At 48.6% G+C, this 285,617-nt stretch overlaps 5 protein-coding genes across 11 annotated transcripts; 2 read left to right on the forward strand and 3 right to left on the reverse strand.

The window, feature by feature from the left end:
- Positions 1-5,363: 5,363 nt before the first annotated feature.
- On the forward strand, positions 5,364-15,715 carry EMILIN3 (elastin microfibril interfacer 3). Its single transcript, XM_085079213.1, has 4 exons — positions 5,364-5,768; positions 8,866-8,988; positions 11,639-11,886; positions 12,406-15,715. The coding sequence occupies exons 1-4, from the start codon at positions 5,572-5,574 to the stop codon at positions 14,298-14,300; spliced, it is 2,463 nt and encodes an 820-aa protein (XP_084935339.1). The 5' UTR covers positions 5,364-5,571; the 3' UTR covers positions 14,301-15,715.
- Positions 15,716-33,055: 17,340 nt separating this feature from the next.
- On the reverse strand, positions 33,056-44,350 carry LPIN3 (lipin 3). 2 transcript variants are annotated; one of them, XM_085078959.1, is made up of 20 exons: positions 44,260-44,350; positions 41,263-41,463; positions 40,827-40,922; positions 39,837-40,072; positions 39,512-39,616; positions 38,974-39,094; positions 38,401-38,821; positions 37,681-37,780; positions 37,397-37,560; positions 37,221-37,314; positions 36,973-37,042; positions 36,781-36,873; positions 36,137-36,198; positions 35,853-35,991; positions 35,441-35,589; positions 35,187-35,273; positions 34,090-34,242; positions 33,724-33,835; positions 33,528-33,631; positions 33,056-33,398 (listed from the first exon to the last, which is right to left on the reverse strand). In XM_085078959.1, exons 2-20 carry the CDS (start codon positions 41,452-41,454, stop codon positions 33,254-33,256), a joined length of 2,643 nt encoding a protein of 880 aa, XP_084935085.1. In that variant the 5' UTR covers positions 41,455-41,463; positions 44,260-44,350; the 3' UTR covers positions 33,056-33,253. The 2 variants fall into 2 exon arrangements, with proteins under 2 accessions (XP_084935085.1, XP_084935086.1); XM_085078960.1 differs by having other exon boundaries at positions 44,146-44,265.
- Positions 44,351-49,543: 5,193 nt separating this feature from the next.
- On the forward strand, positions 49,544-95,402 carry ZHX3 (zinc fingers and homeoboxes 3). Of its 5 annotated transcripts, none has more exons than XM_085078957.1 (6): positions 49,544-49,726; positions 66,437-66,543; positions 84,003-84,199; positions 84,892-85,200; positions 85,575-88,492; positions 89,771-95,402. In XM_085078957.1, the coding sequence occupies exons 5-6, from the start codon at positions 85,735-85,737 to the stop codon at positions 89,779-89,781; spliced, it is 2,769 nt and encodes a 922-aa protein (XP_084935083.1). In that variant the 5' UTR covers positions 49,544-49,726; positions 66,437-66,543; positions 84,003-84,199; positions 84,892-85,200; positions 85,575-85,734; the 3' UTR covers positions 89,782-95,402. The 5 variants fall into 5 exon arrangements, with proteins under 5 accessions (XP_084935083.1, XP_084935084.1, XP_084935080.1 ...); XM_085078958.1 differs by having other exon boundaries at positions 84,892-85,137; XM_085078954.1 differs by lacking the exons at positions 84,003-84,199; positions 84,892-85,200.
- A 382-nt stretch (positions 95,403-95,784) lies between these two features.
- PLCG1 (phospholipase C gamma 1) lies at positions 95,785-137,561 on the reverse strand. Of its 2 annotated transcripts, none has more exons than XM_085078952.1 (32): positions 137,276-137,561; positions 119,466-119,618; positions 119,006-119,099; positions 118,493-118,540; positions 114,032-114,116; positions 112,889-112,972; positions 112,694-112,716; positions 111,562-111,634; positions 110,477-110,578; positions 109,671-109,789; positions 108,849-108,934; positions 108,407-108,527; positions 107,853-108,021; positions 107,303-107,425; positions 106,333-106,434; positions 105,912-106,099; positions 105,420-105,620; positions 104,898-105,017; positions 104,425-104,605; positions 104,062-104,139; positions 103,491-103,594; positions 103,150-103,246; positions 102,988-103,060; positions 102,578-102,735; positions 101,989-102,085; positions 101,317-101,541; positions 100,374-100,522; positions 98,477-98,591; positions 98,123-98,284; positions 97,558-97,646; positions 96,749-96,933; positions 95,785-96,392 (listed from the first exon to the last, which is right to left on the reverse strand). In XM_085078952.1, the coding sequence occupies exons 1-32, from the start codon at positions 137,475-137,477 to the stop codon at positions 96,350-96,352; spliced, it is 3,849 nt and encodes a 1,282-aa protein (XP_084935078.1). In that variant the 5' UTR covers positions 137,478-137,561; the 3' UTR covers positions 95,785-96,349. The 2 variants fall into 2 exon arrangements, with proteins under 2 accessions (XP_084935078.1, XP_084935079.1); XM_085078953.1 differs by having other exon boundaries at positions 102,988-103,057; positions 137,276-137,560.
- A 5,128-nt stretch (positions 137,562-142,689) lies between these two features.
- On the reverse strand, positions 142,690-208,120 carry TOP1 (DNA topoisomerase I). Its single transcript, XM_085079444.1, has 21 exons — positions 207,961-208,120; positions 207,440-207,464; positions 178,883-178,985; positions 169,202-169,328; positions 168,610-168,668; positions 165,810-165,905; positions 164,025-164,100; positions 162,965-163,062; positions 158,462-158,577; positions 155,058-155,179; positions 154,223-154,345; positions 152,597-152,784; positions 151,816-151,960; positions 150,637-150,780; positions 149,442-149,627; positions 147,837-147,905; positions 147,124-147,238; positions 146,276-146,403; positions 145,107-145,201; positions 144,225-144,374; positions 142,690-144,094 (listed from the first exon to the last, which is right to left on the reverse strand). The coding sequence occupies exons 1-21, from the start codon at positions 207,991-207,993 to the stop codon at positions 143,992-143,994; spliced, it is 2,301 nt and encodes a 766-aa protein (XP_084935570.1). The 5' UTR covers positions 207,994-208,120; the 3' UTR covers positions 142,690-143,991.
- Between the last annotated feature and the right edge of the window lie 77,497 nt (positions 208,121-285,617).

Consider the following 285,617-nt stretch of genomic DNA (forward strand, 5'->3'; position numbering starts at 1 on the left):
TGAATAACTTTTTTCTTGCCCTAGGGAACCCCCCAGATCTTTACCTGCCTACAGAGCAGCCTTTCCTCTCATACCCTGGATATGGGAAACAAAACCCCTGCTCCTCCCTAGCCCCAGACACCAAAGTCTTATAGCATTCCCAGACTTTTGCTCAGCTGAGCCCAATCTGATGGGAACTAGCTGAGATCAGGTCTGCTCCTCCTTGGGGTTCACAGGGCCACCCCACCACCACAGATCCCCAGTGCCCCACCATCAACACGCTGGGGTTTACTGGGAGGGTGTCATCTCCTCCTTTCCTCAGTCTTCATCCTCTTTATCCTGACCTATGTGATGCTAAATCCTGGGACTGCTCCTACTCCATCTCCATGGCTGTTGCCTGCTAATGCTGTCATCCCCAGAGTCGTGGTGTAGCTGGGAAAAGTTTTTTAAGCACATCACCTCCTGCCTGCCCCTCATCCTTGCTAAATCTCCCACTGCCAGTCTCCCTGCACATTTTCCTGAAGGAGAGACACTAATGGATATATAAATAAAGCAACCTGTGTATTCTTTTCCCTGCTCAGAGCTTGTATAACCTGTGGTTGACCCCTCCTAGTCCTCCCCAAACCACAACCCCAGTATGTGCTGCCGCCGCTGCTGCTGCTCTGGCATTTTTATGAATGGCTGTGAGCCCAGGGAAGAGATGTGAGCATGGATTTGGAAAAGCTCCATCCCTTCTACCGCACGCGCTAATCTTGACAAATGATCAGCGTGTGGCTTTTGAAACCAGAGATAAGGCTGTCTGACCACTTCAAGTCACTACACTTTCCCATGAAGAAAGAGATTTTGTTCTCAGCCCCCAGCCACAGCTTCCTCCAGAGCCTGGGCAAGCCCAGGTGCCCCCACCCCATAGTTTTGGGGGACACACACTGCAATCACAGCCTGGGACTGGGGCCAGGGGCTGCTTCAGAGCTAAACCTCACCAACCGCCAAACACGGCAGATGCTGTGACCTTGCCTGAGTTTCTGATGGACCAGGGATGCTTCCTGCCTGCACAACTGCATCCTCTTCCCTCTAAGGGATAAGTGGTCCATGCCCAGAAAGGAGCAAGGATGTGGAAAAAACGTGTGCTGGGAGCCAGAAAGAGCTTCCAGTCCTGTAGCTGAATCATGAGCATGTGGACTTCCTTGAGCTCAGTTTTAGCTGGGAACTGGAGCACCCAGAGAACTGCCCCAGCTATCACTGTTATCCTTGAACTGGTGTCCCACTGCACTGCTGTGGCATTTGGGACATGCATCTTGCCTGCCAGTTTGGGCAACACAGTGTCCCCATTCCTCCCTGGGGCTGGGGAAGCAGCGTGAGATAGCTGTGGGATCTTCCCAGGGATTATGACATGGGAGAATGAGCCCTGAGTGTGTCCTGATGGATGTGCACCTGGGAAATCCAGGCTGTCCAGAAGGCTCTCTCTCTCACACAGACACAGACCCGCTGCCAACAGAAAAAGCCTCTGTGAGTGCCAATTCAAGGAATGCCTTTGATCCAGTGGGAATCACTGGGGAGAAACTCTGCCTCTAAATAGAGCTGCTCTCTTGCCTTGCCACTTTGGGAAATGAATTTGTACTTGGAAAAACTCAGGCTGGGAGAGCTCTTGGGAAGCCATCCAATCCATTTCCCTACCCCAAATTGGTCCTGACAGGGTTTTTTTTATCTAACCTTTCCTTTAAAATCTCCAGATGGCTCAATACAGTCTCCTCCAGGGCTATATTCTTTTTACTAGCAGATTTTTTTATTATTATTAATATTCAACTTAAATTTCCCTTGCTGCAATCTGCTCCTATCCCATGGCAACAGAGAGAGCAACTGCCCTCTTATTGCCCAGCACATGGCGGGGGGTTTTCCACCGGGGTACCTATTTAAAGATCAGCATTGGGGTGAGCAAGGCTGGTCCTGGCCAAGATCAAGCTGAGTTTCAGAGTTCCTGGACTGTGTTGTCACTTTTGCTGTCACTGCTCTGCCCACTGACGGGTCTGGTGGTACAAGAATGCACACCCACTGCGCCCTGTGCAGGCACCAAACCTCGTACCCAGATGGGAACAGGAGGTCAGGGGCTGCTGGCTTGTTGACCCATGAAGGGAGGCAATTATTCAGCTGATGAGGCCATGCAAGTGTTAATTAAAAAGCATGGGAAGCAGAACAGGTCGCTGTTTGGTGTCATCCACTCGTGAAATTAGCCTCCTGGTGGTTCCCCCAGCCCTCCCCAGGAGTTGGAGCAGGGGAGTAGCTGCCTGTAGTGCCTCTGCTCTTGCTCTCATCTCCTCCTGCTCGGCCCCTGTTTATGGGGGCCTGCTGTGTCCTGCATAATGTCTTCTGCTGGATCCTTAGTGGGGAAAAACTTCTACCTGGTAATTTCTGGACTGGCTTGGGGCATAGCTGTGCAGGGGTGAGAGGTGGATCCAAAATAATCAGCTCCTGACTGTCCAGCTCCTGGCAGTCCAAGTGGAGAAAGGAGCTCCCTAGGCTTAGCCATTGTAGGAGGTGCTCATATGGAACCACTGATGGACACAGCCCTCCAGGTTGGGCACCCCTGTGGGTAAGGTTTGCCCAGCATCCAGATAGGAGCAGCAGCTCTGATCTGATCCCCTTTTTTCTCCAGACAAAGCCAGAAGAGGAAGCTTTCACCCAGGGCTGGTTCTACCTGAGCAGTGAGCAGCTCTGCAGAGCCTTTTGCAGCAGTTCAGCGTGGCAAAGCCCTTCCATTCTGCTGTAGAGCTCAGTGCTCAGTGCTCCCAGCTCTGGGAGATCTGGCTTAACACCTTGTCTATCAACCCTGGGACATGACCATGTCAGGAGGATGCCCTGGTAGGAAGGAGTCTCCTGTTTGCTGTCCACATGAGCACCTCTCCAAAGCCAGGTTGCCATGCCAGGCTCCGCAGTGCCACCCTCCTGTGCCTGGCCAGGGCTTGCAGTGTGCTGGGGACTGGCAGCAGCACAGCTGAGCACCAGAGAGTCCAACCTGAGCTGCTCCCTAAGAAGGGCAACTGAACGGATCCCAGTTTCCTGCTGCTCTGTGTCTCATGGCTGGATTAGCTCATGGCTAATAAGGCACATGAGTTTTCCCCATGGTTTGGGGCACTCATAATGGCTCTCTCTGGATCATTTGATGTCTAATAAAAAAGTTGATGATGAATCCATTTCCTCAGTTGGGACCTAAGTTTGGCTTTCTCTTGTCTACTCAGATGTCTTTTTTCATAAACAATTAGACAATAGAAAATGGGATTCAATCTCTCTGAGGATCCTGCCTCACTCTGAAATCTGGCAGAAAGTGATCTGGTGCTTCAAAGATGTGTTTGGACAGCAGTGACAGGCAGGCAGACAGACAGATACACCCACGAAAGAGCAATGGCTCCCACCTCCTTCCCTTTCCCAGCCAAGCTGGTGAGAATGAATGAGCACTTTTAGCTGTGCCCCAGTATACCCATTCAGTGCAGCACAAGCTTAAAGGCCAGGGCCAAGGGCTCTTTCTGAAACTGTGCAACACCAGATGTTTTTTTCCGGAGGCCTCAGACACACACGTGCAGCATGCTGTTATTAGAACTGGCTCACACTCCCTGCACACAGGGAAAAAAAATTAAGGCTATGCTCAAGCTTCATTCTCCACTTTGGCATCCAGCATTAAACCAGGCAGGCTGGGTCGGCTTTTGTTTGTTTTTACAGAGTTGCTTATGGACCGTCCCTCCTGCAGCATCCCAGCGGAGCGGAACAATTCGATGCACCGGCTGGATGAGGATTGCTTCATGTGCTGCCAAATATACCACATACAAACCACGCTGCAGCACCTCTGGGGTGCAGCCTGACAGGCTCATGGCGGCTCAGCAACACCCTGCAGCAGCTTGAACCGAGAGGATGCACTGCTTCATTGCTCAGGCTTCCTCCTCCTGGTTTTCTGCCGGGTCTGTCCAGCTTGCCTCTCCCAGCACGGCCTTCTGATGGATTTTTGTTTTCCTGATAATGTTTCCTTACTCACCTCAGATCGAGCCAAAGACTCATTTTAACTGAAAAAGGCCGTTTGTCTCAGTATCTTATCATCTCTGTTTCAGTGTCAGCCAAGCCTTGATGTCTCCTTCCCCCAGCAGCAGGTTTCACTCCTTTATTTGGAAGTTCACCTAACCACCTTTTCTCAGCCACTTCTTTTCCTCCAAGAGTTTAGGAGAAGCATGGCACCTCATCATAGTGCTTCCCTGACTTGGAGCTGGCCTCTGCCAGCCACGACAGGAGCCTCATCAAATCCCTGGTGAGGTTTTGGTGGGATGCCCAAGGGGTGTGTCTGCATATATGGCAAAATCTCCTGTTCCCTGGCATGGCTTCATCTCTGTGGGACTTCGAAATGACCTCCACTGGGTGGCACTGGGGATGTTACCCCTTCCAAAATGCCCAGTGCCCCAGGTGAGGGTCCTTTTCCCCCTACCCAACTCAAAGGGTCACTCAAAGGGTCTTGCACTGGTGTGGTTAATGATGTGGAACCTAGGGAGTGCTATTGGGGCAGGGCAGGGTGCTCAGGGCACAGCACCCTCGGGTGGGTCACCTGTGGCTGGGGACATCGGGGTCCTGGTTAGCAGGGATGTCTGCAGGGCAGGATGGGAAGGAAACATGGACATGCCTTCCAGAGCCACAAACGATGAAACGTGCTTGGCTATGGCAGATCCAGGGGTCTGCAGGGAAAGGCAAGGGATTCCCCATCTCTCTTGGAGTCTGCATCCAAAACCAAAATCTGGGGAGGGCAATAAAATAGCATCGCTTCCCTCCCCCGCTTACTGCAGGTGCTGAGTTCGCTGGGCGATGCTCGATGCTCCAGGCTGATGCCAGCCAGATGATTGACAGCTGCCAATCTCCAGCAGCACAGATGTCCTCGGGGGCAGAGTTAGGGTCGCTTCAAGCCTTCCTCTCACCTGTGCCTCAGGATGAAACAGAGCAGAGCTGGACTGGGGGGAACCAGAAGCCAGGGAGCTCCAGACCCCGCTGCACCTGCTATCCCGTGGGGGCAAATGCCCGGTGCACAGTGAAGGGGGTATCGGAGAGGGGGAGAAGAGGGGTCCGGGGCCGGGAGGGGGTGCGAACCCCCTCCAACCCCCGCCGGGGTCTGCAGTGCGCTCCGCCCGGGCTGCGCCGGCGGCTGCAGCACCACTGGCTGGGGCTGGACGGGGGGAGCAGAGGGATCGGGGGGCTTCGCTTTGTCTCCCCGCCCGCGGGGCCGGGGTCGGCTGCTGTGGGAGGGCGGGAGGAGGAGCGCGGCCCGCCCCCGTCGCCGCCGTACAAAAGGGGACGGGCGGGCGGCGGAGCGGCGTGTGCCGCCGGGCAGGGCCGGGCAGGGGTAGGGACAAGGACCGGGACAGGCAGGGCAGGGGCCGGGCAGGGCGCAGCGGGCGGCGCTCCAGTCCCCTCCGCAGCGCTGTCCCGGCGGGGTCCCGCGGCCGCCCCGTCCCGCCCCGTCCTGTTCCATCCCATCCCATCCCATCCCATCCCATCCCATCCCATCCCATCCCATCCCATCCCATCCCATCCCATCCCATCCCGCTCCTCTGCCGCCGGCCCGGGACCATGCGGCGGGCGCGGGCGCTGCGCCGCCGCGGAGCGCTGCTCGCCTGCCTCTCGCTGGGGACGCTGCTGGCCCTCGCCGACGCCAAGGGTGCCTTCTATCCCCCCGCCGCCCCGCTGCCCTACGGCGGCAGGTACAGCCTCTACACGGCCGGCTCCAGCCCGCAGCTCGGCCCCGGCAAGCCCGTGGGCAAGCACAAGTAAGCGATCCCCGGCCGCGGCCGCGCAACCCATCCTGGAGCCACCAGGAGCCGCCGTCCCGGGGCACCGAGGCGGCTCTCCGTCGGGCATCTCTTACCGGGAACAGACCGCGGCCATCGGGCAGCGGCCACGCGTCTGGGCTCTCCAGCATCCCCGGGGGTCGGGCTGCCGCGGGTACCCAAGCCGCGGTGCCGACCGTGTCTGTCTTCCCCCGGGCTCTCCTGCGGGCATCCCTGGCTGGGTAGGAGTCCCTGGGTACCAGCCGCGGGTATCCCTTGCTCCATATCATCTGCCAGGTACGGAGCAAGGGCTGGCGGCAGCGCAGCAGGGTCCGTACGTCTCGGTGCCCCCCCTCCATCTAGAGGAGGGTCTGGGAGTTGTGTTTCCTAGAGGGAAAGGGCTGCGTGCGGTGGGGACGTGTGTGCTACGGTCCCGTGCGGGACGGGGCTGGAGGAGGTGGGGATGGGGATGCCGATGTGTGGTTTTGGGGTAGGTGCATGTACCTGTTCTGCATGACATGGGCGGGGGGGGGGGTGGTTGGTGATGTGCGGGATGAGAGGAAGGCAGTGCACCGACCTACGTGTGGAAACACGGGTTGGTTTGGAGAGAATTTGCTCATTTGCTTGTAAAATATATACGTAGTGGAGTTTGAATATGTTTTCAAGAAACCTGGAAAGCACAGGCAGTGAGGAATGTGGGCTTTACACATACTGTAGACTTTTTCCATTCAGTTGCATAAGAGCTGTTGCACTGGGGGCAGAGAGGGGGGTGTCTCTTCCCTCTCTGCTTGTTTGCTAGACCAGTTTCAGTCGGGCTTCTTTGAAAGAGGGAGGATGTGGGGTTATGAACAAGCTGAAATGAATAAAGTAACACTCGGGCTGAACAATACTGGCAGTGCCAGTGAGAACTTTCAAAAACCCATAACATTTTCCAGCTGCTCACTCTAAAAACATCAGGCTGGAGCTATAAAACTGCTTGCCACAGGTGTGTGAGAAGGGAAAGGGGTTCTGAGAGGGAGAGCGAGCCAGAACCATGCTAGCCCAAGCAGTCACAGGTAGAAAGTGTTTATTAGTGGTGGCTAATAGATCTGTCTGCGTTGGCTTCTAGCTAACTTAGAGGCAGTTGGTGGTGTGTCTGCAAGCTGCTCCTAGATTTATGGGTAGACGGTGATCCTAAGTTTCCACATGTACACATGAATTCCCTTGCCTCCAGCTAAGAGAAGTGGCTGGCCTTCCTCCTCCTGTGGTCCTGTGCATGGATGAATGACTCAATTTTGCAGGAGCAGGGAGCAGCAGAGGTCCCTGCTCGTGCTCTGAGCCTGGCAGTGCCTCACCAGGGCAGAGCTGCTCAGGTCTGGGGAGGCTGGAAATGCCAGTCATGGCTGGGAGTTGTGTGCCCATCCCAGGGGATCAAAGGGAACCCTCGGTGAGGGCCTGGGGTGGATGTGCAGCTCCAGGGCGGGGAAAGTGGGATGTGCTGGGGGTGTGGGGTCAGGCGATCCCTGAGAGAAGAGAGCAGAGAGAGACGTGGAGGGGGATGAGTCTGCTCACACCTTGCTGCTTCATGGAGTGAAGCCCCCTGTGGGCTGCTGGAGATCGAGTAGCCTGCTCGGGGCCTCTGAACAGGGACACTGGGAGGCAGCTGGGGCTGCTGCAGCTCGGCTGCCTGGCCACAGGCTGGGATGCAGTCAGAGTTCCCTGGCACAGCCATCACATGGCCTGTGGAGAGCATCCTTGGGGCTGAGCACAGCAATGAGCTGCAGGGGCTCAGCCCAGCTCTCACGGGCTTGTCATGATGGTCTGGATGATGTGGAGATGTGTGGCAGGTGGAGGCAAAAGGGAAGGGACTGTGTCAGTGAGGATGGAGCAGAAGGGCTTGGGAAGAAGGGCTGTGGTGACTCCTGTTTGTGGGAGTGTGTGTGCATGAACAGGGGTGGGTGTGCACAACCCTTCCCAGCCCCCCGTGTCACACTCAGGGGACAGAGCAGCAGGACTTTAGCTGGCCTTGATTGGGGAAAGATCGATGAAGGAGGGACAAGCACTGATGGCAAACAGGTGAAGACAGACTACATTCCCTGCCCATCCATACCAAGCCCCCCAGCTGGCACGGGGGGAGCCACATCCTCCGCCTCACTGAACACCTCCCTGCACCTGCAGCCTGCGCTGGCCCATCTGCTCCATCCCGCTGACCTCCTGCCTCAGCTCTGCTCTGCACTGTGGGCCTGTGCCCTCCTCTCCTCCTGCTCTGCCGTCTGCCACATCCCCCTGTCCTTAATCCCTGACTCACCACACATCCCTGCTGTCTCTGCCCCTGTGGACCATGTCCATCTGCTCCTGCTGGCAGCCCTGCCTTCAGCTCGAACAGCCTTGGCCTCCATCTGTCCTACCAGCGGTCCCACATCCTTCCTACATGCTGTCTTCCTCCCAGCCAAGTTATCCTCAGCGCCTGGATTTGCTGCTTGGCTCAGGAAAGGATCTATGGCTGAAGCTGACTGGTACCTGTGGCACCCAGCTGCTGGCAGATGGCAGGAGGGAAAAGGCTCTCTGTCCTAACTGTCCTAGAGATCTGAAGGGGTTTCCAGCCTCCATCACAGATCTGCTCTGTGTCCCTGTCTCCATGGTGGAGGGACCCACCATGCTGCAGCCCTTCAGAGAGGCATTTCTGTGCCTGGTCTGTGGCAGTACCCACAGCAAGGACTGAAGGTTTTTGGGTTGGCCCCTGCACTGGCAGTGCTCCAGGAGCTGCAGCAGGACAGACCACCCCGGCAAGGCACTGCTGGAGCTATTCTGGGATGGTATTCCCACAACTGCTGCTGGGATTCTGCTTGTCCTCACAGCCTGTCTCACCCCACAGTCCATGCTGTGCCAAGCACAGCCCAGATCTGGTGACACGACCAGCACTGGTGACAATGCAGCCATGACTGTGACAGGAACCACACTCCTGCAGCAGCGTGGTGCTGCCCCTCCCCAGCAGCTGCCCAAGCTGGGGGGTTCCTTCCATCTCCTGCCTCCCAGACCCTGCTGGCAGTGTGCAGCAGTGCAAGCACTGCTGTTGGCTGGGCAGGGGGTGACAATGTCTCTCTGTGTTTCCCCCCAGGAGCTACTGTGCCTACGTGGTGCAGCGCAACGTGACGTGCACACTGCAGGATGGGGCCGAGAGCTACGTCAAGGCTGAGTACCACAAGTGCAGCTGGGGACCCAAGTGCCCGGGGAAAGTGCTGTGAGTATGGGGGACACCAGGGTATGGCTCCTTTCTCCTCCCAAAGTCAGGCTGCAGCTCTCCTGAGACTCCCAAGACCCCTGTGACCCCTGTGCCACATTTCTGATCATGAACCCCCACTTTTCAGAGGGCAGTGAAAGGGGCTGAAGAACTTTTCCTAGACATGGCAGTTGGTGGCAGGGCAGCCGTGTTGGGAGGAGGCAAGATGGGATCTGTCCTGACAGGGAGAGGGAACTCTATTCCTCCTCACAAACTGCCAGAGGAGGTTAAGGTTGGATATCAGGGAAAAGTTTTCACCCAGCGGGTGGCTGAGCACTGGAAAAAGCTCCCCAGGGAAGTTGACCACAGCACCAAGCTTGCCAGAGTTGAAGAAACATTTGGACAATGCTCTCAGGCACAGGGTGTGATTTTGGGGGGTGTCCTGTGCAGTTGTTGGGCACAATGATCCTTATAAGTCACTTCCGCTCAGGATATTCTATGATTCTGTGATTCAAAAATAAATCAGGAAATCATGGGAAGTAGAGAGGTGCCTGAGCATGTGTGTAGGAAAGTAGAGAGGTGCCTGTGCATTTTGTCACAGACCTGCAATGTGGCAGAATGATGGCAGCTCAGTGAGAACCTGACTGAGAGGATGAAGAAATGGAGCTCATGGCTAGAGATGGCTCAGTGCTTCCTGCTCCCGGAAAATATTAGCAAAACTCTTTGCCACCTCATCAGTGCTGGAGGGAATCACTCTGCTGTGCCACTGGAGCTGCTGGCGGTGCAGGGCACACACTGGGGCTTTGTGCTTCGCCACCTCCGGGGCTGCTGCTTCATGTGGAAAAGCCATTCTGCATCCTCTCCAGGCCTGAGGAGTGGAGCAGGGCTGAGAACAGAGGAAAACTGGGATGAGAGAGGTTGTTGTCAGAGCCTTGTACCCATCCTGTGCAGCTGGCTGGGACTCTCCATGTGCTGGTGATGCCACAGGCTCCACACAACATCTGCCGGCAGAGACAGGCAGTGGGACCCACTCGCTGACTTGTTCTTTCCATCATGAGTGTTTTAGCAGCATTTGGGGACTTCAGGAAATCCTGCAGCTGCTGGTACCTGTGGAGAAGGTCTCCAGAGCCTCTCCCATCTCAACAGTGTCCTCTGCTTGTCTCCTTTGGACAAAACCATGGTGAAACTTGTTTTTCTAAAGGCAGCTGGACCTGCAGCTGAACTTTCTGCACAGCCTCGGATGCTGCATCCATGGACAAGAGGGAAACATGATTTTTCCACATGCTGGGGTCATCAGCTAATGTTTGTGCAGCTGGGTGCAAATACTTCCCTTGCTGCTGTTTGGAGCAGGGGGAGAATGATTTGGAGATGCCCAAGGGCTTTGATCTCCTCTGCAGAGCCTGGGATGACACTGAGAAGGTGCCTGCCTTTTGGATGCCATCCTCATCCTTTCTTCACCCCCGATGGTGGCTGGGAGCAGCAGTCTCCTGTGGTACATCCAGGCAGTTTTCTACACACTACAACAGAGGGAAAGATCATTTAAACTCTGAAGTGTCTGTGAAGATGAGTAACACAAAGAGCTTGTTTTGAAACTGTCCTTTCGGGAAGCTGATGTTGAGAAATTTTGAAGAGATTCAAGGAGCAGAGGATTTGGGTTTGCTGTATCCCCCTGCCCCGTGGTGTGCATGGAGGTGGCTGTTTCTCAGTGGGAGTCATGTGGAAGTGGCATTGGCAGTGCTGCAGCCTGAGCTGGTGACACTGGGATTCAGACAAGGACATGGATGGCAGGGAATCAGCCCTGTGTGCTGCCCTGAGTGATGGATAAATGCCTTATGCCACCACCCTGCAGCATGGATGGCTGTGCTGCCTCCTCCAAGACCTTCTGCTGGACATGCTGGAGAAGAACAAGAGCCTGATTGTGTGTGTTGCTGCAAAACAACAAACTTCAGGATTTTCAGGCCTTGGTAAATTCAGATTGGAAATTTCCAAAAGGCAGGTTTAAAGCATTGGTATTTAGAGGTAGTGAGAAAAGTGCCATCTTCAGCCCTGTGCAGCTCAGCTGGGATGGTGGGGGAACACAGGTGCCAGCAGGGTCCTGTCCCATCCCTGCCACCTCACAGGGAATACCTTTCCAAAGGTATTTCAACCCTCGTGTGGGCTTTGAGACAGGATTACAGTTGAGAAGATTTTTTTATTCCACTAGGAAATTCTGTTGGTCCATTCAAAGTGCAAAACACTTCTACAAGCAGTCCACTTCCCTCTTGGAAGTGATGTGAGCTTGTAGGACTTTTGAAATCAGTTCCATCATTTTATCTTGTGCTCTGCTGTGCCAGAAGTTGCCAAATAGTGTGGCACCTGTCACAGTGGTCACAGTGTCACAGGCCAGGGACCACAGCAGTACACTTAGAGCTGCAGTTCTAATCAACAGCAGTGTCCCAGGTTAAATAAACTCAACCAAAACCCCACTGTAATGCTACACTGAGCTGTGGTGCAGTGAGAGCTCTTGGAGAAGTTGAGCCATGGTCTCAGGGTGCAGCACAAGGGTCTCAGCCAGGGTTTCCCATGTGCCCATATCTCCCACAACCAACAAGACCTGTGACCTTTCCCTATTGCTTGATGTTGAGGTTGCTTCTCTAAACTGTCTTCTCTCTCCCTCCTCTCTCCTGGAAAGGTACCGCACCTTCTTCAGGCCCAAATACAAGATTGGATACAAGACAGTGACCGAGCTGTCCTGGAGGTGCTGCCCAGGCTTCATGGGAGAAGGATGCCATGACAGCCCAACTGACCAGCCTGGCCTCTTGCCCCAGCATCCCAGCCCTAAAATGCCCCCTGGGCAAAAGATGTTCCCAATGCCCAGACTTCCTCCCTATCCCAAAAGCCATCCTGACCTGTTTCCAGGACCAAAGAAGAATCAATACGGTGAGATTTCATTCCAGCTTCACATCCCAGGTCACTACACCATTGTCACACACTCAAAACTCCAGGTTCTCTCTGCTCCAGCACAGAACATGAATTTGGCAAAAATTCAATAGGTGACGTGTTTTCTATCAGAGACCTGACATTTGATTGCTTTGAGGACCACTTGCTTTTTTCAATCTTGTTTCTTTCAAAACATGCAGCTTCAAAATTGCCTTGCCTCATTCCTTTAGAGCATTTTCCCATTAATGATAGGGTTGAGAGGGTGCATCTCAAGACGAAGCTCTCCTGGGCTGTTATCATCACCTGCTGTCGAACTTGGGAGCAGAGGGCTGGATCCCAAGAGGAAAGAGGGTTTCCTGATAGCTTAAGGAGGGATGTAGAGGGCAGGTGGCTGAGATTTTGCTGAAATGACAATAACATGGGGCAGGACTCAGGGTTATTATGGAAAAGGACTTGAAGGAGGGAAGTTAGAGGAGCACCAGCCCTCATTGTGCCCTCTCTATTTCTTTTCCTGTGCAGGCAGGAAGTTGCCTGGCCTCTTTGGGGACCGCCTGGATCGGCTGGAGGAGGAGGTGAGGCGCCTTTCTCAGTCCTACGACAGCCTGCACACCATGGTGAGTGGGCTGGGCGAGCGCCTGCGCCTGGCCATCCAGGAGGACACCAGCAAGATGATCGGCTCCCTGATGAACAGCCCGGGCACGCCAGACTCCTCGGTGGGCTTTGGCATCATTCCTGACGGCTTGGTGGATGTGGCAGACAAAGCTGACATCGCCACATACCCTCCTGTGGGGGAGATCCTGACCAAAGTGACGGAGGTGAGCGACGTGCTGAAAACCAAGGCGGATCTGCTGCACGAGGTTCGGGGCATGGTTCTGGACCATGATGGGCAGATCAAGCACCTGCTGGAGTCCGCCCGGCCCTCTCCCCTCACCTCCATCGACCTGCTGGAGGAGTACGTGGACACGAGGCTGAGCAACCTGCGCGGAGAGCTGCTGGACGGCTTCGAGAAGAAGCTGGGCAAGATCCAGACCACGTGCGATTTCCGCATCCAAGAGGTGCGGCAGCAGTGCGAGGAGGAGAAAGCTGCCAACCTGCGGCTGCAGCAGACACTGGATGGGAAGGAGCTGGAGATTAAGAAAGAGATCTCCCAGCTGGAGACCCAGATCCAAGGGCTGACGGTGGTGGAAAGCTGCTGCAGCAACCTGGACTACCTCACCGATCGCATGAACATCCTTGAGAAAGGCCTTCACAGCATCTCTGAGTCCCAGAAGAACCTGCACTCACGGCTGGATGGAGAAATCTCCACTGTCACCCTAGGGAACCTCTTTGAAGGGCGCTTTGAGGACCTGGAAGCCAGGCTGAATGCTACAGAAAGGGAAACAGGGAGCTGCTGTTCCAATATAGAGGACAGCATGAGAGGCACGGTGGTGGCAGAGGTGAATGGCATGAGGACTGCCTTTGAAGACAAAATGCAGACCCTGGAGGACAGGTTCATGACCATTGTGGGGGAGCTGAACAATGTCAGTTCTCCCATGGGAATGGACGGAGCAGTGGTGCCTGTGCTGGAAGGGGAGCTTGCCAACATGAGGAAACGGACGGATGAGACACTGGAGGTGTTGCAAAATCGTCTTGTCACGCTGGAGAACACTTGCTCCCTGGGCTGCACCTCCGCCTCCAAAGATGTGGAGACCTTCCGGACGGAGATAGAAGACTGCCAGAGCAAGAACCAGGACCTGCTCCTCCGGATGGACAGCAATTATGACCTCCTGCGCAAGCTGAACGCCACCATCCTGGAGATCCAGCGGAGAATCGAGGAGGAAGCATCGGGGGCTTTGCAAGGGGAGATCACCTTGCTAAAGATCAACCTGAACACTGTGAGCAAGTCTCTGACAGGTCTCAAGGACTCTGTCTCCCAGTACTCAGACACCGTGACACATGTCAACTCCTCTCTGGATGAGCATGAGCGGAAGATTGAGGATGAGGTCCACTCCATCCAGGAGAAAATCAATGACCAAGGCTCCCAGCTTTTCTTCAGCAACCGCCGTGTCCTGAACCTCAAGGGAGACCTGGAGCGACTCAAAGCCAGGATTGTCAGTGACCTGAGCTCCTGCAAGAATGTGGCCCACAGCCTGCAGCAGGAGGTCTCTCAATTCGATGAGAGGGTGGCGCGGGTGGAGAGTGCCTGCGGCAGGCTGGGTGCCATCCCCGGCAGCCTGGATGGCATCAGGGAGGAACTGGAGAAACACACGGGCAGCTTGTGGGACTACATGGACCACATGAACGGGACACTGGCTGCCCACTCTCAGGAAATAACAGGACTGAAGGACAACCTGCTTGACTGCCAAGCCAAGGTCTCTGAGCTGGCAGAACAGGTTGGGTACTTGGAAGAGAAGGCGGAGAGGAGGCAGCATTAGCCACACTGCCATGCCATGTGTCTTCCTTCTCCTGCTGTGAAGGACAGGATTAACTTATATCACACAGACTCGCTCCAATGTGACAACAGTTCTTGGGATAATTTTTTTTATGAAAAGCTGCTACTTTTTTTCCTTATTATTTTTGGCCCCACTTCTCCTTAACTCTGCCGTGCTGGTACTCCACTCCTGATGCTCGGCAGCTGCCCTGACCCTGGTGCAGCAGTGTCACTGCCTTCTGGCTGGGGGCATTGCTTTGGCTCCTGGGCTATGATGACTCCAGAAGTACAATTCAGGAGTAAGCTAGAGGCGGGAATATTTGGTTTTTTAATTTTTTTTTTTGTGGATTTATCATTTCTTCAAGAATAAAACCCTGTAGTTATCAGTTGAGGAATATTTTCTCTGACCTAAAGACCACCTGCATCTTAATCCAGGGACTGAGCAGAGCCAGGGCTCCTTGTAGGGAACAAAACTCACCACAGGAATTGCAGATTTAAAAGAACACACGTATTCACACGTCCCTTCGGGAACTGGCTTCCCTTCTCTGAGATGGCAGCCCTCCTTGTGTATGGTAAATCCATTTATAATGCTCCCTCCTCCAAGCAGATGCACATACCTTATGGAGCATACGAGGGTGTGCATTAGGAAAACACACATATGCATATATATATGGCATGTGTATGTATATTTTTGAACAATCCTGTGTCATGGTGCTCATCTGATTCGTTTCCTAATGCTGCCCCCATGTCCTTTGTCATTCCAAAGAGCCACACTGAGTAGCTAAAACCTGTGGCAGCAGTGTTTAGGGAGACCCCCATGGTTCCTGGGGCTACTGTGATTTGCAAACCCACTTTGCTGGGCTCTCAGGCTATACCTGGGACTGACATGATGGGTTATGGAAAATGTGTCATCCCCAAGGAGATGTGTGTCTGTAGTTCTCTGCAGAGATCAAGATAGGCACAGAGCAGTTCTGTCCTCCAGCTCTGTCTCTCTCCTGTTTTATTGCTTAAACTGTGAATATGGTTTCCCTCATCTCATCCAAAGGCAGGAGAGTTCCAGCTGCTCCAGGGTGTGAGTGCAGAAGTGGGGGAGCAGCAGCCTGCATCGTCCTTGTGCTATTCTGATCCCACTGGGATGCAGGTAGCCCTGGGACCAACACCAATGTGGAACAAGGCAGGGAATCTGTGAGAAAACCTCTGGAGATCTCAGCTGAGAATGAAAAACTCACATGATTTACCCAGCTTGACTCTGGTTTCCCGTGAACAGGCAGGCTGGAAAAGGTTCTCCACATTCCTGAGCAGCTCCAGCCTTGTCCTACAGAGCTGTTGCACACAGAATCTGCCTCTCCCTGGGAGCCCAGCGTGGGCACCCTCCACTCATCAGCCAATGGGGACTTCACCACTAGGATGAGGAGGAAATTCAAGAGCCTCCATCCAAGCAACTCTGGCACAGGAACATATTTTTCTATCACCTCAGCGTTGTAGCTCATGAAGCCTTCCACACCAGCCACTCTTTGGCTCCCACACGGTGCCTGTCACCCTCACCAGGCTGTCCCTGCTCTTGTGCACCACACTTCCCTCCCTGATCCCCCCATGTGCACAAAGGAGCAGCTCTGTGCTCCAAGCAGCACAAAGCAGCAGCAGCTCCCAGCAGAGATGCACCTGGCCACCTTTTCTCCCCCAGCAAACACTGCCTGAGCTGCCTGAAACATGCTTCCAGGCTGGGGAGGACCACAGGTATCTTGCTGTCCACTTGGCCACATCATGCTCCCCTGATGCACTAAGAACTCCTTCTCCTGCCAGAGAAGCATGAACCATCAGCTGTGGGGGCATGCAGAGGACACCTGGCCCCACAGCACTTACCCAGCCCTGCCACATGCTCACAGCACCAGACTGTGCTCTCGCTGCTCTGGGCTTTGCTGATCTGGAGCTACTCTCCAGCTGCTGACATGCTTCTGCAGCTGAGGAACGAGCTCCAGCTGCCATTGGGCATACTGCAAAACCTGCTCTTAGACATCAAAACCTATTTTTCTTCTCCAGCCCAAGGAAGGAGTATCAAGCCAACCCTCAGTACCTTGGGATGGGCCAGGGGAGTCCTCACCCCGCAGGTGAGGGGGAGCATCCTGTCTAAGCCCCCTGTCCATTCCCTCACACCAGGGAGAAAAGCAAAGAGAAAAGCAAAGAGAAAGGCAAGCCAAGGGCCAGGTTCCCTGGGCCCTGGCCAGGGCTGCCTTAGAGTGGCTGAGCAGGAAGAGCTTCCCCAGAAAAGAGGGAGCCAGGAGTGCCCATAACAAAACTAGGGCAAGGAAGAAGTCTGACCTTCCGGAAAATGGTGCTATGTTGGACTATTCCTGACTAGTCACTTGAAGCTATGGACAGTTTGTTATTTCAGCTCTCAGCTCTTCATGTTTAGAAAGTGAAAGGAACTTGGTACAAAACTGGGCATTTTTTTAAGTTGCTTGCAGAGTAAGGCAATGGTGCCCACGGGGTTGTCCTTGCATGGGCAGCTTTCCGAGGCTGTTGATAAGCGATCCTGTTAAAAGACTGTGTCCTTTTGTTTTTAAAACCTTGTCGATTTGTTCAGATTTTAAAAGCTGAAAAAGTGTTTGTACTGGAAAGGAAAAAATAAAGTATGTCTTGCTGAGGTTTCCAGGATCAAAATGACTCGTGTGGCTTCCAGAAGTGGCAGGCTAGGAGATGACTTACACTCACACCTAGGGCTCAGGGAAGGGGAAGGGAGTTGCCCGAGTGGAGAAAGAAGGAGCCCAGCAGTGCTTCTGCCTGTTTTGCTTGACTTTCTAACCTCCCGTGAAGACAGAGCTGGGGATGCTCAGCCTGCAGGAGGGAAGGCCATGGGAAAGCCTCACTGTGGCCATGCAGGACTTGCAGGGACCAATAGGAAAGATGTGGGGAGAGGAGAAGGGGGAATGACTTTCAACTGCAAGGGGGTCAATTTAGCTTGTCTCTGAGGAAACTGGTATTTTACACTGAGTTTGCTGAGGCACTGGCCCAGGCTGTGCACAGGGGCTGTGGATGCCTCATCCCTGGGAACATCCTAGGCCAGCTGGGACAGCACTCTGAGCAACCTGCTCTGGTGGGAGCTTGCTCAGGTTGGAACAAGATGACCTGCAGGGTCCATCCCAAGGAAAACCCTTCAGGGACTCAATCATTCTGAGGTTGCCATGGTCCATAGGGGTGTGGTCCTGGATGTCCTGTCATGTCACAGTTGGTGTTCCAGCTGGGACTGCCATCGCCCAGCCAAGGGCACAACACAACCTGTTGCCCTTGTGTGAGGACGTGTGTCACCCTGCTCTGAGAGCTCCCTGTGCAACCCTGTTTGTCACACGTTCCCAGATACTGCCGTCGGTCCTGAACGCTCCCTGCTGCCTGGAATTTACCATCCATCCCTGCAGGATTCTCCCATTTGTCCCAATGAAGGTACAGTGGCATTCCATGGAGGTGCACACCCCCTGGCAGCCCAGGTGGGCTGGAGCTCTGAGGGGATGCTGTGGGACAGGGACCCCACTCTGAGGTTTTGCTCCCTGTGCAGGCTATCAGAGAGACGGAAGAACAGATGGAGATTGATACAAAGATTGATGTGGAGGACAGCATGGAGATAGATCTAGAGGAGAACGGAGAGGAAGAGATGGAAGTGGATGTGGATGGGACGGAAGAGATGGAGGTGGACATGGTTGAGATGGATGAAGAGATGGAGATAGACGTGGAGGACATGGAGGAAGATATGGAGGTGGAGGAGGAGGAGACAGAGGAAGAGATGGAAGTGGAAATGCAAGATTGTCTTGAAGACATGGAAGTTGATGAAAAAGATGAGGAGGAGGACATGGTCTTGGGATGAAGACCGACACAGGCAGCAGGACAGGCACGTGCTCCCCATGCCCTGCCCACAGGCACACTGGGTCCCCTGCCGCCAGGCTGGGGCTGGGCTGGGTGGCCCTGCTCAGGGACACGGGGACCCGGGGCATCCCTGGATTCTGGTGGCACAAGCACCAGCCCCAGCCTGTCCTGCGCTTGCTTTGGGCCACGCCAGCCCCATCCCAGCACCTGGGCCAAGCTCCCAGCCCCAGCCCAGCTCAGTGCTGGCGGCACAGTCCTGCTCTGCCAGCGTGTGCCAGCCTGGGGGCACGGGGAACAAACCCTCAGGGCCTGACTGCAGTGACCGTGCTGCTTGCTTTTCTTCCAGGACTGACGGCGATGTGAGGCATGGACACCAGCCTTCTGTATATATGTTTTGACAGCGTTGTTCAGCAGTCTTCTGTACATATGTTTTAGAAAGTTTTTCTCCTGTAAATACGTTTCATACATTGTTGTTAGATAGGTTCTCATGTAAATACGTTCTATAGATTGTTGTTGTTATAAAGATTCTTACATTGTAAATACATGATGGAGTCCATTTTTGTTGCTTCAGCAGAATAAGTCCAATCACATTTGAAAAGGACTTGGAGCCTGGCACCCACTTCTATACACAGGGCTAGAGCAGAGAGAGGCAGCCTGCATTAAGGCACCATTTATTATTGCTTTTAGTCCAGAACACTCAAAACCCCAACATCTTCCATCGATGTTTACAAGTTAGCGGGCAGTTTAAGCTACCAAACTGCAGCTAGCGGGACTGTCTGGAACACTGGTCATAGCAGAGGTAAAAATAGCTCTGCTAGAGGCTCATCAATAAATATAACAGTGAACAACCAGCACCTTTAGAAAGGAGCCAGGCTTTAGAGGACTCTGGTTTCCCTTGAACAGGCAGGCTGGAAGAGGTTCTCCACATTCCTGAGCAGCTCCAGCCTTGTCCTACAGAGCTGTTGCACACAGAATCTGCCTCTCCCTGGGAGCCCAGCGTGGGCACCCTCCACTCATCAGCCAATGGGGACTTCACTACTAGGATGAGGAGGAAATTCAAGAGCCTCCATCCAAGCAACTCGGGCACTTCATGGCATAGGAACATATTTTTCTATCACCTCAGTGTTGTAGCTCATGAAGCCTTCCACACCAGCCACTCTTTGGCTCCCACACAGTGCCTGTCACCCTCACCAGGCTGTCCCTGCTCTTGTGCACCACACTTCCCTCCCTGATCCCCCCATGTGCACAAAGGAGCAGCTCTGTGCTCCAAGCAGCACAAAGCAGCAGCAGCTCCCAGCAGAGATGCACCTGGCCACCTTTTCTCCCCCAGCAAACACTGCCTGAGCTGCCTGAAACATGCTTCCAGGCTGGGGAGGACCACAAGCATCTCGCTGTCCACTTGGCCACATCATGCTCCCCTGATGCACTAAGAACTCCTTCTCCTGGCAGAGAAGCATGAACCATCAGCTGTAGGGGCATGGAGAGGACACCTGGCCCCACAGCACTTACCCAGCCCTGCCACATGCTCACAGCACCAGACTGTGCTCTCGCTGCTCTGGGCTTTGCTGATCTGGAGCTACTCTCCAGCTGCTGACATGCTTCTGCAGCTGAGGAACGAGCTCCAGCTGCCATTGGGCATACTGCAAAACCTGCTCTTAGACATCAAAACCTATTTTTCTTCTCCAGCCCAAGGAAGGAGTATCAAGCCAACCCTCAGTACCTTGGGATGGGCCAGGGGAGTCCTCACCCCGCAGGTGAGGGGGAGCATCCTGTCTAAGCCCCCTGTCCATTCCCTCACACCAGGGAGAAAAGCAAAGAGAAAAGCAAAGAGAAAGGCAAGCCAAGGGCCAGGTTCCCTGGGCCCTGGCCAGGGCTGCCTTAGAGTGGCTGAGCAGGAAGAGCTTCCCCAGAAAAGAGGGAGCCAGGAGTGCCCATAACAAAACTAGGGCAAGGAAGAAGTCTGACCTTCCGGAAAATGGTGCTATGTTGGACTATTCCTGACTAGTCACTTGAAGCTATGGACAGTTTGTTATTTCAGCTCTCAGCTAGTCATGTTTAAAAAGTGAAAGGAACTCTGTACAAAACTGGGCATTTTTTTAAGTTTCTTGCAGAGTAAGGAAATGGTGCCCACGGGGCTGTCCTTGCATGGGCAGCTTTCTGAGGCACTTGATAAGCGATCCGGTTAAAAGAAGACTGTGTCCTTTTGTTTTTAAAACCTTGTCTATTGGTTCAGATTTTAAAAGCTGAAAAAGTGTTTTTACTGGAAAGGAAAAAATAAAGTATGTCTTGCTGAGGTTTCCAGCATCAAAATGACTCGTGTGGCTTGCAGAAGTGGCAGACTAGGAGATGACTTACACTCACACCTAGGGCTCAGGAAAGGAGAAGGTAGTGGCCAGAGTGGAGAAAGAAGGAGCCCAGCAGTGCTTCTGCCTGTTTGGCTTGACTTTCTAAGCTCCCGTGAAGACGGAGTTGGGGATGCTCAGGCTGCAGGAGAGAAGGCCATGGGAAAGCCTCACTGCGGCCATGCAGGACTTGCAGGGACCACTGGGAAAGATGTGGGGAGAGGAGAAGGGGGAATGACTTTCAACTGCAAGGGGGTCAAATTAGCTTGTCTCCAAGGAAACTGGCATTTTGCACTGGGGGTTCTGAGGCACTGGCCCAGGCTGTGCACGGAGGCTGTGCATGCCTCATCCCTGGGAACATGCAAGGCCAGCTGGGACAGCACTCTGAGCAACCTGCTCTGCTGGGAGCTTGCTCAGCTTGGAACAAGATGATCTTCAGGGTCCATCCCAAGGCAAACCGTTCAGGGATTCCATCATTCTGTGGTTGCCATGGTCCACAGGGGTGTGGTCCTGGATCTGCTGTCATGTCACAGTTGGTGTTCCAGCTGGGACTGCCGTCGCCCAGCCAAGGGCACAACACAACCAGTTGCCCTTGTGTGAACACGCGCTTCGCCCTGCTCTGAGAGCACCGCTGCAACCCTGCTTCTCACCTGTTCCCTGATAGTGCCGTCAGTCCTGAACGCTCCTGCTGCCTGGATTTTGCCATCCATCCCTGCAGGATGCTCCCATTCGTCCCAATGGAGGTACAGTGCCATTCCATGGAGGTGGACATCCCCTGAGAGCCCGGGCAGGCTGGAGCTGTGAGGGGATGCTGTGGGACAGGGACCCCACTCTGAGGTTTTGCTCCCTGTGCAGGCTGTCAGAGACCATGAAGAGGAGATGGAAGTTGACAGAAAGTTTGATGAAGAGGAAAGAATGGATATAGATCTAGAAGAGAACGGAGTGGAAGAGATGGAGGTAGACGAGGAGGAGATAGAGGAAGCGATGGAGGTGGATGAGGAGGAGGTGGATGAAGTGATGGAGGTGGACGAGGAGATGGACGAAGACATGGAGGTGGAGGAGGAGGAGACGGAGGAACAAATGGAGGTGGAAATGGAAGATTGTGTTGAGGAGATGGATGTCGACCAGGAAGATGAGGAGGAGGACATGGTCTTGGGATGAAGACCAACACAGGCAGCAGGACAGGCACGTGCTCCCCATGCCCTGCCCACAGGCACACTGGGTCCCCTGCCGCCAGGCTGGGGCTGGGCTGGGTGGCCCTGCTCAGGGACACGGGGACCCGGGGCATCCCTGGATTCTGGTGGCACAAGCACCAGCCCCAGCCTGTCCTGCACTTGCTTTGGGCCACGCCAGCCCCGTCCCAGCACCTGGGCCCAGCTCCCAGCCCCAGCCGGGCTCAGTGCTGGTGGCACAGTCCTGCTCTGCCAGAGTGTGCCAGCCTGGGGGCACAGGGAACAAACCCTCAGGGCCTGACTGCAGTGACCGTGCTGCTTGCTTTTCTTCCAGGACTGACGGCGATGTGAGGCATGGACACCAGCCTTCTGTATATATGTTTTGACAGCGTTGTTCAGCAGTCTTCTGTACATATGTTTTAGAAAGTTTTTCTCCTGTAAATACGTTTCATACATTGTTGTTAGATAGGTTCTCATGTAAATACGTTCTATAGATTGTTGTTGTTATAAAGATTCTTACATTGTAAATACATGATGGAGTCCATTTTTGTTGCTTCAGCAGAATAAGTCCAATCACATTTGAAAAGGACTTGGAGCCTGGCACCCACTTCTATACACAGGGCTAGAGCAGAGAGAGGCAGCCTGCATTAAGGCACCATTTATTATTGCTTTTAGTCCAGAACACTCAAAACCCCAACATCTTCCATCGATGTTTACAAGTTAGCGGGCAGTTTAAGCTACCAAACTGCAGCTAGCGGGACTGTCTGGAACACTGGTCATAGCAGAGGTAAAAATAGCTCTGCTAGAGGCTCATCAATAAATATAACAGTGAACAACCAGCACCTTTAGAAAGGAGCCAGGCTTTAGAGGACTCTGGTTTCCCTTGAACAGGCAGGCTGGAAGAGGTTCTCCACATTCCTGAGCAGCTCCAGCCTTGTCCTACAGAGCTGTTGCACACAGAATCTGCCTCTCCCTGGGAGCCCAGCGTGGGCACCCTCCACTCATCAGCCAATGGGGACTTCACCACTAGGATGAGGAGGAAATTCAAGAGCCTCCATCCAAGCAACTCTGGCACTTCATGGCATAGGAACATATTTTTCTATCACCTCAGTGTTGTAGCTCATGAAGCCTTCCACACCAGCCAGCCTTTGGCTCCCACACAGTGCCTGTCACCCTCACCAGGCTGTCCCTGCTCTTGTGCACCACACTTCCCTCCCTGATCCCCCCCATGTGTATAAAGGAGCAGCTCTGTGCTCCAAGCAGCACAAAGCAGCAGCAGCTCCCAGCAGAGATGCACCTGGCCACCTTTTCTCCCTCAGCAAACACTGCCTGAGCTCCCTGAAACATGCTTCCAGGCTGGGGAGGACCACAGGCATCTCGCTGTCCACTTGGCCACATCATGCTCCCCTGATGCACTAAGAACTCCTTCTCCTGCCAGAGAAGCATGAACCATCAGCTGTGGGGGCATGCAGAGGACACCTGGCCCCAGAGCACTTACCCAGCCCTGCCACATGCTCACAGCACCAGACTGTGCTCTCGCTGCTCTGGGCTTTGCTGATCTGGAGCTACTCTCCAGCTGCTGACATGCTTCTGCAGCTGAGGAACGAGCTCCAGCTGCCATTGGGCATACTGCAAAACCTGCTCTTAGACATCAAAACCTATTTTTCTTCTCCAGCCCAAGGAAGGAGTATCAAGCCAACCCTCAGTACTTAGGGATGGGCCAGGGGAGTCCTCACCCCGCAAGTGAGGGGGAGCATCCTGCCTAAGCCCCCTGTCCATTCCCTCACACCAGGGAGAAAAGCAAAGAGAAAAGCAAAGAGAAAAGCAAGCCAAGGGCCAGGTTCCCTGGGCCCTGGCCAGGGCTGCCTTAGAGTGGCTGAGCAGGAAGAGCTTCCCCAGAAAAGAGGGAGCCAGGAGTGCCCATAACAAAACTAGGGCAAGGAAGAAGTCTGACCTTCCGGAAAATGGTGCTATGTTGGACTATTCCTGACTAGTCACTTGAAGCTATGGACAGTTTTTTATTTCAGCTCTCAGCTCTTCATGTTTAAAAAGTGAAAGGAACTTTGTACAAAACAGGGCATTTTTTTAAGTTGCTTGCAGAGTAAGGAAATGGTGCCCACGGGGTTGTCCTTGCATGGGCAGCTTTCTGAGGCAGTTGATAAGCGATCCTGTTAAAAGACTGTGTCCTTTTGTTTTTAAAACCTTGTCGATTTGTTCAGATTTTAAAAGCTGAAAAAGTGTTTGTACTGGAAAGGAAAAAATAAAGTATGTCTTGCTGAGGTTTCCAGGATCAAAATGACTCGTGTGGCTTCCAGAAGTGGCAGGCTAGGAGATGACTTACACTCACACCTAGCGGTCAGGGAAGGAGAAGGTAGTTGCCTGAGTGGAGAAAGAAGGAGCCCAGCAGTGCTTCTGCCTGTTTTGCTTGACTTTCTAACCTCCCATGAAGACAGAGTTGGGGATGCTCAGCCTGCAGGAGGGAAGGCCATGGGAAAGCCTCACTGTGGCCATGCAGGACTTGCAGGGACCAATAGGAAAGATGTGGGGAGAGGAGAAGGGGGAATGACTTTCAACTGCAAGGGGGTCAATTTAGCTTGTCTCTGAGGAAACTGGTATTTTACACTGAGTTTGCTGAGGCACTGGCCCAGGCTGTGCACAGGGGCTGTGGATGCCTCATCCCTGGGAACATCCTAGGCCAACTGGGACAGCACTCTGAGCAACCTGCTCTGGTGGGAGCTTGCTCAGGTTGGAACAAGATGACCTGCAGGGTCCATCCCAAGGAAAACCCTTCAGGGACTCAATCATTCTGAGGTTGCCATGGTCCATAGGGGTGTGGTCCTGGATGTCCTGTCATGTCACAGTTGGTGTTCCAGCTGGGACTGCCATCGCCCAGCCAAGGGCACAACACAACCTGTTGCCCTTGTGTGAGGACGTGTGTCACCCTGCTCTGAGAGCTCCCTGTGCAACCCTGTTTGTCACACGTTCCCAGATACTGCCGTCGGTCCTGAACGCTCCCTGCTGCCTGGAATTTACCATCCATCCCTGCAGGATTCTCCCATTTGTCCCAATGAAGGTACAGTGGCATTCCATGGAGGTGCACACCCCCTGGCAGCCCAGGTGGGCTGGAGCTCTGAGGGGATGCTGTGGGACAGGGACCCCACTCTGAGGTTTTGCTCCCTGTGCAGGCTATCAGAGAGACGGAAGAACAGATGGAGATTGATACAAAGATTGATGTGGAGGACAGCATGGAGATAGATCTAGAGGAGAACGGAGAGGAAGAGATGGAAGTGGATGTGGATGGGACGGAAGAGATGGAGGTGGACATGGTTGAGATGGATGAAGAGATGGAGATAGACGTGGAGGACATGGAGGAAGATATGGAGGTGGAGGAGGAGGAGACAGAGGAAGAGATGGAAGTGGAAATGCAAGATTGTCTTGAAGACATGGAAGTTGATGAAAAAGATGAGGAGGAGGACATGGTCTTGGGATGAAGACCGACACAGGCAGCAGGACAGGCACGTGCTCCCCATGCCCTGCCCACAGGCACACTGGGTCCCCTGCCGCCAGGCTGGGGCTGGGCTGGGTGGCCCTGCTCAGGGACACGGGGACCCGGGGCATCCCTGGATTCTGGTGGCACAAGCACCAGCCCCAGCCTGTCCTGCGCTTGCTTTGGGCCACGCCAGCCCCATCCCAGCACCTGGGCCAAGCTCCCAGCCCCAGCCCAGCTCAGTGCTGGCGGCACAGTCCTGCTCTGCCAGCGTGTGCCAGCCTGGGGGCACGGGGAACAAACCCTCAGGGCCTGACTGCAGTGACCGTGCTGCTTGCTTTTCTTCCAGGACTGACGGCGATGTGAGGCATGGACACCAGCCTTCTGTATATATGTTTTGACAGCGTTGTTCAGCAGTCTTCTGTACATATGTTTTAGAAAGTTTTTCTCCTGTAAATACGTTTCATACATTGTTGTTAGATAGGTTCTCATGTAAATACGTTCTATAGATTGTTGTTGTTATAAAGATTCTTACATTGTAAATACATGATGGAGTCCATTTTTGTTGCTTCAGCAGAATAAGTCCAATCACATTTGAAAAGGACTTGGAGCCTGGCACCCACTTCTATACACAGGGCTAGAGCAGAGAGAGGCAGCCTGCATTAAGGCACCATTTATTATTGCTTTTAGTCCAGAACACTCAAAACCCCAACATCTTCCATCGATGTTTACAAGTTAGCGGGCAGTTTAAGCTACCAAACTGCAGCTAGCGGGACTGTCTGGAACACTGGTCATAGCAGAGGTAAAAATAGCTCTGCTAGAGGCTCATCAATAAATATAACAGTGAACAACCAGCACCTTTAGAAAGGAGCCAGGCTTTAGAGGACTCTGGTTTCCCTTGAACAGGCAGGCTGGAAAAGGTTCTCCACATTCCTGAGCAGCTCCAGCCTTGTCCTACAGAGCTGTTGCACACAGAATCTGCCTCTCCCTGGGAGCCCAGCATGGGCACCCTCCACTGATCAGCCACAGGGGACTTCATCACTAGGATGAGAAGGAAATTCAAGAGCCTCCATCCAAGCAACTCTGGCACTTTACAGCAGAGGAACATATTTTTCTATCAGCTCAGCGTTGTAGCTCATGAAGCCTTCCACACCAGCCAGCCTTTGGCTCCCACACAGTGCCTGTCACCCTCACCAGGCTGTCCCTGCTCTTTGCACCACACTTCCCTCCCTGATCCCCCCAAGTGCATAAAGGAGCAGCTCTGTGCTCCAAGCAGCACAAAGCAGCAGCAGCAGCTCCCAGCAGAGATGCACCTGGCCACCTTTTCTCCCCCAGCAAAAACTGCCTGAGCTGCCTGAAACATGCTTCCACGCTGGGGAGGACCACAGGCATCTCGCAGTCCACTTGGCCACATCATGCTCCCCTGATGCACTAAGAACTCCTTCCCCTGCCAGAGGAGCATGAACCATCAGCTGGGGGGGCGTGGAGAGGACACCTGGCCCCACAGCACTTGCCCAGCCCTGCCACATGCTCACAGCACCAGACTCTGCTCTCGCTGCTCTGGCCTTTGCTGATCTGGAGCTACTCTCCAGCTGCTGACATGCTTCTCCAGCTGAGGAATGAGCTCCAGCTGCCATTGGGCATACTGCAAAACCTGCTCTTAGACATCAAAACCTCTTTTTCTTCTCCAGCCCAAGGAAGGAGTATCAAGCCAACCCTCAGTACCTTGGGATGGGCCAGGGGAGTCCTCACCCCGCAGGTGAGGGGGAGCATCCTGCCTAAGCCCCCTGTCCATTCCCTCACACCAGGGAGAAAAGCAAAGAGAAAAGCAAAGAGAAAAGCAAGCCAAGGGCCAGGTTCCCTGGGCCCTGGCCAGGGCTGCCTTAGAGTGGCTGAGCAGGAAGAGCTTCCCCAGAAAAGAGGGAGCCAGGAGTGCCCATAACAAAACTAGGGCAAGGAAGAAGTCTGACCTTCCGGAAAATGGTGCTATGTTGGACTATTCCTGACTAGTCACTTGAAGCTATGGACAGTTTTTTATTTCAGCTCTCAGCTCTTCATGTTTAGAAAGTGAAAGGAACTTGGTACAAAACAGGGCATTTTTTTAAGTTGCTTGCAGAGTAAGGCAATGGTGCCCACGGGGTTGTCCTTGCATGGGCAGCTTTCCGAGGCTGTTGATAAGCGATCCTGTTAAAAGACTGTGTCCTTTTGTTTTTAAAACCTTGTCGATTTGTTCAGATTTTAAAAGCTGAAAAAGTGTTTGTACTGGAAAGGAAAAAATAAAGTATGTCTTGCTGAGGTTTCCAGGATCAAAATGACTCGTGTGGCTTCCAGAAGTGGCAGGCTAGGAGATGACTTACACTCACACCTAGGGCTCAGGGAAGGGGAAGGGAGTTGCCCGAGTGGAGAAAGAAGGAGCCCAGCAGTGCTTCTGCCTGTTTTGCTTGACTTTCTAACCTCCCGTGAAGACAGAGCTGGGGATGCTCAGCCTGCAGGAGGGAAGGCCATGGGAAAGCCTCACTGTGGCCATGCAGGACTTGCAGGGACCAATAGGAAAGATGTGGGGAGAGGAGAAGGGGGAATGACTTTCAACTGCAAGGGACAGCTTGTCTCTGAGGAAACTGGTATTTTACACTGAGTTTGGTGAGGCACTGGCCCGGGCTGTGCACAGAGGCTGTGGATGCCTCACCCCTGGGAACATCCTAGGCCAGCTGGGACAGCACTCTGAGCAACCTGCTCTGGTGGGAGCTTGCTCAGGTTGGAACAAGATGACCTGCAGGGTCCATCCCAAGGAAAACCCTTCAGGGACTCAATCATTCTGAGGTTGCCATGGTCCATAGGGGTGTGGTCCTGGATCTCCTGTCATGTCACAGTTGGTGTTCCAGCTGGGACTGCCATCGCCCAGCCAAGGGCACAACACAACCTGTTGCCCTTGTGTGAGGACGTGTGTCACCCTGCTCTGAGAGCTCCCTGTGCAACCCTGTTTGTCACACGTTCCCAGATACTGCCGTCGGTCCTGAACGCTCCCTGCTGCCTGGAATTTACCATCCATCCCTGCAGGATTCTCCCATTTGTCCCAATGAAGGTACAGCGGCATTCCATGGAGGTGCACACCCCCTGGCAGCCCAGGTGGGCTGGAGCTCTGAGGGGATGCTGTGGGACAGGGACCCCACTCTGAGGTTTTGCTCCCTGTGCAGGCTGTCAGAGAGACGGAAGAACAGATGGAAATTGATACAAAGATTGATGTGGAGGACAGCATGGAGATAGATCTAGAGGAGAACGGAGAGGAAGAGATGGAAGTGGATGTGGATGGGACGGAAGAGATGGAGGTGGACATGGTTGAGATGGATGAAGAGATGGAGATAGACGTGGAGGACATGGAGGAAGATATGGAGGTGGAGGAGGAGGAGACAGAGGAAGAGATGGAAGTGGAAATGCAAGATTGTCTTGAAGACATGGAAGTTGATGAAAAAGATGAGGAGGAGGACATGGTCTTGGGATGAAGACCGACCCAGGCAGCAGGACAGGCACGTGCTCCCCATGCCCTGCCCACAGGCACACTGGGTCCCCTGCTGCCAGGCTGGGGCTGGGCTGGGTGGCCCTGCTCAGGGACACGGGGACCCGGGGCATCCCTGGATTCTGGTGGCACAAGCACCAGCCCCAGCCTGTCCTGCACTTGCTTTGGGCCACGCCAGCCCCGTCCCAGCACCTGGGCCCAGCTCCCAGCCCCAGCCGGGCTCAGTGCTGGTGGCACAGTCCTGCTCTGCCAGAGTGTGCCAGCCTGGGGGCACAGGGAACAAACCCTCAGGGCCTGACTGCAGTGACCGTGCTGCTTGCTTTTCTTCCAGGACTGACGGCGATGTGAGGCATGGACACCAGCCTTCTGTATATATGTTTTGACAGCGTTGTTCAGCAGTCTTCTGTACATATGTTTTAGAAAGTTTTTCTCCTGTAAATACGTTTCATACATTGTTGTTAGATAGGTTCTCATGTAAATACGTTCTATAGATTGTTGTTGTTATAAAGATTCTTACATTGTAAATACATGATGGAGTCCATTTTTGTTGCTTCAGCAGAATAAGTCCAATCACATTTGAAAAGGACTTGGAGCCTGGCACCCACTTCTATACACAGGGCTAGAGCAGAGGAGAGGCAGCCTGCATTAAGGCACCATTTATTATTGCTTTTAGTCCAGAACACTCAAAACCCCAACCTCTTCCATCAATGTTTACAAGTTAGCGGGCAGTTTAAGCTACCAAACTGCAGCTAGCGGGAGTGTCTAGAACACTGGTCATAGCAGAGGTAAAAATAGCTCTGCTAGAGGCTCATCAATAAATATAACAGTGAACAACCAGCACCTTTAGAAAGGAGCCAGGCTTTAGAGGACTCTGGTTTCCCTTGAACAGGCAGGCTGGAAGAGGTTCTCCACATTCCTGAGCAGCTCCAGCCTTGTCCTACAGAGCTGTTGCACACAGAATCTGCCTCTCCCTGGGAGCCCAGCGTGGGCACCCTCCACTCATCAGCCAATGGGGACTTCACTACTAGGATGAGGAGGAAATTCAAGAGCCTCCATCCAAGCAACTCGGGCACTTCATGGCATAGGAACATATTTTTCTATCACCTCAGTGTTGTAGCTCATGAAGCCTTCCACACCAGCCACTCTTTGGCTCCCACACAGTGCCTGTCACCCTCACCAGGCTGTCCCTGCTCTTGTGCACCACACTTCCCTCCCTGATCCCCCCATGTGCACAAAGGAGCAGCTCTGTGCTCCAAGCAGCACAAAGCAGCAGCAGCTCCCAGCAGAGATGCACCTGGCCACCTTTTCTCCCCCAGCAAACACTGCCTGAGCTGCCTGAAACATGCTTCCAGGCTGGGGAGGACCACAAGCATCTCGCTGTCCACTTGGCCACATCATGCTCCCCTGATGCACTAAGAACTCCTTCTCCTGGCAGAGAAGCATGAACCATCAGCTGTAGGGGCATGGAGAGGACACCTGGCCCCACAGCACTTACCCAGCCCTGCCACATGCTCACAGCACCAGACTGTGCTCTCGCTGCTCTGGGCTTTGCTGATCTGGAGCTACTCTCCAGCTGCTGACATGCTTCTGCAGCTGAGGAACGAGCTCCAGCTGCCATTGGGCATACTGCAAAACCTGCTCTTAGACATCAAAACCTATTTTTCTTCTCCAGCCCAAGGAAGGAGTATCAAGCCAACCCTCAGTACCTTGGGATGGGCCAGGGGAGTCCTCACCCCGAAGGTGAGGGGGAGCATCCTGCCTAAGCCCCCTGTCCATTCCCTCACACCAGGGAGAAAAGCAAAGAGAAAAGCAAAGAGAAAGGCAAGCCAAGGGCCAGGTTCCCTGGGCCCTGGCCAGGGCTGCCTTAGAGTGGCTGAGCAGGAAGAGCTTCCCCAGAAAAGAGGGAGCCAGGAGTGCCCATAACAAAACTAGGGCAAGGAAGAAGTCTGACCTTCCGGAAAATGGTGCTATGTTGGACTATTCCTGACTAGTCACTTGAAGCTATGGATAGTTTGTTATTTCAGCTCTCAGCTCTTCATGTTTAGAAAGTGAAAGGAACTTGGTACAAAACTGGGCATTTTTTTAAGTTGCTTGCAGAGTAAGGCAATGGTGCCCACGGGGTTGTCCTTGCATGGGCAGCTTTCCGAGGCTGTTGATAAGCGATCCTGTTAAAAGACTGTGTCCTTTTGTTTTTAAAACCTTGTTGATTTGTTCAGATTTTAAAAGCTGAAAAAGTGTTTGTACTGGAAAGGAAAAAAATAAAGTATGTCTTGCTGAGGTTTCCAGGATCAAAATGACTCGTGTGGCTTCCAGAAGTGGCAGGCTAGGAGATGACTTACACTCACACCTAGGGCTCAGGGAAGGAGAAGGGAGTTGCCTGAGTGGAGAAAGAAGGAGCCCAGCAGTGCTTCTGCCTGTTTTGCTTGACTTTCTAACCTCCCGTGAAGACAGAGTTGGGGATGCTCAGCCTGCAGGAGAGAAGGCCATGGGAAAGCCTCACTGCGGCCATGCAGGACTTGCAGGGACCAATAGGAAAGATGTGGGGAGAGGAGAACGGGAAATGACTTTCAACTGCAAGGGGGTCAATTTAGCTTGTCTCTGAGGAAACTGGTATTTTACACTGAGTTTGCTGAGGCACTGGCCCAGGCTGTGCACAGGGGCTGTGGATGCCTCATCCCTGGGAACATCCTAGGCCAGCTGGGACAGCACTCTGAGCAACCTGCTCTGGTGGGAGCTTGCTCAGGTTGGAACAAGATGACCTGCAGGGTCCATCCCAAGGAAAACCCTTCAGGGACTCAATCATTCTGAGGTTGCCATGGTCCACAGGGGTGTGGTCCTGGATGTCCTGTCATGTCACAGTTGGTGTTCCAGCTGGGACTGCCATCGCCCAGCCAAGGGCACAACACAACCTGTTGCCCTTGTGTGAGGACGTGTGTCACCCTGCTCTGAGAGCTCCCTGTGCAACCCTGTTTGTCACACGTTCCCAGATACTGCCGTCGGTCCTGAACGCTCCCTGCTGCCTGGAATTTACCATCCATCCCTGCAGGATTCTCCCATTTGCCCCAATGAAGGTACAGTGGCATTCCATGGAGGTGCACACCCCCTGACAGCCCGGGCAGGCTGGAGCTCTGAGGGGGTGCTGTGGGACAGGGACCCCACTCTGAGGTTTTGCTCCCTGTGCAGGCTGTCAGAGAGACGGAAGAACAGATGGAAATCGATACGAAGACTGAAGTAGAGGAGAGCATGGAGATAGATCTAGAAGAGGAAGAGATGGAGGTGGACGTTGATGAGATGGAAGAGATGGAGGTGGACACGGTTGAGATGGATGAAGAGATGGAGATAGATGTGGAGGACATGGAGGAAGATATGGAGGTGGAGGAGGAGGAGACAGAGGAAGAGATGGAAGTGGAAATGCAAGATTGTCTTGAAGACATGGAAGTTGATGAAAAAGATGAGGAGGAGGACATGGTCTTGGGATGAAGACCGACCCAGGCAGCAGGACAGGCACGTGCTCCCCATGCCCTGCCCACAGGCACACTGGGTCCCCTGCTGCCAGGCTGGGGCTGGGCTGTGTGGCCCTGCTCAGGGACACGGGGACCCGGGGCATCCCTGGATTCTGGTGGCACAAGCACCAGCCCCAGCCTGTCCTGCGCTTGCTTTGGGCCACGCCAGCCCCGTCCCAGCACCTGGGCCCAGCTCCCAGCCCCAGCCCAGCTCAGTGCTGGCGGCACAGTCCTGCTCTGCCAGCGTGTGCCAGCCTGGGGGCACAGGGAACAAACCCTCAGGGCCTGACTGCAGTGACCGTGCTGCTTGCTTTTCTTCCAGGATTGACGGCGATGTGAGGCATGGACACCAGCCTTCTGTATATATGTTTTGACAGCGTTCTTCAGCAGTCTTCTGTACATATGTTTTAGAAAGTTTTTCTCCTGTAAATACGTTTCATACATTGTTGTTAGATAGGTTCTCATGTAAATACGTTCTATAGATTGTTGTTGTTATAAAGATTCTTACATTGTAAATACATGATGGAGTCCATTTTTGTTGCTTCAGCAGAATAAGTCCAATCACATTTGAAAAGGACTTGGAGCCTGGCACCCACTTCTATACACAGGGCTAGAGCAGAGGAGAGGCAGCCTGCATTAAGGCACCATTTATTATTGCTTTTAGTCCAGAACACTCAAAACTCCAACATCTTCCATCAATGTTTACCAGTGGGTGGGCAGTTTAAGCTACCAAACTGCAGCTAGCGGGACTGTCTGGAACACTGGTCATAGCAGAGGTAAAAATAGCTCTGCTAGAGGCTCATCAATAAATATAACAGTGAACAACCAGCACCTTTAGAAAGGAGCCAGGCTTTAGAGGAGGTACAAACACTAGAAGAGACCCAGCTTGTAGGAATTCGTGTTTACTAACCGGAGTTTTTGTATAGTCAGAGTTCCCTCTTATCCTGTTTGCCACGTGCTAATGACTTCTATCTTAAGTGCAAAATGCCCATGCAGTAAACAGGGAGGACAAGGTGCATCTGGAACATTAATACTGCAAAGAACATGCAGGAGAGCCCTGGGTCAGGTCTCCACATGGACAGGGTTAGGGTATGCCATCCACGTCAACATCAGGCAGCGTTGATCTCCTGTAGGCCAAGTTGCTGTACTCTGGGGACACCTGACCAGCATTCTCCCTCTGTTCCAGAGGAGGGAAGACAACCTCCACCAGCTCCGACAGCTGCTCGTATCTGTGGGGGTAAGAAAGAAGTTAGATTGGGCTCATTGGGTGTTGGTTTGCTTTCCTACCCCATGAAATGCCTTCTCTGCATGAAAACCAGGTTTTTCCAAAGATGCCAAGGAATAAACACTTTGCTTACGTTGACTTCTGATGCTTTGCCAGCTCCTGGATCAGCTCTCCCTTGGGGTTTACTGTGAATATGCGGCTCTCTGGCAGCCCCACTTGCTTGTAAGCATAGACATCCTGCCCAAGGAAGGCCAGCACAGCATGAGAGGAGCAGGAAGGCAACACCACCCAGCCTGAGCCCTCCCTCCAAGCCCAGGAGACCCACTTACATTGGGCCTGTTCCCAAAGGCCGCGTAAAAGGGACACGTTGTGGCAAACAGGTTTCGGATGTCTGTCAAGCAGGGGATCTTGAACACCTCTGGCTTCTTCTCAATCACCTCCCTGCAGCACAAGAGACACAGTCACAGTGGGCACCAAACCTGTCTGGGGCTTAAGGAAGTGATTTGAGGGTTTTGTGCATCAGAAGCTTCACTGTGAAGCTCCAGCTAAGTCAAGCAGCTCTCCTGCTGCCTCCCACAAAAGGCACAGTGCACCAAGGAGGGCAGAGCAGTTTAAGGCTGGGACATCCCTCAGGGTCACACTGGAGAAGGGAGTACTGTCCCCAGGGATATAGGAAGTACAGGAAAGGACAGTACCTGTGGAAGGCAGACAAGAGGCTACTGGGGGAAAGCAGCATGGGGCCCATGGGGAGGCCACAACCTTGGTCATTGACCCATTCGAGGTAGCCTTTGGTGATGTGAGCCATGCCAATAGCCCTGGCTGAGCAGTAGAGGAACTTGTAGCCGTTCCTAGAGAGAACACAGGGAATCCCTCTGAGCTGTGACCTGAGCAAGGCATTCTCCTGCTCCGAGGAGGAAGAGGTAGCCAAGCACCTGGCCTAAGCCCAAACCTGTTCACTACTCCAGTAAGCAAGGTGGTTCTACAAACAACATGAATCACTTATCTGGAAACCCAGACTAAGCTAAATCCCCACCTGCCTCACACTGGGAGTCCCTGCACCACCCTCCACGCTCACCCCAGCAGTCACACACCCACCCAGCTCAGCTGCACGGTACCCATTGCTGCTCAGCACCCTCACATAGCACTTTCATCCCACAGCACTGCCTGTCAATTGTGAGAGCTGTACCCAGCCCTTGCAGACGCCCGGGCAGGGGACAGCCCGGCAGAGGTGGTACCAGGGTGGACAAAGGCAGTTGAGGAGCGGGTCGCGTCCCTGCAGACCCCGGGAGTGCATCCCTACCATGCTCCTCCCGGGGCTAGAACGAACCATCCACGGGCCCACAGCGCCTCTCAATGGCCACAGGAGACAGCGACCGAGCTGGAGGCTCCGCGGGGACTCACTGCTGGTGTCACCCCCCGCACGTGTGTCCCCTGGGCTGTGGGAAGCGATCACTAGGTGCCCAGAGAGGTGCCAGCACCGCAGTGCTGGGGATTGCCGTGCCACCACTCTCAGGTGTGACCTTGGGTGGTCTCGTCTCCTTCGGTGCTCAGCTATCTCTCCAGCAAAGCCTCCACTGACACACATTCCTCCCAAGGAAGGCAATGCTGGCAACTGCTCCCAGGGGACCCCCTGCTTTCACCTCTCAATGTCATGCAGGCAGCGCAGCCAGCATCAGCCACCACTGACAGCAGACAGTGCCAATATCTGGGCCTGCATCAGCGAGTAAGAAGCCCTGACTCTTACTCCCTCAGCTTCCCACTTCCCCTTGGCCTCAGCTGACCCAATACCTACATGTGGATTTTGTGGAAGAGTTTAACAATCCCATGATGAGTCCAGTCTTTACCCAGATGTGGCAAGATGTGTCCAAGAGCATCCGACCTAAAAGGAAAGGAGACCGGGTTAGTGTGGTGATCCAATGTGGTGAGTATCCACCCCCACCCCAATAGGGTTTGTGATCCCTTCTGCCTGCTTATGCAAGCCTTTAAAGGAGACTTTCCCCAAAGAGGGGAAAACAAGGATTTTGGGCTGGGAGGAAGGCTTTTTACTTGGTGATAGTGCCATCAATGTCCGAGATCACCACTTTTTCATTCCAGTTCCACAGGTAGATGGTGGCCTCACAGCGGCATGTGCCCTGGTACTGAGTAGTCACACTGAATGACACCTGGTTGGGGCCATCCTGCAGATTCAACTTTCCCTGTGGCAGAGGGGCAGCAAAAGTGTTACACCACCACCAATTCACAACAGTCCAAGGCTTGCCAGAGGCCAGAGTGCCACTCAGCCAGGCCAGAGACCCCAAGCCTCTACAAGGTGGCCAACCAGGGTAAAATACTTGGTTAGCCACCTTTTCATAGGATGTCCTATGAAAACATGAAGTCAGGAGTAGAGAAATCCCTGTTTAAGGGTTTGTCTTGCCCCTACACACACAGAGGCAGTGAGGGTGGAGGAATAAATACATACAATTTGTTTGGAGGAGAGCCGCAGGGATTTCCTGTAGGTTGATAAAGGTTTCTGAGCAGAAGCCTCGGTTGCCAACATGTCACCAGAGTGCTGGGACTCAGCACCCTGGATGTCACTGGATGACTCCTTTTCCTCCTGCCTACACAAAGAAGGGAAGTGGTCAGCCAGTCTTAACAAAGCTTTTACCCTCTTTCATTAGGCAAATTTGGGAATAACTAGTCACATAGGAGAAGAGACCAGGAGCATCGAGACTCCTGAAGATGACCTGGGAGGGAGGCACTCACCTCTGCTGAGCAGGGTCAGGCTGCAGTGTTCCCAGGCTGGCCTTCCCTGGCCTTGGCTGCTGCTGCAGGCAGAGAGAGGTGTGCTGGTTTTGGCTGAAGTAGAGTTAATTTTGTTCACAGTGGCTGAAATGGGGCTGTGTTCTGGTTTGGGGCTCAACACAGTGTTGATAACAGAGATGTTTCTGTTATTGCTGAGCAGTGCTTGCACAGAGCCAAGAGCAAGAGCAGGGGCTGCTTTGCTTTTCTGCCAGTTGGAACAGCAACACCAAAAGAGGTAAGAATACAGCCCCTGCCTTCACTGGGACATTGCTTGTGGAAGAGGCAGCACAGCCTGGTGCTGTGGTGGGACAGGGAGACTAGCAAGCACATGCAGTGCCTGGGGAAGTGGCATGAGGGGCACATGGCAGGACATCTCACCATTACAAGGTCCATATTACTGCATCACCAGGTGCTGGTCTGCTGCTCAGGAATTAACAGACCAAAGGGGACAGGTAGCAACCTTCAGAAGTCACCTCATCAGACCCTGGATGTCCTCATAGTCACCCTCAGGCCATCCCCAGGACCCTACTCCCATCCCTGCCAGTCACCAGAATGATGCCTGTCCCCCGGGGACATGGTTGTCCTATCCACTGCTGCAAACATACCCGCTCTGTTGAGAATTCTCTCCTCCTCCAGGAGCACCACCACTTTCTGCCTTCCTTGGGCATCTTCTCCTTCACCAATTCATCGATGATGCTCTGTGAACATGGCAGAACATAGGATGAACTCTGTCCTCAGCCCAGGGAGGCTCAGCCCAGGCCCTGCTGAGAATCATAGCCAGTAAATGTGCCACTGACCTCAGGAATGTTCCTCTGGAAAGCCTGCAGGGACAGGACTATGGGACCAGCCACTGCCCAGCTGTAATACCTGGAAAAAGCAAGAGGGATGGGCACATCACCATCCTGCAGCATGGCCAGGTCCCACAACTGCCTCGGTACAATCATGCTCTGGGATGGAGTCACATTTCTACAGGAACAGGAAACAGAGGCAGAGGGACCATGCTGTCCATTGTGGGATGAAGCAGGAGGAAGAGCAGGCCACTCACTTCTTGTTGATCATTATCACCAGGTTCGGGTCACTGACAAGCCTTGGATTCTCAGCAAATTGCTGGTAGGAAACCATGTGCTCCACGAACTTCTCTGGTGGGACAGAGGCTATGTCATGCCACTGGAGGGTAGAAAGGATTTCAGGGCTGCAGGCTCCGCCTCCCCTCCCACTTACCATGAGAGATCTGCCTGTTGCCCCTGAGGCCCCCGCACAGTGACAAGGCAACTGTGGGCATTGAGTCAGAGCCCATGGGCTGGTTGGCAGGCAAGGTGGACTGCAGCTGGACACACAGAGGGTTGCTGGGGTCTGTCACAGGCCTCAGACTCTGCTCTGTGTCACTGCCAGCAAGGGAAGAAACAGTGGTGATATCAGAGAATAGCTATAAACACACCTCCATCCTTTGTGCCAGGGAAATTGCTCAAGAATGTCTGAGCTTGGCCAGCTGGGGCAACTTATACCTCCTGGGCAAATAGTGAGCCACCTGCTTCTTGTCTGGCTTGGAGAGGTCTTCCAGGTAAATACCACCGGGAACCAAGCGAGGACTTCTTTTGATGGATCCTCAAAGCACAGACAGAAGAGAGAGAGCTTAGCTAAATCACATTTCGAACCCAGATTGTATCGAGAAAGCCAACAGCATTTTCTTTCATCATATCCATGTACCACATAAACAGTGCAGCCATTTTCCTGCTGGAAAAGCCGCTGTAAGTCAACAGCAACAGAAGTGCCTCAAGACACCTGCACTAGCATGATCCTCAACTACACTGTCAAGGGGGGGGTACATAAATATTCTTCTGAGATTTTCCCTGACTTGGCATGCTCAGGATGAAGCCACAAGCCAGGCCAGGTGCTGTCACTTGAAGTTAAGGTATGGCCTGTACTGCTGAGAAACCTTTGAAGTATGCAAAAGCAGAGACATCCAAGGATGGACTTCAGGGAACATGAGGCAAGAAAGCCTTCCTGGGAGCTGGGTGATCACTGAAGGGTGGACACCTAAGGGGTGTCTCTTCAAAGCAAAGGAGCTGGTAGCACACAGAGAAGGCAAAGCAAACACACCACACCTGGAAGACCTGGGGCAATTATGAAGGAGTTACACTAAACAAACCACCCAGGCACTCATCCAAGTCAGACACATTTGCAGGCTCAAACACCATTTCCTGCATCACCAGTCACCCTCTCACCTTTCCACCTGCGTCTCTCCAGCTGAGACTTGAGGCCTTCTGAGCCTGCCTGCCTTGGAGCAGTGGCTCCCTCAAAGGGCTCTATATCTGGCTGGACCTCTGGCACAACATCCACATATCCCTTCTGTTTCTTTTGTGGGACTGAGTAGGCCCCCCAAAATCTCTTTGCCCTGACAGTACTGAAGACATCCTTCAGCCTGGGGATAGTGTTCCCAGCCTGGGGTGCAAGTGTTGGCTCAGTAACAGACACAGCTGAGGAACAGGGTAAGCCCTGAGGTTCTGCTGGGCTTGAATCCCCTCCCAGACCTTCAGAGGTGGCAACAAGAGGGATTGCCTTTTCCAGTGTCGCAGAGATGGTGCTTGCTACAGCAGCAAGGATGTTTCTGGACTTGGCTGGTTCAACTCGCTTCCATTTATTCACCTCAAGAAAAGCAGAAGAAAAGGTTTGAGGATGGGAAGTTGCCCAAAGCATCAGGCAGAAGAGGATAACTTCCCTAAGGCTACAGCCTTGTCTGCTTTTTGCAGGTCTTTTTGACACCTATTCCTAGCAGAAGAGCAAGAGCAGGGACTCACCTGAGGGAGCCTTCCCCAGGTCCACTTCACAAGGGATTCAGCCCCTGCATCAAAACCCTGCTGTAGTTTTATCTCCAATTCAGAATCACTTTTGGGAGGAGATGGCTGGCTCAGTATGAAGCTGCAAGAAGAGAAGGTGATGTGGGACCTCACCTACACTACAGCCCCATGCTCTCCTATCAGTGCAAGAACATTTAGGGCCAAGAACCTTGTAAGGCTGGTTACCCATAAAGTCACTTCTGCCCTATGAGATTGTCACTCCCAAAGGATAAGGACCTATGGAAGCTGAGGCCCAAGGAAGCAAAAAGTGCTGTCCAGAGCAGCTCAGCAGCAGAAAGCCCTGTGCACACAGGTTCTCAACACCTGTGACCACTGCCACAAGTGTCTCTTGGCTTTCCTCCAGCCACATCAAATAAGGCTAGGAAAATTCTCCTCTCCTGACACCTCCAAGTCACTTTTCCATACCACCTTCCCTGTCATGATGCCCGTGCCCTGCTCTCACCAGAGCTGAGCAGAATGCCTTGGTTTTGTGCATTACCTGTCTGCTTCAAACAGCCCCCCATCGGAGTATGGGTGTATCTCTTGGGACTGCTGTGACCTGCTTTCTTCAAGGAGATCAGCAAAGGATGAACTGGCTGCATCCCTGCAAAGGAGGAAAGAGAGGGCACTTGTGCTATTCTCAAGCAACATCCTCCTCTCCAGTAAGCTAGCAATACCAAGCTTCTCTATTCCTATTGGCTTTTTACTCTACAGGAGACTGAGCTCCAATTTGCAAACACTTTCCCTGTTTTACTGCTGCACATCACCAAGTGAACCCACAGGCCTGACCCACTGCATCACCCTGCCCACACCAAGCAATTCACCTTGGGGCTGGCAGCTTGCTTGGCTTCTTCATGGACACCTTGCTTTTGGTCTCATCAGAGCTGTCAGAATCCAAGTCCAACACCTCCCTCCTCTTGGGCCTTCTCTTGCGTCGCCTCCTCTTGCGCAGGATCACTCCAGCACTGGCAGCCTCTGGCCCACTGGAGGGCTGAACAGCCCCCTTTAGGCTCTGATTCATGAAGATGGGGGACGTGCGAAGGAGGAAGGGGATGCTGTCCTGGAAAAGAAATGGGGAAGAGCTCATCAGCTCCCTCTAGCACCCTCCTTTTCAGCCTAGCAGCTCCTTGCTCTCTATGGAACAGCACAACCAAGAGCACTGAGCCCTCAGCCAAGGGGTGGTTTTGTGGCCTGGCCTAAAAGGAAAGGGTTTGTACCTACAACATGTGAATAAAAGAGCAACAGGGTGATCCAGCCACAAGCTAAAGACATCTTCAACATGGGCAAGGAGAGACAGGCAGGAGATGGCACCACAAGACCAGAATTACCAAGGCTGCAAATGGGATTTGACTCCAGAGCCCCTTCCTACTTCCAAACCCTGCCCAAGCCAGCAGTGACCACAAATCTGCCTGAGAGAAGAGCTGCCAGGATTTCTGGAACCCACAACTAGTCTCATCCCACTTCCCACTGGAGCAGGCAGCCTGCCACAGCATCTGTCTCATTCTCATCCCTGTCACAAGATCCCCTGAGAGGCCAAGCTCCAAGATATCCGCCTGTCTGGCCAGCAGCCATGCCCATTGATGGAGACCAGTCTGGGATGCAGATATTTGGTCTAACACTCCCTCAGGGCACTCCACCACCCAGGTTGCAAGGTCCTTTGAGCAGGAACCTCTCCAGACACAGAAAACATCAGACAGGACAATGGAGTCACTCTGGGGAAGAGCAGCATTCCAAACCTGGTCATTCCACCTCAAACCTGCACTTCCAGGTAGTCACAGCACGACACAGACCTGCAGCACCTCCTCATCACCAACCTCATGCTCCTCTGACTCCTGGACAAAGAAGGCCTCTCCATTGTCTCCCAGCTTCATGTGCAGATCCACAGGCTCTCCATTGATTTCAATGTCAACCTAGCAAGGGACAGAAGGAGCCCGTCAATCTGATCACCCTCATCCACTGGAGCACACAGGCACTTCCTGAGGGAGGGGATGGGTTGAAGTTGCTCACAAGAGCTGACAGCCACACAGCCTTTGAGGCAAGGCACCTCTCCCAATTTTCCTGGAGAGCACATTGCTCTCTGGAAATGGATGGGTTCCATTTGGGGGCATCCCCTCAAAAACCTGGCAAGCACCCCTTTCAGTGGGATCCCATTCCCCTCAAACAAAATCCTTCCATAACCTGTAGGTTATAGAAGATCCTGGGTCTGGAGACACTGGAAATGAAGTGTACCCCAGGGCAGGCACCACTTACCACCTTCTCCTTGGAACGCAGCACTCCCAGCTTCCCAAAGCGCACATGAAATGGGGAGCACTTGAAGGAGTTGTCAGGCTGCCTCACCACGACCACATCAATGCTGCCTGACAGGGTGGCAGGGTTCAGTTCCTGGTATAGCTCCTTCACCCTGACGAAGACAGTCTCAGCCAGGTGCCCCACGTAATTCATGGTTTGAGACTACAAGTGAGTGACAGGAATGAACTCAGGTAAGGAAAGAGAACTCCAGCAGCTAAAAGCAAGGCGAATTTACTCTAGGAGAGTTGAGTCATGGCTGCAAACACAGCCCTGTCATGGGGACAGGTAAGCCTCTTTCTAGAGAAACTGAGGCAAACACCTGAAGGGCCTTGATGAACATCAGCCAGGGCCTCTGTGAGTATCAGAAAACAGGACAGAAGGCAAAGCATGAGTTATTGCATCCACCTTGGAGGAGAGATGTCTTTGCCATTGGGATATACCATCACATTTGCCCCTTGGGAGGGTAAATACAACCCCACAGCAACACTGCACAATCAAGCTGTCAACATCCCATTCAAACAAGAACTGGGCTGGCAGGAGACTTCCTGCCCTACACTGTCCTTAGAAATTCCCAAACAACTCAGGGCAGAGAGGTGGGAAGTCTGAGCTGCTGCATACACACACATTCACTTTGAACAAAGTCCAAACCTAGCATTTCCCACTCGGAGGGGAAGGCATCCCACTTAGGGACTGCAGAATTGGCCAGACACGGCTCTTGTACAAGCCAGTACTCCCTGGTCTCCACATCTTGGCCCCTGCCACCATCATCCATCTTTCCCAGGGAATCCCAGTAAAGGGGCTGTGCTGCCTGGAGAACACCCAGACAGCTCTGCCATGCCGCTTTCACAAGGCTGCACTCCAAGGTTGTACAGCTCCTGGTTTTCATTAGCAAGAACATGTGGAAGGAAAGCCTTGCCTACTTCCTGCTCATCCCCTTGCCTGCTCACGTCCTTCAGCCAGTTGCTCCCTGCGTGGAGACAATTCCCCTCCATCATGCTGGAGCAGAGGCCTGGCTGCCAAGCCTGAGAATCACATGGTCCATGCTGGGCTTTGCAGCACAGCCTTGCCTCCAGCCACGCAGGGTGGCACACACAGGCTCCAAACATCTCTCATGCAGCCCCACTTTCTGCAGCCCACTGCTGGCAGCTGCTTCCTGGTTAATGCACTAAAGTCCCTGCAGCATTTCCCTGAAGATCTCGGTTTGGGTACAGGGTGTTGTTCCCAGGCCTTGGCCAGAGGAGCCCCTTGCTCCATTTGCTCAGCACCCAGCATCAGCAAGACAGCCACACCAGCAGGACAGAGATTGTGGTGTCATCACACCAGGGGCTGGGAACCACGGAGGCTGAGCCCAGCTCCCCCAGTTGCCAGCTCTGCACCTCACCTTGTCCCAGGCAGAGCAGGAAAGCACAGGATGGCCATGATGAACTAAAGGAAATCCCTTGTGCTGGCAACACAGCTAGGCAATGGCGTGGTGTCTGGAGGGACTCTCAGCACAGACCCCAGAGCACACTCAACCCAAAGGGCTGCTAGGGGGAATTGGTTCCTTACCCAAAAGGATGACAACAACCATGTGCCATGCAATAAGCCCTCTGCCCCAGCACGCACCCAGCCTCTCCAATCTATTTTGCACAAGCCCAGCCCTGTCCCATTCCCAGACATCCCTCCTGGAAGGCAGTCAGGCATGGTTCCTGCTCTATGCACCGTCCCCCATCTCTCCCTGACAGCCAGTAAAACACCCAAATCCCAGATCCTCTCTGGGGGATGACAGCAGGGAAGTGCTAGCCAGCTCCCGAAGCTTCCGTGCCTCCATCAGCTCTGCTGTGAGTGGGGCCAGGGTCACAGGGCCACTCACCAACCTGCTGAGCCCAGCTTTCCCAGGCATTGCTGCTGGGGTGGGCAGCCCTCCAGCTGCCTTTCCTGCTGTGCCGCAGGGCCTGGCAGCAAACAGGACAGAGCTCCTCACTGCACAGGGGGAGAGTTTTGGAGAGGAGGAATGATCAGACTGACCCTTCTGCTCCCAGGGCAGCATTGATGAGATCCCAGCTGTGATATACACTGACACAGAGCTGAAAAGTGCATAGGGAAAACCCCGGGCAGAGAAATCCCATAGGATATGGGGTGGGAGCTTGCAAATTATTTCCAGAAACAATCCCACACTGAGCATCACCTTCATGGTGAAAGCAGGGTGCAAGAGCTTAACATAACGCTGCAGCCACACAGCAAAATAAGTGCCAGGGCCATGTCCCCTCTGCAGAGCCACTGTCCCTCCTTGCCTACATGGACAACTGCTCCCTCCCCAGGCATCTCATTGCTGGGGACTGCTCAGCATGGCTCTGGTACAGCTTTCAGCTCACTGAATTTAATTTCTTGTGGGCCTCACCCAGGACAGCTGGAGGAAGACAGGGAATGGAGAGAAGAGGCTTTTCCCTGCAGGCCTCAGCCCCACCATGGAGCAGGCCCGTTAGGGAGGTGAAGGGTAGGCTATAGTCTGGAAAGAGATTAATAGACAAACAGGGCAAGTGAGAGGGTCTTCAAGTCACACACAATAAATAAACCTTCTAGAAGAATGGGGCATCTCCAGCCCTCAGTCCCCAAACCAGCCAGGATGGCAGTCCTCCACCATGCAGCTCTTGCGGAGGGTGATGGGGACACTCCTCCCCTGTTTAAGCAACACAACTCACATCGAGCTCCAGAGCCAAACAGCCTCCCAGAATAAACCAGGTACCTTGCTGGCTCCAGCCTGCTCTGCTCCTGGGCCACTCCGCTAGCAGCACACCCTCCCCACATACACATCCACGCTCCCATCCAGCACACACTGCAGACCAGCAGGACCTCCTCCATTACCTGCTGAGCCTTAGCACCCCCTCGACTTTGGGACAAAACTAAACCCTGTGAGTTGCTCTCTGCCGGCCCAACACCCCTCAGCTCCTCCTCTCCCTGCTGCTTCCTTCCTCCCACCTGAGCGAGTGGAGGGCCTGTCTCCCGAGCAGCCCCAGGCTCCACAGCCTGCTGAGCCCGTGCAGGCCCCGGGAGGCCGGGGTGGCTCTGGGGTGGCTCTGGGGTGGCACCTGACACCCGGGACTCATCCAACAGTCGTGTTTGCTCCAACAGCTCCGGCCACAGCTGCCTTGTGCCCACCGAGACCCTTCCTTCTCCAACCCACCATCCCGCAAGGACACGGGGAAGTCTTAATGAGATACAGAGTGTGGCCAAAGCCCAGGGGCTCCTCTGCCCTGCATCGTCTGCAGGGAGATGGGAAAAGAGGGCACGGTGAAAGGAAAGCACAAAAAACAAGACACTTTAAAAAAAACTGAGGCTCTCCAGATCTCAGGGAGCCTGACAGCAGTGGGGAAGTGATGTGGGAATAGCTGGGTGGATTCATGCAAGAAACTGAGGTGGTTTTTTGTGCCCCCCCAAAAAGTGCATTGACTCCCACCATACTGTAACTCCAGGGCAGGGATGTGGCTGGTGTGGGCTCTGTTCTGTATTTACCCAACCCCTGTGCTGGTGATTCCTCAGCAGCCTCTCTGCTGGGTTTTGGAGTGATGGGGATTGAGTGGTGGCACTTTTGGGATGAAGGCTCTCCAACACATCACTCATGGAGCTGACATTGTGCCCTGAGAGCAGGGAAGCACCAAAGCTGGAGGGTGGCTGCCTAGGATGTCTTTCATCCCTCAGAAGAAGGATCCAAAGCTTGTTGGTCCAAGTTGTTGGGTGGATGTGCAGAAATGCCACAGATCATTTGCAGGCAAGCCCTGTTACCTCCCAGTGCCTCACTCTCCTCAGCTATGCTGATGGCAGTTGGAGGCACAGAGATCCCCCCTGTGCCCATCCAGTGCCAAGCATGGTCTGGACACAAGATCCCAGTCCCAACATGGGAACTTTCCGAAGGCTGTGACAAATCTGCTGAGGAAGGAAGCCTATTTTCCAGCAGCTTAGGGTTCTGAGAGCTCTGCCCCTCGGTGAAATTGGACTGAAAGCAGCTATTGTGGGAGGCTGGGCATGGCTGCAATCCCTGAGGAGGGTGGGCTGGCACTGCAGGGTGGTCATTTGCCACCAAACCGACAGCCCATGGTCAAGTCACTGGGCACTTGTGCCCAGCAGGGAAGGAGCCTGCTGGAACCTCCAGCAAGACACCTTGGGTGTGACACTTCAGTTATTGTCCTTAGACCAGTGCTTGCTGATGCTACTTGAATGGGTCTCACCCAGGGCAGGGGGTTACACCCTGCAAGCCCTGAGGCTGTAACACAAGCCCCAGGGCTGGGACACAAAAGCAAGGACAGATCTGGGCTGCAGATGCCTGGTAACTGATAAAAAATGCTGCAGAGGACATTGAACAGAGGACATTTGAGCACAGGACACCATTTCTTCCTCAGCCAGCCAAGTGTATCTGCAGGTGAGCATGGAGAAGGAACAGAAAGCCAGCAGGACCATGTGGACAGCTCAGCCTTGCTGTGGCTCCAAGCCCCCACCCTCGGGACACAGGGATGAGCTCCTGGGACTTGGGCACCCTGCAGAAGTACAGTCGCCATCACTTACCTCCAAGGCTCCTTGCCCAGCTGGTTTTCTCCACCAATCCTAACCCCTGATTCCTGACACACCAATCTTTGCTTGTGCCCCCATGCCCCTGCAGCAGATGCCCCGCTGTGCCATGGCCGTTTTGGGTGATGGCTGTTCCTCCCTGCATCCTACCCTGCAATCCAGCCTTTTACTTCCCTCCTCTTCTTTCTCCTCCAAGAAGCTTAGAGCACTTTCAATTGCCATGGTAATTTTTTGCAAAGCCATAAAATCATCCTTGGCTCCTGCCAGCTGCTTTTCATACTTCCTTTTACTCCCCTTTCCTCTTTTTTGGAAGGTGAACTATACAGATCCATCCCTCCCTCTGCTTGTAGCCCTGCACACCGCAATTTCTCTGTATATCTTATACATCCTCCCCCAGGGGCTGCTCTGACAGGGATATGTTTCTTCCCCCTTTTGGGAACTCCACAACTCACAGATGTTTGCAATGAGCCTTTGCAAAACAAGACAGATTTTTTATTAGTCAACTGAGATGCAATATTTTCAGCTCCTTGTGTTCCCAGAAGCTCACACCCACGTTCATCTTAGCAGCTTTTGTCCTGCATCCCAGCACTCCCTGTCTGTCCCAGATGACAGCCTTCACCCTATATGGGGCACCACTGCCTTGTGGGCTGCCTGTGCCTCCACTGACTGTAGTGCTGAGAGCGTACATCCTAAGATCTTGGGCCTCTCCAGAAAAACCCATCCATCCATCCATCCATCCATCCATCCATCCATCCATCCATCCACTTGACAGTTGAGAGCACCCAGAAACTGCCCAGGAGACTCCTAAGTTTTCCTCTGTCCCAAAACAACAAGTTGTGCCTTCAGTTGCAGCATGGGAGAGTGGACAACCTGTGTCAAAAAGATGGGCTTGTTTCTCCCTGTCTTCACATTTTGACAGCTACTGCAGCCCAGCCAGGCCACAGCCGATTCTCCAGCTACCTCCAAGGTGGGAGTTCATGAAGGGTTTGCCTCCTCCCTTGACCAATACATTATTTCTCTGGGATTTTCCCAGCTGCTTGATGTCGTATTTGAGCTGCCTGGCAGTCCTTTGGGATGCATCTCCTTGGATCCCCCCTTTCTCCCTGCCTCTACGTGGGCTGAGGTGAAATGTTTGGAGGAAGGGTGGACAATCTAGCAGTGAGACAGACTCGGGGAGCTGGCCAACCCACCTGCCTCTGTGCTGGCTGAGACCTGACACAGCTCAGCTCACCAGAAACTGCAGAGGACAGGACAGGACAGGACCAAGTTGACTAAAAAAGGGTCTTACTTTGTTTTGCAGACAAGTGAAGCTGGGGCTGGAACAGGAGAAATCCCTCCAGCTGTGGGGCTCAGCCAATAGCTGGGGACATAAACATTGTCTAATGGCTGGAAGCCCATATTGCAAACCCCTGCAGCATCTGAATCCTCTTTGCACTCCTGAGCCAGGAAACTGTTCTCCTGTTCCCTTTCCACACTGGAAGGATGCTGCAGGACCTCACTCTTCTGTGGCACAATCCTCTGATGACCACTGGCCTGGCTCTTTTCTCCCTGGATCTGCTCTGTCTTCACCTTCACCAGTGGCCCCTTTACATGGGGGTTTCCTGAGATGCTGGCAAAATCCAGGCAGCAGCCAGGCAGGCTGAGGCATAGCTGTAAAGATGCCTTTTCCTGAGTGCTGTGCACTGAGCAAGATGCTGCAGGCACCACATGTCTGGTGAGGGATGGCCAGAGCCATCGGGCTGGGCAGCAGCAGTCAATCAACCCACCAGGTCCAAGGTCCCTGTGCTGGGCAGCTCCCTGGAGCAGCTGCCTGCTGCTGGCAGAACTGTCATCCCTGACTGACATTCCTGGGCTGTGACCCTCCAGGGAATCCCTGCCAGAGGCTGCGATGTGAAAGGGCTTTCTCATTATCATGACCCTTTCTTCCAGCAGGGAGAAACAGCATTTTAAGAGGAGGGGGAGCTTGGGAAAGGCCGGCAGAGCTTCCTCAGCTGACTGGGCTGGGGCTCCCATTTCCTTTCCTGGATCAACAAAGAGCTCCAGAGGCTTGTGAAAGGGGTGATTCAGCAAAACAGGATGAGAGGAGAGGCAGAAACACCAAGTCAGCACAGCTGGATGGGGTGAAATTCCCATCCTGTGAAAGCCACGGGGAGCAAGGCTCAGGTGTCCTACTCCCTCAGGCATAGGGAAAACTCCTGAAAGTCCAGCTGTTTTGCATACCAGCTGTGGAGTCAGGAATACAACAGGAAAAGAGTGTTGTTGGTTTTGTTTTTTCTTTCCCATTCCCAGAAAAATCAAGTCAGACTGGCCTGGCATGCGATGGAGTGGGTGGGAAAGCCATTTTGCCTGAAGAGGAGGAAATGCCATCCTCACTCCCCAATCACAAGCATTGAAAAAGCTAAATTACAGCCGCAGGACTGGTTGAAACCATCCATTCTGGTTTGAAAACATGCTTTGCTGATTTGGCTCCTAGTTTCTGACCTGTTGGAAGTTCACATTTCTTCTATAAACACAAAGGGTTCAAGCTTACTTAAAAAGAAAAACCAGAAAGCTGCAATTCCCACGCAGTTGTGTGGCTCCATGAGCCAGGGATTGCAGAGAAATCTAGCCATACACACAAACCGGGAGAGCTGACAGCCCTGAGCAAAACATGGTCCTAAAAAATGAAGTCTCTGAACTGAGCCCTCAGCTTTTATGTCCCAGCTGCTGACAAATCCAGCCAGGACCTCTAAAGCAAACCGCTTTAGATAAGCAACATATTTACATCAATGTAACTCTGAGCAAAGTCTGACCATCAGCTCCAAACCCAGAAGTGGAATGACGTACACATTTAGGCAGCTGGAAAATCTTTTATCTTTTGTCCAAAGCTGGTGTCTGATTTCAAGACAAGATCTTTCCAAGCCACGCTTTATTTAAAATAAATAGCTGGTGCTCAGTTCGATTGCTGACCTGCTCACGACAGGCTGAGAGTGACGCTGCCAAAGCCTTGGGGTGCAGCAGTTCGGGCACCCCAAGCACCTCTCCAGTCCGGGGGGCCAGGGAGGAGTTCTGCGGTTCAGCCCCGCAGAGCGCAGCTCACCCCGTGGCTGGACTCCTGAGCCCCCGCCCGCAGCAGCCTCCCTCCATCACCGGGTGGGACAGTCCCACCTCCCCGGGGGACACCGGCTGGGATTGGGAACGGGCTGGGGGCTTCCAGCCATCCGTGCCGGGTCCACCGCGTTGGACCTCTGCAGCGCTGCCCGCCCCGAGCCGCCCGCGGTTCTTGACAGCGCTGATGGAGACCACGGACCGACCGGACTCGTCGCCGTCCGCCGGCCCCACCGTGAGCCCAGCGGCCGGTCCAGCTCCTTGCGGGGAGCGGCAGACGGTGCGGAGGCAGCGGGGTCCCGTGTGCACCGCTCCGCGCCCGAGCCGCGGGGATGGCCGCACGCTCCTCAGCACCCTCCCCGCGCTCGGTGCTGCTCCCCGCTAAGAGCACCCACGGGCGCTCGGGGGGCTCCTACGAGCAGCCGGGGCGAACCGCCGGTGCAGGCGCTCGCCGCAGTTCCCAGTGCCCGTTCCAGACCCGATCCCGGTGCCGGTCCCGGTGCCAGGTCCCCATCCCGGGGCTGCCCCGGCCCGCCCGGTGTCCCCCCGCGCACGCGCGCTCCGGCCCGGCTGCGGTGACGTCAGCGCCCCCCCGCCCGGCGATGGAGCCCGGCTGATGCCGGTGTGTGTCGCGCCCGCCCGCCCCGCGCTCCCCCCGCCGATGCCTGGGCTCGGCGGCGCCCGCCCGCCCCGCCGCGCCGCCCGCCCCGCGCTCGGGGCCGGGGCCTCCGCCGGACCGCACCGGACCGGACCGCCCCGCGCCGAGCCCCGCCGAGCCGCCACGGACCTGCCGCGGGTGAGTGCCCGGCGCCCGGCGCGGCGGGGACGATCCCGCGCCCCGCTCTTCGCTCCCGTCCGCACCCGCTGCCCCCGGTCCCGCAGCCTCCGGCAGGTGCGGGGCAGCGGGGCCGAGGCGGTCGCACTGCCCCCGTCCCCGTGCGGGGCGTCCGGGCGGCGGTCGGGACACGCGTGGACCCCCCCGCCCCGCCGCCGCCCCGGTGTGCTCAGCCCTGCCCTGCCGCTGGCCGGGGATCGGCGGGGCTGCGCTGCCGTGGGCTGGTCGGCAATTAAAATTGAAATAAATCCCATTAAAAATTCGGTCCCGCCGCGGTGGGAGCTTTGCCTGAGCACCCCGCTGTGCGGGGCGGCCCGGGACCCACCCGGCTACATGGAGCGGCTCGGAACCCCTCTCCTCCGGGGTGGTCTGGCTTGTTTTTCCTTTAGTCTGGGTTTTTAGAGGTAGAAAAGTGCTATTTTCCAGGCGTCATTGGCTGCTCGCTCCGTGGACAGCGGGGCAGCAGACCCCACTCGTGTCGCAGCTTGGGGGTGGGAGGGTTGGTCACGGTGAGGATTTTTGGAGCTCCTGGTGTTGCGGCAGTGCCAGGTTTAAAGTGCCGGTGGTTGGGACAAACCGGGATGTGAGCAGACGGCATCTCCCTTTTCTCACAGGTAGGAAAACTGAGCGGCAGCTAAGTGCCGAGCCTGAGGCCGCACAGGAAATCTGTGACGGAGCTGGGGCTAAACCCCAGATTTCCCGTTCGGTGCTCTTCTTGGCTGGCTGGGGGCAGTGGTTTAACCTCACACCCTCGGGCTGCCGGGGTAAAGTCCTGCCTGGGCTATGCCAGCTCCTAGCCAGGGCTCCTGCAGTGGCAGCCGGGCGTGTGGCCAGGTGCCAGCAGACCGAGGCCTCTCTGCTCAGAGAAGGGGATTTGGCGAGCAGCAATGTCCCTTTGGGTGGGATGTGGGTCCAAGGTGGAGAGTGGGTGTGTGACCCTCGGGTGTCACATTTGCTTGGCCAGCTGGCCTGCGTGAGAAGTGGCCCCATCCTCCTGCTGAGGGCACACTTTGTCTGTGCCCTGAAATCTCAAACAATAAGGTTTTTCTAAGGAGTTCTCTGCTATTCTGATTTCGCGATGGGAAACTTTTGTGGGGGAGGTAGGTGATGTGTCTTGTCAGGCCATGTGACGTACCTGGAAAAACTCACATACAAGCCTTTCTTGATCTGATTTTTCCCGTTTCTGCTCCATTAAGGGTGTCAGCTCTGCCCAGCCACAAGCTTTCTCTCTGCCCAGTGCCATAGTGTGGCTCCAGTCAGACAGGGATGGTTTCCCTGCTCCTCTCTCTGACCACCTACTCTGGTCGCAGACTCCAAACAAGAATTGTAGTGTCCTGAGGAACATTTCTCCATGGATAGGAAGCCAGAAGTTTACTTCATTATCTGGAACAGCTTAATCTAAACTAATCTCTCTTTAAGAGATGAGGAAGAAGGGAAAAACACCCAGATGCTTACAAGCGTTTTATTTACCGTAAAAGAAAACAGCAATTTAATGATAACTTCTATTAACTAGGTTGGGTCTGTGACCTTGATGTATTTTACAACATAGCTGAGAAGAGGGAGCAGACTGTTCCAGTCTGTTTATTGTTTCCTCTTAGTGAATCCCAGGAACTCGCAGTACATGGATGCCCACACAGTTCTGGAGTTCTGACCCACCTTTGGGGGTGGGAAAGAGGAGGCTGTTGGATCTGATTTGCTTCAGATACAGCCTAATATGTAGCTGGTGTTAATTATATTATGGATGGGTTGGGGTTTAGCATAGGTTTTTCTGACAGGGCTCAGCCTCCGCAATTCTTGCTACTGTAGAAAAGCTGTAGTAACTTGAAGCCCTGAAGTCACTCGTGGGAGCACATCCCTGTCAATAAATTCCTTGTTGTAAAGCCAAGTGAAATCAGCCCCATGGGGACCGCTGGCTGTCATCGGGGAGGCGCAGGGATGGATGCAGGCGGTGCTGACAGCCTGGAGCAGGGAAGCCTGGAGCAGGTGAGCCAGGCTGGTAGTGGGAGCCATCTGGGTTGTCAGCGTGGGGAGATTTAAACAGCAGCGTGGCTCCAGTTCTCCTTTATGTAAGTGTATCTCCTTGCTCTGCAGGGTTTTCCTTCTATTTAGACCTCCTGCTCCTCCCCTCCAAAATCGCGGTCCCCTTGTGTATTGCGAGCTTTACCCTCCGCCTTGGTTACTATGGTGTTACTATGTAAAAACAGCTCGCCTGGTAGCTCCGGGAATTATCTGCAACTTGGGTTTGCAGTCCAGCCCTGGGACACGGGCCTGTGTCCATCCCTTGTCCAGCCTTTCCCTGTCCGTGTGATGGGACAGGTCTGGAGGCAGCACTGTCTGCAGGGCATGGCTGTGTCTTGGTCCCACGGGACCTCCTCCAGGTTTCTGGGCACCAGGATCCCATTGCTCCGTGCAAGGCTGTCACACAGGTGCATCTCTGCCAATTCCTGAATGTGGGGCAGTATCTGTGCAGTGATGAGCCCTGCAAGACCTGCTCACATTCATCCCCTCCAGGGACTGGGCCGACTGCGGACAGGGCATCAGCTCCCCCTGAAAACTGTTGGGAGTGGAGACAAATAACTGGGGATCGTGGGAATCTGTGCAAGCAAAAGGCAGAAGGTGGGAGCAGACATTTCCCCCCCAGCTTGTGCAAGTGAGCCCCCACGGGCTGGCTCCTTGCTGCCCACTTCACCACAGCAGGTCCCTTGCTTCCCTTCACCTGATATTATTATTCCTTTCTGTCTTTTCCCTCTGATTTGCATGTAAAAAAGCATGAGGGATGTTCACCCTGTGGAGAGGTCCTTGGTTTGCTCTCGGCTAGTGTAAATTACTGTCACACTCATTCTTGCAGGGAGCTGGTATCACCCTGGAATAGAGAGTTTTTCTGGGAGAGCAGGAGCCCCGAGCCAGGTCCAGGTTCCCCCCACCCTACACATCCTAAGGGTTATTTGTCCCATGCAGACTCAGAATCACTCTGAGTTGCCTCTCTCTTTGCATTAACTACATGGGAGCCCAGGAGGATTATGTTAGTAACTTAAACATCTGTTCCAGGTAGAATAACTCTAGTCTTGCTGTGGAGGCTAATTTGGAGAAGATCCTGCTTGTTAGTACCTGATGGTCTGCGTGGTGAAGGTCAGCAGCCTCTCTCCCTCTGGCAACTGTGATGGCTCTTCTGTTTTAAGTAGGAGAGGGGTGATGTTTCTAATTATAAAGGAAAAAGTCTTGTACTTCTCCCCTTCTTTGTTTGTTTGTTTTTTCTCTTTCTTTTTTTTTTTTTCCCCCTCTTGACAAATGTTCTAAATAACAATGCTTAAAATGCAAATGGAGTGAGCCTGTGTGAAGTGACTGTGAAGGCCTGGTTGGGGAGGACTGTGGTGGAGCTCCAGGAGCTGGTGATGACACATGGCACAAGAGCAGAGCCGAGGCACTTGGGTTGTCACCAGAGCAGTCACAGCCATGGCAGCAGTGCCTCATCTCCACGTGGAGGACAGTCTCATGTGCTTCAAAGGCTTTGTGGTTTCTCTTTCCTCTCCCCATTCAGAGGGACACTGTGTGAGGGTGTCCTCTCCTTGTTCTACAGGCACAATAAGGGGACATTTAGCTGAACTCCCTTTTATATGAGTGCTCTTCACTCCTTATTCCTGCTTTTTTTTTAATTAGAAATGGAAAAAACTGGAGAATGAGCCTTCTACACTGTGTGTCCAGTTGCAGCCATGGCATCTGTAACGTTCCTCCTACTGCAGGCGAGTGCTGCCCTTGCTATTCCAGGCCCCTCATGTGTTTTAGCACTTGCTAGGGGAAAAAAATGAAATAAAATAACATGGTGTTGAGGTTGCAAAAGTTTCCATTAGAGCTCCACCCAAACACTCCTGCCCAGTAATGCTCAGAAAATTCAGTCTGGGTGATGGGGCTTCCCTGCCTGCCTTGCTGCTGGGCTTCTTGGGGGGAAGGGAATAGCTTTTAGTTTAGTTTTGGTTTTTTTTTTTTTTTCTTTTAATACAGAGATGCTTGAGAACCATGTCAGGAATAAGGTGGGGAATGAGCTCTGGCACCTGGCTCCTTAATAAAGAGCCTGGATGGGACAGGTTTATACTGCAAGGACTCAAAAATTCCCTGAGCAAAATGCAGATGGATCAGTTGAAAGGGGCTTTGGGGGTGCAAGGTGGCTCTTTGTTATTTGTGTCAGTGTCATTTAACTCTTCTTCTCCTGAAGGTATTGTCTTGATGTTGTTTTCAGGCTGATTTTGTCCCACTGGTGTAAAGGGCATAAGTTGGCTCCTCTGGGAAGGATAAAAAGGGAGTTAGTTCTCCTGGAGCATGGCTTGGTGTGCAGGATGCTTGCAAATGCTCTGCTCTCATGCCTCAATAAATAAAGAGGTTTTCATGGGACTTATAAAAAACTTCTCTTTTGGAAATAGGTCAAGCAAATATTTATTTCCCTACGGTGTCATGCCACTGTTGCACAAATACTTGAATGGGTAGCCATTTTATTTTCCCTGCTTTGTTTCTTCTTAAGCACATTCAGTTCTTTTTTTCCAGTGGTGTAGGGACACACATTAATAATTGTATGTAATCAGTCCTGTCTCTCTCTCCATCTGGAAGCCTGTGCATCTCCTATGGGCGCGTGCTCTACAATTGCAGGGCTATAAGTTTGAAGTTGTGACACTTTTTTCTTTACATTCAGGTGCTTCTCAACTTTGGGGATATTTTTTGTTCTTCAGAAGAGTTTCAGATCAGCGGTGGGTCAGCTGCTGCAATGAATTTGAAACAAAACTCCCAGAATACAGCAAAGGTCAACAAAATGGCCATAGTGGTGTCTTGCTTGCCTGTCCTAAAGCCTCAGCTGTGGTACTGGTGTCCCTTTGGAAAGTAAATCCAATGCCTGGGTTGACCCACAGATGGAGAGTGCAGTTACTGTCAAAAGCTTGTACCTTGCTGTCTGATGGAGCTCCTTCTGTCTTCCCCAAATAGTCAGGGATCAGTCGGTCGCTGTTTGTCTTTAAAGAGGGACTGAAACTTCTTGTCTGTTCTTAAAATGGGAAAAATAAAGAGTTTATTGAAGAGGACCAAAATTAGGCTTGAGGTCTTGGATACTTGATCTTGCAGTGCTTCATCTGCAGATCTCCTCAGTGCAGGAGTAGCAAGGGTCTGTGCTGGAGTGCAGTGAAGTACTTGGAGTGTACTTTGTGTAAGAGGATGTTTGAGATGGGGTTGTCTTGGATGCTTTTTGATGTGCAGCATATTTAATGAACTGAAGTCTTGCGTCTCTGCATGAAGGATCCAAATGCATTCCTGCTTGTGCTTCTACTCAGGGCAGGCTGCAGTGTCTGGAGACCTTCTTGGTGGCTCCAGGTCCTGCTTTGGGGCACGAGTAGCACAAGGATCCCATGACAGCTTCCCATGACAGAAAGCACTGGGCTTTCTCTTACAGCCTGCAGCCTTCAGGCTCTGGCCAGCCTTGCAGAGGTGGGCATCTCCCAACCAGCACCTTGAGCAGGTGGCTTTGGAGACCTTGAAGGGTTGAATGTGATGTCATTTTTCACAGCCCTGGTAAGACAGGTATTTACACTTTGCATTAAAGGTTAATTGGCTCTTGCTGTGTTCCTGGATGCGGGGTGGTCATTAGAGACAGGTCACCCTGACGCCTGTGCTGGAGGTTGAGCAAGCCTGGTGTATGTTGTGCTTTGATTTGTTAAACAGGATGTAAAAGCAGGCTCCCCTTCTGAAATGTATCCTGCTCTTTCTTTCTTTGCTAGGAATCATTTCCACGCCAGAAAATATTTAAGAGAAGGGAGTGTCTCTGTTTTGTAGAGGCAGAGCTGACTTAAACCCAAAAATCCAAGCACAGAACCCCTCAGCTGTGCTGGCACAGGGGAGGCAGGCTGTAATCTGGGCTGTGAGCAAGCAAATGATGTGGATATTTCATTTAGACCTTAATCCACCTGTTGGGCTTTGCTCCCCCAGCCCTGCATGCACTGGGAAGTGTAGCAGATGTTTTAAATGGCAGCCAGCTCTCCCTGCTCCAGTGTCTGGCATCTCCATGTTGCTTTACAGGCAGGAAAGACAGAGACTGAGGATGATGTAGCAACCACTGCAGGTTTGCAGGTCCTTTGCTTTTAGTTGTTTTCTCTCTGTTGTTTGTCTCGGTGGTGTGGTGTGGTGTTGTCCTGCTCTCCCAGCCCTGAGCTGTGTTTGCTCTGCCATGTGCCAGCATAATTTCTGGAGGCTGGAAATTTGGCCCTGGGGATCACAGCAGTGCTCATTAGAGCACTAGAAATGAAGGTGCTTTGGAGGAGGCATCTTTGGAGTCGGTGTATTGGGGATTAATTTTGCAAAGCTCCTCTCTTGTGAACAGTCACTGTGTGTCCACCTGTTCCTATCCCTTTTCCAAGGTCCTTTTGCTACTCTACGCTCTCCCAATTTTCCTGGCATCCTTCTCTTGCTTTGTCAGTTATTTGGATGTGGTTTTTCAATTTTATTTTCCTCTGTGGGGGTCACCTGTATGTTTCTCTTTGGTTTTCTTGTTACCTTCAGGGCAGGTCTCAGAGCAGCTTGTGGGTGCCCAGCAGTTTGTGGGAAGCAGGAGACTGGGGTGTTTAAAGGAATTTTAAAGCCTTCGTGCTCCTACTTTGATCTTCTCTGACACCTAGGTTAGGTTTCGATTGTTTGGTTTTTTGGTGTGTTTTTTTGATTGCAGTTTTCAAGGGGATGGTTGGAATGGAGAGGATGGGGTGAGCAGAGGATGGGGGGAGCAACAGATGGGTTTGTGAACATGGGAGAGTTGCATTGCCTTCCCAGAATATCTGCTCCGTGGATTTAATTTCTGCTCTGCTCCTTAATGCTGGGAAATGCTGCCTTGTGTGCCTGCTCTGCTGGGGCTGAGTTTTTCAGGGCATTGTAGGCATGAGGCTGGGAAGAGAATGAATATAAAAAAAACCCAATACCATGTTGAATGTAAAATGTCATTGATTTCTTTCTCTATTTTTTTGTATTTTTCTTCTAATTTAATCAATTCCCTACTGTGTTGTAAATTCCAAATGTGAATGGGGAAATAATCTCACCAGTACAATAATTAGCATGTAACCAGCAGATGAAGAAAACCCAAACTGCTGAGCTGATTGGTGAATGCTGACTGTTTTCCGAATTAATTTCAATAATCACATCTCCCATTAAAAAGAAGACGGGGCGGGGAGGAAGTCTTAAATTTTCGTCAAGCTCAATGTAGCGAAAAATGGTATGTGCAGTGTAGCTGTTCTGCATGTGATTAGAAAAAAGAGCTGAGGGAGGTTCTTGGAACTGAATAAGCAACAAAGTATTGCTAATTTTGCAACCGAGAAGCTCAATTTCACCTGCTTTTTTGGGAAGAGAAATAGAATGGTAAGTCAAATATCCATAATTTTATGTAGGTGTGTAACAGTAAATAGTCTACTGGAAGAAGAAAACATTCCCTTGCAGTCATGCTTTGCTGCAGGATGCAAAACAAGTCCACTGGAGACCATCAGTAGTGAAATATGTTTACTGTGCATCCATCCAGCTCCCAAATATTTTGTTGCTGTGTTTTGAAGGGAAGGATGGAAATTGGTGTTTGGGAAGGGGTGATTTCAGAGCATCCAGGAGCTGTACACCCTCTTGACACAGGGATCTGCAGCCCTGCTCTGCTCTGCTTTCCTCTGCTGCTTTTTCTTGGCTGCTTCTGCCCCAAAGGTGTGTGTTGTTTGGAGGAGGGAGGAATCCTCTCTCAGCCTTGATACCTCCGTGGTGTCACATCCAGACAGCCCCAGGAAAGGTCACCTCTGCAGAGCTGTACCTGGCAGCTGGTCTAATTATGCACCTGAATTCACAGTCAGGATTAGCAGAGATGATTTTATCTCCTAATGATGTTTTTCCCCTCCTGGCCATGGCCACCTCACCCTCTGGGCTTATTTTTGAGCAGCAAAGTGCAGGTGATGCTGCAACCAGGTGTTGGACCAGAGCATCACTTTAAACATGCTTTGTCATTCCAGTTTAAACTCAATTTTAGTAACATTAGCTAAATTGTGATAAAGCTTGGTGCTTGTAGGCTAAAAACTATTTCACTTAGAAGTGCTGAAACCCTGGCCATATGAGTGGTGGGTCCATGCTGTGCTGCCGTGGTGAGAAATCCTGGAGTGTGTGATGGAGCTGCATTTTATTAATGCAAAATGCTCACTGTGGCATGAAGCTGGCAATCCCATGTGCTTCCTGTTTTCAGAGTGGGGAATGACACCTGCCCAGAGCCACCCATGGTGTGACAGCCAGGAGGGAGACCAGGTCCCAGAGAGCATCCCTGCTGTGTGGAGCTCGGGTTCTCTCCCTCCCAAAGGCTCAGGATACAGTGGTGTATGATATTATTGTCATATATTATTTAAAAATCAATTTAAAAAAGCCAGGCGAGCCCAAGTGCTTTAAAACAGAATTTGTTATTTTATCAATTTGAGCCCAGTGCTCTGTGGGAAGGTCTGCAAGTGGATCACCATGGGATTTTTCTTTGCATGTTTTCCTAATGTTAGGGACAGTCTCAAAGAAGTATCACATTGTTTCATTTCCCTTCTACACTTGATGTTTTTTTTTAAATAAAAGCTAATGTCAACAACCCTACAATAACCAGTGTGTGAATATGCACGTTCTGCACCCAGTTAATTTTTTTTCTTTTTCTTTTTTTTTTTTGTGAAAAGCAAGATTTATCTGGCAATTGTGTTATGAGCCATGGATAAAAATGTATGTTTTAAACCACCTCACTGATGGGTTTTTCTTTTTGCCTTTTTAAAATGCCATTAATCAAGTTAGAGACTGAAAATACACAAAGCAGAGACTGAGAAAAGTCATTTGAGGTGAGTAAACAAGTTGGCTTTTTTTGTTTAATGAAAACCCAAAAAATGGCCCACTGCCACTGTGTATGTTAAGGGTTCCTTAAATATAGAGTGTCCTTCAGTGCTGACAGGCATCCCAAACACCTTTTATAATAAACCTCTAATTATAGCTTAGTGACTCTATAGGTTCTCTGGATCTGCTTAGGAATATTACACTGAAATCAAGGGAGAATATTTATATTTTCTGTGACTTATGGGTGAACCAGATTTAGAGCTGGACTTGGTGAGTGTGATTTATAGTGTGTTAGAGAGTCGTGCTTGCTGCTTCATGATACAATTTTGGGGTTAAACTCTGCATTTTGGGAACTACTTCCTGAATGCATCAGTGTGGAATCTCAAATCCTGACCCCAGCTGAGCTGGTTGGAAAAGGGTTCGGCTGGTGGCCAGCGCCTGCAGCCCAGTGCTACCTCTTGATGTCTGGCTCTTGGGGCTCTTGGATTAAAGCCCAGCACTCAGAGCTAGGGTCTTCAGTGAAAATCTCAGCTTCTTTAAGGAAAACAAAACCTCCAGAGCTTTGTGGTTATGGAGAAAAGCTGGAAAATGGGAATTTTTGGGCAGAAAGTGGTAGGGAGATGCATTAGCCTGGCTGTTTCCCAGTATCCCAGACTGGGAACAGTGCCATGGGGTCCTGGACTTGACTTACAGCTTTAGAAGTTGGCATGGCAGACACTAGTAGGTTGGTTCTTTTCTCCTCTGTTTATTTATTTCTTCCCTCCTTCATTTTAATACTGTCTCCTGGGAGATTCCAGCTGAAGTCTGTTAATTGCTGTGATGTTTCTTTTCCCCCATGTCGTGGATGCTGGGTCCAGTTTGGCTGTGGGTTGTTTCTGGCACAAAGGGAGGAGCAGCAGGGCAGAAGAGCTGTGCTTGTGCTGGGTGTGTGTTGCTATGTCCTGCAGAGGTTCCCTGTCACACACTCGTGTTTAGGCTCAGCCACACTTCCAGAGCAGCAGCAAAGCCACTGCTCTGTGTCACCGAGGCTTCTCCTCCTGCATCAGGAGCTCTGTGTGTCACCCAGACTTTGATGGACCTTGCTGAGTCAGTGTGGGGTTTTATTTCAATTTATATTTCCCTTCCAAGTTTAAATTGGAGGTTTGTGAGGCAGCTGATCTGATGCTAAGGGATATCCTCGGACAGCTTTCTATTGGTCCAGAAAGTCTTGGAGAGGTCTGGTAAGTTCCTCCCAAAAAGTAGTCACCAGTGGGTCACTGCAAAATCCTGAGGCTCGAACAAATCAAGTGATAATTCATCAAAGTTTCCTTCTGCTTGGCCATCAGTCCTTGAAAATATGGATCACTTTGCCATCCTACTTGAGAGATTTTCTCCAGAATTGTCTCTAGACACACTTTTTCCCCATCCTGATCAAATCTGAGGTCCTCGTGATCCCAAGAGCTGGAGCTTCTCTTAAGCTGATGCTGCCTGTAAAGGCATCTTTTCTCTCTCCAAGTATTTTGGAGCTCATGATAAAATTGCAAGGCTTTGGCAGTGCCCATTTGGGTGCTACTTGTGTGCCAAACCCTACTGAATACATCTTTTATCACAGATTTGTAACAGTAGCTGTCGGAGGGGAGCTTCACGGGAGAAGTTCTTTCAGAAGAATGCTTTTGTAAGGGAACACTGTCCTGCAGAAAAAAAAAAAAAAAGGACCTTGCAGGCAAAAAAAAAAGAAAAAAAAAAAGCCCAACATTTTTCATGTGTTCATGTTGTAAAATTTGCCCATTAATTTGGGTGAATAAGGTTTTGCTTCCATTTCTAGACAATTTTGTTTGTCCTCTTTGTACGAACAAGCACTGTTGTGCTCCAGGCATTTTTTTGGGGGGGGGGGGGGGGGGAAGACATTTAGGTTCAGCTAAGGGACGCCAGAAACGTTGTTTTGTGTAACTCTCCCCAGGCTGAGCCCCAGCCAGGTCCCTGCAGGAGCTGGGATTGGGACCCAGCTGGCACTTTGCTCAGACTGGCCTCGTTCGTAGTGTGGGGAGCGAACTTGAAAGATGAGTCTGTTCATCTGGTCCATCTTAATAGGAGAATTTAAGCAGAAGGAAAGGCAGGTTTCTGAGCAGTAGATGGAGTAGTGATGGAGGATGTGCAGCCTGTGGCACAGGGCTCTGGTGTGCTCAGCTCTTGTCTCTGCTCGAGATCCCACTGATGCTCCCTTTGTAGCCACTGTTGAGTTGAGCTGTGTCTGGTCTCTGCAAGAGCCTGGTATTTCTCAATGACAGAAACATAAAGCTTGTCCTCCCACATGTTTGCCCCATAATTATAACTGATTTTCCTTTAATAAAAGGATTTTTCATGGGAAAACTTGCTTTAAAATCACACTAGTGTCTGACAGTGTTTTGGCTGCTAGGCATCCCCGCTCTGAGGAGGGGGAACACAGCTCTTCACTCCATTTCCAGTTTTGGTTTGGATCATCATACATTGTTCTTAAGTAGCCATTTACTCCCCTTCTCTTTGGCACAGAGCAAGAGAATAAAACATTAAAAGAGAAATGTGATTATAATCCTGTAAAAACTGTCAGAGGAATTTGGCAGTAGTTGCAGCCTGTGAGTGTAATACATAATATTATATTCATTTTTAAAAATGATTAGATTTCAAACTGACAGTTTATGTGACAAGTCACCTTAAAAAGATATTGTGGACAGTGTAAAGACTGTCAGTGTGGTTTTTGCCTTGCTAACTGTGGAGTTTTCAAGGTCTGTGCTTCCAAAAAAATAGGAACCTTTGGCTTTTGCCAAGCTGCATGTGGAAGCGCAGAGCAATGAGGTCCCTTGAATTAATAATTTGTATTATAATAGCATTGTCACTGCTGGCTCCCAGGCTTTTTTTATCCCTGAGTTAATGGCAGGGCTGCCTGTCAAAGGGAATTTTTGTTGGAAAAAACTTATTTTTGCTTTTGTTGTCTCTTTGCTCCCACAAACTGTTTGTGAATGGAACCAGTAATGGCAGCTGGGAGAGGCTGCAGATAAGGGCAGAGGAACTGTTCAGCCATGTTAGTGAATGTATTGACAGTTTAAATATGGTATTCGGCATGGAAAGCAGATCCCAGGGGACTGACAGAGTTCCCCATCCCAGAATATCCCAGCTCACAGCAGGAGCTGAAGTGAAAGATGCCAAAACCTCCAGGCAATGCAGGAATGGAGCCGCAGCTTCCCACGTCCTGCTGTAGGCTTGGGATTTTTGGATGAAAGGGAAACCAGTGCTCCTCTGTTTCCGAGAACTGGATAATCATACAGATGATCAGAGCCCCATCAGGCCTTGAATAAAACATGGAACAAAGTGGTGATTACTGCTCTCAAATAATAGATAGTTAAATTTAGCTCTTTGTGTCCCCTGTGGTCCTCGGAGCATCCTTTGGGCAGTGAGATGAAAATGAGAGGAGTGGGGACCTGTTGTTTCCCTTTCTTGGATGAGAAGCTATCATTTGCTGAGCTTTACTGCTCCATGCTGTATATACCTGTTTGGTTGTTTTTAAATCCAAACTGAATAGGACTTGAAATTTTTCAAACTCTGCAATAGGAATTTTTAGCGTCATGGGAATATTCCATAATTCCTTCTCTTCGCAATGGAAAAAATTATTCCAGTAGACATGGATTGGACCATGATCTGCTTGTAAATTCTTGGAGGTTGGGCATAAAACTCAGCTGAAAATAAACATCAGCATCAGTAGTATAGTACAGAAGGATGGGGGAAAATGTCCTCTTCTGGTTCTGGCACGAGAGAGGAGAAGAGCTTGGCTGGAGGAGATCCAGAGAGCTGTAAAGAGATTGACTGGAGGTCTAGAAATCCCTGGTCTTAACAAACCTGAGCTATGTGGCTGTAGATGGGAGAAGAGCAGAGCAGGAAATACATCTTCAGGTGCCTTAAAGGGAAGGTGGTGGTTGCTCTCTGGGTACACAGTGGGTAAAGCAAGGAGTCACTGTCCTAAAATTGTGGAGAAAAATGTTCTGATTGGGCAAAATTAGGGCAGTGCTTTTCCTGAAAGTAACAAGATTTGATGATCTGAAGAGCTTGTGGAGCACCTGTTGCTGGAGGTTAAAATGGCTTGGAAATATCTTTCTGATATTTCTTGATGGTCATTGTTGCATGAGGAAGATGCAATTTATTCTCCTGCAGTGGGAGTTGTCTTGCTGCTGTCCTGTGCTCCCTTGCTACAGTGCTGGCCTGGAGTGGTGAGGTTGGAGAGGGTTGTTTTTGGTCTAAAATAAGCAAGAGATGAGAAATTATGTTCTGTGGCTTAAATTTTCAGGCACTTAAAAAGATTGAATTGACTAAACATAATGTAAGTTCGCATGCTTCCCTACAAAAGCAGATGTTGCCTAGAAATATTTTATGCTCTTTGCTTCTCAAATTGAATGTTATGGACATTAAGTTGTGCAACTTGCCTCTCTCAATGGTGCAGCTTTTCCAGGACGCTGGTTCACTTGAGTTGGAAGAGACGAGAGGGGAGTGAATGATGTTGCCTTTAGTACAGCTATTTCTCTTTAAAGAAATAGCAGTATCGTTAAGTTCCCAGCTCTGTAAATACTGGAGAAATAGAAACAGGCACTTTAGAGATCCTGAACAGTAACTTGTCAGTCCTTTAATTGTATCTTGGGAATTGTAACCTTTTAAAATCAGTGTTCCACAAGCAGCAGGGGCTGCAGGGCTCGGCAGTTTCTGCTGGGCAGTGTCAGAGAGTCTCTCATGTCTGAGAAGCTTCCTTCAGGTCCATGTGGACATCTCAGGAAGGTGTCCATCTCTGCCAAAGCTGGGGTCTTACAAGGTACCTTCATAGCTCAGCTATTTCCTAGCTCTGGGAAGAGCAAGAAAAGGTGAAGCATCCCTCAAAGTGTCCACTTTGGAGAGTGGTGGGCAGGGGAATTGTTTTTGTCTTTTTCTGTATAATTTTATTGTTCTTCAGCCCAACCTCTGTTGGGACAGAGAGGTGGGTGTGGGGCTGCTGTATCTGCTTGTGTGAGTCTCAGGATGAGCCAGGCTTTGCTCTGCAAGGAGGCTTTATTCTGGGACAGCCTAGTTCCCTTTTCAGCCTCGTCAAAAAAAAATCCTGAAAGAGAGCAAGATCTGTTAAGATCCCAAAAGAGAGCTAACAGCTGTTTAAAAAGACAAATAAATCTGAGGTAGCATTGTCTGGTGAAAGGAAAACAGAATAATCTCTATTTTTAAGCCTGTGCAGTGGATTTGACTTTGAAATGTTCAGATCCTCGGTGGATCCCAGACAGGGGTGCTGCTAGGGGGCTGGCATTTCTCTCTCCCTTTTCATGAGCCCACTGGTCCAGCTAGTTGAGATATTGCAGTGTTAAACTCCCAGGTACAGGAGGATGGCTTACTCTGCGTGCTGGATTTGGTATTTGGGGAAGATATTCTCCATTCTGGAGCTGTTTGTAGGTTTTGAGCTGCTCAGTGAAGCCTGAGGAAGCTGTAAGGAGGCAGTGGGTTGGTAACGATGGTCTGTGGTTCTGGCAGACAGTGCAAATAACTGAGACAGAAGGACCTCAGTGTATCTTGGCTGTTGGATGCTGGGATTTTAATATCTGAAAGAAGTTAGGGAAAAAAACATGCCTTGGTTGTCCTTGTTGCTGTTCCAGTTTCAGTGATAAGCAGCTGAGCTGTTTGCATGTTCTGCTCCGAGGGAACCCCAGTCCTTGCCCCCTCACCCCAGCTCTCTGCATTATTCTTCTTGAAGCAGCAATCCCAGGGAATTCAAGGAGGAGATGCCAGGGTAATCATGGCTCATGGTGCCAAATTTTCAGGGGCTTTACTCCATATTTCAGAACAAGGTTTTGGGAGACTCAGATTTATCTCTGCCTCCAGCTTAAGTTTCTATTTAAGCCACCTTTAATTTCTAGTAGTCCTGACTGCTGTGATTGAGGTCACTCTTTAATTTAGGTACTCCAAGGAACACAGAATCTTGTTTGTTAAAGTCTTAGGCATATGCTGAATATGCCAAAGGAGTGTGTGAATGATATTAAATGTACCATAGCAGAGGCAGAGGAGCTGCGGTTTCACAGAAGGAGGAATGGCAGATAAGCAGTGGGGCCATGCTGTTATCGCTCTTTTTGGGGGGTGCTGGGGTTGTGCAAATCTATATAGGACATTTACACTAATTGCTGGAATAAAAACCCACTCTGTCAGCAGTCTAGTATTTGCTTCTTATTATATGTTAAACTTTTTCTGGCATAGCAGAGTTTGTCACCTGTTATGTCAAGGTCTCGGCATTCAACGCTGGGATCCTTCCAAGTGTGCTGAAATCTAATTGGTCAGGGATAAGCTTTCCCTTCATTTTAGGGGAGGAAAAAAAGAAAAGCGAGGAAAAAAGAAAAAGCTGTGGCATCTAGCAGGCATTTAAAGCATTTTTTCTTGTTCTCTCAACTCTTGTGACTTGCCAGACTTAGGCCTCCTGATTTTTTTTTTCCCCCTGGTTCTTGGCTTGTTTTTCTTTTCCAGTGAATTTAATTGGGAAAATAACATACAGCAAATAATGTATAGGAAATAACATAGGGCAGCCAGCACTGCAGGTCTGGGGGAAGCTTTCTCCAAGCATGGCTCTCCAGCAGGGAGCTTCGGGACACTGGGGTGCTTGGTGAGGAAAAACCTTTGTGTCCTTCCACCCTTGTCCAATTGCTTTGCCTTTTTTTTATTATTCTCTTTTCTTTTTAAATCCTGCTGGGTTTGGTCTGTGCAATTACAGCCAGAGTGGAAACTTCTTGTCTGCAGGATTTTGGATGGGTTTGGGGAGCCCTTCCCTGAGTTGTAACGCATCTGTGCCAGTTATTTGGTGAAATCTCTCTGTGCCACTTATTTAATCCAAGAAACTCAACAGTTGTGTGCAAAGTGTATGGTCAGCAGGATCCAACCTGAGAAGGAGATCAGTGGGGCTCCGGCAGAGGGCTTTAGGGACTGGAGCTGGCTGAAGCACAGAGACAGTTCACAAAATCACCGAATGGTCTGGGTTGGAAGGGATCTTAAAAATCACATCGTTCCAGCCCTCCTACCATTAGGCAAGGGACACTTAGGACATACTGCTGGGAGAGGAGGACCTGTCATTGCCCATGCTCAGGCAGGAGCAGCAACAAACAAGCATAAATTTTCCTGTTTTTCATCCTTGTTGCAAGCTCTGGCTCACCTTTTTTTCAGGGTGAGTCTTTGTTTTTCAATATGTTGTTTTCCCCCCTGGTCTGAACTTAATCCCAGAAATCCACTTGGCTCGTTATCTCTTTACACAGTAAAGTTTAGAAATTAGGAAATACATGGAGTTGGCTCTGCTGCTTCTCTGGGGGTGAGGGAACAGGGATTGGGTGGCAGTGGGGGAAATGAAGGGGAGAAAAGAAGGCCACAGTACAAGCAGAGCTGCAGGTTATATTTAGCTGCTGCTGCAGCAGTGGCAGTCAGGGTGCTGTGGTTGCTGCTCTAAATATGTTCTGGCCAGTTGAGGTTTCCAACCAAGTCCATAGAGAGCTGGGCAGCAGTGTCACTGGTTTCCAGCACACTGCAGCTGAGAGGTTGCTTTCACTGGGTCGAGGGCTTGGTGATTTATTCAGCCAACTTGGTTAACTTCTGATAAATAATGTCTTTACTAAATGAGGGCAGAAAAAAAACCCCAAAGATGGGTGTTCAGACTGCTTCAGTGGGGATGTGCTGTGGGAGCATGGCAGGGTGGATGGCATGAGCTGGGAAACCCCTTGAACTGATCAGTGTTTTATTTTTCTTTTAGCCTTTGCTAACCAAGGGTGGCCTTGTCCTACAAAGGTGCAGCAGTAATTTTTGGTGTAATGTCTTCTCTTCCAGCCCTGAATCCTGGTGCAGCTGAAGCGACTGCAGGCACTTTAAAGATGTGGGTGAGCACAGAGGAGGGGCAGGAGAACGACAGGCTGAGGATGTGGTCCCTCGTGCAGGTAGGACACTGCTGTCACCTCGGGTGCTGTCTGTGATGTGGATCTTTATGTCCTGTGCAGCCTGGGCAGGGAAATGTGGTGTATTCCAGTGTATCACAGGGAATCTGTGCAGGCTGAAGGAAGTGATCATGTAGTGGTTGGCTCTGTTGCCTTGAGAACAGGGTCTGCTCTGTGGTCAAATCAAGCTTGGCTTATTCTTCCAGGTGTCCCTGAGAAGAGAGCAATTTTATTTTATTTCATTTTTTTTTGCTTCTGGATATCACTCCGTGGACAAAACAGAGTTCAGATATCCTGTATGTTTGTATTTTTCTCCTGGCTGGGGCTCCTCTATCTGTATGCTAGTTGCTGATTTACTTTATTTCTATATAACTTAATGAATATCCATCTGCCCTGTAGTGTGGATGAGGGGTCAGGAGAGCAATGCTTTTTCCCTTTGGCTTCTGTGGATGGAAGAAGTGTGCTTGGAAATAACACTCCAGTTTTCCATTACACCGTTCCAGGCTTTTGAAGAAGAAATTGGGTCTCATAGCAGAGCCAAGCTGTTTTATTTGTACAAAAAATAAGCTCTATGGTTGAACATTAGTAAGCAGACTGGTGGGGAATTTGTTCCCCCAATTCATGGCTGTGTGGTAAATGCCAGTGTCCCCATGGAAATGGGGGTTTTCAAACCCTAGAGTGGTTTCTACCTAACTTGTGCTGCATCTGGAGACTTGTTGTTTCTAGACTTTATTAAATAATCAGCGTTGGGAGTGCAGTGACTGGACTGATGCTGTTTGGTGCAGCTTTCCTGACACACTTCCAGTTCTGCAGCCTAAATGCAGCCTGTTAAACTGGTAGGAATAAACTAAGGCACCCTGTCTGAAGCACATGATGTGCTGGGATCCACGTGCACCCTCAGTCCCCTGAGAGCTGTCCTCCTTGAAGTTCCCTCCATTAATTGCATCTGGGTGGGTCCTCAATACCTTATGGCAGTAATTGTGCAAGTGCAGTGAACATTGTGACTCTCTGGTTGTCTGACTGTTACAAACAGAGAATTTTGCAGGCAGAAGAGGGTGATGCTTTTGTAGCTTCACTCTGCCTTTCTAAACAGAGTCAGAGTCTCTTAGGAGGGAGTGTAGGGAGAAGGGAATTAAATTTTATATCCCTTGCTATCTGCCACGGGAAGGCAGTAATGATGGATGTGGATGGTTCGTGTGGAAGATCTCTGGGTAAATAAGAAGGATTCCTTTGTATTCCATCTGCAGAAAAGGATGTTGTTCATTACTGAAGGGCCAGCACCTAGAGATGGATCCTGGCCTTGTAGCAACATGTGCCTGCAAGTTCATGGTCCTGCACTGGCCCACGGAGGCTTTTCAATATCTTCTGAGGGAGGTTTAAGAACCAAACTGAGGATCTCTGCTCCAGAAGTTGGCCTCTTTCTCTCTGCTCCTCCTTTCCCCCCACCCTCCTGTGGTGTCCTCTCCCTCCCAATTCATTTGTTTTTAAAACGATTGTGCCATTGTGTGCATCAATATGCGCATGGCCTGTCTTGTTTTTCTCTTGGCCTGAAAGTGCAAAGCAAATCTGTTTATGGTTTTGGTGAGCTAATTCTTCCCCACCCTAGATTTTTAAATAGACTCTTTCTTTACCAAGCTTGCGGAGCTTGCAGGATGTATTGAAGTAATGGGAAAAATATGTTGTGTGTTAACCTTCCTTTTTTGTAAAACTTTATTTACAAGACCCTGTTCCTAACAGTGCATTTGGGAAGTGAATATCTGGATGCTGAAGGAAGTAGAAGACTTTGAAATAGCAAAATGGGAGTTTAATGCATTCGGGGAGGAAATGTTTTGAGCTTTCCATGTTCAGCGCTTGCACTGTGGAGCAAACTCTAGTGAGTTGTGCTCAGCTGGCCCTTTAATTATTCATCTTCTGCAAATCCCAGTTTCTAGGCTTGGCTGTTCCCTGGGCTGTCTGTTACCTTCAAACACGCTCCTCCAAAGCAGCTGCTGACCCAGACCTTGCAGCTGAAGGTACGAGCAGCAAGGAATGCTCTTGGCCTGTAAATAGTCCCTTGGATTAAGGGCTTGGTATGTCACTGGTGTGTTGGAAATGTTATTTTTGCCTCTTGATTTCATCCTTCCTGTGAATCAATCTCAGACCTGTCTATTTAGGTTAACAGCCTTCTCTGCATCCTTGTGGGGGTTGCAGAGCTCCATGTGCAGCATTCTCACCTGGGTGTTTTGGCTGCTGGAGGCAGAGCTCAGCTCTGCTGTGGGAGCACTGGAGAAGGCCCAGGGACACCCCTGTCCATGATGCCCGGCTGCTGGCTTGCTTCCCAGCCCTTGTGCTGGATCTCTCCTGTCGCCTGCCCTGCCATGGCCCCTCCTCACCTCAAAACCTGGCTGCGAGTTGTTTCTGGCGAAGACTGTGAGCTGCTTGTGGCAGGAGCTCTCTGTGGAGATGTGGGGCTTTGTGCAGCCTGGTGCAGTGGATGGTGTCCCTGCCCATGGCAGCAGGGCTGAGCTAGATGATCTTTAAGGGCCCTTCCAATGCAAACCATTCTGTGATCCTGTGGCCATTACACGTGCAAATGCACTTCTCCAGCCCCAACTCTGTAGGGCTTGGCTGAAGCCTCTGGGTGCTCCTGTAACATAAATAAGCAGGAGTAGGATTTCAAAGCAAGCAAATTTTTGACATAGTTGATGTCACGCCTCTTCAGCCCTGTGTTTAGGGCCCAAGGATCTGGAGGCCCACAGCTGCTAGTTTGGTCTTGTTGCTAATAACCCTCTGGAGGTGCTTCTGCCGAGCTGGTTCTTGCAGAGGGCTGAGGGGTTCACCCTGATCTGATGGTGTTAAGGGAGCCAGGACCTGTGGTGGGAAAAACATGTTGTGCTTTCACAAAACTGGGAGCCCTGCATGAAGCTGCAGCACTGGACGTGCTCCTCACTGGGGTTTATGGTGTGGAGTGACAGCAATGACTTCTGGTGAGTAAGCAGAATGGGCTGGGGCAGGATTATCCCACTCATACAGCCCTTCCATCCAGAGCCTCTGCTCTGCCAGTGAAGAAGAGGGGGGAAAAGAGATTTCATTTCCTCACCCTGAGAGGTAAATTTTTCACAAGAGGAAATGTTCACCTGCAAATCTGCAGCAGAGCTCAAAGCAAAGAATTCCCTACTCAAAAGCTTTGCAAAACAGAATTGTCCTTTATCCACATGATTTGGTAGCACGTGGGGTTTCTTTCTGTAACAGTCTTAGAAGAGGCGAAGTTCTCTCTCTTTTTTCCTTTTGTTCTCTGTTAAGCTGGCAGTGTTTGGTGCTCCCTAGGAAGATGATGGCTGGGGGCTGGCACTGACCTGTGCCCCTCAGTTCCCAGGCAGGTGGCTGTTGCCCTGAGCATGAAGCTATGAAGCCTCTTACCTCCCCTTTATCTCCGCAGTCAGTATTCATAACTGTAAAGTTTCCCACCTTGCAGCTCTGATGGAGTTTTCCAGATGCCCTTGCATCCTTTTACCTCATTCCACCCTTCCTGCTCTTACTTCTTACTGACCTATTTGCTCAGGACATGTATACAATATTAGTGTGACAAATTAAATTGCTTGTACTCACAAAGATGAGGCCATCGGATGCCTAAATGCTGCATAAACTTCTTGGCTAGCCGCACACTAACAAGTTTGACTTCTGCCCCTCACATTGTATTTTGTGAAAGGCAAATTCCGTCCTGTGTATCCCTTTCCAAACCTATTGCCCAACACTTCCACTATTTGTCACCAGCTGAAAAGAATCTGAGCACTGCAGATATCCACAGATGTGGTTTGATTGCCTGTTGTGTTCAAAACCACATCTGTGTATCAGGAGGGTTTGGGTTTGCTGTTCCTCTTTGCAGGGCTTCTCCCTGTGCTGGAGTGTGGAGGGGTTTGGGATGTGCAGTGGTGCTGCAGCCTGGACTCTGTTGTTCCTCTTGGCAAGGTGAGAGGGGTGAGCAGTCCCCAGGAAGGCACTGGGCTCCAGCAGCTGGAGATTCCCAGGAGCAGCCAGGCTGGATGCTCCTGAGGTGCCTTCAACCAGCCCTGCCTGGCAGGGGTGCCCTGAGGCTGTGGAAGGCTCCAGCAAAGGCTGTGTCCAGTCTTTGTGAATGGACTGGGGTATGCTGAGAGGTGCTTAAACAGGTTTTCTTTAGGAAGGGAAAGAGCTTTGCCTGTAGCCTGGGAAAGCCTGGATAAAGTCCATTCTATTGTTTTGTACCAACACAAACCAGTGGCACATCAGGTTCAAGGAGAGGCCTGCTGTGAAGGGAGAGGCTTCTGGATGTCTGGCTTGGAGCTAATGCTGCAATATTCTGTGTCACCAGAGGTATTTGTGGAAGAAGATGTACATCCAAGGTGAAATGGTGAGTTCTTACTCACTGGAGGCCACCCTTCAAAACAAAGTGATTCACTGCAGAGGAAAAACAGCTTATTTCCCAGCTTGATCTGGAGCCTTGTAATCACTTTGGTGGTTCAGCTCTCTGCAGCACTGAGGAGTTGTCTGTTCCAGCACACTGAGCATGCTGCAAGTTTTATTTTATTTCCAAAACAGCCCTTTAAGCATGTTAGGCTGTAAGGAAAACTCGTAATAATTCCCTGTGCCAGTATAATTCAGTGGCAGTGCAAAATAGGAGGGTGTCTGACTAAAGGTGACCCATTAAAGGGTGATTTCTGATAAATAACTAGACTGGGGACTTACAAGTCCTGAGTTCAATTACTGACTTTGCTATAAGCTTCCTGTGACCTTGGACGAGTTATTTAAAATTGCTTTGTGCTTCATTTCCCTTTCTGTAACACACTGGTGACAGCATTTCCCTTCCAGCCAGGAGCTGTGTCAGTGGGAAGGTGTCTGTACCCTTTTCCATAGCTGCTGCATGAAGAACCTGGATGGAGTAGAAAACATGACCATCTCATGGGCTGGGGGAAATAGAACAGGGTGATCCATTTAAAGGGTTTTACAGGTACCCAGAGAATATGATCCATAAGGTCCTGGGGCTCCTGGCATAACTACAATAGCAAGGTGGGAGTGATCATCTTTGGGATGTGGCAGAAGATCAGTGTGGTTGTTGTGGGTGGGAAAATGCTCCTGGGGACTATCTGACTATCAAGAAATATTGAAAATACTGATATCTGTATTTCACTCGGGTCACACAGCTGGTTCAGTGGCTTGTGCAGGCTGTTTAGAGGCAGCAGAGTGTGAATTGTGGCTGCTTTTTCATCTTTGGTGTGAATATATCATACAAAATTGCCATCACCTGTGCAAGTGGCATGGCCCAGCAGCTGGAAAAATCCATCCTTTTTGGACAGAAGCTTTGCTTTCATCTCCATCCCACTCTTCTTAAGAGCCAAAACCCCAAACCCCTTCTGCTTCAAGGTATCCTGAGTTACTGACTGGCCAGCTGGGTGGGATGCTGCTGAAGAGCTAGCAGCATGTGGACTCCAGGGCAAGGCAACATGCTGGGGCTGATTCTAGACCAGGGATTGTAAATCTCAGGCTACAGGTAGGTCTGGCTGTTCCCTCAGACTCTGCCTGTAACTAGGAGTAAAACTGTCTTGCACTGCCTTGCATCAGTCCTGACACTGGTGAAAGGAAAGAAATTGAGTTCTCAGTGTAGAGGATGTGGTATCTTCAAGCACTTCTGCTGTCTAACTGTCTTGTTTTCTCCCTTTGTGGTTTGTGTGATCCTCATGCTGGGACAACAACCATTTAAGGCTGTGGATTTTCCCCCAAGTTGTGAGTCTTTTAGTTGTTCAAGCCACTTTGTGTCTGGAGGAGGGTGAGCTCCAGACTGGCGTGTGTGGAAGATCACATGGATGTGTGACTTCTAAAAGGCTTCAGGGTTGTCTGTTGGAGGATCTTGGAGCTCTGGGGAGAGGCTCTGCACATGTCTCTTGGGAAATTCTAAAATGCTGTGGAAATAACCACTGACAGAGGAAGGGAGGGATGTGGAGAAGATGTCAGGCAACAAGGAGGAGGCTGGCAGAAATTCTCTAGCAGAGCTGAGCCCTGGTGAATGGTTTCAGACCACTGATGTAGTCTGGGGAATGGCAAGTAACTGTAACCTGAATATCCCACAAGCAGGGAGATGCCATCCCATGGGACCTTGCCCAGGATGCCAGCTTGAGTCATTTTAACAGTGAGGGTATCTTCTTCACTAGCAGCTTCTCAGCACTTGCCAGGTGATGATGAGACTTGTGCCCAATTTTAGAAGGGGGGAGAGGATGAAGGGTATGGGTAGGAGCAGCTGGCCCTGAATTTCGGGTGCTACCCCTGTGATTGCTGATGTGAAAAGAGATTGTCCAGAAGAGCCCAAACCCAGTGGCAGTGTAGTTCTGCAGTGCTTTGGACAGCACTGCAAACCACTTCCCCAGCTATCTCTGGAAGGTATGTGCAGTTTACAGCAATATTCCATGGAGGGTTACCTGAAGAAGCCCTCCTGCTCACTGCTCTGCCTGGTGCTGGTGCTCAGGAGCAGCTCAGAGTGAGGACTCGTGGGATTGACCTCAAGAGTGGCTCTTGTGGCGTTTCTCTGCAGAGCTGCCCTGTCTGCCCCTGCCTGATCAGGGCTGAGTCCTGCAGACTGTGAGGGATGAGTCCTGCTGGGTGTGACTGCTGTCCCCCGGCTGCCCTGATGCTGGAGGCATCTATTCCCTTAATCCTCTGCCGGGTGATTATGGGCTTCTGCATGGAGGGAGTTCCCGCTGTCCTGAGCTTTATCCAGCGTGACACGTTGTCATTTTTGTGCAGTATCACTAAGATGCTTCCAAGTCTGTTCCCTCCTAGTCCAGAGAAAAAGGCAGGTGCCTGGAGGACCATGTTCTCCTGACCTGACTGTGATTTGGGCTGCTGGCCTAGAAATGAAATGTTCCATCATGGCATTACCAGTCGGTCATCCCCATTCCTGTGTTTGCAGGCTGCCTGCTGACACAGCATGAATGTTTTTACCTTACTGTCCCCCGTGCTGACTCCTGCAGTTTACTTTATCCTGCTGTTTTCTTAGTGCTGTGAAACAGAGTTAATAATGTTGCTGTGCCCTTCACCCTAATGATGATGATGAATGTTTTAGACTGGTATAATGAGACCGCCCTTCATTTTTTTCTGAAAAGCGAGGAGGAATTCTTGATTTCTGTCTCTCTGAGGTTATTGCATAGTCTGTGATGCCTTTGGTGTAAAGGGACACTTTTTGCAATGAGACATGGGACACTTTGCAATGAGAACTTTTCCATGTTCATTTGAAGGGCTGGGGGAGATTTTAAATTCCTGACAGATGGATTTTCTCCAAAGGCTTCAGGTTAAATCAGCTGTAATGAAATGACAACCTTTCTATGGTAAACTGATTTATATTTTTGAAATTGACTCTTATTTCACTTCATTCCCTCATTTCTATGGAAGGATGTTGTCCCCCTCTGCTACGTCTGCACCCAGTCTAATCTAAGATCATGCAATTGTTTGTGAAGAATGGGATGGTTTCAGAAAGGCAAAATGCAGCAGTCAGCTCTCTTATGAGCACTGTAATGACAGAAGACAGGCACAAATCCTTTTTGTTTTCTCTCACTCCCCTTTGTCACCTATCTGCAGGTCTGATTTGGAAAACAGAGCAGCTGTTAGTGAACTCCCCACTGCAAGCTGGGGTGGTGAGGTGGTAACAAAATCTCTTTGCACTTGCATGAACATATAAAATATTTAGCAAAGTCATCTAATACAGCTATTGGAGATGCACTAGTAGGTTCACACCTGGCTACATGCACAGAAAGTGAGGATTTCCTTGGGTTGTCATTTCTAAGGGTGGATTTTAAAGCCTGTGGCCAAGACCTGAAGATAGGTTGAGTATTGGTTGGTGGTAATTGGGCTGTACTTGCATAATGATAGTAATTTCCTTCTTCTCATATGTTAAATTTGATTTATAAGACCATGCTGCAATGTGACTCAAAGCTTTAAGTGTTTGTCTCTGCTGGCAGCTGGCAATGTATTAGCTGTGAGTCTTTACTGAAATAAGTGTTCAGTGTTGGAGCTAAATTGAATAATATGGTAGTGTTTATGTCTTAATCTTCCAAATAGCTCTCTTAAGTTTGCTACATTGATGTCTGAAAGGCTTAAAAATAATAAACTCCATTGTATAGAGCTTTGAATACAGAGTGGAAGCTTAGTAATTGCTGGCAGTTCATGGGCAAACTCACTAAAACATGGCAAGGAGGCAATTCTCCCAGCACGCCTGAATTTTTTAAAAGAATCTCCTTGTATCAAGGCCTTGTGATCCGCAAGGTACAAAGTACATCAATAAGAATTCAGGCTTGCAGGACCCAGTACAAAACCACAAACCCTTTAGTTGCACTGCTATATCAATTTAAACACCTTTTGTCTTCCCTATTTAATCTGCTAGGAGCTGTTTCCATCCCCAGCTTTTGGACAGGGTAGGTGGAGTGGGCTCATCTTCCAGCCAGCTCCACTGGCTGGTTGTCAGCAGAGAGCTGAAGTCCTGAACCCCCATCCCAGCTCACAACCTTTTGCTCTTCATAGGAAAGGGGGAAAAAAACCCTACATGCATGGTGGTTTGTTTCTTTTTAATGTGGTTTTCAGGGAGTCAAGTATCAAAGGGAAAGCTTTGAAATCAAGGATCTGGCTTTGCTGATTTTTCTCAGAAAATGTCTGTAGTTCCTCTGCATCCTTGTGAATGAGTTTTTAAATAAGGAGTTGCAAAGGGCAGCTAAGAAAAAGGCTGGCTGGACCAGCAGGCATGATTAAAAAAACAAGCAACAACAACAAAAAAAAAAAAAGAAAAAGGGTAAGGGAAAGGAGGAGAATGTGATTTGTTTATCACAACTGAACTTGAAACTAATTTTAAATGTCTGTCTTCTGAGAGTAAGGAAATTCCTTTAGCTTCCAGCAGTGAATAACTGGGATGCTTTCAGCTCACAGCTGATCTAGAGGATGGTGAGTTTTCAACTAAAAAAATAATTGACTCTCCAGTAAGGCCAATCCATTCCAAGTGTCACTAAACAGCTGCAGGAAGAGGAGAGTCCTGACTGGCATGGTTCATATCACAAATAACCCTTGAACCTTGTTCTGTGACTCTGCATTCTGTCCAGAGTGTCTTGACAAATGGTTTTGAACAAATACAGTTTCAAACCAGGGAGCAAATGACCAGGATTGCATCTGGCTGGCAGGTGCATGATCCAGATGCCCAGATTTTGCCCACAGAGGTCTCAAGTCAAATCCCAAATCCATTTTTTTCTTACTATCAATCCTAAAAGACATGGTGAGTATTTCAGACAAAGGGAGAAGGTTGTCCCATGAGAGCTTTTGTGGGTCAGTAAATGATGGTGTGGTGGTAGGGATGATGTTGTTTTCCACACCAAGCTCTTCTTGGCAGCTGAGTGGTGGAGGATCTGATGCTGGCTGTGGTGAGGAGGATTTCTGAAACTCAGCTTCTCCCCAGGCTTATCTCAGCGAAAGGTTTGGCTGTTAGGATGCTGAACTCTCTTAATGGTCTGCCCTTCTCTGTGCCAGCAGGGCCTGTCCTGTCCTGGCCAATTGGGACTTCTGGAAGTCTGTCACTTGTGTAGGTGCTAAAAGGAACTGAACTTATTTGGAAACTGGTGTTCCAACTGAAGGAGCTGAACACGTGTCAGTCTCACCATATGCTTCTGAAGTCCTTGTGGTTTAGTGCTTTAGTCTGGGATATTGCCTATTTAAGGCAATGGAAGAAAACCCTGTGCCACTCTTGCAGAGTAGGTATGTGAACTTTAAGCATCAGGACCAAATGGTAATTCTAGAATTAGATGGTGTCCCTAATTTCCCTCTTCAGTTTAAAGTGGATGCAGCATTCTTCACTTACAGCCTCAACTGTTGTGTTGCATTGTTGTATGGGGTTGAACATCTGCCCCTTACAGCCACAAAAGTGGCTGTGTTCCAGTGGTGGGTGGTTTCTTTCTATTCAGGGATCCTCTGAGGCCTGGAAAAGCTGGAGCATTAGGCATGGCATACTGTCAACTGTTGCATATCGCCTTGGCTGTCTCCTTCTAACATCTGCAAGGCCAGAGTTGTCCATCTTGGCTTGTCCATGTACAGTGCACAGAGCAGAAAGACCCGTCCCTACCAGCTGCTGCTGCTGAGCAGGGAGTGGGGCCTCACCAGGAACCTGCCCATCCCATGCCAAAAGCATTTGTGGTCCCAGAGGAAAGGGAAGAGCTATCACCAGCTCCCTCAGGAGGGCGGTGCTGCTGGGGCCACAGTGCCAGGTCCCTCCCTATTCACAGCACCCTGGCTCGGGATGCTCATCCTCCATCCAGCAGCTCTGCTGTAGCCGTGCTGCCCTGCAGGGTGGCAAGGGATGGAGCAGCCAGAGCAGCACACCTTGCCCCACATTAAAGGTTTGGATGCTACAGCAGAGCTGTGGTGAGGGACAAGGTGCCTGTCTCACTCAGGTCTCTCAGCCCAGTGTTTTTTTCCCTGCAGCATTGTTTCTGTGATTGACTGGTGTTGGCTTGGCAAAAGCCTTTTGAATATTCATTTGGCTGATGGGAGATGAGAGTGCGGTAGCTCCTTGAAATCAGCTTGGGGAGGGGAAGCAAATAAGACTGCCTTTTTCTCACTCCTAGTGCTACTTGAACTCTCTCAAATGCATGCTTCACATGGATAAATGATTGCGGAGGCCTCAGCCTACCTAACAAGCCTGCTGTTGTACAGCAAAAATAACAGTGCCTGCACACTTGCCATCCTCATTTAAAAGCCCATTGCTCTTTAATATCACTTTATACATATTATTACGGCTCAAAAAGCCATTCCTCTTCTCCCCACCCATTTCCTTGTCTGGCTGTGACATACAGGAACTACACCCAGTGCTTGACTCGCCTCTCCTGACCTTTTGTAACTTGGCTCCAAACTCCTTTTTTTGGGTCTTTTGCAAAACACTGTCAGAAGGGAAAAATCCTTTGTTAAAACACAGCCAACTCCTGCCTCAACGTGGAACAGTTTGTTCTGCTGAAAGAATGAGCCAGTTCAGTGAGCAGAAAAACATTGCCATAAACCAGCGGGCTCAATAAGCTGCAAAAGCCATCGGCTGCGCGCAAGGTCTGAAAGGACGACTCTGAAGCAGAATCCATGAGGATGGAAAAAAAAAATCCACAATCCCAACTTGCCAAACCCCGTTTCTTTGCTTTCAGACAGAGTATTTTGCAGTTTTCTTTTTGGTTATAGCAACTGTAAGTGGGGGAATGGGAGCTGAGGCTGAGCCAGGACATAACGCAGCTCTCGAAGCTACATATTGCAAAAGGGCATGGGGGATGAAGTAATCCAAAAATGCTCAGCTGGGAAGGGGCTGCAGCACTTGTAGTCATCAGGCTGTGCTGCAGATGATCAGCTCCAGCGCCTCTGGTACTGTTTAGTAGTTTGGTTTCGTCCTTCCCACCCGCATCTTGTTTTAAAGCTCTGGGCACTCTTTATTTCCCTGGAATTGCTGTGGGTCTGTCCCTTTTGTGGCTGCTCAGTAACTGGTGATCTGCCTGGCTTCAGCAAACGGTTCTTCATTCCACAGGGGACTTGGATGCTCGGTGAGAAACCCGTGTGACAGGCTTTTGGGTTTGTGTCTGCAGCGGGATTGTTTCGGTGCTGGTATAAAAGCTGACACTGGTTTTCTTATAACAGTAAATGTTGTGCTGGCATTAGAGCTGTGGGTCCTGAATTTGGGGTGGTGGCTGTGGCCCCTCAGTTAGTCACCCATATGGAGATGGATGTGCAAACCTGGCAGTGGCGTTGTGAGCAGAGGTGCATAAGAAAGGTGGGCTCCAAGGCTTCCCCAAAATGATTCCTTGGGATGGGGCAGGCTGCAGCAGTGCTGAGAGTACTGTGGATGCACTACTGCCATTGGGTGCTCACACCTGTGAGCTCCTCACCAGCTCAGCCAAGTATTCCCTGCTGATTTAAAAGTCTCAAATATCCTTGTCAGAAATTTGACATGGATTAAGATCTACCTCTGGTGCTTACTCATTACTCTGAGCTCCCTGGTAGATTTTTGGCTTGGAGCCAGTTCAGCAATTTCAGATAATAAAAACACAAAGAAGTGTATTTTAGGTGTAGCCTATTCATCTTCACATACATTCAAAAGGGCTGCATCTGCCCAAGCTGGACTTGTCCTACATAAATGGTGATGCTTGACAATGAACTCTCAGGGTGGGATCAGAAGGTGTGTGGCAGAACTGAAAGTGGTGTGGCAGGATATTACTGACCTGTGAGGAGCTGTTTGAGGTGCCTGTGTTTGAGATGAAATCACAACCAAAGCCCTGGCCATGCAAACAGATGAAATGTCCCAGAGAAAGCACAAGGGGCTGAAATGGGAACTCCACTGTGTTTACAAGCATGGCCATACTGTCCTGTTCAGGCACAAACCAACCTGCTGGCTGAGAGTGAGGTGATGGAACACCCAGATACCAGTGAGCTGAGGGACTTCTTGAAGCTCCATTAATGCTATCTGGTGTCCTCTGCTGGTAGTGCTAACCTCAGAGCTGTCTCTGCTGAGATGTGATTATCTGTCAGCTGGGCTTTTTGCTTTTGGGGAATGCCGGGAATGTTTTACAGCATGGACAAAATGTGAGGATTGAAGCTATGGAGGTGGGTCCTTGGGATGCTGAAACTGTGAACCCTGCTAAGGTAGCGCAATGCAGAGCAAATCTGTAATGAAGCCTCTGTGCCAGAAGAGATTATTACTTTTTTGGAAGATGTTAATGGTATGATTGCATAACATTTATTTTGTGCTCAATCAAATGGATGAGGGCAGAGGAAAAGGAGTGAATTAATGTTAGCGATGTTCAAACAGAAGCACGCAAAACTCCGAGGGATGATCAGTGGTTTTGTTTTGATGTGTGTCATGGTGGTTGTTTTTTATTCCTCACATTCTCCTGAAATATAGCACACAGGCTTGTCTCTAAGGGGGGCACATTGCCAATAGTCTAAAGGTTATATTATCCCAGTGACCTATTTTTATACTCTAATCGCGTTCTGTTTCAGCCGGCTCTTTCTAACCTTCCATCTTGCTCAGTTTTGTGCTTGTCTGGGAAAAAAAAAACCCAGAGATAATTGCCATTAGTCCCCAAGTGCTGAGGCAGCCTCTGCCTGGATACCAGCACACAGGCGTGGTGCTGCTCTCACAGGAGCACCAGAGCAATCCAAGAGCACTGCTCGAAAATGGGTGACTACTTGAGACAGGGGGATGAGGAGCACTGTGGGGTGGAGGAGAGAGGGCTTCTCTTAAAGGCAGATTTTAAATGGAGAAGTCCAGCAGTTTGAAGAAGGGTGAAATTTTAATGAATAGCTCTGTTTAACTGGTCTAAATGGAAAAGACGCTTTTCTGCTCTAGGCCTGCCAAGGAATGGAGAATGAATACGATTGTTCGGTCAACCGGCTCCCACTGCATTTAGACTGTACCCGCAGTTTCAAAGCCAGGCTTAAGCTACAAAGCACCCTGACCAGTTGGCATAAAGAGAAATTGTTTCTTAGTACAAATGTTGACTGTGATGCTGCTTGAAGCTCAAAACCGCTGAAATTTGTGCGTGTGTTTGTACATTCGTGCAGCGTGAAATAATAAGACGTGAAGAGGCTTTTCTTGCCTGCATGGCCTCTCTGGGGCTGTGGTTATTGTATTGCTGGTGGCTCTGCTTGTTCATGTGGAGATCACCTGAGGTTTGAGTGCCTACAGAGTTAGTGTGGTACCAATCTGCTCTGGAGGGGAAAATCTCATTAACTGCTTATTGATGGGAACTTGATGGGAACCCCTGAATGGGGTTAAACCCCAAAAGAATGAAGTGTGTCACAAACTTGGTCTGGGTTATGAACCAGGCTCTGGGTGGCAGATGCTCCCTCCAGGTGCCAGCCCTGGGCAAGGGCATGGCATGAGGATGTGTGCTGGGAGCTGGGGTGATGCTCTGCTGCTGGCATTTTTAGGCTGCTGGAGATGTTCCCATCCTGTGACTTCCTCCCAGCTGCAGCCTTTGCAGAGTTACTAGGGAGGATGCTGGACTCCAGCTAGCTGGGATGCACAACTGCAGACTGGGAACAGAGGAGCTCAGCCCTGCCAAATCTTGCCCTTTCTTCTTCACAGAGCCATGCTGGCACAACTGGCAGAGAGGTGCCATCCACACCTTGGAAGTTTCTCTGGAGAGGTGATCTGTCCCCTATGACTGTGTCTGTCCATCTTGAATGACTGGGATGTAGCCTGGAGAGGTCTTTGCTGAGCATGTCCATCCCCATAGTGTGTTCCTGGGATGGATTAGCAATAGCCTGCACTGGACATGTTTTAGCAATAAATAATTCAAACTGGTGAAACTTCTACATGACTTCTTATGAACAGACTCCAAAAGAAGAAGGAAAGTTAATGTCCAGCTGAAGAGGAAGAATCCCAGGACTTCTATGGCTGGCAACAGGGTGGCCATGGGGCTGTACCCTACATATATGGATCTGTTTTTCCTGCCTTCCCCAGCACCCTGATAAATGCCATCAGTCCAGGCTACTGAGCTTGCCCCCAGTGCTGCAAGGGAAATTGGGGCAAGTCTGTTGTGCTGGGGAGACCTGCTGTCAAATGTGGTGGGATGTTTAGGGTGATGGGACGGGGAAGGGGGCTCAGCCCTCAGGTTGGGGTCGATGGTGCTGGCCACAGGGATCATTTAGTTAATGGCCTTGCTAATTACAGTGTAATTGGGAAGTCATGTGGAACTCCCAAAGACAGAACTGCATCTTCTGACCCTGGCTGGAGCCTGAAGGGGAGAGACAAAAACTCAAAACCATCAACTTTTCTTTCCTCCTTTGGTTTTTTTCCTCTTTTCCCCCTCATATGATGCTATCAGCTGGGGCCTGCAGAGTTTCAACTTAAAAACAAACCGCTTTTATTTAAAGTGCCAATATTGTGCTTGGCTCCATATGAGACAGAAACATTAACTTTGTCTCTGACCTGGGGAGCGTGTCTGCCTGCCTAGCAGGCACTGAAAGTGTTGAGAAAACTGTTATTTTACTTCTATTTTAGTGCTGATTTCTTGAAATTTAATTTTTTATTAATTTCATTCTATTTTAACAGAGTATTCCCTCTTCAGCAGAGCACCAGAGCCCACGGAGCACGTAGCCATCCTTTGTGTCCCCATGGAGCCCTGTCCCTGGTGTCAGCGTTGGCACCCAGGAGCTGGCAGGGCTGGGGGCAGGGGAGGGCAGCTGTCCCTGTATTCCCTTGCCTAGGCAGTGGGACTGGAGCTGCTGTGTCCTGGCTGGGGCTGCTGCCTGGTGGGTTTTCTGGTTGTTGTTTCTAGGCGAGGTTTGCAAAAGGTCACAAAAAATTAATCTTCTAACTGGGGACCTTGGCACTGTGCGCAGTGAATGTTTTGCATTAGCAACCTAACTCGTTAATTCAGTGAAACATTTAAAACCAAACCAGTTATAGCCAGCCAAGCTGGAAAAAGCTGAAAGTTCATACTCAGCAGTGCAGATTTCGAAACCTCCCTTTGTCAATCTCTACAGAAGTAAATTTTCTGCTATTGCAGAGCTCACTGTGACCAGTCTGGGCATTGTTTGCCTCAGTGGAGGCAAAGCTGCACTGCAGAGGGTTGATTGTGTACCTGGAGCTGCCACCTTTCCTTCCGGCACTAGTTCCTCTGTGAGCATCACTGAGGCAGAATTGGTTTGACTCTGCTTTAAGTCAGTTTTCCCTCAAATTTCCAGCAGCAAGGGACGGTTTAGGTGCACTGGACATTTGTCCTGCTTACTCTGCTACCTTGTCATGAAAGTAGAAGGCATAATTTAAATAGGAACTGTGAATTTAAGTACAATAACTTTGTCTTCCCGGCTGACAGGTAGCTCTTCCGTTCAGCTAATGTCTCTGTTTCCTATGTATTATTTTATGATTAACTGGAGCAAACAGTTCTTCACCCATGGCTGTGTAGATGGGTCTGAAGCATCTGCAGTGGTGGTTTACAAACTTGACATCAGTTGTAAGGATGTTTTTGAATTGATTTATTTTTCTGCCATTAATTTACCCTATCCATTAGAACAGCCTCACTTACTTTAATGATGGAGAAATCATTGAATTATCCACTTTGTTCTATATTAATGGCGTATTAAAGTATTAAGTGCATTCCAGAAGGTGAGCAGTGAATAAAACACGCTCCCAACATGTGGTTATGCAACTGTTCCATGGAAATGAAATGGACAAACAGTACACTTGATTAATATTTTTTTCCCCAGTAAATTGCCACTGTGATTCACTTCCAGCTAAAATTTGCAATCTGTGTTCTCAGGTGGCATTAATATTGGAGCCCTGCAGGAGAGCTGTGGTGGCTTTGATTGCATTTTTAAGGAAAGTTGTTGGAGAGAGCACAGAGTTTGATGCAAATGTGCCGGTAAATGAAATGCAGAGCTTTTAGGTTCTCTGTAGGTGGGTCAGGCCATTCACATTTACCCAAAATAATAGCAGTGGAGTGCTCGGGAGAGGCACTTTGTTAACGTAGCACAATGAGGGTCTTTGTGTGTCGCCGTTGCTTTGTATCAAATCTACTCTGTTGACAGATAAAAATCATCTTTTTGATATCTGGAGACTCCATAAACACTGGGTCAGATCTGTAAGGGACAAGCTGGCTCAGTGATGGAGACTCTGGAACTGTATCTCTGGAGTTTGCTGGAAAGGAAAAAGCTTGCAGAGGGCCCAGCAGCTTCTCCCTGTGTTAAAGCTGCAGGATAAAATGAAATAAGTATTCCCTTTTACCATTGCTTCCCTGACATGAAACTCCTCTCAGCCTTTAAAGCTGTATTTTGTAGCCTTCAGGCTGATCTTACTGTTTTTTCCCTAATCGACTAGATTTGGAAAGGTCATTGCACCCTGCTAGACTGTGTAATATTTAACTTAGCATCAAAAATGAGGATCTCGGGATTGGTGTCAAATGGATGCTGTTTCCCTCTGAATAGCACAGCCCATTCATAGTCATCCAAATATTCCGCTTGCTAATGCTAATGAATAACTTTCTGGCCCTCTGCAGAGGGCAGGACTAACCTCAGGAAGGTGAGATGAGAGTGGCATAAAGCAGGTATTGAGATGTGCAATCCACACAGTCTAAATCCAGCTCACAGCTTTAATAACTGTTTTATTTATAGGGTTTTTTTAAAGTTATAATTTCTAGCTCTTCATGATGCTTTAGCATAGCGAGCACTCTTTTCTGATGCCAAGTTCAGTGATGACTAACACTATTTACAGGACTGTTTTGTAATCTCAGATCAGCCCACATTAACGGGAAGTTACGTTTTCCCGTCAGTCTTTCAAACGGTGCCTGAGAGTTGCTGAGGCCAGAGCCAGCCATCCAGGCTCTCCTGTTTGGAAAAAATGATGTCAGCTTTCAGAAGAAGCTTTAAAAAAAAAAATCTAATAAAGTTAGGGAGGTCATTTGAAATTGAACTTCCTCCATTTCAATTTTTTTTTTTTTGTGCATGAGAATCTTTCATGCCTCTGTTCTAAAAACTACCAACAAAACTAAGCACAGGAGGTATTGCATAAGCACCACCAAGCCATTTGCCTGATCTGCATTTCTCAGTGCATGAGATCAGCTCCAAATATCTGATCTGAGAAAGCTGCTGGTGCACAACTGCTGTAACTGATAGGAGTTACCTCTGTGAGTCATCTCATAGGATGGTAAGTCTTTTTTTTTTTTTTAAAGTTCAAGTTTTTATGAGTGTTTTTATAAAGCTCAGTTGCTGTTACTGTAAATCCCAGGGAAATCTGGCACAGAGTCTTTGTAATATGAATCAGTGGGTCCATATGCTTCCAAGTGACCTTGCAGTCTGGAAAAATACCATTTTATCCCTCTGTTGAAGAGAAAAAAAGCAGAGTTGCTGTAGAAAAGGTTGACAGAGGGCTGTCACCAGGCAAGTGATTCCTGGTGCCAGCTACAGCGGCTTTACTGCCCTGGGGTCATGATCTCAGGCACAGAGCATTTGCTGTGCACATGGGAAAGCTACATCAGGCCAGGAATAAGATTGTGGCTAATGCCCCAACCAGCCCAGGCCTTCCACAGGCTGGAGCACTTCAGGGTCTGCTTTATTTTCAGAGGAAGAAAAAAATTGAGAAAAAGTTAGTGTTGGTTGGTTGCTTGGGTTTTGTTTATTTTTGTTGAGTTTTGGTTTTAAATGTAACAAATCTCTGGTTACCCCAAGCCCAGCAAGACGGGTTTGAGTTGATGAGAAATTACACTTTGTTAGGGAATACCCCAGTGCATTGGGTGGTGTGACTGCCAAAAGCTGCAGAGGTGGTGGGAGGGGAAGGCTGGGAGCCAGGAACATTGTGATGCTGCTCTTGAGCTTTGGGGCTTTTACCTTCTCTTGCAGATCCAGAGGAAGACTCAGAACTGCTGTTGAAACTGTAATGAAGTGTACACAGGATGGGGAAGGCATCTCCCAAATGCTTTGCAGACTTGCTGAGCAAGGAAGGCTAAAATACTGCAGCCTTCTCACTCCCAGCAGCAGCTCCGGGTGTCTGCAGAGGCTCTTGGCACAGGCACAGTGCTCTGAGCTGGCAAGAAACTTCCTGACAGGATGGATGGAAAATGCTGACTTTGAAGAAATTCAAATGTTGTGAGGGGAATGTGTGGATTTTTTCATGGTTTTTTAGTGATGGAAAGCAGGCGGCTTTCCCAGGTGACCCTGCCTGGTATCACCTCCTGTGTGAGGCTGAGCTGGGACCTGGGGCACACAGGGAGTCCAAGCACTGCTCTCCCTGCTGAAACACCAAGAATGGGTCTCGACAGGGCAGGATTAGGGGAAAATTCAGTGGTTTTCCTTCTCAAATGAGAATTTGATGTGCGCCTTAAAAGTGGCATGTTTGTGTGTTTCTTTTTAAACAGATAATTCACAGGTTGTAGGTGTGAAAATACAATAAATCCAAGGTCAAGTTAGATTTTTCCAATGAAAGAGGAAAAATTATTTATTGAGTGAAGCAGTTAAATACCAGGGCAGTTGTGCTTTGTCTAATGCCAAGGGAACTAACCCTTCCTCCCTCTTTTTATCTTCAGGTTCAGTGGCAAATATGAACATTTGTCAACATTTGACAACAACTCATTGGGACATCATGAATTTGCTGGAATCTGGACCACAGAGCACTTGCAATTGCGCTTTCTAAATTTGAATTTAATTTAAATGAAAGAAAAATAGTCCTCTGGATCAATTGTAGCGATGGCTAGCAAAAGGAAATCCACAACTCCCTGCATGATACCAGTAAAAACACTGGTGCTTCAGGAGACCGAACAGGACCCTGGAGAAGATGATCGTGAAGGAACACAACAAGAGGCTCCTGCAGAAGGACCAGCAGCGAGTGATGCTGGGGCCAGCAACAGTAATAATGGAGCTTTGTCCAACGGGCACCGCGGCATTGCCGATGGTGACAGTTATATCTGCAAGCCTTGTGACTTCGGGTCTCAAGACCTTCACCAGTTCTTTGGCCACTTGGACTCTGAGCACCCAGACTTCAGCAAAGACCCAGCATTCGCGTGTGTTGGGTGCAGCTTCTTGGCCAACAGCCACGAAGGGCTCTCGCACCACAACACAGAGTCACATGCCAGCGAGACGAGCTTTGTCTGGAGGCTGGTGAAGCAGGACAGTCGTGTGACTGTGGAGCAAAGTCTCTGTGAGGCCACCAGCAGCCATGACCTGCCAGGAGAGGTCCCTGAAGAAGGGGCAGATGGCCAGTCTGAAATTATCATTACCAAAACCCCCATCATGAAGATAATGAAGGGTAAACCTGAGGCCAAAAAAATCCACACGCTGAAGGAGAATGTGTCAAGTCAGTTGGGCGGTGAGTCAGAGGTGAAGGATGGAGAGCATTCATTCCCAAATGGGTCCATGCCAGTCAGCCAGCCCACTGCAAGTTCAACCAAGTCATCCCACATAGTGAATGGTTCCATCATAGGAAACGTGCCTGTTCTGCAGGCGGGGGTTGCTCAACTGGTGTCGCTGCAGCAGCAGCCCCCGTTGCATCAGCAGCTCCCTACGTCCAAGTCCCTTCCCAAGGTGATGATTCCACTGAGCAGCATTCCCACGTACAATGCTGCCATGGACTCCAACAGCTTCCTGAAAAACTCTTTCAACAAGTTCCCCTACCCCACCAAAGCTGAGCTCTGCTACTTGACCGTGGTGACCAAGTACCCAGAAGAGCAGCTGAAGATCTGGTTCACTGCGCAGAGGCTGAAGCAGGGCATCAGCTGGTCGCCGGAGGAGATCGAAGATGCCAGGAAAAAGATGTTCAACACTGTTATTCAGTCCGTGCCACAACCCACCATTACAGTGTTGAACACACCCCTGGTTGCAAATCCTGGGACTGTTCCCCATCTTATCCAGGCGACTTTACCAGGCCATGTGGTGGGGCAGCCAGAGGGGACAGGGGGGCTGCTGGTCACACAGCCCATTATGGCAAACGGGTTGAAGGGCACCAGCTCCTCCTTCACCTTGGCAGTGAGTTCTGTCCCCAAGCCACAGCCAGCGGCCCAGCACAGCACCGTGAGTTCCAGCAACACATCCGGGGTCAAGGTGGTCAACAGCGCCCAGTCGCTGCTCACTGCCTGCCCTGCCATCTCCTCGCAGACCTTCCTGGATCCCAATGTCTACAAAAACAAGAAATCCCACGAGCAGCTCTCAGCCCTCAAAGGCAGCTTCTGCAGAAACCAGTTCCCTGGCCAGGCTGAAGTCGAGCGGCTGACAAAGATCACGGGCTTGTCCACCAAGGAGATCCGGAAATGGTTCAGCGACAGGAGGTACCACTACAGGAATGTGAGAGGTGGCCGGGCTGTCTTCCCTGGAGACAGTGCTCTTGATTCTCTGCCTGAAATCACCTTTGACGTCCCACCCAGAGGAGCCGAGCTGAGCCCTGCGGCTGCAGCAGCCACACCAGCCCCTCACCACCCGCCACGGCGGCAGTCCTGGCACCAGGCACCCGACTTCACCCCAACCAAGTACAAGGAGCGAGCGCCAGAGCAGCTGAAGGCCCTGGAGAGCAGTTTTGCCCAAAATCCCCTTCCCGCGGAAGAAGAGGTGAACCGCCTGAGGGGGGAAACGAAGATGACACGGAGGGAGATCGACAGCTGGTTCTCGGAGAGGAGGAAGAAGAAGGTGGCGGAGGAAAATAAGAAAGTGGAGGAGGCGGCTCAACAGGAGGAGGAGGAGGCGGAGAATGGCGGCGGGGAAGGGGAAGACTCCTCGGATGAGCAGAGGGCCACGAGTGAAAACAGCTCAGTCGACGCCTCCGGCAACAACCCGAACTCAGCGGAGCGGAAGGTGAGTCCCATCAAAATCAACCTGAAAAACCTGCGAGTGACCGAGTCCAACGGCAAAAACGAGGTACCGGGGACCGGCGCAAATGAGAAGGGGGACGGCAGCTCCAGCCGGCCGCCCACCCCTCCCAAAACCAAACTGAACTTCAAAAAAACGGCCCAGCAGCGGCATCTGCTGAAGCAAATGTTCGTGCAGACCCAGCGCCCCACGAACCAGGAGTATGACGCCATCGTGTCCCAGACGGGCCTGCCGCGGGCCGAGGTCATTCGCTGGTTCGGGGACAGCCGCTATGGCTACAAGAACGGGCAGCTGAAGTGGTATGAGAACTACCGGCGGGGGGTCTTCCCCCCGGGGCTGGTGGAGGTCAGCCCCGCCAGCCGGGAGGTGCTCGAGGACTACTACGAGAAGCACAAGGGGCTGCGGGAGGAGGACGTGCCCGGCCTCTGCGAGCGCGCCCGCCTCGGCGCCCAGCAGCTCAAGGTGTGGTTTGCGGTGAAGGCGGAGGAGGAGGGCAGGGGCTGCGGCCCCGAGGCGGCCGGGAGCCGGAAAGGGCCGTGCGAAGCCGGCGCGGAGGCGTCGGAGAGCAGCGAGGCGTGGGAGCCGGGCGGCCAGGAGGGCAGCGCCGGGACCCCCGACGCCCCCGGCCCACCGCCCGCCACAAGGCTGGGTAAGCCCCTGCCTCCGCTTGGGAGGGCTTGGGGTGGCACGGGACACTGGGCCTCTCCTGGTGGGGAAGCAGCTTCAGCGAAGGGATTGGTGTTTGAGGTTTAACTGAGGAAGTGGTGAGGAGCTCTCTGTGACAGAAAGGCGTGAGGGTGAGGACGGTCTGGCAGGATGACGCAAGTGCCACTGCCTGCCTGCCTCCTCCTGCCTCAGTCATTGGGTGCTGGCACCACTCAAATCCTGGCTTTATTTCAAGCTGGAATAAACCAGCAGGAGTGTCCAGTCCTTTTACCTGCCCTGTGGGAAGATGGCCCATGGATTTATTTATTTGTGAAGAAAGGAGCGTGGCTGCTTGTCTTATGCCACTGTCTCCTTCCATGTCCCCACCTAGCCTGCCCTTCCCTCTCTTGCTGCCAGCTGTCCAGATGTAAATATCCTTGTTTGGCTCGGAGCAAGGCTCAGGTGGTGAAGATGGAGGCTGCAAGGGAGGGAGGGGACATGGAGTCTCCAGGACTCACTTTTGGAAGGCCTGTCTGTGTGTGCTTGTGCGAGAGGAGGAGAGGAGAGGTGCTTTCCAAGCCCTCTGTGGGCTTTTCCGCAGTGCAGCTGGGGGCTGTTTCCTCCCTGGCAGGGCTCCCACCAGATGAGGCTGGCCCTGTCCCATGGTGATCCATGCACGCAGCCACTTGCTGGCCAGCTGGGATCTTCTCCAGTCCCACTGCCTTGCATTGGAATTTCCCACACACCTCTGACATGGCTGCAGGCCTTAAAAAAATAATTATAAAAATCAAGTAAAATTCATTGCTTCCCTTCCCATCTGATTTGGAGGAAGTGGAGCATGGTTTTGGATGGGCCCTGCCCTTGCTGCAGCTGAGGGGTCTGGATGTCACCCTGTGTTCTTTGCTGGGGAGGAGTGGGTTTGAGGACTGGTGGGGGGCCAGCTTTTGTGCCTGTGCTGGGGAGGTGGCTGTGCCCCTATTAGTGCCCTCCAAGCTTGGCTTTATGCCACCCAGAGCAAGGGGGTCCTGTCGACCCTCGTGGCACTGAGGCAGGAGGTGCTTAGCAAGGGTGTGTCCCTCCTTAGGAATGTAAAGCCAAGTGCACTCCTTCAAGGATTTTGGGCTTCCTGGCCCCTCTGAATGGTGCTAGCCCTTCTTTGCAGCCAGCTCTGTCAAGGTTCCTGATTTTGCCTATCCCAAGGCACTCCTGCATCCCCTCCCCACCCAATGTCCTGCCTGGAGCAAGGCCAGGAGCATCTCTGACACCTCTGTTCTCTTTTTAGAAACAGACTGAGCTCAAGCCACCAGCCCCGGAGGATCCGCACTTACCCTTGAGAAGAAATATGTGATCTTTAAGAAAACCATTGGCCGGCCTGATCCAAACATGAGGAGCAGGACGTGGTGATGAAGCACTGCCATAGATGAGACCTTTGAGCACAGCACACAAGACAACACATGTGCAAAAACTGAGCACTTGGTGCCACGCTCTCGGTGGCCCAGCTGAGGAGATGGCTGGGAGCTGGTGGAGGCGGGGCTCAGCTCGCACCCAGGAAATAGGATGCTCCTGTTTGCTTTCAGTGACAGACTTTCAGATTTCATATTCATATACCGATGCCTACAGCTGCCTATACAAGCATAACAAATCTCAGACATTGTGTAAACAAGGTCATTGCTTAGATATGGACTATCATGGCATAGTAACTTGTTTCTTTTTTCTTTTTTTTTTTTTTTCATCTGTCCGTTAAGGTGTTTGTTCTCTAAAGGTTGGCATGGCTGCATATATCCTGTCTGCCTTTTCTGGTCCTTAAGCCCTGGCAGTGAAGGGCTTTGTGGGCACACAAGTGTGAGTAAGTTAGGAAAGGGAAAGGTTTTGAGAAGAAAACTGCCAGTCTTGAATTTAAGTGAGATTCTCATCCCTCCAGATGGGGTTAGAGTCAGCATTGCCTACTCTCTGATAAGTAGCAGGTTCCCAGACCTGGGCAGCCCGGGAGATGGAGTTTGGTGTCGTTTGTCCCTTGCTGGCTAGAACTTTCCCCTGTGCTCTTGGAGAGTGACTGTAATAGGCTGTTAAATCTCCAAGTCTCTCTTTAATCACTGAGAACTAGCACATAATAATTTTTGCATCCTGACCTGGAATCCTTTTCATTGTTTGGAGAGAACAGTCTGTTCCTCAGAGAACAAACGCGGAGAGTCACAGCGTGGCTGTGAGTGGTTCAAGTCATTGTTGTCTCCAAGGCAGCAGCTCTGCTGCCATCGGGAAGTTTCCTTCTTGCAGCCCTACAAGGCAGATCCTCCTGCAGCACTGCTGGTGATTTCGAGTGTTTGTTCCAGTCTTCTTTTTTTCCTTTTCTAATTTTTTCCCCTTTTTTTTTTTTTCCCAGGCCATGTGCAATAGTTCTGGCAAAAGAGCAAAATAAATTTCCCAGTTATCCTGCCTGCTGCCTGGTACCGGTACATTTTTAATGTATGTTGTCTTGGGTTGTTGCTGTGTGATGCAACTGCTTGAACATTTTTGCTTTAAATATTAATTTCTCATAGAAAACAAAGTCTAGAAGGGAAACTCTTGAGCTGAATAGTCCAGCCAAATGCTGTGTCAGATCATTTTGTCACAAACTAATCAAATCCCAGCTCCAAATTGGTTCCATGTTTTGCCTTCACTTTTGCCCTTGGAAGGCTATTCCAGAAATTGACTGCCTTTGAGTGGTTAGAAACTTTATTTAAATTTCTAGTTTGAATTAATTCGTGGCTGGTTCATTCCTGGTTTGTTTTGGAGCCAACATTGTTCTTTAACTTAAATAGTGTTTGGTGTTTATCTGCTGATGTATTTATGGAGAGTAGTCATAGCTCCTTATTTTTTGCCAAGCCAGCTCAGCCAAGCTTTTTCAGTAGAAGGTTTTTATTTAGTGAGAGCTTTTTAATGTGGGAGACTTTATTGTTGGTGGTAAATGATATTTATTAGGAGGGTGGGTAGCAAACCCCAAAGGATCGGATCCAGAGATTTACAAAAAATCTGGTTTAAAAACAAAAAGGCTCTTTCAGAACCGCTTCCAGAGATGGTGTCTGATTTCTACCTTTAATTGCCTTTGCTTTTGCAATTCTTTCTTTGCCCCCTCTTCAAGAGGCTGCCTTGCTCAGCTGCTGGAAGGGCTGAGGCTGCCCAGTGCTTTGGCAGAGAGGCTTCCCCTCGCCTGGTGGGATGTGCTGGGTGCCTGTCCTGAGCTCACAGGGCTTCCCTGGCACACGATGTGAGACTGTGGCCAAGTGTGACCATCTGCTCCAGATGGACGTGACACCTTGGATGTGGCCACTCACACTGTGCATCCTATAGCGGTCAGACCAACTATCTCACCATGCTGGGAGCAGGAGTGGCACTGACCCAGAGCAGCCTGTGTGGCACCAGGCTCCCTAAATTTCTCTTTGGAAGCACCGTTGATGGTCATGGCACAGTTGGAGGCGTAACCAGCAGCTATCCCACCTCGGCTGGTGACGGCTCAGCCGGTGGCATCCCTGGGGCAGCTGCTCTGCAGAGACAGCCAGAGGCCCCACAGGTTCACCCTCATGGGTGCAATCCTGTGCACCCCAAAATATCAGAGAGGATGGGAGAATGTGGGTGGTTCTAGAGCTGAAAGCAGATCTGGGAGTCGTGCGGCCTAAGAATATGGATGTATGTGCAGTGTCACCTTCAGAGAACAAATACAGGTAGGTCAATTTACTCTGTAGTGTCTATGTACATGCAGATTTATTTAACTACACATATATACAGTTCAAATATGCCATTGATTCTTTATTGCATTAAGATGTACATTAAAAATGTACACTTTTACTAACTACTTGCTATATAAATACGTTGGAAGTGTAGTTTGCCCATTCAAGGTGATTTTCTGTGGGATTTTTGGTGTACACTTAAGGGCCTATGGCTGATTGTAAGAGTGATCCCCGCTCCATCTACAGGAATGCTTAAGGACTATAGTATGAACTGGTCCCTTCAAACCATGTTTTGATGCACTAGCTGAAATATTTTGTACTTAGATTGTATTCAGCCAGTTTTCCACAAAAATTGGAAAGAAGTCTTGTGAGCTAGAGGGAGGATTTCCCGGTGTACACAGAAAAAGCAGCCTTGAGGGTTGGAAGCTGCTGAGGTTTTTGAGCTTTGCCTCCACGCATTCATACAAGCACAGCAGGAGTTTTCTTTCTTTTGGGTCGGAGGAATTTTAAAAAGTGGTTCCATGCAGACTCCCCTCGGACGTGGCGACGGGGCTGGCAAACGCCATTGCGTGGGGAGGGTAAGATTTAGAGACAAAAAAGAAATCAAAAAATGATCAAGTTCCCTAACTCCTACATTCCTTGTTAACTGCATTTTTTAGTTGACTTGAAATCTCCATCAAAGTATAAGCTGAAGATTTTTGAGGGTTTAGCTCTGTGGTCTTCTGTTTCTCTGCTGAGGAGGAGAAACAGGTGCCATCTCCAAACAGACTCAGGTTTTGGTGCAGGACATTGGAAATGTGTTTGCATCCGAAACTGAAAGGAAAAATTGAGAGGTGGCTTGACAGTCCCAACAGCAGCTCTTGTGGTGTTAAGAGGAAGTGTCACCACAATGCTACTCAGTGTGTGAATATTTATCATCATCTAATCAAAGATGAGTATCTTGACTTGAAAGGAGTGTAAGATCGAGGTGATGTAGCCAGCATCAGTAAGGAAGGGAAATTAAATTCTCCACCTCCATCCGCTGTGCCTGAGCTTGGGCTTGGCAGGCACAGCAGAAACCATCAATTTTAATCCATGTGAATCTTGTTACTTATGTCTTTGAGGCTGCTTAGATTAAGGGCACAATCCAATTGCTTAATAACCCGAAACCCTGATTTGTGCTGGCCCTGCCTGGCTTGCCCATGGAAAGGGCTGCTGGATTTCCTGGTGCAAGGAACTGAGTTTCTTTATTCATTGATGTCAGCAGACCCTGCCATGAGATTTCTAGACATTGTTCCATGTTTCATTTGGGTACCTTATTTTTCAGCTCTGTAATTAGAAATTATTATCTTGGAAATTACTATTTTTTCCTTTTTCCTTTTTTTTCTTTTTTTCTTTTTGTTTTTTAGCAGAACACTAAACAAACCATGATCTACAGGCTCCTATCTCCACTTGCCTGGGACCTGAGCGCAGCTGCATTTCAGGCCTGCAGCGTGGTGGGAGGATGTGCACAGGTGCTTGCAGGTATTTAGTGTGATTTTGTGTCCCCTCCCTGAGATGGTCACCAGGAGAAGCCACCAGCAAAAGCACCAGCTGCTGGCAGAGAAATGCTGTAGTCCTTAACCTAGTTGGGGGATGCAAGACACTGCTGGATTAATTTTTGTGTATGTGTCCCCTGACTGTCCAAGAGGAGAATGAAGCTGTAGAAGGCTGGTTTTTCATTTAGGGTTTGGGGTATTTTTTTTTTTTTTTAATTGGAAAGCTACAGATTTTGGTCACATGCAGAAGTGTTGTATTGTTTTCCCTGCAGCCCCTCTCTTAGAGACGTAACAGATGCAACCTGATCAGAAACTGGCTCACTGGGAATCAGAAGAGAAAGATGATTTTCAGCACTTGGGCACAAATTAAAAAGTGAATGTGATGCTTCACATTCCCATCATGGTGACAGTATTTAAAATGCTTGTAAACTTCTCCCCCCATTGCCCGGATAATTTTGGCTTTGCTGTTTTCAAATCAGTCAGGGTCCCAATATGATTCAGCTCATCTGTAACCTCTGGTGTCACTTCTCAGCTGATCCCAAAACCAGCAGGGTAAGATTAGGCAACATGGAGGAGAATGAGGCACTTGCTGGCTATTTGTGTTCTTTTTGTTTGGAAGTTTAGTTTCTGCTGTATGTTTTACTGGCAGTGGTCTGTGCCAGGAATGTTGGATTGACATCACAAAACTTTAAAGCAGAGCAAGGGAGCTCTGTTATTTAAGCAGTGAAAATTTTTTTTTTTCAATTATGGGTTTTCTTGTTATGGCCCAAGTGTTCTGTTGGCTGACATTTGGCATATTCTGATGGCACAATTAAAGCCCATTTCCGCTGTACTCATGGAGGGTGGTGTTAGAAGGACTCTTGCTTACTGGTGCTACTGAAGGTTGAGCTAGGAATCCATGGCATAGAAAATTTCTAGCTAAAATTGCACTTTCTGTTTGCCCCATCTGGCTCGTGGTGGTGTTATGGGTACGTGGCTGTGATTCCCCTTGCACATACTAACATTGCACTAAAAGAGAGACTTTGGGAACAGTGTGTTGATCACTTTGTTTCTCAGCAGACCACAAAGTCAGCCTAACGGGGTCTCTTTTTTTTTTCTTTTTTTTTTTTTTAATTATTGTTATTTAGAAATCACGCTGGTGCTGAATGACCTGGAATTTTTGCTTGGATTTATCCAAAGGAAAATGTAATTGTAGCTGCAACGGGACCTTTCATAAGGGTGGCCGTGCAGTGAGGGAGAGCAGGGCGAGGGCTCTGCTGTGTAAAACCGTCTTTGTACCGGGGAGGTGTGGGGGGTTCCAGGGGGGTTGTTACTTTGGTTTTTTGTTTTTTCTTTTCAAGACCACAATTTTAAATGGTCACCTTGGCAATCGTGTGAAACAGGAAATAGTTTTTACTTTTGGTAAAGGTTTTAAAGAGGAGAAAAAAAAAAAAGAAGCTGCCTGTGATTGTGGGCTGTAGCTATTATTAGGGCTAGGGTAGCTTGTACCTGCTATGGACTTTACCTGCTCTTATTCTGAGGGCAAGAACTCCCTGTAGCAACAATGCCACTTCTGAGAAGTGAATGGCAAGTTTCCCTTCCTTTTGTATATGTGGATGTGAGGGTGGGCGAGGGGAAGAGCTTGCTTGTACAGTTTGTTGAAATGAAACCAGACATTTTTGGTTGTTCCTAAATAAAGAGCGTAAAAGACAAACGTGAGTCGACTGGTGCTTGTGCTGGGGTTTGGGAAAGCCCAGGGTGGTGCCCATAAGCCTAGGACTGGCTGTGCCTGGGAATGCTCCATCACAACCCCTTCATTTATTTTTAAAGCATGACAATTTTTCCATGGGGTAAGGTCAGGAGTGAGTGCCTGAGCAGCACCCTGAGCCCAGAACCTCTGTCCTAGGGGTGCTTCTTCGTCTGGGAGTCCTGTCCCCAGGCTGGGTCAGAACAGCTGGAGCACATAACTTTGTTTTACCCTTCTGCAAACTTCTAAAGCCAGGAGGAAGGAGGGAGCAGTGCAACCTCCCCTCAGGAACAGCCGCATCTCAGCTCTGCAGGGCACAGAGCACCAGACACCTGAGCCAGCACACAGGTAATACTGACACTTTTATTGTCATTTAAAGCTAGAGCGGCCCTGTAAATGTAGAGTTTCACTACTGGGCCCTTCGGCAGTGGCTATACAGGTCAGAGCTGGTGTCACCAGGACAGACAGAGGTGCTGCCATGGTCACTGCAGTCACGCCTGGCCCCGAGCGCTGGGAATGGACACAGCACAGGATGGCTGCAAAGGGGCTCCGGCAGCTGCGCAGCATCTCTGGATTGCGGGCAGAGCAGTGACGCAGAGGCTGGATGGGATTTTTTAGGTCTCTCCTTGTGATTATGGGCAGTTTGGTCTCTCACCTCTGGCAGCCTGTCCGCACCGACACACTTCTTTAAGGGCTTCGTGGTGAAGGTTGGTGGGTGCTTGGGGTTGGATAGGGGTGGGGTTTATTTCCAATTTTTTTTTTTTTTTTTAGTTCTCCACTTGAACACACTTCAGCAGAGAAACTGGAAAAGCTGCCTGAAAGTAGGCCATAGCAGTGCCGTTTCCATAGAAACCAGTTCACAGCGTGCTGTGAGATTCACAAGCACTGGAGGTGCTTTCGCCCGCCGGGATGGGCTACAGCCGGTTGTCCCCGTTGACTCGGGTCCTCCGCAGTACCCTGGAAGGGGACACAGAGAGGGGACACAGCTCAGCCTCGCCACGGGATGAGCCAGGACAATGCTCTGCTGTCCCAAGTTGCCCACTGGAAGAAAGTGGAGGGCTCAGCCACATTCCCCATGATGGGATAATGCCAGCACCTGTGGGGTGGCAGCTCCTTGTCCTACCCTGCTCCCACAGCAGTGACCCCTGCAAGTACTGGCACAACTTTCAACTCAAATTTAGGGTTTCTGCACAGCAGATAAGGCTGCAGCTCTGCTCTCTGGGTTATGGGGAGGCTGCATTCGTTTGCCTCCAGCCAGACTAAATGCAGGGGGGGCCTTGTGCTGGGAAGAGCTGAATGAGCACTGGCCTCACCTTCGCTCCCGGCTCTCGAAGTGGTCAGCGAGCTGCTCTGGGGACACACGGAAATCCTCAAAAGGCTGCTGGTACCGCGACTCAAAGGACCCCTCTCTGCCTCTGCTTGTCAGCAGCTGGCTGGAGCCATCCCCTGCTCGTTCCCGTAGGGATGAAGCATTGAAGAGGTTTATTTCGCCATTTTCCTGCTCGGATCAGGAAAAAAAAATGCAGTAGTCAAGGGCTTGTGATTTCCTGTAGTAAGGGCAGTTGTGGTGCAGAGCCCTGGCTGTCCTGCAGGGTGTCCAGGGCTCATGGGGGCTTGGGGTTTGCAATGTGCAGCTGCTTTAACAGCCATTGCTGGCTCCCACTGGCATCATTTTAAATGAAGAAATAAAAGAACCATCTGTCTCAGAAGGAGCCCTGCCCTCCATTTATGCCAACAGGGACAGCCCCAGGCCAGCCAGCTCTGTGATCCTGAGCTGCAACGTCCCTGGAGCACAGACAGGCACTGGGACAAGGCAAATCTGAAATCTGCCTCCCCCAACTTTTGCTGAAGGGATTTCCCGGCAAGTCAAACAGTGCCAGCAGGACCCTGCCTGAAACGCCCAGACTGCTGCAGGAGGCAAACCCAGTGCTTGCTATCCTGCTGGGCATCACCATGGAGCAGCACTGGGAATTCAGCCATCCACAGGCACTCAGGCCAGGCACCACTGAGCCTCACTGCCCTGACTGCAGCAGAAAAGTGGGCAGGGCCAGGCTGGGCTCACTGACTCTGCTCCTCAGCCTGACAGCATGGTCACCTTCTCGTGTGTGCAGCCCAGTCTCACCTTGCAAGGGAAAATGTCTATCTTGACAAGCAGAGAAGCCAGCTCCAGGTTCTCACTGTAGTTGTTCTTCAAGGGAACAGCTCGGAAACCTACAGCAGAGATAGCCTTAGTATCACTCATGGCACAGGTGGTGATGTGTCAGTGCCCTAGCACAGAACTTAAAGGGGGCTCCTTCTCCCACAAGACTCTTTTTCTCTGCTGCCCCACCCCTGGAAGTGTCCAAGGCCAGGTTGGATGGGGCTCAGAGCAACCTGCTCTAGTGGAAGGTGTCCCTGCCCATGGTAGTGGGGCTGAAACAAGATGGTCTTTTGGGTCCCTTTTCATCCAAACCACTCTCTGATTCCATGATTCTCCAAACACCCCAATTACCCTCAAGTGGCAGTCAGTCCCAAGGTAGTAAATGGTTTCTGCCTTCCTTTACCTGGTTGAGGATGTGACCTGTCATGGGGACAGGAGGGACTGAGCCTGACAACACTGTTCCGTGAACCTCAGCATCTCCATGGCTAACAATGTGAACTGGTGAGAACCATCATGACCCCCCTCCCTGCTGCCCCAAGTGCTTTACCTGTTTTCAAACCTTTCACCAGGAAGGTGGCCTGAGCCAGGAAGTTCTCGTCACTGAACATGTCCTCCTCATACACCACGAAGCGGAGAAAGGCAAAGTCAGGGTTGCTGACCTGAAAGTGGAACTGCTTCGGGGTCCAGAGAGGGTTCAGGCCATTGTCAGCTGCTCACAAAACACAGTGGTCAGTGGACAGCCCTGCTGAGCCCCCCACTGCCCCCATGGCTGATGCTGGGCTGGGGGGCAGCATGAGGGCAGCAACCAGCTCAGGACCAGGCTTTGCTGCAGAGCCCACGGCTCACACCAGGATCAGGAGTGCTGGTGCATCCCTCTCCCTTCCCTTCACCAACCACTCACCCACGATCTCTGTTTTCTGCTTGGCATTGTCATACTCAGCACCAGACACCTCCACCTCCACAAAAGGACAAACGATTCCTCTTCCATTTTTGGGAAGGTGCCGAGCCCCCAGAACCTGAGCAGAGAGCAGAATAGACTTGGTAAGAGATGGAAACAAAGGGGGAAAAAGTGTTTGCATACCAAGACATTTTCTTTCCAAATAAATCACCCTGGCTTTGCTAACTGGAGAGAGGAGCAGCACTGACAGCCAGCCCAGCCCAGCATCTTGGAGGGAAACAGCTCCCACCCCTGGAAGCTGCTATGGTGTTCCTGATCCCCAGTTTGACTTGTAAGACATAAAAAAAAGGAGCTGAACTGCCCCAGGTTCCTGCCTGCTGCCTGCACAGCCAGGCCTGGGCACAGCATCCCTCCCCCAGCCTGCCAAGCTGAGCTGGGCTCCAAGCCGAGCACTGTTCCCTGCCGGGAGCACTATGCTGGACACCCTCATCTTTCCCGAAACTTCTCAGCCCTCCTGCCTTGGTGCAAGGAGGAAAAGGAGCTGCTCTCCACCGCTGCTCTGCCTCATGTTTGCAGCACAGTCTGTGCTCTGCTCAAATGACAACCTGCTTCCTCACAGGAGAAAGCAATCACAGCTCCCTCTTGCCCGTGGCCATATGTCGCTCCAGCGTGCTGTCGGCACGCTGCTGTTGCAGGGGAAGGACCTGCTGCCAACACTGGATCATGTGCTTTGAGTCATGCTGGGCTCGAGATGGCTTCTCCATCCATGAAAGCTGGCTTTGGTGGGGACAGCAGGCAGCTTTGCCAGAGAACGAGAGGCTGAGCCTGTCCCTTAAAGGCGACAGTGACTGGCTAGGGCACAAGGACTCTTGACACGTGGTGGTTGCAGCTGCATCCTGAGGTGCAGAAGAGCTTGGAAAATAGATGGGGCAGGGAATTTTTAGGGAGACGGTGGACATGGGATCAATGGCACAGATGGTACACAATGGGGGTGTCCTCATGGAAAAGGGCTGTGGCTTTCTTGTGTGGAATCACTCCAAAACAGAGATGACTGCAGAGGAAACCTGTGAGCATCTAAAGGCAGGATTTCCACTGTGTCCTTCCCAAGGTCTGCACAAGCTGAGGGGACTGGCAAAGGAGACTGTTGACCCACATCTCAGCTCTCAGATCACAAGGAATGCCTGTACAGGCTACTGGACCCGGCTTGTCCAAATATGAGATTCACCTGGTTTGGCACAACCCTCCAAGAGCTTTGCCTGTTGAGCTGTCCCATACCCCTGAAGACCCTCTGAGAGCTGACACAGGAACAATCCAGCCCCAGTCCCACCATCAGGGAAGAAAAAAAAATTCACTGAGCATCCACAGCCCATCCTCTGGCACACCCCACCCTCAGCCCTCCTCCTCTTATCATCACCAGCAGTGCAACACAGAAATGGCCTGAAAAGTTTGTCATGACTTCAAGTATCTTCCCAGGAGGGACCATGAACAAGGAAAAATGGAAACATCGAGCCTGGAGCGACTGAGAGACAAGGAGGGGACAAGGCACAGCCCTTGTGTTGCTAGCCTGTGGATATGCTCGACAATCCCAGCCAGGCGCTGGCGACAGGGATGCCACCTCTGTGGCTCGTGGATGCCACCTGCTGGCTCTGGGACCTGGACAGGAGTTCAGCATCCAAGGATACTCCTCTCGAGCACCTCAGCAGCACCCATGAGTGCCCCTCTTTGGCCAGGGCTCTCCCAGCCTCTGCTATGGGACAGCTCTTGGGCAGGGGCTGAGGGGTTTGGTGAGCAGCAGCTGCAGGCAGAGCCAGGAGCCCAGAAAAACCATTCTCTCACCCCAAATCTGGTATAACCACTGGCGTCTGACCCTGAATTCCCCCACACCAGAGGAGGTACTGACCTCAATGGAGATGGAGAGTGGTTCTGTGCCCCGCAACGTGCTCTTGTCGAAGGGGTCGAAGATGTCGTCCCTCATGTTGGTCGGCTGCAGGACATACCCACACTGGCCACTGGACATGAATAAGGCCTGGTTCATCTGCATGGGCTTGTCTGGAGAGCACAGGCAGGAGACAGAGATGGAGGAGATGAAGGAGACCCTGTGCATTTTCCACAAGCTGGAACATCACCACCATCATTGATGCTTCACAGGAAGCCCTTGGCAAGAGGACCTGGCTCACCCCTTGGCAATGCCTGTGTCCTGTGGCCCCACTGCAGCCTGTGCATGTGCTGGGGCCATGAGGTGACTCTTTCATGCACGATCTGCCCAACTACCCAGTGCTCCATGGGTCACCTCCCTCTCTTCCTCCTGCTTTTTTCAGCTTTCTTTGTGCTGACTGTAGCATTTGCCAAAGCCCCCATGAGATGTTTGAATTCACAAAAGGAATGAAAAAGCCAGCAGGAAAAAAGAGGCAGGTCGTTTGCTGGTGTGTTGGTGAGCTGAACAGGCTCACAGCAGGGTTTGGCAAGGGCCAGGGAAAGAGGAAGGCTGGAGTGCACGGCAGGAGCAGGAATGGAAGCTGGGGAAAGGCAAGAAGAGCAGCCAGCTGGACTCAGACCCTGCAGCCAGCTGGTGTCCCAAGCCTGGGGCTGCACCATCCCCTCTGGCAGCTTCCCTGCCTGCCCTGCTTGTCACCAGGGACCTGGGGGAACTCCCTGCCTTCTCTACATTTCACCTTGTTCTCATGGCACAGTCCAGCCCTTTGGAGCACATTTCCCTGTGTCTCACTGCCTGCAGAGCCCTTCCTAGACCCAGAGCCCCTGCTGGCCCTTCATTTGCCAGGAGCAGGGTGGCTCAGAGGAGGCACAGGGCACCCCAGCCCACCCTCCCTGCCTGCTGCCCTCACCTGGGGTCTGGAAGTTGAGTGCCACCAGCTGGCTGCCACAGATCCACATGGGCAGGGGGTCATAGTTGGAGGAGTCGAGGCGCTGGCCCTTGGGGTAGATGCGGGAGAGCTGCAGGCGGTTGTACTGCAGGAACTTCTTGCCTTTGATCTTGTTGACGTACTTTTCCGCCTTGGTCTCAGGAAAGGAGGACATGTCTCGGTAACAGGCCCTCTCTGTGCCGATCTCTGGGAGAGGACAGCACAGTGTAAGCCAGGATCACACTCCCTTTCCTGACACTTAACCACCCCAGCTCCTTCCTAACGCCATCCTCTCACCCCTGGCACAGTCATCAGGCTGTGCAGACCCTGCTCTGCCCCAGTGGGTGTTTGCTAGGTGCCCAACACCAATGGTGAGAGCACTGACACAGCTTTCCATGACCGAGCACGATGCTCCCCAGCCCCATTCCCTCAGCAGCTGCTCTGGATGCTGACAGAGCCCAGCAACAGAGGAACAGGGATGGGAATTTGTACCCTCTGGAGCTACCCAGAGCTCCAAAGTAAACTGGTGATTTGTACACCTTGGACACGTGGCCTCTGCTGAGATCTAGCCAAATCAGACCCTTGGGGGACTCCACAGGGTCTGTAAGGCCACAGTGATTGCCTGTGATGGCCTCCAGCCCAGCAGATGCTCACTCTCTTCATCGAAGGGCACAGGTCGGCAATAGACCACCAGCTCTGAAAGCTCCAGGGCAATCTTCTTTCTCCTCTCCATCATCTTCCCTTCAGAGAGCTGCCAAGAGAGGATGACAGAGGTGTCAGGCCAGGTAGGAGCTGTGGTGTTGGATAACCCACAGCTCATGAACAGACCCTCACTGCTTGGGGTGGCTTCTGCCCATGCTGTGGGGATCACCAGCAGATCTGCCAGGTCTGCATGGGAGGACACCACACCAGGTAGGGTCTGGGTAGGTCCCACCTCCTGCCTGGAGCAAGACTGGCACTGGTACCAGGCACAGGGCAGCTGAGACCTTGCCACCTTCCACAGATGGAGATCCCTCACTTCCCGAGGCTGCAACACTCACCCAGTTGTCCAATTTTCCCAGATATCCAGCCTGAACTTCTAAAGCCATGTGGCCACCACCCCTTGCCACATTGTCCAAGACTGCTCTGGCTTTACCATCTCACCACCTCACCACCCACCCAGCCTCCACCTGCTCCTCGACTCCTGGAAAACCCAGGACTTGGCCAGGAGTTATCCCCCCTGCCACAGGCTCTCCACACTCACCCTGGCATCAGCTGTCTGAGCTGCCTCCCGGATCTTCTTCACCCAGTCCAGCAGGTCCTCATGCGTGTCAGCTGCCACGTCCAGGGACAGGCGTGACACCGAGGACATGCTGATGGAGAAGACGAAGAGGCGGTTGTTCTTCCCCTCGGGGCGGATGGCTGTGGGGACAGGCAGCACAGGGCAAGGTCACAGCAGGTGCTGAGCCAAGCCCTTCACAGGGAGGAAGGGAGAAGACAGACACAGAGAGCTCATGGCTGCCCTAGCACTCTACAGCTACAGGAGGCTCCCATTTCTGGTTACTTGAAGCAACAGATGGAGCATGGGAAGCAGTAAGTGAGGATGCAGAGTGTATCCTGAGGGGGCTGAGAAGCCTCAAGGGGCCTTTGCAATGCTCCCTCCCTGGCACTCACCAATCTGGCAGGAGGGCACGTCCAGAACGCCTCCGAGCAGGTCTCCCAAGGGGCTGTTCTCATCCAGCTGCTGCTGGGAAGGAAGCACAGCAGGATGGGGCTGGGCATGCTGCTGGGCAGAGTGGCATCAGCCCTCCTTGCTCCACTCACGGCCATACTCACCTCCCTCTCTGGCTCCAGGCTACTGGGACTAGTAATTTCCTCTACATAGTTGGAAGGGAACCACAGCTGCTTCTTGCCACCATAATCTCCTCTCCACCTGGAAGGGAGGGAAGGGGCAATGTCAGCACCTGCCATGGGACCCCAGAGCATCCTGAGTGGCAGTCAGGGGAACAGACAGCTCTTCCATCATCTGCATTTAGGGTTTGTGAAGCTTTGGGACTGTGCAGCTCATGGGCAATTCCCAGACAGACACTCTTAGAGTGGACACACCTTTGTATGGATGGTGACAGCAAGGCTTGACCATATCCCCTAGGGAAAAGGAAGGCTCAGGACCAACTCACCAGCCTCCTTCCTGCTTCTCCACATTCTGGATGATGGCGTTTTTGGTGAAGGTGAGCTCGTCCTCCCTCTGTGCCTTGTAGTCAAACAGGGCTTTGACTGCACACTGCAATGAGGAGGGGTCCCATGAGGCTGGGCAGGGGATGGACACATGGACAACGAGCCCACAGGATGAGAAATCAGCTCTAAACCCAAATGTGTTTGCTGAGGGGTCTATGAGGCACATCATGTACCAGCACGCAGCATCCAGCCCTGCTGCCAGAGGCTGCCAGACCCTAGTGACACCTTGCAGAGCAAATCAAGACCCCCATTTCTCTCAAAGCAGAGCTCACAAGTCTGGTATGGCCCCACACAGGCACTTTCCTTTGTCACAGAGCCACTGATGGGTTTACTTTGGAGAGCTCAGAACAAGAGGTGACCCAGCCTGGGAACCTGAAGGTTCACCCTACATCATCTCTTTCTTCATGGTCTAGAAATGAGTGTACAAACTAACACAGCTCTTGGAAAATAAAAAGGCCCTTGCCAAACCCTCCAGCCCTGCAGGTTGTTTTGTGCCAAACAGTGAGAGTATACCTTGAAGGTGGGCATGGGGTTGGCTTCCACATAGAACCCAGGGTGGCGTCCCTCATACAGAGCTCCATAGTCTGGCTCCTGAGGAAGCAAAGGGACACAGTGGTTACAGCAGTGCTGTGGGAGAACAGGTCCCCTACCTTGGGGAAGGTGGGACAGCACCCCAGGAAGGCACAGGACCAAAGATGATGCTGCAAAGAGCAAACAGCAGCCCAAGCCTGGCTCAGAGGGGCAGCACCAAACTCCACCCAAGTTTCAGGAGCCCCAAGAGGTGTGGGCTACAAAGCAGAGATGGCTCACACACCCCCACCTCAAGGCACCAGCTCAAAAATGACCTGTCCATCATTCCTTGGCTCCTGCACTCACCGCTGTCCCGATCTTCTCCAGGGTCTCCTCATTGATGGGGTAGCGCAGCTTCATCTTGCGGTACAGGGGGTGCTTCTCGTAGTAGCTGATCAAGTCCACCAGGCTCTCGAAATCGGAGTTGCCCAGCAGCACAGTCTGGCCCTCCTGCTGCACCCGGCAGTGCTTGATCTTCCCTTCTGCCCTGGAAGGAGGAAAGACAGAGAGAAGCCACTTGGCACACAGCAAGAGAAGGTCTCTGCCAAAGTAAAGACTCCCAAGGAAAAGGTGTCCCTGGGCTGGTGGTTGAGCACAGCCATCTCCCGTTGGAAGATGAGAGGAAGAGCAGGATCTCAAGGACTTATCCAGAGCCACCAGAGAGCAAGAGGAGCTCTGGGAGGGTTCATGTCAGGCTGCTGACACCTTTCCTGCTCTCTCAAACAGCACAGCATCCCAGCTCCACCTCCAGCACCCACCACCCCGTCCCAGGGTCACACCTGAAGGAGATGGCGTAGGAGCTGGGCTCGCTCCTCTTGCGCACCAGGAAGGCTCCATCGCGGGGCACTCGCATCAGCATGTGCTCGGCTTGGGCCCGTGTGAGGTTGGCGTGGTACCATCTGTTGGGAGAGAGACATCCTTGTGCACAGCTCACACACACCCAGCCCATCCCACACTGCTGCCATGGTACGAGGCTTCCCCTCTAGCCCCTAAAAAGCTCCTTGAATCCTCAAGAGGAAGACAGGGACTGCAATGGGGCAGGCAGGATCAGAGCCTTTTGGTGAGGCACGGCATGGGCAAAAACATCCCAACCAAACCCGGCACCTCTGTGCTCTGCACTGAGCATCCACAACAATCAGCTCTGTGCACAATGAAGCTGGCCAGCACAGCTGCTGTGACAGAGCTCCATGGGGAGAAAGTGCAGACCAGAAAGCTCCAGCAAGAGAGGAATGATTGAGGAGAGACCTGGGAGAGCTTCCCACAGGGTCCCAGCTGCCCAATGGACACAAATGTGCACTCACTCTTTGCTCTCATGGGCATTGGTCTGTGGCACTGGCTCTGTGAGCCTCATCTCAAACTCGTTGCACCTCAGTGGCACCTCCTGGTAGTGGGTGATGAGGTCGTAGAGGCTGTCAAACACCAGGTTGTCCGTCAGGAAGAACTTGGGGCTGCCGGCATCCTGCCGCGAGTGGATGCGGCAGTGCTGCACCTTCCCATTGCGCCTGCGGAACAGGGAGGGAGGGAAGGGGTGAGCCAGGGCTGTCCATGGAGATTTTACACCTGCCTCAGGCACAGCTCCGGCCTGACATGGCATTCCTGCCCCAAAGGAGAGTGACTGCATAAGGATCCCGAGGAACTTCACCCTTCTGCACTGGGACAGGGAGCTGACACGATGCTGGGACATAGAAATAGGGAAGAAACTGCTCACAGGCCACCAGGGAATGAGACCCCACCACTGAAAACACCATCAGGAGGAAACAACCCCCAGAGTGACACAGAGCAGGGGCCCTCACCAGAAGGAGAGGGTGTAGTCTCCAACAAAGGTCTCGCTCTCTCTGACGAGGAAGGAGCCATCAGGGGCTCCTGTCTCGATGCAATATTCCGTCAGCAGCCGCTCTGCGATGTGCCGCCCGTCACGTCCAGCTCCCAGCTTCCCGTGGAACCACTTCTCTGTGGAGTGAAGCTCAGTGCTGTTGCTCACCTGGCAGGGGGGAAAAGCCATTGTCTTGGGTTACTGAGGGCAGGTTCATGGTGCTGGAGTCTGCTCTGCTCAGGGGTCTTCCAGCTGGGACCAGGGAGTTCCTGAGGCAGCTCCCACCCTTCCCACCACAGGATGTCCCCCTGAAGTCAGCTGGCCATGGCAGTGCTCAGACCCTTGGGCAGTCAAGTCCTTTCCTTAGAGAGCAACTCACAGTCACACAGAGGAGCCCTCACCTCCTTCTGCTCTTCCTCATCCTCATTTGCTTGGTCACTGGTTGTCTCCCCAGAGTAATAGATCTTGCTGCTGGTCAGCACAAAGTAATGTGGGTTCCACTCCTGCAAGGAAACAAACTCTGGCAAAGAGACCCCTGGGGAAGCACCAACTTGCCCACCACAAATCCATGGGATCATCTCTTCCTGACCAGCACAAGCAAGGAGGGACAATCAGGTTTGTGAAGGACAGTCACCAACAGTGATTCCAGAGAGTCACAGGAGCTTTCGAGACATCCCCCAGATCTGAAGCATGGATTTATCAGTAGCAAAACACCCAGCATGTAACAAATCACACTGGAAACAGCCCAAAACATATTAAAAGGAGATCACAAATCAATGCAAAAAGAAAACAGTCTGCATGGACTCAGCACTGGGGCAATCAGAGGTGAAGATATCAGAGATGGTTATGTGGATTTACCCTTGTACTTTTCTATTAAAAAACACCAAACTGTTTCATTTGCATGTGGCTTTGCCAGACAAATCCCTCAGCAAGGCAAAGCTGCTGTAGAAGTGGTCTGTGTGTGAGTAAATGCACACAGAAATGAGCACTTGGTGCTCTACAAAGCTAAACCCTTGCTTAGGTGCATCAGGAGTGCAGGCTCTTGGCAGGAGGCAGGGCTGGAAGTGCAGCCATCTCCAGAAATTCCTGCAGCACAGACACAGGCTGCAGTGCCTTGGCCCAGAGCTCCCTCTAGCTCAGCCTTCTGCCTCTAGCAAAGGCCCACAGGAGATTCCTAGGGAAGAGCACAGAGACAGCCAGCATAACACACCCCTAACCTTCAGGGACACCCGAGAAACCAGACAGACCAAGAGCCCCTTCAATCATTTGCAGCACAGCCCTTCCTTCCAGCACACACGGAACCTGACAAGGCCACCATGACATTGATGGAGCCCTCAGAGCAGGGACAGGGTGACCAGGGCACAGACATACGTGATTGATGGGGTCTTCCAGGTAGAGGATCCCATTCTTGATGGAGTTGCTGATGTCATTCTCTGAGTACATCACAGAGGTGGGCAGCTCCTCGTAAGCACTGCCCTCTGCCAGCTTCTTGTGCTGTGGGATGAGAGAGCAGGTCAGGCACTCAGAAAGCAGCATGGATTTCCTGGTGAACAGCCCTAAAACCCCAGGTCTGCTGCAGGGGGTTCCTCCGGATCAGAAGAACCAAGACCCATGCCACATGGATCATCAAACAGCACTGAAGTCCCACCTTTCCTTCCCAAAGGTGATTCCTAAAGCAAAAATACCAACATTCCCCATGCCCTCAAAGAAAGGCAGCACCCAGCTGCTGAGCTCATTTCCCAGCATATTCTCTGAAGCAGGAGAGCTTTTTATCTCCAGTTGTTCTTAGCATCAGGTCTCCACTTCCACCCCTGCACTGCCAACCACCCCCTTCGAAAGGCAGCTGCCCTCAGTCCCACACCCTCACCCCATTCTGCCCTCACTGCCTCACTTAGGAGCCTTGCTGAGCAAGGGAGTTCACCTTGATGAGAATCTTCCTCTTGAGCTGGTTTGGAGAGGGAAGGCCATCAGCAGAAATATCGACTGGTTTGGTCAAGAGCATATCCCCAAAGACCTTCTTGAAATTCTGAGCCATGTTCCTCTGCTGAGCAATGCTGCAGTGGTCCTCGATGGACAGAATGACAGGGAAACTGGGAGAAGGAGAAGAGCCATCAAAGCCAGCATGGGATCTGGATGGAACCAAAGACTTCTGAGCTCTGTTGCAAAGCCTCTGCACCCTCCAGGAGCAGCTCACATTAACAGTGACCTGTGCTGCTTTGAGCACCCAGTGTAGCCACCTTTCAGGAGTGCACAGGGTAGAGAAGGACTGGCAAACTACTGGGGTTTACCCAAAGCCCTCCCTCCCACAACATCTTTCTGGGAAAAATCTCCCTTTGGCTGGGAGACATGACATGCTTTCTTCCCACCACATCCCAAGCCCTGTGCTGGAGCTCTGGATAAAGGTGGTCTTCACTTTGCTACAGCCTTGGCTCCACCCTCTCTCTGCTCTACTAGCTGCAGTCCTGCTGTACTCACTCAGAGGTGACAAAGGCATGCTCCTTGATAGTGACCAAGACATCGGAGAACTTGATCTTGGTGGTTAAGGTGTGTCCATGGTAGATGACTGGCATGCCATCAGGACCATCCCAGCAATCCACTGAAAGAGATCCATGAGGGAAACTCAGCCCAAAGGCTGGAATACAGGCAGGACATGGACATGAGATGGTCTGAGCCAAGTGCTGCTGGGAAATGTATTGGAAGGCAGTAAAGGAGTAAGGTGAAAGCCCTGATCTTTCTGTGAGACCAAAACCTTGGGCATAGATCACCCAGTCCCACCAGCAAACAGCCTCATCTCTTTCTGCACATCATGGTGATATGGTTGCCAGAACCTTCAGCCCTGCCTTCCTTGTAAAGCCTCCCCTGAGCACCACAAGCTGTGGTGATGACAGAGACAGAAGGGTTAGCCCAGGGTACTCACGCTCGATGCAGCGGCAGCCCATGCGCAGGCAGCGGGCATACGCCTCCAGCGAGGACTCGCTCGAGAACTGATCCCCCGTCAGGTACCTTCCAGGTGAGAGAACACATCAGTGACACACTCACTGTGGGCACAGCTGGCTGCTGGGACATCGTGGACCTGCCTCTGCCATGCAGGGAATGGTGCCACCCACCACTTTCCCTGGGCGAGGGGTTCAGCTCTGCCCCTGCTGCAAGGGGCTGCCAGCACTACTCTGAGATCCAGCCTTGGCTCCTGAGATAAACCTCAGACAGCAGTATCAGCACTGGTGCCACAAAGAGCCCCCTTAGCCTGAGAGCAGACAGGATCTCACTGAGTGCCCTCAGGGATGCTCAGCTGGCTCTCAGTCCTTTAAATTTGGGTTAGCATGAACACAGAGCACAGACAGAGCCTGTCTGCACAGAAAGCACTTCCTGCAAAATTATTCTAGCAGCAGAGAGTGGAAAATAGCCAATTTCAGTCTGACAGGGTTTATCGCATCTGTCCTGGGAGGCTCTGGAAAATGGCATTGTTAATAGTGAGAAATTACCAGAGTGACAGCTCAGGACATGAAGGCACCTGAAGGTCTGTGCAGATGTGTCCTGCTGATAATGTCTGAGCAAAACATTTATGGCTAAATGACAGAAGGGAGAAATGGGGCACCAAGAGGAAGGTCTCTGATGTACTAGCTTTGGTTTGGAAAAGCCTACTTGACTGGAAACGGACCAAATCAGGAGACTCCCACCCTTTCATGAGAGAAGGATGCTGAGCACAGGCAGGTGGAGAGAGTCCTCCCTGAGTCCTTACGTGTTGTGTGAGGAGGAGATCCAGTAATGGGAGAGGGGGTTGTTCATGTTCTCCAGACACACCATGTCCAGTTGTGAGTTCCAGATGCTGTTCTCTTTGGAAAACAGGAAGGTGAGAAACTGCTCAGGAAGAAACAGAAAGGTGTTAATGATGCAGAGGAGCTGGGTGCTGTGGTTTAGCTTCACACGCATCTCCTGTTCCAGCAGACACCCAGCACACTGACCAGGGGCTGCCCTACAGCTACCTGAGCCAGGCTGCTCGAGTGACCACATCCTGGGCACTGCCACCTACCCACTGAGCTGTGCCAGATATCTGTGTGTCAGACCCTTTGACCCAGCTGGAGACAAATTATTGGCTCTGCATTTTATTTTACAGCTCACATGGCAGGCAATAGCTTACTAAGGCCATGTGGGTCAAGGGACCTTGGCTTGGTCCAAAGTGCCAGTGACATGGTCATCTCTAGTTGTTTTTATTCTTTTTTTGGCTCTTCTTGCTTTGAAGAGATCCTCATGTACCCCAAGGCAGCCTTAACCCAAAGGCAGCCCCTCTCCTCCTCCAGATGAACTGCCTGGTGAGTACTCCCAGCTGCACACACTCAGCACAAGGAGACAGCCCAGAAGCCATTCCCTTTGCCAACCATGTCCATCTCCCAGGGCAGCTCACACAGGAGCTGTGCCCCTTCCAGCACCCCCACCCTGCAGCAGAGGCACAGACAGCAGAGCTGTCACACCACAGCACACATCGCACCGGGGATGTCACCCCCTGCGTCACCCCACTCCACACACGCCACGTTGAAGGTGTCTTACTTCATCCAGGGTGAAATAAGGCTCGTCAATCTCCCTCAAAGGGTCTCTCAGGAAGTTGAACATGAATTCCTGTACCTGAAGGGTATCTGCAGCCCAGAGCTCCTGCAAAGCCCAGGGGAGACATAAAAGAAGCCATTTCAGAATGTATTACTGCAAACCACATGCAGCTCGTCCAGTTAGAAGCTTTAACCATTAAGGAGGCGGTTTTTGATGCAAGGCCATCTCTGCCAGGAACTCAACTGTCAGCACAAATGCTGGATAGCACACAAGGAGGAAATCTGCCCTGCTTCTGAGTGGGCTTCATTTTCTCAATGCCGTGCATTTTTCTCTCCGATAGCTCCTTTGAACACATCTGCCATCCCTCCTCCTTCGGCAGCAGAAGCCAACCCAGCTTCCTTTGGCTCTCTCCCCCTGGGTTTCTTTCATTAGCCATCAAAACACTGCATCTCCCCTCTGGTTAACTCCCTGCTGGCTGCAGACCACAGGCAGGGAGGTGGCAGTGGAGGACAGGGCAGAGCAGGAGCCACGAGCCACAGCAGTGTTTTCAGCAGCCAGCCCTGCCTTGCTGGAGGAGGCCAGCAATGAGACAGGAGCCTGGCAAGAGCCAAAGGGTCTGCGCTGCCCACCAATGCACTGCTGGTGCCTGCGTGAGTCTGCATGTGCTGTGCTCACTGAATGACCCAAGATCGCTTTTAAATTGAAAGATCAGCAGTTGAATCCATCAGCTGCTCTTCAGGAACTGCTGACACGTCCAGAGCAACAGGATGAATACACTTCTTGGCTGCAGCAAACCTTAGGTAACCAGCCGAGGTCACTGGGACTGGGTAAACCTCCATTGATCAGTTCCTGCCTCCTGGGACCCCTGCTCATCCCAGATCTCCCCTTTCCTTTTCTGGCCAGGGTTCCTTGTCCTCCCCAGTGCTTCCCCTACAACACCTCCTGCTCCAGGAAGGATGCACTGTGCCAGGCAGAGCAGCCCAGAGCCAAATCATCCCAGCTCCACAGTAAGGTTATCCTTGCAACACTGGATCCCTAATGTCACCAGTGCCTCCACTGCCCCTCCCCACTGCCTGTGTTGAGCTCACCCTCTGGTACTCCAGCAAAAACTTCTGCAGCTCCAGCAGCGACACCCTGAAGTGCTCAGACCTTTCTCCACCCCTGACAAGCAGAGAGAGAGAAGTTTCAGTCACTTGTGCAGCACATCATGTGAGATGCCATTTGCCACCTCTCTGGCATGTGCAGCCAGATGTGCCCCAAGCAAGCAGTGCTGCAGGAGCAGAGTGGGATGAGCAGAGAGCTGAGGAGAGCAAACATGGAGCAGCTGAGATGGCATGTTCACATCTCGGAACCAGGGACTACTCCAGGAGCAGTCCAGGATTCACACTGACAAGGGCATGATAACATGAAACTGTGGTGAAGAGCAGCAAAAACCATCAGAGGGAATGATTTGTTAAAAAAAACCAAAAGAGAGGGTCTGGCCTGTAGCTGAATGAAAAGAACTAAATAGGTGCACAGCAGTAAAGGGGTGACTGCAGACAGGACAGACCTACAGGTATGCAGAGGATATGGACTCAGGGAGGCAAGTCACAGGGAATGAAGGAGGGAACTGTTTGTAGCTGATAATCTCAAAAGACTGGTCCATGAGTGCACCAAGCTGCAGTGGGCAGCCAAGGGCCATGCTGGGCGTTAACACCACAAAACCCAAAGTGGACTGGGCAGTGCTGGCTGCCCTGGGCAGAGGGATGAGTCTGATGGTCTGCTGAGGGTCCTGACTCTCTTCTATGGTTATAGGTAATTGGGAATTACCTGGACAAGTCAGTAAGCCTTTCACTCTTTAGCTCCCGTGTCTAAATTCAAGCTCTTTCTATCACAGCCAAGGTGTGCAGAGGGCTGGCAATGGCACCAGAGACACTGCCTGGGAAAGGAGGGCTCTGCAGCCACCATGAGCATAATCCCTGGGAGGTGGCTCGAGGTCTGATCACATCAATCAACTGACCTGAGCTGGATCTCACTGGAATGTCGGGGAGGGAGAGAGTCCTCCCTGCCCCGAGCTGAAGTGTCTACATGAAAATGCTTGTTCAGAGCACAGAACCACAGGCAGACCTATGCAGGAGAAGGGCATAATGCCTCATCCCAACATGCTGCTGCAGGCCCCAAAGCATGTTATGGAGCAAAAGAAATCAGCCCCTTCCCCAGCAAATATAGAGAAATATCCACCTTTCCAAGAATGGAACATCCATCTGCAAAAGAAGAAGCACAAGCATTAGGTTTGCACTCAGTAACTTCTTTACTCTCATGAGACAAGAGCTCACCCCAAGGGCAGCAGGGTTAAAAAGTCAATTAAGAGGGAATGCCCAGTAACAAATAAGGTTTCTTCCTTCCCTTTCCTCCCCAGGAGAATTCAGCTCTTACCGTTTTCTGGGCACTGAACATCAGGCTGCGGTAGAGCTGTGCAAACTGCCCATATGTGATATCCCCGTTCCTCTGCTCCACATCCTGGAAAAAACCCAAACCCAGAGGTTTTACAGGGGCCACAGGTAACTCTGCAGGGCTGAAGGAGTGCCTCCTCCTACCAGGATCACCAGGGAAAAAACAGGAGGCGGAAAAGGTCAAAACCTGTCCAGACTTTGCCTCCTGCACAATGGCCTCAAGCTGTGCCAGGGGAGGTTTAGATTGGATATTATAAAAAATTCATGAAAACAGTGGTCAGACATTGAAACAGGCTGCCCGGGCAGTGATGGAGTCACCATCCCTAAGGGTTCAAAAAACATGTGGATGTGGCACCTGGGGACATGGTTCACTGGTGGATATGGCAATGCTGGGTAATGGCTGGACTCAGTGATCTTAGAAGGCTTTTCCAACCTTAACAAATCTGTGATTCCACAGTTTCTGCTGGAGCCAGCAGGACCCCACAGTGCCCAGGACACAGAAACATCCCAAAATGAGTTCCACAGTTCCCCATAAAGGCATCAGCACATTGATCAAAGCATCACCACTTACTTAAATAGTTACAAAACAATAATTTGATTTTTTTTTGCTGAGACTATCTGAAGTGTCTGGAAGCCACAAGACCCGAAGTGTGTGCTCTGCTTAGGATACACCACTCTCTGGCCTCAGAATTCCATGCTGGTGGGACCAGCTGGTCATCACAAGATGACCCTTCAACCCTGGGTCAGTGGTGATGCTGGCAGAGCATCACTCGGTGGCAGTGGCTTGCAAGAGCCAGTATGCAGCACCTGATAGCTGTTCTGCACTCTACCCCACCAGCACCAAGGCCATGACTGGAGCCAGGAGCAATGAGGGGAGTGTGGGAGGCAGGGTGGGGTAAGAAGAGGGTGCTGGCCACAAATAGGCCAGGGTGCGGCACCCAGTGGGAGCTGGCACCTCTTCAGTCACCGCCGTGGGTGGGGGCCCTCCCAGGAAAGGCTGGGAGGCTCTGCAATATGCAAACACTCCCTGGGAGTTGAACCACCACCAGGTTTTGCTCAAAGGCAGGCAATGGAGTGCTGAGGGTCCCCAGTGCTGAGAGGGAGAGTGGAGGGGTCACACACTCACCGTGAGTCTCTCCCGCAGGAACCTCATGTTGGGGACACGGTAGTTGACCTGAGACAGCATGCTCTTCAGATCCTTGGCAGAGATCCTGGCTCGGCAGGGGAAAGAGGAGAAACGTGTTCAGGAGGTCTGGGATGGAGGGGTCTCACCCTAGGGCCAGAACACCAGGTGCACAGAGTGGCTGTTCCCAAAGGGACATCAGCAGTGACACAAGGATGGATGTGTGACCCCAGAACGATGCTGAGGCTGGGACCAAAGGCACAACAGTGGAGGATGTGGGGAGCAGAGAGATGGCTGCGTGTCAGGGGGAACTGCAAACACTGCTCCTACAAGCTCCTGACAGAGCTGGGCAAGCCCAGCACTCTCAGCCTACTCAAGCTGACACCACAGCTGACAGGCAGCACCCACTGCTTTACAGGAACAGCCAGGAAGAAGTATTTTTCAAGTATCTGTGCCCTAACATGGATGCTGGGTGACCAACTCCTTTCCAAAACCCACTCCCTGGTCTGCTAGAGGAGAACAGGCTCTCTTAAGTGGTTAGAACTCAGCCAATTTTATCTTCAGGAGAGGGAAAAAAGCCATTTCCAGTCTCCAGCCACAAGCACAGCACTGCCACGTCGTGCCCAGCTGTGCTCTCCCAGCCACTCCTGCTGCAGGCACAGAGCAGCCTGCGTGGCTCTGCTTCCCAAGGCCCTTCACACCAAATGTGCTGCTTCCTGCATCAGGGAGAGATCCAGTGTCAATCCTGAGCAGGATCCCACACCCAGGAGGGCATAGACAGGCAGCAGGGAGCTCTGGGCTGCCCCTGCCTGTTCCAGAGCTGTCTCTCCATGGGGCAACGGCCCTGCAGCAAGGAAAAACAAGGATGCCTCCCATCTGCAGGATTTAGAAGCTGAGAGGTCTGTGTCCAATCATTTTCTGGCAACTCCTGCCTTAAAAGCAAGTCCTGGGAGTCCACCCCTGCAATCACAGATGGTGCTTTTGTCCCCCACCGAGCACGTGGGAACACAAGATCCTACAGGATGCTCCCCCATCCCACAATGTGTTGGGGAAGTCTGACCCTGGAAATCCTTATGGCTTTGGGGTGCAAATATAAAAATACCTGGGAAGATGTCCTGCACAGGAGATTTAACCCAGGTGCATGCTGGCATTCACATGTGAACCACATCCCTTTTACACTCTTCCCTGAAAGCAGGGTGATCTCAAACCCCACAGGAAGGAGGAGGGATGGAGGGAGCTCCACGGAGAGGGAGAAACCGGCTGGTGTCAGGCGCTGCAGAGACGAGGGCTCGGCAGCCAGCGGGACACAGAGAGCCCTTGTTCCTGGGGTGGACACACACGGCCACAGCAGGACCTGGCCCAGCTCCTGTGCCGTGCCCAAGGCCAGCACCCAGCCATCCAAGGACTGTGCAGTGCCCTGCCACTCACTGGCAGAACAGGAATAGAAAAAGGAGGTAAAAAAGGGCTGGGAAATGGCCCCAGCCCCTCCTTCCCTCACAGCTGTACAGTCAGCAACACACACTCAGCATTGCTATCTCCCCCTGCACCTCCACCTTCCTCCAGCAAGTAAAGTTACCTCAGGGGCTCAGGGTGAGTGTTCTGAGGAGATTTTGCCCTTTCCCTTCTCCAACAGACCAAGCATTCATTCTCACATCCAGGGTGCTGTGAGATCCCCCAGGCAGGGAGTCCCAGCTATGGGGTTCTGGGTGACAGAGAAATGTGTGGAGTGACCCAGGAGGATGAGATATGCCCTCCCATGCCCTCCCAGCATGTAACAGCTGTCATAGGACCCCCAACAGGACACCCAGAGTCCCCAGAGCCACCCAGCAGCAATCCCTCCTTGGTGAGAGCATGAGACTGCAAAAAAGCTCATGGAAAAAGAGCAGGAGGTGCTGGAACAGCAGAACCAGCAGCAGGCATCCCTGGAGACCCACTGGAGCTGGCACTGAGCTCTGGTGATGCTGAGCTGTTTCACAGGAGGTGCTGGACCACAGCACTGCTCGTTGATGTGACAAGAGCAAGCCCTGTCAAAGCTGTGACCAGCATTTCCCTCGGCTTCAGGAGGACAGGGTAGGGAAGGATTTTATTTACTGTGTGTTATTCATCATGCTAAAGTGCTGGAGACCTTGGATAAACAGCTCAGTAGTATTTTCAGACTAGAAAGTAAAAACAAAATAAACAAACTACTTTTTTTCTACGGAACTTTTTTAAGGTTTCATGACAAACAGTCCAAAGGACTGGCCCAGCCCTCTCACAGGGGATGGAAACATTCCCCTGCCAGCCCTCAGCGCTGTAAATGCTGCTCCCAGCCATGGGCAGCTCTCCTGGCCAGAGGTGAAACAGTCTCCTCTGCAGCAGTTAGGAAAAAAAAACCCCAGCATCCTGTTATCCTCCTCTTTCCACCTAACCTCCCTTGGAAAAACAAATAGCCAAAGGCCCAGCAGCCAGAGAAAACAGCCACCATCTGCTGGAAGGTACAGCCCAGCACCCAGCCGGGGCAGAAAGGAGAGGAAAGGGCTCCAGCACAAGAGGGGTACACAAATGCTGGGAGTGATTTCTGCAGCTGCCAAAACCCTGCCTGCTCTTGAAAGGATCAAGGATGGTTTGCAAGTGGTGGGTTTTTTTTATAAAAAACAAAACCACAACTCACTGTTCCCTTTAAAAACCCACTTTCAGGCTGAGAAGCCAAAGCAAAGAGCTCAGTGACATTAAATTTAATGCTGAAATGCCTCACAAGGGCCAAGATTAAATCCAGAAGATGTGTATGTCCCATAACTGTTGCCACTACCTCGCAGAAAACACATGACTGCTTGTAAAATGGGAAGAACCCAAATCTTTCTGCATTCCACCTCTTGCTGTTTTGCTCCTCTCGCTGCCTGGGCTGGAGCAGCAGCTCTCCTAATTAAGGCTTTTGCACTGAAACCTCTCCCTGTGGTTGACAGGTAAGGAATATATTGGATTTTGCTGCCTTAATGCTAAATGCTAATAGAAAGATGATATCAATAGAAACAACAGGGATGCAACAGGCTGGCTGTCAGCTCTGCTGGCCTGCCTTGGGCAGACAGATCTATACATGCAATCTCCTTTTGTACTGTTGGGATGCCAGTTCATCTGTTTTACTGCATAACCAGAAGGTAAAAAGGACCAGTTATTTCCACTTTACCTGCACTCCTCCTCCAAAACCTCCACACAGCTACCCCTGCACCTGCCTCAGTGCTCTCCATGGCAGAATTAGGAAATACTGTGCCCTAGTCACCACTGTGTATAGAAACCAAGCCTGGATTTGAAAGGTGTGTAGCATATGCAGAACAGCTGCAACAGATTAAACATCTCCTTCCCTTTCTGTCTCTGCTAGGATTTATCCCTCCTCCACAAAATCCCTGTGCACCCAGCGGTGCTCTCGTCACTCCACAGTATAAATCACTGAAAAGGCAAAATGTCCAGTGCAGCAGGATTTTCCCCATGAAACACACTCCTGCCCTGCTCCTGGACAGGTTGAATTTATCCCCTGGCAGGCTGCTCAGGGCTGGCTGGCTGTTCTGGGAGGGACACAGCAAGGACAAAGCAGGGGATGCTGTGGATCCCAGGGCTCTGTCCGAACATCAGAGCATGGAAAGGGGGCAGGTGGGACCCACATGCTCCACAGCAGCCAGGGGGCATGAGCTGGTGCCCCCAGGGGAGCACATTAGTGTGGAAATCAATGCTGAAAGGTTAATGGGCTCAGTTAACATCACAGGGGAAAAGCATGTCCCAGGGATGAAAGGAGGCAAACAACAGCAGCTCAGGAAGAGCAGGCTGGCAGCCAGCATGGGGGCTGGAACTGGTGACGGCAGTGGGACAGAGCAGAGCATGGTGGAACTCACCTCCCCAATGGGAAAATGTCCCCTCCCTTATCTCATGGTGAATCATGACCCAATTCCCTTCCCTTCCCTCCTCCTGACAGGCCTGAGCATGAGATTTTAACCTGCTGGGACATCACTAAGCATTCACCCAAGAGCCCCACAAGCAGTGACCCTGCTGCAGCCCAGCTGTGGGATGATCCATGGTCTCATGGGCCTCAGAAAAGGAGGATAAACCAAACAGAGTGGAGACTAATAAACACAACCCAGTTCAGCCCTGATGGGGTGCCCTGAACTGCCTCTCGGCTCTTTGATGTGTGCTTCCTTGGGTGGTGCCAGCTGGGGGGGAAGGTGTTTCACAGCTGCAGGCTCTCAAGGTGTTACTGGGTCTGAACAGCTGAGAAATAGGTCAGGGAAACAAGACAGCCTCTTTATGCTCTTTTAAATTCAGTGAAAATCACTGAGAGAAGTTTGGGACTGGGGGTAAGGTTCCTTGAAAAAGACCATTAAAAGCCTAAAGAACCCAACAAAAAAATCCAAACAAAGGCTGGAGTTTCAAGTCAGAGGTGAACCCTTCCAGCTCAAGCCCTTCCCTGAACACGACTCCAAGTTTCCCCTTCCTCACCTGTCTTCCCGGTTGCGATCCAGGGAGTAGAACTGCTTCCGGAGCCACCTAGGTGGGAAGGCACAAACAGGCACACACTCAGCCCCAGCTCCTCAACAACCAGCCCCTGCTCCAATCTCTCTCTGGAAGATGCTCAGTGCCTCACCATCCACTCCCACACCCCTCCTTCCCACCAGAGAACCCAGCTCTGCCCCCTTTCCAGAGGCAGCCGACCCTATTTTCATGCAGGGAACCTGCTCCCCTTTAAAAATGCCTCTGCACTGAACTGCTACAGATAACACAGGCTGTGCACACACAGAAACATCAATTTCATGGTAAAACTCCTTTTCCCTGGTGCACGAGATCAAACTTTGAGGTCAACAAGATGAAGCCTCTGGAGTGCAGAGGCAGAAGTGCCGGGTCAGCGCAGCTCAGAGAGGGAATGAGATGTCACTGTGCTCACCTTTTTCTGTCAAAACAGACAGAGAGGGGAAAAAAGAAAACAAGCGCAGGAAAAGGATGAGTTTTTCTCACCTTTCAATCTGCAGGGGGGTTGGTGCCCTCAGAGTGTCTGTCACCAGCCAGTTCAGCCCCTTGATCCACATATTGACCTCATCCTCAGAAGTGGCTGTGGAAAGTGAACAGAAGTGGGAAGAAGGGACACAGAGGCTGATCACCAACCCAAACCTCTTGGGACTATCCCCAGCCCCTTATATCCCCTATTCCTCGCTTCATCCCCTTTCTGGCAACATTTCCCCCCCATACACAGATGCTCTGGCTGGCTCCTCTCCCTGCCAAGCTCCTGCTCCGCTCCTGTGGGATGAATGTGGCTGGCTGGACCTCTTGCCCCTGCACATCTCACTCTCTCCTCCTTCAGTTCCCAAGAGCTGGGAGTCATCTTTGTCCCCAAGCAGTGAAGCTGTCTGGGTCCTGTGAGGATGAAGCTCTGGCCCAACCCTGTCCTGGCACAACCCCAAGGCCACAAGAGCTTTACCTTGCAAGCTGAGGGTCTTCAGCCGGAATTCTGTGCCATAGAGGACAACGAAGCAGTGAGAGTGGTCTGGCCGGAAACAGGGATCCTCCTGGTACCGATCAAAGTCCCGGGAGTTCTTGCCTGGACGAATCTCTTTGATTTCACGAATATCCACTAAGAGGAAGGGAAAACAAAAGGGATGTTCAGCAAACAGCTTGGAATTCCCATGACACTGGAGAAGGGAGAGCACAGATGAAGTGGGTTTAGTCATCTCAAGAGCTGGGTTACTATCTGTTACACGATGGCAGCCCTAGGCCTCCAGGCTGTAAGCACAGCCCCCTCTTACTGCTTCCCTAGGAGGTTTCCCCCCCTATTTTCCTCTGTGTTCCCCAAAAATGGCTGAATGTGTCCCCCACAGGGATCCCCAGGAAAGGGCACCTGTGAGCATGCTGGAGCATTAGTGCCAAGCAAGGAGAAGGAGCTGAAGAGACACTGGTAAGGGAGCATCTCACAGCCTCCCTCCCCAGAGGAAATTCTGGGAAAGGACTCCTATTGCCGTAGAACAAAGAGAAAACAACAGCAGCAACAAGGCAAAAAAAACCCCCATCCCAACCCAAACCCAAGAATCTTTGCTTCCTGGAAAAATAGTTTCTCTAAATGCTCGTGGGAATCAAATAACAACATTTCTGAGTCACGTTTCCAAAGCAGATGATGCTTCTGAGCAATGCAGGACGGAGATTACTGCAAACCTGGCATGTAATTCATCCCAATTAAACTCCACTTACTGCACTCACTGTGGATCGTCTCGCCTTTCATTTCTATTTACTGCAGTTTAAAACTAGACAGAAATGTGACCTGCTAATCACCCACAGCAGCCACCAACAGCACTAAACTGCATCATGAAAGATGATGCTCCCTCCAAACCCCTTGATTGACTTTGGGAGGTCTTGCAAAGCACAAAGAATGTGGGATTCTCTCCTGGATCCTGCTCCCATGCAGCAGTGTGGGTGCATTTGGAAATGATGGCAGCCTGCTCATTTCCTGGCACAGGACATATCCAGATTGCCCACTCTATGAATTTTGGGGGTGTCCTGTGACGAGCCAGGAGCTGGACTTGATGATTCTGGTGGGTCCCTCCCAAGTCAGGATATTCTGTGAATCTAATAACCCTCTAAAGCTCATCAAGTTGTGACAAGAGCAAAGAATGACCCAATTCCTTGGGGCTGCAAAGGAAGGACAGACAAGCTTCCTAAAATAAGCAAGAGTGACTTTTTGAAGCATCACCTACCCTTTGGAAAGGAGCTGGCTGGAAGTTCAAACATTAGCATGCCCTGCCATAACCTGCCCATGTGCTCACAATGTCAGTGACACAGCAGGTTATTTTAGCCCTTAAAAATCCATCACACTTCAGGTATTTGCAGATATATATCCAGGACATGCACAGTGGGGCTGAAGGCTAATCCTGTCTTTACAGGAGGATGCAGGGTTTGACCAACACAGTGGGAAAACCCCAGCAGATGGGTTTTCATGGTGGTTTACCAGGCAATAACTACCAAAGCAAGGTGCTGGAATATTCCTGCACTTTGGGATGCTCAGTGCTGGCTGCACCCTGTGCTCACCTCTCCCTGCACAGAGCACCAGCAGGTTACTAAGTGAGTAGCACAGAGCTGTTGTTACACAATGCATACCTAAAATCCACACAGTGGAGAGAGCCCTGGAGCAAGTGAGGTGCTTATCAACGACAAAAGCACGCAGGGAATTCCTAGGGCAAAGGGCAGCCTCTGTGAGGATGGGGCAGGAACCTGCAGCCCACGCATGCTTGCAGCTGCTTGCTCCTCTCTCTCGTCCTCCCAAACCTGCCTGAGTGTTCCGGGGGAAGGCAGCTGGGGTTTGGTTTGTGCAGCCCTTTTCTCACCACACAGCAGCACAGCAGCCTCTCCCACCCCTGCCTCAAACACCTTCCCAGCCCCCCTGCAGCTGGAAGGAAGTGACTCTGAGCAGGAAGCACAGCAAGCACAAATGCCACCAACCCAAACCAGCAAGGGCTGGAATGATGCTTCCCTGCATTGCTCCCTGCCCACCTCCATCCCACTGCAGATCCTCTCTCTGGCAGCACAGGACTGGGAGTCACCAGGAAAAGGAGGGATGGAGGGATTTTGCTATAGCCCAGGTCCCACAGAGACACTCTGGAGGCTCTGCCATTTTCAGCCATGGTGTGGGCTCAGTGACATGACCCACCTGTCCCATATGGGGCTGCACCTTGAGTCCTTGCAGGGAAAGACCTGCCAAGGACGTGGGCAAAGACATGGGGTTAAGCATCTGCTGGGGTCCTAGCTCCACAGGCCACACACACACCTGGGCAGGGAACAAGGACAGGTGACCTGGGGTGAGCCCTGCAAGGACAAGTCCTGTGTCACCAAGGTGAGCCACATCTCCTCCTCCCTGAGCTGTCCTCTCCCAGAGCATGCTGTGGGAGGCAGAGCACACAAACTCGTCCTTATCCCAGCTGGGATGAGGCAAGAGAGGAAGAGCTTGGTCCCACAGCAATGGCAGAGGTGGAGGGAAGCTCTCTGATGGGATATGAGCCCTGCTGCAGCCCGGCAGAGCTGCATGCCCCAGAGTAGGAACCAGCAGAGAGCAGGGATGGATGAGCAGTGGATGAGATGGGAGGCCTGGAGCAGGCTGGCTCCTCTCCAGCCCTCCTGGGTGGGTGCACAGGCAGGAGCCAAGAGAGGCTCCAGCAAGGAGGAAGCAAAGACCATCCACCCCAGAGATGCTCTGAGCTCCCCACATGGTTCCACACTGCACACTGAGATGCCAAACTTCCCCCCAGCCCACTGCCAGCAGAAACAGCGTGGCTCTCCTTTTGCCTCCAGCAGTGAGAAAAAAAACAGAAAAAAAAGAAGGAAAAAAAAAAGGATCACATTTCTGGGCAAAGAGCCCTCCTTTCAGAAGGAGTGGGTTGCATCAGGAAGAAAAAACTGACCCCAGATCCACCTCCCTCACCATGTAAGAAAAAAACCCACCAAATTACCCTCTGGTTACATGAAAACCAGATCCACCCTTGAAGTCATTTAAAACTGAAACTTCATCCGAGCCTCATTTACCCGCTGATGGATAGGGTGTTGTAACATGTAAGGATAAGGACAGCCTGGAACAGGCTCTGAGGGTTGCAAAATCGCCACCTCCAGAGGATTTTTGGAAAGATGGAAAACTGATTAAATAAAAAAAAAAAAAAAAAATTAAAAAGCTGACGAAAGGAACACTTAGCCAGATTACCTTCCAGGATGGGTTTATCAGGGACAGCCTCCAAGCAAACACCCACCCCCTCAATAGGCATTGCTGGGTCTGTGTCTCCCTGGGGAGAAATGGTGCAGTGAGAGCCACAGGGTCACTGCCAGCCCATCCTGACCACAGCTGGCTTACATGGACTGATTCTGCTCAGGGGCAGCGGAAAAACTTCCAGCCTACTCACTCTGGCAAAGAAAAAGAGGTTAATAAAAAGACTCTTCCTGCTATTTAGCATTGTGGATCCCACTGAGCACAGCCATGTGGTCATCCCCAGGCTTCCCAGCACTGGAAGGGGCACTGGGGGTGTCAGAGCCATCCCAGGGAGAAAGAGGAAAAAGACATGTATGTGCATGTGAGTAAAAACAAGAAAAATCTATTATGCAACAGCGTGGAGAGTAAAGCAGTGCCATCTCCCTTGTAATATTTAAACGGAAGCATCCTGAAGTGGATATTCAGACCAGCCGTGGCTATTAGGAGCTGCAGGAGTCTGGAGGAGGATCCTGGCTCACCTCCTCCTGCCAGCACCCAGCAGCCGAGCAGCCCTGCCCAGCCCAGTGCCTCAGCTCTGCTGCTGCAACCCAACACCGCCTGCAAGAAAAACAAAAACCCCACCAGAACTCCCCTGTGAGCTCTAAGTGCTTGGCTGGATGGGGGCCAGAGCCCTCAGCACCTCTCAGTCTGGAGCTTGCTGCCTGCCCTTCATGTTTATCGAGCCCCTTCTGCCTGCTGAGCCCCGTGTTTGTCCCTGCACAGACCCATCCCCGTGTCTGGGATGTGCAGGAGGAATCGGGCAGCTGGCAGCCACCTGAGCTGGAATTTGGCTGCACTGTGGAAATGAAGGTGGCTCTCAGGACAGGTGGGTCACTCCCATAATGAACACAGAAAATGGGGTCCTAGCCTTTATGTCCCCTGTGCAAGAAGCCAAGCAGTCAGCCCAAGTGATTAGGAACAGATTCTGGTGCATCTCACATCAGTATTGGTGTTCAGAGAGACAACAGCTCAGCCTCTCAATCCCACAAGCTTCCTTCCCTTCATCCACAGGGCTCCAGCAGACAGTAATGATGGATTGAACATCCCTGCTCAGAGAGGTTACTGCATCCCCCTGCACTGCTCAGTGTCACCTATCAGGTTTCCAGAGGAAGAGCCAGTGCCATTAACAGATGGCTTATCCAGACAGGACAACAAGATACCAGCTGAGGCCTCTCATTTGACCTTAACTGGTTTTTCAGAGGGCAGGGAGCATGGCTGAGCATCCACAGAGGCCAACAATCACCAAACCAGCAGTGCCCTGTGCCCCAGTGCATCCCTCACCCTGTGACCTAAAAAGGCCACTCTGCCCTTTCAGTGAGGCACCAAAATCCCTGTAAAAAGTTCTATCACCTCCACTGCTATACCAGGGAGGAGCCACTCTGGTGCCCTGGGGACCATCAGGTCCCACTGCTCCTGTTGCTGCATGTTGCAGGTGGTATTTCTGCCTTAGGAAATGATGCAGGGAAAGCCATTTTGCCCTCCAGACTCAGCTCAGCTGTCTCAGTTTGCTCTAACAAGGTGCTTCACCTCACCTGCACCAGCAAATTGGATTTTTGCTCCAAGCCACTGGATTTTTGCTACGAAGCAACTGTCTCAATAGCTCTACCCCAGAGTCAGAAACATTCATGCAGAAAGCACCTTCAGAGAGATGCTGGGGGGAAAAATAGCTCAGTCAGCTGGAGATGGGACAACAGGGAGGTCCTGATTAGCCAGGGTAACTGGGGCTAGCCTGGACCCTGACTCACCTCTCAGCAATCCCTGTCACTCCATGTGGAGTGAGAGGATTTGGCAGAGAGCTTAAACACCACCTGGGAAGTGGCACTTGGGCAGTGGTGCCAGCAGGGTGCCCCAGGCAGGGCACACAGGGATGCACTGGCTGCTCTGTGGGCACCAGGGCTTCCTGCCTGTGCCTCTGCCTCTGCTGTGCCCCTGGGTCACATGTCCTGTGGCTTCTGAGCTCCCGCTCCTCCCTCCCCTGTCCCCCCTCCAAAATCCTTATCACCTGCAGAGGAAGCTAGAGGAGATGTGCAGGGAGATTAGGAGATGCTGTGCTGCCACACTGCTCTGCGGGCTAGAGGAGGGGATGTGAGGAGGAGACCCTCCCTCCTCTACCCCACACATATCCCACGTTAGGGGCTGGAGCAGGGGGGCAGAGGCCCTGCCCTGACATTGCTTCTAAAGGGCACGGTGGCTTCTTCCCAGGCTGCCTTGTTAGCATCAGCCTCACACAGGTGGCCTTCAAGAGCTCTTGAACATCCTCCTGACGTGAGAAAGAGAGGCAGCTGTGGGCTGGCAGCTCCCTGACCTGTTATCATCAGCACATCTCTCCTGCTCACCCTCAGCTACAAGAAAATATGAGTAAAAAAACCAAAGCTGATCCTCCAAGTGAGCAAAGCAGGATGCTGCTACCTCACAGCCTCTGCCCACAGCCAGCAGTGGGGAGCTCAGGGACACAAGCAGCAGATGGCAAATGCCAGGTGAGAGCTCCAGCAATCCTCCTCCTGGAATGCTTTGTGGCTCCCTCTTGTCCTCCATGGAAATGTTGTCTTTGTGAAGCTGTGGGGTTTTGTACCAAACCCCAGGGTGGGCATCCAGAGCTGCTGGCTGCTCCCACTCCCACAGCAAGACTGGCACCTGCAAGAGCCCTGGACTTGCTGCACTGTCACCATACAGGACATGGGAGCACATTTCCACCCCAAAGAGAGGCAGAGCTGCTCCAGCTGAGGTAAAGCCCCAGTTTTTGCTTGCACAGATGCTGCTCTGAAGATGTTGGTGTTGGACAGATGTTGGTCCCTGTCCCAGATGAAATCAGGCTGGTGGCAGTCAGCAGAGAGACCCTTCGGTCACCACCCCGTCTGTTTGACAGGCACAAGGTTCCACTGACTCATCTGGAAAGGGGAAGCTCAGCACTGGTGCTCTGGACAGCCTGTCTAGGAAGGCTCCACAATCCACCCCCAAGGTGACCTTTTTTCTGCGTGGCATTGCAGGTTCCATCCCCCTCAGCCCTGCCTGGGTAAGAAATGCAGTGACCTTAAAGGAGCAGAATAAACCAGAGGGAAGGTGGGATTGAAGGTCTGTGAGCACAGCTCCTGCCTCTGCCACTCCTCCTCCAAAGGGGATGCACAGCTGTCAGGTGATCTGAGAGGGCAGGGACAGATCGATGAGGCACCAATACATGCTGTGGATCAGCATGGAAGAGGGTGAGAGGCTCAAGGAAGCTGCTCTGCAGGTAGGTGAGGTGTCCCACATGGACGGGCTGAACAGGGAGCCCTTCTGTGCAACATCTCTGCATCCCTCTCCTGGACCTTACAGGGTGATTGAAGTCCCCAGGCTCTCAGCCAGCCAGAGTGCCCCCTGCCAGTGAGGGGAAGGGGATGGGACTGAACAGACTGGCAAAAAACAAGCAGGAAAGGCAGACTTAGCAATGCAGCAGTTCCAAATGCACAGCTCGCCAGGTCCTGACAGCCAGTGAGGAAGCCCTAGCAGAGGTGGAACTGGGGACCTGAGTAGGACCACCAGCAGAAAGCTCTCCTTGGAGCTTTCTGAGGATTTCTGAACTCTAAAAGGTGCCTTCTCGACTTTCACACCCAGGATTCATGCCTGGTCACAAAGTAATTGGAGACAAGGATGACCGCACATTGTCCTCACGACAAAGGAGGAGTGAAAACTGAAACCCAGGAGAGATTTGTCACAGTGATAGCAAATGTCAGTGGTGTTCAGGTGCTGTGACTCATTTTTCATCCACCCTACCAAGTTTCTGTGACAGGATTTGACAGCAGAGGTGCCTGCTGGCCAGGACCCTCAGTGGCAGCAGGGAAGGGGCTTGTCCTGTCCCTACCAGGGCTTGAACTCTGCAGTGTAGGGCAACACTGGGAAGAGAAGGATAGGACAAAGATCCCATCTGCTGCCAAGCTCTTCAAGGTCACCACAACAGCCTGACCTCTTCCTACCTCACGCCCAAATCAAAAGCTGTTATGAAACTGGAAGAGCTGAGTGTTTGCCAGAGCACAGATGTGACTTCCAGATGTGTGTCCTCCCCTCGATCTGCCTCTGTGCCAGTGTCTGTGGAGAAGCCCAAGGGCTGGACTGTCTCCACCAACATCATGGGGAAGCACCTCTCCCTGTCACCTCCTCCTCTGTGGATTCTCCATCTGAGTCCTTTCCACCCACCCCAACATGAAGCAGACACAAAGTTACCAGAGCAGCTACTGCTGAAATCAAACCTGAATCTAAGTGATTACAAATGGAAACAGTGACTCTCCTCTTCCCTTTCCGCCAGATTTGCTTTATCTGCACAAACCACGATGAGACCACCCTGGGCTGGCTTCACCTCTGAACACCAAGGCAAGATTTTGGTGGATAACCAGCTAACAGCACCTCCTTGCAGCACCATCCAACTGAAGATTTCCAGGCACTTGAGCAGATCAAGCCACACACTGCCCTGGCAGGTAACAGCATTTTCAACTGATGGGGGAGAAGCAGAAGCTCACAGCGATGGTGTGAAACTACTCTGGATTGTTTTTTCCTTAATGACCTCACCGGGGATTTATTTGGTCTCCAGCACTCGAGACTCTTCCTGCTTGTACTCCAACCTGCTCCATGGCTCATATCAAACCCAATGTACCAATGCTCTAAAAATTTTATGCCTTCACCTCCAGACCTCTTCATAATGTGCCCCAGAACCTGAGCTTTTGGGGATTACGGGGACGCCAGTGCAAGTCTGGCACTGTTTGGGGTCTGCTCTGTGGCCAAGGACACAGCTTTTTGGTCTTCTGAAGCTGAGGAGGGCTGTGAGCTGTCAGGGGTGAACAGGACAAGCACTGTAAGCTCAAGGGAAAAGTGGGGTACCCTGAGTGCCACAGGATCCTGGCAAGAGGAGCCAGAGGTGGAAGGATGAATGATGCCTCCGGGACAAGTACCCAAGCACAGGAGCTTGGAGAGACAGGGCAGCAGGCTCTGTGCTCTGCCCCAGTGAGCCCAGCAGCACAAGAGCCTCACACCAAGAAGGACCTTGGCAGGCAGTGTCCAAATGCTCAGCAAACAAACCCAGCCAGTCCCTGCCCCACCTCCTGCCAGCTGGGAAGCAGATTTATGGGGCGCAGATTTCCAGGGCAGGGAGCCAACGGGGTGAAAGTCCTCTCGGACATTCCCTGCTCCCTACATGGCAAAGCCCCCTACCTGCAGCCACCCCCATTATTTGGGCTGAGGATTACACCACCAGAGGTGAGGGGGAGGAGGAGGGATGAAGGATGCACTGGCACATGCAGGGGGGCTGTCCTTTAATCACCACACCATCAGCACTTCTGGGAGCAAGTAAACAGGAAAAAGGCTCTCAAGCAGCTGTTCTACCCAGCGTCCCTGTGGAGCACAGCCTGCAGTGACAGCCTTCCTTGATGTGGTGATTTCCAAGCCTGGCTGGTCTGGTCCTGCCACGGGGTGATGCTCAAAGGGAGCAGGATGGGGCATTGCACGGGGCAATCCCAGGAGGAGAGGAGCACAGGATGCCACAGAGGGAATCAGGGGAGCTCCAGCAGGGATGGAGAGCAGGATGGTTGGAGCAGCTCCCGGAGTCAGGAGGCAGCAGGGCATCCACAGCATCACTGTGTGTCACCCGGAGCACAGTGGACCTTCTGCAGCCATCCCTCCAGGCTCTGGGATCCTGGCAGTGCAGGGGACACACCACACATCCAGCTCCTAGGGATGGGGTTTGGAGCTAGCAGAAGAGGCAGCCCTCGATCCTAAGACAGTTCAGCCAGCAGGTCACCTCCCAAAGGACCATGACTGGGAAGGCAGGAGTCCTGCACACACCCCCATATATAAAAGCTGGGGGTGAGCTGCAAACACAAGGCAGCAGAGCTCTGGGACTCCATATGTCAAGGCAGGAAATAAAAGAGTCATATTCCAAGAACAAGGAAATGAATGCGTTTGTGATGGGTTGGAGAGAAAACACAACCTGTAAGTCACAGCCCTGACCCTTCTGCTGTGGTTTTTAGCTATTGCATCCCTAAAGCCAGTGGGCAAACAACTCAGCACAGCATCCCACATCACAGGAGATCATGTGCTGGTCCACGACCTTCCCTGGGATGATTTTAAACCAGCACCATTGGTTTGCCTGGCTGTAGGTGGCCAGGAATGCTCTGGAGCACCCTATTGACAGCACAAGAAGGGGCTGACCAAAACCTCAGAACCACTAATGTTTGCAAACAGAAGTGAGGATCTGCAGAGGAAAACAAGGGAGAGATCCATCCCAGACTCTGGAAGGCTTTCCACGGTTCCCCAGCCAGCCAATTTCAGGACCCCCAGTTCCAGATCAGGCTGAAGTGCCACCAGACCACAGGGACAGCAGAGACAGCTAAAAAATAGTTTGAAAATCACAGAGACTTTCAGAGTATGGGCTGGCAGCATCCTAAAGCTCTGCTGACTTGTTCAGATTTAGTGGCCAGCTTCTCCTGGAGACACCAGCCTGGCTTCTCCTGGAGACACCAGCCAGACACAGGCCATTTGGATGCTCAGGGTGCTCCACAATCCCATATCCTCCTGCCACCCAGTATATCAAGGTGTTCAATACATGACAGGAATAGATCAAGAGGCAGCAAGATGCCCAGAGATAAGGACCCCTGGGACAGGAGGAACAAGTCTGGCAAACTAGAAACAGAAAGCCCTGGCAGAGAGTTCTGAGTATTCAGGGAATCTTCAGAAAAGCTGAAACTTCTCAGAAGTTAAGAAGTTTCTCATTGGAATCAATGTCAAAAAGCTTGTTCCATGTAAAACAGCACTTTGTGCAAAACAAGAATACTGAAAACCTCAAGATTAAAACCATGTAGAAGGACAGCTTTTTCCAGCACTGCAAAAGTCCCTTTAGGAACGGCTGCTGTCACCATGTCCCTTCCTAAGGGCTCTCCCCAGCTGGGAAGACACCCTCCCACCGCTGCCTGATGTAACACCTCCGGCAGCAAAACCGCGCTCAGCGGAACAGATGAGCAGGGAGAAGCCATGAGATCACCCAGCCACCCCCGTGCAGACAGGATGCAGTCACTGGCAGAGGATGTGCTCGATGTTAAACTGATCTCATGTGTGATACCAGCAGCACAGCCAGCAGCAGCAAACACCACGACCAAGTGAGCTGAGGAGCCTCACAGGTTTGCTGGGACGGTCACAGGATTCTGTGAGCATCCCTAGATGTCAGACACCACACAGCTTTCTCCATACAGCTGCAGGATCTGTTGCACACCCAAACCTGTCTCCATTTATCCTTCTCTAGACAGGTATCCCTGCAGTTGCCCTATTCCAGCATCATCTTCCACACCTACTCTCCAAGCCTGTTTGGCCAAGGGGAAGAAGGGAGGGTGTGGGGGATAACTTTTCAAAAGCATTCTAAGGACTTCAAAATTTTCTGATCCCTAATGCCCTTAAACCTCAGAGAACACTAGAAAAGTAAAAAGTCTTCTCCACTGACTTCAGACATTTCCTTTTACTGTATGCTAGAGGTTCAGCCAATGGTTGTTAAACTCAGAGCTGCTCAGGTTTTCTGTGCTCAAAGCCCCACACCTCCTCACCACACGCTGCAAGTTCTTCCTGGACTCCCCACACCCTCCTTCACTGTGAGCTTTACACTGGGTCTTATCAAACCTGCAGCAGCTCTGAAGCAGGGACACAGCACGGGGGCTGGCTGCAGCCCTGCCAGGCCACACAGCTCCTAGAGACACTGTCACACACCTCTGAGCCCAAAACCACCAGCCCAGCTCCTGGCTGAGCCAGCAGTAAGCACAGACTGTCACTGTTGGCCTCTTCACCTACCAGACCACAGCCCAGCACCAGGGCAGTCCTGGAGTACTCCTGCAGCCCTGCAGCACAGCAATCACAGGCTGATCTGGGAGAGGTGTCACAGCTCCTGCCAGCCAGCTCCATGGCCTGGATGAGATGCTCAGCACCAACTGTCTGTCAAGCCAACCCCAGCAGGATCCCACTTTGTCAGAGACAGGAGTTGGACACACAGTCCAACGTGCTCCACTTCCAGCAGCTTCTGAAGCTGCCATCCACAGGCTGAGCTGCTGCAGCTCGCCAGTAAATCTGCAACTCACGCAGAAGTTTGTGTGATGTAGCCAAAAGTGTAAGGCAGTCACAGCTGAGGGTCGGTTCTGAGAGCTCCTGCTCCACCCCAGGTGCTGCCAAGTTTTCCATCCTGGCCAGGCTGCCCATCAGGGTGCACTGCTTTCACCTGGGTCAGTTCCAAAGGGACACAACAGCACCTGTGCTCTGCAGGGAAAGGTCCCAGAAAAAGAGCAGTGCCCAAGTTCCTAGGAACACAAAATTTACACCAAGCCTGCACCCCTGGGCAACTCAGTGGTCAAGCCTGCTCTGCCACATGCAGTGCTTGGGGACCTCAGGATGGCTCATAGACAGGGACTTTGGCACTGAGAAACTGCAGAGCTTTCCTCCTGTGTCTGCAATCTGTAAGATATGCAGGAGGTCACACACCTGCTCCGGGGGGACAGGCCTTGGGCACTGCTGACTGTCAGCATGTCCTGGGGATGTTCACAGTGCAGCCACTGCGATCAGATAACGGAGCTGAGCAAACGCTCTGAGATAAGGATGACCATCCCTGCTGTGCAGCCAAGGGAGCTCAACAGAGCAGTAAAGAGATTGCAGACTGGGCTGGGCAACTGCTGGCTCAGCTTGGAGAAGAGGCACATGAAAGTCCTGTATAAAATCCCACAGCAGAATTGCCCCTGGGGACAGGAGGTGACAGAGCTGAGCATGGCACCTCTTTGCATGCACTCTGCAAAGCCAGATGTCCAGGGCCAGCTTTCTCAGGTGCTCCTGTTGCCATACAGGCTGTCCAGCCAACAAGCAAGGAGAAAGCCAAGTGCTGAAACACTCAGGCCTGTGATGTAGGTGAGAAATAATCAGTCCAACACTATCCAAAACCTCTCCAGCACATTCTAATTAGTGGGCTTGAACCCCATAAGCCAATTCCTTCCACGTAGCTGACTGGCAGAGGAAGGAACCAGATGGATGCATGATGTGGGTGCAAGTACTAGAGGAAAACACTGGCCTCCCAGCCAGCCAACTTCCAGCTGTTCTCCAGGCCATGGAGAAGCTTTGGAGATGCCAAGGGAAGAGGTAATTTGTGACGTCTCTTACTACTGCATGAGTAGGGGTTTTCTAATCTGTTCCTCCTAAAAGATGCTACCAAGAATAAAAACGGGATGACAAAGGGATGTGAGGTGAGGAGGGAGGCTGTTTCAGTTTGGTGGTGAAGGCAGAGCAGAGCTCACTGGCTTTGTGTGTAGCACAGATGTCCTGGTAAGCAGGAAGGGGACTGGTAATGACACAAAAAACCTGTCCTCGAGAAACTCCAGCAGCAGAGAGACAGCAGGGGAAGCTTTAACCATCCCCACAGCCACAAGCCATGCTCTCCCCTTCCCACCCCAGCCATGCTGCAGCCCCCTGCTCCAGGGGGAGTTCAGGGGGAGCTCCCTCCTCCTGTTCCTGCCCACCACAAGGGCTGCATCCTGCATCTGTGGGTGGTGGAGCAGGAGGGGACCCTCCAGTGCAGGAGCCGTCCTGCACCCCAGGAGGAGCCCACTCTGAAGTTACTTTATCCTTGAAAACCATTTCTGGCGTGCTCACGTCTTAAGAGCTCCAAGCTCCTCAGCTTAAGCAAATGGCCCCCAAAAAATCATAATTAAAAAAGAAAAAGCTGTGCCCCAGCGGACTAATGAAAGAGGTTTGTGCTTGAAGCGGCTGAGGCGAGTATGAGCCACACTTCAGAGCCACTTTGCATTAATATTTTACAGGTCATTTCTTTTCTTTTACACAGGCAATGGCTTTTCTCCACCTCCAAGGGACTGAGCTCATTTCACTGAAAGCAAGAATGCAACCAGGGTTTTTTTGAGGTAGTTTTTTTTCCTCCTCTCTCTCCCCTATAAAACAAACATCTGCTCCAAATTTTCAGCTCACTCTCTGAACAAACTCTCTGAATTTTCTGACGTGTTTCAAGGCAAGCAGCTCAATTTGAAGCTGGCCTATAATCCCCCAGCACGTAGAGGTAAGAATGCAAGACCCATTTTTATTAAAAATAAAGAATTAGTTAACACAGGAAACACAGGAAGTTAAAAAAAATATATATAAATGCATAAAAGACAATTGACTTAAGGGATTAGCTCCACTTTGCTCCGGGTGATTAACAAAAAGAATAGAAAATTATTAGCACTCTTCCTATTGTAGCAGCCAGGCCCTCTGCAGAGTTGATTAGCAAGAAAGCAATGCATTGGTAATTAAACCTGGCTGGAACCCTAAGGATAAAAACAAGTATTAATTGAAAAAAATGCCTTTTTTTATTTTTTTTGCACAAACCAGGATTGCATTTTGCGCAGTTTTGAAAAGAGCACAGGAGAAAGAGGCGACCACTTTCGAAAGGGAGAAGTTTCACCCACAGGGGATCTCCCCCTCCTCCCCAGCCCTCAGCTCATGGAGATTCTCAGCACTCTGGAGTGAGCTGAAGAGCTCAGCGAGGAGCAGGGTCCTGTCCAAGAGAAGAGGCTCTTCATGTGGCAGCCCAGCTGGCTGGAGTCCCTGCTCTGCTCACGGAGGGGAGACGTGGGGGACACACACAGTGACAGCCAATACACAAGGTCACTCTTTATGCAGCGCTCACAAAGCGCTACACAAGGGTCACAAAGCAGGGGACGAGGACAGGGCTGTCACACCAGCAAGGCTCCCCCCCCTCGGTCCCCCAGCACCTCCTGGCTCACGGGCAGGCAAGGCTGGGCAGCTTCATGGTGGCCAACGAGGCTGGCTGGTAGCCTGTCCATCTACAGCACAAGTGGTGATGCCACCCAACCCTTCACAGAATCACAGAATTATTAGTGTTGAAAAAGTCCTCTAAGACCATCCAGTCCAACCCTTAACCCAGCACTGCCACCACTAAACCATGTCCCCAGGTGCCAAACCTACACAGGCTCCTCCACAGCCAGCATCCCCCTGGACCAGCCTCCCTGCAGTTAGGAGGTGCTGATGCACATAGAGGCCTGTGTCCTTAAGTGCCAAAAGTTCCTTGCAGAGGCCAGTCAGACCCTGCTTGCTTCAGTAAGTAACTTGAAATAAAGGGTGGCACATCACCTCTGGGCACAGCAGCATGGCAGGGTCAGGGAGGGAACTCAGACTGACAGCACTGTGCTCTTGAGGCACCAAAGGCACAGAGGATAAGGCTTCCCTGGACTTTCTCCCACTGTCAGGGTGACCTGCAGGCTGCTCAGGCTCTGCTCCCCTCGAAGCACCAGGTCAGCATGCACAGAAAGCCAATCACCACCAGAACATTGTTTTAGGGCAAAGAGCTGGTTGCCTGTTGCAACCCCGCAGAGCTCAGCAGAGATCAGAAGTACTGACAGAGCAGCCCTTGCAGACCCTGGGGCAGCAGCTGCTCCGTGACACCTCCCACAGTGATGGCAGAGCTCTGAAATGAGCAGCACCACACCAAGCAACGATGGCAGTGGCTGTGCCCAGAACCTTCTCCTCCTGACACACTGCAGCTTTAGCCCTGAGGTCCCCTGGAGATGAGCCAGCCAACCCTCTGTCCCTTCACACACTGCCCACCATGCAACAGGAGCTTCCCAAACTGCAGCCACGGGGGCTGTGCTCTTCCCAGCACTGTCAGACATGCTGCCAGGTCCCCATCTCTGCCCACCCCTTGCTGGGACAAATACACATCTCCTTTCTGCACAAGCCATCAAGTGCAGAGAAAGGAGCACAGATTCTCTGTACTTGGTGTCCATGAGACAAACCTCTCCAAGACATGACCATCCACACAGATATACCCCAAGTCCGAGACCTTCATATGTGATATACTGTGGATATTCACCTGTTCTGAAATGGAAAAAAAACCAGGATCATTCCTACTTAGACAATTAACTTGTATCCAGGGTGGTCTAAAGCTTCCTGGTGGTCTCCTGGTCTCAGGAAACACAAAACTATCCATTACTGACCCATGATCACAGCAGTCTTTGACCTGCAGGGCCTCAGACACTGTTTGGTGGAGATGCTGCTCCATGGGAATGAACATCTTACCTCCTGACATCTGCTTATGTCCTCACAGTGAAAGCTGGGGCCAAACCAGAACCACCACAGAAAGCAAAATCCAGTCTTCCTACCAGTCCCAACCTACTTCTCCCCACACTGGCATGGCTTGTCTTCATGGGGAGAACTGGATCAGTCATTGCTCATGGCTGAAACTACTCTGCACTGAAAGTGATGAGCTCAGCTCCAGATTACTTCCCCCTCTGGTTCCATCATGGCCATGTGGATGCTGTCTTCAAGGGGATTGAGCTGGGAGGGGAACACATTGGTGTATTTGCCATATGAAGGGAGCTGTCATACATCTGGCTTTTCCCAGGCATCCCTTTTCTACCCAGTAAAGCACATCCAGATAAAAAAAGGGAAGCTGGCCAAAAACCTAGTATGGCTGGCCATCGATCCCGTGGCTTTGCCTTGCCTGCCTAGAAACACAGTCACTATTTGTGTACACAGGCTGATATTTCCACCTGGAGCTGCTACAGCTCTGTCCAGGAAGTGCTAAAGCAAAGCTCTGCTCCTCAGCCCTGCAAGCTCAGGGTGCTGAGCGACACCAGAGCAGGGGACTGAGGACAGGGTGAGATGCTCAGGTGAGAGAGGAGGCCATGGGGAAAGCATCAGCATCAGAGAGATGGGGCTGAAGACACAGGACCTCTTTAGTCTGGTGTCCTCTGTGTCCAGCATGGCCCATTTTGCCCCTCAGGAGGGTCACACGTAGTGTGGGAACACCATGAGTGTCAGGAGGCACACGTGAGGAGCTCAGAGCCCAGAGCCACCAGTCTGATAGCTCACTTGAGGCACAGTAGAGAAGACCCAAGTAATTTTCCACTGTGACATTAAAAGAAATACAATCATCTCAGTCCCTGGGACACTCTGCTTTCACTGTTCTGCTCTTGGATGTCTGCACAGCATGAGAATTCCTTGCAGCATTACCATCATTGGTACCCCCACAGTTCTGGTACAGAAGGTGAAGTTCTCTAGATTTGCCCCAAGTTAAGGTCCCAGGTTACAGGGACACGCCTGTTCCTGGTCTGTCCCCGTGAACAATCACCTGTGCAGACACTACTGGGGACATCTGTCCCACCATGGGCACATGTGGATTGTAGGCTCTGTCTGAGACCAGATTCCCCCCAGCAAAGCCAACGTTTGCTGTGCCTTACTTTAAGAGCAACTGAAGCTCAGGGTCAATAGAATGCTGCTCTCTCCTCCCTCTCCCACTGCCTCATTGCTCCCAGAGGCCATCCTAGGAAAGAGATGGGGGAGCTTCACATCCTCATGATGCTAAAGGACCCCAAGGCTCCCTCCAGATCTGCCTGGAGACACCACAGGGCAGAAGGTAGAGGACTCGAAGGGTCTTAGGGCAAGCCAAAAGCCCCAAACTGGCATTTTGTGAACCTGCCACAGAGATGTGGCCACCATCTCCATGCCCTTTCCTCATCTGAGTCCCCCTGGTAGCAACAGCATCCCACCTTTCCACCCTGGACCAGCAGCATTTGCCAGGAGAGATGACAATCCCTCCCTGGCCTCGCTGGGCCTCAACAACCCTCAACACGGGGAAGGTCAGTGCCACGGCCAGCACCAGCACTCCCATCACTTGGCCTTCATGCACATCCCCTTCTCCTCATGTCCAGCACAGAGCAGAGACCCTGTCCCAGTGCTGGTGCACACGGGGGCGGGAAAGATGATTTCAGAGAACCTGGGAAACCAACACTGAGATTAAGAGCACAGGGCATGCCAGATCTCACCCCCTTCCCACCCATCTTTGTGGTCTGACACTCAGGTTTCTCACGCATCCTCTCCTCTGTCCTCCTTGCCCCCATCCAGCACGGAGCCCAGAGCCAGCGTGGTGCTGCCGTAACGGCACCGAACTCGGCTGACCCTGTGCCACCCCCCTCGGGCTGACGTGCACAGGGCAACGAGGAGGACGACCGAACTCCAGTACAACATTTTGTGTTGCTTTTCCTACTTTTTGCCTTTTCCGTTTCGTCACATCTGTTGCTCCGACGTGCAATGGCAAACGGGCTCGCACTAATCCTGCCTCCTTCTGACGCTCCCCACGGCCCTTAGGTGCTGCTCGCCAAGGCACCACCCGGGAAAACACCTCGTTTATCCCAGGGGAAGTTTGGTGCCGAGCGGGGATGCGGAAAGTTGGGAGGCGGCGCTGGGCGGGGGCAGCGGCGGTACCGGCCCGCGCATCCCCCGCGCACGGAGCGCTCGGGGCCCGCGCTGGGACACGGACCCCCTCCGCCCCCCGAGGAGACGCCGGGCACGGAGAGCCTGGACCTTCATTGTTTTTCATCTCCTCCTTCCTCCTCGCCACGCAGCCCGCGGCGCTCCCCGCACGGCGGCTCCCGGGGGGCTCCGGCCCCGCACCGCCGCCCGAGGGAGCGCAGCCCCTCTCCCGGCCCTCCCCGCCGGCTCTCCCCCCGCGCACTCACCGGCGCCCTCCACCTTCTCGGAGCCGCGGCTCCAGGTGACCTGCCGCGTCTCCAGCTTCACCTGGAAAGTTTTCCGCTCGGGTCGCTGCGACTTTTTGGAGTAGAAGAGGGTCATGACGGTGCCCACCTCCAGGCTGCGGCAGAGCTGCACCGCCTCCGCCTCGCTGGGCGCCCCGGGGCCGCCGCCCGGCCCGGCCGCCATCGGCGCGGCGAACAAAGGGGAGCGGGAGCGCCCGAGCCCCGCCGCGCCCCGCGCCGCCGCCGCGGGAGGGGAGCAGAGGAGGAGGAGGAGGAGGAGGAGAGGGAGAGGGAGGAGGAGGAGGAGCGAGGAAGGAGGAGGGAGGAGGCAGGGGAAGGGGAGGAGCGGTGCCGGCGCGGGGGGCGGGCGGACGCGCAGCGCGGGGGGTCCGCGGGGGGAACACGCAGCCCGCTCCCTGCCCGCCCTGGGGCTCGGGGGGAGCAGCATCCCCGCCCGGGGGCTCGGGGGGAGCAGCATCCCCGCCCTGCCGGCCGGGGGTAGCGGGGGAGGCGGACCCCTCTCGTGGTGCGGGATGCCAGTGCTGCAGACCACCCAGCACGCCTGGGGACAGCGGCACCCTGCTCACCACGGCACGCCTGGGGTGCCACCCCGCACCCCGCACACCCCGTGTGCCGCACACCCCACTGCACAGGACACTCGGGGCCCCGGCACCCACAGCAGGGTTTGCGTGGGACCCTGGCATGGCACATGTGGGGTCCCAGCACTGTGTCCCACGGTGGCTTTTCCTGGGGACAGACCCCTCGGTCTGGCTGCCGCTGGCACCGAGGTGTGGTTTCTCGGTGAAGCCAGGTCTGCGTTTGCTGTAGTTTCCTCCACACTGATTCCAGCTGGATCTGTGCTGGCATGGAAAGCGGGATGGGGCTTGCAGGGTGGCCTGTGGCATCCTGCCCCTGGGGATGTTAGGGAGCTGGGGGTCACTGGGCACTCTCCAGCTCCTCTCCAGCCCGGCTGGAGACCACACAAAAGCAGGGTTAGCGAGGGGATAAGTGGTTGCACTGGGAAGCGTTTCAGTACCGTTTGGTCCATTCATGTGGTTAAAGCTTGCAATTTCCCTTTCTGTGTGCCACTGACCTCCTTCCCTGTGCCCTCCTCTCCATCAGAGCACCCCAGGGAGCACTGGCTGCCCAGGCTGACCCAGGCTGGGCAGTGTCCTGGGTCCAGTGGCCAGTGCATCCCCAACCTGGCAGGTTTTCCAAGTCGAGCATGTCCCTGCTGCAGGAGAGCAGGGAAGGGGCAGGCTGGAGGGGATTTACCCCATCTGTAAATGCACACATGCACATATACATATAAATACGGGTTAATGGTTGGACTTGATGATCTTAGAGGACTTTTCCAACCTTAATGATCCTATGATTTTTTTCTTTTTCCAAACTTAGTGATTCTGTGAATACACACACATGTCCACAGGCCCATGGCAAGGCAGCCTGTGCTGAGCACTCCTTATCTCACCCCCCCAGCTCATGGCTGGGACAGGGAGGGGCATCATTTTCTAAGTGAGGGGCCCATCCCTGAGTGCATCCCACATGAGCAGCTCCCTCTGTCCTACCGCTTCACCTGCCTCCAAAGGGACATTCCCCAGCACACACACATGCACACAAAAAAGCCTATGAGGCTTTTTAGGATTCTATCTGGTGTCTGGGCATCAAACAGGCAAGGACAGACATACGGGTTAAGAACCTAAAACTGCCCTGAGAAAAATGAGCAGTGTAAGGGCTGACAGGACTTTGGGGATGTGCTCAGCTGAGCCATAGCCCCTGGAGCCTGTGCTTGGTGTTGGCACAGCACTCTGGGCCTCATTCTCTCTGGGGTGAGCTGCCAGGGCCGCTGGAGAAGTTGCTCCTGGCTTGTGTAACAGCCTCGCTTGGGACCGGCAGGAAGCAGCCGGCTCCCAGTGGTCTTAAAATAGCTGAGCATTATGGGCACACCCTTGTTTTTGAGGGCAAAACCTGAGAAGGGAGTGTGGCCATCGAAGAAGCAGAAAAGGTAACTCCCTCACTCCCAGAGATTGCTCGTGCTGATGGAGAGCACCCAGCAAGGTGTGTCCTCAGCTCCAGAGCTCGGGAGGCTGGAGCCAGCATGTGGAGGATGTGCTTTAATATGAGGTGTTGGAGATCAATATTTTTGATTTTCCAAGTTTGACTGATCACTTTTTAGCCTTGCATTAGGTCTCCATGTCCGAGAAGCTGCATGCCAAGGAATTTCACTGTTTAATTTGAGAGCACAGGAAATTTGACAGTCTTTGTATGCCTGTTACCTGACAGCCCTGTTTGGTGGTCCCCAGCTCCTGTACCAGCCAGGCTGTGAATTATCATCCCCACCCCTAAGGCCAGCAAAAACTTCAATTACATTCCTGTTTTGCTTTTGAAGAAATTCCCTGGATTGTGTTCATCATGTGGCTGTGGAAGGCTGGGGGTTCTGCAACCTCCCCTTGCAAACACCTCTGGGAAAAAGGGGATTTTCCCCTCTGAGTGGCCCCTGCACCTTTCCCCTTCACAGTTCCGAATCACGGGATGCCAACCCCCATATCCTGCAGGATTCATGGAGCAGCTGCATCCTCCCACCAGGAACAGGCCAATAGCCAGGTGACCTCTGGCTTAAGGACAGCCCCAGGCATGCTCAAGGCCTGGGGAGCAAAATCCAGGGAAACAGCACTCTGAGGCCATCCTACAGGCAAGAGTGGGGGGGTCCCTGCAGCCCAGCATCCCCTCTGACCCCAGTGGCTGCGAATGGATGCATCCTTCTCCTGCCTTGGGACCACGTAGAGACGAGGTGCCAGATGCACATCTGAACGAGTGGAGCAATCCCTGGGAGAGATGCCCCTCTCCCGGTTATTTAATCATTCCTGCCTGCCCTGCGCTGCCCGGGCTGGGTAAAGGCAACACCAGCCCCTGGGCTGAGAAAATCACCACGGGGGAAGAGCTTCCCTGGCGCTGCAGGGAGCGGGATCTGGAAAGCCCCGCGGGAATGCGGTGCGGAGCTGCCTCCTGCCCGGGCTGGTGTTGGCAGACACAGAGCAGTGTTGTGCCGGCGATGGAAAGCAGAGCCGCCCGGGGCTGTGGAGCTGCCGCGGATGCTGGCGCGGTGCCGGCTCCGTGCCGCACGCTCTCCGCGGAGCTGGGCGAAGCCGTGCCCGCAGGATGCCATCCCCCACTCCTCCTGCCCCTTCCAGGCACGGCAACATCCCTCTGGGTTACAGCCAGCACCTGGTGGGGAACCCACTGCAGCCCCGGGCTCCTTGTCCCTGCTCCCCCGTGCTGTGCGGGGAGAACACACTTTTTTAATATCTTGAATTCACCTGGTTTCAATTTTCAGCCCTGGAATCCTCTAAGACTTCAAGGGGGATGGGGCTGCATCCTGCAGGGTTTGCACCTCCCCTTGGCTGCCAGACCCTGTCCATGGGGTCGTGAAGCACAAGATCCAGATTCAAGCCCACATTTTGCTCCCTCCACTGGTCATGGCACTGCTGCCTCAGTTTCCCTGGCTGCCAAACACAGGCCCTGTTGTGGGACAGGAAAGCCAGACTGGGGGGTGGCACTGCAGCGGTGGGATACAAGTCGGGATGTGGCATGTTTGTGGCCATTTCTGTGTTTGCACAGTGAGTCAGTGGGATCTGGGAATTCTCCATGGAAAGTGTGGGGTGTGTGGTCCTCACCCTCCTGTGCCACAGGCAAAACCACAGATTAAACCCTCCTCAGCTCCCTGCCCTGGACAGAGCTTGTGCCCCCCAGCAGTGGGAGGGAGTTGGGTGCATTTCAGGTTTTGCACCAACATCCTTCTCCTTCTTGCTGACAGAGAGAGGCAAAGCACACTCCAGCCTCGGACACCAGCCTGGCCTTGCACTTGCAGGCAGAGCACAGCTCTCCCAGCCTGGCCAGAGCATCCCACCATGCCCAGCAAGAAGGTGGATCTGCCGGCAGCGATAGCTCTGTGGGAGTACATGCCTTCCCACTGCATTCAACAACTCCCTGTTCAGTGGTGTAAGATATGGGAATTTGTAAGATATGGGATAATTGGGCCAGGTCTGCAGGCGGGAAGGAGGGCTGTATAAATAGAAATGATGTTTTTACAGGCTGCATTGTTCCAGGCACGGGCAGGTCAGGAGCACAATGAGCCCCTCTCCCCCTCCGCTGGCATTTTCACCGCTGCACCTTGGAAAGGCCCCAGAGAGCAAACGGCAGCTCCTGCCAAGCTCCAGGTCTGTGCAGCCACAACAAAGTGCCTGGAAGATCGCAGCAGGCAGCAGGAAGCCCTGCTCAGGGCTGGCTGCCCAGAGGCTCCTCAGCTGGCTGAGCCTGACCCCACAGCCACCCTTGGGGGCCTGGGAGCCCAACCCAGCACTGGGGTCACGGGGAGGTGGCTGCAGAGGAGCACTGTCTGCTCCACAGTCCCCAAGGACAGCAGGCCAGTGCTGCTCCCAGCGCCAGGGAGATGAATGCATCCATCAGCCTCCTCACCCTGCCCCTGCCCAGTCTCCTGCCCTTCCCAGCCGTGAGGGTGATGCCTGATGGGTTTTTTGTCCTTTTTCTTTATACTTTTATACCCTTTTTATTTACTTTTTACTCTTTCCCATTCCTGTACTTTTCACTCCCTGTATCTTAGCCCCACATGTTTATAACCCTTGTACTCTAGCCTAGCTCAGAATTCTTTGGGGAAGACGAAACATCCCCACAATCTCCAGAACATGAGGCACCAACCTTGAACAGAGCCTCATCTATGGAACATCTTTTTGTAAACTAAGGTGTAGCCTTTTGGGGGGGGGAGATAATTAGAATAAGGGGGTAATTACTTCATTTGTTAGGTTTCTTATTGGGGGATTTTAGATAGGTATGCTAATTGGTGAGGTCCATAAAATTGTATATGCATTGTACCCAGGGCCTTTTCTTTGTCATGGTACCACCTTTGACAATGGTGCACCTGGGATCACATTAAACCAAAGTAATACCTTTTTCCCTATACTGCAGTGTCTTATTTTTACCAGCATTTTAAGCATCAAGGGGAGGGAGGGAGTTGCTCTCCCTCCATCCTCCTCTGTGCAGAGGGCTGGGGGTGAATAAAAGGCAGCAGAGAAAGCAGGCCAGGAAGAGTAGCTCTGCTGTCACTGCATCTCCCTGCTGCTGCTCCCTGCTGTCCCTGGCAGGGCTTTTTCCAGGACAAAGCCAACTGACGGTGAGCTGTGCCTGCATGGAAACCCACAGTGACCACTTGGCCAGAGAGGGGAGAAGCACAACCATGGCAAGGCACTGACAGACCACATCCTTCAGGGAATTCCTGCTGGGAACAGGAATTGTACCCCACCATGTCCCCCAGCCCAGAGACGACAGCAGCCTCACGTCCAGGGCTGGAGGTGAAAGAACACACAGACACCAACACTCAGTTAAGTTGTAGGAATTTATTTTAAATAACCTACAGTTGATTAAAAGGGAATTCATGATAAAAATAGAAGATACTTGTTGAGGAAAGGCTGCAGGAAATGGTCTTGCACACACACTACGCTAACAATGCCTCTAAGACTAATGATTATAGCAAAAAAAGGTTTCACATTAAAATTCTGCTTTTTAATTTTTAAAATTTTTTTACACAATTACAAAAGAAAAAAATAAAAGCCCTAAAATCTTGATTATTTTCCTTTTTGGACCAATGCTCATTTCCCTCGAAATTTATTGACCTGTGAAACTTCTTTTTACACAATAAAATCTTTCAAGTAAAAGAGGGGAATGGGGCTTAGAAAAAAAGGGGGGGGAAAAAAGGTAAAACAGTCTGACAAACCTAAAAAGTAGATAATTCTTGGAAGTGTACAGAGCGTGTTCAGAACAAAGGGTGATGGGAATGTCATTTGTTTCCAATTCATTTGTCCTCAAATTCCACACACATCTTCCCATCACACGGCCCCCTCCCCCCCACCCGCTCCCCAAACCTACACGATGATCTTTAAGATCAAAAAGAAAGAAAACTGTTTAAATATTTTAAAATAATTAAAAAGAAATAAAAATTCACATTTAAAATAGGAACACTCAAGTCAGGAGGCCGATTTCCCATCATGATTTGCTCTGAACAAATGTGGTGGATATTTGTAATTCATGTTCCAATGCCACGACTGTTCAAGTGACAAATTGAAAAAGATTTGGGTATTTCCATGACTATAGTGATAGCTGTAACAGGTGCGTTGGGTTCCTTAAATTTTGTTTATTTGTTAAATTCTGAAATGGGGCGGGAGGGGGAGGGGAAGGGCAGGGGTTAAGGAGTCCATTTTCTATTAAAATATAGAAGTTATTGCAAAACCCTAACTGTAAAAACGCACCAATATAATTGGATTTTGTATACAGTAGCTAAAGATTCCCACGCTCTCAGTGTGATGGTGAATTTGCCTGGCGGAAGGTTGACAAATCCCCCATCCACTTGCCCTGCCTCAAGAGAAAAACCACACAAACCAGACAGCTAGAATTTGGATCTCTGAAACATTTTTAAATAAGTTGTCCATAGGACAACTGGCTCAGCTCCTTTAGGATATTTCCAGGTTATGCTTTCTGCAAGATGTTGGCTGTTTTATCTGATGCTCACTTGCCCCTTTCCTCCCCCTTCCCCAGCATCCAAGGACAAGTAAGGCTCACAGTTTATCAATCTCCCTAAAAACCAGGCTACTCCCTTTTCCCATAAAATTCAGCTCAATAAAAACAGGTTAAAACTCATAGTCCTCCTCTGCCATGTCGATAGCCCAGGCAAATTTCTCTCGTTGGGTTTTGTTATAAATCTTCTCTATAGGAATTCCCCACTTCTTACACCTGCAGGAGAGGAGATGCTGTTAGAGTTAGGGATAAAAGGAAGGCCAGAGACCCTTCCCTTGTCTATGTGTGGGGACAAGACAGAAGTGAAGGGGTGGATCACCCCAGCACACCCCAGGCAGGTGCTTACCAAGCAACAGAGATCCTGGGATCCAGATAGTTGAGTTTGGAGGTGCCCAAAGCAATCTGCTTGTTCTCCTCCCTATCTGTAGCCTGAACCTCCAGCTTCATCAGCTGCTCCTCGATCCTCTGCACCGCTTTCTTCTTGCTCTCCACTGTCCTGGGGTGGCAAAGAACAAAGCATTGAATTCCTCATGCCCTGCCAGCACGGTGGGAACCCAAAGGGACTCTGCTCAAGGTAAGCAATGCCACCAGTCACACAGGGCAGCTGTGTCAGCACAGATGGTGACACAACACACTCAGCACATGCAATTAAGAACTGACATTTTCCAGGAGGCAGAGCAGGAATCTTAAGCAGCAGTTTTGTTTTAAATGGTTGGAAGCAACAGCCTGAACTGTTCTGATGCTACACCCACTCCCACACCAGCCCATCTATCCCTCAGTAAGTCATGCTGTGATCCTGCTCTCAGAGCTCCTGTAACTCAGCTCCCCTGTGGCTGCTCTGCAGAGCCCACATGGAGCCCCAGCACATCGCCTGTGCCGTGGGCTTCTGATGGGGAGAGTGGAACTCAGGGAACTGCCTGTGCAATAATTAATTGTGTGAGCCCTGGCTCCCCAGGAAGACAGCAATGCTGCACACTGGATCCATCCCTCTGCTGGTCCTGGGCAGCACTGGGGTAGGTGAGCACTGGCAGGTGCTCAGCTGTGAGGGCTGGGCATGAGTGACCATGTCAGGAACTGCAGGGTCAGATCACCCAGTGGGTGGCCATCTCTTCATGCACAGAATGAAAAGTGTGAAAGAAAGCCTTCCCAAATCACAGGCCAGAAAGTGGGATACAGGGTGAAGGACCCCTTCTGGGAGCATTGCAGAGCCCAGTAACACCAGCCTTACTTTTTAGACTTCTCATCCCTCCGGATCTTGGCATCAGCTTTGGCGCTTTTCAGTTCCCTCCTGGCATCAGCTAATTGCTCCTTCTTGGCATCAATCTAGGAGAGGCAAAACCAGATGGCAGCACTGTGAACAACCTGCTGACAGCTGTGGCAGTCACCCCTGGGCAGCATACCCAGGTAGCCAGTTTGTGACCACGTTCAGAATCTACCAGCAGTCAGATCCACTTCAGCAGAACAGTCAAGCCACTGGCCACTGCACAGCCAAGTTTGGGTTGATATCCCCCTCAGAAAACAGGGCCTCACTAATTTCCAAAGACAAACTGATGCTGGGAGCTGTCACACACAGCTACAACCACACAGGCCAAGGAACTGGCTTTGTCTGGCCTGGCCAACCCCTCCTGGCAGCTTGTCCTTCTCCACTGCATCCCATCACTACCAGCTCTCTGATGGCTACATGGAAGGATGACCACTGATCCCTCAGCAGGAATCAGCCCCAAATCCTACACACTGAAAGGTGTTAATGCTTCAGGCAGTTCTTTTCCAGTAAGCTTAGGATTCAGGGAGATTTAGCATTTTGCAGCCCCTGCTCAACCATCCCCATTAAACATCTCCAAGCTCTAGGATCTAGGGTGAAGGCAGCCATGTTAGGTGTTATGGAAGCAGGGGACACTGCAGTGCCAAACCAGAACTCCTTATGGTGAAGGTTACTCTAAAGCCAGACCAGGAACAGACCTAACCCCTTTGGACCTCATGGCCTTCACCAGAAACAATCTGCAAAGGAAGAGGTTGAGTCAGAGGGACATAATGTGCTATGTACACACTGACAGTGGCCTGGGATTCACACAACAGGGGTGGATGCCTACTCTAGGTTCTTTAGGGGACACAGATTAGAGCTACAGACTGCTGCTCTTGAGTTTCAGTGGCAGCAGAACACAGCTATAGGACGAAGGGCAGGAAAAGGGTCTGGTCTTGTTCTTCACAAGTAAAAGACAACTCAGAGAAGCCCCTTCCAGCTCCCTGCTCCTCTCCAAGCAGGCCCATCTCTGATGCAAACTACCAACTGCTGACAGGGAAAAGCACACTCTGCTTTCACCCCAAGGGAAAGGATCCTGGCTTCTGAGAGGCAGCACTTGGAGCCCTGCTGCCCTAGAGCTGGGCAGGGGGAGGTACCTTGCTCTGCAGGTTCATCATGGACTTCTCGAAGGTTTTGGGCGGAGCTCTCTGGTGGTTACACAGAATGGCCACCGCTCTGTTGGCACGGTTGTAGGAGAGGATCTTTGCTGGGATGTTGTCATCCGCTGTGAAGGACAGGAGAGTGGTGAACAAGTGTGTTCTCCAGGGTGTGCTGCCCCAAGCAGTGTCCCACTGGGTGCATGCTCACAGTCACTGCAGAATTAACCTTGCCCTCCCGTGGCCAGTCTCAACACTGTACTTCTAACTACACTCCCAAGAGGCTGGACACAGCCCTCCCAGCCCCTAACTCCTTCTGGGATGCTTTTTGTTACCACTGACACTATCTTAACAGAGGGGAAGCACAGGCATGCTCAGAGCAGGGGACAGCAGGACTACACTGCCCAGGACACTGCTGGGCCTCACAGATTCAACATGCCTACTTGGTAAAGCTGCCAAGTGCAAGCCAGCACTGCCCACAGAGCTTGTGCATGAGCAGCCAAGAAACACGGGGCTGTTACAGATGCATCTGCCTTGCCTGTCATCTACTGCACCTCACAATTAACAGTAAGGAAATAGATTTGGTAAAATAGGCATAACCTGGCAGGCACACTTTGGTATGCTCACAAATCAGCTCTGGCCTGCCCCAGTGCTGGGCTGCCCAACTACCCCAAGAAACTGCCTGACAGCAGATTTTTGGTCAGACCTCAGCAGCCTGACATTTGTACTGGGAGAACTGTAACAAGGAAGTGGTGAACAGATCTACAACTTGTGGCTCAGCCAAGGAAGCCCGGTCTGTATTGCAGAGTAAGATCTGCTCCCCTCACAGCTTCAGGGACAAGACTTACGATTAGTGAGCTCCTTGAGCTGCTGCTGTAGCGTGATGGAGGCATTGTAAGTACGGAATACCTTGGCTGTCAGTCCCTCCATAAGGTCTTGAAGGTGTTTATTTAAGATACTGGTCTAAAGAAGCAGAAAGGAGATGACAGTGAGCACTAAGAAATGACCACAGTATTTGTGAAACCTCTGGACCCATCACTGACACAGACGTGCAGCTCAAGGCTGAGGCCTGGTGTACTCAGATTTGACCACAACAGAATAGCCACAGCATCACTGAAACCACAGCAAAAGTGAACAAAGAACTAACAAGTATTAGATGGGTGACAAATACCACAAGTGGCCAAAAAGGATTTCTTTGGTGTGGAGGCTTTGGTTTCCAGTAACAATAAATGTGTCTGGACCACCACAGTGCTCCCACAGAGCCAAGTGTGCAGACAGGGATGGAATCTGAAAATCTGTCACCTCACACATTCATCATCTCTGAAAAAACCTCTCCAGGTCAGAGCCAGGCAGGGTCACCAGGACCAGGGCCCATTGCTTTGGGAACCTGTGGGCACAGTGGACAATTCAGACACCAGACTGAGACTCTCACTGCTTTAAGGCTGCTCTGGAAGGTAATTTCCACTGAAACCATTTCTAGAACAGAGCAGCTGTTACTGTCTGGTGCAGAGAGAGCCTGTTCATGGTGCCCCACCACCCTCACCATGAACCATTTGCTTACATTGAGGCGGTCAAAGAGGTCATCCTCAGGCTGCTTGTTCTCCATGAACAACTGAAGATTCTTGAACACCTGCAGGAAAGAAAGCCAGGAGCTTCAGGAACACAGACCAGACAGCACTGGGCAGTACAAAGTTGCATGAAAGCAGTACTGCCAGGGAGCCATTAAACTGTTTTTGGGGAACAGTGATGATGTTGGATGTTACTTCCCAGCAGGCAAAGACCCATCTCTCAATGCAGTGTTTGTGTTGCAGGTTCCTCCCCAGCAACAGGAGTCCTGAGCCTTCAGTGCCCTTTATCCTCATCCTTTGGATCAAAATTGCAGGAGACCTGACTCTGCCCTGGCTTAGCTGCCTAACAGAGAAAGAAACCTCAAAACTACTGCCCTCCCCTTACTCTCCCATTATTACTTGAGCCCAAGAGAGTCCTGAGCCATTTTCCATGGATTGAAGCTACAAGAAACTGACTCTTCTCACTGCAGCATTGTTTCATACAATTTCATCCTGAACACGTCTCACTAGGGTAGGGAGAATAATCAAAGCATCTTTGATTTTAAGAGACCACAAATCCCAGCTCTGCATGCTCCAATTCCCCAGCGTCTCAACAACACACATTCTTCTATAGACACCCAATATACAAAGATTTCTAGGTCCACAATAATCAACTCCCCATTTCAAGCACTGAAAAGACACCACGAGATACCAATAAATTTAAACAGAAAACCATGTTTTCTTCTTTACACAGGGAGGTAAGAATTCTAGCATACATTAATTTCTAGAGCAGCAGTAGTATGATTTTTTTTTCAGTTGTTTTGCTCCTCAAGAGGCCAATGTTTACTGCTGACTGTCATTACAATTAGCACAGCGTACACAGGGTGTCTTAACACAGACCACAGAGCTGTGGGCCAGATGCAAAGCTGTTTCACAAAAACATTTTAGATAGTGCCCTCCAGGTTCACACTGCTGGATAGGGATTGATTCTGGAACGAGACCAAAATCACAGCAAATTTGAGATTGGTGGATGACAAAGAAATAAGAGAGCTGACATGGCATAAGAAGTCTTGGCTGGTAGACACCCAGGTTCACAGGCCTGAGGTATCAGTGCACCTAATCCATAGGCTCTGGAGCAGCCAAGACCAAGAGCTACCTCTGTGAGGGCTCAGCTCCAACATGAACCAAACCACTGTGACAGATGTGTGTATTATCAAAGCCCAAATCAAACTGCTGCTCTGCCAGTGCCAGCAGTATTTCAGAACCTTTTATGCTGTTACTTGTCACATGGGCCTGAAACTCCAGCATCTACAGGTGACAAAACCAATTCTGGTGACCAGAATGAGACCCAGGAAATCTGTCTAACACAGTTGTCACAGTTACGTATGTCAACTCTTCACACAGACCACAGGAGAGAGCAGCAAGATGTCTGAACATCTCATCTGCTGGGCTGTGTCACACCACCTTCCATGGCATGGCCAATAAAGAGGATGTAACATCGACTTACTTTCTGGCTTGGTATCTGAGCAGTGATAAAGCAACCTATTATTGCCGCCCCAACTGTGCTGACCACATCTCTGTGCAATTCAGCCTGTTTTGTGCTTGTGGAGATGCCTTACCCTCTTCTCCACAGGGACTTTGTTGTAGTATCGGATGGAGTCTTTCCCGAGGAAGTCAAACTCAACCACGTATTCCTGCCCATCCAGCTCAGGATGCAGCTTGATGTGCTCTACTCTCAGAGAGCAGCAGCCCACGGTGTCAGCTGTCTCTCCTTCTTCCTTTTCATTACCAGCTCTCAGGGCAAGCTACATTTGTATCAAGACAAGAGAGGTAAGGAATTCAAACCATCCCCAGAATACAGAGATGCTGCAAACTTTCACACACTGGCCTAGAATCGGTGTCAAGAGGAGAATATTTCCTTTTTTTACCCTAAGATATGCTTTACCAACTTTTGCTCATTAAGTAACTCAAATTGTAAGGCAGTTCTGACTAATAGAAATTTCAAGAAGTGTGGCAGCTTTTAAAAATCAAATTGACTTCTGTGTGAACTCAACTTGAAACAAATCAGTTCAGTTGTTCATCTTCTATGATCCTACTTATTCACTGCACACTAAATACATTTCAAATAGCATATAGGTTATATGAATATTGGCTTGTATAAATAATCTAAAGGCTACATTTGGCTGCATAAAAACACATTTTAACAGTGCTGGCTAAACCTATTTCTAACTTTTGAAACCTTCGGTGGTCATATGAAACCACAATTATTCACATCAAAGTCCCCTGGTTTGCATCAAACCATTTTGAACAAAACCTGTTAATTTAGCCACTCAAGTTCACCATATGCTACTAGGGAACAGCCCTCTGGGAACTGGTTTTATGTTGCTTTAAATGCATCGACACAACTGCAGTTTTCTTTACGCTGCAGTGCAAAAATCAGCATAATTACAAAACCTCACAACTGTGACCTCAAACTGAAGAGGTGACAAACCAGCAGAAATTCCCAGCAAGAAAACTGAAACAGCTGGAGACAAAAGGCCCACACAAACTTCCCAGTAATCCAACTGGGCGATTCTGGAACCAGGCTGTGAGTTTTGCCTGAACTAAACAATGCTGCCTGAAATAGCTGCATTTAGTACAATAGTTTATTGCTCTGGATTCCAGGTAATGAGAAGGAAAAGGAGCCTGCCCACCAGGAAGTCTCAGGATACCTCAGTAACTGAGCTCAATTCTGCCTTCAAGACAAACACACGACATTCCCAAGTATTCCCAGCAGGACAGGGAAGGCAAGAGGAGCCAAGGAAGGATCCTCACCTTATCAATGAAGTAGAGTGCCACAGCCCTCTGCCGTACTTTCATCTCTTTGGATTTCCAGTCTTCTCGGTATTGATTCCGGATTTTATCTACACACTTCTTCAACCTCCGAGCTGTCTCGTACTTCTGCCAGTCCTTCTCACCCTGCAGGGGAAGTTGGATTAGAGTCAGCACTAGAGAGCAGGCAGAGGACCAGCTCCAATCTGCATCTCAAGGCTTTGCAAGCCTGCGTGTGGCAAATGGTCTTGCTGTACAAAAGCACTGAGATGTTGCTGCTGCACAGCTCAGCCTCACACTGTGCTGCCACACAGCTGCAGGTCATTCAGATTTCCATGATATTAAATGCTTCCATGGAAGCAACTAGAGAGAGACACAAAAGACACATCTTCCCTGCTTCTCAAAATACAAATGGTTTCCTCTGCTTTATTCAGATGACACTTATGTTCTTTCAGCTGTGTAATTAAACACCCATAAAAGGCAAGAGCAACATCAACAGTTCATCATCATTATTATATATTCAAGACATAGCAAAAAGAGGGCAGAAATTCACAAGGCATTGAGACTGGTTTTTTTCCCTCCTGTATTTGTAGGACAAACTGCTTGTTTCCAATCCAGGAAAAAAATCTCTCAGAAAAAGACTTCATGAGAAGAGCTTAAATTCTTGTTTTTATGGACTTGATCCGTTGACTGGATATTTGCTCCCACAGCAGGAGCTTGTTTTTCTTCAGTCATGAGCTCCTTACCAGCTTTCTCAGCCAGGAGCCTGGCTGGGTTTTTAATTTTACAAACAACTAATTAACAACCCATGGTTAGAACTTCACTATATGACCAGGCAGGGGAATTTAAGGCCAAATGTACATGAAATACGTATCAGAGCAAGTCTGTTCTTGGATAAATTGATTATTTTTAGGTTTACACAGGTTAAAGGATTCCTGCTAGAAATGACATAATGATGCTTTCCAGGAGACATTTTCCAGATTTCAGCTGCTCTCCTGGGCAGTAACTGTATCCTCTATTTTCAAGGGGGTCAGAAGCTTCCCTAAGTTTTTCAATCACTGTAGGATGAAATATCAAGGCAGCTTTACCTCCTGTCTCTTTTCTAACCAAGAGCCACATTTGCTTCTTGGAAACACGACCAGGAAGATTGCTTTGGTCTTGTTTTATGAACTAGATCTTTACCTTAATTCTTGAGCTAGGGTTCAACATGATGTATTTGATAGAGCCTTGGATGTTCTCAGTCCACGACACCAGCCAGGTCACCTTGTTATCATGCCTGACCTCCTTCCATTTATGTCCTGGTGGAGGAGCAGGGATTTTGGAATCCCTACAGAGAAATTAGAAAACAGAAGATAAAAACTATTTAGATACTCTCACCAGCATCAAAAAAGAGAAGGTAATAAACAGCATTACAGAACGAAAGCACAGGGAAAGGAACTGAGGCAACAGAAATGCTTTATCTCCACAAGCAGGAAATCAAGTGAATCAAAATGAACAGTCAGTGATCAGGAATGTAACTGCTACCAGCATGTACCTGCTGAAGAATTATGCTGTAGGTGGGACACATTGCTGGCACCAACTTTGATTTGTGCACACTGCAATAGTGTGGACACTTATCAGGACTAGAGAGCAAGGAGAAGCCCATCAAACCTTAACCTTCAACATCAAGGAAGACAAAGTAGGGCAACCTATGTAGAAAAAAATTATTTTCTGGAAATACTAGCAGGAAGGGCAGTTTAAGCAGATGTAGGCTGTAGGCGTGAGGAAGAAAATATGTTGACAAAGTTCTACAAGAAATCCATGATTGCCTTGCTCAGTCTTTGCTTGTATGACTCAGTTTCTTATGCATACAAGAACAAGATAAGCTGCATCCCTAATTCTACATGCTTGAATATCAATTTATATAGGGTTTTAAAAAATGAGCTCTTAAAAGCAAAGCCAAGGTGAAGTGTCCAGTGCTCACTTGCTGCAGTTAATGATGATGTCTTCGGGCATGATGCGTCTCTTCAACATTCCCATTTTGGGATGGTTCCCACGACCTCGGAAGAGACCTGGGGGCTCAATCTTGAAGTTGGCAATTCTCTCCTTGTGGTTGTCCATCACACAGTAACCATACTCCTTCAATAGCCTCTCATTCTCCTCTTTGATTTTCTGGGAAAAGCCAAAAGCAAAGATTATTGGTATGGCACACGCAGTACCACACACACCTTTATGTGGCAAGACTTCACAAATTTTTATATTTGCACCACACTAATGCTGAAGACCCAAACCAAAACCAGATCCCCATCATGGCAAATGTATCAGACTGGCCATAAAAGCATTCATGAAATGCAAGCAGCACAAACAAACTGGAAAAACAGAAAGAATATGTGAAAACCCTCTGAAAACTTGTATTTGAGGGAAACAGATTAGCTGTAGCTGGTGAAGGCAGCTACAATTTTGCCACAACAGAGGCGTGTACCTCTACTCATATATCTCTGCTTCAAGGGTACCCCCAGCACAGTACTGCTGCTTTATATTCTTTACTGAGCATTTGACATCCACTGGACTTCGTATCTTGATGTTTATGTATAAAAATTCTGTGTATAAAAGACTTCTGTGTTTGAACTCAGCATCAGAAAGCAGGCAAAGGAATGTCTCCAGGCTGCTGCATGTCAAGCCTGTGTCAGCAAATGGTCTCATAAGCAGAACACAGTCTTCTAAGAAAGAATGTGCTGAGATTTCACTGCATACTTCTGTGCCTGAACTCTAATTATATAGAAGGAAAAATAAAAACACTGCAGCTCAAAATAAAACATCTGACCCACAGACAAGCACTGCTGCACCAGCTAAGAAACAGAAAAAGCCACTTCTGCTCCATTTTAAGCACTACTACAGACAAGAACTGAAGGACTCATGCACATTTATCAAATGGAAACAGCAGTAAGACAAGGGCCCTCAATTTTGATGGGATCTCTCTGATCCCAAAGGCTGTAATTCCAAGCTGCCAGGCCCATCATTCAAAGGACAACTACTAGAGCGTTGCAGAAGAACAACAGAGAACTTGGGGAAATTTTCCAGCTTCCAACTTCCACTGCAGTTAACTTAATTCTCAACCTAAGAGACACTGTAGCCATGCTACTGGATAATAAAGTTCATTTTTATTCAAAGAACAGCCTTACTTAATGTTTAAGATTTCTTCTCTCATGTTATTCACTAAGGGCAATGCTCCATCCTTTCCACCATCCTCATCTCTCCCATCCTTAACTGAGTATCCACTGCTTATTATTGCCCAGAGACCAATGAGCCCAGAGGCAGCACCTCTGATTCTCTTTGTTAACTTAAGCAGTTACTTAGCTTAAGCAGTTACTTACTTATTTCCCTAAGCAGGATCAGCCCTATCAATATCATTTCAAGTCAGGATGAAGATTCAGCTGTAAACACAGTGCTTTGCCCTACCTGAAGAATCCTCCAGTTCAAATGAAGGCAATAATCTGAAAGCTGGTGAAAACACTGACGTTTTAACAGCAAGGCAGGCAGGGGAATGATTACACTAAGATGTTTACAAGCCAGCCAAGGATCACAAGTCTCCTAGAATTCCCTCTGGTACCTGTTTCTCCTCCTTGGACATCTGTTTCCTAGCTTCCGACTGAGCTTTGAAATACTGGCTCATGTGGGTGAAGTCACACTTGCTGAGGTTGGTGATAGTGCTCTTCTCTTCAGAGGTCATTTCCTTGCAGAAAGAAAACAGTGATTTTTAAGTTTCCACACACACTAACGTTTTCACGCATAGCAGAGCTTACCCTACTCCAGGCAGTTTAAACAGGAGCAACAGAAAGGTTCTCACAACAACACCCCAAGAATCCCCAAATTCTCGCACAGGCTCACTCCAGCTGAGGTGAAAGAGGAAAGGACAAGCAGCAGAACCTATGGAGCACTGGCCTTGCAGGGGGCTGATCTCCCCAGGCACTGGGCAGTGCTGCACCACTTTCCAAAGCACTCCTGCACACACCCAGCTGTGACTGGGACTGCTGAGGGACTGGGAGAAAAACCCAGGAACACATCCAGGAAAACTGCATCAAACTGATCTAAAGGTTTGCTGTTATGGCTGATGACTGAGGTGAACACCTCAGTTTTCGGTCTTTAGAAAGAGTTTCCTTCTAATAAATCTGGCTCTTACACAAGGCATTTAATAGGCAGGACAGCCACACCCCCATCATACTAGAACAGAGAATCCTGCCTTTGTTGGTTTAAAAAGGCATTTCTTGCAGGGTCCTTCCAGGTGAAACTACAGGATAAATGGAAGATTTCACAGCCACAATCTGAGATAGCTCTTAATTGCTTCAAGCCAACTTCTGTGTACATAGAACAGCCCCTTTTCACTGGTCAGTGCTGAGGAGACACTGACCATGCCCAGTCACTGCAGCCCAGGACTATGTGCATACCTTTCTCCAGTCCTTGAAGAAGTTTTTCCTGAAGATCTCCTTCGTAGTGTACTCATGATCAAGCATTTTCGCAAAGAATGTGGCAACTTCTTCTGCTTTGGTACTCAGCTTCATGACTTTACCTACAAAGAAAGGCTTTCTTCTTAAAGAAAATGGTAAACAGGAATCAAAGCCATAAAGAGACCATAGTAACAACCCTAAAGTATTATATTTTTACTACAGAGAAGTTTGTCTTAAAAATGTTACATAATACAGCAACTTGAATGGACAAAGGAAACAGAGGAGCACAATTGCTTGACTTCCACCATAAACATTTTGAAAAAAGTTTCCTCTGGAATCTAAACATTAAAAAAAGCAACAGCAATCTGATGTGAGGCAGGTCTGGGCTGCAGGGCAGGAAGAGGAAAAGGCCTGCTGCAGGAAACCCTCCGCTGAGCCACCCCCGTGCTGGGTGTGCTCCTGGGGAGACGCTGCTGTTTGATGTCAGAGGCAGGGAATTTATTAAATTTCATATTCCAGCACTCAGACACATGAGAAATACAGTCCCTGTTTTCTTTTTCAATGCACAGACAGACTCCACCTTGGAACACCCCTTCCAGCCTTTAGCTATTTCTAGGCAGGAAGAGCCCTTCCTCTGGATACACTACAAATAGGCTGGAAAGAGTGCCAAATATTGAACTCTTCTCCATTGCGGGGAAACGTGTCAGGATTCTGCTAATTGTTCCCTCTGCTGTGGGAATGCACTCCTGCATCTCCAAAGCAGGCTCTAAAGCCAGTCATTTCTAAGAAAGACTGAGCTGTCAGTGAATGGAGGGGTCACATTCCAGCTTCTCTGCATGACTGCAGTACAAAGTGAAATTGCTGCAAGGGAAGACTGAAACACAAGGGAAAAGAGGCTGCTGCAGCATGGAGGCTGTGAATTCGACATCTAACATTCCTATCGAGCATCTTTTTGGCCCTGATTGCATTCCTGATGAAACATGGGGTGCCAGTGATCCCTCTGAAGGATTCTGCATGCAGCTCACATCCCCAGCTAGTTGCGAGAAATATTTAAAGTTCCAATGGCTGGCAGACAGTCAATACCTGGGGATTTTTAACAACCATTTTACCGCACAAAAGTGAGCACAAGAAACTGTTCAATCTATGCTCCTGGAAAAAAAAAAAACCAAGCCACTCTTTGGATTTACTACATATTTTCAAAAGTTGCATCATCTCTAAAATTAAAGCATGGGAGTCAGCTATAAAGCCTTAAGATCCATAAACCCTCGTAAAACAAGACTTAGCAAAAGGTCCTCCCAATGATCTGAGAATATTCCACAATTAAATTAAACCAACAGTAACTCTGCCAATTTTTAAGCTGTAACCTAAAATACAGCATTTGTTTGCTTATAACAGGAAATGGGGGCAGGGACAGACAGCAAGGGAAACTGTTTTTCCAGCCTACAATTTTAGCTTGAAAGAGGCTATGGAGTTAGTAACATGTTGTGGGGCTAAACTGTCTGATATTTTTCCCAGCTAGCTGAAGGCTCAGTCACCTTTATCTCATCACCTTAGAATATATTTCATTGGACACAACTTCTTTTTTTTCCACAAAGGTTTGAGAAAGCTCTCAGTGACAGAGCTGGACATTTGAAGAAAAAGGGGATTTATTCCAGAGGCATGACTATTAGTTACCTGATTTAAAAAAACCGAAAACGAGAGAGCAACCAGGGGACATAACCAGCAGAAGAGACCCCAAGGCCATGACTGAAATGCAGCTGCCACTACCTACACTCTTACCTTGTCCCATCTACAGAAAAATGTGCAAGTTTGAGCCACCTCTGGACTATGAGCAGTGACTGGTTAACCCACAGGCACTCAAAAGGGATAGCTTTGGCATTTCAAGCTCCTTCCCCGAGTCAGTACTGTAGGCACTTCCAAGAGCCCCAGCAGTTGTTATGTGAGATGAAAGCAGGCAGTGAATCCCTAGGCCAGGGACAGATTCCTCCTGTGTGAGCTGGCCACTGGCCAGCCACAGCCTCATTAGTGGGCTCTACAAATCATCCTGGGTAATCTTGAAATGAGACAATGCCTTGTGAGCATAGACAGCAGCTCTCAGCAGCTGCTGTGTAAATCAGACATCTGATTTTTGCCCAGTTTCTCAAGGAAGCCTTATGGGACGTCTTTATTTGCCAGACCCCCTCCCTGCCCACCCCATGACTGTTGAGCTTATTGATGAATTTCTGTGATGACAGAGGCAGAGGTTACAAAAATCCCTGCAGAGGCTCTGTGAAATAGATGGCTGGAGAGATGAGGAGCTTATTGCTGTCTGCACCAAGGGATGGCTACAGTGCAGTCAGCCCCTCCCCTTCTCTAGACAACAGGAGAGATCATGCATTTTTCAATAGAGGGAAACAATTTCCAACTTACATCAAGTTGTTATCAAACCCTAAGAAAGAAGGCTGCAGACATCCTTGATCACTGTGCTGCTTACTTGGAGATGGCCTTTAATAGGCTACAGCGTATTTATTTCACTACTTTCCTGCTGAAAATGTAATGCCACCTATTCCTCAGTACTTAAAAACACTGTGTCATGTCACATGAAAACAGCACATTGCTCCTGGAAGAGTTCCATGTGCAGATGTTCCCATCACCAAAAATTACATTTTCATCCATTCAAATACCTCCCACTTAATTCAATCCTGTGTTAATTTGATCCTTCATTTAACATGATCACAGGACTAAAAGGAAACACACGGGTCATCAAGTCCAGGACCCAGCAGGCATCATATCATATAATCCCTTCCATGTGAGTCTCTACCAACCAGGCAGCCCAGGATATTCGAATCCCACACCAATTAGTTCTACCACACGCAATGGGAAGGGAGTGGGACCATGAATTGCACCAGAGGGCTGTGTCCTTGAGGCCAGGGTCATCCCATTCACTCCTACAAGATCCTAGTCATCTGTACCCAAATTCAATTGTGTTTTATTTCACTCATGCCACTAAACAATCATGAATTTCACCATAGACGACGGAAGTTGCAATTCTTAAGGTTCCAGAAAACAAGAGCAAGCCTAGAGGTGACCAGTGACAAGGCAGCTACAGTTACATACTGCACTGGTCAGGCACTGCTACTCTGAGGCATCAGACACCCTCCTTCTGCTAAGTAACCTGAGAGATTCACCACCATAAGGCAGTGAGAACAGGGTCATTCATCCCCATGTCACTTCAGTGAGCAGAATTCAGCAGGCTCAGGTGAATTCCTTTCCTTCCACAGACCTCACTGTGCTGCTAAGGAGCTGATTTAAGTGAACCACTAAAACACAAGCACCTCCTCAGCTCTTCAGTCCCCAGAAGAACACTGCAATACCCTGAGATGTTTATTTCTCTTCCTAGCAAGTAGAAACACAGATTAACTCACCATCATAATAAAACTTGACATTTTCAGGCAGAGGTTCATATGGTGGAGCAAATACAGGACCTTTGTGCTCTAGGAACTTCCATTTAATGCCTTCAGGGTAGCGCTCTTCTTCCCACCTTCAAGAGAGAAATATGAACCAATACAGTTTTAAGCTCCCGATCTTCATTTTATTACTGTGTGGGTATGAGTATGCCAAACCAGCCAGAAATCACTGCTTTGTCAGGTACACACCAACAACAAATACTCAATGTACTATCACCATTTAATTCCTTTTTTTCTCCTCTTTTTTTTTTCCCCAAAGCACAGTCATGTCCATGAACAGAACATGTTGGGCTGCAGTTTATCTGATGCCACCCTATTCCTCACCTCTCATTTGCTCCTCTTTTCACAAAATCACACAGCTGAAATTGCTTAGATCTTAAGAAAATAAGACTTGGGCCCTGTAAACCAGCTAGGATCATGCCAAATTAGCTTCAGCTGTGATCTAACATCAGGTCCAGGATGCCTGCTCAGCAAAGTCAAACAATTGTGGTATATTGCACAGCTGTTTTCAGATGTGGACAATATGCCATTAAGGGCAGAGATAAAGAAACAGATGTTCATTTATGATCTAAATGAGAACAAACCTGCTTGGACAAGGAAGACTAAAACCTGCTCTGCCATTTTAAATTCATTCCAATTCTCTGGGTAAGAAAAGCATAATTGAAGAAAAACAGAGCAGCCCAGAAAACTGCACGTTTGCCTTAAGGACGCTCTATAAACAATGCTCTATAAAAATGCTTTGCAAGAGATGCATTTGGTATCACAACACAGCAAGGCAGGCGCCACCAATCCCACATTCCAAGCAAACAGGGTCAGCAATTCATCTGCAGAGAAAAGGGTCCTGCCAGGCCAGGATCCTCCCCCCAGTTCCCAGTGCCCAGGCCACTGATTCCACACTCCTCCCCCTGAGCTCCTTTCATGATTACCATGAGGTTACTGCTCCACGCTGCTGGCACAGGATTCCCTGCTGGGAAAGGCTATTTCACCTCAGCAATCAATCAGCTGGAGGACCATTAACCTGTCACAGCACTCAGTCTCTGAATTGCCCAGACAACTTTGTTGAACAGCCATGACAATAAAAAAAAAGGAGTTTAAGCTTCTGTCTGGTGTCAGCCCTAAGGAGCAGTGTTCCCATTCCAGGTGCCACAGCAGCTGAGGAGAGATGTGCATGTAGTGCCTGCACCTCAGGAGCTGTGATTTACTGATAGATTGCTTCATCTCTACTGAGATAAAAGTCACTGCATGGAAGATAAACACTGTGCAGAGACAAGAGTTTCTGCTAGAAGACACTCAAAAAGCTTCACTCGTATCGGTACATCAACAATTTAGGAACAACAGCAACACAGAAGCTGGCTATAGTCTGAAAGGCACCATCTTTGACCACACCACTGGGCCTTATTTCTTCTGATGAGAAGCACATCATCATCTTTAACAACAAAGCACCCAACCCCAGCTATCAGGACAGAATTGCATTCAGACTTCAGTCCCTGGCTGGGAGGAAGGCTTGAGTAAACTATGTTGATATAAGAAACCAATATTGACACAGATTCCAAATATTTACATTCCTAATGATTGTTGTGTTTTCTTTTTTTTTTAATTAATTAGAAGCTAGAAATATAAATATTTTGTCAAACACAGGCCTAGGTTCTTCCATCCAGAAGCTCCTTTCAGCAAAATAAATCTAAACCACTCTCTCCTCTTCCCAGCCAGAAAAAGCTTCTTCTCTCTGACAATGAGCAATTTTATTCCAGTAAGAACAAAATAAGGGCATCATTCACAGTAGTTACTATTTTTCAGGACAGGTTTGTCATTCTTGTTTTTTTAAATTTATTCCTCTGGTATTTACCTGATGAGAAATTCTCTACCTCTATCCCTTCCTATTCTTTTATAAAGGACACATGTAAAAGGAGCACTAGAAAGGCAGCATTTTAAATAGATAGCAGAAGGACACTGTGTCTTTTGGGAAGGCTACAAGGAACCATGGGATTCATGGGGTAGTTCCTAAGCTCAAAACTACCAGAAAGTGTGCCACAAAAAGACCACAAATCATCCCCAATCCCACCTCCACCTTCCTAAACATCATACATAAGCATTAAGACAAAAGGTAAAAGTAAGCCTCCTGAGTGTAGCTCATTTTTCATCCTCATTTGGTTTCAAACAGAAAGAGCATTACAGCACCACTGTCCTTGGCAGCTTCTGGTTCTAAAGCAACGTTCTACACATGATTTTGTGGGAGCAAGGAGAATGCTGCCTATTAGGAAAGCTGTCTCTGATTTCAGCAACAACTCATCAGTCATATAGGCTTTGTAATTAAATCCCACATCAAACCTGTCTAAATATGCCAGGGTGGCTCATGAAGGAAAAGTTGGGGAAGATCTTTCAAGTGGCATGAAAACATAGAAGATTCTTCGGAAAAAAACCAGAACATACCCCAGGGATATGTTATTTCAAGGAAATGAACTTGCTGTAACACAGGGTGGGAGAAGTGCTCATAAGGTGCACTTCTGGATCACACTCTTCACACGCTGACGGGGCGTGAAAATGACCTCTGGAAGAGCTCCACGTGGTGATGAATGAGGCCAGTGCCTTGGGGATGTCTGCATCAAGCACTCACACAAGTGAGGATGAAAATGCTCAAGGCAGCAAGCACTCGAGGAAGCAGCCAAAAAAAGGTATCAGATGCTCAGAAAATTGACTCAGATGGAACATAAAATGCCCTTAAGAGAAACAACTGAAGTGCAGATGAAACCTTGTCCAGCAAAGACACACTATACGAAGCTGCAGATGGATGACAGGAACATCAGCAGAAGGATGCAGCTACCTACTGCCAAATTCTGCAAAACGTGCTTTCCAAGGCAGTTTTCCTCAGCAGTAAGCACAAACTGCAGAACTTAACACAGCTACAGGGACCTGTGCTGCCCAGGCAGGTGAGGGGAGAACAGCACAGCTTTCCAGTAAAGGTCTGCTGCTCAAGGATACAGCCCATAATGAGAGGGAGCTGGGATAACAGAATATTAAGTTAGACAGAACCAGCAAGGGCAGCTGAGACAAAGCCAAAAAGACAACAGATCGTTAAGGCTTAAAAAGACTTTCTGTAGCTTCCTATTGCTTCATGTCCCTGTAGTTTGTTAATGTTACAGCACATTAAAAATGTGCTGTCAAAGGGATTAAGAAAAAAGTGGATTGCTCAGGAGAAAGGGAAGTTTTGGGGAGAGGCTGGAAACCTAAGTTTCTAAGAGTATTCAAGTATAAAAAAGACTTACAAATGCTGATGTTCTGAGGAAGCTCTGACAATCAAAGAGAAATATGTAAAGACTATAAACACTACAGAAGATTCTTTTCTTTTTAAAGATGAATCAATAATAGTGTCAATAAAGGGGCAAAGGATTGAACTTGAAAGGATTGAAGAAGATTGCAAAGACTTTCCCCAACTCTACAGATCTATTAAAAACATCTAAATGATCTGAGAAAAGAAAATGCTCATGGAAACATCCCTGAAAGGTCATAAAAATACATTACAGGAGGGCAGAAAACACACATGCTTTTGAGAAGTACATATGCATTAAAATGAGGGAAGTACTAAGGCCAAAACTTCAAAACACACAAGTAGTAGCTCCAGAAATCTAGAAATAACAGCTTAAATTACTACAGAGGGTTGAAAAAAAATCCAGGTTTCTTACACAAAGCACTACTGATGCATCAGAGGTCTGTCTTCCAAATGAACCACAAAGGCAAGATTTATTTTTAAAAGGTTCTAAAAAAATTCAAGAGTGGGTGAAAGCACAACTTCACTGATGTTACTTTAGGATCCTAGGCAAGACTAAGTGTCTTCTATTTAAAACTCATTTCCAGAAATCAGTTGTCCAACAGCCTGACCTTAACTGGTCATCTGATCAACTTTCATTTTTGTGCCAGAGGCAGAAGCAGTTTTGAGAGGCACAGGCTGACACCCAGCTAGAATGCAAAGGTGGACACCTACTCATGCTGTACCTCTGCATAACACAGGTAAGTTCTACCAGAATACCAGTTAACACATCTGCACATATTAATATATCCAGTAATCCAACTGCACCTATTAATGTATTTCTGCTGACACCCTCAAGCCTAGAAGCTTTTATTCTGCTCTGAAGAAATTCAGCACAAAGCAGGTTCTGGGCACAAGAATATTGGTATCTGATCATTACAGGCAGCCTCTACATGACACAGATAGGGAACCACCACCCCCAGACAACCCCACAAAAAACTTATTTCCTGTTTTAGGGATATCACTTCTACTTCAGAGGATCAACACAGTGAATGAGATATTTATTTAGAGCTTACCAGAAAGTAAGCCAATTATTCAGAACAAATCCTCATGAATCAACAGAAGAGAAAGCCAGATGTGCTTATTCAGCCAGCATGGGAGGTGCAGGCAAGTCCAGGTGCAGATGGGAGCCTACAGCACTGACTATATATAGTTACCATTTCCATTTTTGCTCCTCTTCTTTTTTCGGCTTCTTTCTTTTGTCTGCTTCAGGGATTTTCTTATCTTTGCTCTTGATTTTCTTTGCTTTGCTGTCCTGCAAAATGAGTAAGAATCTGTGAGAACAAGCTACTGTATTTTCTCCTTCCCTGGAAAGATGTGTTAAAACTAAAAGACTCTCTCTTGGGGTATATAAGAACTGAATTCCTGTGGCTTCACTGCATAAATGTGCTCTTAGGTCATCCCATTCAGTCAAAGTCTGCTGATGGTCCCACTTAAGTTTTCAGCCAAATTCTTTTACATTACACTTGGGACATGCTAAATGCACACAGCCAGTTATTCTGTCTCACCTGATAAGGGCAAGTCTGGGCCACAGGAACGTTGAGTTACAGAACCTCTTGCCTGGCCTACACTGGTTTGTCTGGTCTGGCAAATGCTACAGAGCACAACCATCACTGTCAGGTGGCTTCTGGGATTATGCTGGTGCATGCTCAGTGTTGAGACACTTCCTTTGAAGGGAAGAATTAACCCTATTGCCAGGAGGTGCTGCAACATGTGTCTCACAAGGGGTGTCTTTGCTAGATGTGGAGTGCTGTTTAAGTCTCAAATTATGGCCAACCTTTCCAAGTCCCTCTCCAAAGAAACTTCCACCCTAGGCTCCATCTTAATGCTTTAAGCTTTCTTCTAGTATCTAATCTCTGTTTCATCTCCCCTGCCTCTGAACTCTGCCACATCATCTGTGCAATTACCACATGCTGTGAGCAAGGCTGCCCTGCCCCCTGCCAGCTCCTTAACAGAAGGACTGTGAATTGCCTGGAACAGCCTGGAAGTTCATGTCCTGGAGGCATCTTCTCCCATCCTTTGTTTTAAGGGTAGGAAAGAAAGTTCCCCAGACTTTTTATACATTATAGCTCAGAGAAGTGAACCTGCACCATAGGTGGGATCTGCCACACACAGCTCTGTTCCAGACAAAATCAAGATTCTCAAGGCTCTGCAAAATTCCACACCAAACAGCCTGGCTTTTCTGGAATATAGAAATAAACTTGTCTGTCACATTACCTCTTCTTCCTCCTGTTTCCTTTTCTTTGCTTTCTTGATGTCTTCTGTTTTGATTTTCTTGGGTTTGTAGTCAGCACTAAGAACAAAGACTTGCTGATGAAAGTGATTCATTTTCCAGCACAAATAAAATGAAACCATAAATGGACAAAGTTTGTGTACAGAAGCTTGCAGTATCTCCAGCATTTTTAATTTCTAAATAATATAATTTTATACCCTGCTCTCTCACAAGATTCAATAATCCCAATCCAGCACAACAGCCACAAGATGTTACTGTCAATACCTCTCCACAAGTTTCACACTGCTGAAGCAAACATTGTCCTCGCTGAAGAATCGATTCAAAAGCATTAGCAGCCACCCAGTGATTACAAAGAATGGGATAAATGGGTAAAACCTTATTGGCATGTTCTATCCCAACTCTTTTTCCAGTCATCAGTCTGGGATCTTGCCCACAAGGCTCAGTTTTTGCATCCTCCACTAGTTCAAACAACAGGGAAATTGAGTACTGGCAAATTATATAAACACAACCTCATTTCCAATGAGGCTGGAAAAGACCTCTGAGATCACTGACCCCAACCTGTGACTCAACACCACCTTGTCAACCAGACCAGGACACCTAATGCCACATCTAGTCTTTCCTTAAACACCTAAAGGGATGATGACTCTTCTGTTTGTAAACAGCAGGTCCAGTAGGTAAGCCACAGCTATCCTTACCAGCTGAGACAGGAAGTTCTTTTCCACACACTCCAGGCACCTCCCATACCGCCTCCTCTCTGCTGTGTTGAGTTTCCAGTAGATATCCAGCAGGTTAAAGTCTCCCACAAGAACAAGGGCTGGCAATGGTGAAAAGTCAGCCAGCCACTTACAGCATAGCTAATCCACCTCCTCATCCTGGTTGGGTGGTGTGGAACAGACTCCCAGCAGGATATCTGCCTTTCCAGCCTTGCCCTTGATGCTCATCCATAGGCACTCAACCTTATTGTCACTCTCTAACAAACGGGAACACCCAAATTCTTAATCTTTCCATTGCAGACATGAGATGGGAGGTCACACAAAACTAGCAGAAGGCAGCAAGTGATTACACAAAAGAAAAGATGTCCCACCCATGTCTCTTGAAAACTGAGACACATAGGGATGGAGAGCCACCACAGTGAAATTCTTCCAACCCTTTAACTCCTGACTGCTAATAAGGACAAACTACCTAAAGAGCTGGATGGACACAGTGGCAGATCACAGCCAGATGGAATTTCAGTGGGTTCCTGTATCAGGCAAATGTCATGTGTGTTTCTCTTTGAGACAATCACCCTCAGCATAACTCATGACACATTCAGACTCCAGGCAAACCACGCCAGGCAGTGCAGGCAAAGCTCCCCTGCCTGCCAACAGGCTGACAGTGCATTTTCTGCCTCTTGTGCAGGCACTTCCTCATCCAACAGAAACCACTGCAGTCACTTAGCCATGTTAATACCTCACGTGCTCACACTTCTGTTTTACAACCTTCATCACTCTTCACCTGCCTTCTGGGGATTTTCTTTTTTATTTACTAGTTCTGCAACATTTCACAGCACCATCTGCAGTAGCAGGTAATGGCATTTTGCCTTGCACAGCACAAATGCTATCCCTGCCCTGCTCAGAGAACATGTAATAGCATAAGTAGTCTGGTCTCAGACCTGCAGTACCCATCTCAGGAAGTCTGTGCTGATCACTTGAAATTCCACCGGCTCCCTCAATGTTTTCTTTTTAAAACTGAAGGCAAACATCCAAGTCACCAGCACCCACGCCACTTACTCATCATCTTCTCGAGGTCTCTTCAGGAGTTTGGAGTCCTCTTTAGGAGGTGCATAAAACCCATCATCATCTGGTTCATCTTTAATACGTGGTGGACTACAAAAAGAAGCAAAGAAACAGGGTTCTACTTTCAAAGAGGAAGTTTCTTGGAAACCAGCAACAACTAAGTTTTAAGAAATAATCATCTGCAAAACAAGCACGTCTTCCACAGAATGTGCTGCCATCTCAAGACCCCAAAGACTTGAGATGTGTAATTCTCTGAATATCCTCAGACTGTGTAAGGAGAGTCATTCAATGTCTACACATTTGCCATTTCTCAAGCAACATCAAGTTCAATTTCAATGGCTCAAAGTTCATTTCGTTTCTCTGAGGTTTTGAGTGAAAACAACTGTGGCTTCCACCACTTTCAAATCCACTTAAAAACTGAAATGCCTGTGTGGAGCCAAATGCAGGATGTTGTTTAGTTTCAACTCAATATCCTTATTGAGCCTTCTAAGAGAGAAAAAGATTATCAACTAAACAAAGATTTGAAAGCTATTCCCTGGAATATTTTGCCAACTAAATATTGAGGCATGTGAAAACCGGAAAAGGAAACAAAGATTTGGCAAAGTTAAACAGATCAGTCTCTTTTCACTGTCCAAACTGCAGGAAGCAAACAATCCTGTCCCTTTCTACAGACCACAAAGTTAGGCTCAATGTTTTTGGCCCTAACATCCCAAGACATTAGCAGTAAGAAAAAAACCAGAGTATAAGAGCAAGAGAGACTATTCTGTTAGACAAACGCATTACTCCTAGATTTCACAGAGGCATTTCACTGATCTTCATAAAGAAAAAGATGTCTTAAAGAGTCCAAAATTACATTTGGAAGCACTTAGTGCCATCTCGGGCTTCCTTATTCACGTTCCATCAGTAATTTCTGTATCAAATTGACTCAGTTTCCAAGTCAACATGCAGATTTTGCAATCAGATGGAGTAGGAGTTAAAATAGGCAGCATTCAGCTTTGTAGACCACAGTCAGCAGGAGACATCAGGGAGTCTCATGTTAGCTGGCAGTGTGTCCATGAAGCAGAACAAGCAGTTTGCTCCTTCACAGCTCTAAAGCTACTGCAGTGCTGAAAGATGCAGCTCAGGGGAGATACAAACAAGCTGCTCTATGAAGCCATTTCTGTTGCAGACATGAGTCTGCAGTACAGAGACAGTTGCAAAACATATATGGAAAAAGAGGTAACTGTCCCACTTAATATATTCTCCCTTTTAGGCAGAAATGTACAACTACTGTGTGTAAAGTCACTAGGAATTTTATCTATTTTAACAATGAATTATTGCACAATATTTCGTAATGGAGGAAATAAAGTGTGAGTCTGTGAAAAGAAAGGAACTGTATGGCCAAGCTGAACCTTGACTTGCATTGTTTCCAAGACTCTAACGCTGCTCATCATACCGAGCCTTAAGTTAGAAAATCAGAACCATCTGAGCGAAGACATTTTTCTCTGCAGAATTTCTAAAAGAACATTTCAGCAGGAAAAAAAAAGAAAATAATTAGTTTACTCTTAGCCAGCATTTGGCCCTGAAGAAGGCACAATTGTGATGGCTCCTCCAGGCTTTTCTCAAACACATGAAAAAATGCTCTTGGACATAAAGAGGATTCAGTTATCTTGATATGAGAACATCCAACATCCCTGGTGAGATTAGCACACCATGCAATTCTGCTGAACAGCAGAAGCTAGAGAATTATTAACTCTCTGCTACACCATGAAACACCTAAATGTCACTGCTTCCTAGTGCCAGAGTATTCCCCAAAGGACCTGGAGATGGCGCCTCTTCCCTGCGCCAAGCCTGACTCCTTCGTTTGCATTTTTAAATAGGAGCAGGGAAACTGAAACAGATGGAAGAACTCATGTCAAAAGGCCACATTCAAAACAAAGAATACCTAAAAGGCATGGGCCAGACAGGTGCCTTCTCCCAACCTCTCTGTATCCACAGAACATGGTGAGACTGGAAGGATTTTGTTTGGTTTGATTTTTAAATGAATTCATAAACTGAATGAATTAATGAACTGAGTGCTGTTCCTGACTAACAGATATGGATGCACACATCCACCACACCACACACCTTCAGTAAGTCAGTGGACTGGATTTAACACCTTAAAAATAACCAATGGCTGGATTGAAAACAAGTCACAAGAGATCTTGGTTGACTATTAAGAAAAAGCACTCTTCTATCAATTGCTCACTTTATGTTTTTAATCAGACTACTTATCCATGACTGATACAACACTCAAGTCCAGGAGGTTCTATTATTAGCGGGGATTTAGTACTAGAGTAGGACATATCTGCATTTCCTGAAGGTTCTTCTGATTTTACACGTCACTCTTGTCACTCTTTTGCAAAGGCTTTAGGCTGCAGTCACATACAGGAGAGAAAGAAGGCAAATATGGACTGGCTTTGCTGGGTCCTGCCTCCACCACACTGTGCAAGGTTCAAATCCCAGTTTTACAACAGAGCTTCTTTCAAATCCAGCTACCAATGTTCCCACAGCTCAGTCTGTTCCAGCAGAATCCAGCTGCTTAACACTTAGACAAACCCAGTATGTGCAGGCAGACTGCAGGTATTCCACAGCTCCCATCTCCAGTTACTGGATAAGCAGATCTACCAAGTCCCAGAACTGAGAAGAATGTATATTACGAAGGGCTTAAGAGCGTTCCAGTATTTTCTCAAGACCAAGTGAGAAGATTCTAACATTAAGCACCTAAGAAAAGTCAAACTGCAGCTTTTTTCAGATCACAGACCCAATTCCTTACCTGGAGAAACCATTTTCCTTTTCCTTCTTTATTTTTATATCACCAGAAGATGACTTCATCTGAAAAACATAAAAAGTAGGAGCTGGTTAGCATGGCCCAGCACATGTTCTTCCAACATACAACACAGCAGAAGGAACTGTGGCTATCTCCATCCCCTGTAGTCCTCAGTGACCTACATGACAGGGAGGCAACATTTTCTGCAAGTCTTAGTCAATTCAGTATTTACTGGCCCTCCAATTCCCTCAGCAGATTGAAGTATATAGTTTGTCCTTGCATGGACTGAATGTGATATGACAGATGCTTCTCCCTTGTCTCTGAACCCAAGCTTGGCAAAGTGAAATGTAATGGGGAAAAAATGTGGAGTCAGTGGACACAGCTCACTGTGGAACTGCTTCCATTCACATACCTGCAGATAAAGCCCTCCTGAGTTCATATCTAGCACTCCACAAAGAGTGTCTGGGTTAGCATTGGGATAATTCTCTCCAGGTTGATAAAAACTTGGAGTACAAGCTACATCTAACCCACCGAGTTTGTACTATTCAGTATTATGAGCCAGACCCATCCTCTTGTCTCTCCCACAGGAGACACCCACCTTCTCTTCCTTTCTCTTCTCCTTGTCTTTATCTTTGTGTTTGTCTTTGTGTTTCTCTGAGCTGCCATCTTTGTGTTTGGTTTTCTCCTTGTCTTTGTGTTTCTTTTCCGAGGAATCTTTGTGCTCACTGCAAGACAAGACAGCATGTTTGCAGAGGGGAACACAAGGAGATTTGACTAATACAATTTCCAGTTGTAAAGAGTCACAGGTTTTGAGGATGACAAACCCTAAAAAAGAGGGGATCACCTTAACAGGAAGATCCACCACAGTCTCCTGTCAGGCATCATCCATTCTCCTCGGGAGGAAGAAGAACAGGAGAGATGCCACCAAATCCCAGTTCCCAAGCCTCCTCTTCAGGAAACACCCCATCAACCTGGATTGCTGAGGAAACCCACAGCTGCTACACTTAAAGCTCAACACTTTAGGATGGATTCCCACTGGCTCTGCTTTTCCTCTTTTTCCTAGTCCACATAAAAGGTCACTGGAACAGAGCCGCCAGCCCCATCAATGCCCGTGTCAGCTTTTGCTCAGACAACAGTTTGTCATTGTAGCAGCTCTCATCTCTGGAACTTAAAGAGAAAACCGCTGATCTCTATTATTCCCAAACAGATGGGAAAACCAGAGCAAACAGGATATGTGATGTCCTTGTGTTTATGCAAAGTCAAACAGAAAAGGCAGGAATAATGCTGCAGTCCTCAGCTGGAGCTGTTGATGCGACCATGGCTAGCCTAGCTCTGCTGAAACAGCCCCATCCTGAGGGGCAAGAACCCAACAAAGGTGTTTCCAAGTGAGAGTCTGGTCTGTTAGTACTCTGGTGTTATGAATAGGAGTATTGAGAGTTTAAATACCTAGAATTTTCAGTCAGAATACAGGAGAAAAATGCATACAAGGAGAATAAAATCAAGCTTTATTATTCTGTTTCTACCCACTTCTGATTTCTGAGACATTTGGATAAATTTGTATCCCATTTTCAAGTTCTTCTTCTTAACTAGAAAGACACATGGCTGTTTTCAAATGAAAATGAGGTTTCTCATGGAATGACAAACCTTGAAGCCAGAAAATGAGGCAATACTCTCAGGAGACTCAGAATAGAAACATCAAGAACTGGCCACAAGGATTAGCAGCAGCGGTATGGAAGCCAAGCAACAAGCCTGGCAATTCTACAGGCCTTCAGTACACACTTATAAGGTTGTGTGGACTCCCTGAGGTTACCCTGGGCTTTAGCAGGTCAAAGGCATGGCGTAAATCAGCATGGATAGGCACCAACCAAGCTGCCCTCCTCATGCTGGCTGTTCACACTCTCCCTCCTCGGCACTTCACTCCCATCACTACTGTTCTCTGGGACACACTGTGCTTCTCCTTAGGATTACAAAATGCACTATTAAGCTTTACTAGTAAAAGGCCCTTTCCGTATTTCAGTTATTTCAACACTCAGGTGCAAGCCCAATCCAATCTGGATGAATATAGCTCTGAAAAACGAGCTTGGAATGCTGGACAAGAGCATGATTTTTAAAAATTATAGATTCCTCGAAACTTCTTTCTATCACAAAAACAGACTGCAAAAGGGTTCATGGCTAGAGAAAACCAGCAGCACATTAACCAGTTCCCACAGTCTGTGTGTGATTAGGAGCAAGGCAATCACAGCCACAAATACACCAACCCACACCCAGCCTACAGCTCCAAGGCCAGCATGGACAAATGGATCTGAACGTGCTGAAGGTCTAAATAATTCAAGCTGAGAGTAGCTTGAATAATAACACTGCAATAAATATACATTGAATAAATTCAATAAACACACACCAGCCCTCCAAGCCCAAGCAGCTAAAGCATGAAAATCCATCTCTGAAGGAAATCAGTATATTTACATACTGTGTGACACTAAGAGATCAGCAGCAAGAGAAACCAGCTTCATTTTAACTCTCTAGCAACCTCTGCATTCAAAGCAGTGAAGGCGTATCTAAACATCAAAAGGCACCAGGCACTCCAGAAATGCTTGTAGTTAGACACACAGCACCACATGTTGCCTGTGAGCAGACTCAACAACTGCAGACTATTCTTACCAGCAGATCATGTTATGTACAGTGTGCTCAGGACATGAGAGTACAGACACAGAACATCCTGACACTGATCTTGGAAATCCACGACATGCCTGCTGCTCTTGCTCAGATCTGTCATCCCACGTTCTGCACCCTGTTTATTCATCAGTATTCCAAGCTCAAGACACCTATTTGATTTTCCTTTGCCTTAATCAGATTCATTGATTGGCTGAAAGCATAAACCCTACACATTACTAGTAATTTTTCAACTTAGGAAGGGCTGGAAATCATGACTTGATATCTTGCACTTGCATCTGTATGCCAGGTACCTGATTTGCCAAAGATTTAAGGTTGACAATTCAAGAGTTATCTCAACCTTCACATATATAAATCAATACTCATAATAACATTCAATATCAATAATCAATACTCAGCCTTCATATATATCATTCCAAGTTGTGGATGCCCTATGCCTGTATTCAAGGCCAGGCTGGATGGGGCTTGGAACAACCTGATCTAGTGGAAGGTGTCCCTGTCCATGGCAAGGGAGTGGAATATGATGAGCTTTAAGCTCCCTTTCAACCCAAACCATTTTGTAATTTTGCAGTTCTAACACACATGAAAAATCATAACAAACACACACACAAGGCTCAGACCTATCTTGCTCCTTTCAAGTCTGCTTGTGTTTATTTTCTGACTCGTTCTTATTTGATATTTAAATCCCACGTGAAATAACATGTTTTACTCAGACAATAATTTGCATCTTCAAAGCATGATACACACTGCAATCACTGGAGCTAGTGCTCTGAGGTAAAGTTCATGGCATTGGCTGCTGCTTGGGAGTTTGGAATAGCAAAAAAAAAGTAAGAGAAACATTTTGTTTTTTCAAAGCACGATACTCATTCTCTCTAGCAGCCAAAGGCACTAGCTTTCAGTATGTGACTGGAAGAGCCCTGGGATGCACACAAAGCACAATTAAAAGCAAATAGATGACAATCTACATCTGCAAAGCTAAGATTGAAACAGAAAGAAAATCCCATTGGTCTAGAGAGGCAGAGACAGTATTTGTGTGTGCTGAATGCTTACAGACTACAGCTGGAATAAAAAAAAGTGCTAAAACCTCTAAAAACTTAGGCTTGTGTAAGTGGAAGCTCAAATGACATCCCTCTTGAAAGAGAGTAAGTGGCCAGCATTGAAAAGCTGTCATGCAATCTAATCTAAATTTTTCAGCACAGTTTCTCAGATTTTTCAGCATCAGAGCCAGAATCAAGAAGTCTGGCTTCCCGATTCAGTCTTAGTTGTTGGTTTTAATTTAATCTTTTTATCATGAGACTATCCTTCCCCTTTGCTCTGCAATGAGCAGTAAATTTCTCACCCAAGCAATGTGGGCTCAGATAACCTAAGGAAACTCTGTCTCCAGTTTCACTCTGCAGCTTCATTTTCCAAAGATCAGCACTGGTGGCTTGGCCCTGAGGTCCTGCTTGCTGCTGCTCCCGGTGACTGGAAGGAATTCCCTAGATAAAAATCTGATATCATGTACTTTCACTCCAATGTTAAAAGAGCATAAATTTCTTTCCCTTATTTGTAAGTAGCCTGCTTGTCAGCCCTGTGTGTTTCCAGACACTGGACCACAGCTCTTCAACAGCTCAGCACAAAACTTTGGACGTGTGCATCAAGGAAGGCTTGTACCCTCTTCTCTTGGAGGGATGGAAATCTCCATCTCCCAGAAAAGCTCCCTTTGGAAATGAGCTGATAACAAAGGCCTCAAGCAAAAATCCTTAGAATAGTAACTTCTTTCTTCTCCCAAAGCAAAGCAAGTTGCTCACATATTAACTGCAGTCAAACTGAGATGCTTTGGTCTTTCATTTGGCTCAGATACACATGTGAGCCTACAGGGAACGCAATTTAACCACCACACTAATCTCAAAAGAAAAGAGAAGGCAACAGGATGCCATCCTTACCCTGAAGATGGAGTTTCAACCTTCTATCAGAAAGCTATTTCCAGACAACCCCAAAGCTATTATTAGGAGGGACTGGTAACAATTTAAAGATCAGAAGTCTATCTTCCTGGTCAATTCAAAACTGGGGAAAAAAAAATCCCTTTTCTTTGAAGAAACCAGGCAAAATGGTCTTAAGATCACATGCACAGTGCTAATTTTATCTTGAATTCATTGTTCAGGGCTCTGTGAATCCTTTGTTACCTTTCCTGCACATACCTCTCTGCCAACAAGCCAGCTTGGAGTCATGGAACTAGGACAGCAAAACCCCCGTAAGATAGAGGGAAGCTTCAGGGGAAGTTAGCCTGAAAACGGGAAAACTGGATCATAATAACTGCTCATAGCCAGCCCTGCTGACAAAATAAGATCCTCCTTCTCACCCAGACCACTGCAGCTGCATCACTGCAACAGCACTCAGAGCTTTATACCTCTTGAAGGTGTTTAATGCTGACAAACCTGCACTGTTTGTGGTTTTTTAAGGTAACAAAAGTACAGCGGGGGATCACATTAACACAGGCAGAACAGGGGATTACATCATCTACAGGTGTATTGTGGTACTACTGGCTTAGTTCAGACAAAGGCCAGGTGAGTACACACATTTCCTGAAGCACTCCATCCTTTGTGCCAGCTTGCTGACTGTCCTCCATTTAGAGTTTTAGTGTGAACAAGGACATCCAAAGGCTGTGGAGAGCTCAGGCTGAAGCACACGAAGCAGAAAATACATAAGAAGCAGCCATTTCCCTTGTAAGCACAGATATATTTCCCAATGAGGATGCCTGCAGGAGAAAGGAGAGGCAGAAAGGGAGCCCAGGCACCTGGCAGCAGCTGCTCAGGCCGAGATCACATGGGAAAGTCACAAGTGGAAAGTGTTTCCAAAGAACAGCAGATGTGCAGATCACAGCTTCCTCCTTCAAACTGCAACAGCTTCGCAGTAATTTAACACTGCATTCTTCAGGTGCCATTTATGTACATTAATAATCCCTTCCCAGGCCCTTTCCATTCCAGCTTCAAAACCACAAGCTGGGAAGGATGCTTTATCTCAAGTGTCTCTTATTTCCTCTCTCTGCTGTAATTAGCTCGTGACAGGGAATCTGCTACTAGCGAGTGCCAGAGCCGGCAGCCATCGGAGCTGTGCCTACTCGGGAGCTGCTGCAGCACAACTGAAGCGTAAAATAACAGGGAGCTGTGATTTCAGAGCAGCCTAAATCACGATGGGGACAGGGCACAGGTGACACAGCCCGTGTCTGCTTTGACGCAAGACTGTATTAATGGAAACCTGTGATCACATCCAGGCTAATGCACACCAAGGAAGAGCTGCCTGCGCAGGGAGCACTTCCAAAGCAGCAGCACTCCAGGGAAGGACAGGTTTTCAGCTGGCTTGCAGGATTTGATGCTGGTAGAGGGTTATCATAGGGAATTACAGGGAATAAACACGTGAGCCCCAAAGGTTCTGCTGGGTTTCCAGCAATGCAGTAAAACAACCTGAAACTGTTCTTCCCAGTGGTCTTTTCGCAGATAAGAGATCAAGCCTTCAGCAAGAGGAACAAGATAAAAAGCTGGGCTAATAACAGCTGATAAAAACTTTAGAAATTAGAACAATATTCAAATATTGAAAGGAGGATCATGCTTAGCACATGCTTTCTATGGATGTGTGAGTATCAAGCATGCTTCTAAATAAAAAGCAAATATTTTTGCTACTGGAAAGCAGTGTCACATTAGAAAGCTGCTCAAGGTGAACTGTGCACTAAAATGGGGTAGAAAAAACAAACTCACCCATGCTAGAGAACAGCAGGTGTGAAGTCTGCTTTTAAAATTGCCTTTACCCCTACATTGGGTATCCCTGCCTCTTCCTGCCCCCAATGCACACCATTCCAAGCCAATCAGGATCACGTAATAAACCAGAAGAGCTGTCCTAGAAATCTGAACTGAAATTTATCTTCATCCATGGCTAGCAAATGCCCGGAATCTGTGTTTTTCCTAGCAAACCCATAAAATTAGAAGATGCCAGTGAAGACTGGGGTCTGTGAATCCCTTCTGTGTTCCACGCCTCGGTTCATCCCAAGCTGTGATCACGAGAGATTTAGTAAATGGAGGAAATATGCAATCTGACAGAAGATTTTCTTCCTGCGGCTCCGGTGCCTGTCATGCTGACAGCACGGCTCAGTGCTGCAGAGCAGCCTCTCTGCTCCCATTCCCTGTCACAGCCAGCTCTGCCCTCCTCAGGCTCCTGGCAGCCCACTCTCCATGCAGAGAGCCCAGGACACCTGGCACAGAGACACCTGCTACTGCCAACACTTCCAACCCAGTCCCTAACAAGGCTTGGCTCCAAAGGACCTGTTATTCCATTATTTTATGTGGTCTACTTGCCTGAAACACTTAACTCCCACAGATCAGAAACCTATTGCCACATGGGATTTGTTTCATTTTATTTTTATAACCACTGACATTTATATTTAATGGATGCGTATTAGATTTTTGTTTGGAGATCGGGAAGAACAGGGCTGAGAAAAGGAGCAAAAAAATCCACTTTGCTCGATAGTGATGTGGATTTATTCCCTGATACAGACTGTTCTTAAGTGGGCTTTCCGTTTTCTTTCCTTGAGGGGTGATAGGAAGGTCTGAGGCACACAAATGTTCTCTCCCAGTTTACTACAGCTGTAAATGAGTGGTTAAGACACAGAAGTGTCATCTTGTGAGTGGGAGAGGAGGAAAGCAAGCACCAAAATTAAGTAGTTCTACATACCACTCCACACACTTCTGTCATACGAAATCAAAATTGTCTATTTTAGGTATTTTGGAGACTTATCTTGGCAGTTTAGATCATTCAAAGTCTGGATACAGGAAACATTTATTCTCCTGCATTGGAGTTGTTCTGCCTTCTTGATGCAGGTTTTATTTTAAAAGCCTTTTTTTAAGTACAGGACAGGAAATGAAACTGTCAAACTATTACAGACAGACACAAAAACGATCTTCTTCAAACACAACCACACATTGCTCTTAACTGTGCCCAGTGTGCACTGTGCTTCTCAGAATGCAATCAGGCTCTTCACACACCGCAGATAAAATATCACAAAGGTACCAATTCAAGTCTCCCTGAAAACAATGGCTTGGATTTCTGCTAAAGCACCGTTCAACCTCTTTTGAGAGCTACCAAAGATACAGCACAGCTTTGACAGTAACACAGCAGCTTTTCTGAAATACAGAATGGATTTTGTGAAGATTTACATGCAGTTCTATAAATCTAAAGTAAACTTTTCCAAAGGATTAATTTACACAGCCTTTTATCAAGTGCTTTGAAAATTCTTCATTTGGGTAAAAACCATTGTAAAAGCCTGCATTCTTGCTTCCTTGAGAATTTTTTCTTTGATTTCTAGCAGACTCATGGCTATTTCTCACTTGTTTCTCATTGTCAAAGGAGACACTTCAGTACAAACAGGCAGGCTTTTTTCCTTGGAACAATGGTCACCTAAAATCTGATTCTCACAGACATAACTTACATTTATGGAATTGCATGGATGACAGCTGTATTAAAGGGTTTAGGGAAGAAATGCTTAAATTTCAGCAACAGGCTCACAAGCATGTCCATGTATGTTATCTCTCTGGAGAACCACCTTCAAGACTAAATCTCAAGATTCAGCACTATAATACATTCATTTTTAAGGTGGCAGCTTTGAAAGGCAGAAAACACACCACAGTGTGCACTCAGCCAGGGAGAGTGAAGTCCTCCCTTGGGAAGGAGCTTGAGGGGCAAAGCATTATTGTGTAATTTCTGCCCCAAAAAACGCCTTGAACACACCCCCTGCACATGCATGCACTCAGTGATGCCACCCCCAGAGAGGGACCTTGTTTTGGGACCCGAGGGTGCAGCAGATACTGTGCCAACAGGACACACGAGCACTTGAAAACATGAAAACAACTGGGAGCTTAAGGCACAGTGCCTAGAAAATATGATGCCTTTCTCAGAGGGATTTCAAGATAACATGGTAGGGAGGAAGGAAGTACTTCAAGATAGGGCATGATTATATATCACCGCCTGAGCTACACCTCACAAAACATCACAGCTGTTCTATCTTCTTCCCACTGTTTTGGCACTTATTGTTTACAGAATCAGCTTCGAGTAATGAGCCGTAATTAGTTCTTCCAGTTAAAAACACGCTGACCATTTTCCAACTCCTACACAAATGAAGTCAAATCATTAATGAATTTGGGAATTTAATGACAGTGCTTACATTACTCCTGACAAAATAATGTGCTCTGCTAAGATTGCAGGAGAATGGTTTTTCAAGCGAAACAATGAACATTTCCAAATGTGAGGCAGTCTGTTTTGGGGTGCATGATGATCAGGAAAATGGAAACTAGAAATAAAGGCAATATAGATGTGTGAGCAAAGGCAAAGAATGTGTCCAAAGCATTTCATCCTTGTTGCGAAAGCCAGCAAATGCAAGTTATTTGGCCTAGGGTTTTTTCCCCCATCAATCTTTTAATTAAAAAAAAAAAAAAAGACACATTATGGAACAGTAGGCTTGTGTAACTTCTCAAAAGATCACAGAAAATTCAAATCAACTGTGACCCCAATGAAACAAACCCACTGCTCTGCACAGACTTCCTCCTTTCCATGCTTCTTAATAGAAATCATTGTTAACACAAGCCTTTTTGTTCCTTTTTGGACAGTGCTATCATAGTTGCCCAGCAATTACTTAATACACTCGCTTGCCCACAGCATAAACACTATCAGTCATCCACCAAGTGTCACACCAGAAGCTTTCCCTCCAGAGACTGTTTTTGCAAGTTTTGGTGGCAATGTAGGCTCCATGACACCTGAGTGTCAGGAGTTACGATGAGGAAAACCTTCTCTGAGTAACATCCTTGCTGTGGCGTACTTGCCTCGTGCTCCACCACACCAAATAATCACACACACCTCCACATCCTGGTTCCTGCAGCTCATAGCCCAGCCTAGTGAGCAACTGGACCATGGAATTCATCAGCTCAAGAGCTACAGGCCACCACATCAGTGTGGGTGACCTGGCAAATGGCTGGCATCAAACAGCTTCCCCATACAGTGGCTGTGTGGGGTATAAATCACATTGGACAAAACACATGATCCTTTTAAATCCATCTAACCCAGCAGAATTTCCCAGTGCTGCCTCACACAGCTGAGATATTCAGCCACTGTGGTGGCAGGCCAAGGACATCCCCATGGCTCCAGGGGACCATCTTTCCAAGCACTTCTAATTATGACAAGGCTTAGTGGTCACATGGGGGTCACTACACTAAGGCAGTGAGGGTTTATACCAGCACGAAGAGAACTTCACATTTCTGACAAACAACTGGAACCACACACAAAAGATTATGAACAAAACCGATCAATCTTCATGAAGGTGAGGCTGAGCTTTTTCTACACCTTTAACAACACTAAGCTACAAAAATCTTTTATACATTAGTATCAGCTCACATTTGCAAGATACACTGCTTCAGCCACCCACATGGAAATGCAGGCAATGACAAAAATCACTTAAAGCACCTACACTTACATAAACCACACTCAAAATGTAGCAGTTACATACTCATTTATTATCAGAGTAATTCTTGCAAGGATGCACATTCAATGGTGTTTTAGCCTACGAAGACTTGATCCACTTTTTCCTCACCTATTACTGTGCTTGGACTTTTCCCGGTCTTTTTCCTTGTCCTTCTTGTGCTCTTTGTGCCGGTGCTCTCGGTCTTTGTGTTTATCTTTGTGTTTGTGAGAATCTGTAAGCAGAGAGGCAAAACAAAAGAAATTAAATCGGGAGAAAACTCCACACCTCCCTCATGAACCTCTGTATTTTTCCCCACCGCATTCTAGTATTTCTGTGATTCAAAGTTTGTAACAAAAATCTTGGTTTCCAAGGCTCTAAATGGATTCATTGTTCCTGCAGCACAAGTTAATTCATCTTGGCAACAGCTGCACTTACATGGTCTTTAGTTCAACGACCTTTAAATGCTTTACAGACCCTGAAGAAATGCAACCCTTCCATTAACTAGATACCTATGGATACAGCAAGTTCAACCTTATTTAGCAGATGGGCAGCCTGACTTCCTATACCTCCAAGTATTCATGTTGAATACACAGAAAGGATATAGGAATAATGCATAAAGCTGAGGCGTTATGCCTGCTGAATCCCAAAATTTCAGATTTCTACTTCCAGAAGTATTTAATCTTGACAAAGCATCCCTCCCTTCTTCCTGCTCTGAGTTAAAACCATTTTATTCTTATCCCCAACAGTACATAACATGACAGGCAGAAAGCAAGGAAAATGGGGAGTAATGGCAGAAGATGAAAAGAAAGGGTGAAAAGAAAAGGAGCAAAAATTCTCTTCAGCAGGATACACTTACTTCCCTCTGATAACAGCCCCACCAAGAAAATCCAACCTGACAGCTGTAACGAGTGAGCTGCGCTGGTGGTCAGCCACCTACACTGGTCAGGGTTGGTTCCAATTATGTGACAGGTCAGAAATGGGAGTTGGCACTCAAGTGAATCTATGTGAACACAGTAATTTTATTGCTATCAGTTTCTGCTCTGAGTGACACTTCCCATCCTCAGTGACAACTGTGCTGTACAGTGAAGTCCTTTAAAGCACAAGGAAATGAATTTAGCACAGAAACAGAGCAGCATATAATTGAATTGTAAATAAACCCATTTACAACCATTTCTTTACAAGTATATAAAAAAGGAGCTGAGGCTAAACTAGCACCTCTAAACCACCTCAAAAAGCCATTTACAGTCAAGATCAGTGTGATGGGAGGAATGTGTGCATACCTGAAGACTCTCCCCAGGATTTGCTTTGAACATGCTACTCAAAGTAACCAAAATTAAGCAGGCTCTTCAAGAAACCTAAAAGCTGGGCTGGCTTTGGCAATTGTTTTTGAAATACCACTGCTAGAATTTCCACCAGAGAGCTTGGATGTAAGGTATTAATGCTAAATTAATTGTAAAGATGCTACCATGCCTCTAAAAAAGCTCCTATCCCTGCACTAAGAATAGGAAACTGCAACAAAAGGATTTTGTGACTTTGAGTCACATGGGAAATGCACTGCAGAGCCAGGAACAAGCCTCATCCTCCTGACTCCAAGTCTTTCGCCACAAATTCATTTTTCTCCTTAACTGACACCAGCTCTTATAACCTCAAAACATTCCAATGGATTTAGAGGAAACATACCCACAGAACATGATTTTAACCTATTGCTTTCTGTAACTTCAGGGTTTGCTTTCAGACACCTGCAGAAAGACAACATGAACCAACATGGGAATGCTGACATTCAAGCCTCCAAGTTGCCTTCTGCACCTTTCCTCCACCCTCCTGAACTCAGTGATACCTCCTAGCACTCTGGTGTACACAGTGCACGCATCTAAATCACAGCTCTTAAGTTTTCTATATTTTGGTAAACAGGCATGTGGCAGGTTAGGTGGAACATTTGGTGTTACAGCATAAGGCACCCAAGAGTTTTCAAGTACCTAAAGAGCAAAATCTCTTTCGCAGCAGGCACAGTCTGCAGGCATCTCTGGCAAACTGTGTGGGGACTGGACACCCACACGCTCTGAACTGCAGAGAAGCAATTTCTCTGAGCCCTTCTTCCCACCGGGACAACGCACATTTCACTGGCAAAAATGTTTTCGCAGCGCGTTTCACACTTATGATTCTTCAGTTCAGCCAGGAGCTGGAAGCTCTGGCTGTTTGCAAACTGCCTGGGGTTTATTCCACAGAGGGTTTACTCACTGATTCCCACAGCCCCGGCTGCAGCAAACAGCAGCTATTTACACTTGATGAATAGGTAAATTGCGAGAGAAACCAGCGTGATGCTGTGCGCAGAGCTATGTACAGTCACTGTATAGCACACACACAATCAATTTTTCCTATCAACCAATCAATGGAAAATGTGTGTAACCACGCTCAGTGCTATTCTCTTTAGAGCTCAGAGCCACACGATGATTTTCACTAATAGAAGCAGACACCAGAACAAGTTACCTTGATCACCAGATTTCCTTGCTGCTGTCTTGTGCTTTGCAGCTGAAATGAATATTTCCTCTTGGAAAGCAGTTAGAGGGATATACCCTAGAACTGCTGGAGCTGGGTATCTGTTTCCTCAGCCCTTGGCTCTGCTTACAATGATTCGGTATTTTCAGACAATTAAAGCCTAGTACTGCAGCAAGAAATAAAAAAGCTTGACTAGTTAAACTAGCTCTGCTTGCTAGGATTTGTTGCCAGACAGCTTTCCTTTGCTGCCTGCCACAGGATTGCTAACAGGAACGTCTTCTACAGTGGTAGTCTGGCTCAAAGGCCACAGTGGCTGGGGAGCAATGGGTCCTGTGCACGGTTTCAAAAACAGATGGGAAAAGAAGTCAAGGCAGAGCTACCTGGTGTCTCTCACTATGAACAACAACTTAAATTTAGAACTTCCATGGAGGTCTACCTCCCAGGCAGTATCTCCTAAGGATTAAATTATTCTGGAGCATTTGCCTAGCATTCAAACTCCATGGTGTTGCTTTCTGACGCAATGCCACGAGGTAGGTTAATGAAGACTTCAAAAGAGTTTATTTAATAGTCTTGAACTGACATATGTATGTCTTCAGAAGGCATTAAAGCTGTCGGTCTTTCTTTTTCATTGAGGGTGGAGCTGGATGAAGTTCAAGAGACTTGGTCATTAAAAACGACAGAATTATTTTTTCTGGCGTTCTACACAAAAATGCTTCATCCCAGACTGGCTTCATCTAGGAGTCCAAGCCAATGGTTATTGGGTGGCTGACATGAACCAAGTTTAAGCCATTTCACTCCCATTTGTGTGCCCAACTCCCAGGAACCAGTGCAGCATCACCACTGACTGAACTACACAGGCAACAGATGACTGAGTTGGGAACGGGGCCACCTCACTGCAAGCCTCATCAGCACACAGGCAATCAACGGGATGTGCTCCTGTCTGTAATGTATCTTCCTCGATATATTTAGCATATTGATTCCTAGAAGAATCTTCCAGCCTCCAGTAACTCTCTCCCAGCTTGCAGCTGATTAGTAGTTGACTACGTTCAGCCTCACATCAGCTACAGAAAGAGGTCTGACATTATCACACATTCAGACTTGTTTCCTGCCTTTTATGTCTTCCATTAAGTATGTCTGTTCTTTCTTACACTAAACATGGGGATAAATACTATTCCTTCTCCAAGACCATTAGCAAAATCCACCATCTACTGTGAGCAAAGTTCAAACCCCCAAAAGCTTGTGTGATATTTAAGTATTTCTGAAAATGCGAAGTCTCTCTTCAGCACAAGGTTACAGCAGGGACAGGGGTTATGCTCACTGGGCAAGGATCCATTACCCCTGAGGCTTTCCCTTCAGTATCCTCTAACCCAAACAGAGCTTTTGGCATCTCTTCTGTTCTAGAAAGCTTGATGTCTCTGGCACTGGATCTCTGTCTGTTAACGCTGAGCCTGGTATGTCTCCAAAAGATTACCGCAATCCCTGGACTATTCCTGCCATTCCCCTGTACCTCCAACAAATCACGAGCAGCTCTGCATTTTTGTAGAGTTGATTCATCTTTTAACTCTGCTAGATTACAAGGACGCTGATTTAAGGATGGGAAATTCTAAGCACTTTTGGTCTGTGGCTCTGTGTTGTTCCCCTCTCCGCCTTCGCTCCAGCGCTGAGTCCCTGGGGAAAGGCTGAGTCATAACCCTATTTGCAATACTTGTATATATGTCTGCCTGGAACAGGGCAGTTTTACTCTTTATCCAGGAACAGAGCTCTAAAAGGTCAGGCATCTCCAGCTGCAGCATGGCAAGAACAGGGATGAAGTCAAAGAAAGCCTTTTCCAGCAGTTGTTACCTGGAGAGGAAAAGTCCCAACAGACAGCAAAGGTGAGCAATCCCCTTTCATAATGAGAACAACGCTTGGCTTAATTAGTCTGGTGACAAAATGATTATGTAGGACTGTGATGTCTTAATTCACGAGACAAATTCATTTGCCTCAAAAACACTTCTGAACACCTGTCCCTGCACACCTCCCAAAATACTTATATGTCACAATCAAGGAAAGTTGGGCTACTTCCTACATTAATTTCAGTTTTGACAGCACCTTTTGTAATAAAATACTGAAATCAGAGAGGGGTGTAAACTCTTGTATGCCCAATCAGTACAGCTGTCAAGAGAGTAGTTGCTGGCACATGATACAGGATGCTACAGATGCCATTTTATCCCACTCCCACCACCCACTTTTATTTCTCTTCCATCACTTTGCATTAGATCTTTTTTTTTTTTAACAAATTGAGAAAAAGGATATGAGCACAATCTGGGTCCTTCTAATTTTTCCCCAATTAAGTGAGGTAGCTGGCGAATTAACACGTGGTAACCTCAATTTCTGGTCAACAGTAGCTTTTCCAGATAAATATTAGCCTTTCAGATTTGCTGTCTTTCTGTTCACCTTCTTCTAAGTTTTTGTGGGCACAATTTTAATAGCTCATTAACCTGCTTACAGGGAGGTTCCTTTGTTCTTTTAAAATGTTTTACATGATTCTGTGGACAAGGACTTCTTGTATTTTCCTTCTGGTTCCAGAAACATCCCAATTTCTTTTCCTCTTCCTAGAAATACCTCTAATAGTGAGTATGCTTGTGTTTAATCTGTTTGAAGCATCATCTCAATACTGATGGCCAGAAAGGTGATTTAAGCTTTCTGGATTCTTGGCATTGAAATATGTACCCAAAATCTGAGCACACAGCATGAAAAATCCATCTTGTTACCAGCTAAGGAAAACATTAACTTCTTGTTATTCCAGTAACACTTCTCCTTCAGATGAATGGCTGAAATTTCTATTGTCCAATAGAATTTCTAAGTCCAATGCCTCAGTGTTAGTTATGTGTTACAAGAGAAACAAACAAGCTCTCAAGGCTCTCAGGATCACTGGTGTGGATGAGCACAATGCTCTCTCTAGCACTCAACCTGAAGCATGAGCAAGAAACCCTTTGCTACTGGCAAAGACAAAACCAGCAGGGTCTTTTCAGCCTCTCTGGAAAGGAGAAGAGAGTCTTAAAAAAAGACTTCTCCAGTTCCACCACTAAATTATGCAGCTGAAAGGGAGGTAACACTAACACTGGATTAGGTTCAAAAGCTGGTCAAGTTCAAAAACTTCCTGTCACTGGAGAAATGGTCAATCCCTTCTCACTCTTACCTCGTGGAGGTGGTGTCAGCTGAGACACCACCTGCATGTAAGATCAGCAGCTCTTTACTAGTTAGGCTGATTTCTTCTCACTGGCTGTGATGCAATAGTAAGCAAAGCTTAAAGTCTCTTTATTATTGCCTAAATGAAAGAATTTTACTGATTTTTTTCCTCTCCCACACGCTCTCCTTATAAACATTCAAGATTAAGATTATCAGCAAAAGGATTTTACTTTCTGCTTCATATTTTTTACCACCTATTTTCTCAAATCATATCACTTTTAGAGTTTTAATTGCTTACATTTTGTATATAAAGACTACTATTAAAATTACCACAGTTCAGTTGATGAAATGATGCCAGAAAGGGTTATGAGTGTTCAAACATGTGAATATAGTCCAAGGTGTTTAAAATATTATTTGTGTTCCTGGCAAAGAACACATACTTTTGCCCTTGGCATCTGACCAGAATGGTCTAGCATTGCACTAACTTTTACAATACACAGATACCAGCAAGCAGAAAGAGTGTAACATTCAGTCATTATCCAAGATCTTTAACCAGATAGTGATGGGGTTATAGTACATTACCTAAACAGGCAATGCAATCCCATGTGTAAAGGTCACTCTATGAGGTTCTGGTCAATTTATAAATATTGCCTGAGAAAGCAAACACTCTGTAGAATTAAAAAACCCCATTTGCAGACCCTGTGTGGCTCAGAACAACCACTGTATGGAGAATGTGGAGTGGTCTGAGGCACAGGGACTCTCACTCTTTAACAGGTTCTAACTCTGGACAAGTCACCTGACTGTACGTATTTCAATTTAACAATTTTAAACCCTTGTACAATAGTCCCACCTAATGAGTCTGGAAGAGGTCTAAATGTTTCCAAAATATTTGTATTCCAGTTAGAGGAAGTCACATTATTGTCATGGTGTTCCAGTAATCGATTTAACAGCATTTCAGGAATTTATGTAAATGGACTGACATTGCTGTAGCCCAGAAAAAAGAAAAGCTCCTGGATAGAAAACAGAACTGCATCTAGGTATGGGAGACAACACCTGTCCCAATATAGCAGGGCAAACAAAGAAAACCAAAGTGTACATATGAAAGGCACAGAAACTGAAAAAGCCCTCTACACAGCTACACGTGTCAAGAGCAGAAAGCCATACCCAGAGGACATTGTTCAGAGAGATGATGGTATTGTGGATGATACACTGGAGTAGAAAACCATAATCTTAAATAAACTTCCCATATGAAACTGGATATGTCACTTACTGGCCCTATTTACACAACTACAGAATACACATAAAACATTCACCCTGGAAAAGTATTGCAGGTCTGTTTCCTGTGCTGGTTTATTTCTGCAATAACTCACTCCAAAACATTTGGAACCCTGAAATGAGAGTGACTGAAACAGCAAGACCATCACTTGAGTCTCCCATAACTTAAGCCTGAAATTCAATAGCAGAAGCAAGATCTGGGTTTTCAGTCAAAAAAGGAAAAACTACAATGATACTGAAGCAAGACTGTCTGGCTTCTGCTTCCTCATTTCATAATGCCATACTTAATGGCAAAGATACACATTTCAAAAGCAACTTGACACAAAACCTTTTACCACTGTTTATAAAGATACTTCCACAATCTACATTGCTACAGAAATATAAATCCTTAAAATCCTTCTTGAAGTCAAATTCAGATGAAATAAGTTACTGTGCTATCACAAGCTTATTTCACTTCAGGTGCCTCGCTGGGTCAGGTGCAGCAGTTCAGGGATGCTGACACTTCAGCACTTCACTGTTTCCCTCCATAAACCAGATAAAATCTGAATTTTATAGTTTACTGCAAAACAACTAAACTAACTTTGACTAAGTACAAGTGGAATATACAAAGCAGCTTTTTACTGTCAAGCTTAGTTCTGCAGTCATTCATTTTCCAATCATACAAGAAATAGAAGACAAAAAGTTGTGAAAACTCAAAAAGGGAGCCTGGAGAAATACAGCAAAACAACCCAACAGTTTTTCCTTTCTAGGGCAGGAACATTATTACTAAAAGTAAAACTCCATCAGAGAGCATTCTTCCTTTTTCTAAGGGCTCAAATGAAAAAATACAGCATGACTGAATAGATTTTAGTCCATTTATTTTCCAGACTATATTTACTCTAAGACAAAACCCATTCTGGGCTGAGCCAGAACTGACCACACCACATATAACCAGTTCTGTCAAAGCTTGAAAACTTAGTACTTTTGATAAAAAGAATAAAACCAATGACCTCACAACCCTTTTCCACACTTCAGCAGTTACTTGAGGCAAAAGATACTCCAGGGCCAGACAGATATTATGTCTTTTTCCTTAAAAGGACTGGTCTGGGAAACTTGGCTTCAGAACAAGACAGACCCCTTAGTTACTGCATTCTTCATTAATCTTGTAATTTGAAAGCCTAGTATTCCTTGCTTTTGAATAGAGGGCAAGGAAGAAAACGATGGACTGACTTGGTGACAAATCTTGACAGGAGAATAGAGAGATGGATAGAGAAAATAATTGTCTCCAGCCATTCTCAGTCCTTTAGAACAGCTCCACCAACTTCTCAAGAAGTTCCCCTATGCTCCAACGAAGTTTTAGTATGCAAGCAAGGATATTACATAGTTTGTTAGAAACACAAAGTTTGCAAAACAAGATCAACGCACCTTTTGCTCCACCGAAAGCTCAGGACAACTTCAATCTAAGAAGAGAGGTAAAACAACATGACAGCACTGCTGACAGGGAGAGCATGTGATGGGCATGGGACCAAGGCAAGCTAGGGTGTACACTTGTCCATCCATCCCAAATATTAAAAGCTTATCAGGGAGATGTTAAGGATGCCCAAAAAAACCCCTGACTGATTAGTCCTATCTTGCGTGGAGCCTCTGGGACATGAAGTTAACCTGAAGCAAATGTCACTGCTGGCATTTCATCAATCTCACCCAGATTGCAGAAGCTCAGAAGGTGAAGCAAGACGTGCTGTAAGAGCCTCTTCAGAAAGAGGACAGACACTCTTAGTGCACATGTTTTGAGCCCTTCTTCAAATGTTTTTCTGCCACACAGGATTAATTGCTTATTTTTTGTGCACCTCATTTTTTCACCTGCTGGGGAAGTAGCTAATACTCTGTGGGTAATTAATACTTAAGTAATTGAGATAGCTGTGTGGCATACAGGGATGCTGACCTTAAGAAACTGCTACACTATAGGCATTTTGCAACAAAACAACTAACAGCATAAACAGAAACAGCAAGTTTAATGACTTGTCAGCACCTTTTACATGGCCCCTTCTCAAAAAGGTGGAATGTTCACATATGCCTGTTCCACAGCATATCTTAGTTTCTGTGTAAAAAATGCATAAAATCACTGCAAGTAAAATTGCAGTAGACAATATTACACAAAGGACGAGTCCAAGGAAGCCTTATAAAGCATGAAAATACATGTTTGATCAGTACAGAAAGGCTAAATTAATAGCTACTTCTTACACATGCCAAAGGGCTCCCAACTGAGAGCAACAATGAAGTTTCAATCCATTATTTGCATTCAAAAACAAAAAAGTTCCATGTGAACAGAAACATGTGTTTCCAGGGATTCCCAAGATGTAAAACATTCTCCTGTAATTGTATAAATAAGAGTCAGAGACTGAAACCCATTAGTATGTTTCCACTAACAAAGCAGAATAGAACAGCAAATTAAAACTTCAGGAAAATGACCAGCGTCAGTGAACAGCTTAAAATGCTGCTGTGCTGGCATGGAGAGGATAGTCCTGAGTAGTTTCCTAAGGAAACAAGAGCAAATCCATTCTTGTCCCTAGTGGTATTTATTCTTATAAGGCTACACTCTTATGAGTGGAAGTACTTATTTTCCATCGCCTCCTCCATTCAGAACTGGAGTTCCTTGCCTTCCCTTACTGGGGCAGAAAGAGTTTCAGCAACTTTTTCCTGCTGCTTTATGAGTCTACAACCACATGAATAAACAAAGTTCTGCACTACACTTTAAAAAAGTAGCAAAACTAAAACGCACTTTTGCCTCAAAATTTACCAGCCATAGCCCACACTCCTGCACATCAGGAGGCTGGGACGAGGCTGAGAGTGGGATCTAAAGAGAACAAGAAGGATCTAGGGAGAACAAGTTTGATTGTAGTTACCTCTTGGGTTTCAAAAGCCCCACACTCCTTGCAGCTCCATCTGCACCACCATTTACTAGTACACAAATACACAGGACTGGGATCCTGAAGGACTTACAGGTATATAAAGTGAATGTAGCTGTTACAAATCGACAGGAAGGGGAAACGTTTTGATAAAGCAGCTGTTAAAAGCAGGTTCCTTCTGGATTTTAGATCCACTAATACTAAAAAAATTTACTATACCATCTAATCTCAGGCTTTGCTGAATTCTCCCGTTTCTTCCCTATTGCGCAAAACACAGTTAACATAACCGGCAGGGCAGGACAGGCAGACTGGGAAAGCCTGGACAATTGTTCACAAACCAGTCTGCCATCCAGGGGTGTAAAACTAGCTTAAAATTATGAAAGAAGGTAAAATTTCAGGGCATTCAAATAGATAATGCAAGGGGGACTAATCCTATTTTCATGGTCAGAAAGAAACCAACCTTTAGCACAGATCCACGGCTTAGCACACAAACTGTCACGCGGTGCTGTCACACAAAATCTTTTCTCGGGGAGAGACAAAGGGAGGGATGTACCCACCGCACCGAGGGATGTATGTGCCGGAGACAGGGACAAAAAGAACTGCCCAGGGTCACCCACGAGTAGCTCAGGAGAAAGAACCAGGGGCGCTCGCCTCTGGAGAACCAGGGCAGAAGGCAAGCAAACAGGGCAAGCCCAGCATTTACAGCCCTGTTTAGACTTCGGAGCTATGCAGGAGATAACCTATCCCTTACTTCAACATTATCTAAAGCAAACTCCTTATTTAATTAACCCTTATTTTTCTGGTTTGCAGGAATCCTTTCTTTCAGGAGCTCTTGGCTAATCATTTGGGCTGCAGAATATTGGGGACAACATATTACTCGTCATCAATCCCTTCTCACAAAGGATGTGTCACAGCCAGGTGGACTGAGACACCAAGTGCACATATGCTAGAGGCATTTCTACTCTTTGGTTGCTTCTGAGCCCGGAGACCCTCAGCCTGTGCTCAGCTGCAGCACAAGAATCAAGCACAGACCTCAAGTGAGGTGTGCAGTGACAGTGCTGCTGCCTGTCGCAGACACAGGTAGGCGAGAGCTGAATCACCTTTGGGAGATTTTTGGCTAAGAACTGCCCCAGGAACAGCCCTGAGAATTACTTCAACACGCTGGGTCAAGAGCAAAGAGAATCTTTTGGTGCAATCTGTCACAACTTCACACTGCAGACAAGAGAACTTCATGTTCTGTACTCCATCAGCAGACTGAGTCAGTGCCCCCAGCACAAGCTCTTTCCGCCTCCAAATGCTCTTTATACCATCATTAGACTAGAAAGGTGCAAACAGCACAATTTGTGATGCAAAGGCAACAGCTGATTGCTGCATGCAAGCTTACAAGGTAAACCAGGAGAGAATAGGGGCAAACAACTACACTTCCTAGTCCTTATAGATGATAATGGAGACTTCAGCAATATTTAAAAAATAGGTTGATTATTATTTTGGGGCATTAGTTTAAAAACTGTAGTAGATAACAAGAAAACTGCTGTGTTGTCAGGAATAATTACTCTGTGATGATGTCAACTAGAAAAACATTTTCTCTTGCTGGCTGTGTAAATCACTACTTTCCTTGGATTCACTAAAAAGAAGTTTTTTGTAAAGACTACCTGAAATCCTGACATCTCCTCAGCACAAGAGTGATGTCCCAAGAACAGCTCACACAGAGCCTGTATTCACACCAACACCACACAAGGACAGGGCTGGTGTGTTTGACTGTCCTGGGGTTAATCCACAACAACAACTCCCCCAGTGGAAAAATTTAACAAATCAGGGGGGAAAAAAAAGCAGTCGCATTGAACTGCCTCTCCTGCAGCAGTGGATGCCCAGCCTGTGTCAGCAGCCAGGATCACTCAGTTTATACACATGGGAGTGGTACATGCTCAGCGTCCTCAGGGAGAGGCTCTAATGGCATTTGCTCAAAGCCTTTTATTAACCATCCCTTGACAACTCCGTGTGGCTTTGGCCAGTGCTGGTCTCCTGCTTGCTGTAGGGAGGAAAGACTTAAAGGCAGCACCCTTGGGAAGAAGCCTCTGCAATGCTTGGTTTTAGAGTGTAAATTGAATGCACAAGACAAAAAAAGTGGCTGGTAGAAGCTTTAAATCAGCTCTGCCAAGCAGCACCACTGCTTTATGCACTGGAGTCAAGATTATTTTCCTACTACCTGTTTAATATCATTCCTATTAAGCTGAACCGATGGGGTAGCATGGTCAAAGACTTAGAAGAACTTTGTTTCAGAAGACTGAGAACTTATTTTAATTACACTCAAGCTGGTTCCTCACTGTAGGAGCAACTCCCACACTGATCCCAGCTGGGTGTTTTTGGTTTTGTTTTGATTTTTTTCCCTCCTATCTACAATGATTCCTTTCAAGTGTAAGGCTGCACTGGATGGACACAGCCCCATTTCACCTCTGTCCCCATTGTGGGTGAGGTAATTGATCACTCACCCACAAGAGGCCAATTCCAACAGTGTCTAGAAGCATTTTATCACCAGACTCTGCCTTGCCACAAGTCCCACTCTCAAATCAAGGGAGGGAATTCAATTCCCCTGCCTTAAGGGGATTTTACCACAAGTAGCATACAAGAAGAAACCTGATTCCAGCTAAAACACACAAGAAAGTAAACAAAAGGTAAATGTTTAATGACAGTTGTGATTTCTGCACTTCTGTACTCGTGAGTCTTTTGAAGGAAGGGAAAGAGGACACAGAAAGAATTGTCAGCACAGCAGTTTAGGACACAGTAGCTTTAATTTAACACTACGATTACAATATTTTAGTAAGTACAGCGCCTAGAAATGGTGCACTAAATTCCACTGGAAGTCTTCAATTTACAAAATGTTACTTTAAGTCACTGATTTTAATCTCTTCATGCAGCTGTAATCTGTTTATTTTGTTAAATCCAGGCCAAATCTCACTAGTTGACAACTGTTACATCATACCACTACAGATACCTGAATAGAAACCATAACCCATTGACACAGGATAAAAAGCTGTGGCTACATTATTATGCACTATACACTCTTCAATTAAAGATTAACTTCAACTAAAAAACTCCACGCAATGTATTATCAATTTGGTGAGGCTTTTTGTTGGGTTTTGTTTGTGGTTTTTGGTTGCTGTTTTTTTTTTTCTTTTTTTAAAACTAATAGCTGGCATCTCTTCATGGAACACACAGCCAACATTTTCAGATTGCACCTTTTGAAAAACTCAAATCTGCCTTGAATAGGACATGAAGGGGAGGAAACATTTATGTAATTTGTTTCAAGTCTAAAAGAAACCAAGCACAGTCCTTAAAAACTGAACTGAGTCAATTGCTTCTAGTCACCTTGTACCTCAATTTTCAGAGCAGCTCTTTCTTTACCTACACAGAAATAACAAGTTGTGGAAACAGCTTTCTCTTTTCAGCTTTCAAATGCCCTCCACTAAATGAGCTGTTTAAACCAAAGGAAATAGGTTGCAGGTGCAGAGTGCCATCAAAAGTTCATTTATCACTACACTTCAAACTCCAAGTGCTTTAGCTAAAGGCTCCCTTCATATCAGAGCTTCTGCTTTACAACTACTGTAACATAATCACATTCTCTGCTTTTCAAGTTTTCTGAACATGGAACCTAATATTATTTAAATATTTTTAAAAGGTTGATTGGTGAGAAGGGTAGAAACACGCTTGAAAAACTATGAGCACTACAGAAGCAACCATAAAGATTTAAGACTCTGTTATTCCTCTTTAATATAACACAAAGTGAGAAATTCAAGTTATATAGCCTATTTTCAGGGGTATTCCAATGCATTAAGAAATACTTATTTCCATTTGATTACTTGACAGCAGAAATAGGCAAAGGAAACAAGATGAACATCTAAGACTATTTACAATCTCATAATTTATTCCTGAGTGATTCAGCTGTAAGGCTATGTAATATTTTTAAGTTTCTTGGCTGCCAATTTTATGTATGTTGAGATTTTTTTAAAAGTTATTATGATTCTTACTAGAGTCAAAATTAAATCAACAGATCTATTAAAATTTATTATCAATTTTACATGAAGGACTAATACCACCATGGAAGCTGCAGCCACTCCAGTTTATTTAGCAGTTTGCTCCTACATAAAGAGCCCAGAGCTGCAGCTTTACCATTCCCTCCTACCCTGATCTTCCAAGTGTTTCCAGCCTGTGCTAGACAAAACCACTTCTGGGAGTGAGAGCACTGTTCAGGTATCCAGCAGAGAGCAGGGCTCACTCTCCTCTGAGCAAGTTCAGCTTTACCCAGGAGTGCACAGCAGCTACAGCAGTTTCTGAAACTACAATACCCAAATACACTTAATCTGAGTTTCCGTGCATTTCAGTGACATTATTCTGCAAGTTTTAAAGTGTACCAAGTTATTTTTAAACCAGCAATTATCTTATTTCCTGTACTCCAGTCTCCACAGACCAGGGAAAACTTGCTCTTTTTCCTGTGGTCACAACTGCGACCTGTGATCCCATTTTACTTGATCCTATCAGATGTAAAAAGGCACCAGCAGTGCAAACCCTGGAGCCTTCTGCTTTCATTAAGGACTGAGTAATACTAAACCAAGTCTGTAAGTCGGGAAAGCTACACAACAAGTAGCCCTAATACCAGAAGAAAGAATAACTGTGAATAACCTATTCTGAAAATCAGCAAACAACATGAGACAGTTCACGTGCCGCTCCCAAAACTAAGCAGCTGCTAGAACAGATCAAGCTACTCCTGGAGAAAAAGTTAATAAAACTAAGAATTAAGTAACAGCTTGTAACAGGAGTACTTCTCTTCTAGTGATGGTTCACTAAATACCCCAAATTTGTTGGATACAATGTAAGTTCAACCCGGTTTCTCTAAGGACGTGTTTGTGTCTCTAGGAGGTGAAGCAGTGTAGTAGTCTCTGCTCAAGAAAGGATCTACAGCCAGAGAAACAGTACAGCATTAGGTTTTCACAATGAGAGACTTTAGAGTAAGAGTTACTTGAGATGAAAATATAAAACAAGACACTTTCCGTCACTGCAGTCTCTGTGACAAGTACTGGAATCCTGTCTCACTTCACAGTAAGACAGCTACCCTGATACAGAGACTGCAATTTCCCTTTTTAAGTGAAAGCCATAAGCACAGACAAGTAAAAGGGGACAATTTGCTAATACCAAGCATGATTTGCTTTAAAAAAAAAATCTGCATGGAAAGTCTGCAGTTAAGGTCAAGCCCAGCATTTGTTCCAGGAGAGGGTGTTTTATGAACTAAGTGCACGTCCGATGTACAAGGGTAATTCTGGGTGGATTAAGTGCAAAGAAAAACTGCAGAGATCTACAGGGAGGAAACATCTTCTGACACTTGCTGTACAAAGATGCCTGACAACCTAAATCTGTGCTTTTTTGGAGTGGTAATCTCCCCAAGTAATTTGATCTGAATGCAAACAAACCCATTCGGCATGCCAGGATCTGGGAAATCACGTACCTGCAGTTAGCAAAGTGCTAACCACACCACCTAGTAGTACACACACTATATAAATACCTGGCAGTGACAGGGAGGAGACAGAAGATTTAAGAAAGAGCTTGAGCTTACAGGATGAGGAACTGAGTGAGTATCCCTGACACTTGCTGACCAAATGACACCACCTTCAGAACACGTCAGACCTGTGACAAACCTAGAAATGACACAATCTGCATTAAATCTTGAGCCTTCAAATACTTCATGGATGCTTAGAAAAAAGCCCTTCTGAATACTGAATCTTTCCTGAACTGAAAACCAGTGCAAAACTTACTTTTCCAACCTCTGAAGCGATGATAAAAATTACCAGTATACTTGTTTGTAGTCCATGTACTACAATATTTTTAAAATACTTTTCTTAGTGCTGGAGAAGAACAATTAAAGTCAGGGCTTGTTTGACTCTGGTTACCTATGGAGCTAATTGCCAAAAACTAATTCCAGAGCTCAGCTGAGATTAAGATGTTAATACACACAAAAAGACAGTATAAAAACTCATCACAGGAAAAAAAAAAAAAAAAATCACACATTAACAAGTTCCCTTTGGAATTCAAGTCTTCTTATTCTGGATTAGCATCTGAGCATGAGGCTCCTGTGCTTGGGTGAATGGATGGGGTATTTACAAAAAGGGAGAAAAAACACAAAACTTAAATTAAAACCAAACTAATTCTGCCCTTAATAAACGAGGCTCACATCTGTTTCGAACACTGTTTCATGTTATTGTGAAATACAGCTACAGGGGACTTATTTCACAAAACAATGCTCCCCAGCTTCATTCCCTACAAAGGAAACCATTTAAAAATACACACTAACTTCAGTACACAAAGACTTAGCAAAGCTCCCGACCCCTCAGAAACGTGGCCGTGGTGTCAGCATCGTTTCTCATTCTCACCAAGCACGCTGGGGAGCGATGGGCACAGCCCAAGCACAGAGGAGCTCCTGGGAGATGCAGTGCCCCTGCTGAACTCACTGTCCCTGCTGTCAGCACCAGGGTGCCCAGCTTGCTGAAGTGCTCACAGACCAGATTCAGCTGGTGTGCAAAGACAACACTGCAGCTCTGAAGAAAAATCTGTCAGAGTCCTGAAAGAGGCAAATATTGCCCAAGATGTGTGCTGCAGGAGAGGCCCACTCATGAGCACACAGAAGGAATATTTTATCTCAGGCTATGGTTCTAATGTAAATTCACTTTTTCCTGTACACAGACAAGCTTATGTTTTGACAGTGATGCAGAGCAAAACCATAAAGTGACGATTATGCATCAGTGGACAGGAGTCTCAACAACAGGGCTGGACAAGAAGGAAGGGGAAAATGTGTTAGACAGAAAGCAGTGCTTCCAGAACCACAGCGTTGCACCTTCTTTTGTGAAACAAGAAAATGATGGACTCACTAATTCAACTGCTTCTGCCTTTTGCCCAGGATTCAATTTGAGAATTAAATTACTGGATAGCCATCTTATTGCCAGCTGCAGCCTCCATCTACTGCAAGACAAGCTACAGACTGGGGCAAACAAAACTACATCATACCGGGCTTTCCCAAGACCACATGCTGACAACTAAAGCTGCCAAGCACAGAGCATCAAGGGCCAAGCTGTACTTTTTATATCTATACGATTACAACAGCCTAAAACCCAGAAAGCAGCTTCCTTTAGACACAGGTGATGCTGAATAAGCCTACTTGATGATAAAAGAAAAACATTGGTATGACAGCTACCAAAATCTAGAGAGCAGCATATTTTATATTAGAAGACTCTATCTACTCACAAAAACAGGTATTTCAAGGACAGCCTGCTTACGTTCCCTGATGAAGTGCAGGTGACATACACAGCTATGATAACATGACTCAGACAAGATGCCGGCTCCTCTGACAGTCTTCCAGGTTTCAGAGTAGGAAGAAGGCAGGAGGAGATTGCAAAAGTGTAAAAGGCTCTTGGAAAATGCAAATGTTCTCCACAATCACGTCCAAAGGTATCCTGGACAGGTGGAGAGATGTCCCATCTGATGGAGCAAGACAAAATAACCCAAACACCCACACAGCTCTAGCATGACAACTTGTGTCAAGAGTTAACAGCACTGACATTCACTCTGATTTGTGCCAGCGCTCGCTTACTGAAAAGATGGATGGAGATGACACCTACAATGGGACTGGGCAACACTGCAGAAGTTAATCAAGGCCACTGTTGCTATGAGTTCATCTCTTGCACTGCATTTTCTCTCCACATGAACCTACTGCCCCTGGGTTTGGCCATTTACACTGTGCACTGGAACACAACTCGCATCTTAGTTTTTCTAATGCAGAAAGCAAAGGCTTTTGCTCTGCATCCCTGAGGTGCACTGTAAACCACACTGCAGGAATCTCATCTTCAGCCAAAAGCCATGCTAAAACCCAAGTGTTGAGGGGAAACACCAGCAAGGAAAGCTAACTCTGATCCACACATCAAGGGGTTTGCTGTGCACAAACAGCATTACCACAGATACAGCACATTTTAACAGCCTCAATGACATTCCTGGTCCTCAAAAGAAAAGCAGACAGCCTTTTATTCCCCATCTGGTGGTCATTAACTCTAGAGAACAAACCTCAGAGTACGTCACTAGCTCTATTCCATCCCTCCATTTTGTACATGCTGCTGGTGTTGCAATGAATCATCCCCTTCACATGGATCTCCCAAGAGCTCCAACTTCCCATTTCCCAAAAGGCTGGATTAAACTGGAGAGTGCTTGTCTAACTTGTAAGGTGCCTTCCTAAGGCAAGTTTAAACCAGTACCTGCCCATCCCAGTTATTTTATCTTTCCAAAAACTGATCTTACTCACACACTTGCCAGCATTCACAAACTGGGAGAAGACATAATTTACTCTTCCTATTGCTCCAGGCCCACTTAGGAGACACTCATCCCAAGGTGGCCTGTATGGTGCAAGAGATTGACGTAGCTGATACCAGAACCCTGCACACAAACCAGGAAAGCACCTGTCTCCCTACTGCAAATCCAGTGATTTCAGTAATTGCAGAACCCTGCACACAACATTTGTAATCTGTATTGTATCACAAGTATTTGTAAAATAATGCAGTGCCACAGGAAAAAAAAAGCACATCTTAGCTCCTGAGAAAAGATTTGCATACAAGCATGCTAAAACTGCAGAAGCTTTTTTGCCTTTTTTTTTTGTGGTGCCCTTTGGTAAGCACCTCAGTCTTCAGCTGGAGACGGAATTAAAAGTCAGAAGCAAATGTCCAAGATGGAACCGAATCTCAGCCCTAGCCAGACAGCTTTATATCTATTTCTGTGCTGGAAAAAAAATCACTCCCACTATGTTCTGATTTCTCCAGCTCTGAGAAGAGCATAGTACTCCCTCTTCCCACTGTGTTGCCTTTTTAAACAATATGGCCTTAGGACAGGATAACAATGTACAGAACAAAGGACCTTAATCCCAGACACAGCATCCATGAGTAACAGAACGTCCCTCCCCAGTGCTTCCTGCCTTCAGCTTCAAAGGAGTCTCTCTTCACATTCAACCCTTCACCCTCATGTCCTGAGCAGAGCACCAAGCACTCCAGACACATTGGAAGCTGGCAAGGAAGCACTGCAAAAAACCAGAAGCTGGAATAAGAACTGCCAACTTACCAGCTACTAATGTCCCTAAGGACAGCACAGAATCCATCCACTTGCATCTGCTGCAGAGCAGAGGAAGGAAGACAGCCTTCCCACCTGGTTATCAGGCCTCCAAATTGACTGTATCTAACAGGGTATCTGTCCCCTGCCATCACCTGTACCTTTCTCCTCCTAAAACTCTGCTTACAGACCACAAAAATACAACTGTTTAAGTTGTGCTTTGACTCTAACTCCAGAAATCTCTGCATTTTGGTTAGAAGATCACTGCATGCTTCTCAACTCTGCCTCCAGCTACTGAAAAATCTGCAACAGACACTTTAAGGTAGTTTAAAGGGGAAAAAACACTGAAGTCAAGAGTCTTCTCTCCTAAAAGGTCTTTATAAGCCACCTCTGCAAAGCAAAAAAGTACAACCTCAGAGGAAGAGGAGCAGCTGTTTTGACAAGTCTGGCCCTTGTTCAAATACCAGGATAAGCCTCGAGAAGTAAAATATTGCCATCAATAAAAAGTTCAACTAAAGTACATTGCCCTGGCCACAAAACCCAGGTCATCTATTCCATGTTACATACACAGGAAAAGCTGCTGCAATGTTGTACCACAGCAAATGTGTACAGAAGTGACAAATGAAAAGAAAATGTTCTGGATAACACTCTACAAGTTCATGCTCTCGTGTGTCAGAAGCTGTGTTAGGCAACAGAACAGAGTATGTGACAAATGCCAGGAAAAAATTAAAAAGCTATCTGTACTTGGGGATTGCTCCATCCCTAGGAATTATTTTCTTGACTTTTTAAACCATGAAGCCATGTCTCTGGCCAATGTCTAAAACAACTGCTCTTAAAAATTCTTAAAATTATCCCATTTAGACACTGCCACACATCTAGCTGCACCAAACTGACAAGACATTTGGATAGAAACAAGACAACTTCCAATTTCCTGCTGCATACACTGAGTAGTGGAGTGAGCCCAGCACTTCAGAAATTCCAAAGCATTTGGTAAAACTCATTCCAGAGCAGCCAAACAGTGGGTTTCAGACAGAAAAGCTGTATGCAGCTTATGCATGTTCAACACCAGACCTCGTATTTCATTTCTGCTTATCCTTTATTCCTAAACACAGCAAAATACTCAGCTACTGAGGTCCTGGATGCTTGCTGCAAAAATTAGTAAGACTATGCAAATCAGTGACTGGGATTACAAAACAAGCAATAAGGAATAAAAACCACCAGGGTCTTATTTTTAGAAAAAACATTGAAAAATAGCATTATGGAAGAAAAATGGACATTTTGAAGAACTAGAACTATGCCTTCATTGAGAATGTAAGAGTGTTTCTCCACCAAATAAAGCTGCACTATCTGCTGAATGCTGTGTGTGTGAAAGAGACTGTCAGCTGTACACTGCAGCTGATGAGACCTAGCAGGCACTTAGCTAGTTGTCCAAACAACTGAAACATCAGTGTGTTATCAACATCATTCTCATACTAAATCTGAAAGCACAGCACTGTACCAGCTACTATGAAGAAACTTAACTCTATCCCAGCCAAAACCAGGACACCAGCACATCCCCACCATGGAACATGTGTTTAATGGACACAGCCACAGATGAGTTACATAGACTGATGAAAATGTTTTAGCGAAGCTGCAAGTACACTCCAAGCTTTCCTGAGGCAGAAATCAATCTCTCTCCAGTCATGGAAAGATACAGGCAGCTGCAGAATTACTCTGCTGCAGAGCTGAATTCCATGAATGTCCATCTGTCTGTTCCATGTCTATGCTGAGCAGAATTATGAAGGAAAATCTCTATATTTTGGTGGGCACCATGAGGCTCAGCACTCCACAACACTGATAGGAAGAAGCCATTGTCTTGCTAACACTCCCTAAAAAGCTCCTTCTCTGACGAAGGTATAAGATAAAAATACATAGAGGGACACCCACACAGCTCACAACTGCACAAAGCATATGGCAAGCTTGTGAGCATGAACAAACACACTCACGTCAAAAATATTGATAAGGAATCCAAAACCATCTACCCATCGGAAGCTCTGTGGGAAGCAACTTTTGTCTCTTTGAGACTGACAGGAGACTCCAATTAAAACCACTTCCCAACAGTCACATGCTGTCCCTCTTTGCCATGCCATCATCCCAATTTCAGAAGTCACCACCTTCAGACATGGAATGGTCTTTAAACCCTTCAGGTGGACACAAAGAGTGTTTTTCTCGAGGAGACACTGTCTGCTGAGGCTGAGTGACAAGCACCTACACTAACTTTCCTGCTGTGCCTCCAGTGAGCCTGCACTGCCCCCATCCCATCAAGGAAAGCACTTCAGACATTTTCCAGCCCCCCACCTCCAAAGCTTCCCAAGACAGGAGTAAGGCATGCTCACTGCTGTCTGTCCTTGGGACTCCTCCATATTGGGAGCTGGCAGATCCCAAACACAGAGCAGCTGTCAGTGCAAGTCATTCGTCCAAACTGAACTACTGCTGCAACCACCTTTGAGAGAAGCTGTTGAGATTCAAGCAAAAGCCATGAAACAAGGGGAACTTCCCCATGGTGAAGCAGCAATAGAGTATTTTATTCTAGCGGAGAAACAGGCCGTGAGATGATGGAAAACATCACCAGAACTCTGTGACAACGCTCGAAAATTGTGAGGCAATTCTTATTTGTACCGCTGTCCCTCTCCTACTCGTCTTTCCTCATCAGAGAACTCCATCTCATCATCGATCATTAGTATTAATGGAGAACTAATCGCCAAGGTCTCTCACATCCCCAAAAGCATCAAGTCTGATCTCCACCAGTTGTGTTGGAGGATCTCCCAGATTATTGTTTCTTGCAAGGACTGGCATAAAACTGCATTTCCTGCCATCACTCCTGCTGACACAGGAGAGGATAGAAAAATCCTACTTTTATCTTAAAAAAGTCTGAGAATCGTTGATGTTAAAAATGTGTTACAAAAGAAAAACTTTCAAGAAGACTGACTACAACTCCATATTCTCCACTTTCATTCTCAGCTCTGGACCTCTGACGTGTTCATCAGCTGAGCAAGTCAAATTTAGAAACCAAATTTCCACTTGAAAATATGCAGGTATGCTCATATTTCTAAAGCCAAAAAACATTTTCTAACTCTCTTTATACTGTGCAGGTCACAAGAATCCAGAATTAACTTCACCCTTTCTTTTCATATCACCTTCCAAATGTCCTAAGTCTCGCTGTGACACCACAAGATATTGCTGCAGTTGACTAAGATCATTAGTTTAAAAAGCAGGCATTCAAGATGAAAATACTTCCAACTATAAACCTCATTAAATCCACTGGGACTATTTAGTATTTATGTCAGCCAGGACATTTTGAACAAACGCTGTGCTAAAAATACTGTAGTCTCATACACACCGTGAAACCACTACTACAACGTGTTCAGCTGAGCTAGGAAGTAGCAGGAGCCTGCAGCAGAAAAGGCTCTCTCTGCTCTGCCTGGAACAGCACTTCCACACTGTAGTAATTCCAGCGTTCAACCACTGATGGACAGCAGAAGCCACCAGAGCACACACAGAGGAGCTCCCTGGAGCAGGCAGTTACTGGCAGAGTAAGGACAGCAGTAACTGGGAACACTGTTTCAAAGGAATAATCCTACTGTAGCTATGATCTGGGGTTTAAATTGATTCTCTACTGTCTTTTCAGAAGAGCAGGACAGCAGCAAATTCACTGCTGAAACTACAGCAAGCCCATACCCTTCTCCCATTCCCTTAACAGGAGGAACCATTCTGAAATCTAAAGGTGATCCACATTTAAACACTGACAGTGCTAAACAGCTCAGAACAGAGAGACCTGCAGGGAGAAGGTACAGGCAGATCTGTCATATGCTCTGTCAAAAGGGACAGTCCCAGGACAGCAAGGTGATAAACACTGATTTCTATATCGAATATCCTCTCTCAGATTTGGAAAGCTAAGACACAGACCTTCAAAACCCCATGCAGAAGCGTAACACATAACACTAAACATTTTGCTCCCATGTTCTGGTGTGTGAGGTTTTCTGTAAAGTGTGGAGCAGTATCTATAAAAGTGGCAGCCGCAAAACCAATTCAATTTAATAAGTCAATAAATATTTGTGAATGACTACATGTCCTACAAGGATTCCAGAAACTGTATCAGCACAGCCAGCTCAAGCAGACTTTTCAAGTCCCATCTTGAAAAGCCACAGGAAAATGAATCTGCACTGATTTCCTAGGTTAAATTGTATTTCTCTTAGACAGTCACTGTGACATTAAAGCCCATCCCTGCAGTCCAGTAACAAAAAAAGCAGATACACTGGCAGTGCTCCACTGATTTTAGCAGAACTAAAGCAATTTACAACACCAGGAAGAATCTGACCTGGAGCCTCCCTCTAATAGGGCAGTGGCTTGTGCTATTTCAGCAGGTATTACTTTAACAGGAATCCAGTGAAATCATTAACAGAGGAATTTGAGTCAATGAGATGTTAAGTACTTGCTATAATTACATATTATTGCAGTTTCTGCTGACAGTGCAACTCAGGAGGTTGGAATTCAATGAACTATCTAACGAATATCTGAAGTCACAGTTGTAAATGAAATTAAATCTGATTTGTGCTTGATCACATTTATGAGCTGTGTGTCTAATTTACATGAAGCCATGAACAAAAAGCACACTTTTACAATGGTCCCCTGATTCAAAATTTTTCATATTTTACAAAGTAAACAAAGAAGTGCTGATAACACATTAAAAACATAGAGTGCCTAACACTGGAGTAAGAAGAAAAACATCTTAAGAAAACCTGCTGGAAAGAAGGAACACATGGGCCATTAACCCCCAAAACACATCTTCCAGCACATTTAAGTAATTCTGCTGAGTTTTAACAAAAACACAAGTTGGCCGCAGCTCCCACAGATGCACTCAACTCCCCACTCCCCTTAGACACCCATTAAGTTTTAGCCTAAATGCTGAATGTGTCAGAACAATTAACACAACAGACCTCAAGGTCTCTAGCAAAGCCCCTCTGAGGCTTCTGCTGTGAAAATAGATGCAACCAATTTATGTAGCACATGACAGTGAAGAGCAACTTACCAACAGTATGTTTATTTACACATCAGAGAAATGTCGTGAATGATCAATTTCCTTCAGAGTACTCTCACCTATGACTATCTGAAGATTCCAATAGTAAAGCTACACTGTTACATCCTAACAAGCCCTGCGGAGAGATTGCTGTGTTCATATTGAAAATCAATGCAAAAACAAAATTAAGAAATTTTGCAGAGATCGGCGCCTGATGTAAAATACTTCTGAAATAAAGAAGCTAAGTGGTTGCAGACTTAAAACTACCCAAGTATTGTTCTGAGGCTGTGGGCAGCACTTCCCACAATGTAGGCTCACCACCAGCACTGCAGTGTGGAGTGAAGGCAGGGAGCGAGGAAGGAACAAGCTACATTCTTTGGGATTCTCATCTCCATGCATCACAGAAAAGGCAAAGGAAATTTTCAGCGGAGATATCAATCTGCACCTAAATACCATTAACTACCTTTTGTACTTTGGATCCCTTGCCAAACGCTTGACATTTAAAGCATTGGTGAGATGTGCTCCCAGGGAACTTAAAAGACAGTTTCTCCCTGACGTGTCACACACAGCACACAGCACAGGCAGTGCCTCCAAGCTTCCTAAATCCGTGCAGTTTGTTTAGCACAGTGGCTCTAACAGCAGTGCTAAGGTACACACAGCCCTATGCCAGAAGTGGCCCTGCTCTCCTTCAAAAAACTCTCACCCATCCAGAAGGCGCCAGCAAAGGCAGCAGCAAGGAGGCACAAATCTGGTCTCCAACAGACTGTTTCACAACCACTGAGAAATCCTAAAGATCTCTGCTATGTTGCTCTACAGTTTGTCAGCATTTAAATCACCCACACCTCTCACTGCACAGCTCTGTCATACATGAAACATGAATTTAATGCAAAACACAAAACGTGCTGAAATTCCTTAACTTGTAAGGCATTTGGTTCAGCGCTCCTGTTATTTAATTTGAATTTCCCTTTTGCTCATTCCTTCATGTTGCCAGCCTGATAAATACACAGATGCCCCACGAGAACTCAGGCCAACATAAAAAACCTGCCAGTTCCTGATAAGATGCTGCAGCAGTAAGGGCTTCATTTTCTTCCCCCCAAAAACACTCACTGTTAAAGTAAGCCCCTCCTTCAAGCATGTTTGAATTCCAGAAGGCACCTCTGTGATGCTGGACAAATTCACACTTAACTCCTGTTAATGCTCTGTAATGGTTACTCCAGTGATACTGACCTCAAACTGCATCTGAACATTACTGGCCAAACCAACTGGAGGCAAAAAGCACCGCTTGGGGTGATGTCCTCACTCTTCACACCGAGCAGTTCTGGATTTTACACCAGTTCTGATCACAGGCTGCTGAACAGCCAAGGCACATTATAATAGCAGTTAGTGGAATTTAGTAGCTTTGGAATGCAATTTGATTATTTTGCAAACAAAAGTCATTTTTATCTACTGCACTCTCCAAACACAATGGGAGAGCTGAAAGTCAAGATAAATTGCTTTTAGTCTCAACATTGTCCTCAGCGGTAAGAGGTTGTTACATCCAACCTTAAAAACAAAGCTCTTAAAGGCAAAACTCAATAGAATCCAAATCTGTGGAGGTGGAGACATTTTCAGCATCCAAGCTGTAGTTGGAAACAACAGTTTTGGACTCCATTTCCCTTCTGAATGCTGAAGACTGCAAGGATGTTACTTGCAGAAAAGGCTCGCTGTTTCAGCACAATACTGTTCTCAGCATGGTCTGCAAACAGGCACTGCTAGAACTGAACACGGAAAATTCTTTGCAATGTGTACAGATACTAAAAATACAGCTAAGGTGAAAAAAATACCCACTACAGCCAAACAGAAGGGAGAACCTGGATATTGAGATGCAATGCAATTACTCAAGTTGGAATTTGCCCAGGACACTCTTGCTTAGAGTGATCTGGCTATTTAATGACAAGAAATAGCCAGGAACACATATTTGCTGCTGGCACCCTCTCTCATGCCCAACACTACCCTGCTATCAATGAAACGGGTGTGTAACCAGATCCAGGCTCCCAGCTACAACCAGGCTGCTCCCTGGTGACCTGCAATGGGCAGATCCACCCAACCTATTGCAGCTGCAACAACTTGTGTGACCACAACCTGAGCTACTGTGTCCACTGACCCAGATAGGAACACTAATAACAACAGGAAGCGTCAAAGTGCTTAAGCTGCCCTATTGCTGATACACTAGCTAAAAGTCACCCGAAACATTCTTTATTAACTAAAATGTTTACTGCTGCTACACTCAACATTCAGAATGAGTCAGTCCCAGCCCCCAGAAAAACTTCCCTTCTCCCAAATGTGAGGTACAAGAGGCCTGAAAGGAGTTTGGCTCTACCATTTAGTGCTGCCTGACAATAAGCAAAGTACAAACCAATTCTAAACATCTGGGGGGAGGAAAACCAACACTTGAGATTCCTACCACCCACTCCTAGTATTTGCCACTAAACAGGATCAAAACAAGAAAATAAGAGCAAGAGCCTCAGTGCTCTGCCTGAAGGAGAACCGCTGTTCTGGGATCTGCGCGTGACAATTCCCAACACTCGAGTGCAAAGAATTCCTGTGCAGAGGAAACAAGACTCAGAGCAAGCAGAGGTGACAGGTTTTCAGGGAGATCAGGGGTGGTCACAAGGTCAGAGCTGGCAGTGTCTATTCAGCATTATTCCCTTAGCAAGACTAACAGGGTTACACGTACCTTCCAGTGCTGAAAAGGATTTTGGGGTTTAGGGGCCTCTGATCAGTGACAATGGTGTTACACGACTGCCATAAATAATTACAATAGGAGGGAAAAGGTGCTGATATCTACACTGGTGTGGATTTGTTGGGTGTGCTCGATTTACCAGGAATTTGGTTTTTCCGTCAAGGTGTCTTACTCTGAATTTCTGTATTGAATTCCTCTGACACATGGTAGAAATAAAAACCACAGGAGTTTTAAGAGCTGTAGGACTAAAACTCTTAGAAGAATAAAACAGCACATGGACACAATAGAGGAGAAAAATCCCTCTTAAAGTTTCACTGGAAGCTGGAGTGGAAAAGTGAAATATACATCACTGCCTCTTTGTACAACAGTACTAAATAACTAAAGCTTACCAGGGAGTATTTTTCCCTAAATGAAGATGAAGGCAGTATTTTCCAGCATAAGAAGGGTACAAGCATTCCTATATACGCTTATATTTAAATTGCTTCAAGACTTACACCCGCACTTCTTGGGAAATCCACTGCACCCTTTTTTTCCTGATAAGAATTATTCATAGAGAGCCACTGTAAATTCAGAATGGAAATAAAGAGTTCAAACCCTGCATATTTGATACCGTCTGCTCCTGCTGCACACACACAATCACATTCCAATGAACTGACAGACAGAAAGGTGCTCACAAGCGTAGATCTGTAAATATTTACACGCAGTAGCCTACAAAGCAACCAGGCACGTGGACATCATCCAGAAAAGCATTTTAAAAATTAGTGTAACTATAAGTCAGGCAGATATTTTCAACCACCTTTTGTGTCCTTTACTACCTCAGCAGTCAGAAGACAGCTCAGAGCTCCTTACACATCCCAAACAGTGAAAATAACACACACACACACAAAGGTTGGCTGTATGTCCTCAACTCCCCTTCACCCTACTTAAGCCCCTCAATTTGACACCTACCAAATGGGACAGGCTTGCAATTAGCTTGCTTCCTATAAAAATTATTAAATTATCAGAAAAAGTTAGCAGTCATCAGGCTGATTAGAAAAGATAATATTGTATGTCTGTACATCTATAGGAATATAAATATATACAGACATACAAGCATATATATTCATATATAAATATATACATATATTAAAAATTACATGTAAGTGTGTATATATTTATTAAATTACAGGACTGCTGTAAATGTTTCTGAACAAAATGAAGTTAGCCTGCAAACTCCCTGAAGTGATGCTGTCTACCTTTCTGGAATTGTCTACACTGTGGTCTGTTGGGTTTTTTTAAAGTAGGTTTTTATTTTAATTTTAAAAAAAACCCACCCAACAAGGTAAAGTCACATCATTTAAATAGCAAGGAAGAAAATAAGCCTGATCTTAAAATGGATGCAGCAGCTTCTTTTAAAGAGCAACATGTTGCAATCACCTTTCATTTTAGGGGAAGGGAGGCATTGCCTCAAAGGAACAGAGACGGGGAGCAGTGGGGGGAGGGAGCCTGCGAGGAAAAAAAAAAAAAAAAAAAGGCGACTTGGGATTTTAATTTTTTTTTTAAGCTAAAAACTTAGCTTTCCCCTCGGTTCCGAGGGGCTGGTGCCGGGGATGGCGGCCCGGTGCCTCTGCAGAGGCGGCTCGGCGGCAGCTCGGGGAGGAGGAGAAGGAGAGAAAAGCCACAGAGAGCGAGAGAAAAAGAAAATGGCGCAGAGACTAAGTCCCGACCGTCGACAAGGCGACTTTCCAGGGAGGAATCGGGGCCCAAAGGCGACCCCGGCAGAGCCGCTGCGCTCGGATCGGGGGCCTGCGGTGCCCCCACTCGGGGCGGCGGGGGTCGGGGGGCGCCGATCCCGGCGGGAAAGGGGCGCTTTTGGCAGCTCGATGGGAACAATGGGGCCGGTGAGCGCGGAGCCGGGACTTAGTCTCTGGGACGCCATGTCTGTGCGAGGGGCGCGCCGGGGCCGCACTCACCGTTCGCTCGGAAATCCGCCTCGATCTGCGGGGAGAGCACACAGGGACACACCGTCAGCACGGCCGGGGCCGCGGCCACCCGGGGGACCCCCACCCCCGCCCTCACCCTCGTTTTTAGGGGAATTAAATACCAAACGAGAGAAGCCCGGCGCGATGCGGAAGGTGATGGGGGAGTGGGTGAAGCGCCCCCCGGCCCCCGCACAGCTCACGGTAGGACGCTCCCCGAGCCCCCCAGAAGGGAGCGAGCCGGGGGAGCGCGGCAGCCGCCCCCTCCCCTTGTCCGCCCGGCCAGGGGGTCACACGCGGGTCCCGCTCCCACCGCCCTCCATCCCGCCGCGGGGGGACACCCGGGCTGACACGGCCCTGCCCGGACACGCGGGGGCGGCCGTAGGGCACGGTCCCCTCACCGGGGTTACCGGGGGGCGGCGAGGCGGCCAGCCCAGGGCCGGCACGGGGGGATGCGAGCACCGCGGCGGGGGTCCCCCGGGAGCGCGCCCTGCGGGCGGGCACGGAGCGCTCACCTGGGAATCGTTGTGCAGCTGGTCCCCGCTCATGCCGGAGGCGCGGACGGCCGGGCGGAGCGGGAGGAGCGGCGGGCAGAGGAGCGCCGGGCGGAGCGGGACGCGGGGAGCGCAGCGCGGTTGTGTAACAGACTAAGTCCCGGTTTCGGCGCTCTGCGCAGGCGCGGCGCCTTTTAAAGCGGCGGGGAGCGGACTGACGAGCAGGGGGCGGGAAGCGGCCGCGCGCGTATTTGCATCCGAGCCACGCCCCCCGCAGCCGGCATATTTGCATACAGGCCACGCCCCGCCGGCGTGACCGCTCCGAACCGCCGCCCCCCTGCTGCGCGCCGCGCCGGCTCGCTGCTTTACATATCCGGTCCCGCCTTTTCTCACTCTCCCCCAATGGCGCGGCAAAACCTGGCCTCATTTACATGCGAGGCCCCGCCCCTTCCCCGCGGCTGCCGGGCCCGGTGCATTGTGTAAGAACCCGTGCTGCTCCGTGCGCTCAGCGCGCATGCGCGGCCTCCCCGCCCCGACAGTATTTGCATACAAGCTCCGCCCCTTCCCGCAGGCCCCGCCCCCGGGCCGCATGGCGGGCGGGCGGGAGGGCGGCTGTGAGGGGAGGTGGTTCCGCTGCCTCCCCGCGATAACCCCGCAGTGACACTCCCGCACCCGCCGGGCCCTCACCCCTGTGCGGGACGGCCTCAGGGACCCTCGGGGCTTCCCCCGAAGTCCTGCCGCACCAGATCCCCCTAGAGATACCAGCTCACGGGCAATTCGAGCATTTCCAAGCGGGAGGAGGCGGGCGGGGTGCGCGCACCTGTCCCACAGAGCCGGCGTTACCGAGTCTCTGCTCGGTGCGGCTGACCCCTCGCTGTCACCCTCTGTACCCCACCGCTCCAGGCTGGAGCAGTGGCGGCAGGCTCCACGCGCGGATGATGAGGATGGTGCTGAGGGGGGATGCGGATCAGGCCGGTTTGGACTCACTTGACTCGCTTAAATCAAGGACAGCAATGGTGCATTGCATACAGGAGCTTTAAAAAGGGATCAGCCCGCAAGGTTTTTCTCCTGGCGTAAGCAGGCCCTTTAATTTCTTTCCCTCACAAGAAAACAGAGGGTGAAGAGAAGCGAAAGCTTTATTTTCTTTTAGCTAACATGATAATGAAGCATGTGCCTGCCTAGAAAAACGGCCCTCCTTCCCCAGCACAAACCTGGAGACATTTATTTCTGTTCTGCAGAGGCTCTTACGAGCGGGTTTTCTTGTCGGTGTACTAAATGGCAGGTTTAGTATGCATGGCTGGTACGTGTCTCACAGGACTGCCTCCAGTCTTCTTGGAGCTTCCATCCTCTGCTGCAACACAGACTGTACCTTTCCTCAGCTTCTTTACACAACCACAGCTTTGATTTGACACTAAAATAACCTGGCGCTGCCAGGCTATCTGAAGAGATACATCAAAATGTAAGCAGTGACAGCAGCCACCTATTTGCACTGCATATTTATATCCTGCAAAGGGAAAACTCTGTCACTTTCTTACCGTCTTCAGAAGAGGATCTGAGGACTTCCTTTTTTTACCAAGAGCAGGCAAATATTTCTGGCTCTGGAGCTGTTTATTATGCAAACTGCTTTAGTCACTGTTAGATTTTTAAATATAAACATAATGAAAGGGCTGTTTCAGACCCGGGGAAGAGGTGTGTGCCCCTGGCTGACAAGAATGAGGTGAAAACAGGCTTTGCTCTGGGTTTGAGCCCCTCCTTGCTGCCATCCAGGGCTGCAGGGCCGCGTCTTTTGGGACAGCCTGGGAGCGGGCTGGCACCTCCAGCTTCCAACACCAGAAATTCCTAAAATTCCTCTCTTTGAAGCAGCAATTTCACTTTAAATCTTACATCTCTGCCTCCCCAAGAATCCCTGCTCAGGTGGCTGGCTGTGCCTGCCACAAGAAAGGGACCTGCCACAACCCCAGGCGCGCTGTAGTTGCAGCCAGCCCTGTGCAGGGGAAGGGAGCACAGCCCCTTCCAGCAGCTGCCGCCTTCACAGGCGTTTGCAAGCACGTCTGGTTGCAAAGCAGAGCCCCTAAAACTGGCACACGAGAGGCTCAGTGCTCTGCTGCCTGCAGGAACCTGCTGACAGCAGGATGGGAGAGCTCTGAAGGAACAGAAGGAACAGGGAGCTTCCCGGTTTGCTATCTCAGGTCCTGACAACGACCACTCCCGCGGCAGCAGTGCCAGAGCCATTAGTGACAAGCAAAACCTTGTGCTCTGCTGTCAAACACTGCTCATGCCGTGGGGGAAACCTGCAGCTGAGACAGCAGTGCTCGAGCCAGAGCGAGCTGTCTCCCAGGAATCGGTTCCCATCTGCTACATGGAGTCTCCTTCTCTGGAGATACTCGCAACCCACTGTAGGTGAGCTTGCTTTAGCTGGGGGCTGGACTGGGTGCTCGCCAGAGGCCACTCCCTATCCCAGCCATGCTGTGTGATCTGTTTTGTCCCCAGTCTTCCATAGGGTTATCCTTGAGCCTGCAGGGAGCCCCTGCTTTGCTACTAGAACCCAAGAGACAGGAAATATACAGCTTGTTCAAAAGCACATTAAACTGTAACACCTGCCTGGCCCCATCTGTTGCAGTGAGCTGTATGATAAAAAACCTTCTGATCTCCCAACCTATAACCTACAGCACCACCGTCCAGGAGGCTGCACCCCTCTCATCCCTTTCCACACCGACATCCCTTGGGACCCAGGAGGGTCAACCAAAGAAGAAGAAGGCTCATACAGGGCACACCACTGTACAACCCAGGGATGTGGTCATTACCCCAGGCCTGCTAGAGTTAGACAAGCATTTGGGCAATGCTCTCAAGCACATGGGATTCTGGGGGCTGTCCTATGTGGGAGGTGGACTCGGTGATCCTTGTGGGTCCCTTCCAGCTCGGGAGATTCTGTGATTCTAACCAGCCCTTTCCACGGTGAAGGCCGGCAGTGAAGGGGTTAACACGCTTGGACCTGCTTTCCCTGTCAGGGCTGTGCACACCCCATCAAGATAAATGGGGGAAGTTCACACCTCTGAGTGCTGTGGTCTCTCTCCGGGGCTCCCTGGGACCAGTACATCACCATCGGGTTAATGTAGCCTAGGTGATTGCCTGCAAAAAGAAACAGCTGGAAACTATGTGTTTAAATTAAATCATAAATCATCCAGGATATAAAACTAGTAGAAAACCCTCCATTCTTGATCCTGGTGAATGGTGAGATTTGATTTATCTGGTGCACTCGGGGCTTCTCGCTGTGCTCAGGGTGCATGTTTCGGAAGAGGGAGGTTGGTGCTGTTTTCCTGGCCAGCTTTGCAGTCCTGTGTCCGGATGGGATCCTACACCTTGCTTCAGCCTCAGTCCCTACTCCTGTGCACAGACAAACCCAAGAAAAGAAACCTCGACATCCGAACACCTAAACCGTCTATAGTACTCTTTCCAAGCCTTGCTTTTAGCCTCAGGTGAAGCCATCTACACTGTGTTCCTTCAGTTAATTCTCCTTTATATTTAACCTGATTATACAATTCAAGTTTGAAAGCAAAACAGAACTGGTAATTAAATACACTCGTATCTTGGTATTTCTGATTACAATTTTGAACGTTCAGGCCTTAGAGCTTATTTTGGAGTGTAGAAGGAAGAACGCAATGTTGCCAACTTGTTCAATTTTATTAGCAGCCCCACAGATCCAAGTTCACTTGTTTAGTTTTCCCTTAGATAATTTTGTAAAACTTTTACTTTTGTCAGAGGCAGCAGCCAGTTGCTAGGATTTATATTTTAGGAGAAAAAAAAACAACAAACCCCCATCTGAATATGAACCAAGTGCATTCTGTGTCTGAAGAGGTAACAAAGAACCAGTTAAAAAACATATTTAAAAGCAAAAATCTCATTTTTGAAGCCTGTAATGATTTTTTTAACCTCAGCTCATTTGTAAGAGCTATGGTTTGGATACTTCTATCACTAGTCTACATTTTTTTCACAGCTAGAGACCTGCCTGATGTGCAGGATTCCCAACTGGCGTCATCCTGTAAATCTGCTGTCTCTAGAACCAAATGACACTGGTACAAAATAGGAACAGTGAGATACACGACTCCCCACTCATTTTTCATTAGCATGACCTGCTCAAAACACTCATACCTATTATGTACTGTCGGATACATTGAAACTAAATGATCTCAGTGCTCTGAAAGAAATCCACTTTAATAAACTGCAGCAATTATTCACAGTTTTATATGTAAGACAAGGGAGCAAATTAAGCAGAACCAGCAGATACAATTGTAAGTGGGAGCTTTCAAAGGTCAGTCTTAATTACTGAGTTTCACCCGGGATGGGAGAAGCTTGGAACAGTCCTGGGAAATTACTAGTTAGAAAACAATAGCTGATATCACTTGAACTTTATTATGTCCTCGTTTGCTTTGGTTAAGGGAGCCAGCAGTGGCAGAGAGGTTGGTGCAATGGAGAGGAGAACATTTGGATCATAATCTAAAGAGCACATTACCTGCATTTTCAGCTAACATTCCCAAGCACTTACACACATCTGCTGAGATGGTTTGTGGCTGCTGCATGGCCAGTGTGTGACACCAAATGCAATCAGGCACATATATCCCTCTGTGCCTCATTGCTTCCCTGCTCCTAGCTAATAAAAGTGAAACCCCTGCTTGAGAAAACGATGAGAAACCCATAAACAACACCTTCCTTCAGCCTGGCCTCCTAATTTTACCATGCAGGCCAGTCAGTGCCCTGTATTTGGAGATTACTCCACCCCGGGGCTCCCGGCAACAGAGCGTGGGCGCTTTGGGAGCCCCAAAGCACGTGAGAAAAGCCACCCTTGCATAACGTGGCAGGCGTAGGAGGCAATAGGATGGCTCTGTTAGAGCATTCACATGTTGCAAATATAGCTGAGATAAGGAGCCATTCCATATAATCTGTGCCCCTGGAATGAATTTCTCGTGAATTTAGGCTAGCTGGTTTCGCTTTTAGCTCCCGTGGTTGATTTCAGTCGCTGTTTCTCACAATATGACATAATTCTGCGATGCAGATTCCTGACATTGTAAGGAAAGTGTGCAAGCATTTCTATTTACATCAGAACTGCTATTAAAAAAATACCCAGAGTTAAATTTGGTACCCACAGTTAATAAATGGCTCTCCTTCACAGTACAATGAGATAATATTTCCCCTGTCTCCAGTGTTTTCCATCCAAAGGAGAGAAGAATCCCCATTTTGGGAAAGAAACTGCTCACTTGGAGTGTTTCCATTTCTGGAGTTGCGCCACGTGGAGAATGCTGGGCCCGACTCCAGGAGATCCGAGCAGCCTAAACCCATCCAAAATCCACGGGAGCTCAGATACTCGTCACTCCCAGTGCCAGGCCAGACGTATCCCAGAGACTGGCCCTGCTGAACTCGGGAGCACTTTAGAAAAGGAGCCTTTAAAGACTTTGCTCAAGTCAGTGGCAAGCGCTGAAAATTCAGCAGAGACTCTTGGCACAGCTTCCCTGTGACATGCCAGCGTGCCATCGCCCCCCTGTCCCATGCCAAAAATTTGCTTTTAGCTGGAGGGCTTTGAGGCAGACTAAGCTCAGCCTCGCTTGGAAAACTCATTGGAAAAGAGCCCCCAAAATGTGGGAAAGTGACCTTAATCTGGCTGCCCTGCAGGCTGGAGAGGAGTCTGGCCAAACGTGGGTGCATTCCGACTTGAAAGCTCGAGTGAGGTGTGAATTGCTCACGCCTTGGTTAGGAGGTGACATGTGGCCCCATTAATGGCTTTATTAGCTCTGGTGTCCCCATGCAGTTGGGCGGCGCTTCCCAGCGGGAAGGAGATCCCTGTGCTCGCAGGGCTTCAAGGGCTGCTTGGTTCCTGCTGTGGCACGACTTTCTCTTGTGTGTGCTCCCTGAACTGCTGCTTTCACCGGGCAGGGATGGCCCAGGAGTGTTGTGCCCTGCCTGGGGCACAGGGCTGTCTGGGGGACCCCATCCTGCACCCCTTCAGCGCAGTCCTTGCACAGCCATACTGACACTGGCAGCTCTTCCCGAGTGCCTCAGCTCTCTGCTGTGGCTCTTCCCAGGCTCCGGATACACCTGGTCCCCTCTCGGCACAAAAAGAAAATAAACCAGAAGGTCTTTGCGAGTTGACACTTAGTAAAAGTGAGATAGAGACCAGCCCTGCTTTTGGGGCTGCAAACCCCCTGCTCCGAGGAGGGTGCTCTGTAAATTACTCCGTTTTTAAGCTCTCTGTGGTTCAACTAATCACCTAGCAAATGAGACTCATCGTTCCTCCCTACCAGTGTAGGTGATGGGGTGAGAAATTAATCTCATCAGGTGAGAGCGACCCAAAGCAGTGGGGACATTTTCAGGTCTGAACTAATCAGCCTGATTAACGCTGCCGTTACTGAGCAGATGTAGCTCAAGGTGGGGTCTGTTAAGGACCATCCTCTCCCTGGAGCTGGGTTAGCTCTTGGCACCCCCTCCCAGTCCATCAGACAGGGCCTGGGTCCAGCCTGGGTGCAAATCCTTGGCTGAATATCAGGATGCTGCAAACCAGTGGCAGAGGCGAGTGCAGAACACATCAGGGCACTGTGTTCACTCAGGGCAGGACTGCCATGGTTCACCCTGCAGAGCAAACCCACGAGACAGCAGCACCTGACCCTGGGTGCTGACCATGAATGCCATGTCACAGCTGGAGTCAGTGTCTACAGACAGCATCACTACAGGCTGGAAAGGTTTTGGAGCAGTGCTTGTGTCTAAGCCTAGGGCTGTCCTGCTGTCAGCTGAAGGCTGCTGGCTCTGAAAAGCCAATGAGCAAATTTGTACATCTGATAGCTATGTTTAAAAATGGACATATCACTGGTTTTAAATTTCTTTTTCATGGTTTTTGCTGGAACATAAATCTTTCCTAAAATAACTTGCAATGTTGTTATTGTAACGGAGCTACAAAAGCCAAAGCATGAACCCTTGATCAGGAAATCCACCAAAGCCTTAAGTGGAAATACCTACTTTAATGTAATTTTGTCAAGGAGGAAGTAATGAAGATACTTCATAAGGAAACAATAATCAGTCTTGAACAATGAATGAATATAATGATGAAACTTATTTTTAAAATAATGAGGGTTTTGGCATGCCTTTTTTACTTTATTTTTAAAAGAGGGCTGTCATCTTCATTGGAATGTAGATTTTAAAACTCTCTAAACCTTTCTGGAACATTAAGAAATATTTCCATGTCTTATAGAGCTCTTGATAAAATGTGAGATGAATATTGTCATGGCCAAGGATTTCATACCTCCTTTCAAAAATCCCTATCCTAGAAATAATGAGACTAGATTTAAAATAATAAATGTAACTTTCTGTTTAAATTCTTTGCACTGATGTCTTGAAGGTGCTTTTTATTATCATTTATTAAGATGAGGTGGAATAGAAACATAGACCTGATCTGCTCAATATAGCTGCACTGATTTAACACAGCAGCAAATCAGTTTAATTAGTTCAGTGATTAGACCTTAGGTGAGCACTCCTCCATGCTAAGGGAAGCTTACACTGTGGGTGAATTACATCTTTGGGTCAGAGAAACAAACTGCTGGCTTAATAACAACAACAACAACAACCACCAACAATGTTTTTCCTTTAATAGAGACCTTTTTTCTTGATGAAGCCAAGAATGGGGCAGGAGGGAAGTTGCAGTTACCCACTGTGTCAAGGTGGTGGGATAAACTTCTCTAAACCCTGTTCAACAGCATGTCCACATCTGGTTGGGCAAGCTGGAGCAAGGCAAAACACACAAATCAAAATGAGCAAAAGGATTGTCCAGCAAATTTTGTCTTGAGTCTGTACCATCTGTCTGAATCAACATTTGTGTCAATAGAGAGAGAGAGAGAAAAAAATTATTACAAGTTTAGAGAGCTCAGAGGCTGTGGAGACAGCACAGAGATGTGGATAACCAGCTATCTAAGATGATCTCTAATTTAATCTAAGGCCTCTGTCTGATGCTGATGAGGATGCTTATCTTTTGCTACCGTTTCCAGAACAGCAGGAGCTCTGTGCAAGCAGCCCCTGGTGTCTGCTTGGGGCACACACAGAGGCAGCTGGCAGCAGGATCAGCCCTTCTCAAGACAGGGAGCTTTTTTTGTGTGTCTGAGGGTTTCTTCCATGCAGCCACAAGACCTCCTGCCAGCAGACTGTGACACAGAGAGTAGACAACTTCCTGAAGCTTTTATTAGGGTTATGCACCTCTGAATTCATCATGGAGATGTGGGAGTATTAACTATAGGTAATGAAGTAAATGTGTGCCGATACAGTTATAAGGAGAGGCTTAGCCAGCCCTAAGTAGGTGGTTTGAAATACAGGCTTAAATATCTTTTGGTAGGGTGGGTATAAGCAGTAGTTTATAGGAAAGCAGCCTGGTGGCAAAGCAAATCATAGCTCACATCACAGCCCAGCCATGTGGATATGAAGGAGCCTTTAAAAAATAAATAAAAGTAACAAGGAGCCCATGGAACAGTGTCACTTCAGAGCCTGGAGCTGGAGTGGGAAGACAGCAGTAGTGGTTTTGTCCAGGTCTTGGTCTCTCTGAGTTCCTGCTGCTGTGGTCTGGGGCTCATATTTCCTTCCAGGGACACGGGAGAGGCTCCGAGCCCATTGCAGTGCTGCAGCCAGGCTCTGTGGCTCCGAGGGGAGCAGTCAGCAGGGAGATTGTGGGGGAGATAGGAGGAGGAAGAAAGGTTCCGGAGAGAATGGAGATGCACTGCAACTGCTATCTGCTTCTAGGCACCAAGTGAGAACACAGCCAGGTGGGACCAGCTCCTTCCTCACCTCCAAGCTGAGCCTCAGCTGTGGTTGCTGCCGCACCCCCCTCTCATTTTCCAAGACCTCCCAGATGCAGCAGAAGGAAGAGAGTTGGAGATGGAGCTGTAGAGCCATGAAATGCCACAGGCAGCAATTTCCATTCATTCTGCCCACGAAGACCACAGCCCCTGCCGTGCTGGGAACTGTTTTTTGATGATTGTACTTGGAGCAATCAAAATGCAGAAGAAATAAATGTAAATACACTGGGCCAGCTGTTGGCACAATCCTGATCCAAAGCCACTCCAAAAGCAGCAACAAAGGTTTGTTATGGTTCACAGGGCTACAGGATGCAAAGGGGAGGGGACACATGACACCAAGGCTGCTGCTCACTTCCAGTGTGGTCTGGAAGCACAGGGTGAAATCCTGGCTCCTGGGAAGCTGTGGGTGCTGAACATCAACTTCACCAGAAAATGTCAGGTGTAAGACAGCTCAGCTCCTGAGTGACTGGATGTTGATGAGCCCTGACCTGGCTCAGCGAGGTGCTGGAAGGGTTTTCCCAAGAGTATGGGTAGAGCTCTTGGGCACACAAGGTGTTGGGCAAGCGAACAAGCTGTCACTGACAGGTTTACACGATGTGCCTCGAGCGTGTGATGCTGCCGAGTGCTTTGCCAGCTCCATATCTTCATTTTGCATGGAGTGTGTTGAAATCAGCCATGCTTCATCTGTGTTGTGTTAGCTGCTGGGAGAAACACAAAGTGCTGAGTGTGGTGATGTAGAAGGGCTGCAGGCCAGCTGCTTGGGTTGCCTGCCTGCCAGAGGTCCCGGCATGGCAGTGGGGATGCCTCTCTCCCAGGAAAGCCCTGGGAGGGCTGGAGTTTCCAGCCCAGCGTAGCAGAGGGAAGCAGCACCAACACAGCCTGTGCTGCTGCGCCACGACGTGAGGACTCAGGAGCTGTTTCCCGTGCAGTGCTGCCAGCTGGCAACCTGGCACAGGCAGCTCATGAGTTATAATCCAAAATAGTCCCCAGCAAGTGGGCATGGGGCCAGGCTGGGGCAGGGAGGGGAGCATGGCACCATGCTCCCTGTGGGGTGTGGGTTTTGCACCCCAAAGCTCTGCCATGCCCATCTTGTGCTGCTCCTGATGTCAGCGAAATCCTGCTGTGCCTCATCCTGGGAGTGAGACACCCCAGGCTGGCAGGGCCCTCTGTCACCAGAGCAGGGCACTCATTCATAAATCCAGCACTGGCTGGGATGAGGCTTAGGGGAGGAGCAGGGAACAGGGACTGCTTTGTTGGGACGGAGCTGGCATGGACAGCATGTGTGCATGGATGGAGCTGGGTGAAGAGGATCGGTGGCTTTGTGGTTGAAAGCTCATGGTCAGCTGCTCCTTGCACTGCTCCTGGCATGGCTCAGCCCATCCATGGCTCCCAGCAGCACCCAGAGCCCCTGCCTGGGGTCAGCACATCCCAACCTCTGCTCTGCTCCTCCCAGAGCAGGCCTGGCAGAACAGCTCACAGCAGGGAACAGTGTTGGGAAAACCCCCTTATGCCAGCCCACAGGACAAACCCCAGAGACTGCAGGCTCTTTGGGCTGCTCACTTGCTTGAGGTTGCTCCTCAAGGTCTCAGTTTCCCCAGCTGCAAAATGGAAGGGGTGATGCTGTCTCCTTGAAGTGCTTCAGAGGGAAAATCGTGCAGGAAAACCTGCCCCAGGACAGGAGCTGCCATCAGCATTGCTGGCCCTGGAGCAGGGCTGGAATGAATGCTGAGCAAGGTGAGAGGCTCCCAGCTGCTAGAGAAAGGCAGCCCTGAGCTTGGCAGCAGCTTGTGGCTGTTTATGGGAGCAGGGCAGACAGTGGGGCAAGTGCTGCCAGTGCCCACAGCCATCAGGCAGTGCCCATAGGGGCACCAAAGATCTAATCCACATCACACAGTGGTGCTGTGACACCTGCAAGGTGTGAATGGAATCACTGGGGCATGTACAGCTCCTGGGTGCAGCACCTGGCCCAGGCATTCCTGCATCATCCCCTTCCTCACTGCCATGGGCCAGGTAACTCTGACTGCATCAAGGATGGACTCTGGGATCTCCCTACACCCCACCACTTTGCCAGGACTCATTGTACTCTGCCTCTCCACCTCACACTGCTCTGCTCACACTGCTCCAACAGCCCTGGAGTTAATCCTGATTTACGCCTCATCTGGCCTCATTTTTTTTCCCTTCGTACCAAATTGCTGGCATGCGTCTAAGATCCAATTATTTTCATGACCGTTATAAAAACTAATAAACTTCAGTAGAGCCTCTGGAAGCCCCATTGCTCTGTTTGTGCATCTGTATGGTCACCAGGGCAGGAAGCATCAGTGCTGTCAGCAGATCCTTAGCTGTACAGACACCCCCGGGGCAGTCAGACGTGGTCATAGTGCTTGAGACCATGTACTGCAACTGCTTGATAGGCAACTTAAATATAATGAAGTTGACCAACCCAAATTGCTGTGACCAAGAGACCAGAGGGGAAGGGCTCTGGGAAAGGTTTTCTGCTTCTGCCAGGGAAGGATCACTGCTGCCCCTGAATAAAAATCCACACCTGTGGGTTAGAAGGTGCTTTTGCCCCTTCTGTTCAATGTATTCCTGTTTCATGTACCAGTGCCAGCATGACTGTGTTCCATCACACCCCTGTCTTTAGGCAGGGATGGGGACATGGCCCTGGGAGCAGCTGATGGTCACAGTCACTGACAAAGGCAGGAGATGCCCCAAATACAAGTGCAGTGGGTTGGAAATCTCCTCAGCCCTCAGTTCCAGGACCTTTGGGGCCTCCAGTCTCTGATTCGCAAGGGCTTTATGCTGGAAGGGGCTTTGCTGGGTCCTAGTGCTGCTGCCCAGTGGAGACCCCCGAGGCTGGGTGTCTCCCACTGCCCTGGGGTAAATGCTGCCCTTCCAGCAGTGTCCATCCTTCCCTGGAGCAGCTCCTTTTGCCATGGATGGCACAACGAGCTGCCTCAGCCACTAGTGATGTGCACTCACAGGTCCTGCCCTCCATCCTCCACCCACCCATGGTGGCACTACACACTAGAAAATGCATTTTCAGGGTCACATCTTGAAATGGGCAGCTCAGATTTGTTTCCAAATTGCTGTGCGTGGTTTCCTTTCTTGAATTAGTGTTGTGGCCTATGGGACGGGGCAATGGTTCTGGAGGATAGAAATCTCGAGGTTTTTTTACATTTTTTTACACTGGTGAGGCTGTCTGTCCTCATAGCCCCGACTGCCCTGATCATCTCCCCCTTCTTCGTGCCGAGGTAAATGATAGGAAAAGTCACAGGACAAGGGAGAGGTTGGAAGACTGTGGATAGCACTGTGGGTGAGGCTGAGCTGCATCACCTTCTCTCCCTTGATGCATTAACTCCCTTCCTGCTGGTCTCTGCTGCATCCTTCTGTGGCAGGGTTGCAGGTCTGACCTGCCCTGTCAGCAGCTCCATCAGCAGCCTTCAGCCTTGGGAAGCAGGAATACGGAGCAACAGCAAAGCATTAATATGTCTCAGCTCTCCCCTGGTAATTAGAGCCCTGCAGATGAGCGGGTTTGTGTTGTCCCATGTGTGCCTGCTGAAATCTTCCACTACTTGCCAGCAGAAGAGCCTGTCTTGTCAGTGCTTGCAGCTGACAGCACCTGCTTGGATTTTCACGTTTTCAGACTGGTCACTTTTAGAATTCAAAAGTTGCAGCCCTTTTTATTTTTTTACGTTTCATTCATCTTGGGGACTGAAAATAGCCTGCGCAGTTTCAGATCCCTTTTTTGCTCTTCTTTGTTTTTTAAATCATCAGTTTCATTCTCAAACAATCTCTTTGCTGGGAAAAAAAAAATAAAAGGATCTTTAGGTTAAGAGATTTATCTTGGTTTAAAAACTCCTAGGAGAATGGCCCAAATAAGTGCCACCTCCATGTGCTCTGTGACCATAAATCTTGTCTGTGCTCGCTGGCTGCCAGATTTGCCCACAGGTAGCCAAACTGGTCCTGAGTGATCAATATCAAAGGGCTTATTTTTACAATTCAGAAATGGGTTAGCAGTCGTGCTTCTGAATTTCCAGAAAACTCACCACAGGACCAGGGAGTGGGGCTGTGCCCATAGGGGTTACTTTGTGCATGGGATGAAGGCAGCCCTGAGGCTCTGGTCTCACACCAGTCCAAACCATTGCAACCCAGTCCTCCCCTCTTCCCAGGACATACACAAACTGCACTAAGTTTCTAACTAAAACTGAAAACTGAATGATGCTGTGATTTCAGATTAAAATGCACATATCCCTGTGCATTTGTGCAAAGGCCACAAAACACAGCAGCAAACAGCCAGCACTGTGACATCTTGAAAGGGAAGGCAAGGCGTCTGTCTGTCAATGCAGGAAGAGAGAAGGGATGCCATCAGATACTGGAGGTGAACAGCAACTCTTAAGACTGATTGAAATCCAAACTGCAAGGAATCTGTCCTGCTGGACCCACTCCACAAGCATTTCCCATCCCAGGGCTGGAGTGCTTTACTCCTGGAAAGCCAAAGCCCACATTGCCCAGCCAGGGCAGGTTCAAGGGCTCACTGCAGGGCTCTGCTGGGTGCTGGGTTAGTTATTAGTCACACCATACAGAACTGCTGTCACTCTTCATTTTGCATGCCTGAAACAGGATTAACATCTGGCAGGTGCCACAACAAGACTGTCTGGTCAGCCCCAGCTCCTCACCCTGTTCCTCAGCTCATGGCTGAGTCCTCATCCACTTGGGCTGGGAATGAAAATAAACAGTGACTCGCAGCTCTGCTGCCAGTCAGGCAGAGGGGATGGCTTCAAGCCTTCGTTTAGATTTGGTTACAGCAGCAACAAAGTTATAACAGGAACTGATATTTTTATTCTTTTCATTTGCATTTGAAATGTCACTCTGGGGACTTCACTATTATTGTTACTGCAAATGCATGCCTTGATCTTTTCCAGTCCTGACTGTGCTGCACACATGGATACTGGGGCTGATCTTCTGCCCTGCAGAGACCAGCCATCCAAATTTCACTGCCAGGCAGAAATTAATTGGGGTGGGAGGCATGCAGAAATTAAATGGGGTTGGAGGGAAGCAGACACTCTTCACCTGAGAAGTGTGTTACAGATCTGCTTCTGCACTTATGTCCACTTTGGCAAACTGATAAAATCAGCTTGGCAACAATGAAGTTTCTCCTGAGTCTTATGATTTATTTGTGATTAATTCCTACATAGCCCACGGCAGAAGTTTCCATTTGAAAGACATTCTTGCTGCTAGTAATTTTGGAGTAACACCTGTGGGAGGGCTGCCATAGCTGGGACCTCCTCTCTTTAGGTGTTCTATGGGACAGGACCTGTATTGCAGCTGTACCCCAGAGGAGCTGAATGTGGGGCTAAAACCTGTTTTTTTCTGGGAGACCTCACCAGACCCCCTGCACCCAAAAACATTGCAGCAGCAAAGAGTCTCACGTGAGCAATGCGTGTGGCCAGAGTAGGTGCAGTTGTTATTGCACATGAAAAGAGTCTGGGTCCTGGAAAGGAACCCTTGGACCTTTTCCCAGCGCAATGTGCTTGTAGGATAATAACAAACAGAAGATCACAGGGGGCTTTATCAGGTCACACACCATCTGGTCTCTCATTCTTGGCTCCAGCAAGACTGAAGGGCTTGTCTCAGCCCACCATCACTCTTGGAAATGGTTAGCATATGTGAGGGCTCTTGGCAGGCCTCCGTGCTGGCCAGGGAGAACAGGGCTTTGGGAGGAAACTGAGGTGAGATGGCCTCCTCTGACCCTCCAAGTTAATGCTGCACCAGAAAGATTTGGGTGCACAGATCTATGCTCGGCTCACCAAACTGATCTGGAGTCCATTCTGCTGTCTCAGGTGATGCTGTGATGTGAAAGACTTATGTTGGTGAGGCAGCAAGAGGACAAGAACCTGTTGCACTGAGTGGTTGTGACCACCACGCAATGAGCTGCTCTCCCTACTCTCCTTGCCTCGGCCTTGCCAAGTGTCATCGCTCTGCATCCAGCTGGTACCATCTGTGTCCCCCTGCCAGCAGGGCTGTCCTCTCCTGGGCAAACCTGCCTGGTTCCCTCAGGTTTTGGTGCTCTGGAACTCTCTCAGCTGTGCTGTGACAAGCAACAGAGACCCGCTGCCGGAAGGGGCTGGGATCTGCAATGCTGCTTTTATTTCAGACATTCACATGCTTTCCTCCTAGGAAACATTCTAGCTCTTCCTCCTCAGCAGGGGAAAAAAAAAAAGGCTGCAGGAAAGGATCTGGAACATGCTAATAACTGCACCTGCCTCTCGGGGCACATATCAATCTTCCCACGACGTTCCCATGGAGATGACCCAATCTGCCATTCTCCCCTCCTCTTCCAGAGCTCTTTCACCTGCTGCACAGGCAGGGAAAGTTTGTTAAAACCAGATCTCTGAAAATCCAGCTTGCAAAAGTTCTTTTGGGAAGGGAGGTGTAGGGACTCGCTGCAGCACTCCAGAGGAGGAAAGCAGTGCCCAGCAAGGAGTTCAGTCCCTTGGAGGGAAGGGAAGGATCAAAGGAGGGGGAACACCCGTCTGATGCCTGGGGTGTCCCAAGGAAGTCACAGGGTGACCCACACCCATGTTTACCCCAGCATGATGTTGCTGTCTGTCCCAGCTGCTTCCCTGCGGGCTCTGAAGTGAAAGGGAATGATCCTGGAGGGCTTGTTACTCCAGCCTTGGCAGAAAACATCATGCAAAAGTCATGGCTACATCTGCTGAGGGGCTGATTACTGGCTCATGATTAGAACAGGCCATGCGCTAGTTCATATGGACAACACATGAGAGGAAGGAGAGAAAAATATAGCTGTTGGACCTTTACTCAGTGAATTCCTCACTTTTTCAAGTCACCTTGGAAACATTGGGGAAGAAAAAGGCTTTAACTATGCTGGCACAGATTCCCAGTGATCACAACGTGCAGCTGGAATTGCAGCATAAGAGAATTCTCTTTTTAAAACATGACTGGCCTCTTGCTTCCCAATTTCTGATGGATGCACCCTGTCACAGATAGAAGTTTTAGGAAGAACCCCTAAAACCACATGAGTTGCAGGTCTTACACAGGGACCCTGAGAGTCACTACAGAGATTTCTGGATGACCCAGGTCAGATTTGAGCAATTCACAGTGACAAATTTATTGATCATATCCTGATCATTTCAAGGCATTGGCATTGTAAGTGCCAATGTGACAGTCCCGTGCAGGTAATACACCCATGGGTACTCAAATGAACTTTGGAGGCTCCAAGCAGAGCTGGGTGAGGGGCTGGGAAGAGAGCAGAGGAGAGTGTAGATACCATAGAAAGGGATCTTTGGGCCTGTCTGTGAGACCTGACACCTCCAAGGGCCAGATCTGCCATGGCTTTCCCATGGGATTCTCTTCCCACATATTCTGTGCACTGTGCCCTCTGCTTTGATCTCTGTCTCCTCCCCTAGATCTGTTAGCTGGTGGCTCTGCTGGCTGAAGCCCTTCTTAAAAAAAAAAAAAAGCAAAATACCCTCCCTATCACCCCAGGCCCCTGACAACACCATCATTCTCCTTAACTGTGTGCTAAATATGCTATATAAAAATAAAATGTATCTTTTCTGATGACACAGAATCCTAGTCTTAAAATGTAATTTATGAGGAAGGCATAAATCGCCGATAGCCAGCATTGCTTCTGCTAACTCATGAGAAAAAGGCTTTGTTCTGATATCTTGCCCATGATGATATGGCCAGTGATTATTCTTATGAAAATCTCACCAAGTTTACCCAAAGTCCCTTGCAGACATCCCTGGAGTCACCATTTTACAGAGGGCACTGCCTGCTTCCCCACAGTGTTTGGTAAATTGGGGTTTTGGCCACAGGTGGACTGAGTTGGGCTGATGCTGTTTCCTCTTTTCTCCAGCAGACGTTGGAGGGGAATGCAGTTTTACTCCAAATCCACTTGAAGTTCAGCTGTTGGGACCAAAAGTCAGCATGGTCACAGACACATAGCAGGATTTTTTCATATGCTTCTCCCCCCACCTCGGCAAAGAGCTGAGTGCTGAGTGTTAAGAGAGGATGAGATTTAGCTTTAAAAATAATGAACTCTCATCACATAAGAGGATATTCATGGAGTTTAATGAATCAGATATTGAAATCTGATAGGAGGGGCTCTGAGTGCCTGACACTTGCTTTTTCCTTTGAAAACCATCACCCTAGGATCTGCTCAAGCCATCCCTGCTGTGTTCCAGCATTAGCCAAATCCCCCAGCCCCTGTAGCCATGAGGCACATCATTACATGTATGTTTGTCCAAAATACACACCTGGGAGGTACTGGATGGGTGTTTTTATGTAGTGGCTTACAGCAGAGGCTATTGCCCCACATGGCAGGATGCTCCCTTGCCACAGGCATTGCCACATGGCAGGTTTCACCCTTCCCTGGGCCACGGGGAAGACCAGCAACAGGCAGAACTGGACAGGGAGCAAGAGGGATTGCCATGGCCAGGACTCTCCACTTGCTGGTCTCTCTGCTGGCCGAGGAGGGACAGGGGAGAAAGCCCTGGGCAGGCAGAGAGAGCCCCAGCAGCGCTGGCTTGTGGGGAAAGCAGGAGTGAGAGCTCCGAGCACCATCGTGTGGCACTGCCTGTGCTGGAGTGTGCTCTGCACACACAGAGCTCTGCTGTGCTTCCCACTGCTCAACATCCACATCGCTGCACATCCCACACTGCTGAACTGTGGCTAGCACAGGTCTTTCTCGTGAGAACATTTTGCTGTGTTTTATAAACAAAGATAAAGTTTGGATGTTTTTGCAAACAGGGTCTCGAGATTTGGGCAGTTCAGGCCTGGCCAATTAGGCCTAGGGGGAGGTTTTTGACTGACCAATCTGGGTGACCTCTGAAAAGTCTATATATATGGAAATCAAAATAATAAAGGGTCCTCTTTTCTTGCCTGAGAACCTGGGTTTCTATTTCTCTGCTAGCGGCTCAACAGCGACACTGAACATCACACACTGCTGAGCATCAGTCACTGCTGAACATCCACATCCCTGCACATCCCACACTGCTGAGCATCACACACTGCACCTCACACACTGCTGAGCATCTCTCAGTGCTGAACATCCACATCACTGCACATCCCACACTGCTAAGCATCACACACTGCTACACATCACTCACTGCTGAACATCACACGCTGCACCTCACACACTGCTGAACATCCTGTACTGCACATCTCTCACTGCTTAACATCCCACACTGCACATGACACATTGCTGAACATCCCACACTGCTGGACATCACACACTGCACCTCACACACTGCTGAACATCCCACTGCCAGTGGGCTGCACACACAAAGCTGCTGTATGGGCTGCAGGCTGCCACACAGGCTGAGCTGTGCCCTGCTCTAGGGGCTGCAATAACCAGCAGCAGTGTTTCTTGACATCCTATCACCTGCACAGGTCTGCTCCTCCACACAGTAGTGCCAGGCAGCAGGGAATGCTCCCCACAGCTTTAACCATGGGAGTCACTGTACAAGAGTCAAACAGATCCACACTCACTGAAAAGGCCAATCCTTTGGCTGCTCATGGCCGTGGCTCTTCTGGGCCAGTCTGGCAGCACCCTCTGTGCCACCATCACTGCTGGCTCTGGCAGGGCTGGCACAGGCACCTGATCCCTTGCATTGCCATAAATGAGACCTCAGCAAAATGCTCTGGAGAGTTTTACAGGCAAAGAAATGAAATTCTTTATAGACCTCTGCAAGAGAGTCACTGTCCCCACATTATGGCCTCTGTCTCCTTTCCTGGGGTGCTTTGACCACTCTCTCTCTGCAACCTCACTGCCTCATGCTCCAGCTCATGCACTGCTTTGTTTTAAGCAGTTTGACTCCAGTGTTGCCCCTCCACTGGGATTTGGCTAGGTGTTGGTGATAAGCCAGGAACATCCTAAGGTGCAAAATTCTGGAGTTAAATCTTGGTGCAAAAAGAAAATTATCTTTCCCTATCAGAACCTTAACAGAGGAAATAGAAGGGAGGTTTCTGTTTGTTACTTGGTGATAGAAAGGAGCCCCAAATTGAGAGCAAGCTTGGCACACAACAGCACCCTCTGATTCTGAGCCTTTTGGGTGTGTCAGGGACCACGGACCATCGCAGACCCCACTGTGCATCTGAGCACAGAAATTGTGTCTCTGCCTCAGTTTCCCCACAGGACAGCGAGGAGGCCCTTGCTGCCCTGCAGCTGGTGATGCTTTGGTACCCAGCGATGGGAAACCCCAGGCTGAGGCTCTGCGTAGTGTAACTTTTTCCTCTGGAATCGAGATTTATGGCTCGGCTCCGGGATGCTGCGGGGAAGGGGAATGGGATGCAGCTGCAGGCTCCCAGAAGATGGCACTCGTGGTCTGCAGATCACACAGCGCTCTCTGAAGATGGCTACAGAGAGAGAACCCATAAATAGCCCTGGACAGGCTGTCAGGCAGCCTGATTTAAGCACCAGAAATAGTGAAACTGTGGAGGTTTCTCAAAAATTAATTTTTCTAAAATGGGAGAAAGATGAAGCCAAGCCATTTTTTACCTGCTTCCCTTGCAAGCCTCTTCCCCACGAGGAAATAAAATTTAACGCCTTTGCAGCTGCCCCAGCAGCGTCCGGGTGGCCTTTGGTGGGGCTGGATCCTGCCTGTCGTGTCACTGCAGGTGGTGGCTGTCACACTGCTGGGGCACCCACACCTTGCCCCTGCTCACCGCTGGCCACAGGGCAGAGCTGGGTGTTGCTGCAGCCACGGGATGGGGCAGGCAGCAAAGTTTCCATCCCTTGTTGTCATTTACATGGGATATTAGGGAGAATGTCTACACTGCAGGGGTGGTCAGCATTGGAACAGGCTGCCCAGCGAAGTGGTGGAATGGCTGCCCCTGGAAGTGTTGCAGAAAGGTGTAGATGTGGTGCCTGGGGACGTGGGTTAGTGGTGGGCTTGGCAGTGCTGGGTTAATGCCTCCACTTGATGATCTTAGAGGCCTTTTCCAGCCTTAATGATTCAGCGATCAGGGCACGGCTAATTTAGGAAGGAGGAGGTGATTACCATCCCCCTCCCTCTCAATTTTAGAGCTGTAGGTCCTTAGTCTCATTTACACATGAGATCTAGAGACACACTTAGCTTTAAGTTTAAGCATAAATACTGGGCTCCTGTTACTCCTCACGTTGACAGCTTGGGCACAGATTTACTGAGGAGTCTACAGGGTGATCTCCTTTCTCACTCATGTCCAGAACCACCTACTCCAAAACTCGCCAGATTTCTTTACTTCTGCTGTGTTACATTAAGACTTTTTTCCCCTGAGATCTCCCCTGAGTCCTCCAGAGATGGGTCCCTCAGTGGAAGTGGATCAGCTTGGCTCTGCACTCGGGGCACAGCCATGTCCTCTCAGTGAAAGTGTCCCTGAGGACCAGAGCAGCCTGTAAACAGGCAAAGGTGGCTCATCCTAAACCCTGCAAGCCCTGGCAGGGCAGGGAAGGTGGGCAGCCACGAGGACAGGTGAGCTGCAGCTGGGTTTCAAGGCAGCTCTGTGGCCAAAAGGCAGAACAAGCATTGTATTGTATTGCCCATTGCTCCAGGCCTTGAGGATGGTGATGGGCTCAGGGTGCCAAGCCCCTCACAGGGCACAGATGTGCTCAAGCCCCTGGGACAGGCTGTTCGAGTGCATGAGCTGAGCTGTGCTACAGGATTGTGGGGATGCCTGGAGCCTCTGGTCTAGGAGAGATGATGTGGATTCAACATCAACAAAGGAAGAGCTGTGCCAAGGCTCAGAGCAGAAAAATCTGACCTCTCCATCTGAAAAACCTGCAAAATATTCATTATGAGCTCACATCCTTGATGGAGAGATGGGAGGGATGTACCCAGCCCTGCCAGGCTGGGCCAGGCCAGCTCTGCCTGCAGGAGCATCCTCTCCCCTCCAGCTCTAGGACAGACACTCCCCAGGAAAGGAACAGGAGAAGAAACAAAACTGCCTCTCTCCTCCCACCACCCAAATGCTCTCAGTGTAAATTATGCCCTAATTATTGAGCACTGACTGCCCCCTATAAATTATGGATCTGTCACTGTGTGTTGTTTCCCCAGGAGGTGCTGGGTAATTTTTGCAGTGTCTCTGCAGCTGCATTCTGTCCTGTGCCCATCAGCTCTGCAAAAGTATTCTCAAAAAGGGATTTTTTTGTTTTACATATTCTCCTGCTTTTCTTTTAAACAACTAATTGTGTAACAATTTAACAATTATTTGCTGCTGAGAGCTCCCTTTTAATGGTTGATCCTGTTGTTAATGTACCAATCACACCTAAATCCCCTCAGTTCCCTCCACACTTGCACTCTGGGATGATATTGTTTGCCCTCCAGTACTCCAGGATGGTGCTCAGCCACTGCTACCCTGTGTCAGAATGCAAGCTGTAGTCAAAAAGCAGAGACATATTACTGGGGTGGAAAAGAGAGGCTTAATTTGAGATTTTACAGACCACATCCAAACAGAGAATAAGATCCTCTCCAAAAGAACATTTGTACTCCACCTAATATTTTCAGAGTAGTAGAGCAATGAGATCTGGATAAGTCAGCAAAGTCAATAACAGGGCTGGGAGCAAAGTACCAGCATGATGGGAAAATAGCCATTATATACTGCATTTACATGGGGTTCTTAATTACAGATATCAATCAATACAAAAATAAAATTCATATGATCTATAGCTATGTGAAACCAAAGGACAAGGGAGTCCAGACCCAGAATATTCACTATGGACTTAGGCCAGTGATGGATAAAGAAGATGAAGAAAGCTTCTTTAAGGTAATGGAATATTGTTCTTGCTAAGATAAATCATATTTTTAGTGAAAGTTCATGAGAAAGAATGGACTCTAAATGCATTTGTGGGCAGACATCAAGGAGAAGGAGTTGAGGATGATTCTGGTCCAAGCTCAGAAGGTTGGAAACTGGATTACGAATATATTTAACTCTACTGCACAGTGACAGGGTGAGGGATGCCCCTGCAGCCAGAGCCACCCCAGCTTTGCCCAGGTTATCCTCTGGTGCCCTCCACCTTCCTGCTGTGGGATGCAAATGGCACTGCACCCCATCCTCAGATACTAAAGGATACAGCTGAGACTGGCTCTGCCTGAATTGAGGCTGAACAGGTCTGCAGTCTGCAGAGCAGACTTGATGCCCCAGCACCTGCACCCCAGCAGGAGAATAAGGATGTACAAGAGAAAAAAGGGAAAACAAGGATTCCTGCTGCACCCTTATGATCCAGCACAGGAAGCATCAGTCCCAGCCATGGTGCTTTGGAGAATCTCTGCCTTTTTTGCAGTTGCTTTCCAAGCAGAAAGCAGTCAAAGAGGTTTCAGGCTGGGATTTGCAGAGTACTTCCCAGCTGATTTTAGGAAGAGAAAAATGACATTGAAGCTGAGCAGCCCTGGGGTGTTTTGTATTGCTCTTTAACACAAGTGTGAAAACGCCAGTGGGTTCTGTAAGATTTCTTAGGGAAAGAAAACCAAAAATACACAATCAGTACAGTCACTGCAGTGCTGCTTTGGCAGTGCCATCACCTCAGTGACACATTTCATAGCATCTCTCTTCTGCAGGGAGAGGGGATTGCACAGAGCTCAGCTGCACAGCCTGGCAAGGCAGCACCGAGCTGTCCGATGTGTCATTTGAGACTCTGCTTTCTCCTTGAGATTACACAATTACTGGGTGTAATTGTTTAATAGAGTCACATCATCGTCCTCTTGTGCGAGGCAAGGGAACTGACCACATCTCTTTGTCAAGGCAGAAATCCTAGGAGTCTAGATTAGCCAATTACCATAACCTACAAGTGTTGTAGAAGGTACTTTTGATGGATGAAACTGATTTAAGGGCCTGATAACTTGTCACTTCAAAACAAACAAACAAAAAATTTCCCTTGTGTGATGGCTGGAGAAGTTCTGATTTTTGTCAACTCCCCATCTCGTTTTTAAAATCCACAGTGGAGCCCCTTTTTCTTGTATTTGTGGCTGTTTCTTACTCTGCAGAGCTCAACCCTGAACACCACACTGCTGCTCAGCCTCAGGGTGCTGTGAGGGCTGGTGAGAGCCTGCAAATGCCTGTGGAAAACCAGCCAAGCTGGGAGTGTTTCTCCTGATCTGGATTACATGGTTGAGGCATTTGTGTGATGTCCAGTGCTGAAAACATGAGAAATGGACTCGTTTGCTCGATGTGCAATTTCAGGACCATTCCTGACAAACGGAGCCATCTGCTTACCTTAATCAAGGCATCTTGTTATGGGCTGGTCCTAGGAGTGAGTATTAAACATACTGTACTGTGGCATTATTTATGACTTGCACTGACACCGCATCACTCTGTTATCCATACTTATAGAAAAAGACCCACTGTAAGTATAATTAGTTAATAAATCACCATGAGTGATAAACAGAATGATGGATGCAGGTTTCAGTTGATCACTTTTTTATTAAGGAGAGATAAATCAGCATCATATTGTTGCTGTAAACCTTTCAAATTGGTCAAAAATCTTGCAATGCTGAAATGCAGCAGGGAGGTGATTAACGTGTCAATTGTGCGGCAACAAATTGCACCTGATAATTGATATCAATCAATCCTTTTAATTTCTCTCCAATGTAATGGGGGTTATACATCATCCTGCTACCCTGCCTCTTCACCATGGCTTTTGCAACCTTTCCTCCACACCCAGACACCTCTTCAGGCATCTCTTCCAGAGATGCTGTGAAACCTTCGGCTTTGCACAAGCTTTTTGGTCTCATGGTGATTAGCCACTGCTTTAAAGGCAATTATTATTTCCTGAAGGCAGGGCTCACAGCTCTACTTGGTGTTTGCAATATACCAAAGGAGAAAACCCAGAATTTAACTCCTTTTCCTGCACATAATTGCCAGGGAGGAATATCTACAGAGACTGAGACCCCTCTGCAGTCGTTGCATCCCTGGCAGCAGGGAAAGGGCTTTCTGCATCACTTACTGTGGGATTTGGCCACACCAATGTCTCCTGTTGCTGCAGCCTGTGCTCATACACAGTAAGGGGGGACCAGGAGGCAGCCCAGAGACCTTCCCTGGGTGCCTGGAGTCAGACACCACAGGGACAGAGCTTGTATCAAGGATGCTGCTTTAACCCACACCTCCACTGGTTTGATTCCCAAGTCAAGCTGTTTCTAATGCAAAATTCTGCCTGCAGCTCGATGCAGAGGGGGGGAAAAGTGCTTAGGAATTCCTTTCAGCTACAGTTTTGCCAGACTAAAACAGGGAAGCTCACTTGGAGCAGGCTGAGAGCTTGGCCTGCGCTGCAGGTTCTGAGGAGTCAGATGTGCAGCAGACAGGAGCTGTGTGCTTTGCCAGCTGGAGAGAGCTCTGCAAGGGCCCAGCTATATTTAGCCATCAGTGAAATATGTGCCTTTCTGCCCTGCTCCCAAGGGAGGCTGCTGCTTCCTCCATAAGACCACACCACCTTTTATAGCCCATGTGCTTGCATGGCAGAGCCCAGCTAATAGGCAGGATATTGCTGGATATTATTGGAAGGAATAATTTTTCTCTTTGCAACATGGCCATACATTCACAACTCATTCGTGGTGGTCGAAGCCCTCGATGCCACATGTACAACAATTCCACTGGAATTACCAGGCACATGAATGCCTTGGATTTCACTTCTCCACTGAGCACAAAGCTGAGCAGCTCTTACAATGAGTTGGTGGGGAGGGGAGCCTGACCTTGAGTCCTAAGTGGAACTTCAGGGCTGTAATCTCTGGATTGTGTGGGTATCCATGTGGCTCCATGGGAGTGGTGGAGCAACTTCAGCTTCCAAAGGTGGAGGAGAGGGCTGGAATCTCCCACTCTCACAATATCCTCTTCTCCCGCCCTATCCCCATTCATCCTGTGGCTCTGGCTCTTCCTGCCTTTTTCTGTTTCATCATGGTCTCCCCTCTGTGTACATCGTATCTGTCAGGTCTCATATCCCCATGACATAGCATCCTCTCATATTATACTTGCCATAATACAGGGAAGATGAATATTGCCCCATAAATGCCTCTTAAGTTAATGTGAAACTACATCTCGCTACATCATGTATTCAACAAGCCATCATTTTCCTCATAAATTTTGAGGAGCATTTTGCCTTCTTGAAACGATTGGCTTGTGCGTCCGGCCGGGAAATAATCACAGCTCGTGGCCTGGGCTGGCTGCAGGGGCTGTAAATCATCCCAGGGCTGAGCAGCCATCCTGCCCTCCCTTCCCCAGGGCTGCTGATTGGCTTTATGGCATCAGCTCAGCACGAGTGACCCTGCTCAACTGCCAGCCCTTAAATCAGCCCCAGACAGGTGTCACTCCAGGTGGAGAAGAGCCTCACTTTTTTTCCTTGGGATGGAAAAAGAAGATTTCTGATGCTGCAGCATTGATCCACTGACAGCAATCAGCACTCAGGTGCACATTAGACACTAACAGCCTATTACTTTTTATTTTACTGGGATATTTCTGACATTTCCCCTTCTGCAGTGGTGAGTCCCAGCACCAGAACCACTCAATTTCTGAATGCTCACCAAATTGTCAATTTTGTCATAAAATCATTGCATCCAGAGACCTTCCTACAGCCCACAGTCATACTACAAGCTGCAAACTGTGCTGCTCCTTTTCAGTGGGCAGAGACCAAAAGGGAGGACTCTTACTTGGGATGTTCAGCTTGAATGAGACTTGAATTTACTCACAGAACAAGGACTACTGATCATTTTATCTGCTCTGTGTAGGAAACACCACAAGCTTTAGAGAAGCCCAACCACAGGGATGGACTTGTCTTATGAAAATAAAGAAGGTGATCTGCTCACTCTGATATTGCTCAGAACTGAAGAGAGACAAGGGAAGCAAAAACAGCCAATCTCCCCTCCCAACTCACACCAGACCCTTTTTTTTCTGGTAGCCACTGTGACCTTTAAACCACAATTGTGGGCTGAACGCTTCAGCAAATGAGTTTCCAGGCCTCCCTTGGCAGCCATTCCCCTTGACAAAATCCATCATGCACTTTGGCATGAACAGCTAGTTCCAGCACTTGGTTTTGGGGAGGCTTGTCAGGAATGACACTGGATAATGTACACTGTATATGCCTGGAGTACACTTAGATACATCTTGCTATTAAATCCTTTATTTTTCCATACACAGCTTTTGCTGCCAGAGGCAGAGGAAGCCCAGCTAAAGCCAAGTGATAGCAGTCTAAATGCTGTTTTCATCACATTTTTCCCACTTGACAAAAAATTCCCCTCTCCACATACAGGGTCAAGCTTGCCCTGGAGCTGGACATGCCCGTGGTCTCCAGGCAGCACCTCCCAGTGAAGCCCACCCTGCCCTGGCTGCTGTGCTCATGCCATGTTTTCCCTGGACAGCTGAACTGCCTGGAGCCTCCCTTGGAAAAGGAAATGAATTTCCTCCCGGCCGCCACTTCTCTGCAGAATTGCCTTTTGGGAAGCTTCAATAACACCAATTCCCTCCTGCATTCAAGTACCCCTGAACGAATGACCCTGCTAGTGGTGCAGTTTTTCCCTGCGCCCGCCTCCCCCCGTCTCTCTCTCCCCCAACTTTGATTTGATCAGGCCAAATCTGAAATGATGTGTGAAAGTAATGATATTTTGTAATTAAATCTCTGGTGATGGTGCCTCTAATTTGTGGTACATGCATTGTTCATAAGGAAAAAGGCATCAATTCATTTTCTGACTGGCTACTCCAGGGACTCGTAATTAGACCCAGTTCATCTCTTGCTGCCTTGCATATTAAAGAGCTACTGAAACGCAAAGGGAATTTGGGAAAGGGCTTTTTTTTAAAAAAAAACCCCTTCTAATAATGTAAGCTCAATTAGAAACACTCAGGAATTAAAAAAAAAAAAAAAGAAGGAAAAAAGAGAGAAAGAAGGAAAAAAGAGAGAAAGAAAAAAAAAAGAAAGTTCTGGATAATCCAGAAAATGGAAGCAAAATTTTGAGCAAGTGGATCAGGGTAGGTCCTTCACCCATCTGCTACCAAGACCAGGGACTAGTTTTACCTATTCCCTGAGAGGCTGTGATGTTCTCAGTATTATTTGTAAAAGAAAAACATGTGGCAATACATGTCACAGAATCCTGTCTTCAGATGTTAGTCTTCTGCTCTGCCTCCAGAATAAAAGGGAGAAAACTTTGATTTTCTACAATTTGAAGAGAAACATCAAGGGAACACATGAAAGAGCACAGCGTTGTGGAAAGGGAAACAAGGCAGCAGAGACAAAGGTTATATTGTAGGGTCAGTGCTATAACTGTGTATTTACATACCACATTATTGTACATTCACAGAATTCACTGGGAATATTTTAAACAAGACTCAGATGGAAAATGCTTAGCTCTGTTATAGTTACCAAATAACATAATGAAAGCAGATTCAGTAGGTACTGGCTGTAATGAGCAACAGCCCCCAAAGATTCCCTGAACTTCCCACTTGCAGCAGCATGAGAAACTACATTCCCATCCCACAAGGATTTTGAGAGAACAAATTCCCTCCCTCAACTAGTACAAAGTTGAAGTCTCAAAAGCACTTATGTCCTGGTTACCCAGCAAAAAAAGTCACTGGGGTCAGAAGAGTTTGGGTTTGACCTTTTTAACACTTTAAATGAATCAATTCTGTCTGTGTTTGCTTCCCAGTGAGAAGCTGCTTCAATATGAGAGTCAAACACTAACAAAGGTGCTGAAACCAAACACGGATATTGTCAAAACCTTTTTCTGCCTTTGCATTCACTTCTCAAGAAAAAAAAAATCCAGAAAAAGATTCACATCTGGGGTATCTGTGTTTCCAGACAAAGCAGAAGCTTTTGAGGTCCCTTCCCAGTGTTCTGTGTCCTACAGCAATGTTGGCAATTTCCTGCCCTCTATGGCTGATGGTTGTTTTGGCAGCACCAGCTGCAGCAGGTCCCTTATGCTGGTGGCCATTCAGTCCATGAAAATGAGGCATTATAACAACTATTTCAGGCCCCAGACATCCTTGTCACCCCAACAGCCACCTTTTGGGTCTCCTGGTACACCCAGAGATGGGTTATTAATCAGAGCAGGACTTTCAGCCCAGCACAGGGAATTAAAACCAGAGCTCCTGCTCACAGTGGGGGATTTCTGCTCATCCTCAGAGTTTCACAGGAGGCACAGTTATTGTTCCAACACCAACAAATCCCTGGGTGGAGGGAGGGGAAGGGGCAGCTGCAGATGAACCTTGGGGGGTTTCATTGCACACCCAGCTCTGAAATGTTCCCTGCCAAAACGAGCACAGGGAAACAAGCAAGGGATGAAGAAGCAGATGAGGAACCTGCAGGAGGTAGGATCATCTCTGTCAAGAGCAGCCAGGCTGGCACACACAGACAGCACAGACACCAGCCAGGAACACTAATTCTGGATATTTACTGTGGGGCCTTTCTGGATGCAGTTAAAATGCTGCACTTTCTGCTCATGGAAAAAAAGTGACAAAACAGCAGTGAACAAGTTTCACCTGGGCATGCACCCTAGCTGGGTGCTGCAGAGATGAGCAAATATCTTAACAAACCCACACACTTTAAAAGAGCTATTTTCAGTTAATTCCTCTGCTTTTATGGGGAGTCCCAGCATCTGGCAGAGCCTTCTAGCCCTGTACCATGCTGAGTTCAGCTCCTCTGGCTGGGCAATCCTGCTTTTTCAAAGGAAGCTGCAAAGACCCTCATTTGTGACAGGGTGAGGCAGCACCAGGGTGGGAATCCTCCTCCCCTGCCCTCCCCAGCCCCACACTCAACCACAGCCACAGCCCTGCTCAGGGTTTGCTCTGTGCCAGGCCATGGCTATAATTTCGAACAGGGAAAGGTATCAACATCTCAAAACAGTTTAATTATTCTGAGAATGCTTAGCTATTAGCAAAGACAAGAGAGCTCAGGGCTATTTTTCAGCATTAATTTTCCATTTGAAATGAATTCCTTTTGGTTACACTTTTTAAATGTTTCTTTTAATTAGACGCAATTACTTCAGAAGAATTGCTTTTATTTCTAAGCCTGAGATCTCAATGATAAAGCTGTTAACTGGCTGAGCTGAATGCTGTGTATGGCTCATTTAGCTGGTACACTAAAGTATATTGAACTAGGAAATTATACAGTGAATCAGCTATTAATTCATTTTATGATCCTTTCACTCTAACATCCTGAATGAGATCTTTGGGGGAAATTTAGTCACAATACATATAATTGTTCAACTATATATATGCCACTGGTTTACTACTCTGAGGTTACAGGCATTGCAGAGATAATCGGAGTGAGCTGTGCAAACATCATTGACTCCTGACTCTGGTGCTGCAGGGAGCATCCTTGGAGCAGGGAGAAGCAAAGCACAGCCCATGGATACCTCCCCTGTCCAGAGCTGGGAAAAATAAACCTGCAGCTCTGCTCTTTGACAGTCCACACACCAGTGCTGTCAAAGGACAACCTGTGATTTCCTCTTTGGTCCCAGTTGTGTCATACAATATTTGGGGAGAAATAAGGATGGTTCATGTGGTGGTGGCTGAACATCCAACTACTGCAAGCCACCCGAGAACTACAAATAAGGTTTTCTCCAAGGGTTCTGTCCAAATCAGGGCATTCCCACAGACCAGGTAGTACTTGAATCACAACTTGTGCCTTTCAGACTGGTGGTTAAGTTAAGCAGCTTCTACAGCACCAACTGATCCTATATGGGCAGGGCCAGCCTGGTATGAAAAAATACCAACATAGCCAATGCTGGATGCCCCTCCTTTGTGCTCATGGCAGCACCTCACCCTGCAGCTTTGCCCCTCCTTTGGGTGTCTGATGTGTGTGTCTGATCCTGCTGTGTGGGGCAAAAGTGCCACAGTGCCAGCACTCATATCCCACCAGGGAGTAGGAGATGAGCTCTGACCCCTCACCAGCTCCTCAGAGCCTGCTTGGGAAATCCATGCCTGGGCTGAGCCCTTCTGGCTTAGACTAGAATCTTGCCCATGTCACTGCTGGTTTTCAGTGATGGTCTGTACTGATGGTCTGTAACACTGTTTTAAACTCATCCTCACAGCTCAAGAGGTTATTAAAAAGTCTGGTAGCTCAAAAAAACCCCACCAGAAACCAAAATCAAAAACAAACCAAGGATCCGTGTTTCAATTTCCAGGAATTTTCCTGCTTGGAACACCTAAATGCCACCCTCATCCCTCAATCAGTGGGAGACCCCAGCAAGAGCCCCATATCTGGAAAGGGATTTCCCAGCAGATCACTAGCCATTCCAGCATTGCAGCAGGGCTTGGATGCATGTTAAGCAGTTGTACATACTGCAGAGTCACCATATGGATATCTTTATAATTGAAAAATGTAATGTAAACCTTGGCATCCAGGGCTGTCTTCTGGAGAAATCATTGTGGAAATGTCATATAATTAATGAATTGCATCAGCTACCAGGGAAAAAAGACATTTTAACCATGGGATCATGGGACTTTATTACTATAGATGGACTAAATCTATATCTTCCAGCATAGATCAGTCCTGACAAAAGTCTTAGGTTGCCAACTGGCCAGGTTTGTTTTTACTAACTTAACTCTCTTATTATTTTAATGAAGTTCAACTGATGCTGCACAGAAGCCAATTTCTCTAAATGCTGCCAATAAATTAAAATAAAGATGTTGTGTGTGAAGATTGGCAGGTGTCTCCCTGCAGATTTTATCAAGCTTCCAAGCAGAGCCCCCACTTCAGCAAAAGCCGTGGCCAAACGCTGCCTGTGGAAAGCAGCAAGGCGATGGAGCTTGGAGCAATTAGCAAAATTGTAATTAGTGCCAGCTCAGCACCTACCAGCGGGGGTGTGCACAGAGAGGGTCCCTCAGGACCTGGGGATGCAGGTCTAGGGTTTGTAGCAGGTTTGGGCTGGTGGTACAACATGGGATGAGTCTCCTGCCCTGGGACTTGAGCCACACCAGTGTGGATTTGACCATATTGGAACCTACACTGTGGCCATGGCCAGGCTCTGTATGAAATGCAGGATTCAGCAGAACCCCACTCCCTGAGGAAGTGATCCCCTTGTGACTCGAAGCCCACAAGTGGCTGTGAGCCAGGGCAGAGCAGGGCTCTGGAGCTGGGAGAGAGCCAGGCTGCAGCTGGAAGCAATGCAGCTCGTGTTTCCTCTGGCAGGAGGGAAATCAGCCCAGATTTGCTTGGTCTGGGAATTCAGTGGCAAAGTGCCACTGCCACAGCCTGCATGGGAGGAAGTTGTTGGGTGAGCACTGGCTGCAGCCTGGGCTTTCCCAAGCACAGAGCTGTTGTTCTTCAAAGCATCTACCAGAGGTCAAAGCACTCACACATCCTGCTGGATTCAGAGAGGAGTTGCCATCCATCCTCCCCCTGCAGCAGGGGAACAGCCCAGATCCTCAGGTTTCCCTCAGGTTGTCCTGCCTACACAGCTGTGGCACCCAAATGTCCCCAAATCATCTTTGCTGGCTTGTGTTGCAGTTCCAAGAGACTTGGTACTTAGCTGTTCAAAAGTGTTTGCTTAACCCATGGAGTGTTAGTATCCAAAAATGTACTGTCCAGGAAGCAGAACTACCAGGGTTATAACAAAACTATGCATTAGTACAAATTGCTTCAGTTAATTAGCCATATAAATTAATACTAATGAGGTAACCTTAATTATATTTATCAATTTGTAAAGCAGCTTTGTTGTATTGCCATTTAGCATGTTTTCATACATGCAGTTGGTGAAAATTTTCAATGAAATTCTTTGAAAATTCAGAAAGGCACCTGTGCTCAAGCACTCCTGCCACTTCCAGGAATCCATACCAGGCTGGATAGGTATCCCTAAGCTTTTTGCTTTGCACTTTTGTTACATTTGCACTTACGAATTGAAGCTTATTTTGGCAACTGAAGCCACTCGAAAAGTGCTTTCCTATTTAAAAAAAATGAAGTTGCCTGAATTTTGCACAACTTTGTAGCTGACTGTACAGGCCCCATACAGCTCTGGTGTGACAAAGTCTTTGGCTATTGAATCCCATATTGTCACCACAGGCATGCCCACTTTATCACCCTTTTCCTAAGGCAGAAGGGGTGGGGAAGGTTACAGCTTCAGTTGGAAGCTCAGCCTGCACTGTGCCTTCCCTGCAGAATGTGCCCAAGCCCTGCCTGGTCTGTTCCTACCAAGGACACACTCATGGGGATCTCAGACCATTCAGACAAAACACCATTTTGCTCCATAAATCACAGCTGGGAGTTGAGTTAGCCTGGACCAACTTTTTAGCCTCTGCTCCAGCAGAGGAGCTGCACACACACACTTGTGCTCCCAGAGCTCACACAATTTGTTTGTGATGTTCCATTTTCCCTCCCCTGCCTCCAGCAGTCCAGTCTCCATCTCCATTGGCACCTTCCTCCTGATTCATGGTGCTGCTTGACTTGATATCAAGCAGAGGATGGATATCTCTTTATCAAGAGAAATAAACCTCTCTCCAAAGGGGAAGGTGAACAGCCTATTGAAACACACAGCCCTGCTCTCCTTTCTTGTATTCCTGCTGCCCAGAAACATACAGCAACAAACGATATGATTCAGTAAAGTTATTGAGTGCCAGGCCTTCACATTTGTCTTCCAGTGACTCTTAAGTCTTCCTTTTCTCTATTGAGTTCCATCTCATTGACTTCCTATAAACACTAATACAGAGCCACAGACCTGCAGACATGCCTGGAATACAACCCACACCTCACAGACACTGCCAGGGGCTGGGCTGGGCTCAGAAAGTCCAGACTAAAGCAACACAACTACTACAGCATTCAAAACCATGAGTCTCCTCCATACCTCAAACAAAGCCAAGCTTATTTTCTATTTGTCTCCATCTCATCTGTAAAATTCAGGAACTTGTTCTGCTTTTTGGAATTTTTCCTTTCCTTATTTTTTTTTTCCTCAAATAGAAGCAGATATTTGCATGTATTCTCTCAATTACTGAAGTTGTTTTTTGGAGAAAACCCCTCCCTGCCCCACATGAACCCAGACAATGAAACCACCAAGCAAGACAACTCCCTGCATGACACGGAAATGCTGTTAATGCTAAACTAGGCTCAGAATTCAAAGCGTGCCTCTAATTAATCACCAGTTAGCCAGCATCGTTGGGCGGCATCTTCCATCTTGTTTCCCACACAATGGGCTTCCTCCCCTTTTGTAGTCACACACGTTCCTCTTCCTCCTGGGCTTGGTGGCTTCCAGCCTCCTCACCCACTCTGCTGCCATCCCAGCCTCCCATCCATCCGCTCTGTTGGAATATTAACCCGGGGTGGTGAATGGCTTTGCTGACTGATACATAAACAAGTGTCGTCTAGCTACCGGTCTGCCACAGCATCAGCCCTGTTTACATCTGAATGTCATCCCCCTCAGAGATTGCTGGGACAGCAGGGAATGGGACAGACAGAACTGCCAAGGAAGGGGAGAAAAATGAACAACAGCAAAGCTGAGGGGAGGAAATGGCCATGGGGAAATATTTCCAGCAGCATGCCCTGCTACTGCACTTACTGCCTTGTCATTTTTGCTGGATGAAATGTCATTATTGGCTTCTCTTCCTGTTCCCCCTGCAAACTACTGCCCCCCAAACTCTGCTTCATTGAGTACATCAGGTAGGGGTTGTTTTCCTTTAGTATTCATTCTACTTGCTATTGCTGACTCTGGTGCAGGTGTTTTACAGAAACTCTGCTCTGTTGGACTAGTTTGATCTTTGGGCTTGTGCAGTGCACATAGCCCTTGTGCTGCTTGTGGATTGAACTCTTTAACAAATTTAATCACAGGTCTCAGCCTTCTCTGGGATTTGATTAGGCAGTGGTATCCAGGCTGGGCATGGCAGAGGAGGATCTATGAGTTTGCCTGTGATCCAAACCTTCCTGGAGGTTTCCTGTGGATCCTGTTTCCTGCCTGGCAGCAGGGACAGCCAGCTTGCCCCAAAGCCTTGTGCTTCCCAAATGCAGACTGAAGCACAGTTGGGCACAGACCTGCTCACAAGAACAAGCACTTCCTCAACCCAGCACTGAGGGAAACAGCAGCCTGGCAGGGAAGCAGTGCTGCTACCTGTGATTTTTCACACCTTCACAACCTACGCCAGCTCCCACGCTCTCCTCTGCTTTCCAGCCACTCTTTGTGGGATAAAACAGAGAATGTGATAAAACATCTGATGATGCAGGTGGCACCATCTGCTCCCTCACCAGCTGCTGCTACCAGTTAACCATCTTCCTTTATGAAATATTAGAAAACGAAGGTGACCACATAAACAGCAGCTTTCAGGATGGTCCCAGCACAGGAGAGAGCAGTTCTCCTGTTAGCAGATCCTGCATCTACAGCCACCAATTGCCATTCCTTTCCTATAAAGCAAGTGAGGTTCTGGTGGGATTTAAAACTTGACACCAGTGAAATCTAACCAGTTCCCAGAGTGTCCAGTGTGTCTCTACCCACAGATTTATTGCAGAGCTGAACGCCAGGCCTCCAGTATAAATCATGAGACTGTGCAATGCACAGGCTGGAGTGACCACACTGAGGAGCACTTCAGCTTCTGTTCCATGAGTGCCCTGAGGAGACAGAACAGGCCTATTCTCCATGCAGGATCTGCCAGATTGGTGCAGGGTGTCTGGGCACAGCCTGCTCAGAGTGATGCTCTCACCAGCCAGCTCTGCTCCCTCTGCAGCCATTAGCTAAACCTAGAGAGTGCATGCAGAAGAAGTGCCTGCAGTGCTTTGGTTTTGCAGACCAGAGCTGCAAATATTCCTGGAGAAGAGGATCCAACCCCATTCTCCAAACTATGCACTTTTCCCATCCTTCCTGTCTGTATCCAAGGAATTGCTCAGAGTAACCCATGTAGCACCTAAGGGGAGGTGCCAGCATAGCCCATGGTCTCCTTCAGGAGTGTTAATACACCTTTTTATTTTATTAAGGATCACATCCAGCTAAAATGTATCCTTTAATCTTGTATGAGAAATAGCTCCAGCCAGCCCAGTTGGAAAGCATCCTTAGCTGTTGCAGTGACAATTCTACATGTAGCTTTGGTGATGTTGTCCTTCTGCAGAAACTTGTGTGAAGCAAGTAAGTCATGCTTTACACATCACCTGAATTTGCAATTCCTGTGGAGTCCAGTTGGAGTCAGATTCTACTGTGAAAGACCAAGAAATTGGAAACGAAAAGAAAGCAGCAAAAACCTGCTAAAATGGACAGCAAACCAAAGTCATAAAATTTAGGGGTCTAGTGACAGAACTGCACAGGTTCTAAGCATAAAAACGATGGTGGTACTGTGGTACCCAAAGTACCCTCAAGTGCAGAAACTGAAATGGGTCTTGGGCTTTTCCTGCTGCTTGTAAATCCAGGATATTTCATATCGAGGCAGGAACGGTTGAAATAGTGATCAATCATTATTCACAAAAGACACTGATGTTATCATGTATCATTTGGTGGTTATTTCAAATACGTCTGGTCTTAAGGGCAGATACAATAATTTCTCAATAGAACAACAGTGGCTAGACCCTGAGAGCCCATCAGGACAGTCATGTGCTTTCCTCTGTTAAAAGAAGGAAGTTGCTGTGTATCTTCCCCTCCTTATTTGCAATTTTTCTTTCCTTTGAAACAGCCTGGCTTTGATCCCACCTCTACCAGCATCTCCATTTTGCTGACTCCTCTCCAGGTATGCTGGAAAGGGAGGCTGAGCTACAAAGACTTGCAGTTAAGTTAGAGCAAACTGGTCAACCAAATTTCAACCATGCAAGCATCTACCAAGCCCAAACTACCCTCTGCTAATGCAGCTCACTCAAAATCAGGATAGAAATATTTCTTTGAGTCTAGCAGAGTAAAGCTGGATGTGATTTATGACAATTTACAGAGCCTTATACCTTTTGATTATTGGCCACAAACACCAGTGCTTCAAAGTCTGCTGTAAGAGGACACAAACATCACTCAAACCTCATCAGTGCTCCTTCCATAACAGTGGCAAGCACATGTTGCTCATAGAATATAAAGCTAGCAATCCTTCCAGACTCCAGATCTGCAGCTCATGGACTCCTCCCTGAGCCAGAAAGGATCATTTTGTTTAATGGACATGGCTGGCTATTTCTCCTGTGCATTTGTCTAATTGCATTTGGAAGCATCCGAAGCAGCCACTGTGGTTATGGAGCTGAGCTGGGATGAGCTCCACCAGCCCCAGCTCAGTCCTTGTGGGGAGGCAGAATCCCACAGTTATCCCCACAGCCTGCAGGGGCTGGGGCATGGCTGGAACCTTCAGATCTCTTACTAGAGGGTGCCACAGCTTCCAGGTCTAGCACAAGAATTGCTTTGCAAGAGCAGTGTGGTGCCTGGAAAAAACATTCCCCTTGCTGGGGTTGGAAATGCTGCTTCCAACAGTTAATCCTGCCCTCCTCACTAACTCTGCAACTCAGGGTGAGGACAGATCAATGGACAGCGTGTTTTATCTTTCCTTTAACAAACAGCCCAACCAAAGGTAAAAGATCAGTTACATCCCTAGGCTAGAAAAAATTGCCTTCGTTTTAAAATAAAGGCACAAAATCACCGCTGAATTTTTATGTTCAAAGGCTTTTCTTTCCGAGGTGAAGTGTAACTAGATAAAAGTGAATAACCAGAAAAATGCCTTTCCTTCTCCCCTCACTGCTAGGCTGTCCCCTGGCAAACTGATTTACTGGAGCTCTGCCTGGCTGGATACCACTACTCTCACTTTTAGGGAGACAACTTGAAATGGTAGTTTTTGAAAACTCCTGTTCCACTCAAACAGGGGGCAGAGGATGTAGCAGAGCCCATGTGCTCAGGAGATGAAGGTCTCACTACTCTTCAGCAGTGTCAGAAGCCCCAGCTGTGAGCCAGCACAGAGCAGAGCAGTGGGACAAGGATGGGGCTGAATTGCTGCAGCCACAAACCCCACATCCTGTTCCTCCAGCAGCAGGCCAGGCTCTGAGCCCCACCATACCCCTCACCCATGCCCAGGAGCACTGCTCCAGCCCCCTGATTTTTCAGGCAGGGTCTTATTGATCCCCAAAATCCACCTGAGCTCCTCCAGAGCAGGGCTGATGAGGAGGCACCAAACACCCCACAGGCAGAGCCCCTCAAGATGAGATAAGAAAATCTTATCTGTCTGATTAGAATGTCTTCCTCCAGGCCAGCATGACCCCAAGGCTCAGTCATATTTTCAAGATGTGCTTCTGGCATCAAAACACCTTTAGGGTCTACCTAACAACTATTTTCCATGAGGAAGGAGACTCATTCCACAGGGGGGCTGATCACCTCCACAGGAGGAGAGCAGAGGCAGGAGAGCACCTGGGTTTACCACCTTTTGCAAACAGCTGCCAAATTCATCACTCAGGAGTTTGCTTGTGATGTATTATTTAATATTATCTAGAAACTACATTATAGAAGCAGGGTCTTTGCCAGTTCATTTTAATGTTATTGATTATTCTTTAAATCACTTATTGTGATTTTGCTCTGAAGCATTTAGTCTTTGGGCAAAGGTACCAAAAGCAGCTTCTCAATTTATGGCTGCAATTTTTGCTTCAGCAGTTCATAGTCTGAACAACCCTTGCCTTTTGTCTACATGAGTAAAAGCAATTTTTACATGCAAAAATTCCAGGAAATTTGAACTGCTTTTAGAAATTGTCCCTTACATGTTCCATACATTGATTAATTCTTCCCCTTTTTGGAGTTTGTTTGTGAATTCACCTTATACAAAAAGATGATGGAGGAACCTTGTCAACAATAGGCTTTCCTTCTCTTTTGAAACATTAGCAAGTTATTTAATGGCTTATTGTATTTCCCCTTTTACTCACGAGAACACTATTGAATTTTCTGATGCCAGCACCCAAGCACTTAGAGCTGCACACAGAAGAGCCTGTGCCCTAACCACGACTCATTTCTCCTCCTGGAAGACAGTTTTGGCAGGTTACCTTAAAGTATCAAGCTGCTTTCATCCAAAGGCCTGGTGACAAAGCAAATTAGTACCTCTGAAAGGCTAAGGCAACAAAAACTTGGTACACAATGCATCCAGGTTGTGGAGTTGCATTACAGCACTGCAGGAGTGACTAGTTTTAAATCCCTCTCTTCACATCTTCATGCCTCTCCCAATCTCTAAAGTATTTGCAGTCTTTCTCTGGCAGTTCTGAAGAGTTTTAGCTGCACAAGGGCCAAAGGAGAAGAAGCTTTAAGCTTAAAAGCACTTCTAGTTCACACTCCAAGTTCTGTGTTCCAAGTGCCTCTGCACTTCCCCATGCTGCAGAAGGCAGATATCCTCCTCCTGTGGTACTGCAACGGTAGCCTGGAGCATGTCTGCCCTGCACTGAGGTTTCTCAAATAATTTGGGGCTCTGTGCCCCAAAACCCAGCACTGAAAACGCCACCTTGACCAGACCAAGTCACACCAACAGCTCTGGAAGCTCTGGAGTTGCCAGCAGCCTCTCTCAGCTGCTTTGCTTTGTCTGAAGCTCTTTCCCTTCCCCTCTCAGCAGGATGCTCAGGGATCAGCCTGTGCAAAACTGTGGTTTTTGCTGACGTCTGCACTGGGAATTTCCTTGGTTGCAGCTTTGGGCAGCTCTTTGCAGAAGTTAACAACACGTGGCTGCTCCACCAGCCAGCAGCCTCCTCCAGTGCCTTCCTCAGAGCCTCTCTCCCACATCCCTGTCCCTCTGGATGTGAAATCTCAGCTTGAGCTGCCTGAACAGACAGCTTTAGGCTTATTGCTCCTGCTTGCCATGGTCACACCACACAGAGCAAGCTGAGCTGCACATCCCTGTGCACACCAGCTTCCCCTGCACAGGGATGCCCACAGTGAGCAGCACCAGCACAGGGGTTTTCCAGCTGTGGCAAGGGGAAGAAGGCTCTGAGGGTCTGAGCAGAGGGATTGGGTCCAACCCCTGTTCTTTCTAGCTGCAGCTCTTTGAGTACCTGACTAATAAGTAATTCCAGGAACACCCCCTTCAAAGAATGCACCCCATCCTTGTTCTCTGATGGGTGATGCTCCCAGGGGGAAGTGAGCTTCATTCCTGGGAGTGCCTTTTCCCTAATTTTTCCTGTGTCAAGCTGAGCTGGCATAACCTAACCCAAGCAGGTCCCAGTGCTGCACACCATGTACCATGACACACTCTCAGGATGGTCTCTGCTAGACTGAGCCTTGATGATCCCTGCTGTGATATCCCCTCCTAGCATCCTCTCCTGACTGAGCACAAAGCTTCATGGCTCATCTGTTTTGACTGGGGAGCCAAACTGCAAGGCCAGCACTGATGCAACAGTCCCACCATTGTCCAGACACCAGTGCTGGCTCTTCCCCCTCTCCCCAAATAGCACCTCCTTCCCACTCCCCTGCCCACACAGTGCCTCTGGCCCTCTTGTTCTTTACATGTGCACTCCAAGCATCTCCATCCTGCCTGCTCAATGATTAACTCCTGGAGCTGCAGTTGTTAGAGCTGGGAGTTAGCAGTGTCTCATGGTGAATAACCAGGAGCAGAGGAAAATTTTAGCCATCAGCTTCAGGGAAATGCTCCTATCTCAAGACTGGATAAAATGTTGTCAATTTAAAAACAAAAGGCCAGTGGGTACTTCCCTAAGATTAAGAAGGTCCAGGAATCAAACTCAGCTCTGGAAAAAAAAATCCCTGTTATAGTCATTCAACACTGCAGTTTGTCAGGGGCTAATACCATCTACACTGAGCATCATACCTTTGGAACATGGCCTGATGGTCTGAAAATCCCATGAAAATCAATTCCCAGCACAGGGAAGCAAAGTGGCAATTTCTACTGGTGTTGCTTAGCCAAATTTCTGGCAAGGGCAGGCTCTTGCCACTGCCAAGTACATTGCACTGCCAGCATAATTTACTCTTAGTGGTGGGGTTGAAGGGGGGCTTGAGCACCCCTCCAGCATCCCTGTGCCATGGGCTCTGCTGCAGGGAACCCTGGAGTAACCTCAGCTAGCTTCTCCCAGGTACAAATCATCCCCTGACACTTCACACCCTCTCCCCAACCCCAGGATTTTGTTCCAGACCTGGGAAACAGTGCAAAGCAATCAAATAAACATTTCAGAGTCAGAAAAGGTGTCTGCAGCAAATGTAAATCTGCAGAGTTGCTGGAGCTCTCTTGCTTCATAAGAACCAACTCACCCATCTTGAGCTGATTCACTCTCCCACTCCTATCTCTGCTATCTAGGGCTATTGCCTCTCTAAGCCTCCAGAGAAAAGAGTTAGACAAGACTTCAGATTTGTCCCTGGAGATAATCTCCAGGAACGTTTTTTAATCCCTAGAGCACTTTGCAAAACAGCATGAGTGTTGTACTGCGATTACACTGGAGGTGCTGAAATGAAAGAGTGAGGAGGTCTGGGTACTTGGGAAAGTTTAAATATCTTTTCAGTCTCATGCATGGTGTATCAAGCCAGTTCTGGTGAAGCCAGTGCACTCACAGGGCACAGAACATTGCCACAATACAGGAACACTTTCAATTCCAGAGCAGAACAGCTTCTTCAGCCAGGGCTCTGCTGCAGGGAGCTCAGCATCTCCTCTGCCAGGGGTAAGGAGCTGTTGCATGCTACAGGCTGTTTGTGGACACAGCACCAATCCCTCTGCACAGCACCATACAGGGGGAAACTCTTCTACCAGCCCAGGGACAGTGTGCCTGGCTTCTGTGCAAGAGGCCAAAACCAGGCCTGAGTGATGGGGAGATTGCCATGTGCTCATGTCCTTTGTATCCCCATGCCTGCCTCCCAGCAGCTGCCCTGGGAAGCCTCCCAGCCATGGGCAGTGCAGGCACTGTGGTTCCATTGGCATTCCTGTGCACAGGCCAGGGCACTGCTCAAATCATGGGTCAATGGGAGCTGCAGGGATCCTCTGCCTCTGGGAAAATATATTCAGGCTAAAAGCAACTTCAAAAAAACACATGTTTAACCTGAACTCTTATCTTTTATCCCTTTAAATATCCAAGCGGCCACTTTTGCAAGCCTGAAGCTTGGACTCCAGCTACATTTATTTCCCTCTTTCATCCCAGCTGCAGCTCCTCAGAATTTATCTCTATGGTTAACTTCCCCTTTCATAATATTAGCACAGTTGAAGCACTTGCTTTCCTGTTGCAGGCAGTGATTATATAGCAAATTAACCACAAGCTGTTCAGTCCAAGTCCAGCAGTTGGAAAGATGCTCCTCTGAGTAATGGTTTGTGTAGTTGATGCTTTCATCTGTAATTTGCATTTGTAATAAATGCAGGAATAAAAAATGGGGGCTATATTTTAAAGAATAGCCTGGTATGGCAGGGGCAGGCAGGGGAGGGAGAGCCCTGGGGGGTTTGGAGGGCTTCATCCCAGGGCACCACATTCTCCTGCCCGGGGAGGGGACATGCATGCACATGCTTCTCCTGCCCAGATCATGGGCTGCCTGCCCAGATTGCACACAAAGAGAAGGGGTACAAGTACATTGCTTGCACTAACAATGGCACCCCAGCAGTTTTCACCACCAGGCTGTTCGCACACCCAGGGGTGCAGGGATGCCCAGCTGAAGTCTTGCATGCCCTGTGGCCTCCCTGCTCATGATGGGGGTACCACATCCCCCCTGCAAGACCCCTGCAGCCTCTGTCCATCCTGCTGGGTAGCAGGGGAACACCTGAGCCAGCTTTGCCAGGCTCCAGCCATCTCCTCTGGGAGATGCTCCTGCTTACCTCACCCATAAATCCCAGGTTTTGGGACACAGACCCACAATCCCTGAAGGCTGAGAGAGAACAGCAGACAGCAGATTACCTCCTCCTCCCCACGGACAGCAGCAGACAGGCAGCCACAAGCAGTTTCCCATCCCCAGGTGTGCTCAGCCCACGCAGGTGAACATTCACAGCCCTGAGGCTGCTCCAGGGGTCTGTTCCCACTGCTCAGGACAAACCACTCCTGCTCTTTTGATGAGGTGACCCAAGAGAAGCAGCTCTGCTTCCTAGAGAGGACACCAGAGTGAAGGCAAGGTGGCTGCCTGTGACTCTTTCCACAAAAAAATGCTCTATGTTTAATTAAATAAGAAGGACAGACCAGAAGAGCCAGTTTCTTAATAAGATTTGGTAATATAATTATTTGCTACAATTAGAAACCAACTGAAAGGGTTCCTTGCTAACACTTTGGAGAAGCCCAGTATTTTAAAGCTGATTTATCTGATGTCAGGGACCAACATTGCCTTTGCTCCTGTGCAGCATCAAGCATGTTTTTCAGCACTATAGTGAAGTTGTTACTTAAAAATCATCTACACATGTTATGGAGCTACTGAAAATATACATCAGCCTTCCTAGATGGGCAACCCCAGAGCACACTGCACAGGGTTTGAGCCTCCCCTGTAGAACAAAAGTCTTTTCTCCCAGTGATGCTGAAGTTCAGCCAGCACTGGCACATGCTCTGCCCTCTCCCCTGACCCAGCTGCAACAGGACAGTTGGTAATGCCGAAATAGCTCATCTTTCTGACCCCCTCCACAGCCAAACACACTCATCCCCAGGTTCAAAGAGTCCTGAAGCTTTTAAAGACTTTCATCTGAGTTGATATGAGCTGAGCTGGGACAGGCAGAGTCCTCCAGTTGCAAGAAATCAGGAGCAAAGCAGATATTTTTGGGCAGGTAGAAGCCACAGCCTCCTGCACTGGGAAACAGGGACTCTTAATTTTTCAGTTCTCCACCAAGTTATCACAGATAAAACTCCTTCCTCCTGCTCTGCAGCTTTGAGAGTCCTCCTGCTGGGGACCTCCTGCTTTGCCTGTGGTCTCAACAAGTCAGAGGGCACTAACAGCAAGGAGGAACCTGTGCAAAGGGACAGGAGGGACAGGGGGAGGGAACTGTCCTGAGAGGCCTCTGGGGCACCCCTAAAAGAATAAAGGTAAGAGATGGATGAACAGCATATGCACAGGAGGGAAGTTACACACATTGCACAGAGGGGAGAGGGGGAAAAAGAAGATTGAATCTTCCTGGAGACCAGTGAGATTCTATAAACATAATCAAAATGTAATAGAAACTTTTTGGAAATGCTGTTAGAAGGAGAAAGCATCAATCTTCATGGAACTCCACTCAACAGGCTTTCTCCAGCTAATCAATCACGGTCAAGACATGGGCCGTCCCATCTGTCTGTGCAAGGGACCAGGAGGAGATTGCTAAGTGCCTGGGCTGGAGCTACCAGCTCAGTACCAGGCAATTCATCATGCAGGAAGAGAAGGGGGGAGAAGGGAGAGAAGGAAAATAATGTATAACACTAATAAAGTTTCTCCCCCCTCCTTCATTCCCAACCAATTTTTAGTAAAGGAGCCCAATCCGGAGGGGCTGTCGGTGGGGGTGGGAAGGGGGAGATGCACTGGGGAGGGCTCTGCTTGCAGGATGCACTCCAGTAAACAGAGAAAATAAGCTATCATCTGCACACCAGCCCTGGGCACGGCCCTTGCTGCCACCCTGGCTGGTGTCCCTGCCCCTGGAGAGGACACCACAGGGACAGCAGGGCTGGGGACATGCAGAGGAGAGCCCAGGGCAGCCTCACCCGCTGGTGCTGGGAGAAGATGCCAAGCCCTGCCTTTAAAAGCATATATTTTCCCTAAATTCTGCCATAGCATTTCAGGGGGGACCTGAAAACAGACTAAAGAGGAGTTGAAGGACTTGCAACCTGTCCCATCTGCAGCAGAGGGTTTTCATGTCACACCAACATGTATTCTGGGTGGGCACTGACCCTGCCCACAGGGAGTCCTGCACTTCACCCACATCACTGCTGGCTTTGAGCTGTTGTTCCAATTTTACCTGTGCACAAATCCCTTCTTAGAATAAAAGCCCATTTAAAATAGAAAACCAATAGAAATTTATGCCCTAAACAAAATTTTTACTTGCCCTGAATTTAATCTAGCAAATTGCCTGGTTCTGTGGGTGAAACTCAAAGAGTGACAATAAGTAGGTGAGAGATTTATTTTTTCAGACTATTTATTCTTCCAGAGCTATGATGACCCCATCACCTTCCAGTAAATACCAAAATTCTTCTCTTCCTTCATGGATAAAAATAGATGCCACATACACATGCAGCAACACAGGGTTTCAGTCTCTACCGTAAGTGTAAATATAGTAATGAATTAAGTAGAACCATCTAGTAAATAAAGTTGACATCCCTGAAAGTGAAGCTGCTTCATGTTTAACTCTTACAGGCTGGTTTGTGACCAGTGACAGGAAGACTTAGTTTAGCCCTTATGATAGATTTCCTTCTGGTGTTAGTCTCATCAAGTGACACTACTGGTCCTCTTCTGTCAAAGTTCACTTCTCCCCTTTTCAGCCCCCCACAATAAAAATGCCAGACCAGAATTTTCCTAGGGTTCTCTACCCTGAGAAGACAGTGCAAAGCTCTGCTCAGGCTACAGACAGAGCAACAGAGAAATTATAAATAGCTCAAAAACTTGAAATTGCTTAAAATTTACTAATCTATCAGTTATTGGAAACTTAAAGCACTAACATGACTTATAGGCATCTCACCCACTCCTGGATGTGCTTTTAAGCACAGATAACCACTTAATCTTTGTGTCCTAAGGTGCTTGTAACCACAGTCAGCAATTTATTAACCCTGTACTGCCAAAGTCTGAACAGAAGGCACAGCTCAGCAAAAGCCAAGCTAGAGAGGCCACAAGCCCATGTAAGAGATCCACTGTTCTTTACTGAATTCAGGCCACATTTCCCCTCAACTCTCACAGTGAAATTTTAGAAGAGCTGCCACCATCAAATCTGAGAACAATTCCAGGCTGGCATGGCCAATTGAGGTGGCAGCATCAGGGACAGGTTTCCTGTACTAAAATTCTTCTTTAGCTGATACACCTTTAGCTGATACACCTTGCTCTCAAACCATAACCTCCCTCCCTAATCACCATGAATGTAAATGACCTCTGGTGTAAGGTTTATTGTAATGATAATTGAGCTGTGGATTTTTAATAACAACCTCCTGGATTTTCCACTTGATTTCCTGATTTGCTTTATATTTCCAGGAACACATATAAGGGTCTGAGACTTCACCAGGCTGTTTATATCAGGTATGACTACAACCTTCACTGGTTTTCCAGGCCAGTGTGTTTTAAATTGTTAAATGCATCCAAGCTTTTGGGTTTTCAAGGGGTCCCAGGGATTTTGGCTGTGTGACATGACTTGCACATGGGATGGGGATAGCTGAATCCCATTGGCAAACTCAGGAATTTTACTTTTCATCTCCACATGGGCAGCTAAAGTGCAGATCCCATCCTGGTGGAAGGAGGGAATGCATTCAAACAGTGACATGGAAAAACAGGGAAGGAGCTCAGTATTGAAAATCAGGCAACTTATCACCTCAAAGAAGGCTGGGAGAAGAAAATAGATTGTGTAAACTGCTGGAAGAGCTTCAGTACTCAGAGCAGTGGAGAGAGAGTGGATCTCCAGGCAGTGGTGGATTTGGGTCCAGAAGGAAACTTTCAAGGCAAGAGAGGGAGATCTGCTCTTAAGCCCAGTCCAAGCCATTCTCATGCAGAGACATGAAGATGAAGACTTGTTCTGTTTTCTCAAGAACATAAACAGCCAACAAAATCCCATTTTGTTTCAAGATTATTCAGTTTAAATGGGAGGTTGTGTTTTTACATTATTGCTAATAAAGCACACCAATAATTATTAAATGTTAACTAGTCCCCAGGGCTTTCCCTTTTTCGCATGTTTATTTTTGTGTTATAAATGACATCCATTTTCCACAACTCACTAAACTGGCGGATGAGGAAAAGACTCCAAAAGAAGAGCCATAATCCTCAAGGGGAAGAGCAAGCTGTTGTTCCAATCAAGATGTATCCTGACAAGTCAAGTTGTTGAAACCCATTAATTAGCACTTTTGGAAACAGTTGCAAAGTTAATTATTCTTCTCCGAGATGAAAGAAAGCTAATTTCTGGCATTTGCTTTGACAGTGACATGCGCTAACATTTTTAGAGTTGACATCCCTCAAGATAAATGATGCTCTGAAGTGTGCGTGCAAACATTTTGACTGGGAGCTACTGTGGCGAGCTGACGGCACTGGCACCTCTCACTGCAAATATTTTGCATCTGTTGGGATTGTGATCAAAGTTTGGAGGCTGAGAGGAGGGTGGAGAAACTTTTTCAGCTTCAGGGAGAGTGTGGGTGACTGGCTGTGGACGGGAGGCAATAACACTGCGCAGCCAACACAGTCTATCCTATCTAGATACCTCCAGCAGGGAATGTAAAGCTTTTTAGCTAGCTGTGCTGACAAAAAGAAATCCATTGTTATACTACTGGAATTGCTCTGCTGGAGGATCATCTTCCCTTCATGGGTTGGTAGCAGCAGATGAAACAGAAGATCTCCAAAATGAAGTTGTCTCTTGGTACGATCAGGTGTTGGTATCAGCTCATGTGTATCTGAAAAGGCAAGATTTGGGATGTGGAAACTCAGTAAAACTCTTTTGCCAAACCCCAATGTCCTCACTGGGAAGAACATCAGTGTGGTTTGGGATTTAGTCCCAAAAGCCCTTATGCAATTTTAGAAGCTGCCTTGATCACGTCCTGCATGTACAAGGGCAGTGAGGGGAAGGGTTTATCTGTAAATATGTTATTTAAGCCTCGTCTTAAGAATGCATTTCAATCCAGGATTGCACCACTCCAAAAAAATTCAAGCATATAGTTGAAACCTCACCTTCCTCTTGCAATTTTTAGGGCTTTACAGATCCTCCTGTTTTCACTTCAGTCCTTTACATCACTGGCATAATGGATCCAGGTTGAATTCTAGGACCCTGGGTTTTTAGTTTCAGTCCTCACCTTTGGAAGTCTGAAGGGTCAGTGGGAGATAAGGGAGGACAATGTCTAAAATCCAGGGACTGCTTTACACAGAAGCTGCATTACCAGGAGAACACACTAAACCAGATCTCCTCTTTGTAGAATCCCAGGCTGGCAAGCAAGACAGCTGAAAATCTAATCTGAGAAGGTCAAAATCTTCATTGTGGGTTACAGAAAACTCTGCTCCCTAAGCCATGCCTGGTTTGGGGGTGCCCTGGGATGGGCTGGCAGGGGAGGATGCTCTCTGCTCCATCCCCTCCAGCGTGCTCAGCTCAAAGCACTTCAGAGCAATCTTCCTCTAACAGACAACCCTTAATAAATTATCACCCACTGTATCATCTGGGGGCCAAACCACCGCTTTAGCAACCTGTTGCTCCTCTGATAAGATTCTTCAGAAATAATAAGTGCAGGCAGGTACATGAAGAGAGGAAATTGGTGGTAGAAAAAGTATTTCATTTGCTTTTCAATCAGCATGTGGGGGAAAAAAATTGAGCTCGGAAGGTGATCTAAAGGACTTCTTAGTTGGTATGCGATTCACACACAGCAGGGCAATCAGGAATGTGGAAACACTGGGTTCAGAGGGCTCTATCCAACGTGGGAGGCAAGCACTACCTTTCCCTTCAGGGAGCCAAAAAAATGACGTGAGCTAGCCTGCAAGTCCTTGCAGACAGGCTCACCATGCTGGGGCTGTTTAGTGAGGACGAGACAGGAGAAAACGGAAAATAAATACATTAAATAGAAAGATTGCTGGGAGCAGCTCTCCACGTTGAGAGGAGCAGGGAGGTGGCAGTCCTGAGCTGAGGCTCGTCCTCCATGTGCTGCTCTTTGCATATTCCTCCGTTGTACATAACACTTATTGCTGCACAAATTGCAGGGATTATTTTCTCTTAACTGCTAATGGACTTAGAGATTGTAATTGGGGGTAGCCCTTGGTAATTTAGTGCCCGAGGGGAAGGTACCTGTATGGGAGATGAACTTTATTCTGTGGGCACACAGAATTATGGCAGGAGTACTGGTAAAGAGGAAGATCCCTTACCAGTTCCTCCCCTTTTTGTGCTGTGGAAGGTTTAAGAGCTTTGGAGCATTTTTCAGACGATGTAAGCAAGAGAAGATTTCTTCATTTATCAATAAATCAACCATATTCTGTCTTCTTTTGCAACATTTGTGATAAAACCAGGGTTCACTTAACAGCTCTAGGAGAAAAGATTTCCCTTTATATAGTGTAGAACAATCAAAGATTAAAACAATTTGCTGATTATGGCTGGTGCTGTGTTGAGTTATGCCCTGAAATTATAACTTTTAAACCCCCTGTCTGATAATTTGCCCCATTTATTTAACTATGATTTTAATCAGGATATTTATCAGCCTTGCATTGGGGCATTAGTGGTTGATTTATTTAGCAATGCATGTATTTATTTACATTTCAGCTTCCAAGTGAGTCATTCTTCTGACTTTGCAGTCAAAGGTTAAACAGTTTGATCCATCCTGGGGCAGACACACAATGTGGAATAAACAAGTACAGGGAAAGTGCAGGCCATGAAAGGCAGGATTAACTGTGTGATTACACCCCTAGCAGGCAACACTCATTGTGTGTTGCAAAACCAGTCTGTACAGTAACACAATTTTTGTACCCCCAGATAAGCAAATTACGTATTGTAATTCTTGTGGCAGAGTGAGAAAAGAGAATACGTGTGAAATTCAACTGGAAAACTAAAGGTAGGAGAAGGAAACAGTGGCGGGAAACCCTTGGGAATGTGAAGTTGGGTCCAGAATATGGAAAGAAAATAAACCCACTTTCAGATATATTGTGATTATTTATTTTCTCAGGCCTCTGAAGTCCATGTCCCAGTGTGTGGAGAGCATTCTTGGGATTTCTTCACACGTTCTGGGCTGTGAGGAGCTGTGTTGGGCCAGCAGCAGCGAGTGCTGACAGGCAGCACGTGTTCAGCTGCCTCCATCCCACCACGACGGATGGCATGGGGATACCTCCTCCTCACATGAGTGCATTTCAACCTCCTGTGCAGCTCCATGCTGTCCTCTTCCCCCTCCTCTTCCCAGGTAAGATACAGCAGGGATTTTAGTTCCATTTAAGATTCCCTATTCAATTGGGGCAGCTGGAGGGCGTTGAACACCCGAGTCCAATGCAGGGAAGCAGCTCCACACTGCCGCCAGCCCTGCCCTGCTCACTCAGGGATCTTCCTCTCACTTCAGGCGACAGAACAGGGAGAGAGCAGGGACCATCCAAAGACCATGTTCCCATCGTTTTCTCCTCCTTCTGGTGCTGTCCTGGCTGATCCTGTGTGTTTAGTGCTGGGGGATATTGGAGGGCAGAGGTGGGAGTCAAAGTGCTGAGGGTCAACTGCTTGCAGCCAGCTCAGATGAACCTGATGATTTTAGAGTCCTTTTCCAGCCTTTATGATTTTGTGATAGCCCTGCTGTCCTGCAAATCTTAGCTTAGTGACAACATGGTTCCTATAGATTTTGGCTGCAAACTAAAGGTTTGGGAGAAGTGGGAATCAAACTGGAGCTGTGCAGGCAGGAATGGAGAATGGGATTCCTGAGCTCCTGCCTGGCACTGCTATGTCATGATGATAATGGTTGCCTTTGGGAATACATCAAGGTCTATTTGTCAATGTTTGCAGAGCACTTTGGGATCCTTGAACAAGGTGCTCTGAGGCTTGTGATAAATGGCCTTCCTCACACTGAGATGTGGTGTCAAACATGTTCCTGTTCTGAAGATCTAGAAATAAACCTCAACAGTTTGTTAATTTGGAAGAGATTTTTTACTTGATATATGCATATATTCCTCAATATAGTTGCAGTAATTAACTATTAGCTAATATGTATATCTTTTTTCTCTCTGTCTAATTTATTTCTAATTAACATAGATAAAGGATTGTATTCCTTATTAGTGCAGATGGTTACTTATTTCTACTTGTATAATTACAGTCATGTCCTGGCTTTGATCTGGATCCTGCTCTGTTGGACAAAAGGTAAAGATGTAAAGCACAGAGAAACACAAGTCCCTCCAACTGATCCCCTGTGCACAGAATTCAGTGCTTTGGAGCGACAGTTTTTCTGTTAAAATCACCTTTTTGGGATGTGTGTGACTGAGCAGAACCTACCCTTATTGCAGAATCACAGAATAGATTGGGTTGGAAAGAACCTTAAAGCTCATCTGGCTCTAATTCCTTGCCATGGACAAGGGACACCTTCCACTAGCCCAGACATGGTGGCTGTGGCTCTCTGCTTGTTGGGGAGGTTGAAACCAGCCAAGAAAATGAGGGTTCCTTGGGCTTGGCCCCTCCAGGCATTTCTCAGTCCAGCTGGGCAGGTACAAGGATCAAGTCTCGCCCAGAAGGGATTGCAAATTATTTCCTTAGGAAAGCTGTTTCACTCCCTTTAGGAGAACAGTCACTTCTCCACATTGGGGTCAAGCCCAGCTGCCAGGATGAGATCTAGGTGCTGATGGGGGGCAGCCAGGCAGCCCCATGTCCTGCTCCATCCCTCAGACCCACAGGGAGGAGCGAGGGGACAACAACCACAATTGGCAGAGGATGAAAAATTCTGAACGAGCGAAATTGCCCGAGGAATCTGGAGTGACCACATGTGTGATACTGGGCTGGGAACCTGATAGTAGCATCAACAGGGACTAATTTCATCAGACACAATGGATGCACTGAGGTGTAAATCAGGAATAACCTCCCCAGTATGAAGGGGAAATCAGCACCAGCCAACACTGGAATTGATGTGCTGAGTGACAGACATCCCTCACTTTCGGTCCTCTCTTTAAAGATCATTTTGCATTATATTGCAACTCCTTTCACAAGGGAAAAAAGAAAAGGCCTCCCTGATTTTCTTGAAGGGACTCAGAGATAAAGACTGATCACATTACGCAGTAATTGGACCTTCATATCTATAATTGCATTGATTTCTCCTAAGTTTCAGGCATTGACTCTGGTGAGTGAGAGCATTGCAGTAGGGTACAGCTGCCAAGAATGCTCCTGTGCTTGGGAGGTGTCAGGCAGGGAGGCTCACCGTAGTTTGGTAACTGGCATTGCAAATTGCTTTATGAACAGTTTAATGCATTTAAGAGGGTAATAATTTCAGATCCTACCATACAATTTGTTGCAGTTGTGCAGAAGCGTATCTAAAAACTTCCAGGGTGAAGGGAGGCAGGGAAAGGAGGGGAAAGAAGAAAGGAGAGTAAAGGGAGGCAGGCATTGCAAGGGGGTGGAAAACCTAATTGTTTTAATCATGCTTGATATTACACTGTGAAATTATAATTAACTTAAGAAGTCAGTCAAAACCAGTTAATAACTGTGGTGCAACGTGGCTGATTTGCAGTGCTGTGCGGAGGGGAGAGAAGCCAACAGCAGCAAAGCTGCTGGGTTTGACCCTTGCAGGCTGAAGCAGAGCAAGGGCCCCCCAGGCAGCTCTGCAGAGGCTCTGCACAAGCAGGGACCAGCACAAACAACATCAGCAAAGCTGCTATCAGAAGTACTTAGTCCCTCCAACACTCCTGATGGTGGATAGGGAAGCTCTCTCCAAAACAGGATCATTAACAAGCTTCCCAGCACATGGATAGGAGAAACTGAGGCAGGGAGAGAGAAAATTATTTATGACATGTCAACAGACCACTTCCAGAGCCAGGGAAAGAGAGGGCAGCTGACAGGAGGAAGGATCAGGCCTGCCTTTCAGCCTGTGCTTATATGGTACTTAAGCAGGAGCCTCTGGAGAGTACTCAGTGTGTTCTTTCAACATCCCTTTTCTTTTGCTCATAGGAGGGGAAATCTTTTCCAGTGATTCTGTTGCAGCCAGAAGAAATGCAGCCCTTAAAATGATTTGCACATCTGGGCAAATCTCAGTCTTCTTCAACCACATATTAAAATATCTGTGAATATAGGTAATTGGGAACAGAGTTAGGGCTGTGCAGTCTTCATTGCCTATGTGTGTGCATAGGTGTACCAAGGGTTAATGAGCCAGCAAGCTGGGATAACAAGAGTGTCCTGATGGTATTAATATCCCAAAATACATATATAGATGTGGATAGTGCTGAACCCCACGAGAGGCTGATAGTGACAAGGGCAGTGACACTGCAACCAGCTAGGAGGATTGTAGCAGAAATATTTGCCATGGGGAAGATGCACCCAAGGAAGGTCTGTGTGTGTGTGGCAGATATTGCTGTCACTGGCTGCTGCAGCAGGGCAGCAGCACTGATATTTACAGTCTGGAGGATATATTGGAAGTGCTGGGTGGTGGCTAGATATCAGCATGGACAGAAAAACAGGCGAGGGAGGAATTAGAGCGGAGTGTGGGAACAGGTCTGAAATCTCTTCTTAGGAGATGTGCTTTGAATGCCTGCAGCTGATTTGTGGGTAGCTTTTACCCCAGAGTGCTGTGGAGGAGGGAGAGGTTCTGAAATGGGAGCAACTCTGCAAGTTTTGGGTATTTTCTGCAGCCAGGTCAGGTGAAACACAGCATCCAGGGAGCTGGGGGTGCTATGAGTGTCCCTGTCCCCTCAGACTGTGGGCTTTGGATAGGGATGGGCATCAGAGCAGCACTGCTGGGGACAGGCTGTGCCCTGCCAGCCTTGCTCCTTGCAGCAAGCTTATAAGGAGAGATGAGGAGCTTGTGGCCTTAACATGCACAAATATGGCAGCAACACAAGCCCATGGTGCTCTGGGTGGATGTTCAGATTGACTTTCCTCACACTGGACTTCAATGCCTCCCCTGGAGATGCAGCCCTGAGGGACTGGAGTGACTGGCCAGGCTGGGCTGAGCTGTCTCAGTGCTCACCAGGCACCCTAGACCCATCTTGCCCATTAATCTCAAACCCAGGAATAGAACACTGGCTCTCAGGATCTTCTTGGTGACAACCAGTCCATGCTCTCATGCATTCCTCTGTGACCAGTGTAACTGGTTTAGGGGCTCTGTGACCACTGCAGCCATGGAACCAGCCCCAGAAGAGCAGCCCTGCAGCAGGGCCAGGAGACTGACAAAACCAGGAAATTTTGGATAAAGTAATTCCATGGTCAAAGCACCTGGCCCTGGTTTTACCAGCCATGGCTTCTGCTCTGGGGCACCCATGGAGTGAAAGCACTCTCTGACAGATGGAGAAGAGCTTCAGACTGTGCTAAGAGCTGGGCATGTTCTGTCTCCTTGGAACATCTACAGCATGCTTTGGCCTTGCTGCTCAGCTGCTGGAGTGTGGGGAGTGGATTGTTTTGTGTTATGCATTCACTGTCACCTTTGGAAAACGCTACAAACTATAGCTAATCTATTAACGTAGAAAATATCAACAACTGGAAACTTCCTTGGGAGACATCTGCCTGTCCACCTCCACCCTACAAACGCTTTGGTTAGGAACTACTGGTAGAACAACCTGACTGAAATCAAAAGCCCTAAAAACATTAAAGGCTTGCTTCCTCACCCTGTCCTTTTTTTTTTTTTTTTTTTTAATTTTATTCACCATCAGTATTTCTGTGACAACTCAGCCCCAGCAGCCCCAGGGGACAGGACAGAGAGACGAGGAGTGGAAGTGCCCTTTGACTAAGCGGGCATTAAATGTTGGCTAACAACCGAGAGACACCGTGAGACTGGAGAGGGGGGAAAGTTAAAAAGAAAGAAAGAAGAGCTTTTCAATATGAGCATTCATGTAGTTTTGACAGGAGCAATTTATCATGGCTATGAAAGGCGGCTCTGCCTCCAGCGCTGAAAGACAGGCTGGTTAAACTTTTACCTGCCCCTCTGAAAAGGGAGCTGCGCCGCAGCCGGGAGGGGATTGCTCCCTGCTCTGGTGATGCATCTTTCCGTGGGGCTGGGGGAGGGAAGGGAGGTGGTTCCCAAACAGCTTGTGCCCATCTGTTCTGCACAGAAAGAAACCTTGACAAGGCAGGGGGAGGGAGGGGGAGTGTGAGCATCAAGCTGGGGGCTTCCGGATGCCCGCGCTGCGTGGGGAATGCGGTGATGGGATGGGAGCAAGGCTGGGAGCTTCCCCCCCAGGAGATGCTGGAAATTAGCACTGAGGGTCTCACCACCCCCCTTAGCTGCCCTGCAAGTATGAGAGTCCATGGAGCAATGCTGCCAAGCTGGGCAGAGAGGTGACCTGACATTTCGGGTGGGTGGGCAGCAGTGTAGCGCAGTGCTGAGGTGATGCAGCGAGAGGTAATGTTGGCATCCCTGGAAATTGTTTGGAAGAAACAGGAGAGATTATGATAAGGAAAAAAACCACAAAAACATCCCCCAACAATATTCAGCTGAGATATTTTTTGTCCCAGGGTTTGTCATGGGGAGAGGTGGTGGTTCTGCACCAGGTCACGGCAGGCAGGAACGCAGGATCCTGTTTTTTGCCATACTCCTGCATGGATTGACAATTTCCTGAAAAAATAATTTCCTGCTGAGAATAATGATCCATCTAAATTAAAACATTCCACCACAAAGAGTGGATTTCATTGAATTTTTCAGTGGAATGGTTAACAACTTCCACAGCCATACTTTTTTCCCAATAACTAGCTGGTATTAGGCTAAATTGTACTGTATTTTCAATATTTTACATGCTAAAATTATTCTATTAAAGTGGCTGTATTTTACACTGTGTGAAAGAAGCCAACCCATATCATAATAAAACTTTTTCTTACCTATCAGAAACTTCAGGATTTCCCATTTCCCCCATCCCTCAATGAAGATAGGGTGACATTTCAAAATCTCAGACGAGCAGCCACATCTGAATTTTCCCTGCCTGTGCATCCATCAGCACTTGCTCCTGTTGAAGCGTGAGGGACAAATTATATTATTAAAAAGAGGAATGTGCTAAAATATTTCCCACATTAAGGACAAAATCCAGCAGTGCTGTTTCACCAGAACAAAATCCAGCCACCCCTGTGTGACAGCGAATCAATTCCCTGACTGTGACATGGCACACTGAGTTGTCAGGGATGTGTAGCTGCACACCAAAGAGCTGAACTCACCCATCTTCAACCATTTCAAATTTAAGCTTCTTTTTTAAGCCAGCAACCTGATTTCTCTCTAGACACAAGAGGGAAAGAGGAAGATACAACTTTGAGACAGCTCAAAGAAACACAAATTGTTCTAAGGACTATTCTGAGAGCCCTCATGCCATGGACAGTGTCTGCATAGAACTGAAAGCAGAAGGGGCATTAAGTGTACAGATATTCCCACCAGGCTTTTCATGTCATTAATTGGTGATCTTCCGACTCTGAAATAACATTTTTTTCCCCCTCACATTTCTTATTTCATTATCCCCAGTTCAATACACATCAGCGCAGGATGAGGCAAACTAGTTAGATATATCAGGAATTATTTAAATTAGGGAGAGATGTATGGGTAGTTAAATACTCGGTCTTCTATTCTACCCTAATTACGTATCAAATTACACTCAAATTATACCCAAAATTAGATGTAGGGAGGTAGTCCTGAAATCTCCGGGAGATATCAGTGGGAGAAAGGTGAAATGAAGCAGGTGTTGCAAGTAGATCTGATCTAATGCAATATGAAAACTGTGCAGGACCATAATTTTCCATTGTGTCCTGTTATTACCAACATTTGCTTAAAATTTTTTTACAAACAAGACCCAGTAATGAATGAGCATTCTCCAGGCCTGGAGGAAGCAGTTTATTTTACTAATGCAAGAGAATTTTGCTCTTGATTTTAATGCTGTTCTGATTCTCATTTGTCTTTGTGACAACAAGAGTGTTCTGGTAATGGAGCAGGTTTGTCACACTGTCCAGCCACAGGGAGGTGGTGGGATGGTGCTTCTTGAACTGGAAAGAGCTCAGGCTGCCTTCATGGCAGTGGATGTTGCTTTCATGGCAATGCTGTAAATATGCACTGTCCCTGGCATATTACATTGCTTAAACGAAGCTGTTGCTACACCCATGCCTGGATTTACTTGGTAAAATGGTTTTCAATACACTCAAACTGCTTCCTAGAGGATTACAAGACTAACTGAGCTCTGAAAATATTGCCCAGCCTGGAATTTCTTCTTTGAAGTCCTCTCTAGAGGGTGGACAAAAGCAGGAGGTCTGCACAGCAGCACAGTGCCAGCCCGGTTTGGAGAGTCTCCAGAACCCATGGCCATATCCCCACTCCCCAGAAGGGTTCAGTGTCCTCAGTTCTCTGGCAAAGGACACAACAGTGCTCTTGCACAGCAGCCAAAGATGTCCCTGCAGCCAATAGTTGTATCTGGCCCATGTCCTGGCTCTTTACCTGCAGGCTGAGTTGAGACACCCACCTACTTCTCAGCTGGAGAGATATTTCTGGCATCAGCTTTGGAAAAAGTAGCAGATGGTCCCTGGAACCAGGTGTCCATCCAGGAGAAATGAGCAGCAAACTCTACAGCTGATGGGAACATCACCATTCTGTTCCTTCTGTAAGAGGAAAAACCTTCTGCAACCTGAAATAAAAACCCAAACAACCCTCAAAACCTGCCAGCATATTTATGGCCTTTGCAGAGCTCAACATCCAATATCCTCACTGTTGTGATGTTAAGAATATCTCAGTGCTGGGCAGCAGTAACAACAGGTCTGTGAGAGAGATGAGCAGATTCTCACCTCCAGTCTGAGGTGTCCCTCCCTGTCAGCTGCTGCTGGAGAGACACATGAAAATATATCACAAACAGGGGGATGGTCCCTACATCTTTATTGCTTCTGGATCCAGCACTGGGAGGAAGCAGAGAGTGGCCCATAAATAGCAGCTGCTCTTCACTTGGCTGAAGCCCCAGCCAGCCAGACCTCAGCACACGGTGGAACATGTCACAGACACTCGTTTGCCACCCTGACAGCAGCACAGACTGGCTCCTGGGTGTTGATAGAGCCCACAGCTGTGGGCTGCAGGGCATTCCTCTGGAGCATTAGCAGATGCAGCATTGATTTTAGGCTGCACAAATGTCTGCTGAGAGCAACAGAGGCAGAACTGACAGTGTGGTGTGCAGCAAAGGACTGCGAGACCTTTGGGGATCCCTTCCAGGTGATTTTCTGTGATTCTGTGAGTTTATCCAAAATGCAGCTATTAATTAGGTTCAGTGCCAAACTCTGAGGAATAGGTCATGAGGGAGCAGCCTAGGGACTGAGATGTCTGGGGAGCATCTCCAGCCTGCCACTCACTAGTGCAGATTTAAAAAGAAGACTTTTTTCCCACAAAGAAGCCAAAATCCCATTTATGAAACTATGTAGACAGCCAGGCCCAAGTCCTCCAGGGCATCAGACTACGTGTGAGAATGATATGCAAAATAAAGGCAGCTGATTACTTAGATATCAGAAATATTCAGGAAGCAGAGTTGATGTTAACATTGCTGAGGCTGATTCAGAGCTGGAAGCACTCTGGATCTTCCTGAATCTGTTTTCCCTTCAATTGTGTAAGCACTCAGAGAGATCAGCCCATTTGGTGATGGACCATGACCTGACCTCCCTGGAAGCTCCACAGGGAAGCCAGAGAGGTCACAGTGAGCTGTAGTCCTCTACCCCACATTGCCCCTGAAAAGAGAGCAGCAGAAAGGACACACATACTCAAAGCAATCTAGAAAACCCATGCCCTATTTCCAGCATTTCTTTCATAGGATAATTGCCACTAATCAGAAGTAAACATGCATACATATATTTATACATTCCTGTGCAAATTATGTATTTACATGGAACTGACGGACTTAGACATCACAATTTTTCATGTCATTATGGAGCAGCTCAGTTAGCAAAAGCTAATAAATATTTGGCTTTTGCAAATGAAACATTTTTTATGTGCTGCACCAACAGGCAGGGTAAGAAATGCCTGCTGGCAGGAAACATGCCTTGCCTTGGCTTTTTAATCTGCTCCCATTGGGCTCTACTGTTGTGTGGGTGTAGGACAAGCAGCAGTGGTGTGGTGTAGATATTCTCATCAAATCCAGGTTTATTGGTGGTTCCAGTCTGCACTAACATGAAAAAGATCACAGTTCCACGAACTTACTGATGGGCAGAGCAGAACCCTTGGACACTCTGGCACACAGAAATATGACCCTGAAATTGGACTGCTCAGCTGTGTCACTCTTCTCCTGGTGGGAAGGTCTGAAACGAGCACAGTGAGGTCATATTTAGCTCTGTGTCTTTTTGTTTGTTTATTTTGCACATGGCTCCTGGTCCGTCTGCAGCAGCTTGTGGCTTGACATTTGAAATTCAACCTCTAAGTGGCAATGGCTGGGTTGATTGGACACTTAGGTCACATATGACAGCCTTATTTTCTTGTTGGACACACTTGGCTTCTAGAATTAGAGGCTTGCTTGGTCCACATAGTTCCATTTTTATTTTTAGCATTTCCCAGTAAAATTTTAGGGTGGGAGCTCCAGCTTTCATTGTGTTTGCCCAGCGCCCAGCAAAATGTCCTAATAATGTCAGACTAATTTTTTGTGCTCTAGTAGTAAAAGGAAACAGCTAATATATTGGTTCCTTGTATATTATTTTAAAATACCTGATTAAGAAGAAAAGGGATGTGAATTCAAGTTGCAGCAAATTTCTTTAAAATATAAATGTTTAATAAAAAGCCATTTTCTTTCCTAATAGAGTATTTTTTTTAGCCCCTGCTATTTGTCCTTCTGTTGTTCCAGTCTCTCTCACACTAAGCAGCAGCAGGATCTGGACATGTGCACCATATCCTGACATTCCAGGCCTGACTTTTCACACTGATGTCCCTTTGCACACCACAGAGGCATTGCTCCAGAGGGGGAGGAAAAAAAAATCTATTTGCATCCAATCGACTGAGCTCTTTAAGTGCTGAAACTAGTAGACCAAATGAGTTTATTAGATTATCATTGCGGAAGTTAATAAAGAATTAATTTCTCTTCATGTGACATCCAAAGGCAGTTATTTCAGTGGCCTGTCCATTTACACAAAGCCAAGTATTTGTCAAGTGTCAAACTCAATTCCCATGACCCAGGCCTCCTCAATAATTCTGGATTAGGAATACCCTTAAATGACATTACAAAAATTTTATTCCAAGACGCATTGAGCTCCTGGGACTACTCAGGAATTTCAGGTTAGTGAAGGTTATGTAGTCAGCAAAAGCTTGTTGGATGTAAGATCTGGAATGGAGGGATACGGTGTGCAATGTTTTTGTGGCAGTGGAAAGCAGCATGAAAGAAAGAAGAAGCCGATTTCCAAAAGGGGATCTTCTATTCTCTTTCTCCCCCCTGGAAAAAATGCAAAGAGGGTTTATCTGCATTGCAAAATAAGTGGCCAGTGTGATCTCCAGCACAGGAAATGCTGCAGTGCTGCTGTAGGAAGAACAGCATGGATGCCATGAGGGGAGGAGGAGGGAGCAGAATTGAGCCATCAGTTGCTGCTCTGGGAATTCAGTGCTTTAAAACATCTTCATTCAGAGGAGTCGAGAGTTTTGTACATTCCCCACTACCAAGTCAGACATAACATCAAAGAAAGTGGAATCTCTTTTATGTTTTCCTGTTCTCATTAGATTTAGACTAGAGATAAACTAGACAGAGACTGGGTCTAGGGATAGTCTGGATATAAGGATAATCAGAAGGTGGGGTGGAAGATATCCCAATAGATAGAGTGGATACAAGGAAGTGATTTTTTACAGAGATCTTGGTGGAACACTGGAACAGATTTTCCAGAGAGGCTGTGGGTGCCCCATCCCTGGGAACATTCAAGGGCAGGTTGAATGGGGCTCTGAGCAGCCTGGTCTGGTGGGAGAAGTTGCTGCTCACTGCATGTGGGTTGGACTAGGTGACCCTTAAATGTCCCTTCCAACCCAAATTGTTCCAGAATTCTGTGGTCACCTCTGATGACCAGATACACAAAGCATGCAGGGTGGACACACAGCTCCCTGTCATTCCTCTAAAAGGGAAGTGGTGTAGCATGGGTCTTAGACATGGATTCTAGGTAAAGGATGATAAAAAGAAAAAAAAATCCATTTGCATCACTCGAGCCATCAGAAAAAGAGAATCCTTGTGCATACATTGACTTTATTGTATTTCAAGGTTATATGAAAATGGAAAGCTAGATGGTAATCAGTAGGAAGAGGTGCTGAGCACTGGACCCCTTCAGTTGGGATAATGCACCTTTAAAATGTAAACAGACAGTCTCAAGCATTGTTTTAATCATTAGTAATTTTTTGTTTGAAGGAGTCACTCCATCATCTCTACAAATGAATTTCCCTCCCTCCCCTCCATCTCCTCCACTTCTTATTGCCAGGACATTGTGAGTGCTTCCACCCAACCTTCTGATTAACGCTGGAATAAATCTACCTGAGAATTGGGGTACAGGACCTTCAGATGGAAATCTGTCCCTGCAAGTTTCTGCTTGTGGGGAAAGCAAGGATCTGACAGTTTCTTTCCTTTAATTCCACAGCTCTGTCTTCTTTAGTGATGTGTAGATGGCTGTGAGCAGAGCTTGGGAACAAGGGTGGACATTTCCCATCCATGTTCTTGGGAAATAACTGTCTAATAACTCACTGCCCAGCAAGGATTTTGTAGCTCTGAGAACGAGACCTGGATTCATCTCACCTACCCTTATGTCTGAAAAATGTTGAGAGTGAAATGTTTTTTACTGCTGAGAAGCTAAGTGACTAATCCAAGCTTACAGTCTAGACTTCCTCAGCTGCCCTGGGAAAAATGCAAGGTTCTCCACAAACTGATTCATCTGCCCTAAAATTCTTGCCCCAGACAGAAAGGATGAATCCTCCTTCAGAGGTGCCCATTTCTGATCCTGATTACAGAAGAAACTGGAGCTACCAACGTAGACAAGCTGCCCAGCCTGGACATGTTATGTGGGGTGAGTTGATCCTGCTCAAAGGAGCTTGGCCACGTGAGTAAGGCTGACCTAAACCTTCCTTGTCAAAAACTTGTTGTTATTGTCACACAACAGTATTAAATGAAACAAAAAAGGAAAGAAAACTCAGACACGACATTTCTAAGCATTTGAAACAAAGATCTGAGTGACTACTCAAATCTCATTATAATTAGTGCTTGGCTTGCTGTATGTTTGTGATTAAAACTAAGCTTGATTGCTTTGATGAACTGGGATGGACAACAGTGTTTCTGTCCTTCAAAGTTGTGCATAGCTGTGTGAGTACCTGAGATCCATGAGTTGCCTTTCTCCCAGTGGAGAGGACTTCTGGGTTGTTTAAGATTGTTTGAAAAAGTCAGTGTTAGGAGCTTTAATGCAATCTGTGATTTAAAATTATTCAAAATCTGGACAGACTGGCATTCTCAAGATTTCCTGTACAAGAAAAGTACTAGATTTCTGTGCACAGGAATTGTGATGGCCACAACTTCTACAAAAATAAGTACGGAAAAGGTACTTACTTGAATGAGGAGCTCTTGTACCTGTGGGGATGGTTACCCACAGGGGCTGAGGCACGTGAACTGCAGTTTGTCCTACCTGTGACAGTTCACCAACAGGACTAAAGAAACAGCAAACTGGAGATGGTTCCAGCATTTGAGCTGTGCTGGGAAACTCCACCACCTCTTCCCCTCTCTAATCCCCTCTTGTGCCCATGTTACCCTGTGTGGGTAACATGAAATGAAAACTCACACTCCCTGCAGTGAAAGGCAGAGCAAAGCTAATTTTCCATCAATAAATATTTCCCATCCAAGTATTGTCGAAGTGAGAAAGTGGATGACAAAAACAAGACAGGGTGACATGAACTGTTGTGACACAAACTTGTGACACTTTCTAAATCCTCTTGTTTGAGTCATTGCACCTTCAAAATTTAACCTGTTTACATGATGTTATACACCTCAAACTTCCCTCCCACTGGTGAAATCCCAGGTTGGGAACCCTTTGGCAGCCCCTGAGCTCCTCCTGAGCTTCATTCATGGTGGCTGTGACCTGTGCATGGCGGGTCATCCACGGAGAGGGAATGAGATGGGTGCCCAAGCAGTGTTTCTGCAGTGCCTGCTGTCCTTGGCAGCAGCCCTGGGCTGGGTGATGAAAGGTTTGCATGGCAGCTGGATGTGGGTTGAGTTTACTCAGTTCAGCTCTGTGTCCCAGAGTGCTCTGACATCACAGTGACACAAAGGCCAGGGTGAGGACACACATGTGATATGGAAACAAGGAAAAGGGTTTGGAACAGAAATGCTTTCCTTTCTATGGCCGATTGCCACTGGAAATGCACATTCTGGAGGCACATATTTCCAGCATAGAAGTAGGGATCTGAGGTATAACCTTTTCCTTTCTCTCAGGAGAGTCTCAAGAAGTGACTTTGATTTAGAGCTTGGCCAGCCTCCTCCTGTTGAAAGTCCTTAAATAATCTGTGTTTTCTTCTTTTCTTAGCAGAAAACCTTCTTGTCTTTTAACAGCCAATGAAGATGTGCAGGCAGCACAAATCCTGAAATTCCTCCCAGCCAGGAGCCTCCAGGATGAAAGAGTGGCTTGGAGTTTTGAGTCTGGAAATTAGTCTCAGGGCTTGCTTTGTCCTTGGGCTACTAAAACCCAAATAGAGCCTGGGCAATAATTCTGGGCAGTGCTTGCAAGGGCATTTGCCTTGCCCACTAATTGTCACAATGAGGTTCAGGACCAGGGCTCTCTTGTTGGGGTCGAGCATCTAAAACACCTATCTGGATAACCAGAGACAAAACTACTTCCACAGGAGTTCATTTTTTGCTTATTTTTTTTCCTTTTCATACTGTTTGCTGCTGAATTTGAGCACTGTGTCTCTTGTCACCCTTCTCCCCCCGCCTGGCAGGGCAGCAGGGAGGGGGTGAGCTGGGAGCTGTCAGGAGAGTGATGCACATGGGAGAAGGAGGGGCAGATGGTGTCCCCAAGCCACAGCGGTGGCTGACACAGCTGGGGAGAGGTTAAACTTTAACCAGCTGGGCTCAAACCCTTCCCAGCTCCAGCGAGCGCCTGCAGTGCCAAAGCAGAGATCGAGCAAGGAAGACACTGAGCTGCTGGATGGTGTGAGGGTGAGAACAACAAGGAGATGCTTTTCCATGTCTCTCACACTATCCTGCTGGGATGTCACCTGCTAGGACAGCAGGAGCCCCCGGGAGGGTTTCTGCCCCATCCTGCCTGCCTGGATGTGTCTTGGTGCAGAGCTTCCTTGTCCCCAGCTTTGTCCCCAGCTTGTTTCTCTCCCTCCTGTCTCTGGAAGCTGCAGGCCCCTGATGAATGACTCCCATATCCTGATCAAAAAGTCCCCTTAACAGTTTTAGTGTGTTTGTGTCCCCCTAGTTAAGATAAATTAGACAGGCTAATGAGACTGATTAGTCTTTAGCTGCGACCCTTGGCCTTTGGGATGTACTTTGAGCTAATAGAGAGAATGGGGATTACAGGCTGTGATAATGTGCTTGTGTTGGCCTTTTAAAGGAAAACACATTTATTGCTACTTAGAGGAAATTGATCTAACTGTGCTGGAAGCATTTCTATGGACTGAATATGGAATTTTTATTAAGTAGGTGACTCAGGTTCAGCCAAGATCGCCAGGTTGGAAATGGGCAGGAGGTATTTTAGGAAGATTCCACCTGCTGGCTGTGTCTCCAGCTGATAACAAGTTTCTCTCATCCCAACTGTGATCTGCTGCTCTGCATGTCAGCTGTGGAGCTCTAGGAACTTGGTCTGCAACCCCCACGTCTCCTGGCTCAGGCCCAAGCTAACAAATCATCAAAGACAACCAGTTGTGTTTGCATGTTTACCAAGGGTTCAACTCTTTGATTCCCTTCTCAGTCTGCAAAGCCAAATGGTTCCCTGAGTTACTGGGATCCCCAGGCAAACAGTGAACCATCACACAGCCAGCTCAGAGCACAGCAGGGTGCTAAGAGGCCCAATCCTGCCCTCGGGATAAGGTTTGGTTCCACAGCCTAAACCCTCACATTTTCTGCTTCATGCACAATAGGAGCAGTTGTGTTCCTGAAAGTTTTCTCTGATAATATCAGCTGGACTTATAAAAAATACTTGTTCCTCCTGCAAGCCCTTATGGGCTCATGCTCTGGGTGGGTCTGTTCCTCCCTTCCAATATATTTGGAGGGTTTAACTGGTTTCCAAGCTTTGACCAAGTACTGCTCCCACATCCCCAGGTTTGGGTTTGGGTGGGTAAAATTGTAAAACCCTTTGTGCATCTTCACTGGGGAGGATGCAAAATGCTGCTGCATCACCACACTGGTGCTCTGGAGAGGGGGAACAGCAGGGAAACCAAGGCAAGGTCAACCCAAACATCACATCTCACTGGGGCTGGGGAGAGCAGGTCTGGGAATCTTCTGACAGACGCACTGCAGCCAGTACCAGCCTGGGCTCCCAGCACTAACACCCTGCTTGCTTTGCACTGGACCACAGCTGATTTTTGACCTTACTCACATCTCATATCTGCCCTCCATTGGCTGAGTGGTTGTCTGGTTTCCCAAAGGTTCATCTCTCAGGCACTGGAAGGTGTTCTCTGTCCATCTGACTCTTGAGGGAGCCAAAGGGGATTAGGGGTGCAAATCCCTGAGAAGTCTCCTACCACACCTGATGTCCTAATATTTCTTCTCCATTTCAATGGAGCAGTGACTGAGCACCTGCTCTATAAAGCTCAGCAGCTCAACGTGCACTTCCATTCACGTAAAATCACAAAAGGGCTCTGGGCAAGTTGCAGCTTGTAACCCAAGTGAACCCACACGAAAAAATCAGATTTATTATATGCAGTGATATCCCCTCTGACATCACCTTGTCATTAATCAGGGTGATCCTTGACACTTTCCATATTCAAGCACCGTGCAGTAAATAGTCTTATCACCCTTTTACAGCCATCACAACTGAGGTCTGACTCAGACAAGGTCAATGTGGAGCCATGGGACTGGGAGCACTGGAGCTGCCACCTTCCCCAGTTCTGCACCAGTCCCTCTTTGCTGAGAGGTGATGCAACTGATCAAAGGTTCAGCCACAGCCCTGGAATCCTGGAAGGGCTCCCCAGCAGCCACAAATCACTTTATAATGCTCTATCACATGTGATAAATTCTGTACTTTGCCACCTTTCCATGCAGGATGCTGAGAAACCAGAGAGCAGATGTAGGAGCAGATCCTCAGCCAGGACCACACCAGCTGAGGTTTGGAGTGGAGCTCTGACCATTAACATCACCTGTCCTTGTGTTGTCCAGATGAAACAGAAAGAGAAGCCAACTTCCAAGTGCAGCTGTTTCAGTGTGGACAATACTGAAATTCCTCAAACAGGATGGAAAATCACAGCATCTCAGCCCCTGGTTGTTGTCTCTGTTACAGACACCCAAGAAAATGAGTCCTGCAAAGTGTTTTGCAGGTTTACATGGGAAAAAAAGCAGGAACAATATTTAGTAACAAATCTCTATTACTTCAGCATGGATCCTGCTGGAATCCATTGGAAAATGGCTGTATGAACACTGAGCTGGGAAGGGCTGATCAGGAATAGGGTTACCTATGAAAGTGAGTTTCAAGGAGGAAGCCTGTTTGTAGACAAGCCAGAGTATTTTAAGTGGAAACAGTCTTGTCTTTAATTAAGGATGTTCCTTCTCCCCCTTAAATGTGGACTTTTATATTTGGATCAAATTTGATGCCAAGTTTCAGTAACTTTTACTAAATGAGTGCTGTTATTTACTGAAATCCAGCCCATGGTAAATGTGCCTGGTGTTCCCACTGTTTAAATTCAAGGGGAACTTTCCAGATTATTCCTCCCTGGTGACTTGCTCTTGTGTCTAAAGGTCTCTGCTACCTTTATTTTAACCTGAGATTTGTCAAGGCAAGAACAGAACCTTCATAACATCTGCCATTCAGATGATGGCAGGCAAAGAATAGCCTCCAGCTGCCAGTAAATCAAATGGAGTTGCACCAGGGTTGATGTTGCTTGAAATTCTTGCATCAGTGCTCAAGAGCCAGAGAGGAAAGAAAAGGCAAAAAAGGAGTTGGGGGAAGAGAGCAGAGAAGATGTGCTGCTGAATTGAGTGAGAACAGGTCACTTCCCTGCCCCTCATTGGCAGGACTGATCTAGAGGCTATTTTGAGGTGAAATGAAGAAAAGAGGAATACTTATTTTTCATAGAATTATAGAATGGTTGGAAAAGACCTCAAAGTCCTCATTCCACCCCCCTGCCATTGGCAGGAATATCATCCATTAGACCAAGTTGCTCCAAGCCCTGTCCAGCCTGGCCTTGAACACTTCCAGGGATGCAGGGGCAGCCACAGCTTCTCTGGGCACCCTGTGCCAGGGCCCCACCACCCTCACAGGGAACCATTTCTTCCCAATATCCCATCTAATCCTTCCCTCTGTCAGCTCTAAGTCACTGCCCCTTGTCCTGTCACTCCACATCTTTGTCCCCAGTCACTCTCCAGCTCTCCTGGAGCCCCTTTAGGCACTGAAAGGGGCTCTGAGATCTCCCTGGAGCCTTCTCTTCTCCAGGCTGAGCAATCCCAACTCTCTCATCCTCTCACCATAATATTAGAAGCTTTTTCACTACTGTTTCACTCTAAGCGTTGAGCAAAAGGCACTGGAAGCCCAGCAGCTGCTCCCCCAGCAGAAGGGTCCCTTTAGGAACCATTTTCAGTTGCACACATTCAAATCCACTGCACTTTATTAATGACTGGAGAAAGAAATGGCCAAATCCACATAAATAAATAAAACCCAACGGCTGCCACGACGTGCACTAATTTGGGTGATTCTATGTTGTTGTCTCTCTGTATACAATCACTGGAGTGAAAAGGAGATATTTTAAGTCAGAAACTGAGTATATATGGCAGACAATTTGGGTACAGGGAAGAGCAAAGCTCTCTGCTAAGGGGCTGGGGGAGAAAAAGCCATTGTCTGCAAAGATGAATATTTGAAAATGCCAACTGCTACAGCTACTGCAGGCTTATTTACCAGCACTCTGTGCCCGGCTGGAATCGATCTGTGGGGATAGCTTTGCTGAAAGGAAACAAAAACAAATGGGGCTTCTGCTTCTGGGATGACACTGCTCAGTTGTCAGGAACAACTGGTTGTGTCCTCCCTTGGCCAGGGGCAGCAGGAGATGCTGTTAAGCACAGACCCAGAGCCTGTGTCCGTAAGAAGTGAAATGTTTGTGTGGCACGAGGGCTTAGGAGAAAATGTGTGGCATTTCACTGGGATTCCTGGTGCAGGAACTAAACGAATGTTAATTGTGGAGAACTGATTTATTCGGCATAAAGCCGCGCAGGGAATTTGAGTTTTGGGAATCTGAGAGCAGAAAGCACTGAAAAGGAAGTTAGGAAATAAACTTCCTAAATTTACTTTGCTTGCCTATGAACCTGTCATTTGTGCCTTCAGGTACCAAGTTACACTTTCCCCTCATTACCATTCCTATTCCATAGATGGGGAAACTACACAGAGAAGAGCAATATCTCTGCAGAAGGACTGTGCACTTGTCCAAGCTTTCACCAGCACGTGGAGGCAGAACAAGAGCACCCTAGAAGTGGTTTTAGTGACCTGTTCCTGTCCAAGTTTGTTTTACTCCTTTAAACAGTCCCAATTTGAAGGCAGAATGGTCAGAAAGCAGACATAAGGCACCTCTGTAATTGGCAGTTTGTTGCATTAACATGCTGGTAGCAATATACACTGTGGTTTTTCCTATGTGATTAATCCCTGAAATAAGGATTAGAGAGGGTTATGCTGGGGTAGCTGTGCTCATATTGGGCAGCGCAACAGTAAAAAAAAAAAAAAGAAAAAATTAAAAATCACACTTCTGGAAGCTCATTAGCAAAGAGCTCCAACCTGAACCCAGGACCTGAGCCTGGAATTAAGACTGGGGTGACACAGAAAGGTCACTGTGGAGAGCCCTGACCTTGAGCTGAGCTGAGCTTTGGCTTTGAGCGAGGATGTAGCTTTGAGTAATTTTGGCATCCTAAGGCCTCAAGTAATTCCCACTTGTGTTTGCTTGTATTTTTACTGGCTGTCTTTTCCACTTCTGCCTCTCAGATTACTAGGGCTGGTGACAAGGAAATATGGGAATAGCCACCCAATCAAATTAAAAAACATTAGAAAGGTCAAGCGCATACAGGTTGCTTTCACACCATGAGTGGGAATCAGATTTCCTAGCATCTCAGTAAAAGTGCCAGATAGTGTTAACCAGATAAGGAAATGGGAGCTTATAAGTCTAAAACCAGGAGTAATTTTACAGGGGATCTCTTTTCAAGGAAAAGTGTGTGGTGGTTAGATTTCCTTGCCATTTCTGCCCTGTGGGTGAAAACAGGCTGACTGTACTTTTGTCTTTCTCTGCTTAGTGTGACACCACAGGCATGAGAGTTTCTGCAGACCTGCTGGTGCTGTAGGAAGTTGGAAGAGGAGCAGTAAATAAATGCAATATTTTTCCTGGAAAAAATATTGCTTGTAAATACCTTTATCTGGGAGTGAATCAAGATGCTGAAACCTCATCTCTCAGCTAAGCTCTGACAGATGCCACCTTGATGGCTCCTTCCACACATAAGCAAATCTCCAGCAGCCTGTAGAAATCACATCCATATAGTTTCATACTTAGACTTTCCCTTTTTGGGAAAAGGGTGGTAGTAAGGAGTTCTAGGTTTTGTAACCACCAGAACTATCAAATGAAAACTTCACAGAGCAGCATGTCCTGAGTAGACAGGCCTTCTCCACCTGAGCATCAGTTAACTAAACTTTTTGACATGGATTTTTCAAGACACAATTGAAAATTTAGACATTCAGGCTAACATTTAAAGGTATAGACATCCTGGGAGAGTTCTGCTTCCAGGAAGGACCAACTTTGTCTTTGTTTGACCAGATGGGCAGCAGCCACCATGCACTGGGAAACATCCTGCTCTGCTTTTCTTGGTGATCTGTTTTAGATTTGTAATGACCAGGGCTGTGAGCTCTTTCTCAAATATCTTTCTTCCATTTCCATCCCAGGATCAGTGGTTCAGGATTTTGAAGACTGTTGCACAGGAACAACCTTCATTTTTGAAGATAGCAACTCCTGAAATAATGAGTAAATAAACCCTGTCACCTTGACAGGCTAACATTTCCATCTCCCCCTTCATTATTCATTTATGTATGGTTCCTGAAACCTATTTTCCAAATTCTCCACCCTCACCCTCCTCCCCGTACTTTGTTTTAATGAATTGAGGATTGAATTCTAGAGCACACCCTTGAGTCAGAGATGATAAAGCACCCAGACTTTTGGCAGTCCTGTAAATGCTACGGTGGCTTCCAAAGAGTTAATTCATTATGGTCCATTGTCCAGTCAACTTTATAGCTAGCAGCAGATTGGAGCCAACTTGAAATGCTGAAGTGGGAATGAAAAATGAGCAGAGCCTTGGTGTGCATTAAATATTTAATATTCTCTCAGTGGGAGGTGTCAGGAAAAGGACCATATAATAAATACTACAAGAGACAATTCCATCACTGAACTCGTCTGTTAATGACCTCATTTGCTTTGACAGAAACATTACAGATGCAGCCTCTTCGCTTCTGTGGCCCTAATAAGCAGCCACATTCCAGTTGGAGAGCAAATTCCTGCTTCTGCACTGTGGACGAGTGGGTTGGAGCTATGATTGTCTCCTTCTCCCTCTCTCTGTCTCCCCTCACTCCACAGATCTGGGGCATTTAGAAAGAATTTTGTGTGGCATGAAATGTATTTGTGGCAGCTGTGTGACTTTGGCAGAAAAACTGACAATTTTATCAAACTACCTGGAAGACATGAACTCAAGAAAAGGTTCTCTTCCCTGAGAGGAGAAAAGTGCCTCCCACCTCCTGCCTTAGAATCACCAGCTTGTAAATTGTGGGAGGTTGACAATGGTTTTTGGGGATGTGGTGGTGACCACCTCCAGTTTAATCCCCTGGCACAAGGAGATTTCTTGTGCCAGGAATGAGAGGATCCTCAAGAGGATCTATGCAGATGCCTCTTGGTGAGTGTTTCCCACTTCAGCAGGCATGGAGATCTTGGATCCCATTGCATCCATGGACCATATGTTGGCCCAACCACAGGGTTTTCTGTGCAGCGCTGTGCCCTGCAGCACTGCTGGTCCCACAGAGGGATGTTCTGCCTGAGCCCCAGTATTACAGGGGCTTTCGCTTCAAACTAAGTGTGAGCAGCATGTTTTCTCTCTTCCACTATTTATGTTTGAAAGGTCTTCAAAAGCATCCCTGCTCTGATGGCTGGCAGCCAGCTCTACATGTATTCATATCCAGTTCCTGTGGAGTTGATCTTTGCCAGGTTTCCCCTTCAGCTTAATTAATTCTTTTCCCGCCTGGGCAGATAGATCCTGGGATGTTTGTATCACTTCTCAGTCTCTTTTTAAAATCCTGGTTGAGCAAATCAGCCTCTTTGTGTTTGTCTAGAAAGGTTCCTGATGGCCCTCAGCATCCCAGGAAACTTTTCTTCTTGTGTCCCTGCTTCAGTTTCTCTCTTTGAATAGCAATAACTGATGAGGTTTGAAAAGCTCTATAGAATGATGTACATTCCAGCTTTTCTCTAGTGGGAATTCCTCCCATTCAGTCTCTGCATTACACTGTAGGGCCAGCTTGAGAGCCCAGTTCTCTCCTCCATGAACAACTGCTGGGTTAAATATGAAGTTCTCACTATTAGTAGTCCTGGAATCCATCCAAATTTTACACATTTCCTTTCCTTCTTATTGCAGAGTAAAATCATGTTGAATTTCTCTGAACTTCTCATTTACCTCCAGTATTAACTTATTCTCTCCTCCAAACTTTCTTCTAAGGCCTTGCATGACTGCAAAACTTCAGCAATTTTCCTATAATTGTCTAGGCTCTTTTATTCCTTCTCTTTAAAAAAAAAAAATCTCAGTTTTCTCAGAGAACTACAGTAGTTTTTGTAGGACATTATGGATAGTAAACAAAAACTCAGATTGTAAAAATAAAGAGTGAAAATAGCTATTTGTCTTCTCCTCAGGTGAAGTGCATACTGGAAGGCTCAGAGTCTTAGTTTTGAACATCTGGGGTTGTCAATACTCTTCCCCTCTGTTTTAAACTAGCCTAACAGTGAAACTTGAATATAAGCACATTAAAAATTGTACAGATGGTGAGACTGTGACAGGGGCCTTAGAGACACCTTACAGTGCCACAGTCCTGGAGAGCAAAGCTGCTAGGGTAGGACTCCAGAGCCCAAGCTCAAATGTTAGCACCTTTGATTAACATTTGCTTTTTGAGGTGGATTATAACCTTGTCATCTCCCTCCTCCCCTAAAGCTGCCTGAACCAAGGCCAGTGCTACAGGAATGTCCATTCCGTTCCCTGATGGGTTGAGGGTGGAAGAGGCTGTTTGCTGTGCATGGCATGGGATAAGAGGAGGTTTGGCAGAGTGAAAGATGAGGCTCCTTCCACTGCTGCTGCCTGCACAGACCGTGGGGCTGCGCTTCAGCAGGGTGCAGGGGGAGGATGCTGAAAGCAAACCAGCTTACTGCAGGCTCCAGGAGGAAGAGAGAGCAGGAATGAGAAAATAAAGCTGGTCAGAAACGGGAAGGGAATGTGGCTCTGTGTAGGCTGCTGCTGTCAGATGCCGTGCATTCTGCGCATTACAACAAGGCAGTTGTTTGTAGCGCTGGATCCGTGCAACAGGGAGATAAGGTTCTGCCTTTGTATCAGAAGCAGCTGCAAAGGGGCAAAAAGGTCTTAGAATAAGAAATTAGTTCATTTGAATTCTCCCCCCCCTCTCTCTCTTTTCCTTCTTCGAGCCAGACAGCAACAGCCCTCTCCCTCCTCTCATACCATGCGGGAGGTTTTGCACTGGTGTGTGGTTCCAGCAGGAATTTGTCTCTGGAGACTGTGAGGGGTGGGTGCCTGGTTGGAGTCATCTCCCAGGACTCCAGGGCAGGTGGTGGTGCTGCTGACACAGAGAGCTCCTGGCTGTGAAGGTGTGGAGGTAGCACAAAGCCACCGTTCACACCAGCCAGGGCTGGAACTGCTGCTGGGCTGTGGTTGAAAGAGCCCATGGCTACAGCAATGAGATAATAACAGGCTAGAGAAAGCTCTAAGGTGGCACAAATCATCCATCCCATGTCCAACGTGGGGAGAAGAAGAAAATACCTGGACAGTATACTATTAGTCTATGCCATGACACATTCATAGGCTGCAGGGATTCAAATGAACCTGGGCAGGCAGCCTTGAGCATGACATAGCTACTGTCTGAGTGCTTGGCTCTGCAGCCTTAATGATGTTCTTTTAATGTAGCTTTTAAAAGTGCATAATATAATATACATTGTCTGTCCTGTCTGCCTTTTATAGCTTTAAAAAATGAATCAGGTATATGCTCTGACATATGGATCCATTCCACCCCAACACACAGACAGACACTCTGCCACCTTCCAGCCCTTGCTGAAACACCCTGTAAGGTTTAAGTTTGCTCTTAAATAATTATTGCCTGTGCAGTAAAGAAATAACACTTTTTGCCTTCAAAACTTGGCACAAATAATTTTTCAGTCTTCGTTTCTCTGGAGCTGGGCAGCTTTCCTGGCTGTCAGCTTGTGGCTGTTTCTCTGGAGTTCATTGCTGGAAACCCTCTAGTAAATGGACAGAGCTGCAGAAACCACTCCCAGCTGCTCCTGCCTGGGTGTGAGGGTGTAAAAGGACGAAGCTCACAGTCCAGGTGGAAGGAGGAGGAGGATACAAAGCAGAGAGGAGATGAAATAGCCCTCAGAGCCCCACCTGGGACTCCAGAGAGTTGTCCCCTCTTCCCCAGCCTGCTCTGCCCATAAGTTACAGCCTCTGAGCTGGTGCTGCTGCTGCTGCAGAGCAGAGAGGAGATTCCAGCCCTGGTGGCAATCTCAAGTCTCCCCAGGGCTGATTTAGAGAGGTCACCTGTCACTTGTGTAAAGGTCACCAGAGGTCTGTGCTGTGGACAGTCCCCACGTTCCTGGGATGTCACATAATCATTTTATTTTACGTCGCCTCGGCCCTGCCAGGGGAGGGGAGGAGGAGGGCTGAGACTGCGAGGTCAGCAGCATCTTTATGGATGGCAGAGTGAATGTGAGGTGAAAGGGATCATTGCTTTTGCCTCCCCAATAAACCCCTTTTCTCTGCCTGAACGGAAGCAGCGAGGAGCTGTTCGGCTAATTTATATTAATTCAACTCCATTAATGATGAGATATCATCTCTTCTCTCAGCAGGAGAACCATCAAAAGGATTTAATACTGAGCTGCTCTTCTGACAACCCCACATTACAGCCTGCAGCCACTCCATGGCTGGACTGAACCTTTCCCCAGCCACCAGCTTTTCCCAGGGCCTCATTAAGAAGGTCAGTCTCATGCTGTTATGATCATTTTTGGGTGAGTCCTCGCATGCCTCAGCACTGCTCAGGCACAGAGGAGCAGAAAAGCTCTGTGGGGAAGAAAGGATATGACACCTTTGCTGTGTCTTTCCCATTTCAAGTGCTATGACTCCACAACCAGCATGAGTTTCCAACTGCTCTCCTGGGCTGCTGCAGAGTGGAAAAATCCCATTTTTTGGAGCCAGGAGTGGCTGGTGGCTGTGGGAACCTCCTGCCCTGCTCGTGGGCAGCAATGGCAGCAGTGCTATGTGATGCAGAAGAGTCCTGCCAGCTCCTCTTGGATGTAGAAAGTCCATTGGCCTCACCACGGATATGCCAGAGGAACAAGCACCTGGGCCACTGGAAAATTTGTTTCATGAAGCTCTGTGAAGTCATTTATCTGGGGTTTCTTGCTCATTCACCACTGGGATTCTGAAGGACAGTCAGTCTGGCATCAGGCTGGTGGGAATCAGGTTGGTGTGTTAGGATGGACTAAGATTCCCACTGGGATCAGAAGCTCTGGGGCATTGCACAGTGGAGAACAGCACTTTGGGGTCCCTGCAGAGGGGGGAAACGGAGGCAGAAGTTGGGAGGCTCACATGTCCTTGGTGTGGGGCTGCTCTGGGACTCAGATATCAGCCCTTGAGCCCTGAGCCAAGGCAAGGACCAGCTGTCAGCTCTGTCCCATGGAGGGCTGGACAGTGCCCAGGGATGGCCATGGCAGCTCACTGTGGCCACAGTGGTTTTCCAGTGGCCACAGGGCTGGGATCCAGCAGGGCTGCAGAGGACTCTCTTGTTCCCTCATCCATGTCCTGGCAGCAGGAGACCAGACTTTGTGCTACTCATGTAATTTAATTTCTCTCTTTGCTTCTGGCTGATAGTATTAAACTCCTGGCCTCCGAAACACACATACAAATCTTTTTATTTTTTTACCCCCTTTTTAAAAAAAATATTTTTATATTAACATATTTCCTTTTGAAACTGTGTGAGGCGTTTTCTCAAAACTAATGGATTTTTTTTTTCTCCCCTTGTCTGGGCCAAATGTATTCAAATCTTAACTCAGTTAAGTCAGAAGATTCCTATCGTCTCAGCAGGGAATCCCACCCTTTATTCCACAAATCAGCATCCTTTTTATTTGACTTTCTGATCTCCAAAGGAAAAGGGATGCTTTTTTTTTCCTGAGGTTCTTTTTTTTTTTTTAGTTTAACTCTGACGTTGATGTTGCAATGCTCTTTGATAGCCAAGAACACAAGGACTGACTTCAGGAGCAGCTGAAACTTCATCAGGAACCAAAATATAAGAAGAAGGGATTCAGAGTGGGAAATGGTGGAAAGTGATACTGTTGAAACAACCCTTTGAAATTTCCCAAATGATGTTTGATCTCTGAGTCCCTTAAAGCTGCTGCAATACCTTTAGTATCAAAATGATCTCTTTTTTATTAAGGGGGGCAGGAAGGAGAGGTGTTTTAAATTTTTTTTAGTCACACTTGGAAGAAATAAGTTTAATTTTAACCTGTAACGGTTCCAGCTGGAATTATTTTTTTTACATATGTTTATCTGGGATTTAGTAGGATTCTTTCATAATTTTTTTCTTCTCTTCTGCTTGGATAATACTTTATTTCAAAGCACCAGCAGAAGAGACATGAGGGACTGAATGCTGAGGAATAGATTACTCCAGAAACATGCTGTAGTCCTCCCTTATCCACCCCCAAAATACCAAGCCACTGGAAATGAAAACATGAAATAGAAACTCTTTGAGGTGAAGGAAGGAAGGGCCCAAGAGCAAAACCAGTACTGTGGTGTTGAGCTGCTGCAGGATTCTGTGAGCCCTGAGGCAGCTCTGGCCCCAGGTGCTGCCCCAGCCCTCCCAGTGCTGCTGCAGTGGTGCCCATTGGAGCCCAAACTGGGCTCATTCCTCAGCAGAGGCCACAGGAAAAAGAAAAGGACCTGGTGAAAATCCCTCGGGAGAAATAGGTCTTGAGGGAATGGCATGGGACATGTCCAGGCTGTAGAGAAAACAAGCCTGGGGAAAAAGTGGCTGCCTTGGCTGGTGGGATAAACCTGGGCCATATTTATCTTGTAGTTTTTTCTGCATGAAGGGCCAGGCTATAGTTTTGGTGGTCAGAAAAATACAAAATACCTCATTATTTTCAGTCGTCTACATAGAAAGAGCATAGCAGGATTTTTGTCATGTCCACCCAGGTCAACAGGCCATGTATGTGTGCCATGATCTTCCCTGGGTTATAATTTCCCTGCATGAATTCTGGGCATGTAGTCAGGAGCTGTTCTACCAAGTATCTGCATAACTCCAGGTCATGCAGAGGAAATGACACACATTTTTCTGATGCAGTAGAAAAAGCTGCTGTATGAAGTGAGCCAAAAAGCAGGGCAGTGGGTGCAATTAGCATGGTTTCATTTCAGAAAGCAACAATTTGAGCAGGTCACCTCCTCTGCAGATTGCTCAGGGAATGGGCTGCATCTGCAGCCTTCATCCCAGCTCCTTACTCTTGTAGGAAAGCAGCACATAAAAGACTGTGTGGGTTAGATGGGAAGGAGCATGCCTGTTTCTTCTGCAATTAATATCATATGCAAATGAAATGTTTCCACTGGAAGTTTGAGAAAAGGGAATGCTGCCACTTACAGCCATCTCTGCTGAGCTAAAAGGTTTCTTGCAGATAGCATTTTTCATGCAGTGCTGGTGTGCTTTACAGCTATTGAGCCCTGGCAAAATGTCTGTAAATCAACACTGTATGGATTCGGCATTCATCCAGTCTGCAGGAACTAGGGAGTCACAGGGATTAATGTAATAGTATGGGACATGTTTGACTGACAGCGTGGGGGAGATGGATGCAGGTTCTGCTCTCCCTGAGGCTCCCACTCAGTGCAATGGGTTTTTCTCCCCCCATTTGGTGTCTTCAAAAACACCAGGCTGCTGCTCTGAGAGGCTGAAGGGCTGCTGTGGCCCTGCAGAGAAGGGCACATTTCATGGGAGGTGGAGAATTGCATTTGCACAGCAAGTGCAGTGAGAGCAGAGTGGCCACAGCATCCCCGAAAAACAGATCAGCCCTCTCACAAATGAGGAATGCTGTTAAAATCTGGTGAAGATCCTGCAGACCAGTTCTCCTCACAGTGTTTTCAACTCCAGAGGGACACTGAACCCCAGGATGGTGAAATCCTCGGTGCAGCTGAAGGTCTGTGACACATGGGCTCTTCTCCAGAAGCTGGCAGCTTGCCCAGGGCATTAATGGTGCTAAAAGAGCCTGAGGTGGAAGGGGCAAGCTGTTCTGTGCCTGTCTCCTGCTAGCTGTCACCCTCCAACACCACAGACACTGCAAGCAACTTTTCACGGCACTTGAGTGGAATAAAAATGATTGAAACCATCTGCCCTCTCCAACAGTGAGGTCTTGCACCAGGTTACTCTCTATTAGACTTTACCAGGAGAGAGTTTTAGCCAGGGCACTTAAAATTAATATTAAAATGGAAATCTGCATTTCTAAACTAGGACCTCATGCCCTCCTTTGGAGAAGGAGCATTTTCCCTGCTCCTGTCTCCAGCAGTGATGTACCCTTTGAGGTTCCCATTTCTAAGCTGGGCCTTTGCTAATTTTGTTTCTTCTAGTGAGTACCAGACACTTAAGAAAATCTGCTTGTTGTGAACAGCACATTGAGAGTGCAGCAGGGGACATGGGTAAATCTCCCAAGCACAGTTATGTGCAAGAAGCAGAAAACTGCTCAAGAACCTATTCTAGCTGAGAATCAAAATGCATGGCATCCACAGATGTTATAAAGTAGGATGGGAGTTGCTGGGGTCAGCCTGAAGCTACAATACTAGGAAGATGATTTAGTATCTTAAATCAGTACCAGGGAAGGCAGACATTTAAACCAGGCATTTCCTAAAGAAGTGCCACAATTAAGAGCCATTGCATAACCCCTCCCTGTGTCAGAATGGGGCATGTTTCTCAACCCTCAATGGTTGTGAAAAGATTCTCACACAGTCATGGCAGTCCTAAGGCAGTCAAATGGGGCTGCTTCAATGGGTGGGAATCAGCCTTGCTGGAAGATTGAGCAGAGATCCCTTTGTTCAAGATTTGAAAATCAGTGCTGGGACAAGTTTACTTACAGCTGCTCTGGTTTTGCCCATGGTGGCCACGGGATTTTGTCTGCAATGTCAATAAACCAGGTCTGGATACAACATCCTTAGTTCACATCCATCCATTTCTCTCATAAAAAGGACTCATCCCAGAAGCCCAGCTCCTTCTTGTCTACCAAAACCTTGGGCAATAGTATCAGAGAGAGATTATGAAAAAGAAATAAATAAAGAAGTCTAATTTATGAAGCAAACCTTTCAAAGCGTTAAACCATTCATAGCTTTATGACTACATATTAATCTGCTCTCATTTATTGCTTTGTAAGGCTATTTTGACAAAAGTTCATTATCAAGACTGCTAAATGCTTTTAAAGCATTGATTGGGGGAATTATTACATCACAGTGATAGACACAGTGTGTTAAGATGGATTGTAAGGCTCGGACCATCTGAAATTTCCCCCCTTTTAATTGGATCGATCCCCAGAATAAACGAAGTTTAATTGAATTTTCAGGAAAATTGAGCAGTTGTTTTCAAGTCTCTGTCAATACACATTATTTCAATTACATGATGATAAGCATAGAGAGAGTTTGCAAACAGCCTGAATGGAGGCAGAAGCTGCACACCAGAGAGGCTCCCTGCACATGCTTGGCTTTTACTTTCTTTTTCCAGGATGAGTTACATTTCCCAAAAGCACATCAGCAAGGGCAGGGGCCCTGCTGCTGCTATCTGGATTTCAGAGGATTATTACTCCTTGTCCCTCCATTTTCCCAGCTGCCTTTGTCTCCCGTCTAGAACTCATTCCCCAGGGTTCCAACAGGCTCTTCCTTACAATCCAAACAATTTTTCATACAAAACCCAGGCTTTCTGTTC

The sequence above is a fragment of the Lichenostomus cassidix genome, chromosome 20 (assembly GCF_008360975.1).
Source record: "Lichenostomus cassidix isolate B80296 chromosome 20, HeHo_3.0, whole genome shotgun sequence".
Lineage (NCBI taxonomy): Eukaryota > Metazoa > Chordata > Aves > Passeriformes > Meliphagidae > Lichenostomus > Lichenostomus cassidix.

Coding starts and splice junctions, on each gene's coding strand:
- ZHX3 (XM_085078957.1), top strand. CDS start 85,735: ATGGCTAGCAAAAGGAAATCCACAACTCCCTGCATGATACCAGTAAAA.
- EMILIN3 (XM_085079213.1), top strand. CDS start 5,572: ATGCGGCGGGCGCGGGCGCTGCGCCGCCGCGGAGCGCTGCTCGCCTGC. Junction 5,769..8,865: donor AAGCCCGTGGGCAAGCACAA/GTAAGCGATCCC, acceptor GTTTCCCCCCAG/GAGCTACTGTGCCTACGTGG. Junction 8,989..11,638: donor AAGTGCCCGGGGAAAGTGCT/GTGAGTATGGGG, acceptor TCTCCTGGAAAG/GTACCGCACCTTCTTCAGGC.
- TOP1 (XM_085079444.1), bottom strand. CDS start 207,993: ATGAGCGGGGACCAGCTGCACAACGATTCCCAG. Junction 165,906..168,609: donor AAGGAAAATGGTTTCTCCAG/GTAAGGAATTGG, acceptor TTCTTTTTGTAG/TCCACCACGTATTAAAGATG. Junction 146,404..147,123: donor GCTCAAGGAGCTCACTAATC/GTAAGTCTTGTC, acceptor TGTCCTTCACAG/CGGATGACAACATCCCAGCA.
- PLCG1 (XM_085078952.1), bottom strand. CDS start 137,477: ATGGCGGCCGGGCCGGGCGGCGGCCCCGGGGCGCCCAGCGAGGCGGAG. Junction 103,595..104,061: donor ACCCCATGCCCACCTTCAAG/GTATACTCTCAC, acceptor TCCTCATTGCAG/TGTGCAGTCAAAGCCCTGTT. Junction 96,934..97,557: donor TAGACATTTTCCCTTGCAAG/GTGAGACTGGGC, acceptor TGATCCGAGCAG/GAAAATGGCGAAATAAACCT.
- LPIN3 (XM_085078959.1), bottom strand. CDS start 41,454: ATGAATTACGTGGGGCACCTGGCTGAGACTGTCTTCGTCAGGGTGAAG. Junction 35,590..35,852: donor GGCTCTCCTCCAAACAAATT/GTATGTATTTAT, acceptor CCTCTGCCACAG/GGAAAGTTGAATCTGCAGGA. Junction 34,243..35,186: donor CTCTTCCACAAAATCCACAT/GTAGGTATTGGG, acceptor TGTTCTCTCTAG/GAACGGCTACAAGTTCCTCT.